Here is a 263,153-nt window from a genome sequence, read left to right on the forward strand (position 1 = left end):
CACCTCTCACTACAGCCATTAAATTAACCAGAATGTCATCTTGTGATGATCCTAACTATACATTTCATAAAATCGAACGTGGTCTCTCTCAGACGAAATCCACGAGTGTGCTTTGACACCCCATGTCGTTGCATACGGTCTTAATGAGAATTTTATTTTGAAAGCTTTTCCCGGAATGCTTATATGTTACTTCTGACTTGACATTCTTGTCCTGAGCGCAAGCGAGACGCGTAACTGACGAAGAGCGTACAGACTTTACGCACAAGGACTGAAGTTTTGAGTTAAGTTTTAACTTCCAGCGTCTCCACTTATCGCCTGCTTGATCATGCTCAACGAAGAAGAAAGAGAAGAAGCAAAATAAAAAGACTGGCTGAATGTGACTCATATACATTATTCTGCTGACTATGATTTACTGAATGGAAGTGCGCTCCTCCGGGCTGTGGTGGATATATGATTGACTCCAGAACCCGTAACATTTGCGTTATAAATTGCTTCGGGGGAACTGACTCCTAACCATCGTGATGGAGAGCTACTTAAGCTTCACATGGATGCTGTTGTGTCTGCTCCTGCGGCCGTCAGCTACACAAAATCCCGCACCTGAAGGAGGTAAGCTCCCTCAGATTGATCCAGTGGAATTCATTTTTACTGTATCAGAGAAAAGTGTTCCAGAAATCGATTTCTGGGGGTGTGGGCTTAAAACTAAAAGTTGCTATAATATGAATTGAAACTTAGTATATTTATACGACCAGGATTGACTTTAACATCATATTGTGCCGACATAAAAACTCCCCACAATGATATATTTTCACAACAGTTGATATAAAGTGAGCCTGCAATGACTTTGCCATTGGAGACTGATGCTGCTGGTTGGAGGGACTGTCTGGGCTCAGGGTGGGGTTGATATTACACCAGCGTTCTCTCTGAAGTGGCATGACTCCAAGTATTGAATTGTGAGTTGATGAAATCCCTCACCCTGGGGCAGTGGTTCCCAGCCCGGTGAGAGAGGGGACATGATGGGACCACCCAGGCGTCCGGTGGGAGCTTCAGGTGCTCCTCACATAACACAGAAGAAAAGGGGTTAAGTCCCCAGATTATTGTCTGTTGATGAAATCTCTTGGCATCAGAGCAGCGCTTTCCAAGAGAAGGACAAAGCAGTAGATCAACTGAGAAAACGTTGCATTTCAATTATTATTTTAAAGGATTAAAGCAATGAGAAAAGAGAACCGAGAGGAAGAATGACATATTTGATTTGCGCTTTACAGTTTAAGCAAAAAAAATAATTAAACCTTAGTGGTTTTCTTTATATGACACTAACTTGACTATGACACTACTCAATGAGTTTATAGGCTCTTTTGGCACACATACACATTTACACAATTGTCATCAGTTTTGTCAGTCACACTAGATTGGCAGATTGACTAACACAACCAAACAAATGTTATCAGCTGTTATCACAGCGGTGCCTTTATGCCCAGTGGTACAGCTCATGGCCATGGAGTGTCTGGGAGGCTAAACTAGGCGGCTGCTGAGTCTGTGAGAGGGAGCAGATCTTCATGACTGTGTTAACATAGTAGTGAGTGAGATGCTTTCATTTTGCTATTTCCATTAATAGGGACCTGAGGTGACTGAACCCGCATAGCTCACAATAACCAGGCTTTTTATAAGTGCACTCGTTGTTATTACTGTCCTCCCTCCATAATAACGAGCTCACCATCTCTAGAACCCACACCTGCAGTAAGAGGAGGAAGATTTATGGGCATTGAGTAATTGAAATGTAGATAATCATGAAGAAGGCTGTAACATGAAGGGCTCTACATTCAAAGTGCTCTAATGTTATGCAGCACACCACTGCAGCTTAAATTTTCTTTTGTGGTCCTTGTATTCAGGAACATTTGTGCACATCCAGCACACAAAACCTGTGTTGTTCAGTCCTGATGGAGCGTGTGTCTGCGTCGAACCGACCGTGTACCCGTTTACCCATGTGTTCAGCATTTTCCGAGACCTGCTCTGCTCCTGTAGTGTTTTACTGGGGCCACTTGAGGTTTCACGCTCCATTTTTCCACCATCACATCACTCAAGTGCTAATGGCCCATCGATAAATCTGATTTATCGGGTGCACGATAACAACAAGCTGCATTTATACACGTCTTCTTTCTAGATAAACAGTGACTTCCCGATGTAAACATATAGTTTTTAGATAAAGACGTACCTGCACAAAGGTAGAGGTCCCAGCCACCCCCCCCCCCCCCCCCCCCCTCCAAAGTCCACACAACAAGGCAGATGTAAGGAATTCTTTAGGCTGATGGACAGAAAGGCAGCGAGCACACACGGCTGCTCATGTGTGTACGTGTTTGATTTGCGTGTGCCTCGCAGCCTTCTCAGCTTTCAACACCTCTTGAGTCTTATCAACACCTCACCTCAGCATTCATATATTTAAAAAATAAGAGACTTTCAAAGAAAATAGGACTTTGTCGATGTGCCTGAGTTGGTGCCTGTTTATAGCAATATTATTAAGTCAAGAATAATCTGGAGACAATCTTCATCTCTTACTGTATCTGTCTCTGACAAGTTTATTTTTCTTTTCTCGCTCAGAGATATTAATTGTGGGTGGGTTTTTTTTTGGGATGACTTCACTGTCTAAAGATGTGCAACTAAATATTGCTTTTAGAGTGGCATCTCTATTGCTGCCGCTTCTTTTCTTTCGCTCTCTCTCTCTCTGCTCTGTATATGGCCATCCAACATTCCTCTTCGTCTCTCGCTTGGAACTGCCAGTACAACCCCCTTCAACCCTCAGCCTCACTCTCCTTTTAACGCCTTTTATTTCCCCTTATCCCGCCTCCTTTCTCCACTCCCTCTCCCTTTACCACTAATGCCCAGCAGCTACTGTTTTCCCTCCCACCCTCCTGTTCTTCACTCTTGGCACTTACTTTTAACATTGCTTCTGTTACGAAATCTGGAAAATTGGTGGGGAAAATCCACTTTCTGGCTCAGTGCTTGACTGCCTTTTATCCATCTTCCATTTCTGAACTTCTAATGCCAGCATCACTTTGCAGTGTTTGTTTTGATTTCTCCTTATCGTCGCTGTAATTACTTATTTCATTCTTGCTTCTGACTCTCCGCTGCTTTCATGTTGACAATATCTCTTATTAAAGTAGTGTGACCGTGCTGTTCCAAGAGGGTGGACAGAGAAAGGGAGGGTGATTCCAAATGTGTGTTTTTGTGTGTTTGTTTGTATAAATGAAGCATGACAGGGGACCAGAGGAAAACATTGTGGAATTAAAAGGGAGTCATAGAGGGAGATGCACATCACTATCAGGAGGCAACACATACTAATTTTGAGCCCCTTATTTGCACATTAATGAATATACTGATCTTTATTTTCCCTCTGCAGTGCTGAACTGTTGTGAGGGTGATGTCCTGTTCTTACTGGATTCCTCAGGGAGTGTGTCGTCCTATGAGCACTCTCGCATGCTCGCCTTCCTGTCTGAGCTCCTGCTCCCCTTTTCACTGGGAGAGGACAAAGTGAGGGTAGGACTTCTGCAGGTGGGCACCCAACCACGCCTAGAGTTTGGCTTTGACACCCACAGCACCCAACGTAACCTCCAGGAGAACTTGAGGAACATCAAACCTCTCAGGGGGGACACCAACACAGTGGAGGCTCTGAAAATGGCGAAGGAGCGGGTGCTGAGACCTGGAGAAGTAAACGGGGCCCGTGCAGGACTCCCGAGAGTCCTGGTGTGGTTGACGGATGGGGTGAAACCTGGTGATGTGATTGGACCAATGACTGAGCTACAGGAGGAGGGCGTGGCTGTGCTGGTGGTCTCCACTGGACATGGCAACTTTTTAGTGTTGAGGCAAGTTGTGAGCCCTCCTGTGGAAAACCACCTGTATTTTGTGGACATTGATGATATGAGTATCATTGCAGAAGACCTACGGAACGCCATCATTGGTGAGTATAGTATTGGTTAACTGATGTTTATTGAGGTTTAAGGTATTGTCTAAGGTATATATATACTGTATATGTATACCTATCTATATAGATAGATATACATGTCTATGTCTAACACAAGAAAGAGAGAGTTGTTTACTGTAAAGACATTTATTGTGAGATAAAAACTTGAATGCTTGAAACGCTTTTAGCTAGAGAATGTTGTAGCATTTAGCTGAAGAAGAGTACAATGTTTTCCTCAGGTTTAGAGGTAAGAAAAGACTGTTGACAAGAAACGCGCCCCCAAATGAATGACTACGTGGGTCCTTGTCTACTGGACTTTTGTAAATACGCAACTGTATGCTAGCATGTCAGCCACAACAATTTTAGACAAAAAATTGACGTGTCAGTGCAGTGTGAAAAAATTAAAAACGTTAACTACTGTTAACATTATGCTTAAACATTGGAAATGTATGTAATTATGCAGGTGGCAAAGTGCAGATTTCATATTATATTTGGTCACTGCTCCAATTAATATAAAATAATAATATGTTCAGTACTCAAAGCTTAGAAAATCAAATTTAAATTTAAGAACTACAAAAAAATAGTCCCTGTAAACCTGTGTGTCTCAGTAGCAGATATGTCCTCATTCAAACAGCTACAATCACACTAGTTGCCTGCCACTCATACACAGCTGCATTACATGTCTCTGTGCGTCTCCCCAATTCCACGCATGCTCCTGAAGACAGTGAAACTAAATAGGAAGCCAAGATGCTGAGAGTGTCTGTGTGTGTGTGTAAGTCACTGAAATGAGATAGGACGATCTATTAATGGATTAATGATTCAACGTCCCTTACTGCATCTTCCAACACTACGCCAGATATGTATATATATATACACATATATATATATATATATATATATATGTATCAGGAGTTTGCCCACTTCTCTTGACCAGATTAGGTAACTGTCATAACACTCACAAGGGACATTTCTGCAATTGTACAGTGTATACTGCAGCTGACACGTAACATAAATAAGGTTTATGTACGACAAGGAGGAACACACCAGACTTTGCTGAGTACCTAAGGATCCTATCACAGACATCGGTGCCTCTGTGGCATTTGTGATTTTGTTGCAGGGCCTCGCTGGGTTGGCTATTTCAAGTTGTCTTGTTGCAAGGGTTGTAAATGCATGCAGAAACCCAAGTCTGGCTGTCTACATGGGTGGCTGTTTGGAGTCAAAGCATTTTTAGCCCTCTGACTTATCGTCTTCCCTATCACCATCATTTATCTGTGTCCCTTCAGAATTATAACTTGCTCCTAAATCCCAACAGACCCGTGAGCACACAGTTATTTCATTAATCTTTATCCTGCCTCCAACAGAGATTATCCGAGCTGAGAGAATCACTGTCCGCGACATCTCTTCCAACTCTGCCACGCTCCAGTGGCGACCTGTTCTGTCCGGTTTGACGGGCTATTACGAGGTCCGCTTTGCTCCACTTTCGACGGGAGGAACAGGAGGTGGCGGAGGAGGTGGCACTGGGACCAGTCCGAGTACTGGTGGTAGTCCGTACCAGAGACTAATCCAGTCTGGAGATTCCAGCTCTGCCAGGCTAACAGGCCTGAAGCCTGACACCACTTATACTGCCATACTGACACCGGAGTCTAATGAACAATCATTTAACACACTCTCCGTCACATTCACAACAAAGCCAGGTTGGGTTACATCCCATTCACACATTGTGTCACAAATGTGCACTTGATTTGCTTCTCATTCTAATCTCTTTTGTGTTGCAAAAAGACACAGTTTCCAGCCTGTCAGATTTTAAATTTGTTGCTTTTATCTGTTGTATTTCATTGTAAATTAAATATCTTGTAGTTTTAACAATTTTAAGATGCCACATTGGTGCTAGGAACTTTGTATGGACTTTGTTCCTTGCTATTCGCCTTTTGATATGCTAACAATTCATCTTACCAGTCCGAATTTTTCCCAATGGATCCTAATTAAAGTAAAATAGGAAAAGCTCAATTTAAAATAAACATATAATTCAAAGTAAATATTTCTTTTTTAGTATACCTGTATAGTCTATTATTGAAAAGTTTATTTTCATATGTGTGCAATTATATTCTCATCTGTAAACAAATTTTGCCATATTCAGCAGAGCCTCTCTGCACTGACTAAAAAAAATAAAGTTTTAAAATTTTCATGGGTTGCAGCCCTACAGCATTTCCCTCATATTATCCTCATGATATTTTTTTTCTCCCCACACACCAGAGGTGATGAGCCCAGCTGTGGTAAAGGTCTCTGAGTCGGGGGAAACCAGCGTTCGGGTGAATTGGGGTCCGCTTCAGCCGGAGGCAGTCACAAGTTACTACATTGAATACTCCGCCCTGCCCCATGGCAAGCTCCACACCACCACAGTGGGCCGAACACAAAACTCCACGCTCCTCAGAGACCTCCAACCAGACACCACTTACTTGGTCACCGTTACTGCCCGCTACGCCTCGGGCAAAGAGAAGGCCATGTCTGTCAAAGTGTGTACTCAGGAAGGTGAGCTACATGAAGAAAATGCAGTCAAATGTGATGATCAAGGATCCATTTACTGCTCACTAATCCTAATCCTATATAGCCTACTATTTCCTTGGTTTTACATTTCAGATAATTACTAGCAGTTCCATTCAGGTTTGGTGACTCCAAGGGCAGTTCTGTGCAGCTGTGGGAACTTGAGTCAATCATTTTTGTTCAAAACAAATTCTTTTAAAACATTGCTTCAGCTTCTACTTTTTCACTCTTCATTCATATCCTCTCTCCTCAGATGTCTTTCGTTTTGAAATATATTCTGATTAACCTCTGTGGTCTCAATTTGCAGTAACTCCAGCCCTGGCAGACCTCCAGCTGACCACAGTGGGTAGTGACTCAGTGCAGGTCGACTGGAAGGTCAGCAATGCCGGTCTAAGGGGCTACTGGCTCACCTGGGAGGGACAGCAAAGCTCTGTCCCTGGCCAGCGCACTTCCTTCTATTTGCCGCCTGACTCTCTGTCAACTCGCCTCACAAACCTCCCTCCATCGACCAGAGTGTGTGTCTCGCCCATTTACCGGACAGCTCGGGGAGAGGGACTGTGTTGCACAGCGCAGTTTCATTCAGGTGAGTGGTGGCAGGGCATGCGGAGATTTCATGTCAAGTGAATTTCGAGAGTTAGTTGAGTTGATATTTACTGGAGTAGTTAGGCAGTTTGGGAAATAGTTATTTGCTTTCTTTCAGAGAGTGTGGGTTTTACTACTCAGTTAGAACAAGTATGCAATTAGCTTAGCTTGGCATAAAAACAACATGGAGGAAAAACAGCCAGTATGCATCAAGTTAAAAAATGTGTTCTTTAAAAACCACCAATTAATAAATTTGTTTTTTACTGCGTTTGTACAAAGTAAAAGTGACTGTGGTTTTAGTGGGAATTAAGGAGTGGCTTCCTCTTGAGTCATGTTGGGACAGTGCAGACAATGCTCAGACATTCTTGGAGGATGGATAAATTGTTGTTTGGCATGAAATAGTTATACCTCTTAACTCCCTCTAAAACCTCATGTTTGTTGTTTTCACACTTTGGGTTTTGTACAGCTTAAGCAAACACTGTTGCCTCATAGCAAGAAGGTTCTTGGGTCAAACTGCTTTATGTGTGGAGTTTGCAGGTTCTCCCCGTGTCTGCATGGGTTCCCTCTGGGTACTTCAGCTTCCTCCCACACTCCAAAGACATGCAGTTTAGGTCAGCTGGTGACTTTGAATTGCCCATAGGTGTGAATGAGAGCATGGATTTTTTTAGTTTCTGTATGTCAGCCCTGTAATGATCTGTCAGTTTATCCAGGGTGTAGCCGGGATAGGCTTCAGCAGGGATAGTCCCCTCATGACCTCCTGACAGAGCCAGACTAGCCATTATCCCTGGTTTCATTATTTGTGCTGGAGTTATGTTAGCCAACTTTTGTGGTTCTCTCAATGTCACTCTTTGCAAGAAATCAATTATTTCCCAAAATGTGTAACTTTTTCTTTAACACACAAACAAAGAGCAGTATTGATGTTCTCTTCTGTCTATTCCTAACTATTCTTTAAAAAGAATATATATATAGTATAAATGTAATTTTTGATTGTAATATTTCATCGCTGTGGACACTGCAAATGAAATCCTGTTTACCTCTATTGTAATGGTGAAGGAAGGAATCACAGGGACTTAGCTCGACATCTAAATAAGACCTGTCTTTATGTCTAGATAGGACTAGAAGAAATAAAATATGTGTTTTTGTAAATTTAGTGAACAGACCCTTTAAACTGAAACACAGTTCTGTTGGACTGAATGAATATCTCCAGATTAATTCCATTTGTTATCTGATGTTAGGGTTCGTGAATACAAAAAAATTCATAACACTTTTGCCCAAATGTTTAAATGTATCAATGGCAATGTCTCAACTGCTGTTTCCTCCCTCTGCTCTTTAGATGCATTAGCGTATGGCTACCATTCATAGCACTTCTGAACTCCAAGTGCACCTTACCAAACATGGAGGGACGATGGTAAGAAGAATGCTGACTTTCATCCATAATTACTTTACCTGCTTTTCACCTCTGTGGATATCATTCAGGAGAGACGTGTGGGTCAGCTTACTGAGCACTCATGTGGAAGCCATGGACACTTAAAGTCTGGATTAATATGGCCACTTATTGACTGCTACAATCTGCAACACACAAGACTTCTTTATCGTTTCAGTTGTCTCATCTGGTTTACAAATGTAGTAAGTGTATAAGGCTGCAGTTTAAAGATACAATAAAGATGTTTCTCTGGTCTGTTTTGCAGATAAAGAGCAGGGCAGCCTGGGAATGTTGGATGTTTTATGTAGCTTGCTTTGGAGAAAGGCTTTGCACCATATGTGGGCCTCATGTCCATGTTAGCATTTTGTTTCAAACCCTGCTAATACTCAGAGAACACCTGATTTACATTTATAATGAATACATATCACTTGTATTTAAATGGCTTCTCTTTCAGTATGTGCATGCACACTGGAGTGTAACAAGGAAACATTACCGTGTGGTCCCTAATAACAGGATCTTCAAGAACATAATGAAATTACAAACAGATTAACCATTTGCCCTGAAACTACGGAAATGCTGCATATTATACAGATGTATGTAACAAAGGGTGGTCTTGTATTAAACAGGCATGCATCACTCGTATTTATTAATGGAGAATCATGTAAGTATGAGAATTAATAGCGTACAGTATTTCCAGATATGCCGTTTTACAACTGACACTGTCTTTGCTGCCCCCTACTGAAAGATCCTTACAGGCTTACTATTGATCTGCCACTGTTATTTTCTCAGAGCAAATGTATTATGTTTGTTGACTACTGTTGAAATTTAACATGAGCTTGCAATAAAGTCCTTTAATAATTTTGTTTATAACAATTGTAGTTTTTTGAATTATAGTACAATACAGCATCATAAACTGAGATTAGGCCTCAATATTCTGATGAATAGCATTTCACAGCATTTTGTATCACCTTCACGTTTGGTCTAGAGTGGTTAAAGGTATTAATAACTTCTGTATGATGCAGTGGGATGGCACATGACGGTATTTAAGTCTTTCATGCATTTTTTCTCTCCGATCCAGTCAGAGAATGATTCTGCACCAACTCATGTGTTATTAACGGTCCTGTCCATCTTTCATGTGAGCACGGTCTGTTTGTCCAAGTGTACCGAGGAGGTAGATGCTACTCAAAACTATGATTTGCTAGACACACTCCATACATGTAGGGAACATGTAGATGCATGATAACAACACAGTCATATTACAGTTTTATAGTGTAGAGATGATGGTCATGCTTTATACACAGATATCGATGTACTTTATTCCTGGGGTATTTTTACCTCACTTAATATAAATTGGACCATGAGAGTAGACTTTCATTATTCCACATTACACACTAACACAGTCAATGAAATTACTGGAGTACACTGACTGTATAATAGACTGCTGAATGACTAAGACGACACTTTTTATGCAACAAGGCTTCCCTCTACAGGTTAAAGGAAGCACATTCAACTGTATGATGGTGTTTCATCTGAGTAATCATTTTAATAAACACTGGTGGTTATGTTGTCAGACTTTTCTTAATTAAATAAATTAGATGTTCAATTTTAATTGCAAGAATTCTGACCCACATGTTCGAACATTGTGCGAAATAAAAGTTTTCATTAATTCATTAATGTGGATCATTTTAACCAAGCAAGGCTTTTGAGAATCAAGGTATGGGCAGTATTTTTATTTTATTATTATTATTATTATTTTTTAACAAATTAACAAAATAACAAATTAAAGGACTGATCACTTTATCCTACAGATGACCAGATGACCATTTTATACCAGTTCAGTTCAGTGTAATGTCTCATTTAATGTAATCTGACTTGTATTTGATTCCTTTGATTTTTTCCTCTGATTTTAAAATCCTGTTAGTTCTCTGGACCTGTACCAAAGACGCCTTGAACATAATGCAAGCCTCCCAGAGGTGGAAACGTGTTCTTTTTACTTTGAATTTTAAAATAAAACCATTGCAATCATTAAGATAATATCTGACCATCGCACCAGAATAGATGTCAGGAAAGATGATGAGAGGATTAGAGTTCCCCAGGAGCACTTGAAGGCAGCATCATATCTGATGCAGTTGCTGTACCAGTACAGTGGGGGGCGTCAATATACAGATCCAGTTTTCCGTTAGCCCATATAGCTGCAATACCCAATCCTTGACATTGCGAAGATGGAGGCTCTTGTGATCTAGAGCAGGAACATCGAAAGCACAGACTGCAAGTTTCACAACTCTGTTATGACAACATTTCCAGTTGGTCCAGGTAAATGGAAAAATCTCTGGTTACTTATCTGGTGTGCAAACGTTAGCGTCTTTGCAAAGTTAGGTAGCTAGCACAAATGACAGCTAGCCCAGCTAATGTCAACGAACGGGCTATCGAAGCGAACGTTAGCCAAGCTGGCTAGTAACGTACTAGAACGTAGTTTGAGATTACTGATAAGTTAGCAAATAGAACTGTCAGTTTCTCGTAATGGTAGCTTATTGTCTTATCCAGAGAGACAGTACCTAACACAGAAGCCAGCCAGCAGCGAACTTCAGCTAATGTCATCAGCAAAATTGGGAAGATGTTTTGATGTCAGTGCTAGCTAACATTAGCAAGCTAATCCTTTTCTGAACCGTTTCCTGGTTGTGATTGCGCGTATTACCGACTCTAGGTTTAGGATCCAGATGTTTTTTATTTTTAATTCCATGTGTTCTTTTAAGCTCACAAGGCCTTAAAAGCCAGCTAATGTAGTATTTGTCAACTATAAATGCTTTGCAATGCTACCCCTGATACTTTCTGTTGTCTCTGTAAGAAGAAAATCTAACGTTAGCAACGATAAAGATTAGTTCTGTTGGATGGGTCCCATTTACTGTCAAATTGTATGTTTGTGAACATTGATACAGTGCACCAAATGACCGTAGCTCTAATGTAATTTGATTGATTGTCTTTAATCACATAAAACGTTGGATTCCAGCTTTTATCTTGCAAAGTGCGTACGTAAGAGAGGAGTAAAGGAGTTAAACGAGTTAAAGTTAAATTACTACTGGATGGAACTTTGAGAATCGTAAAGATCAAATCGGTTATCATCAAGAATGTCGTTTTGTAAGAGATGTGAATGTTTGTCTGTCAGCAGGGTTACACATTGACAGCCTTGGTAGATGTATTCTCTCAACAGATTGCACCACTTTATTGGTGCTGTTTATTAACTGAGTATCACATTAATTTTCCCAACTTGCAAACTTAAGATGACTCTTGGATTTGTGTGTGCAGGTGGAGGCAGGAGGTGTGAGTAGAGTGCAGTAGACATCAGCAGCATGTACTCCGAGTGGCGTTCGCTGCAGTTGGTGGTGCAGAGTGACCAGGGCCACCTCAGTGTCCTACATACCTATCCCACCAGTGTGGGCACAGAGGTGGCAAATGCTGTGGTCAAGCCCCTGGGGACAGCTGTAAGCCCTGTCGCCACAGAGAACATCCTCAAGACAGACAAGGAGGTGAGAAGGAGGTCCACACTGTTCTACCTTGCAGCTGATGTAGTATGCCATGTTCGACATAATATTTGAATGATTTGGTGGTCTGCCAAGCTACTTGGATACCCTGTCAGCTTCTAAACCTATTGTCATATGCTTTAAAGAGGATTTGCCCAGTTGCTAAATCAAGATGCATTTTAGACAGCATCAGTTATGTTTTTCTTTTTTTTTACCATTTGTTTAGAAAAAAAAGTGTATTTTTGCATACTCGATAGAAAAAGTGGGTTAGCACAGCAGGGTTGCGTTCAGTAAACATTTACAGGAACAGCCTCCTAGTTTTGTACTAAGTAAATTATGTAATTATAACAATTAGTTTCTGTTATCATGTAAGAATCCAGCATTATCACTGTGACAGTCAATGCAGAAGGTCAAAAATAGCTGCATACTGGGAGACATACAGTTCTACTTGCATACCCTCCCTCAAGTCAGTCTGATAACATTGAAGTGTAAACCTTATGTCGAATGAAGACAAAGTGAAGTACATGAAAAATTTATACAGATGTATAAAAGAAGTGGTCAGGTTTGCACACCAAGATTTGAAACACTGCATGTTTATATGTTCAGGTTTTCTGATCATCATGTTCTTAACTAGCCCACAGGAGAACTTTGGGATGAAGACCAGTGCTATGTTAAATTTGTACTTTGTGTCCTTGTCATGTATGTACATACATTCTGGAGCAGGATTTATTCAAGGACATCTCTTTATATGGCTTTGTTTATCATTCCCCTAGTCCTTACCAGTTTTCCATTTCTGGTCATTAAAACTTGCCATGTTACTGCCTCTGTAGGTGTTATAGTATGTATGTATACCTTGATTAATCTGCTGTAATATGACATTGAGGCCAAGGAATGAAGGGAATTATTTACGCCATAAGATTAGAAATTTGTGCCATTAGGTAAAACCTAGTTGGGCTGTCATTTTTTTTTTACTCAGGGGTATTCTTTGTGGATACTCTAGCATTGGATAGAATTATAGTGAAAATAAATGATTCCTCTTTTTGCTGGGGAGTCTCAAGAACCCGTCTCTAGGACCCCATTTTGAAAAGGACTGCTCTAGCAGACGAAGGTGTGACTGATGAAGTGTCACAGAGATAGCTGCTCCTATCTTTGCACAAGGCTCAGGCCAACACAACAAAGACTGTTGTGTGTGTGAGAGAGAGCTATTGGTACACTTCCCCCTTGACTTCTTCTTCCATGTTAATGAATATGAACACTGTGTGTCTGTTTATTTTGTCTTCATTTTGTATGTGGATTATTCACATTGTTCTGCCTTTGAGGTACATACTATGCCCTACATTGACTGATCAATAACATTAGTGTGTTTAATAGAGATGTCCCATCCCTTCCTTAGGATGATAACCAAGTCTGTTTCAAGCCATTTTTGATGGATTGGTATTGGCTATAAAAAGCCAGATCAATTTCTAATTTTGTCTGTGTGCTCTGTGTACACCAACTTTCAGAAACGTTTGTTGTAAGCAGGTGAACCGCGGAGCTCGCAGCAGGCCAGAAGTTTCAATTGTGATATGACTGTATGTGTCAGGAAGGGGTATGAAGAGGGCTGTGTTGGGTTAAACATATTTCAGCAATGTTTTCAGGTGCACCATGCATCTAAAGTGCTGCTGTGGCTTTGAACTTTGTGAGGATAAAGCTTGGATAAACCTTCCTGTCACTAATGATTCACGCTGACTTTCCTCCGTCTTACACAGAACACGAGAGGAAAATTATACAAAATGTTGGAAATTGTTAAGGGAAAGCTGTAGTGCAGGCTTTATGTGAAGGTGCACTTTGGGCTAAGTATGTAATGTATTTTTAGGACAAATACATGAAAATAAAATCTTTGATTTGATGGATAATGAAAACACAAGGACTTGGATCAGGATCATGGGCAAGAATACATGAATGAGATATCTGTTGTCTTTGATACATGTACATTAATGTGTAAATATATAATTGACTTTAACATGATGACCTGGTTTTTATTCATCACATGCCTTTAGTTTGAGCAAAAAACTTAAGAAACTAAATTGAGAAGAGTGGTATATTGTTATTGCCATCATCTTACCCTAAACCTTTGGCCTTCGTTGTTATGAGACACTAAATAAGATGTGCTGAGCTGCTTATGGTTACTCATTTAACAAAGTACAGACGGACATAAAGGTGCAGTATTGTGTTGCGGAATACGACTTTGTTCAAAGTATGTTTTAAGAGATGTCATTGTCTACGTCATTGTGCAGTGGGATACATGTCTTATGAGCAGCAATATACAACACAGCAAAATGTTATAAAACAAACCCGTAAGTCACAATTTAAAGACATTCACAGAGTTTAATGAGCATGGTTTGGTTCCTAGGTGAAGTGGACCATGGAGGTCCTGTGTTATGGCCTCACCCTCCCCCTTGAGGGGGACACCGTCAAGCTGTGTGTGGATGTGTACACTGACTGGATGATGGCCCTGGTGTCGCCCAGGGACTCAATGCCTCAGCCTGTGGTCAAGGAGCCCAATATGTACGTCCAGACCATCCTCAAACATCTCTACAACGTCTTTGTACCAAGGTATGGTAGAAATGTTCACAGGTGAATCTTCATCTCCCATTAGCTGTAGATTTTAAATTTAAATGTATATTTAATGGATATTTGAATGAATGATTTACCATGGTCACTTGAGCCTCTTTCACACATACTTCCTACTCATACAGACAGATACATTTAGAAACATTTCTGTCTTGTGCCTTTGCAACCATGCCATGACAATCCCAAAATAGATGGGGTAAGGGACAGTCCACAAGAGGGTGGTAATGCAACATTTGTGGATGCCAACTACAATAAAACTCAACAGGGGAAGAAGAGGAGCATGGGGTGAGGCTGGATGTACATGTATGTGGAGGGACATGTCTCTTATTTTCAGAAATGTGATGGGCAAGGACTTGTTTTTTGTCCAGTGTTCTTGTAATTTGTTTAATATCCAACAAGTTTTTGAAAGAAGCAATGTTTTCCCAGAAATGTTAACAGGTTGGTACCGATGCCCTCCATATGCAAGAATGGGAGCAGGGCTGCATGACCCCATGCGGGAAATGTTCCTCAACAATACAGGGATTCAGACTGTATGTGTGAAAGGGGTTATACCCTCTGTTTTCTTGACAGTGCATTGCTCTCTCTGATTGCCCCTTTATTTTTTGATTTCAAACGCTTAATGTCTTCCTCAAGGCCCGATCAGCACAGTCTGAACCACATCAGGCTTTGCCAGCAAGTTCTGACTGCTGTCCAGAAATTGGCACGAGAGTCTGTGTCCATGGTGAGGGAAACCTGGGAGGTCCTGCTACTCTTTCTGCTTCGCATCAACGACACATTACTTGCTCCGCCCTCGGTTGGAGGTATGTTTCATCCCGTGCAGCTCAAACTCCTCTTGCTGTATTTACGTATTTATTAATGATAATTGCTAATATGAGTAATCCCCTAATATTTTCATGTCTTTCAGTTGGGGTGGCTGAAAAACTGGCAGAGAAATTGATGGCAGTGCTGTTTGAGGTGTGGCTACTGGCGTGTGCCCGCTGCTTTCCCACGCCACCATATTGGAAGACAGCAAGGGAAATGCTGGCCAACTGGAGACACCACCCTCCTGTTGTAGAGCAGTGGAGCAGAGTGGCCTGTGCTCTGACCTCCAGGTTAGAAAGACATTATCTCAGCTTCTTGTGGCTCTTGTGGATTTAGTGCTGAAAGTGTTTCAGTTCATCACTTCAGGAGTGTTTGTTTAAGTTTAAAGCATTATTGGATTGTTTGAGAGATGGAAGATAGCTGGTCAGTCAGCTTGTCTAACCTGTTTAACTCCTCTGTCCACAGATGGCAGAGGCAAACCTAAGGAAAAGCGATAAATGCTTGTTTTATTTCTCTACTGAGTGTGATCATCATGACGTTCCTGTCTTGCTTCTTCAATCCAGGCTTCTGCGCTTTACCCACGGACCATCCTTCCCACCTTTCAAAGTTCCTGATGAAGATGCCAACCTGATTCCTTTAGAGATGGACAATGACTGTGTGGCACAGACGTGGTACCGCTTTCTCCACATGCTGAGGTGTGTAAACCTCTCATTTTCCTAGGCTCTAACTTAAAAAAGAGATGTTAGCTGTAATGAACACAAATGATTTTTTTCAGTGTGTTGCAATGGACAGAGAAGTTGTAGTACAAGTTTGAATTGAATAAGTACTTCTTATCAGCCTCTAACCATCAAATATTTCCCCTCCCTGTGTACTCTTTACATACACGTGCATTAATTTGGCTGGTCATTTTTTTCTGATTTCATCTATCCTTTCTTCTTTCTTGTATTCATTCTTTTCAAGTGCCTCTGTTATGGTGGTGCTGCAGCCACAGTCCAAACTTTGAAACTCATTCCTATTCATCATTTAATAATATTTATTGAAGTTGTTTTTTTTCCTGATCCATCTTATCCAAATTTCAACACTATCATCAATATTACATGTCAGAAAAGTGACTCCAGTCTTTCCAAGTCACAGCGAAATCAGATGTCAAGTTTTAGCGGCATTTGCAAGCTTTTTGCCTAACCCATAAATTTTCCTCTTTCTCTGCTTATGTCTAGTAATCCAGTGGATCTGAGCAACCCTGCAATAGTGAGCACCACTCCAAAGTTTCAGGAACAGTTTCTTAACTCCAGTGGTATCCCTCATGAAGTGGTGCTGCATCCGTGTTTGAAACAGCTCCCCCAGATCTTCTTCAGGGCCATGAGGGGCGTCAGTTGCCTCGTGGATGCTTTCTTAGGTAAGAGGGTGCTGAGTTCAAATGAAAATGAAATGCCGTGGGAACATTTAAGAGGGAGTGAGGTCCCACATGTGTTTGTAGATATTTTAGCCAACGTATAACAAAACATGTTCACATTACTGCTAAATTTGCAGTACATTTTGTTCTTATATTTACCTTCTATCCCAGCGACTTGCTCTAGATGGTAATCAGTCACATTCAGAATGCTTTTACAGCTGTCAAAGGTACATAAATGTAGCATGGACTAAATATCAAAGCTTGCCCTGCATTTTTATGCAAAAGACGTTACTTTGACAAAAATAAAGGCGTGGTGTTTATTGTGATCTGTCTCAAGCAGATTTCACATTGCTAAAAGCTAAATCAGTGAATGCCAGTAGAGTGAGAAATCTAAAGCCAACCCATATTGTGTGGAAAGGAATACCACAGAAATTTGCCATGTTATTGACAGCTGTTCATAACATTAATTTCTTGCAACAGTTTCACTTCTTTTCAGTTGATATTCAACCACTACCTCAATGAACTCAAGATGGAGGATGTCAGTTAGTAATACCTGTTTTAAACATTTGAATAGAAACATGTCAGTATGTATTTTTCTCTTTACACTGTAGGTGTCTCTGTTGAAAAGAAAGATGTACGGGAGCGGGTGTTCTCTTTTTGCCCACTGCAGCTCTCTCATGGTACAGACTTCAGCTGATACGTCATGTAATGAGACGGGCATATGATGGAGTTTATTTATTGGTGGTGATGATATTAACAACTGGGGGTTAGTCTTGCCATAGCAAAATGACATGTCCCAGACCTTCAGACTAAGCTACAAGATCATCAACACAGGGGTGTCTTGGGGGCACAAAAGTCAATCATGCTGAATGGATGTCAATTATTGTTGATTCGTATCTAACCATTGTCTTGCATGTCTATGAATGAAAAGTGTTTATAATCAACTCACAGACCCTGAGGGCACTTCGTTTTTTTCATTCTCTCTCTCACAACAGTTAAAAAAAAAATGCTTCAAATGATTATGTCTACCCGTAACAAGTTTTGTCCACTGGCGGAATGAAGATTTTTTTGTTCTTTTTGTTGAAGCTAATCAGAAATATTAACCCGCCCCACCCCCTCCAGTGCTATGGAAGGAAAAAGAAAAACCACTCGAGTCCCCCAGCTCATATGACCCTCTTGTCTACAGGAATATCACGTCCACGAGCTGACAGTGCCCCGCCCACCCCAGTCAACAGAATGAGCATGTCCCCGCCCCCGTCCATCACCAACACCACGCCCCCTCACAGCCGCAAGCAGCGGCATGCAGTGGTGACCAAAACCACAAGCAAGAGTTCAACTGTAAGTTCAAGTGTTATGTTGGACTGTGACAAGAAGAAAGTGCAAGAAAAGTTATTATATTGATGTTTGAGATTATTTTGAAGTTGATCTACAGACAAAAACTACACTAAAACCCAGATTTTTATGATTTATTTTAATTTATGAATTTATGAAATGCAGCACAATTGTCCAAATCAGTGTGTATCACATCCCCTGCCATTTGTGCTATTTATGTGAAGACATCTTAAAAAAAAATTCTGTGAACTCCTCTTGTCTATGTACGATCTTTTAGTTCTATTAGTCACGTTGTCAGCAGCAACCCAACAAATATCTTCCTCTATCCCTCCCCACCCAGCAGAGCAGTGGTAGTCAACCAACCAAAGCATCCCAGCAGCAACAGCAGCAGCAGCAAACTTCGTCCTCCCCGACCCTTCTCTCCAGCCCCAACCAGAGCAGCTGGGAGTCTCGTCCCCTGCCGGCTCCAGCGCGACCGAAGGTCAACAGCATCCTCAACCTGTTTGGCCAGTGGCTTTTTGATGCTGCGCTGGTCCATTGTAAGCTCCACAGCGGCCTCAGCCGAGACCCCAGCATGACCGGTAAGAAGCTAGATGATGGTTAATGCCGTTTCCATTTTTGCATGGGCAGGTGGGAGTTCTGTTGCGGTTCATTAGTACATGTTTTTGTGGAATTATCTGTGTTTTTGTGTTGTTTTTTTTTTTTAAATGTATGTTGTTGGGATCTCCTTTCTGTTTTCCACCGTTTTCTCTAAAACTTCTTTGTGCCTTTCTGTGTGTGGAGGGCTTGGTTAGAAGTGGCCTGGTATGAGATTTCCATCTGATTCTAATCCATTTACATCTACCAGCTATTTAAACCTGACTGAAACTACATACTATAACCATATGCTAAGGACTTCAGTCAGTGACAGCACTTTGCATTAGAAAAGAAATTTGGCTTGTTATTGGCTCTCCATTTATTTTTCCTTTTTTGGTGTAGTGTCCTGCACGTGTCTACCATGTCTGATTAATGTAAAGAGTTGTAATGAGTCAAAAGTCATGTATTGCGGAGAAAAAAACAACAACAAAACAATTCAATCCACACAATTCATGCCTGATATGAATTGATCCTAAAAATACTGAATTTGCTTTGATTTTGTGTCTCTCCACTATTTCTGTTATCTTGCAGCCTCTTTTATCCAAATTCTCCTTTCTTATAAATCTTGTAAGTAGGAACGGCAGCTTTTTTTCCTCACTTGATTTGCGTTTCTTGACCAGTCTTCCTGCTTTTTTTGGTTGAGTTCCACATGATCATCGCCATTATCGCCATTGTTTTTTCTGTTCCCACTGCTTGTCATATATAAAAAAGTCCACTAGCGTTCTCTCAGCGTTTCTCCGAAGGTGATGGAATGGGTTTCACCAACTGACCACTTGTCTCGACCATAACGTTGCCAGTTTGTGACAACGCCACCCCGTTTTTAAGTTCTCATATTCTTTTCCTTTGGGTCACACTAATCCTTATTATTTAGTTTCAGCCCCCCTCCCCCAAGTTCAGCATTAATATTTTTATCCTGTAAATTCCTTTTGTATTGTCAGTTCACTTGAGTTTTGATTTTATTTGGTTTGGTGCTTCAATGCATGAAGTGAATGTTCAGTAAAGTGTATAATTGTGACGTAAGTGAGGGAGCTGACACAGGGATTTTGTTTTGGGCAGTTTAATCATTACCTGCACACTACGCTTGTTCCTGCCTTGTACCAGTGATATGATAGCAAACTCTTTGTGTCAGAGTTCCCTTTTGAATGCTTTTAAATGGTGTGTGTGTGTGTGTGTGTGTGTGTTTGCGTGTGTGTTTGCGTTTGCAGTCATTGAAGTATCTGTTCCCTCTTGTTGTGATAGCGATTAAATGTCTGCTTTATGGTGCTTTTTTTTTTTTTTTGAATTTTTACTGTTTATTTTTTATTATAGCGTACATATAGTAGCTACATGTCTGTTTGCCTGTTGCTCATACATGCATGTATACTAATGACCACGTTATAATACGTTTGATTCTCTTGTCTCTTCCCACTCTCAATAGCGATAGCGACTCAAGTAGGTCTGGAGCTGAGAAGGAAGGGTTCCCAAATGTCCACCGACTCCATGGTGTCCAACCCCATGTTCGATGCCAATGAGTTCCCAGAGAGCTACGAGGCGGGACGAGCCGAGGCCTGTGGGACTCTCTGCCGCATCTTCTGTAGCAAGAAAACTGGAGAGGACATTCTGCCTGTTTACTTGTCCAGGTAATTAAGTTTGTTTTAAATCATGCCAGTTATTTAAATTCATCAGCTTTTCTGTGGGCATGTGATTTTGGTGTTAAGATTTTAAACTATGCGAAACATGATATTTTTTCTTCCTCTATCTGCAGGTTCTACATGGTCCTGATTCAGGGTCTCCAGATCTCTGATTTTATCTGTAGGCCAGTTCTGGCTTCTATCATTCTCAACTCTTCCTCTCTCTTCTGTACTGACCTGAAAGGCATCAATGTGGTGGTGCCCTACTTCATAGCTGCCTTGGAGACTATTGTACCAGACAGGTTAGACCGCTACTATGTTACACAAGTTATCGTGTAATTAGCATCTTTTATTTACCAGATAACATTTTCAGATAATACAGTTTTTCTTTTTCTTCTTTGTTCAGTTCATATGATTTTTCTTCAGAAGTGTTAAGAATATTGTCTTGGAGTTTTGAAGTTCAGAAGATGTGTATTTTTCTTACAGGGAGCTGTCCAAATTCAAGATGTATGTAAATCCTACTGATCTGAGGAGAGCGTCCATCAACATCCTGCTTGCCATGCTGCCTTTGCCACATCACTTTGGCAACATCAAGTCAGAGGTAACAGCTTTGTTATGTTTATTTGCAATCTGCTATTTCAGTGCAGTTTTTTTTGTCGTTGCAGCTTTTCCCTGGAGCTTATGTCAAATCCTTGTTGAAACATTTTCCACACCGCAATGCCACTTTCTAGTTAAAAACATATATGCCGGCTTCTTTACCATGTTGACGTTGTGATTCAGGTTCTGCTGGAAGGAAAATTTAATGAGGAAGATGGCTGGCCTCATGACCAGCCCGTGTCTTTCCTGTCCCTGAGGCTACGTCTTGTCAATGTCCTAATAGGAGCGCTACAGACTGAGACCGACCCCACCAACACACAGCTCATCCTGGGTATCTGCTGGCTCCTTTATATCTACTTTATCTGACTTTGACAAGATTTTGTAATTGACAGCCCCCCCCTGACCTTCCTTCCCCCTCTCAGGTGCAATGCTAAATATTGTTCAAGACTCGGCGCTTCTGGAGTCCATCGGTGCACAGACTGAAACAGTAAGGCTCAGATCACTACTGTTAACTAGTGATAAACAAGCTGCATAAGCTGCTCAATGCGATGTGATAAGCTGTGCAACATGATTGCTGTGTTTTTGTGGTGTTAGGGGAGTATAGATGGGAGCCACATGACTGTGAAGAGTCAGAGTCACAGCCGTACCAACAGTGGCATTAGTTTCACCAGCGGGGGCAGCACAGAGGCCACAAGCCCAGACTCCGAGCGTCCTGCCCAGGCCCTCCTCCGAGACTACGGTAAGAAACACAGCAGCTCCTCGACTAATGATGCTCTGTGAATTAACAAAATGGTGCCAGCTTTGCATAACAGGCCTCCTGGAGCATTATTTTAGTACCATCCAAAGGCGTAACTTATTAAATTAACACGTTTGTTCTTTGTAGCTAACGTGGTTAAGGTGGTATGCCGAGTTAAAAAGCGCTGGGTAAAATGTCTTTGTAGGTGAAACCAAAGTCATTTGCTGTGATGCTGTGCTTTTGAACAACAGTTTGACCTTGACACCTATGGAATGTCTGGACTGATTGCACTTTTTGCTCTAAATGATTGGTTGCAACTGTGTTGCCTAATCAAAAGCATTTGAAAGATTTTGTCTTTCTCTCAGAAGGGCTGAGCAACATTTGACTACATTAATGTGTTGGACTTTGATTTTTTTTTAATGCCTCTGTGGGGGTGATAGCTGAAGGCATTATGTGTTCCCATTTGTCCAATTCTCTTGAATACAGTATCTCAGGAATGACTTGAAATTTCTCAGGAATGAAACAAATTTCTTCAAATTTGGCACAAATATCCACTGGGATCCAGGGGTGAACTGATTAATATTGTGGTCAAAGGTCACTGTGACCTCACAAAAAAATGTTTTTAGCCATAGCTCAAGAATTCTAATATGACAAACTTTGACACAACTATCTAATAGGATAAAATGATAAAGTGATGATGTTTTATCCAAGGAGTCAAAGTTCAGATTTCAGCCAATGTTCAGTGTTCAAAAACTGGTCATTGTTCAACAGCATAACTCAAGAACAGAAGGGCAGATTGTGACCATATTATACATTTGGTCAGACACTGAAAGGGTGACCCTAATCTTGAAACTCTGCTGACTGTGTAGAGCTTCTGTGTTGCCGGGTCTTTGCAGTAACATCCAAATTTGAAGTATTGTAGTCCACCACAAGCTCACTCATTTTGATTGTAATGAGCTTCAGGTGATTGTTGTCTCACTATGTGTTGAAGCTTTGTACTAATCACGACAGTTACAAATGGATGCGAACAGCAACCTGACTGTTTTGCGGAGAGATATAACCCTCCTATTTACTTTCTAAAAAAGTAAATAGATAATTACCAGTCTCATTTAATTTTACCCACCAGCTTATGTCCTTTTTCATGAACACTGTGCTGCTTATAGGAGACCTTGCTGAGCAGGAAGTTGAGGGTGGGGGGTTCCTGTGGGACGGGGTAGTTACATTGTGTTGTGAGGCTCAGTGTTGGACAGGAAAAAGAAAGAATGCAAAGGCATCTGCCCACTCTCATGTCAGCATATTCAGTAGCTGCACAATTTTTTAGCAAATGTGTTTTATATCACAGAAAACTCATTGGATTCCAACAACAATATGGTCATGTTCCTGCAATTATGCATTTGATATTCAATGCCAATGTTTAAAACTGTCAGGATTTTTAACAAGTTCATTATAAATTTATTCAGTGAGGTTTGGATTATTGCATCCGACATAAAGTTTTCTTTATAAGTCAAACTTGCTCAGCCCTATGCCTTAGCAGTTTCCCTGCTCTTCAGTCTATCTGAATTTTTGTCAACATGTGTGATTTCAACCTTAATTGTAATGCATGTTTTTGGTAATCTACTAACTGGGAATCCAGGACTTTTTGTCTTGTTTGTTCTGTATACCTTAGCTGTGTTGCCTGAATCCTGTTTTGCTCTATTCTTTGCGGTGTTTGGTATTTCGGGGTGTTATATGATCTAGCTCTTCCAGATACGGCGGCAGGCCTGCTGGTGCGCAGCATCCACCTGGTCACCCAGAGACTCAACTCCCAGTGGAGGCAAGACATGAGTATTTCACTGGCTGCCCTGGAACTGCTGGCTGGGCTTGCCAAGGTAAAACTACAAAGTCCAAACTCTGCAGAGTCTTAGCGTCAGTCTGCACTTGTTGCTAGCTGGCCAAACTAAGGTGAGACTATAGTACGACTTTCAGTTCACCAATGTTAGCCACCAAGCAGCTGTTGGATTACTATAGCAACAGACGTCCTGACACTAACCTGTTATACGGTGTGTTAATCTGGTCTCAATTAACTAATGGACCTCCTGACCAAATGAGCCAGTGTAGACTAACAGAGAGCAAAACTAATGGCGCTTTCAGGTGCCTTGTGGATTTCTGTCAAAAATTTCCATGTACATCACATGGGAATGAGAAGTTTCTGGAGAGTGCCTATAATTTCTCTGACTGGTAATGGCTGTGCAGCTGTTAAACCCATGCATCTGCTGCTTTGAGATGTGTCCGTTTTTAAATAAGGTCACAACACTAAGGTTGCATCAGGTTGCTTCAATTTACTAAATGATTAGAGCACTGTAGTGTGCTACATTTTACTGTTTTTTTTGTGTTCATCCATGCCAGGTCAGGGTGGGAGTTGACTCTGCAGATCGTAAACGTGCTGTCAGCTCTATATGTGGGTACATTGTGTATCAGTGTAGCCGTCCAGCTCCTCTTCAGTCCCGAGACCTCCACTCCATGATTGTAGCTGCCTTCCAGTTTCTCTGTGTGTGGCTCACGGAACACCCTGACATGCTGGATGAGAAGGTCAGTTTGTCGACTGAATTTAAATATCAACTATATAGTTGGATTAGAGAGAGAGGTAGTATTTTGTCTGGTAACTTAAGAAAATTGAATAACTTGCCATTTCAGAGAAATTATTCAGTGAGAATTTCAGCCTCATTTATACCTGCTCTGATATTCTGTCCTCTGTCTTCTTCTTATGATCAGGATTGCTTGGTAGAAGTTTTGGAGATTGTAGAACTAGGAATCTCTGGCAGCAAGTCCCGGCAGGAACAGGAGGTCCGACATAAAGGGGAGAAGGAGCACAACCCAGCTTCAATGAGGGTGAAGGACGCTGCTGAGGCAACTTTGTCCTGGTGAGACTCCTCAAAGTTTCTACAGTAGTAGCAAAGCATATTGAAGTATTTCAAAATGCCTTTTTATTTGTCTTTTGATCCATCCATCCTTCTTCTGCACTTTTGATTTAAAACAAAATTAAAATTCAGTTTTGAGGCTACATATACACCTGCTCTGTCCATTACACAACCTGGACCATCTTTTCAGAGGGATGAAAATCCTGTTTGTTGTAGTCCTGTCTATGTATATACAAGGCATGCTGTTGGGCATTTATGTATGTATTAATATTGTAAATATTTTATAATGTATTTGTGAGAGACATCATCCATGTCATAGTGACAGAGAGACTTAAAGACAGTATATGAGGGTGACACAAAAGAACTTTGAACCACAGTTAACACTAACTCTCTAGTTGTGACACTTCCTTGTCTACAAGCAGAAACACGCATATTGTTTTCTACTATGTCAAGTCAAGTCAAGTCAACTTTATTTGTATAGCCCATTTTTACAAGCAGTTTGTCTCAAAGTGCTTAACATAACATCAGCAACATCCTCTGCCCTTCGACCCTCACATCGACTAAGGAAACACTCCCAGAAAAACCTTTAACAGGAAAAAATGGAAGAAACCTCAGGGTGAGCAACAGAGGAGGGATCCCTCACCCAGGACGGGCAGACGTGCAATGGATGTTGTACAGGCAGGAAAGCAATTAACAACATGAGAGATGACATTACTAAAAAGATAAGCAAAACAAAATCTCAACTGTTTAGTTTCACTTTTTGCTACCACCTCAATATGATTTTAACATTTCACAAGTTATAAGAAAATTATAGTAATGAAAATTATAATGAACTGCTGTAACATTCATGTATTCCCTTTTTTTTTTTTTTTTTTTTTTTATGTGATGTTGAGAATCACTATCCTATCAGTTCAATTTCGGCCCGTAGGGAGAACCACCCCGCCCATAGTCGGTACATAGAGGAATGACAGGCAGATGTCAACAATACACATTGGGTTGGATGGATGTTGACAAATTAATGTGGCTTGATGAGGCTGGCTGCTAGCGCTAGCATCAGGTGCTTAGACAAAGACAAGACAAAACAAAACATAGTGAAATCAAATAGTCACAAGCTTAAAAAGCTACAAGTGTCGAAATCATCTGTTTGACTGCTGAATTTTGTAGACTTTTTTTATTTAATACTACTTATGACACCATGCCCCTATCAGAGGCTTGCGGACTTTAAAGGATCATTTCCGGATATCTCCTTTAAGTTTTTTTCCCTTCCCCTCAACAGTGAAATCTTATGAGAAATACATTTTTGTAACTTTGGTTGGACTTTAAATCTTTATTGTTGTATGAAATTGTTCAGGGGTTGTTTTTTTTTTGCTGCTTCACTGACCTAGTCATGCTGTACCTATTGACCCAGTTTCTGTATGTTCTTGTTGAATTTGCTGTGGTGTTCCCCAGTATCATGCAGGTGTTGGGGGCCTTCCCTTCCCCAAGCGGGACTGCCTCCACCTGCAGTCTGCTCAATGAAGACACCCTGATTCGCTACGCCAGACTGAGTGCCACAGGAGCCAGCAACTTCCGCTACTTTGTCCTCGACAACTCGGTCATCCTCGCCATGCTGGAGCAACCTCTCGGCAATGAGCAGAGTCAGTAGCTTGTCATCCATCCCTTGATGTGTTCTATTAGGATATCTGTGTGGGGGTTGGGGGGTGCTACATTGTTACTTTGTTAATTTTTATAAAATAGAGACTGTATGGCCTGTCATGTACCAGGCACTGGTTAATGAAACTCAGTGAAACTGTTTATTTTGTTTCTTTATAAATGACAGCATTTCTGTCCTCACAGACCCCAGTCCATCAGTAACAGTTTTGATCAGAGGGACAGCTGGCAGACATGCCTGGACCATGCAGCTAATCCACCAACCTAGAGGAGCTCGGGCCACTCAGAGGGTGAGATCATACTTTAGACTGCTGCATCGCCAAAGGCAATCACTCTAAACCCATATCATTTGAAAAACGTTTTCACATGGCAAGCTGGAGTTTTTCTTTTATAAAACCTGTAGCTCCATATCTGTTTCGCTGGTAACACAACTTCCTGTCTGTCTACTTCTCTCCTTCCACAGCAGGTGTTTGTTCCTGAAGGCCGTCCAACGCCCAACAATGACGTGGGGATCAAGTACAACGTCAAGCAGAGGCCCTTCCCAGAAGAGGTGGATAAGATTCCTCTGGTCAAAGCTGATGTCAGTATTCCTGACCTGGACGACATTGTCAGTAAAGAGGTGAGATTTGCTTCCTATTTTACTGTCATTGATCTTGTATCCACACTATGACTAACCACATACACATTAAATTAGTCTGGTCCACACCAGAGCTAAAACAGTAGCTCTTGTTACAGTGGCTAAAGTGGAGCCGTGCAGTAAATGAATCACTCATATACTTACTCATATATTTCTTACTATGCAAACTCAGGTGTGTTGTATGGGCTGGCAGGATGATTCGAGAACTACAAATACACTGATGAGTAATTACCCACACGTGAGTTGTTGGAGAGAATAAATCTCACCTGGGTGTCTCTTGGTGTGTTGGGGGGGGGGGAAGAAGGGGCGGTCAAATCATGAGGTTTCTTGACAGACATATGCAGTTGTCGTGGTTAGTTTTTCAATCCGATGCAATACCCTTACAATAATTCATAGCTTTTAATGCAATCAAAAACCACCATCTTAAAAACATGGGACTCATTTTCCAGTTAAGTGTTGCACACCAGATCCACACTAGTGCTTCTTTTCCCACCAACTTTTGGAGGTGGCACGTCAGTATTTGGACTGTGGGACTTTGTGGGTGCATGTTGAACTTATGTAGTTGGGAGCCATTCATCAGCCAGTCTTTAAAAACATGTCCTGTCCCCTTCCCTTCTTCTTCTCAGCTGGAAGTTCAGCATGACAAGCTTCGTAATCTGATGACCAAGCAGATAGAGTATGAGAATGCTTTGGAGCGGCATAGCGAGGAAATCTGGAAGTCCAAGCGTTTCCCTGACCCACAGACGGACTGCAAGCCCCCTCCACCCTCACAGGAGTTCCAGACAGCACGTCTCTTCCTTTCCCACTTTGGCTTTCTGTCTCTGGAGGCGCTCAAGGTTGAGAAACATAATTTGTCTGAGATAGTATCTTATGATGAAGCTGCAAAATAGATTTTGTGCTTAAATCAAATACAAGTATACAAGCCGTCCAGTGACTGATTTTACTTAAGTCTGTGGAAAGAAGAATAATAGTAATGTTAAAGTAATATATGAAGCATTGTTACATACATTTTTAACATCGTTACTATTAGTACAGTTCAATCAGAATGTCCGTATATTCGTTTATTATTGATAGGAGCCCAACAACAGTCGTCTACCTCCTCATCTGATCGGTCTGGAGTCATCCTTGCCAGGGTTTTTTGATGACATCAGTTACCTGGACCTGCTTCCCTGCCGACCATTTGACACTGTCTTTATTTTCTACGTCAGGGCTGGACAGAAAAGCAGCCCTGAGGTGAGGAAACTGGCTGATTGGTTACAATACACAACAGATTCTCTGCAAAAATGCAGTGGTATACTGTATAACAATTTACAAGTTTGGCTTGTGATTAATTACGGTTGGAATGAAATGGTGTTAATTGAACTTAAAAATGTACAGATGTTGAACTTTAATTTCACTATATGTACATAAAAATCACAGGGGATTGTGGGCTGCAGTCTACCAGATCTGGACTCAGTTTACACTGCCCGAGTCCAGAAGAAGGCAAGACGCATTGCCACAGACCCCACCCACCCGGGCAACAAACTGTTTGTACCGCTTCCATCAGGAAAGCGGTACAGGAACATTAAAACCAGCACCAACAGACTCAGGGACAGCTTCTTCCCCAGAGCTGTTAAAGCAATAACCCCCCTACAGTGAAACACTCATACACATAGTCTGGCACTAGTGCACTTTGTTTTATCTACCTCACTCTGTATTCTGCATTTTGTACTTTGTATTTTATATTTTTATATTTTCTTCTAAGGTGTGCAATTTTTTATTTTCCTATTTATAAGTGTGTTTTGAAGCTGAGAATCTGCACAAAATTTCGTTATGCTTGCATAATGACAATAAAGACTCTTGAATCTTGAATCTTGAATCTATAAGAATGAATGTGTTTTCATGCTTCTGCTGCTCAGATTCTGAGGAATGTGGAGTCGTCGTCCAGCGTCCAGCCCCACTTTTTGGAGTTCTTGCTGTCCTTGGGCTGGCCTGTGGATGTGGGACGCCACCCAGGGTGGACGGGACATCTAGATACCAGCTGGTCCCTCAACTCTTGCTCCGACAGCAATGATATACAGCAAACAGGTGAGCTATGAAGCTAACTACTGCTTTAAATTTGAGGAGGAGTGTTGAAAAATGTATGGCAAGTGTCAGATTGGATGCATGCCGGATATCTGTGGTAACTAAATCAGTGTGGAACTTTTTTTTTTTTTATTGTAGACGAGGCAGCTACGCCTGAGGACACAGGAGGTTCAGTGTTCAACGGGGAGAAGAAAGTTTTGTACTATGCTGATGCTCTGACAGAGATCGCCTTTGTCGTTCCATCTTTGACAGAAAATTCTGGTCAGCATTTGCTCCCTTGAGTACAAGTTGATAGATTTTGTATATGATGGAACCCCAGAGAGGGATTCAGGGTTGACAGTGTTGCCATTTGCTCTTTTGTGGTTTTTCAGAGGAGTCATCAGTGCACAGTGACTCCACAGTAGAGGCAGACACTAACACAGACCTCATGCCTGGTTTACTCAAACAACCCAATCTTACCCTGGAGCTGTTCCCCAACCATTCTGAAAACATGGAGTCCGTCAAAAAGGTAACATTTGACTTACATGGTTGAAACTGAACTGTATGGTGACAACACTGATTGTGATTTCGTTTTTTATTTAGTGTTTCCTTAAACTCACTTTGTGTTTGTGCCATTTCTGCAGCTGAGTCCTTTGGTGAAGACAAAGAGGTCCTCAACTGGAAAGTCTTTCCCACCACTGGGCCCTGAAACAAAAGTGTTTGTGGTCTGGGTGGAGCGGTTTGATGATATCGGTAGGCACATGTACTTTATACTGCACCCCTGTCCTGTAATTTGGGGGTGAGTATTTTCTCTCTCCAGATAATATACTCTGTTTCTTTTTTTCAACATTTTCTCATTTGTAGCCTGTTGTAGGCTGCTGTAAAAACAAAACAAAACAAAAAAACAAAAAAAGTAGTATTTCTTCAGTGCATGAACAATAGATTGAAGTACATGACTGTCATTGTTTTTGTGTTTTTAGAGAACTTCCCCTTGTCTGATCTCTTGGCGGAAACCAGCACGGGCTTGGAAGCTAGCATGAGCAACAGCACTTCCTGCAGGTATTTACAAGTTGATACTTAAAACTCTTTGCTGCCAGTTTGGGGAACATGTGGTTTATGCATTTGTTTTGGTCAGGTGCAAAAATGAAGAAGCAAAAAATATATATATACTATTCTGCAAATCAGCATGTACTCAGTGTCTTTTTGTTATGCAGGATAACAAACCGTGAATAAACACACAGTGCAAAACAGGAAGTACAACATGCATCATGTGCAAAAGCAGGCAGAGAAAGAAAACTGTGACCTAGATGTGACTGTGGTTACAAGCGTGAAGGAAATTCACTGTAAAGATTGTCAGTAGATTGACATGAAATGACAATGGACCACAAGTCTCAAACAGATTTAAATGGGCTGCAATCACTATATATCACAACCTGGACTGAGCCGTTGCTTTTATAAAACTGCTTCCAAGTATGGCATTGTGAAAGTTATAGACATATTCAAATGTAAACCGGCTTTGTTGACTTGTTTACAAAGCATTAAGCATTGTCAGTATGAAGAAGTGTGTCCTCTTCACTGCCTGTACATAATGGAAGGTGGTTGCTATGTTATGACCCCATAATCTGTGTCAATCAAACATGTTTATTTGTCACGTGTAATCAGTAGTGAATTAGCCTAATGGCTGATTTCCCTGAAGTTCAGACAAAGAGTTTAAACTCTTGTCTAAAAGTAAAAAAAAAAACATTCAGGATTTGAGGTTAAACGTTTGAAACCATTTAAAATCATTAATCGAATTCTTCATTGACATCAAAACGCAGCAGTTAACCGACATTGTTAACATGAATAATCGATGCTTGTTTTATATAAAGAAACATTTGACTAGAAGTCCATTTCAATGCAAATTATGTCAATGTGTAATTTAAATGTGTACTGGCTAAGCCTAAACTCCAGGCCACTGAAGGGCTACAACAGACTGATAATAATAACTGACGTGCTCACTGCAGAGTCTGACTTCCCCTTCATGTCTTCGATGAAGGGGAATGTATGTATTGTTCACTGTTCATGTTCTTCACATGTTGCAAGCTGTAATCCATCATCATCATTGTCCGTAAATCTCCAATAAGCTGAACTGGATGATGGCAGAGACCCTAATAGCTGAGAGATGACTGAAAACTCTCATTTCTCTCTCTCCTGACAGCATTCACTATTACAAAAGCCAAGACTGACTCAGATGTGCATATTTTCAGAGGGTCTCTCCTCTCCTCTAACACCAGGCAGAATTATTATTATTTATCTCTTACTAGTCACTGATTTATTTGATTGTTTAGCTATATATTGACATTAATTTTACCTGCCCAGCATCAGTAGGATGACTTTGAGAACTGCTTTTTTTTTAGTGTTTTAGTATTTAGGCTACCACAGAGGTCGATGTAGCAGATGTAACAGACAAAACTTAAATGTATTTGTAGCTGTAAATGTTTTGCTGTGTTGCATGAGTAGATGTACAGTATACTGGAGGTACATACATGCTGAGTTAATACATTATTGTGTAGAGGTATTACATGTCATCGTGGATGGATATGATTAATTATGCCATGGCCAACGACCAATCAAGCTGTTCGTTTTATCAAACCAAATGAACAGTGCCAGTTTGAGAGGCTGTTGTCTGGAGGAGTGCGATCTGGTGCAACATGGCAACCCTTCATTTCAGTAATGACACAACTAATTCTCTGAGTGCCCAGATCAAAGATAACAGGTGGATGGCATTTGTGAAGCCTTTTTTAAAATTTTTTTTCTCTCCTCATTTTCAATTAAGTGCTGAAAACTGCACCAGAGGAGGTGAAGCCAGTCAGGCACATACGCACATTACATACAAGTTCATTTAAGTTCTACGTGATTACAGTCTGAAATACGTGGTAATGTCAAGCATCAATGTGCTCAGTATCTAAATATTGTGCTTTTACTGTGCTTTTTATTACATCGTGCCTCTGTTTTTACAGTATTATACTCTGTTATTTTCTTGCTGTAGTTTGTTGCAAATACATTACATCATCCTCCTCTCTGTTTTTCTGATCGTTTGTGCTGCAGGTCAGGGTTACTTGAGAAGGACATCCCTCTGATTTTCATCCAACCTCTGAAGACGGGACTCTTCAGGATCCGGCTCCATGGGGCTGTGGGTAAATTTGGCATGGTGATTCCCCTGGTGGACGGCATGGTGGTCAGCCGCAGAGCACTAGGTAATAACTCACATGACTCTCTGGCATTGTTTGTCTCTCCTGACAATGGGTTTTCTCATCAGAACCAACGGAGGCAACGAGTCTTAATGCATCACACGGTTTCCGCAGGAAATCTATTAGGATGATTCAGGATCTTACTGAGATAATAATATGTACACATTAATATTTTATGGTTGGTATTTGAGTGTAAAAAGCACAGGGAGCAGACTCCGTTTCATCTATTCATATTGTTTTTCAATACAAAAGTTATAGTTTGCAGTACAACTGAAGCATGAGTGCTACATGTCGTCACAAACTGAAGGACAAGCTCTAGTCAGACACAGAGAGATATCCAGTAAAAACGTCATGGTTCAGCAGTACCATGAAAGAAATCACTTGAAACATTTCTCTCTCCTACCCTCATACATAACGTTACACTGAAAAACACGATCAAGCCTCATTCTGTTTTAGCCCATGTTATGCCCCTGTTGGTCAGGAGGTGGCATAATGAAGTTTAAGAGTTGCTTTGCTTTTCCAGATCATAAAGAGAAAAAAAAATGAATTAAAATATATATTATATATTTTTTTTATATAGATTTAACTTTGTCCCTTTACCAAGGCAGTTAGTAAAATGTTGGAAACTTATCACCCTAACTTTTATCTTTAATTCTTTTAGCTCATTCAGAGGTGCTGTTGCTACAAATGCTTTACATGCAGGATTCATACAGTTTATGAAGACTGTCCCATCTGACTACTTTGGCCTGATGAGCTGCTGTGTTTGCATCCCTCTCCCAGGGTTTCTCGTGCGTCAAACGGTCATCAACGTGTGCCGGCGAAAGCGTCTGGAAAGTGACTTGTACAACCCGCCTCACGTGAGGCGGAAGCAGAAAATAACTGAGATTGTTCAGCGTTACCGCAACAAGCAACTGGAGCCGGAGTTTTACACCTCGCTCTTCCATGAGGTGGGGGAGGGAAAGCCTCACCTCTAACCCCCCTGTCTTGTCCTGACACTGGCTCACAAGCGCACACAGCAACACACACCCATACTCACTCATGCCCTATACCCATACACCATTTACAACTCTGCATACACACATGCACAAACACACACAGAATCTTTATATTTATACTGTACTGTTTTGTTATTTATATGAATATGTATATCAACACTGTCTGCCTTTGGCTCCGAGAGCAAAGTGTCAAAACAACGCCAAGGTGGAAAAAGCTACATTTACACGTCGCAGCCGCTCATTGAAGATTTGAATGGCTGAAGTTCAACAATGACTGTCTTTCCTCATTTGGGTTCATGCTTTGTGGCAAAAAAAAAAAAAAAAAAAAGAGTTTTTGCTTGTCATTAACTGCAATACAATAGTTACACTGCTGGCCTTTCTGACATTGTAAGAAGTTTGTCTTTTAAGCCCTGTGATACGAGTGAATTTCATGATGGTTTGGTAATACAGATGTGTCCAGAATCCTTATCTGTATATCTGTTTTTGTTTTAATCAAACAGATGTATGGTTTGATTTTTGCCAAGGAGATAAACATGTAAGCGTCATAAAAATGTTTCATAAAATACATTACTGCTGCATCAAGGCTGGTGGCTTCATGAGAACAAAGACATGACTGACAGCATTAGCCCATAGACTAATTTTACATCCAATTGTCATCTACATGCAGAGACACCTGCTAAAGTCTTCCTAGTGCAAAGACACATTTGGCCATCGCAGCGAATGACTGAGCACAGAAATATTGCTGTTTACATTTTTTTTTTTTTTCCTGATGGTTTATAGGACTTCTATGTTCTATTATGGTATGGCAATGTCATTTGGGACGCCTGCGCTGTCTCTGTGCCAGTCTGAAAAGTCGTTCTAACAACAGCTACTGCACTCTCTCTCTTTTTATGTGTGTGTGTGTGTGTGTGTGTGTGTGTGTGTGTGTTTATGGCCATGTGTATGCTTGTTCAGCCAGTCAAATCATTTACACTACCGGGAGTCTCAGTAACCCCCTTAAAAACCCCATAAATGGCATTTAAAGATGAATTCTGTCACTTTAAACAAATGAGAATCTCAAGATAAAACAGTGCTGAAGATTCTTTTCTATATCAAGAGCCCCAGAATTGGTTTACTCTTAATGCTTGTTAACGTGTGAGTTTACTGATGATGAGAGTAGTTACAGAGCTCCTGGAGTTTGCACTTGATGTTTGCAGGGCTAATATGAATGAACACAAAGAGATTGAAGTCTCTGCTGATACCAGACAGAACTATAGCACAGTTCAAGTGTCTCACTCCTCCAGACTAACCTATGGTGATTCAAAGGCCAAAAACACTCAATGTAGCTGACAGCATTATATACTACTTGCATTTTGGCTGATCAAAGTTGTAATTTTTATTTTTATTTTTTATTCTAAACCCAGAAAGAGAATATTTAACCGCATCACTTCTATTCAGTTTGGATGATGTTAATGTGCAGTTTGGCCTTCACACGTTTGAAGTAACTTCTTTTGGCTTCACAGTTTGTTTCACTTTTGTTTACTCACTGTACTTTGGTTTTGAGTCGAGCCCTCTCACTGTCTGCCTGTAACAATGTGAATTTATTTATCACAGAGATGGAACAGGGCAAACACCTCTAGTTTCTTTTTTATATTGGAAAGTCTTAATGCACTGAGCACATTTTTTTTCTTTATTTTCTAATCCCTTTGGTTACCTTACATGTCTTTTTGTACTTTTGTGCATTTTGAAAGAAAACCCTGCTGAAGGAAGAGTTTTATCTTGTGAAATTATGAATGAAGACTAGGCGTCGTGGAGTTTTTAACCTATCATGTCTAACTGTGTGACTCACTTTTTACGACTGTGCTTTACGCACATGCCTTTTTTGGAAGGAAAAACAACATTAAATTTGCTTCAAAGAAACTACATACAATCAGTCATACATTGTATCCTATGTTACTCCTTTGATGCTTGGTCATATTTAAGGATTTGCCATGTACAGAAACGGGGGCTGATCTGTAAATATATGATAGTGTAAGGCATTTACAAGTTGTCTGTTGCATTCCTCTCATCTGAGATAGTGAGAAAAGTTCTGTATGTATGCAATTAATGTGTGGGAGGATCACAGTGGGTATTGAATGTAACATGCATCAATTAAAACTATTATTGATATTTTAATTTTTCCTATTCCTAATATTTGACTTTTTGTTCACAGCATGTCTGAGGAATGGAATTAAGCTCAGTTTTCAGCTTTTACTAATTAATTGATTGGCTCTACATTTAGAACCCAGTTACTTTTACTAGCTTGAGCCAAAATTATATTAGACTCAAATGCAGGCTTTTCGGTTGCTCTGTTATAAATGTTTAGACCACAGCTGGAATGAATGTGGCCTGTGGGGTTAACGGTGGATGAATTAATTTCAGTCTAGCCGGATATTAAGTGATGAAACAGCCAACAGCTCCGGGGCGATACCTGTGACAGTAGGTGTGCCTCTGTGCCCCGAAGCTGTGAAATATTAACATACTCTAACCGAAAATACTATCTGTAGTTGGTCTGTCATAACGACAGGTCGTGGTTAATAGTCTCTTCGCTTCTTTTGTTTACTCATGAATTTATGCATCACTAAGCACTTGTATTAAGCCCTTGCACTCCAAACAGAGTTGTTTGAAATTGTAAAATGATTGAATGATGAATGACAATATGATTTCGTATTCATGACAGTTATCTAAAAAAGTGACTGGAAAAGACAATCGTCCAATAGTAGCCGACACCGGGAGCGTGTTAAGCACGAGACTCACATGAGCCCGTGTGTTACGTGGGCACACCGGTGACATATCAGGCCAAAGTCAAGAAAGAAAAGGGGTTTGTTAATTGTTGTTAATGGGTTGTTCAACAGACTACCTGTGGTCATTCTGCAACCTAACCAAGTTGCATTTGTAGCTGAATCCACTAGAGGACGCCTTCTTCTTAGATTTATTAGCTAGCTACAGGTGGGTTACCGTTGAGACAGCTACGAGCCTGAAGATTAAGCTAACTTACACAATACACTCAATTATTTGACAGCGTTTTAAGTTCCAACCCTAAGTTAAAAGCCTTTTTTTTTTTTTTTTCTTAGAAAGCTTTAGGTATTTTTTTTTCCCCACATGGAAGTCTTATCTGACTTTTATCTCTGTCTTAAATTGCTAGCATGTAACGTAGCACTTGACTACAGGAGAAGAATACTGTATGAACTGCCGTTCAAACAGGCAGTCCTGCCGCTGTTCATTCTTTTAGCTGCCATTTTGTTTGCTCTTTATATGCTTTTGTTTTAACTCAATACTTTAATTTTTTATATTTAGCAGCAAATGATTGCCAAGAGCTAAGAAAAGGTATAACAACTTACAAGGTAGATTGTATTAGTGCTATTGAGAAAACATTTGGGAAATGTACAGTTAACTCTGTAAGGTATGTTATTTAATTTCCATCGTATCTCTACTCAGCCTGACACGCCGTGCCCTTAACATAAATGAACCTGTATTCCTCTGAAAATTCAAGAAGGCAGGAGATCTAGTGACCACAGCTCTCCATTTTAGACTTCATGATGTGCTACACAGCACTTGTTTTTGCTTTATATTGCAAATTGCAATAAATTCTTATGTTGTTATAGGTATTCCTTGGTAAACAGGTTTAATTAGTTCAGTGCAGCTGCAGTAGTTTGTAGCTCTCTTACTGCATTGCTTGTTTCCCTTGGAGCCACTTTAATACTCGGACAGTGATTAATGTTAGCTGTAGTGTTGACCATGGCTTCGAGTACAGATGTGTCTGTCAGCGTGCTGCTTGTTTGTACGCTCGCTGCTCAGGGCAGCAGTGAGCTGTGGCCCTTGTGTGTCTGTCTACCATTGGGTCCCTCCTCCTCTCTGTCGTCTCTTCAGTCTGTAGCGATCTGCTGTTGCCTTGCCCTCTCTCAGCTGGTGTTGCGACCACACAGCCAGGCTCTCCGCTTGTTGTTTGGTACTTTAAGTGAACTTTATCTCCAGTGTGGTGCGTCGCGCATCACTGCTCGTGAGGGTTTTTTGGAAAACCTGCTGCAGCAAAATGGACTGAAGCAACAACTCAACAAAGTGTGGATACTTCGGAAGAGTATTTCTGTAAAGAGCAGCCTTTCTGAGGGTTGAATTACCAACCATGGAAGAGGACGACGGGCATCCGGAGAACGGTATCCACGCCGCCAAGGACTCGGACCGACAGCAGCGACTCAGGCTTTGTGTTTTGAATGAGATACTGAACACCGAGAGGGATTATGTTCGGACCCTGCTTTTTCTTCAATCGGTAAGTTTGACATTGCCTCACACGCTGCTTATGTTCACGCTTCGTTCTCTCATGCACGGACAGAGCGTGACGCCAAACTCCAGTCACAAATCGTTCAATTCAAGGTTGTCTTTTACTCTAGCGAGCACTTACGTTCCCTATGTTGTATTAGACAACTGGTGACACTTTATAAAGTGACAGACCACGCTTTTATATTCGGCGTCGATGCCGTATGTTGAGTGGCACACGTTGCAAGAAAAAAAAACTTTAATATTTCCCTTAGCCTACTGTAGCTGACCTGCTGGGTATAAAGACAAAGAATAAGAAATTCGTATTGGGTTTGGCATGACACATGAGGGTAGCTTCTCAACAGTATCTTAACTTTCTAATCCCACGTCGTTATGTATAAACACGCTGTGGTTTGTAGCTTTTGGTTGCTGCACGATGGAGCTTTCTTCACACAGACTTGGACTGACAGCTTTCGTCTGAGAGGACAGTCTGATGGAAATGTTAGAAGCCCGCTCTCACCTGTGTCAGTGAAAACATTCAAGTAATGTGAGAAACATATTCCTTGCTCGATTTTACGATTTAGACATGGGATTTTCTACGAGCATACATGCTGGGGGCATCATTCACACCTCTCCATTGTGTGTTAAAGCTCGGGTTCAAAACAATAGATATTCATGAGCATTCAACACCGCCACGCCTCCTTTTTTCAACACACAGATAAGAAACCATTTCAGCACAGCCGCTTATTCGCTCATTGTACATCAGCTGCCTTTGATAAATGAACGTCTTGGTAATTTTACATGCTCCGTTCAGCCAGCAACACAGTGCCTGTATAGATGACTCCCACCTGCAGGAGACTATTTAATTTGTCACTTATCCTTGTCATTTTTTTCCCCGTAGTCATTCAGCTCCCCTCATTATTGCCTTGTCATCTATGGTACTTGCACTGTGCAGGTGGTTTCTGCCTCCAGCTGAGTCGGTTCTGTGTGTGGGTAACACCAAATTTGTTACATTTAATGTGACGTCAATAATAAGACTTTATTATTGTGCTTTAGGTCTCGCTGTAGGGAAATCCCCTTTCTTTGCCCCCTCCACAACAAAGTCAGAAGTCAGGGACTGCTAGAAAACATCAGCCTTGATTTGGTAGGGATTTAGGCTATCTTCTTACTTGCTTTGCCACCCTGCTGCTTCAAAGCTTAAGAAAAGGCATCCACTGACCGTTATCATTTTACTTACTTAAAAAAAGACTGTTTCTTATGAACGTGCTAATGGTTTTGTATATTCAGTTTCAACATCTGGCAAACATTTGTCAAACATGGTTCCCTCTTTGTCTTGTGCAGTCACATGTTAGGAACTTCCTCAAAGTTCTTGAAATAATTCTCTTCATCCGTACAGACGCTTCACAGTAGCTTAGTATTGCAATGATACTAAATCATTTTGCAGTCGGTGATGCACAACACAAAGATAATGCTGAAGCCTGTATTAGACTGGCAAGTGTATTTATATTCGAAGCATGTTTTTTGGGGGCCGGCTACTGTGGTGCCATTTCCTTTCTCAGTTAGACAAGAAACAAGAGGCAGCCAAAGCTTATCTTCTGTTACAAGACAGACCGGGCATCAGAGGGACCATTTGACCTCCTCCCCCAAACCCAGTTCCGGCACAGTGATTAAGACAAAGCCCCAATTATTTATCAGAGAAGTTCCCCCACCCACGTGACTCTCTGAAATCTGTCAGTGCTAGTGCTCTCCACCATGTTCTTCTCCATCAATTGACATGTCTTGATTTAAGCCATACGGTGTGTAGCCAGAGGGCAGTGATATGGTCAAGCTTGAAAGAGATTCTCTTATTGCCTGTGTCTTTGCATAGAATCCTTTTTACACAGTCACTGCTGCAGTCTTAATGGAGTGTTTAGTTAATTTAGTTCACATTTTACTTTTAATGGTAAGTTTATGTGATCTTTGTTGGGATTCATGACGCACTGTGGATAGTATATTATCCTGTTTTAACTCTAATAACAATAAATGCTGCTTTCTGGTAAATCTACTCAAAACAATGACTCATCCATTTTAGTATAAGAAAGATTCTGGCAAAGCATGTTAATGTATCCTATATGTATGAGGTTGAGTGTGCAAGTGATACCAAATTCCAAACTCCACTGAATCTCCATATGGAGGTTGTTGTGACACTGGGGTGATTAGTCTAGGTAGCTAAATGAGTACATGGACATTCAAAACAAAGAGAGAAAAGAAGCACCCGTCTCCATCACCGTCGCCAATCCCGCGCAAATCCCTCCCAAGCTCTCTGTCCAGGATCCAGCCGAGCCTGCTCCCCTTTCCTCAGTGGGAGCCGAGGTGTTGTCACCATGCAGCTCACTGTGGTGTTGATAAGGGAAGTCTGGCTGTGGGAGATCAGAACATATGGTTTCAGTAAAGATATAGACTGGTTCAGGCTTGGGGGTTTGGGGATGCCTCAGTCTGAAGAGGCTAAAGCGGTGATGAAAAAGAAAAGCAAGCGGTTACAGAATTAGAGTCAAATTGTTATTTGTTATACAGTTATTTTTGTTTCTTTTGTGGTTTTAAGCGATGTTTTTCACATTTTTGACTGTCTGCATTTTCTCAGCTGCCTTAATCCAGTTAGATATCTCCTACATTTCACAGAGTGCCATTTGAGAGCTCACTGAGAATGTTTAAATGCATCTTCTCTGTGGTCTACATGTACACGAGATGAGAATAGGGGTAATGCAAAGGCTAGACAGTGTGAAGGGTTTTCTCCAGTCGAGAAAAGTGAATCACACCAACAGTATGACTGAAAACTCAGCATGGATTGTAGCTGCAATGGTTTCTAGTCTCCTGATGCCACTGTACATTACCATAGCCATTTCAGTATTTTGATTTGTTTTTTTTTTATGTGGGGCCCCTCGGCTTATTCCATATCTATAGCCACATGACTGCTTTGTTTTCCTCAGTGTCACTGAGGTTTCCTCCCATGTCCATAGTAGAAATTGAACAGCAGCTGATTGAGTGGCAGCTCACTGTTGACAGCCTAGAATCACTCTCTACTGCCTTATCACTTGATTTATTTTTCTCCTCCCTTTGTGCTCTTCTACCTCCTCCTGGATCTTTAGCTCAGTGCAGCATCTCTTCTCAGTCGCAATGATTGCAATGACACACAAAAGAGATGGTTATCCAGCTTTGGCATGTCAGTCATTCCGCATGTCACTCATCCCCTGGCAATTTCCAGCGCCAACAAGCTCATTCAGTGTGCTGTAGTGAAGCATGTTGGGATGGTGGGAGGAGAATAGGTGAGAAAGGGGGTTGCGGGTGTGAAAAGAGGGATTAGAGGAATCATTTTGCTCAATGTTATCGTTGCAAATCTCTAATCTACCTCTTCAATGTAGAATGGAAGCGCTGTCATTTAACTGAGCTGATTCCTTTTCAATTCCAAGTATATGGTGATAACTGCTGTCTTCAAGCTTTTGTTGCAACAGATTCTCTTGTTTTTGCTCGAGCTGATCGTTTCTTAGCACCATAGATTAGTGGGGATTTTCTCCAGGGCAGCGCTTTGTTGATTTAATCCAGGCAACTGGATTTTCCCAGTTGTGATCCACCAAAATCTATGACAGGAATACGGTCAGTGGTGTCATACCCAGTAGACCTGAGGGATTTTCCTTCAAAACCATAAAAAAACTGCTGCCTTTTTTTTTTTTACCACACTGCACTACCATTTAGTGAATCCTGCCCAGTCAAGACAACAGTGGAATCATGTGGCCAGTCAGTCAGATTTTGACCTTCCTTCGTGATTCTGAGAAAAGAGAGACAGAGTTGGGTGACCAGGAAGGTCTCATCAGGGTTGCGGGATAATAGGAAACATCTGGAAATCCTGGCCTCTCTGACCCTTTCTTCGGCCCACACACTAGTGAGATCACACATGTCTAATAGTGATGTGTTTTTGTGTGGATAAACGATTTTGTATTCTGATGTGTTACTGCAGATACACTACATCACTGCAGTTTTTTTTCACACCTTTTTCTTTTTTTTTAATCATTGCAGACTTTTCTATACGTCCACCTGTAGTTGCGGTGGCAAAGCTTGCTGAGCAAACAGGATGACACATGTACATGCATACAAACACATTCTCCAACTGGTGCCTAGGACAAGTGACAGGAAGCCAGCCTTAAACTTCCTCTCCAAACTGTCTACCTCTTTCTTTTTTTTATTCTTCGTCCGCTCCACCTCTCCAACTCCCCCACCCCCTTGGTGGGAAAGACCAGCATGAAGTTTCTCTGGGCTGGGCGGGTATAAATAGCTTAAGAATCTAACTCTCATCTTGGCCACAATGCCAGTGGTTTCAGTTCACTGCAACCTCAGCCCCGCTGAAGTCATACAACACAGGCACACATCACATATATAGCAGGAGTGAAGTGGGAGAGCAGCTCGAGGAGGCCTAACAGCAGGTAGAACAGTTACTGTGGCAGACTGTTAGGGTTTTGTGTGAGGGCTTTATTATTACTGGGCTTTAAACTCTCTGCAACTTAATAACACTTGAGGGATGGGATAGATTCTAATCAGGTAGCTTGTAACCCACAGATTAATCATACCTTCAAATACTGGAAAAGGTGGTATTCAGCTGAGGCACGTGCTGATGTTTGACTGAAACAGAACATTAAAACATTTGGTTTACTAGTGTTAAAAATGACTTGCCTCTGTGCCAGTTGAGAGACATGTTTGCACACCAAGACCAACTACCATCACCCGAGTTCAAAGCCTGAGCTTTCTTCTGTTACAATTTGAAGTTGCCACTGTGCACCTTTCATCTCACTCAGGACAATTGGTACCTTGCAGTACAGCTACAGTGCCAGACTAACTCATTACAATGTTTCATAAATGTGGGTAAAAGCCAGTTTCTGACTTAATCTCAGTGCTTGAGTCATGCGTGTTGATAAGCCATTTCTCTGAAGCATAAGACTGCAGCAGGAATTTTAAGAATTCAAGTTAACAAGTCTAAACCACTGTAACACCCAGAGGCATGATGTCAACCCCCCCCCCCCCACACACACACACAAGAGGTGTTTGCAGATTCTTATTATCTGTAAAATTAGCACAGGAGAAAAGTCATATTACAAGATCGGTAAAGAATTACGTCTTGTGAACCTTTCCATTTCCTTACAATAGGCACTGAAATAATTCAGTGATTCTCTTTGACTACCTTTCTATTATTGGTTATGCAGTTAAAGAAGTGAATCTGTTCAGGAGTGTGTGCTGTGAAATCTGAGGTGTGCGGAGGAAAGAAAGCCATGAACCAGAAGTCATTAGTATTGTATCAGTATACTGATTTCAGTGTGTAAATTTCAGACTGTGCAACATCAAGAATGCAGGCCAGAGAGACTTTTCAGATGCAATGTTTTGGTTAACAGGGATATTTTTATGACTGGAGCAAAGAGCAAATGAGAGCCACTATCACTGTGCATGTGAAAAGTAACTCTGATGTGCTTTTCAACAGGCTGTTATATGATACAGTGAGTGACCTGGCCTGAATTGTAAAAGCGCAGCAACGTGAGATCTCTAATGTCCCCTTGGAGCTCATGACCTGGACAAACTTGGGACAAGTACTTTCTCAGGAAAATTACTTGGTGCAGCGTGTTTTCTCAAAGTGTGAATGAATGGGACGGATGGATACCTGCAGAATGACTTGGCGTAGACTCTCCCCTGGGAGCTTCCTATTAGGTTTACGAACTGTGGCAGCAGACTTATAATGCTTGTTTGCTTGCTCAAATACAACCAGATGTGTGGCTTCTTTCAGGGTCAGAGGTCGTTTGCCTCATAGAAAAATGCAGAACAACGAAACCATAGCCATACAGCAATCTCACACAAAGCTTCTTAAATGTGGAGAATAGGGCGAATAGGCCGGGTTAGATTACAGGACTGTTGAAGTGTTGGCCAGTCAGAGTGGGTCAGCATAAATGCTTGGTGGCCTCTATGATGTTCAGCCAGGAAGCTGTTCACACGACCCTGTGGGACATTGCTTGTCACGCACGCATCATACTCCTACAGAGGTCTCTCATTGTCTTTCATTTTACAAAAGCTGCTCCATTTAAAGTTATGTTAATGCAATACCTGTATGGACTGATCCAAACAGTTCTTATCAATTTCATGTGAAATTAATTTACTACAACTGGGTGTCCACTTATCCAGAGTGGAGCAAGTGGTCTTTAGAATCTTACTTATGTCCATGGGTGATGCTGATCCACGAATTACTCTTTTTTTCCCAGTTCATTGTCTCTTTCCCCACTTAGTGTCAGCCTAAGATTCCCACTTTTTCTGAAAGACTGATGGTATACATGACAAAACATAACAAAAAATTTTTCTGATGATGACGTGTACAGATTAAAGACGCCAGTAGACCATAGCATGTCTGACAACCTGATCTAGTGGTGGGAAGATGCATGGAGGACAAAACATTGCTAGTTTAATCAGAAGTAAAAAAGAAGAAGAAGAAGAAGAAGAAACGGCGACTGTTCAGCTCACTTGCAGTGGAAGTAGAAATTTGCCGGCGTAACTATTCTAGCAAATTGACAAACTGTGAACTGAGAACATTTAATGAAATCATGAAATCTTGTCATGATTGTCACTTTGTAAAGCATAATCTCTAAGATAAACAATTTCACTTGACCAATTAGTGGAGATCTTTTTGTGTTTATGTTATTTAACACCTGGATTTAAAGAGGCTGCAGACTATGTTGTTATAACTTTACGACAGCTGCTGTCAAATTCCAGTTGCTGAAGGGCTTTTATTTTGGCCTTTGTTCAGTGTGATGACTTTTTTTCTAACTAAGACGACATGATTAAAGGCTTGATTCTTACATGCTTGAACTGCTCCTGGGATGGTTTTTTTCTCATATGCCGAAAGGGAACCTTTTAGGAAATTTTACAACATTTTGATGTGATGAATTGCCACAGTCAGTTTCAGGATATTTGTCTCCAGCTGTGATTTACATGACCCTCTGCGGGACAGATACTATGTTAGTGAATAGGACTGTTGTTGCAATGGGGATTTTACTAGAACTGTTGTCTCTTTTCATCATCTGATTTCATGTGACTCAGTTTCACAAACTGTGATCCACACTCTGCTATCTCTCTATTGTACCTTTCCTTCGCTGAAATGGGTTATTGTGAATCAAAATGATGCCTGAAGTATCACGTTCAGAAGTGGAAACTAACACGAGTGTTTGTCATGTTAGTGGATGTCAAAATGAGAAGTTGAGATAGAATGTAGGTCAGTTGCATCAGTCTTTTCAGAGCTTTAACTAGCTGTCTGTCTGTCCATTAAATACTGTAATCTATCATATTGGTAAATACTGTTTGAGTCAGATTCAGTGGGTGTTCTTGATGCCCACCCCCACCCCCACCCCCTACCCATAATTTTCCAAATGACCATTATTGTGTAGTGCGAGATACTAATTTGGAACTTTTACTCTGTCTGTGCCCATGATACTGTTATGTCTACCCAACTGAATGTCAGGTGGGGCATTCTTAGGTTGTTTTTGCTTAGTTAAGTTACATATTTGAAAGCAAACACATATTTTTGTTCTGAAGCAACACACGTGTACAGGTTTTATGGAAAATGCAGGAAACCCTCAACTGAATGTAGCTTAAATGATCAGCCATGTTACATTTTTTTCTGTATCTGGTCAGTAGCTTCATGGGTCTCTAATGGCTCACTCAACACCATACTCACCAGACTCTGATCCGGTCTGCGACCCTACATCTGTCAGCACCAAAAAAAAAAAAAAAAAAAAAAAAAAATCCCATCCAAATGTCCAGATGGCCCCTGCAGTCTGGTCCATGATGTTATCTACTGATCACCACATGTCATCCCTCAACAGGAGAGCCACTTAGAAAAAGGACTCACTAACAAACCTGTGAGTGTCAGCACTGGCAGAGATGAAATGAAAAATATTAGGCTCCAAATAGGAAGGCTTTACAACACATGAAACATTCGCCCATTCACACAAACATTCATACACAATGTGGTAGAGGCTGATCTGTGAGCTGCTGACCTGCACATCAAGAGTGATACAGCCCACACATAATACATCTAAAGTCACCCTGATATTTCTTTGCCATTCACACATACACTTATACAATTTGGTGTTCACTATCTCTAGCCCACAGACACTTTGACATGCAGCCGAAGCCAATTGCACCACCAAACTCCTGTTTAGTGGACAATCCATTCTACCTCCTGAGCCTTTGTTGAAAAGTAGTCTAAAGTAAAATGATTAACATATCATAGCTCAAGAACTTTGTGTGGGCATATTTACATCAAAAATAAAGTTAATCCATTGGGTCTTGGATGATGAGAGTTGATACTACTATAATACTGTTCCATTGTGCAACCTGAGGAGATATCATAAAGGATAATTATACACAGTAATTAGATGCAGCAAGTGGGAATGTCCAGCTAAATAAGATGGTGAAAATGCTCCTCTACGGTTTTGCATGACCAATAAAGGCAAGGCATGCTCAGAAGATTAAAATGTTTACAGCAGTTAAACCTTTTAAAAGCAGAATTTTGATGGACTGAAAGTTCTTGCTAAGCCAGATACAGCCTGAGAGATTTTTTTTTTTACATGTTTTAAGCATTATTGACCATTTGTATTTCACAAATTCATCATGTATGTCATTATTCAGTGCAACTAAGTTGATGTAGGCTTGATGAGTAGACAGTCTTAAAATGGAAGCCTGTCCAGTACTGTCTGTCTCTCTGGATGAGACACTGTCTCATCCCCCTGTAGTGTTTAGTTTCCGCCCATGTGAGTTACTCAAAGAGCCCTGAAGTTTAAAGTCCCTCAAAGCGGAAGTGAGTGAAAGTGGGAGAAAAAAATTGGACAAGACTCAAAGAAGACTTTGTGTTTTGGTGATTGGCGCTGCCAAAAAGGGTTTCTCTTGGAAGACAGCGAGGGACTGGTTGGAGGGTGAGGGGGAGCTCAGGGAGTTTTTGGAGGGTTGGGGAGAGATGTGAATTACGGTTTCAGAGAGAAAGAAGCCTGCTAAGGTTTGCTGGGGTCCCTCATTGTGGCAACGCCACAGGCCTTTCTCTAGCTCTGCTGCACTCAAGCCACAAAGAGAGGATTTCTTCATTTATTTATTCAATTTCATGCCATGTCGACCCCAAAATGGCCTCATTCCCTCTCCAAAACTGCCCTGTCCCTTTTGTGGTTGGCCAGTCCTCTCTCCAAAAAAGGAGACCCTTAATGGATGCATTGTTTTTCACATGTTGTTGTTTTCTCTTGGATAAGGAGGGGTAGAGAGTTTGAGGCTGGTGACCTGAGAACTGGCATAGAAAAGTCCTGAATCTGAATCTGTGATTCTGTTTAGGGGTTGTTTCAGTAGGTGTGGGAACTGCAGCAAATTGAAAAGAAGCTCTCAGGGCCAGCTGGAAAAACATTGACAAGTGTTACAGCTTGTGCTTGATATACAGGGTCTCTTGTGAGATATCTGAATTGAATGATATGGCCTGGCATTATTACTGAAGCCAAGAATGCCATCAGAAAAAATAATCAAGTTTGACATTTATTAATGCAAATTAATGTGTCCAGGTGGGTGCACTCATTATTTCCTAATTTTTTAATTAAACAACAGGCATTTTTGGCCCTTTCCTCCTTTTTTTCTGTACAAAATATTAGAAACACCTTATGGTACAATGTAATCCATGTACAGCACCACCACAGCTTCTAAAATGTCAGTGAAGGTGCTATGTGATGATGTTCTCCCAGACATTCATCTTCCCATTAATCCGTCTTTAATATGGATAACCTTTACTGAAGGTAAGCATTCAAATTAAAAAGATCCTCCATATGTGACTCTGAGTGACCCCTGAGGCAACATAGTCTGCCAGCAGCGTGACTGACTATGCCTGACTTACACCCATGTTGCAACTTCACACAGTTTAACAATCATGGCATTTTCTCACTTCTGTCTAGTTCTTTCCCTGCTGTTTCACTAATTCTGATTGTGTAGGATTTCTTGTGTTAAGAAATTAGTTGCAATTGTTAAGACTTGACATAAAGACTTAACAGTAGCAAAGATAATAAAATAAAAAGATGTACTCTGTGCTTCTAAAAGATAAAAGATGTACTTCATTCTTCCTGGCTTCTTGTACAGTCAGCTTTATGGTAGCATGTGTATTTTTATGTTTGTAAAGTCAGTGCTAGCCAGCTAAAAGGGTTCTAGACCAAAGACCTTGACTCAAGTGAACAAAGTCATTGCTGGGTCAAGTTACATAGTTGGCTTAGCTGCAGGTAGAAAGCTCTGTTCAGAGGCAGACAAGGCAGACGTGAAGGCAGCAGGCCTCTTACTCACTGTGCAGTGGAGCACACCAGCATATGGTCCCTCTGTATCTTCACACCTTACTGTCTGGCCCCTCTTCGCTCTGATAAACCCCAACATTTAGCAAATCCCCCCTGCCCCCAACCCCACCTTCCCCAACCAGCCTACGTTTGAACCTTTGGCTGTTGGTTATATGAGATGATGCCACACAAGAACAGTTATTTGTGTTGAGCAGTGATCCTGCAGTCTGGGTTGGCAGGTGATGATGGATATTGGCATTTTTTTCCAGCCTAGTACCTTGGTGGTTGGCAGTTGAATGTGTAAATGATGAAGACAGTTTCTTTGCTTTTCTGTCTGTTCCATTCAATCCATATCAGTAAATAGCATGACCTTTGATCCTTTCCTGGTTAGACCATAGTTTCATTACTGTGCGATTGTTGTGCTGGAAATTTAAGTTTAGAGTTAATGTGAATCAAGTGTCCAGAACACAGTGTGATTTATTTGTTTGTTACATGTAGTTTGCTTGCCAGCCACAAAACTGTCTGACCCTACTTAGAACACAGTTGAATTAGCGGCCAGTCAAACATGTCATATACTTCCTCTGCACAAAATTCACACTTCCTGTCCAGAAATGGCATCTGCTGCTTTTGCGTCAAGAGGCACTGCTTCATTCTGCAGACTGTTTGTTTTCCTTCCCCAACTCAGTTGAACCACTGCGAATCTGCTTGAAAAGAAGAAAAAAATTTCTTGTCAATGATTTGAAGTTTAAAAAAAGTGTTGCCTTTTGTTCAGTGTGCCCTGTTTTCACTTCCTGTTTGCATGCCACACACCAACAGAGGAAAGCGTGCATGCTTCTTCTGTTGCAGTTTGGGTTTTTCAAACCTGTCTTAAGCTTTTCTTGCACATATATTGTTGCAGTAAAGTGGACAGTTAGAAAGCTTGTTGGGATCCTATGGCCTTGGTTCAACCTTCATGAGACATTTGAGAGGGAGAGTGATGTCTGCATGAGTCCTTCGGTACTGAGAATAGACTGTGCATCATCCATTCATGGCAAAACTGTATGTGGCCAGTGTCTCTGCTGCATCCAAGGTGTTATTTAGATGCACACAAAATTTCAAAATTCATAGATTTTTTTTTTTTAAGATTAACAATGATACTTGGGTTGTCAATGCTTCTTGCATGATACCTTGCAAGCAACATTTTCGGATGAGGTACATTGCTTGTGTGACCAGGCTCATCAAAGTGCAGACTTTGACCAGACTAGTGGTTTGTGCTGTTCACACCACAGAAGTAAAATGCTGGCAGCCATCAGTCCCAGAACGGTTGGCCGTCACATTTTTTGTGAACCTGAGAGCACTTTTCTGAACTGCACCTGACTTCATCAAGAGGTCAAGCAAACTTGCCGAACTCTTGCCGGTCTTGAAAAACCTCTTGTTGGTTCAAGTGTGAAAACACCCATGTACAACAAATTGTAAATGAGGGTGGAGGAAGGGATGTGGTTTTGTGAAGCTAGTATGTTATACAAAGCAGACAGTCTTGTTTCTGGGAACCTGGGGTCATGTTGGACTGCCCTTTACTGTTTAAATTAGATCAGTCAGCCTTATTAAATATCTTACAGTTTTATTTACTAGTGCGAAAATGTCCAACTTCATACTTAAGGCTACAGCCTCCATCTGTTTGGCTTCTGAGGTAATAATTGGTTTAAACATTTGTAGCTTTAGTCTAGACCATTTACCTGCAAGTAACACACTATGAGGGCCATGCACTTAACAAGAGGAGAACAAGCCAGTAAATTTAGGAGTAAGTGACATTTTGCTAGTACATGCTCACTGCTGTCAGGATTTCATAGTGTGTTTCTGCCTGTACTGCTGTTATGAAGTGTACAAGCTTTTGAGGGTGATGAAATGATTTAGAACAACTATCGAGCCATGTAAGGAACTTGTTGAAAATCCTGACAGTGTTTGCTGTGCTGTGGTGCCTACAGCGCAGATCATTAATGGCCTGACTGCCAAGAAGAGGAGTGCCAGGAAGCAAGCGAATGGTTTGCTTCAATTAGATAAATACATGGACCAGACTGTGAAAATAATAATAAACCCCAGTTCAGATGGTGTTAATTTGACTCTTTGGTGTTTTTAGTCTTAGTCTTTTGACTACTTCCTTTGTGGCGTACTTTCATAGCTTTACCATACCGAAATATTAGCGGTGTAATTCTGCAATAGTGTTGTATTTGGCAGCTATTTTGTGGTCTTTCGAGAAGCTTCATGGTTTTGTTTCTAGTCTCCTGTGGGATTGCATCATGAGCAGTTTCCCCTAACAGCCCATCACCCCTGTGGCAAGAGACCAGGATGTGCAATATCTGTGCTGTGCTCTGTTCGGCAGCTGAGCCCCCTCCATGGAGCCACTATGACTCATTATTATGAGTCCAGGGCGATCAAAAAATGAATTTCGTCCCATCTGACCAACTATTATTAACACATTGATTGATGTCATCACTATTTTTAGGCATTAGAGAGTAACTATGCATCTCATACACACAATGTACTGTGGGCTGCTTAGGGCAGCTTATGCAGCAAACCCTAAAGGCCATATATGTGTGTTTTATTCGCTGTGTTTTATCCTAGGATGTATATCTTTAGGGACAACAATTTGCTTCAGGTAGTGGGCTTTCAAGACATCATCATCCCCTCCTTCATTCTTCTCAAATTCACAGCCAGTGTGTGTTGAGAGCTGTTAAGTGACTGAATCAAATCGGAGACAACAACAGACAGATCAGTCCATCTCCATCCCATGTAGATAATTATTGCTATTCATCACTCAAATATTATTCATCGATATCCGACCCTCCACTTGATGTTATTGCACACCCTCGACTCACTGATGATGGCGTGCTGATGTCAGAAAAGAAGCTGAAAGGTCAGCAGAGATGGAGATATGAAAGTAAACAAGGACCGTCAGCCGCATCCCGCTGCCTCTCAGCATGTTGATTAAGAAGTAATGAACTCAACAGCTGCGTCCAGTGGGTAGAGTTACATTATTTGTCATGACTACTGTGTTTGTATTTCATGATTGATTTTTTTCCAATAACAACTGGCTTAGCTGTGTTCTGTGGAAAGGATGGCTCTGTCTATATTCATCTTATATCTTAATGTCACTGTGTGTGTATTTGTGCTATGCTCCGAGGTATTGTCCTCTCCATGCAAATGATGTTGGCTTGTAATATGCTGAGGGTTTTCTGTCACATTTGCTTTGTGTTATCCAGTCCAGGTGTGTGAAATAGACTTTTTTTCATTCACTCTGCTTAAATGTTGAAGCCAATCTGGATCTCTTAACGAAGGTCATGTGGAATTACACATAGCCTGTCTGTGAGTACTGATGTCCAGAATCTTTCCAAGTTACGGATTTATGATGTGGAGGAAGTGAAAACAAAACAGATTCCAGTCTGTGTAACTAAGTAACTAAGTAGAACTGACTTGAATGTTCTCTTGGCAGAAAGTTACTTTGACTGATGGTCGTTATTGTGAAAGGCTCAAGAAATAGCTGAATATAAAAGCCAGTCCAGACTGCAGTTTGCCCAATTATGATACTAGGCACTATGAACTGCTGTCCATCAGATGTCAACATTGTTCCAGTTATACCCATAATACCTTCTTCTGGGGCCATTTCCTGTTGTTGATTCTGATCACGCTCTCAAAATATTATGCTCGAAACTTTAAAAATCCTGTGTTTGCATAAACTCCGATAAGCTTGGAGTGCAGGCCCAGTTTATACTCGGTTGTCTACTGTGGGTCTACTCAAGCCGGTGTCTCAGTCTCCAAATAAACCTGTGTGCTTTGTGATGGAACAATGAAGACAGCCAACACAACCATGGGTGAGAATGGCCATGTTGGTGTGAGGGCTGAAAGGATCTCTTTGTTGCTCCTTGCTTCTATCCTCCCTGCTGATCTCCCCCTCCCATCACCACATCTGTGTGGCACATTTTGTTTAAGGAGTGAAGCCTGCCTGGATGGTAGGTGTCTAAGATGTCAATAAGAAAAAGACTGACTTTTTTGGTTTTTCAGTTCCGCTGTTGTTCCTTTCCCTTTTTTGCTCTCTCCTGCATCCACCCCACCCTAACCCTGCTTTCCACCATCTGAAAGGGACTGAGGAAGAGCCTTGTTTCCTGTCTCTTCTTGTCCTCTCTGCCAGGGAGCAATGTCTCACATGAGTGACTCCTCCAGTGTGGACACGGTACAAGTTGCCATATGGGAGGTTTAATTAGTGTACGCCTCAAGCACAATCAGCTCCCTCCCAAAACCAGCAAAGAACATGTGACTACTGCTTCCCTTTAATACTCGTCTTAATTAGCGAGGTCGCATCTCACTGCTAAGGACCTTTGCATTCTATTTTGGTGCAACTTACGCAAAAGCTGGTAAAGAGAGAAAAAACTGGAGACAGTCCTCCCAAAGTGTTTGGCCTCAGAGGAAATGATATGATTGCTGCCTGACTGCCTCTTTGGCTGGTTTCTATCTTTAGAGCAAATGTGTGATTACAAGTGTTAGTCTTTGATTATAGGCCAGTGTCTTACTGTAAGTAATACATGTAGAGTGCTGATGTTATGTGTGACTGTATAGAGCATGCAAGGGTTTTCTGTAAAAGATCACCCAAATTACAATGAATTATTTTCTAATGTTATTTCGCCATGCAAACATTTTGAGTTACTATTTATTTTCCAATTGAATGTACTTGGAGTAGATGTTGAATGTGAATATTTATCCTTTTTGAGAAGAAATGCGAAGTTTGATTTGCATTAAATGAGAGATATAATTAAATTAAGATATGATTCTTTGATCAGACATTTCCAGATCTAATTTAAAACTTTTCTATTTCCAGTCTGTATTTCATTTAGGTGTGACCGTTTATTCACACTGATGCACAGAGCAGTTTGGCATATTTTGGCATAATTTACTTTGCAGAATTTGTTGAGGTTGCTGTTTGTAAATGCAGCATTTGAAGGTGCAGTAGAGGAGAAAGATGGTTGACTGTTGACTGTCATTTCCAGGTAATCACCTGTCTTTCTTTCCCAGAAATAAACAAAAAACAAAGAAGAATCTGTCAGTTACCGCTGTCCTTTTGTCGTGAGTATCCGGGTAGTTTGTGTGCAGATCATTATGCTGCTTGTTTCTTCATTATAACTTGGCCCAGTCTGAATCAGCTCAAAGAACAATATCCTTGAGTAATACTTTAGATATTATCATTGGACATTCATCATTGAACTCAAGTATTTTTTTTCCTTTGTAACACCCTTCATCCACGTTATCAGTTTTCAGACTCGAGGCACTGAAATGCAGACAGACACAACAGCAGGAGCCTGCCAGATGAAGGAGGCTACAGGAGTAGTTTTATTTGGTAGTCTGGGGATTCTTATCTCCTTTATCCCTTTCTTTACAAGACTGTATTGGCATCTGGGGATGAGGCAGACAGTCGGACTCAAACAGGTAAAGCCTGTCAGGCATAGGGTAATAGACAGAGAATTGAGGAACAGAGAATAAAAGAAGCTGTTTGCAGATTCACTTCCCCTCTTCACCATTTTTTTAAGTCATTCTGATTGGCAGGCATGTACGCATACACTCACATGCAAGCAAGGCTCAACTTGACATGAGCCTATTATGGTAGTCTTAGGTGAAGTGGTGTGTGTAGACGAATGCTCAGGTGCATGAGCTTTCACTACAGAAGATTCTTGCACGTCACAGTAAGAACGTCATACAGTGGCAACTCAGGGATATGAGACAACTGTGACACATTTTGTGTCCAGCACAGTGAAAGACAATTTTCTAGTATGTGAGTGCACATGTGACTGCCATTCCTCAACAGCTTGTGTGTTTACACTCATGATGTGAGAGAATATTTATTTGTTACATGTATGAGCACGTAAGTACTCCTGGACTTCCTCTTTCAGACCATTGTGCGCACAGGAGATGGTTCAGGATGTTACAAACCTGTCATGTTATCCTGTTGATAGCGAATAAGATTCTCTCAGGATGTTCAAAGGTCACTTATATTTTCATAGATTTAGATGCTCATCTTTTAAACCTGCTTTGTTTTTGTTTCAGGCATTTCTGCAACGAATCAGACAAACCGCAGATGACCAACAGTGTCTCTCACCAGAACATGTCAAGGTAGGACTGGTTTTTTGGGCAACTACAAGACCAATCCCACAAGTGTGGTTATCTTTTGATATTGTGATTGTTCAGACATGGTGTTTGCCTTTCTTTCCCCATGTGTCCCCCCATCTGTTGGTCACTTCCTTTCCACTTCTTTCTTTCTCTTCCTTTCACCCTGCCTCTTTATCTCTTCCTTCCTCTGTATCCCCTCCCTTTACCTCACCCCCCTGTTTATAGATTCTGTTTTCAAATATTGAGGACATCCTGGAGTTGCACAAAGAGGTGTTGTCTGCAGTGGAGAACAGTCTGCAGCCCGAACCTCACCCCCAGCATGCTCTGGGACACGTGTTCCTCCAGCTTGTAAGTGCTAACCCACACAAAAACATGCACATAAAACAGCAAACGGTCACACGCATATGCAAGCACATGGACACGCATGGGGGACCGCGTGCATGCGCGAATTCCTCTTCCATGCAAAAACACACACACAAACTCTTTTCATGGGCCGTCCGTAACCACAGAGGCAGGGAAAAGCGAAAAAGGAAAGCGTGCAAAGCCTGCTGTGAAAATACTCCTTAATTCTTTCTTTCTCACATGGAACACCCCTCACACACACACACACACACACACACACACACACACACAGTCAGGCAAGGGCAAAAGAGTCTCTTTTCCCTCCACCTCTCTTCATCAGTCTGTGCAGGTCACTGTCTCTGCCAGCTCTTTCTTTTAAACCCCTCCATCCCTCCATCCAGAGATTCCTCTCTGGTCTAATAACCCCCCCGCTCCCCACAACCCCTGTGCTCCTCTCTTTTCTGTTTGAACTCGTTTGGCCCCGGGGAACAAACAAAGAAGGGTCTGTGTCCGGGGAGGAAGAGATGGTGTGTCACTCAGTGAGGGGACAATGCATGTGCTGGTAGCACTCACTCTCAAACTCCTTCTCTCTCTCTGTCTCTCTGTTTGTATCGCTCTGATAAACTATTGTCAGTTCACTTTCACTGAGGAACTCTGTGGGGACTCTGTGAAAGTGGGTAGCCAGGTATTGGGTAGCTAGGTATTCCTCCCTACTATCAGTTCACTCCATCAGCCTACAGGTCAGTGCAGGACACCACTTGATTCAAAGTTTAGTTTCTGAAAGACAAAAAACAAAAATCTCATTGTTGGAGAGCCAGTAAACCCACATGTTTCTGCCCCTTGTTTTTTCACTTGACTCAATTTAATATTGGAGCAAAGAATCTGCAGCTCTTTGGCTCTGTTAAGATTAAACTGAACCACTGAGGTCATTTCTGCCTCTCAGAAATGTCTTTATATCTAAAACCATGAACCACACCACCTCTCAATAGTGGTAATATATCAGCTGCCTGCTGTCAGCATGAATTCAGTTCAGTACATCTGTGGATGGCTGGCGATTTGGCTCATCAAACTGTACCTTCACACATGTGTGAGGCGTTATGGTCATTCAGTCTGTCAGGCCAAGTGTCAGGGTGGAGAATTGATTAAAGGAGCCAAACCTGTTTTTTTTCCATCACTCTGTGGTCAGACTGGGAGATATAGAGGTCAGACTGGATGGGTTATAGGGAGGCTGCAGGTGCTTAGATTTCTAACTGAATCAATGGAAGGAATAGCCTCAGCTTCTTCAAAATTTCAGTTCACTTCAAGTCTACCTCAGTGTCATCACAGGAAGGAAACCTTTATGACTCAAACCAGTACTGGATATCAATTTCAGGTATGATGATGAGTCATAGTGATGAAGCCGAGCCCAATAAATCTCACCATATCAGTAATATGCTAAGTTTAACTTACTAAATTCCTGTTCAACTGATTACTAGGTGATGTAAAAAGCAGACACCAAATCATAAAAGCAGAAAATACTTCAACCAGATTGTATCTGGCATTTTTGATGAATTTGATGAATGTTTTAAATTAGAAGGCTGACACATATATTCCGTATCTATCTGGTACTGCATCCCATAAGGAGAACAAAACCAATAATAAAGAGATTCTACCCTTGGTAGCAAACCTCTGATACGGCTAATTTATCTGTCCCATAGATCTCTGTTGCTGTCCAAAAACTATTAAAGGATATTTTCCAAAATGTAAAGTGTAAAAAAGATATGTTGTGGATTGGGACTGAAAGCAAAGTGTTACTGTGCATATCCATTACAATTCCCTCTCCAGCCCATGACCTTTGTCTCCTTCAATAGTGACACCTCTCAGCCAATCGGCTGGCCCTGTCTGGCACCCTCCAGGCATAGCCCTTGACCTCGATCAGAGGTCAACACCATGACCGGGGTTTGATTAACCTTCCGCATTGTTCCATAAGACTGTCTGCCACTCACAGTTAAATGGAAAGATTCATTGCTATTCAAAGTCAGATGTTGATGAGATGGCTTGGGAGGCTGCAGATGTTAAAAATTAAGTGCACCAGTCTTGTATTAAAATAACCACAGCTTTCATGGTAACTCTATTGAAGCAGTATTAGGATGGTTCTTCAACACTATTGATGAGTGTAAGATGTTTTGCAGTCTTTTTCTTACTAATCTGTAGAAAAACTGTGGAATGGGTCATATTCAACTGACCAACGCACACAGAGATGTTTAAGCCTTCGTTTCAAAATCACAGTGTGCATGAGATTATTCAAACTCTGCAAAGGTGAAACAGTGACTCATGTTAGAGGAGTAATCAGAGACATCAATATTTGCTCTATTTCTGGGAATGTATACTTGAGTGCTGTGCAAGAAGCAACAGTCATGTTATTATGCACTTTCTGAACTACGCCCATTATGCTCTGACACTGTGTGCTTCTTCGCGTGTGATACTCCCCTCTCATCTAGCCTCCAGAATAACATTCCACTGACGAAGAATTCAAATAAAGACTTAAGTTTATCAAAACGACAACCCAAGTCTTTGAGCTATTCTGGGCAAAACTGATGTCTTTCAGTCTTTCACAGCAGTCCTGATGTTTTAGATTGGCCTTCACGTTTTGGCCCTGGAAGGACATCTTGGTGTGCTTGAATAAACTATGTAGTTGTTGATACCTGAGAAAAGGAAATGCCTTAGAGTGGACTTGGGTTGTAAACATAGCTACAGAAAGGCATGCTGTTTTCAGGTTCACCTACCGAAGTGCCTCTATGTCCAGGAGTATGTATCTGTAAACTGATATTCTCTGGCTACATTTATGTGTGCCTAAACGCTCCTTTAATATTCAACTTGCTCAAGTCACGAGTTGGTAATGGTATTTTTTGATGTACTCTTTTTAATATAGACCGAAACAACTTAGTTCAGGTGTAAGAAACCCCCACAAGTTGTTTGGGTTACTGACTCATAGGAACATATCATCCTGTTTACTGGTGTATTTCACAGCGTGATCATGTTCAGTGTAGTTTTTGCAATTGAGTGTAGCAGACAGGCAGATTTATTCTGTTTACTGGTTTCATGAATCGCCACAGGAGAGGTTTTTATGTGTTGCTCAGTGTAACCAGACTTTCAAAGACCATCCTGTGATTTGTTCATGTTTTAACCCTACAAATTGTGTGAAATCATGACAACTGCTTCATAAAGCACAATGTCAGTTTTCTAATGTGGTTTTCAGTACAGCAACATTGCAAGATGCTACATCAATGTTGTAACTAGTAACTAAAGTTACCAATTGAATGTATTGGAATAAGAAGTGCAGTGTTTGCCTCCAAAATGTAATGGAGTGGAAATATCATGTTGCAGAAAATCTAAATACTCAATTAAAGTACAAGTAACTCAAAATTGTAGTTCTGAGTTGATGGGCTGAAGTATTCAGAACATTTAGAGTATGTTGTCTTTTTTATACTATTATAAATATGAAGAATTAGCTTGTACGTGTACACCCAACCAGATAGACTAAAGTGGTACATGCACAGTTACAAGTCTTGACTCTCCCGTGGTCTCTTCTACTGTCTGTGTATTGTATTAACTCAGTTTGACTGTGTGTGGGGTTTCACACCATATGCCTGCCCAGCTGTTGCTCCCGGTGGTGCTTTGGACTGGAATCCCCTGCCAAACGTGGCTTTGGGTGTGTTTTGGCTATTGCCTGCCTTTGTGGTTAAGAACTACCCATCATTTACATTGTGCTGCTCCCTTGTGCTACACATCAACAAATGATTTTCACCTTTCTGGTCCAGGCAATGGGACTGAGCAGAGATGCAGAGTTCTGTAAAAAGCGCTGCAAGCTTTGTTTGACTGCTTCTGTCACCATTGCCGGGTTACTGTGTAAAACAGATACAAACACACATGCACTCAGCAGTGACATCCTGCAAGATTGTGTGTGGGAGGATCATTATTTTCCACATCTGTGCCATAACAGTTTGCCGGTTTGGTAACTATTTGTGTTTTTTTTTTGTTGTAAGGTGCTGATGTAGCTGATCATTCTGAGAAGCTTTGCATCTTTGAATCAACTTATTCAAAGTTTCTCAAGCTGTTTCCCATGATTGATTTAAATGACTGAATATTAGTTATTCCCTTTTTAGTGCTTTGGCCAGGCCACCTTTACATGCAGAGCTGCAGGGCAGTAATATTTCAGTTAAGGTTGAAAGCGGAGTGTGAGCACCTGCAGTTTTAGATTTCACTTACAACGCTGTTTCAAATGACGGTTTCAGTTTCTCGACCTCAAGCTCAGGCACCATGCACATGGTTTCACATCCCAATTACTGTCGCGTAGTTAAGAATACACAATAGGCTTCGATAAGCTCCAGGGTATAAATTCAACTGCAGCTGTGATACTGTGTGTTCATTGTTATCAGTATGTAGTAGTAGTAATACAGTATGCTGCATGAATAATACATTAAATGTTGCAGCAGTTTAATTTGTCCAGGTGTCATATTACATATTGTAAAGAAAACTGAGTGGCAGCTTGACAAATGCCCCTGTATTAGTTTAGGGTTGTTTTGTCTTTTTGAACTGTGTGATGCTATCACTCAGGAAAAAGACAAAGCGTTCTATGTTGGCCTGCTTTTTTGTCCACTATGATGTAGATTACTTTGGAAAAGAGAAGTGTGACAAATGATGCCAATGAAGACTAGTACAGATCAATTTAAAAAGGTTAATGACAGTGAGTCATGTCAGTATTCTTTCAGTAGTTCTGTCTGAACATTGTTGAAGTTTCACTCTAGCAACAGGCTGGCATAGCAAAAGCCAACATTTCTGTTACTAGGATTAATAAGCAATGACAACTGCGGAGGTGCAGTTAACCACCACTTTACTTCATACAGTACAACTGAATTGCATTAGACTGTGGTAACTGAACCCTTCTGCCCAATTTCTGTCAGTATTCCTCTTGTCAGTTGTCTCAGTAGATTCCTTGAACCTAACAAGTAGCCAGTAAAATATGGTGCCAAGTCCCTGTTCTGCAATCCTGACCTGAGTTTTTCTCCTGTTTTGCAGAGGGAGAGTTTTTCAGTGTATGGCGAGTACTGCAGTAACCATGAGAAGGCCTTGCGACTTCTCATGGAGCTAAACAAGATCCCCAACATCAGAACCTACCTGCTGGTAAGTCACCACAGCTCCTCTGCATTGCTTATCTTATCTTTTCTTTACATTGCTTGTGCAGTCCTCAGATCATTTTTTTTCGACATTTTTCTCTTACCTCCTCCCACTATGACTCCTGGTTTTTCTCCACTTTATTATATAGGTAAAAAAGATTCTCCATGTTTTCAGTATGTTTCATGTCACATGAGTGTTATGCATCCTTTTCTCTAGTTGTGGTCAGATTTGTGTTTGTCCCCTCACCTTATTTTCTTTCTTTTCCACCTTCTTCCTTTGCCCTACATTTCTTTCCTCCCATGAGTCTTTTCTTGCTTATTTTGTTTTCTGTCATCTGTGCGTATTCCTCCTCCTCCTTTTCCTTCCATCATTCACCTTCATTTCCATGTTAACACTTGAATAAAGGGCTGAAACTACAATGAGGTCAGAGGGTTCTTCCTGCCGGGACAGGATGAAACCACCACCAAGGTCACTTTTGTGTCGCTCTTGTAGTGTTTCCGCTGCCAGCTGTTTCTGTGTTTTGACACCCAAACCCTTGGGCCTGGGACAATGAACTTAGAATGGCGACAGGGCCTTTGAGCGGGGGACCTAACCAATGAAATCATCTGCAGATTCTGGGCCAGCCAGCTGTGGAGTGTTGGCAGCTTTTTAGGTTTGGCCAAGAGATCTGAGCCCGTGCGTTCGTTGCTGCCTCATGGTTTGCTTCCATGGCATTATTCTGATCCACAGGACTGGAAACAGTGGGAGCAAAGTGTTGCTGTGTGCTTTGGCTTTTTGCTTCCTCTGGCCCCGTCATGCAGTGATTGGTTAGGTCTTATGTGGTGTTGATGCTTCCAAAATAAAATCGCTACACAACATCTGGTTATGTATTAAAGCTGTTGTCTGCTCAGTGTAATCTCAAATATTGGACTAGCTCTTTTGCTCTGTGTAGCAACCATGAACAAAATAGAAACTAGAAATTAGGGAGAAAAAATACAAAGCATTGTCTGTTTGAGAAATGTTGACTTGCAAAGAAAATGGTGTTCTTTTGCAGAATAGCAGGGAATACAGAAAGAATTTCTATGCATTCATGAAACTGTGATCATTGCAAGTTGTTGTTATAGTAATAACTGGCAATATAGTTTGCATTGGATTCTCTTCAACTGTGTTCAATTCCAGTGGATTTTTTTCTGTATTAAATTACTTTTATGCTAATTGAATCACGCGATGAAGAGAGCTTCTGAATTTGTGTACAGACTTAAAGTTTTAATTGCCTTGGAAAAGAAGAGAGAAGTGAAGTGAAAGAAAAGGAGGTCAGAGTGAAGAGCAGAGGGAGTTTAGGCTTTAGGCTGATTACAGATTACAAAAAAGCAGAAGATGAGAGGAAAGAAGAAAAGGATGTTGGGGATGATTTAGATAGAAATGTGTGTGTGTGTGAGAGCGAGAGAGAGAGAGAGAGAGAGAGAGAGAGAGAGAAATAAATTAGTATTAATTTGTGGACTCCCAGAATTGTGCAGTACACAAACTACATAAACACACACTATCCTCTCCCACTCTGTGCGGAGTTGAAGAATCACCATGATTATAATGCTCTAAACTGATCTCCTGCCTTCTTTCCCACTGGAGAACACTCAGATGGTTTATCTGCATGGCTGCTTTTGATCTTTCATCCCATCCCATGAGCTCATAGCATACTGACAGGCTGCACTCCTGCAAAATACAAGGTGTAGAGAAACCATAACTGTAACTGTAAAGTTGCCCCCCTTCTGAAGAAAACCCTCTCCTTTCAGCTGGTTTCTTAAAGCCCAAATCTCTTGGGGAATGAGAGGGCACTTTAGAGGTTTCTCAGTGATCCTTATGTTGAAAAGCTTGGATATTTTGGAGAGTTTTCAGTGGCATGGTTGAGGAAATGTAGTATAGTTACACATATACAGATGTCCAAACAAGCCACCTTAAAAATGACATTGAAGTTTTTTTTTTATTTTTGGATGTATCAAAACTCAGCCTTTGCACAGAGATCACAATGGTCAACGAACCATGTGATTACATTAATTAATAAAATAATAGCAAAAGTGACAGTAGTAGTTCTGTACACTGCAATTCAATGAAACATTGCTAAAAAAAATTAGGGTAACAGATTCAGTGCTTACATTGTTGGGATTTGAACAATTTAATGTGCGAGTCAAGAAGCAGAGCCCTGCAGAAATTATGCAATTTAAAGGAAGTTCAGAAAACAAGCCACAACACACACTAAATTGACATTTTGAGAGAGTCAAATCACGTGCATTCTGTGTGTTCTAAATGACAACACATTTGCTCCATAATTTCACTTTTTTTATTATTATAAAAGCAGTGAACATATGGAAATGCACCGCACCTAAGACTTTACTCCCAGACAAAAATATAATATTCTACTGCACCTGGACCTGCCGGTGCAACAGAATGTGACTGAATGGAAATGGCAACAGTAGTCAATTAAAGTCTGCTTATTGCTGACATGAGACAGCAATTGAAACAGCTGCATATGCTCTAGTTTCACAGACAGGTGGTGGCTCAGATAATAAACATTTCTAAAATTTTTATGTTGTCAGTATGGAAAAGGTAAATAGATTCTTTGACTCTTTAACTGAAACAAGATGCACTTTAGAAAAACAACACCTAATGGGGGAATAATTGAAAAAAATATATTTTTTTGTTTTCAGTGTGTTCATTTTAATTATTTTCACTAGTAACTCGAAGTAAAGATTTGCTTACTATGGAAACTTTGCTAAGAAGTGAATGTGTGTACAGATAAAGCTAGCTTCATTGGCACATTTTCTTCTCACTTCTTTTTTTCACTTTTGTTTAGGAATATAAGTGTTTAACGTGCAATTATTGCTAAAAAATCAAGAGCTTTTCAGCGTATTCATGCACACTTTCATTAGCTCTTATTGTATACCCTTTGCATTTCAAGCAGATTGTACACATAATCCTTCATTTATTAAATATTTAGTGTGTCTCAGTGTACATCTGTGTAAGATAATGTTTGTTTTGCAATTCTTCTTCAGCACTGTATGCTGCTCGGAGGGAAGAAAAGCACAGATGTTCCCCTCGAGGGCTACCTTCTCACCCCCATTCAAAGGATCTGCAAGTACCCTCTACTGTTGAAGGTACTGTACAAATGGCTAACATCAGAAACCTCCCTATGTGAAAACAGTGTATGTAGATCAATACCAGTGACTCATTATATATTATCAGACCAGGCATTTTCAAACAAAAAACAAAACCCGCTGGCATTTCAAGGAGCTGTTTCCCCCACCTACAAGTACTCTGTTTCTGACTGCAGTGTGTCAGGTTTGGGTACAGAAGAGGTGTTGTCGCTAAAGGTCACAGAATACTTAAAGCTCCTTTAAAACTGTTGTGTTTTGTGAATGTGCCTGCTTTTGAAAATTCTACAATATATACAGTATTTAAAAACCCTGCCTACTTCTTCTTTCCCCAACCTAGGAACTGCTTAAGCGGACCCCAAAGAAGCACGCTGACTATCCAGCAGTGGAAGAGGCTCTGCAGGCCATGAAGGCTGTTTGCTCCAACATCAATGAGACCAAGAGGCAAATGGAGAAACTGGAGGCTCTGGAACAGTTGCAGTCCCACATTGAGGGCTGGGAGGTGAGAGCAAAGAAGACAGAGTGAAAATTCTGCAAAAGAGAGAAACAAAAATCCTGTAATCTCACCACGACAAAAACTTATTTTAGAAATGCCCCGACCACCTCAATCACCATCTGTCTTGAGCGCTATTGCAGCCAAATCACCGCTCTGAGCACAGGGGCCACCGATGGGGCTTGGGAGCCGAGTGAAGGGTCCAGTGCATTTTTCATGCCTCCCTCACCCACCACAACAGAGGCCTTGTCTTAGCGGGCACCAATGGGACAATCCACCCACACAGGGTGCCAAGGGTGATGCCAACAGGCATACTGCCCAATCAGAAGAGACATAGGAAGCAGAACTCTAGTCCCACATGCACCGAGAGGGTTATATGAGGGGACATTTGAAGGGGGGAAAGGAAGAAAGTTGAGGAATGGAACCAAAGAGTGGGCCCCACTGCAACATCCCACTATCTACTTGCCAAAACAGACCCCTTTTCTCTCTTTCCCTTGGAAAAATGTCACCATTTAACCCTGATAATTGTTCACCACCATAGGAAAAAAACAAGCTTGGGTGTACTGACAGTGAAAGACCATGCAGAATGTTTTCTGGTTCCTCCTCTGGTGAATAATCAACTGTGTGCTTATTTCTATTGAATGGTCTGTGCATTAACCACCAGGATGCCCCTACCAATTTTGATAAGATCAGAATTGTGATTTTTCAAGCAAAACTATAAAAGATTCTCCGATGCATATCTAAGTCATTCACAGGAAAAACTTAAACAATAACAAGACATGCAGTTTCTCTGTCTCTTCCTCTGAACAACTCAGTCGGAGCTCTGAAAGACACTTCAACCTGACCCTGCCCCCCTCCCCCACCCATCGGCAATCCCTCAGCCTTACAGCATTAGTCTCGCTCTTCTTGCCCTTTTCCAGCCACTCTCTGGGCTAATCACCTCCAGCCCTAATGGAAGAGGACGCCAGTAGTGCCGATTCAGGCCCAGATGCATTACCGCTTCTTAGATACACTATGCTTATACACGCATACACACACATGCAGTACACCTCTATGTTTACACATACGCTATAAATGCAGGAAAGCAACGAAATACACACCGCAAGACATGTGCGCCCATAGGTACGAGCATGCCCTCTGAATTCTCATTCTCTCCTACACACTCTCATGTCCACCCCCACCTCTGCTCAGTGCAGTTAACACAGGGATGAATTGATCGCCTGAAATGCGATCCCCTACCCAAACCCCTTCGGCATTCACCTTAAGAAAAGCTCAGAGAATCATTTTTCTCTTTAGGAACTCAGGAATGATGAACATCTATCGTAAATACAAGCTCATGGGAATCAATTATGGACGCTGGAGTGAGAGTGTGGCCAGTAGGGGGTTTCCATGGCACACTGGTGAAACCATGTCCGAAACATCAAAGACAACAGTGAAGTCCAAATCTGATGTCTATGTGTGTGCCTGTGGGGATGTGTGTGTGTGTGTGTGTGTGTGTGTTGGGGGGGGTGTTGATGAGTGCAAGTCATGGGGGGGGGGTTGCCCACACATGGGTGTGTTTAGTTCCAGATGATTTGGAGGAGAATGATCCGTTAACAATGAGTAATGAGATGTATTTTAACTGAGTTACTTTAGTTTATGTTTTAGCATCCCTGTTTTGACAGCTTAGGTGAACAGCGTGTGTCTGTAGTGCAGCTCATGGATCCTAGAAAGTTACCCATGTTAAATTAAACCCTGTAGCATGTCTTTGGTTTTTTGATGATAAGAAATTGTTTCCTTCCGTCATTCGCAACTTGGGAAGGAACATGTAAGTGCATGGTTGCTCATGCATGTATCTGTATCTGTGAAAGCAGTTTCTGTTCCCTAGTTGGAAATGTGAAAACTCTGAATTTCTAAAAGTAATCAAGCCTACATAATGCTAGTAATTGGTCCTGAAGCTCAGCCACTTTCAAATGTGAACATTAGATACCATGCTCTGGTCTATCAGCAAGACATCTTGTTTTTAACAGATCCAAATTTATGCCAACATGCTGATTAACAAAGACTGAAAGGTTTATATACCACTTTTCTAAATATCAATTTTCTTAATTCAGCTTCAATAAAAGAAGTCAATTCAGTCGTTCAAAAAATGTGCCAAATATGTTGAACAGAGAAACATTCTTTTTTGTTTTAGCTTTCGCAATGTGTTGACTGCAAAAAACCAGGGTGTGTGGATTTTGTCTTTGGTCATTGCAGAGTTTCATGAAGAAAAACAGTTCTTTCAGTCTCAGCAGGTTGTGGTGGGTTTCATAGCTGACAAGAAATGGCTTTTAGAAAGTCTTGATCACATCCTGTGAAGGCAGTGGGCTATAGAGTAACAGAATATGTCTTCCTGAATAAGTGCAGTGGACTTGTCTTGACTTTTATATCACAATTTTGTAATTTTCCTTTGCCATGACAGAGGTACAGACGGTTTGATCAGTTGTCACTGCAGGGATCAGAATAAGGCAAAAGCAGTTCCATGTGCAGCTGTACTTTTATGTATTTTTCAGGTTGTGTGTACATGTGTTTTCATCCCGAGAGAAGAAACAATCACAAGCTTTGTTTGTTCCCAAAACAGGAGTCCCGCAGGAAATTATTTGTAGGTCAGGGTAACAGTTTTGTGAGGCTGTCCTGCCACTTTTGTGTTTTGTTCTTCCAATTATCCAACACTTTACTGCAGCGTTGTATCCTGCAGTAATGTTGGGAAGCTCTCCAGCCACTATGTGTTGACAGCAACTCAGTGCAGAAAGTTTTACTTGGTGGGTGTTACTTGTCACAAGTTCAGTGATTGCAGCACACTCCTGGCAGTGAATACTTTACAGTTTTACAGCGGAGATGGGTGTGGGACAGCTGTGTTTATGCCTTTCTATCACAGACGGTGGAATGAAAACATTGTTCATAATGTCAAAGTTGAATTTCATATTGTTTCACTAAGGTTGTGAACTCTCCAAGTTTTGGTACAGACAACAATATTTTCTTTGCTGCTCTCCAGTTTAGACTGAGAGCACTATCAGATTTTCCACGCCCTGCTCAAATAAAGTATGGTTGCAGCACATCAGCATGAAGAGTCCATAAATGACAAATGGCCCCATGCATGATGGATAAAACTGCCATCTTCAGATGGTTACAGTGATGGCGTCAGTAGCTAATGTCTTTTTCAATCTTTGTTTTTTCTTCAGGGAACCAACCTGACAGATATTTGCACAGAGTTGCTGCTTCATGGAAATCTCCTTAAAATCTCAGCAGGCAATATCCAGGAACGTGTGTTCTTCTTGTTTGATAACCTCTTGGTTTACTGCAAGAGGAAATCCAGGTGAGAAAAGCAACTTCCGCATCGCTGTACAGCAGCTACCACAGCAGCGTGTCAAAGGGGAACAAGAGGGACGCAAAAGCATTTAAAAATCTTTTAACTGGCTGACTATGAGAATGAAGCTAGACATGGAAAATTGGAGCAAATGTCCACATTTCTGCCAATTTATGCAGGTTTTTAGTGTGAAAGCTGAACAGAAACAACTACATGTGTTTGCTGCTCCCATAGCTACGAATGAATGAATGCGCATGTGTTACAGACACAAGTTCTTTTCTTACTGTGGCACTGGCATCAACGGATGTTTTCCCTGCTGTGTGTAACCACAGTGTCGTCCCATTTCCTAGAGTTTCTGGAAAGAAGTCCACCAAGAGGACCAAGTCTATCAACGGGCCCCTCTATGTGTTCAGAGGCCGAATCAACACTGAGGTGATGGAGGTGGAAAATGTGGAAGATGGAACAGGTTTGTGTTTGCCCAGCAGCGTTACCTTTGGTGTCTATATGTCCATTCATAAAACTCTTCTGGAGCATTTGTGTTATTTGCCATGAGTCCCTTGTTATTTGTGATATAACTGCAATGTTGCTCAAGCTCTTTGATATCCCAAGTAATATTAAAATATATTATATATATTTTTACAACAAACCTAATAATTACTGCTTTTAATCTACCTCAGTGTACCTCAGTTTTTTATTTCATATTATAGTTCATAAAAATGTGCTGTTTAGAAACTGATGGTTGCTAATGAACCAGGTACGTGTTGACAGTTTGGGTGGAGTATCACATTTGCACCTAGTTTCAAACAGGATGTAGCTTGCAACCTCATGTATCACCTTTTATGTCAGTTATTCAGTAATGGCTTAAGATGTTGATACAATCAAAGTGCAGAAGCGACCCTGAGCAAGGTGACAAGCTCTGTGCGCTCTTCTATCGGTTTAGATATGGTTCCAAGCATAAACGACTCGTCTGTGGGCTTGTCGTGATACCGCTGTCACTCGGCTGATGTTGCTATTGTGGTTTGTTCACGCTGAGCTTGGTACAGCTTGTCTGCTGTGTAGAACACTTTGTCTTCCTCTCTCTCTCTCTCTCTCTCTCTCTCTCTCTCACTCACATGTTTCCTCTTTTTTTCTTTTCTGTGCTGGCAGAATATTTTGCAAGCTCACATGACCTTTTTTTTCTGAATGTTGCTGCAGGCTGTCACATTCTGGCTTCTGAAGGGGAAACCACAAAGAAAAACATGCCTTATTCACAGAGCTCAGGGGTCCCATACTGAAAATGTGTACATATGTAAACAACCAGAATACAGATTATCTGATAACCAAGTGTTTAAGATATGAATAGATATAGATTTCATAAACTATGCAGATTTTTCTAAAACTTTGTCACTCTTTTAAAGAGGCTGACTTAAATAGCAACCTTTTACTTAATGACTTAATTTACTGTGAACTGAGTAGAAACTCTTTACAAAACTGAAAAATGTACCCATCTTATGTCCTCGTCTTATGCTGGTTTCTGTCTTGAGATATGTCACTTTACCAGATCTCAGCATGTGTGCTTGTATAAGATTTTGCTAGAATCCATCTTTTCTGTCTAGTGGCTAAAAAGAGACTCAGCACAGTTGTATGTGTCTCCCAACCCAATTCCCTGCCCTCCTAGATCAGCAGGAGCTGCTCCCTGTGGGGCCTGAAGTATCTGATCTATTTATATGACCTCTGAGTGTGAGACTAATGCACCCCATTACCAGTGGGCATTCATTATTCAGTAGCTGCTCACCTGCAGCTAAATGGATGATAAAATTAGAAAGGGGTATGAGATTTTGTTGAGTCAGTGGAATGATGTCCTTTGACTGCTCTTATGGTGTCATCATGTTTATCTTTTTTTTTTTTAATTAACTTATAAATCATTGCTAAGTAGTAAATCCTTTTAAGAGATAACTTTAATGATAATATCTCTTTAATTTGATTAGACCCATTACTTTCTTTACTTACTGCTGAGGTCAGTGTTAATATGATTTATGTGGGTGTGTGAGAGTGTGTTTGTCTGTGTGTTTTTAGTCTCATTTTCTCAACAAGAAAAATGCCTAAAGAGACCATGATATCGGGTGGAGAAAGAAAAACAAGTTCAACCAAAAAAAGAGTGTAACAGAAAGATAATTTTCAGGAGTAAACTTAAACTATTTTAATTTAATTATTTGTTTTAAGTAAATCCCTGAACTCTCAAGGCCATTCCATTATAGGCCTGACATATTAACATAATACTCATCCTACTCTCTTATTTATAGTGACCCCTCTCCCTTCTTGAAAAATGAATCACTTATTCGTTTGTTTATTTATTTGCCCTGCAGCGGACTATCACAGCAACAACTACACAGTGACCAATGGCTGGAAGATCCACAACACAGCAAAAAACAAGTGGTTTGTCTGCATGGCCAAAAACGCAGAGGACAAGCAGAAGTGGCTGGACGCCATCTTGAGGGAACGGGAGCAGAGAGAGAGTGAGTAACGCTTTTTTAAAGGCCACCTTTATGGCACTTCTGGTTTATGGAGCTGACAGTCAAAACCAGAAATGGTCCCTTTTTATTTTAGAGTTCCCTTCATGGAAAATTCTTTCTTTTTTTTTCTTTGTAACATTGCTTTAAAAAGACATGGTAACACCAGTCATGTTTTACAAGGGAACCCACAGACGTGAGCAGTTTTTTTGTACATCATTGTGTGAAATGCACTCAATTTCCGGTTTATTAAGTATAGCTAGCTAAAACTGTAAGAGTTATGATGTTCACTTATAGAGAGGTGTTAGTTCAGCTCTATGGTTATTTAAGAGGCTGCAGTTTGAGAGGATAGATAAATATATAAAGTTATTTGCTTTCTTGATCTGCAACATCCTCATTCTTTATTTTGTCGCCGTCTTTCGTGCTGCGCGCTCATTGCAGTTCTAAGCTGCATTTCCAAAGATCACTTTCCAATCAAATAGAGTGGCCAGTATGGTGATGTGTCTGTCCTGATTTTCCCGGTTTTGCATTCCCAGTTTGTAGATGCGGTCGTGCAGATGTGAGACTTTTTCTGCTGTTGCAGCCATTGTATGTTGCCCTACATGTGAGTGTCACCTTAGATTCACAAGCTATCAAGGTTCCCTCAGCTGGCTCTCAGTAATGACTGTGGATGTGCTTATGACCTGGATACAGTGTTTGTGTCCTATGGTTATGTCCCACCTTGAACAAGCTGCCTGCCGTTGTTTTGTAAACTGAGACTTAGGTGATGTGACGTGCACAGTTGACCTGTGCACCAAGCAGACGCTGCTGCAGCAATCTGTTCACATACCAAAAAATCCATGTAGAGGAGGTGTTTGGCCAATCACAACCCTCTGTAGGAAGTGACTGATGAAACGAACGTTTCATTCGCAATAACAGATGTGCCAAAAACAGAATCTCGCATCAAATGCCTAAAATAGAAAAGCATATACTTGTGAAAGAAAGTTTAATTGTCATACATAAATTAATCTGGATCTATTTTTACTACTAAGTGTTCGTGTCTCGCATAGAGTTTCAGCAGTTTTGCAGCCATATGACACATTTAACACACGAAACTAGCTTTAGAGTAATGTGCAGAAAATCAAAAGTGTATTTAGCCTCACTCACTGATTTGAGATTAGGAATGTAAACTGATATTCTTGTTGTCCCGTAAGTTGTTTTACCTCCATTGTGCGACTTCCCTCTTTTGCCTTAAAATGTGCTCCCACCTGTTCAGCACTGGCCATCTGTCTTTGTTATGTTGTGTGCATTAGTGTTAGTAGACAGTGTGAAAGGCTTTAACCAGGCTTTAACCAGATTTTGGGCTGTACACAACAGGTCACCTGATAGCATTGATTAGCAGTGGACCCCTAAAGCTATTGAACACGATTTGGCTGCAGTGACTGAGTGCAGGGCCGAGTACATTGACGTATTTATAAATTTGTCTTTTTAGTTTTACAGTGAAATAAGCATCCACAGCAGAGTTTGATGCTATCAGCGTCTGGTCCTGTGATGAAATGGGTTTCAGAGTACGAATAATTACGGAGGAGTGTGCTACAGCTTGGGGTGTTAAGTTTCAACCCGTCGGAAATCGACCTGAGGCTAACAGATGCCAGATCAGTCACAGTGCCCAATTTCCCCACACTTTCCCTTTCTATTACCCACCCTGTGGTATTCTCAGCTCTCAGTGTGCTTACCTTTCTCTTAACCTCTTTACTACAGTCTAGACAGCTATATGATGATGAAGTTTTACTACAATAAATCCTGGCAGTGATTTTTTCCCCCACTTTTCTTCCCTCTTGCATTGCTTTTCCAGACACGCCTTGTTTAATGTGGTCTTTATCGTTTATCGCTGTGGCCCTTCAGTGTGTTGGTCCTGAACCCACTCAGAAGCCTTTCATTGTTCAACAACTGCCAGCTGGAGGTGTTTTGTCTTATCACTGTTTTCATGGAAGTTTAGGGAAAATGCCACACTCAGATAATGTGATATGTTATTAGCTTGTGCAAATGAGTGGAGGAAGACGAGGAGCAGCACGAGATAAACTCTGACAGCTGGACCAGAGGCTGAGGGGGGCCTCTGGTCTGGACAGACCTCCGTCTGTTGTTCAATGACACTCATTGTTTAAGTCTACTCCAGCTGCTGTCAAATGTAATACAACTCCACCTCCATCACAAGCCACCAGTGCAGAACTCCAAAGACTTTAAAAAGGAAAACTGGATTCAAGAGTTAGCTGTGAAACTTAATACATTGTTTGTAGCATCCATTTTGCTCCCTGTTAGTGGTTGGACTTCCAGCCCAACACACTTATATCTGCGTAATGCAGTATAAAGATATTTATTTTCAGTAGGCACCATAAAAAGCCAGAAAATATTAAGGATCCTGGGTGTCTGAGCTAACCTCAAAGAACTAGTGACAAAGGCCAAACTGATAAGATGCCTGCCGTTGCCGCACATCCCCTTCTGTTCAATTTTGTGGATGGTCTCTGCAAAGGCTCCAGCCGAAGGCCAGCAGACCACCAGCATGCAGATACATTATGCAGCTGGATTAGGGGAAATAATAAGTCAGCAGTTTGTATTTGTAGTCCAAAAAACATCACATGAAGAAAAACAAAGTTGCCTACCATCTTCTAGCCAAAAGGATGAGGAGAAGTGTTACTAAATGAGTGAATTCCCCGAACAGCCGGTCAGCAAGGTTCACTGGCACAATGATAAGATCTGCTTCCGGGTGTCACAAATATATGAGAGAGTACTGTGAAGCATAAATCATAATAGTTTCTAGTCTTGTTCAGGAACTTGCGCTGCCTCTCAGTAGAGTTAAGCAGCTTAAGGAGACGCAGTGCAGTGGAGTTGAGTTGCCCCGAGTCAAAAAGTATCACAGTTTGGTTCAGAAGTTCATCAAACCCCACGATGAGGTTAAGCAGCTCAAACACTGTACTCACTGAAGAGGGTTTAGTGTGGCAGCAGGCCTTACAATGGGCTCTCATATGTTCTGCTTTACAATAGAGGAATAATAGTTAACAAACCAACACAGAAACAAGATCAAAATCACACTGACCTCCTGAACTTCGTCTAGGCGAGATTAACATCTGGGTTTGTGGCAGAGCCGAGCCGCCATGCTCGGTTCCTGGCTTCATTCCATCTGCACAATACCAGAACACTACCGGGCCGACCAGGCAAAGCCCTGTTTGTCTCCTCTAACAGTACCATGACAGCCTTTGCTTTTTTGACTTTGATATGTGTAGAAAGCTATGAAAAACAAGTTGAAATTTGTGTCCTGTAATGAATCTGCTGCATTTTACTTTGCGTTGCGATACAGTCACTGTGTCGGGTGGAGATTTTGTTTGTTCATTTATATCCACTTTCACATCCTCAATTGTCAGCTCACTTGAAAAGCTCAGCTCTCTTTCTTACTGTTTTCACATTCGATTGATGATAAGAGTAACTTGGATCCACTTGTATCTGACTTGTTATTCTCTCTTGTTGGTAGGTCTCAAACTTGGAATGGAGCGGGATGCCTATGTGATGATCGCAGAGAAGGGGGAGAAGTTGTATCACATGATGATGACCAAGAATCGGCACCTGATTAAGGACAGACGCAGGAAGCTCAGCATTGTTCCCAAGTGTTTCATGGGAAAGTGAGTTTCTTTGCTTCATCAGTGTCCAGCTTCTCCAGGCTCTAAGAATGGGACTGCATTGCTATGCCGTTCACAAGGGGATCCTGACAAATGATTATATAAGATCAGCAGGTTTTCAAAAGAGCTGGGATACAGTCACCTCCAGTCTTGGCAAAATGCCTGAACTGTTTTATCCCTACATGCTCTTGTCCGTAATGAGCACTCCCTCATAGTCTCCTAACAGAAAGGCTCAAGTTGCTCCCCACACACTCATATCATCACACACTCACAGATCCAGACTTTCATTAGCAAAAGACCTTTGGTCCTGAGGCTCAGCTACAAGCCATCCCCTTTTCTGTGCCTGTGTCAATGCAATGAATAGACAATGAGAAGCTTTCTCAAGTTTCTCTCAGTTGTTTTACATACACATCAGGGTTTGTGAGATCCTGAGCAGCAATTAAATTCTTTCTGCACCATCTTGGGACCATGATGGTGACTGATGACTGGTTTTGTAAAGAGAAACCAGGGAGCAGCAAGTAATGTGTGCAACACTTCCAACAAGGCCTCTCAGTATATTACAAATCGTCAAACACACCCTTTATCTGAAATAGTTTCTTTCTAGAGGTTAATGTAGTGGATGATAACACTGAATTCAACCATTGCCAAGAAGGAATTTTAATGAGTTGCTCAAAAATCTAATGTTGTTTCTGGGAGATGTGTACTGTCTTAGTGGCGTCATCTGAAGTCCCTGTCTGGGTGTTTGTCTTTCTGATGGGCCTCTTTAGGTGGTCTGGTTCCTGAAACCTTGTGTTAGCACTCGTCTTCCCTGCATTCTGTATTAAAGGAAGTGCATTATTAGTGTCCTCATAGGGAACTTATGTTTTATCTTTCCCCATCCACATGTAGGTCAGAGTTCAGAGTCAGCACCAAAACGGTAGCTGCTGAGCTGACTCAAATCCCAGTGTTTGCCAACATGGATGTTTCTTTTCTCTGACGGACCTTTTCAGTCACACACTCCCTCCTTTGCCTCATCCATGTGATATCAGTCTAGTTTGTCTGCCACTTTCCCCATACTCTGTTTCCACTTTCTACCATCTCCACTTTCCTCACTTTATCACTGAGTCATTTCCTTCCAATGCATGCAGCCTACATCAGCGCTGCATTTGTCTTTTGATGAAATTAGCCACAGGCATAGGTTGAGTGCTTATTGCATTAAATAGACATGCCGACTGCCGGTTTGATTGCACCGCGTTGTCCTGATAGCATAATCCCATCATCTGTCTGCTATGTACTTTGGAAGATGGTCGGTGTTGACATGCTTTACTTTTTTATTTATTTATTTATTTCGTTGTTTTGGTCTAGCCAGTGCTTGCCTAGCATCATTCATGGGGATTTAAAGTGATGATATATCTTACAGTTACACACTTAAAAAATAATTCCCATGTTGGAATGTTCAGTTTCAAGATTCATGAAAACACATACACATACACGGGCACACATTTGCACACACACACAGTAGCTCACACAAGTTGACCATTCATCATTATCTTGGGAAGTAATTTCACTTAGAAGCATGAAAGACGAGGACGCAAATGCAATTTTCTCATTTTCCCCTTCAAACATTAGTTCACCACACATTGGGCATGACAAGAATGGAGCAGAGCTGAAGCGTTACATTTGGATGGTTAATGCATGTGCAGTATGAAAGCTTTAGAGATATTCGTAGCCAAAGAGAAAGGGAGGAACTTTTCTGTGATTTTGTGCTGTACACGCACTGTCTTTGTTTGTGTTTAAGTAGTTCTTTAAAGCCACTGCAACCATTTGAAATGTCGTACTGACAGACTAAATAGCTCAAAGCGCCTAAGAGCCTTGCACAGTGTGAACATGTTGGATTTCGCAAGGCTCATTGATAAACATCAAGGACAGCTTAGTTTCAGAATGGATGTATTTCACTGGCTGTGTCACATGGGAATCCTGAAAGCAATGGGCTCTGCCTACAAGACATACAGTGCATGTAAACACTGTAAGCATTGCATGTTCCACTAAGATACAGTACAAAATAACAAAACAAGCAATTGATAGTTCTGTTGAAGGTGGGAATAGTCTGGCAAAACATCCTCATATTAACTCAGCAACTTGAACTCCCAGTTGTTGTATTTCCTCAGTGGTGGACTCTGGTATGTGCATGTACACTTTGACAGCAAATAATGGATCCACAATCACCTATGCATTTACACTGAGGAGTCATTCTCCTAACCAGAATGGCAAAATACAGTTTTCAGCTTAATGCAAAGCTCTAGTGAAATCACCTCCTGGAGTAGATTTGTTTATTTATATTATCTCTCACATACATAGGTGTTATAGATAAGGCAATATATGTGACACCACTATGGCTAATACAGTGGAATTGTGTCGAAAATCAGCAAAACATTTCTTCAAATGTATTTTTAACTTTTGACGTTAATCTTGACACTCATTCCTCAGAACAAGGGAAGTGTGTTTGTGAGTGTGTTATATTAGATATTTAGCATGAGCTATGAGCATGAGAGGCTTCACAAATAAGTGTGAAAGAAAATGTGGTTACATTCAGGAGTAACAGTTTTATTGACAGAAATCCAAGAAAAAAAACATAGTGGTGGGTTGGCACCTACATTGTGTGTGTGTGTGTATGTGTTTGATTTCTGTGAAATTTCCACACAAAAAGATGGTAATAGTTATAAAGAAACAGCGACCAGATTACCACTCACCATTACAGAGGAACCAGCCTCATCATATGCTTCTTTGTCGTGTGTTTCCAGTGAATTTGTGTCATGGCTGATAGAGAGTGGAGAGATCAGTAAACCTGATGAAGGGGTCAACCTGGGACAAGCCTTGCTGGAAAATGGCATCATTCACCATGGTGAGAGAAAACAAAATGTTTTATTTCTCTCTATTTCTCTTTCCACTTTCCTTATTCGCTCTCAGTGTTTCTCAGCTTGTTAAACATCTGACATCTTCTGTTCCTTTCACTCCTTACTCACATTTTGATGCTCTTTGCAGCCTCACTCATTTTTATTTCATTTTTAACTTTGATTAACCTCCTTATCCTCTGTTCTTCAGTTGGTTTTACTGTCTCTTTTTTTCCAATTCCCATTATCATCCTACAATTGTTATACCCATTCATGCTGTGAATTTTTCTCACACTTCCTATTGGAGCACACGTTTCTGGGTAGAAAATACCACAATCCAGAAGCATCGTCTCATAATCACAATTCTAAAAATGTAGCTCACATTATTTCCCATTCTTTGATTTTCATGTAGGTGTGTCATTCGCCGGTCCACTAACCTGAATTATACACTGAGAGATTACATAAACACATATATACAAACAGCTCTAAACATGTATATGAACTTAGTTTTCCAGAGTGTTGTTGATGAAGGGATTTTTGTTCAAAGTAAGTACAAACCCCTTTCACTATTTCTACACAGCACTGTGTCAGGGAAATTTGCTTATACCAGACTTTCATATTCCTTAATACCTGTAGAAAATCCCCTAAAATCCTCCCTCAGTAACCTACAATTGCAGAGAGATACAATGATGACAAGTAGGGCTCTGTGGGATAGCAGTGTGCCTTTGTGGGCAAACCAGAGAGGTTTGAGGCCTGCACGCAAAGTGTACGTGTGACCACTTTGTCAGTGAAAAAAAAAACGAGACAAAAAGAAGCTATGTGACAGAGTAGCAGTGTGAAGCTGTCCATGAGTCATGCATTTGTTCAGTGAAGAGACACATGAAAAGAGAGACAGACAACCACATGCATTTTATTATGCGCAATGCAAACTTTATCCAATCAGCTGTACCTTTGAGTCACTAAAACACTCCAGTTCATACTGGAATGCTTACAACATTGCCATCCCCTTTGCTCCCATAATAACTCAGTTATCATTTCATGTACTTTAAATTTCACTTTGACACTTCACAAAGGCCAACTGTGTGGTGGCTTTGGTTTTATGAGGGCATTTTAAGTCTAGACTGAGAAAACCAGCCGCTTGTTTGGGCCCATGCCAACTCATTGTGGTGGAACCAAAGTGCCTCTGTTTGACAGATTTCACTGTAAGCTTCTCCAACTGGCATCTGTTTGTGTATTTATTAGTCATTTTTCTATGTCAGATTGATTATAAATAAGAACTTGTTTTGGTGTTTATTAATGTGAGCTGGGAGAATTTATGGGAATTGGCATCTGTCTGCTATGTTAAATATTTTAATGTCCTGGCTTGAAATTCATGTCTCAACACAGACATCTCGAATATGAATTTAGAACGGCAATATTTCCCCCAAACTTAAGCTTCTTGACGCTTCTTCATGCTTCTTTTTAGTGTCAGACAAGCACCAGTTCAAGAACGAGCAGGTTTTGTACAGGTTCCGCTACGACGATGGCACCTACAAGGCCCGCAGTGAGATGGAGGACATCATGTCGAAGGTAATTAGGACTCTGCTTCTGGATATTTTCATTTGTGTTGGATGAAGAAGTGAAAAAACATAAGATGGAGGAAAAGAGACATCATTTTGTACAGTAATCGGTACAGTAATCATTAATGTGAACCGTTGTAGTGCTATTCATCAGTGCAATCGATTATATGTTTTTGATTTTTAAAATAACATTAGAGATTACATCTGTTAAACGTTTCAATTCTTAGTAAATTTCTAAAAGAATAAGGCTTGGTAACTGGTGCCTAACAGCTCGAATGCAAATGTTCAAATATAATCTCTGGAGGCACTAATCCCTTCCCATAGAAATCTCAGTCAGAAACATGAAGGTAGGTTATTTTGGCCTGCATCTGTTCTCATTTAGAGAATATGGTTTTGGAATTTCTGTGCTGGAATGATAGCCATGGGATAAACTCTTTTTGCAGTCAACAGTGAAATCTCTTGTCCTGAAGCCATGCTTGTACTTGTTTACCCAAGGTGTGTATGTTCTGTGACTCAGCGGCTCTGTTTTTGTTTTAGGGCGTCAGGCTGTACTGCCGCCTTCACAGCCTCCACACGCCTGTCATCAAGTAAGTACCTGCCCTACTCCTCCCCCTCCATATGCTAATGTTCCTTGCTTTCCAGGTGCATGAATACATATTCATGAAGGGTTCGCATTCGGCCCCCGTCACCCTCTCTGTAATGACTATACTAACAGTAGCACCGCCAGGAATGACAGCCTTCAAACCTCTGTCCCCTCCAATCTGGACTCCCAGTCAGACACGAGTTGCTGTAGGTTTTTGTATTGAGGATTCATTTCGGAGCAAGGATTCCAGGTTTGCACGACTGGAGGTTTATGTGAGGTAGCTCTTAAAGGATTAAAGAGAGTTACATATTATGAACATTTGCCTTGTAATCCTCACATTGTTGTGGGCTCGCTGTGTTTGTGTTCGTGAAGTTTTAAATTTACCCAGTCTAGTCGGTGTCCAAGTGCTGACTGCAAACCTCATCAATCACTTTTTATTTCTCCGTCATGCACTCACGCTCTTTAGCACACATAAACACACACACACTTTCTCACTTTCTTGCTTATATGCACAGTATACATACTCAGAAATATAAACACTACACTACATACAGTAAGTACACACACATAAACACACCTTCCCCTGAACAGACTGTATACGTGTCAGTGAACAAATGCAGGGCTTCCTTAGTCCTAAACAGTTCTTTAAACTAAAGTCTCATTGTAATTACAATTCTTGTCCCAAGACATAAAACTAAGAATTAAACTATATTTAAATTTCTGCAAAATCTTATGTCTAATACAACAAATTTTTTTCCTGTGAAGTGGAAGAATGATCTCACTTTATAAAAATGCTTTCCCTCAGAAAGTGTAAGAGTCGGAACAGAAGTACAAATGTATACAGACACACAGGAAACACACATCCTCTTCTACTTACACCCCCTCAAACACACACGCGCACACCCCTGCACGCTTAACCCCCCCGGTGCTCTTCCCCCTTCATCTCTCTATCTCTCCGTCCATCACATACTGATTGGAGTGCCCGGGGTTGCCATTGGTGCAAACAAAGAGCCTTTGGTCCGGGGACAAATCCTATTAACATACAAAAACTCTCTGCCTGCTAGCCAGATATTATGTAATATGTCCTTCCTTTTTAGATCATCACTGTATGAAACAGACATTAATTGTAGTTTTGGAGGGATGCATGTATTGCGTTTTATGTATCATCAGTAATGGTAAACTGTTTCCCTGCTTTATTAAACTGTATTGAGTGACAAAGCACCTGCAGGTTATATAACATTACAGTGCAGTGAATAATAATGATTTTGTGACATAAATATAGATAGATCTATACCACAACACCGAGATGTTAAAGCACACAGAAGATACCCTTCACACGGTCAAGTCTCACAATCAACCACATGCTTATAGCGTTTCCTGTTTCACATGCTTACATGTTGTGCAGATTGGTGTACTGTGGTTGTTCATGTAATCTCATGTAGCTCAAAGAATACACACGTTTTGTCTGCTCAGCATTACCTAAACATAACAAATACTTTTGGCTGTAGATGCTCTTCTTGTTATCTGTTAAAATCTTTATGACTTGTGAAGCCACAGATAATTAACTACAGGTTTTGGTATTGTGAAAACAAGTTTTGTGTAACCATTTTTGTTTATTTGGCTCCTTTAGGGACAGAGATCACCATCTGAAAACCTTTAAATCTGTGGTGCCTGCCAGCAAACTGATTGACTGGCTCCTCTTTCAGGTAAAAGCAGTATCTGCTACATGTTCATTTAATCCAAGGGTGTATAAAATGAAACTGTCCTCACTGTAACTGAGTAGCTTTTTTGTGTAATTGAACTTTTTGAGTCTAATCATCATGTACGTTAAAAAAGGCTTTTATTCATGTGGGATTTTCATGTTATTTTAAATTTGTCACCAGTCAGTGACCACGATGACCACAACCCAAGACAATATCTCATTGTCTCTGTTACATACAAATTTGTTACAAATCATCACCTTCACTGCGACAAGCACACTGATACCTCAGGCCAGTGGCGCTGCAGTGTGCTATGTATGAGATGGTGTAAACAGGCATTGTATCTGACTGGCTGTTTGCGTCACTGACTTGGTTTCCCAGGGAGACTACTCGACCCGGGAGGACGCTGTGATGCTGGGTGTGGGGCTCTGCAACAATGGCTTCATGCACCATGGTCAGTTCACTTCTCTTTCACACTTGTATACATAAAAGATGGGTAAACACAAACACCGACTAGGATTTTTACTTCACTTCGCTTCGATGACTTCACTTTTTTATTCACTACAGTGTTCTCTTTACTACACCTCTGGATTAAGTTTAATTAATACTGTTGTGTGGCTTGACCATTCTGTCAGTCTTGCCCTGATAATTCCCCTTTTTGTGCCCGATGACCTCATTTTGCATTTTGCCATTTTGGACATTGCAAATTTGCACACCGGGTCCAGCCAAGTCTCTGTAACCTCACTGACCACGCTGTAACGGAGTGGCTTTGGTTCTAGCCCAGCATGTTGAATGTAAACAGCATTAGCAGTGTACCCTAACCAGATCTGTTTGGCTTAGCTACATGGCCGTCTGGGTCAGGTAAGTGAACCCTGACCAGAAAATTGAATTGGTCATCTTTGTTTGAACAAATGTATTAAATGTAAAGTGAGAACCACTTAAGAGAAGTAAGGAGTAAGTGTGTAAGTAAAGTGATTAATGATTACTCACAGATGTAAGTGAAGTAAACATGGAGACTGTTACTCATTCTTTACCTCTGTATCTTTTTGGGAGAGATCCTTTGACAGCCACAGTAAATGACGTTATAGGTAGCACACAGATACTATTTCAAAGGCTGCTTATTAACATGCCTTGCTGTAGTCTGTACAAGTCATAAATTCTCATGTATACACTATCAAAGTTTAAATGTACTCGTGATTAAAAGGTTACAGTCCTCCTCTGTAAATACTCTGTCAAAAGCACTTGTATTTCACTCTCATTTAAACACACACAGACACTCTAAGGCAGTCATATAGTGTCTTTCTCTTCACTTTTCACTGTCCTCATTGGCACTCTCTCTCTCTCTCACACACACACACACACACACACACACACACACCCCTCTACCATCTGTTGGGACGTGTCACCTGGTCTCTTTTTACCTCTTCTCTGCCCTTCTTCAGGGTCACGACCTCTCTCTTCTCAGCCTGTCTGCACTCCTCACCTCTCCTGAAGTCACTCTCATACTTTAGTCCTCAGTCAGCACATCCACTGCTCTTCACCTGATTCCTGTTGAACTTTTTTTCTGTCCTTGTCTTCCTTGACTCTGTCTCTTTTTGCCTGTCTGGTAGGGCGGGATGATTACTGACAACAGACAACGTAGTTAATATGTCCAGCTGTTTTTATTTTTCCCTTCTTGCAACTCAGAATACAGAACACAGCACCAGCAATACATTTCCTACATTAGTCCTGTTGTATGGCAGTGTTGAATGTCTACTTTGTCAAATGTCTCCTAAGCCAAAATGTCATTAACAAGTAATTATCCTTTTGACAATATAAAATATAGAATACTAATAATGGAAGTAACAGTGAGACTACCACAATCTTCTCATGTTTCTCTTTGAGACAACGTGTAAACTTTTTCAAACCAACAGTTAAAGGAGTTTCGTCAATGTGATCAGTCAGAAATGTGTCTTTAAATTGTTGACTGTTGACTGTTTTGCACTGAATAGAAATTTTACTCAGATGTATTTATTCACTATTGCCCATATAGTTGCATAGTTGCATCATATTTTGTGTCTTGCATACATAATTTACTTATTCATTTTAAAGAAAATATATACTATTTTGTTAAAGTCCCATCAGGTGCCTCTGTGTCCCTAAGAATAACTGTCCAAGAGGAAATTAGTAGAAATTAACACTTCTTTCTTGACCCATGTTATCTCAATGATGATTTAGCAGAGTGTGTGATGTGCATAACTCTGTGTGTGTCATTAGGGTATGACAGTTTCCGGAGTAGCACTCCCTGCAGTTGAATAGGTGGTGTTAAAGTATTATATGGCCACGGCCTCTGTGACTCAGAGGAAATACTGTTTTGGACTTGTTTGGGTTGGAGTAAGGCCAGTGTGAGAGGGTTTGGCGTGTATGTGTGTCAGTTTGTGAAGGCTTTTGTTCACCTGAGGGTGCCAGATGCTCTCCAAATCTCTGAACAGCTGGGTACCTTTGGCTGCGTGTGTGTGTTGCCTGTACAAACCCCATGTTACAGGACCTTACAGATTCATACCCCTGTGACTCCAATTTCAAAAAAGTTGGGATGCTCTTTAAAACATACTTAAAAACCAAATGTAGTCATTTGCAGTCAAACTTTGTTAATATACAGTTTTTCCAAGTGTCCCTGAGCCGATGTAGCCATATAATTTTTACAGCCACGTGTTGGACAAAGAGGTGAACCTCACCCCATCCTTGTTTGTGAACGACTGAGACTTCTGAGGATGTCCCTTTTCATACCCAGTCATGATACTTTCACCTGTCACCAATGAGCCTGTCTACCTGTGGAATCTTCCATACAGGTGTTTTTGGAGGAATACACAACTTTCTGAGTCTTTTGTTGCTCGTGTTACAACTGGTTTGAAATGTGTTTTTTATTATCCCATTCTGTTTTATTTATCTTAAACACTGCAGCCCAACTTTATTTTGGAATCATTGTTGTAACATCAGGTCCCCAGTTGGATGCCTTACATCTTTGAATGTGTTTAAGATTCTGGCACAATGTCAAAAAGTTCAATTGCTGTTTGACATGAACAAGATGAATGTTTTCTTCCAGTGCAGTAAAATCTCTCAGCTTAACCTAAACATGAACATTAATGTGAATGAAAGCTGTTAAATTGCATTGCACGCTTGTTGAGTGCACCAGGTGCAGTCATGCCCAGTGCTTGTTCTTTGACCTGACACAATGAAAACTGAAGGCCTTCGTGAGTGGAAAATTATTGTGAAAGAGCAGTATGATTACCACTACAGTGGTCTTCAAGGAAGTAAAAAAAGTTAAGATTAAAATATCAGGCTCTTTCATTTAAGAAAATCATTGTTGAGTGCAGTGCTCACATACAGTGACTGAGGGATGTATTTCAGTGGCTTGGCTCCTTCCTAGTGAAACATTCAAAAATCTACAGAGGGGTTAATGTAGTGTGTTTTGCTGCTGTGACTGGAGAAGCATCCATAATGTGCTCGTCACCTGTAATGAAGTGCCTCATGTGTTGGCATGAAGCTCAACCCAACAGTGGGATTTTTAAACACACTCAGACACACATGGCAGACTCCGGAGAATCCTCCCTGGTGCTGACCTGGGTTGGCTGTGACCCAGATGTGGTTTGACTCCAGATGTTCCTGCTAGCATCATTAGCTGATGAACTAATTAACTGTTACCTTGTTTTTGTGAAGATGTGGGCAGATTTAGTGGAAGTTTCTTTTGATTAAAAAACACTTGTATATCTTCACATCTTTGAAGTTGCAGATCACCTGCAAAACAGCACTCATGCCATCATGTAATACATGTAACATTTACGAGGTCCAATTTTCCAACAGGGCCATAAAAAAGGGCCAGTGTGAGCACAAACACAATTTGGATTATTCATGTTACAGAGCTTTTTTTTTTTTTGCAACAGCTGAAAAGGCTGAGATGTGCCCCACTCGAGATTGTCTCATTATTATATTTCTTGCAGTGGTTGTCTGATTACACGCTGTGTGTTTTTTCTTCCCACTCAGTGTTGGAGAAGAGCGAGTTCAAAGACGAGTCGCAGTTCTTCCGTTTCTATGCAGACGAGGAAATGGAGGGAACTGGCACCAAGAGCAAGCAGCTCCAGCGCAATGACTTCAAACTCATCGAAAACATCTTGGTCAAGTCCCTGGTGGTGAGCTGGAACACACACACACACACGCACCAGATACCAGACTCACATCATAGTTTTGTTCCTTTAACTGTTCAATTTGAAGAACAATGAATAAATGTGGATGGATGTAGAAAGAAAGAAAACAAAAGCATCCTCATGGATCTGGATATACAGTATGTCGCTCTTTCATGTGTGCAGGATACTGTATGTGTATCTGCACACAGTACTTAATTGAACTGACGTACTGCCTTCTACCATATCTTTCGCTCCACCACTAGATATAATTAATGTCACTATACACACAGAAACAGCCCCCCCGTCTTCCCCTGTCCTCCTGGGAGCTGGGGCTGCTTTGATGACAATAAACACCTTTGAATTTGATCAGTATGCATCTTAATGACTGTTGTCTTGTGGAAATATAATCATCTGTACTGCTTGTCCTGAAGTTTCTTTTGTGCTGCTGCAAGAAATTCAACCATGAGAGGTGGCGAAGGTTTAAAAGATGTTTGGAAACATATCATTTTAGTGCACAAATAAGAAACTGGGTTTACTAGGTGATAGTGAGCCCAGTTTGGAACTGACACATTAAAATGTCTTGCCTGGCAAGACTTGGGACCTTTCATATCATTCCTATCTTTGATTCTAACATTTATTTTACTATAAGGCTGCTTCAGGCTGCTTAGTTCCCTTATCTAATAACGCAAGGGTAACTAAATTTTAAATGCAACAGTATCTCAGTTTTTTCCTCCGCATCAGTGCTCATTTTTACCGCATGAATTTTTACATTCCTTCTTCTTTTTTGATTCTTGACATTTAACAATCCTCATTTGTGACATGAGACAACAGGTGCTGGATGAATGAGCGATGAGGAGAAACCCCTCAGAGGGAGTGAGACGTTGATGCACTGCCTTCTCCTCAGTAAAACTAGTTGAAACAGCTGCAGTAAACAAAACTGCAAAGTTGTGGAACATTCCAGAACATTTCTAAATGTTCTGATTTATTTAAGTTTAAGTTTCACATTGAGACATTATATACACAAACCACTGATGCATGGAATATACATCTAGAAAGGTAGTAGTGTAGATATTTCTGTTCATATTTAGAACAGATACAAGGTAATAATAGGGTCAGTAATGGAAAAATAGTGTCTGTGGTCACTGGTCACTTGATTGTAATTAATTTTCTTTGAATTAAAATGCTAAATGGTTGGAATGTCCTGTTTCCTATGTCATTGTAATTTATGAAAGCAGAATACAACTGACATTTATTTGGCACATAAAATAAGGAGAGCATATACAGTTCTGGGTCCAGCAGACAGTAGTTTCCAGAGGCTGAAACAGAAAGTGAGCTGTTTAGTTAAGTCCATTATCTTTAGGGTAAACTAGAAGCATCACTAGCATCCCTTTTTCATATCAGCATGGGAAGTAGATGTGCTATCTGGCCTTCCACAAGAAGTGGAAAAAGGCTTTTTTTCCTTGATTAGCAGAACTAATCCTCCCTCATGGCTATTATTCAAGTGGAGTGCAGGAACTCTTTATTTACCACAGTCATCTCCTCTGATGTAACAGAAGAGATCTCCATCTTATCAGGGCTGTGCAGCAGGAAAAGATGGCCCCAGCAGCTTACCTAATGGAAGCAGGCTAATGTGTTTGGTGATGACAACGTTTAACTAAGCCTCGTCCCGCTGAAGAGCGGAGAAGCAAGACACCTGACACGCAGTAAAAAATCACAAATTGCAAACCTGCATTATTGAAACTATAGGTCATGTGTGAATAATTTGTGTATATATACACGACCACCCAGAGAGAGTGGCATATATACATCACCATTATAATGCCTTGTGAGTGATTGAGTGATGCCTCAGAAGAAATCGGATCATTGCAGCAAATATGGACGAATGACATTTTACGGAAAGAGCATGCGGGTGACTTTTAACCTTTGTACGACATGTACAAATTACAGGGTGTGCGAAATAGTGGCAGAGCATAGTGAGGGAAATAAAATGAATAAGAATGTTTATGTCATGACAGTTATTGTGCTACATGCTAAAGATATTTAAGTGTTAAGTGTGTGTACAGTCAGTTACCAGTGTAAATGTGGGAGTAATGAGCTTATTTTCTCTGTGCTAGATTCACCCAGAGGAAGAAGACTATGGCTTTGAGATTGAGGAGAAAAACAAGGCCATTGTGGTGAAATCTGTCACCAGGGGCTCACATGCTGAGGTAATGGTCAACACACACACACACACACACACACACACACACACACACACACACACACACACACACACACACACACACACACACACACACACACACACACAGAGTATCTCCTTCCTGCCCCAGGGCATTAGTTCCAGTAGGTAATGGCTGTCCACTGTTTTGACGGCTGCTGTCAATCTCCCTCTGTTCCCTTTGGAAGGACTTTGACATGCTTGCTCAAATGCAATTTTGCTCACCCAGAGCTATTTAAAAAGCTGGTTATTTTGTGACAAAACATTTAAAATTTGCACGATTGACTGCATTTCTTAATAATATAGGATATTATATTTGAGAACTGAAAAAAAAAGTCACATCTGTGACTAATGTCTCGTTTCTCTTCTGTCCCTCTGGTTCAAGTTTCATCATCGCTTTCTGTTATTTTTGTTCGTTGTAATTTTTTCCGATATTGCTCCCTTCCTCAGTCAATCTCTGGACTCTGGATAATCTTTTATTTTCTCCTCTGCCTGCTTCCACCAGACACGTGCACACACACTCACACACTCACTCACACACTCACTCACACGCTCACTCTGTTATTCGTACCCCATGTGTCCCCCATGCCCCACAATAACGGGATTGCTAGTTGTGACACAGCCCATGTGCCAGCACTGTGAATGAGGCTCAGCTGATTCCCATGGGGCTCTGAAAAGGGCTAAGACACACACACACATGCACATGCGCGCGCACACACACACACACACATGCACAGAGCAGAAAGTCACATGCAGATATTTACTCCTGCTGTATACACACATATACATCCTGCCATATTGAGATGGCTGTGGCTCCTCCCAGTTGTTCCTGCATCCATCCTGGGCTATAATCCAGAGTCAGGGCCTGGCTCAGCCGAGGCCACCCCACCGGATCTGTGCCCAGGACACTGGAGTCACACAGGGAACACACAGAGGCAGCATTATTCCCAAAACGTGACTGAAGATGTGCAAGATGACTGCATTTGGTGACGTGCAGCAGGCTGCTGGTGCTGTGTGGCTCATTTGCAAAAGGGTTTTACAAGCTGATATCTGACCGAGCAAAGCTGAGAATGTTTGATACTTTATGAACATGTATATCTGTGCAACTAACTGTTAATATATCTCCACATACATCAGCATGTGACAGTCAGATTGTATTCAGACCAGGAACAAATTCAAGATCTGATAAATCAGTCACCTCTAGTTGCAGGCAGAAACAAATGGCCATATTAAGAGAAAAATGTAAATAAAGTTAATCTCTGTGCAGATTGAAATCTGGCAGGCAGGAAAAGAGTAAAGTGTAAATATCACGCAGCTTAATCATATCTAGTCGCTGATCTTGATATGCGCTTCTATGAAAAAGCTGTTCATACGCTGGGAAAGAACATGACAAGATTGAACAGGTTGCATAAATACTGAGCAGTGCTCACTGATTTTCTGTTATGTGTTGGTTTGTTTTCTGCTCTTTGGAGGCACTTGCTATATAGTGAACAGGGACTTTGTCCTAGGTAATACACAATAGTCGCTGAGGTAAAAACTTGAATCATTCACTTCATCTGAGTAGTTTAAGTCACTGTGACACTAGGGATCACACCTGAAATTCATACTGTGATAATGGGGCCCTCCGGGGGAGCTGAAACAAGGGGCAGACTAAAAATAACAATATTTTTGTCTCCTGTCTGTCCATCTGTCCCCACAGATGGTCGGCCTGCAGGTGGGCAGGAAGATCTACACCATCAACGAGGACCTGCTGTTCCTCAGGCCCTTCTCTGAGGTGGAGACCATGATCAGCCAGGCCTTCTGCATACGACGCTCCCTGCGACTGCTGGTTGCCACCAAGGCCAAGGAGTGAGGGAACACTCAAACACACTAAACACACTGGTTTACACACATGCATTGGGTGGTCACACACGCTGGTCTGACTCGTCTTCTCTGGTCCAGGATTGTGAAGATCCCTGACAATCCAGACAGCCTCTCCTTCAGACTCTGTGGCTCTGCCCCTCCTCATGTCCACGCTGTCAGGAAAGGTGAGTGACAGCCACAAGAAAAGACATAGTGAGTGATATCCTTTTAAAAGGTAAAAGGAATCCATTCTTTTTAATGTGTAATGGAAGAGTAATCTGTTTAGCGGTTTTAGCGGGTTCACAGCTCTTTGGTTGGTGTTATTAAATTCATATTTTTTTGACTACAGTTACAAGAGACATGTATTTTTCACATGACCCCAACACTCTAGATCTGTGAACAGATTTGTGAAAATCTGACCTTGTTATTGCAAAATCGGTGCCAGAAAAAGCTTTGAAAGTGTTTACAGTGTCGGGTAGACAAATAATTCTGGCTAAATTCAAGGGAAGGATGAGGTAACTCTAGACTCTAACCACCTGTTACAGTCTGCTTTTAGTGAACCTCTATTAGGTTTTTATGGCCACCTGTCAACCAGACAGCCTGCAGTCAGGGTTCAAACCCCATAAGAGACCAGCCTCTACTTTTAAAATCCACAGACAGAGGTGGTCAGAGATAAAAATGCAATAGGTTAGTGAAAAGACACCCACACTTTTGCTCAAACTTCTCATTCCTCCTGCTCTGTCCTCACAACCTCCTTAACAGATGTTTGCACTGCGTAGACTGACTCAAAATTTGTAAAATGACAGATTTATGGCGAGTTTAATGGTGGACGAATCCCAATGTGTAAACCAGACAGGAGCAGGGGAGGACACACACAAAAACAGCAAAGAGAGAAGCCACCAATTGATGAAATGAAGGAATGCATTCTTCAGGGGACTTCTTTGCTTTCTTTCCCTCTCAGTTCTCCCCATTTTTCTTCTTCCCCCTCCCTCTCCACACTCCTTCTATGTTCCTCTCTTAGTCTTAATCTTCTTCTGTCTTGAAGGAGCAATGTTTTTTTTTAATGACTTCAGAGTTGCTGTTTTTTTCCTTCTCCTAAATCAGCCCCCCTGTGTGATATCCATGCCTGGGTCATGTAGCCCGGGGTTAGGTAATTGCTGGCACCCAGGGTTGGAAGTGATGCCAGCACTGGTATTTTTAGGTGGGAAAGGAAGATGATGGAGGTGTTGATTGGACTTCCAGGCTGTAAAGCCATTAGTAGTGTGGGACAGCATGTTAAGGCACTGAACTGAGTAATTTTCTGTTTTCCTGGAGGATCAAAATGGGCAAGGCTATGTACAGATGTGGAAATTGAGACCAAATTAGATTAAAAAAAGGTCTGTAGAAAATAACTCTGATTTAAGCCTTTTGGGAAATACTTTTCCTTGATATTAGAGACAGATTTGACAGTTTTAACTCCTCTTTTTCGACAACTTTTCCACAAGTTCATGTTTTCATAATAGCCCAAAGTGTTGTAAATAGTTCCACTGTAATTATACCACACTGTGACCTTTGATCCCGTGTTGACACACTGCAGGCTGGGAGGCGGCGGGGGCGGGCCTTCAGCCCGGTCAGGTCATCCTGAAGGTCAACGGCAACAACGTCAACCGCAGTGACTACCAAGAGGTCCTGGAGCACTTCACCGGACAGCACACACACCAGGAGCCTCTGCAAACGGTGAGGGGATACATGAAACCAAACACTCACTTTTGTGGTGTGAGTGGAACATTATTGTATTTTAAAAAATATATATTTAAAAAAAGTGCATTCAGAAATTATTTCCTAACAAGCCTCATTGTCCCATGCTGTACATATTGAGTGTGTGTGTGAGAATGTGAGATAGCTCACTGAAGTCACTCAGACCACATTCCTGCCCTGAGATGGTGTATAAAACAGAATTAGCATTAGCTGCAATTACCCACACCAACTTAGTGCTCTAGTAACATTTTAAAAACTTCAAAACGTGTTTCTTCACTTAATCTGCATTCTTGGCTTCAGCAGCGGGTGCCCTAGTGATCTCAAAACATAAATTGCTGGTTGTCGCTTTGTCGCTGCAGGCCAAATGTAGTGACAGGTGACATCTCGAGATACAATCCTGCCTGCAGTGAAAACGTAACCCAAAGCAACAAATATAACAACTTGACTCTTTCTTCTTAATTCTCATCCATTCCTTATGGCAAGAATTTTTAAAGTACCAGTTTTTACTGGATACCAGTGTTTCCATTCCATGTTAGATGGCTAGAATTCAAACTGCAAAGCCCATATCTGGTTGTTTAGACATGTTGGTTCCATGCAGTATTTAAAGGGCTGCAATCGGAGTAAGCTGTCCTCCTTACTCGCATTGTTTTGTTTTGTTTTATATAGCTACTCTTCTGGCAAATCCCTTTAAACAAACTCAACTGAGCAGCCTTGTTTGGACTTGTTCCAGTAAATATTTGCTGGTTCATTTAACAACAGGATAAATTACGAGGATGTTGTTGATGTGGCTGACTGCACTGTCGGGTTCGAGGTGGTGCAGTCAGCCCTGGTTGCTGAAGGAAGGGGTCCACAGGGCATGTAAAAATGCTTCAGTTTCTTCTCTCCTGTCTCCTTTTTTATGCCTCTCAACATATTTCTTTTTCTGGTCACTTCTTGATCATTTTCTCTCTCATCTGTTTTTTTTCTCAGTGTCAGTGGGTGTATCGTACATTTGAGGATGCAGAAGAACTAGAAGGAGACAGAGGTGCAGATGAGAAGAGCCCTTTCAAACCTTATCCGGTGGAGAATGGCTCTGACCACGAGGAGGAGAACGGCACCAATGGAACAGGCAAGGCGCAATTTTGCATTCTCTGAAACTTGATTTTTCTCTGGAATTGATTTTGTTTTATCAGAAACGACAGATGCTGAAGTTCTGATGAAGGAGTTTTGTCACTGCTGAATCATTTAAGAGAGTATCTCAATTCCCCCATAGCATATGTAATGCCCATTACTATGAGCAATAAGTTTGTTTTGTGACTCATAGTCAGCAAAAAAAAAAATTTAGTGTTACTTGGGAGAGTCATTTAAAAACTCTCTCTGCTGTGTTTGTGTATATTGATTGCTTTCTTGATTGATTTTATTTTTTTTTTTTAATCTGTCACTGCTCAAACCATCACATCAGAACTAGAGTCCCACCTAGATTGCTACTTTCAGATGACGTCTGAGTTGGGTCATAGTCAGTGTGTCAGTAAAACGTGGCAGTAGTGGGTCATTTGCTCTGTATATGGAAAGTTTTCTGCATGCAGGCAGTAGTTGCTATCCTACAACGTTTTCTGAGTTTTCTAAATGGCATATATCAGTTAAACACAAAAACCTCTGAATGAATGGAAAGTATGCATACTGACAGGTAAAAATTGTGCTCCACAGATCACCAGCTGGGCAGACTTTCCCTGTGTGATGAGCTGCCTCTGGTCAGTATGACGGTAGATAACGTTCACCTGGAGCACGGCGTAGTCTACGAATACGTCAGCACTGCCGGTATCAAAAGCCACGTCCTGGAGAAGATGGTGGAGCCCAAAGGCTGCTTCAGCCTCACTGCTAAGGTAACTGTGGGAAAATTAGTTTGATTATCTTAAGCTATCTCAAGGAAATTCAATCGAATGCAACTGGACTTAGTTATTTGTCTTTGCAGACGTTTCACCTCTTATCCAAGAGGCTTCATCAGTTCATGCTCGCTTGACTAGGCTGGGACTAGTCTTATCTTAAGCTAAATAGTAAAGCACTACAAGTTATACTTTTCTTGATTAATCGGATGTTGTACAATATTCATGCCAGCTTGTGAGTCAGTGATAGTTTTTCAACTTGTGCTATTATGAGAGGATCCGAAAGAAGCAAAAAGGCTTTTTGGCATCACTTTTGGTTTGTATTGTTAGTACTGGAAAGCTGAATGTTTAGCTAGGCAGAAAAAAAAATACACTCTTGCTGCTACTAGAAGTGCTGTTTTTAGCTCACATAATCGACTGAATCAAGTTTCTAAACTTTTACTGAATGAGGGATCCCTTCTTTCCAATATTTCTTGTTGCTACAGATCCTGGAGGCATTTTCAGGTGATGACAGCCTCTTTGTTCGTAACTGCAGCCAGCTCATCTCCCAGAGCGACCGAGTGGTTACCATGCCTCAGTACGAGTTCAGACAAATCTGCGACACCAAGCTGGAGAGTATCCGACGGCGGATCAGCAGCTATCAGCAGGTACTAGGAGACACTTCTACACTCTGTTGAACATATTCATGTAAATTATCAAATACAGGAATGTCCACTAATTGTTCCTATTAACTTTTTGCTCATGCTTACTTGAAGTACTCGCAACCATAACTGTAATACTTTTAGTTCATCTGTGTACACGTGAAAAAACATGACACCTAAATTTTTCTGTAACTCAGAATAACATAAAGTCTGTAATAAACCTGAATGAAGTTACGTTACGTCATTCATTTTGTCTATCCTTATGATGTACCTTATATTCATATTTTTCACAAACTATAAATGTAAGGGGCTGTCTGCCATGCAGCTTGTGCTTTCATTGAACTATGTCTGTGTCCTGCTCACCACAATATTTCTTCTTTTTCACTCAGTTTGCGCTGGAGCTGAGGAACAAGGCATGGCCTTCTTTCAGGCAGGCTGGCGTTCGTCCTCACCCACTGGGCTGCATGGACTTTGTTCCCACCAACTGCCACATTAACTTCATGCAGGTCTCCTACCCCAAGAGCACTACTTCTGCTGGCAGGACTTTCAGCATTCGCTTTGGGCGCAAAAACTCCCTGTTTGGCATGGATCCTGACCAAGGTAGAGGTCACACACACACGAGACGCATACACACACACACACACACACATACACCTCTGACCAGTAAGATTTGGGCATTAGTACAGTCTCTCTCACATATCCACTGCTTAAACTAAGCTTCACTGAGTTCCACCCCCTTCATGATAATAAAGCTTAACCCACTTAACACCAGCTCGTTTTGACTAATTACCCTCTGTGACCATTTAAATCCCAGCAGTATGGGGAATGTCAATCCCAGTCTCCCACAGTAGTCATAAGGTCTCAACAAGGATTCCCACAGTAAATTAGATGAGTGGTTTGCCATTAAGGCTCCATTAGCCCCAGGCCATAATCATGTTATTGACATGAGAAGTGAGTGAGTGATGTCAGCAAAGACGGTACCTCAACAGCAGCGTAGGAATGCCTGTCATTCTCTCAATGCTGCTGCTGCTGCTGCAGAGGTCAAAAGTGACAGAGAGAGAGTGGAAATCGAGTGAAATGTTGGCAGGGAATAAGAGGGGAAAACATTTAAAAAATCCTTTAAACATAGATACAGGAAGAAGTCTCCTTTCTTCTGTCTGTGTGGCTGGATTTTTTTTATGATGGGGCTTGATATTAATTAGTCTTTTGGCTCGGCTGCTGAACCCTCTCTGCTCTCAGCAAAGTTGAAAACACAGTACAGCTGTCTAGACGGCAGAGAGATAGCATTGCTTGCATTGTTCCAGGATCCCTCATTTTCATCTTTCCTCTCAGCACCAGATGCAGAGCATCTGCCCAGCAGTTTTACTGTTGAAATACTCAGCTCTCATGCTTTTCAGCACGTGTTCTGCTAGTTCAACCAGGAATCAGCCACAGAAGTGATGTCCTTCTCTTTTGTCAGTCACTAGTCTTTAGTGTTGCATTCAGAATAAGGCTTATTACCTGAGACAATACAGCATGTCCTCTTCTAGTGTAAATACCACGTATAACATGCTTCTGAGTTCATTGAAAGAACTTAATCCGTCTGGAGATTTTGGGATGTCTCAGGTTATTGTAGCTTAGTTTGGCGTTCAGCCCAAGCAAACAGTTTTGCAGCCTGCTCTCTCTGTGCATATCAGTTGCAAGTTCCCTTTAAAAAGTTGGTTTTCATCATGTCTAAATGGAGAACAGACAAGAGTGTTACTTCACAGAGCTTTGAACATCTGGGGTAGATATAATTATCAGAGAGTGAAGTCTCATTCACCCACTGCAAACATGTTGTTTATTCTCACTCCCTCTGCTCTCCTCTAGCACAACTGAACCCCATGTCCCACACCCAGCACTGTGTGACCAGCATGGGAGCTCCTTCCTGGAACTGCTCCGGCCTCGAAGGGGACGAGGCAGACGGCAGCGGGGAGGTGTCCCAGGATGGAGGCGAGGGGTTGACGGACAGTCGGCGGGGTTGCCTTGGGGAAGGCGGTTTGAGCTTCCTGCTCAAACAGGAAGACACAGAAACCCAGGATGCTTACATTCACTTGTACAGCCGCCTGGATGTAGCTGTAAGGGAGATGAGGCAGTATGTCGCTCAGATAGATGTGTAAGTGACTATTGTCTATAAATCCATTTGTCTCTTCCCCAATGGCAAATGTCATATATCAAATGAAAAGAAAACTGTTACTCATATCCAGTGAGAAAATATTTTCAGCTCCGACAGCTAGTGCTGTTACAAATATTGGCATTCCACTGGTGTATGTATGTGAGTAGACTATTTTCGTAGCCTTCACAGTGACATTTAGAAATCTCTGCATAAAACGCTAGGAGCTGTTATCCCTGCTCCAGCCTCCCGAGGCTGTTTGTCAGCCTCTCTTTGTCTGTCTGCCCTTTGCCTTGTTTAAAGCTGAGGATTTACAAAAGGAACATTCTTCAGGCCCAAAATATTTATGGGCCGGGCCCAGTACAGGAACAGGGAGTGAGGCCAGGATAACATCAAGAGAAAGAGACTCATATTGTGTGTCTGTGCTGAGGAAGGGGTGTGACAAAGTGTACGAATAGATGAATTGTAAAGGCATCCATGCAGTCTTTTAAATTATAAATATAAGCATAATAATGTCTTGACACTATTTGTAGGATTTAATTCCAGTGAACTTAATATAAGCTAAAATAGTAAATACTAAAAAATGTACCACAAAAATATATTGTTGTACTTCTCGCTAATTGTATGAAATGCTTCTTAAAATGTGGTTTCAAATCTTTCAAATCTAAAAATGTCTAGTTATTAATTTATTTTTTAATTTATTTTATTCATTCAGGCTCTTGTCCTCTATCACTGAACCCACGCAACTCCAAGGGGAAGGTGGGGAGCCTCTCGTTTATGAGTCAAGTCAGCCACCATCCCTGACCCCCTGCGAGGATGGCTGCGACCAGGACAAAGTGGAGCAAGGAGGCATTAAAAGGGTGTGCTTCAAGGTGAACGAGGAGGACCAGGAGGACTCGGGTCACGACACCATGAGCTACAGGGACTCGTACAGGTAATGTTTAAACCAGTCTTTCGGAAGTTGCTCAGGTTGATGTTGGAATGTAAGTACATTTATCCGAATTGAGACCAACTTGGCTTAAATGACAGTTGTGATGTTGTCGTTCTTCCTTTGTCAAAGAACTGCCTGGTTTCTAACACAACTAACTGTTTATGTCTATCTAATCTATATTTACTTGATATAGCAGTATCTTTACTGTGGACTCTGTAAAGTATGAACAGCATTCAAAGTCCCACTTTGCTCTACAAACCCATAATGCTATTTCCCCACCCACCCCCACCCCCTTTGGAGGCTAGAATTCATTCCAGATGATGGCATTTTGACTGAGACTGAGAGCTAAAAATGACTTCAAAATGTTTTGGTCAGATCTGGTTATGTCATTTGCTTGTTGTAAGTTCATTCGGATGCTTCTATGTGTGTGAGAGAGTCGGTGTGTGTATGGTTCACTGGGCAGTGCTCCACTGAGTCCCACCCTCCACCACCCACTAAGATGTATTTATTGGTTGTTGGTGTGGTGGGCTGGTGTATAATAGAGCCAAATGTTTGGGGCGCGGCCTCCTCACAGACTCTGTCATTAAGGCCACGCCATGTGAAGCTACCTCATTGCAATAAAATGTAAAGGAAAATGTAGGCTTTAGTATATGTGGTTCACGCACAGACACACACTCATACCATTGGGTGTTTACTCAGGGTTTGGAAGCCCACTGCAAAAAAAAAAAAAAAAAAAAAAACTCTGTTCAAGGGGGCAGTATAAGGCTGCACAGTGCACATGGATGAATCATTCTACTTGTGAAATTTTGGATGTGATGAAAAGTGCTACTGTGTTCCAGAGGTGGGTGTTGATTTTTTTTTTTTTTTAAATCTTGCTGAGAGAATACGACATTAAAGCCTGAGGTGGTGACAGGCCACAGCAGAGCTCAACAGTCGGGGGTCATTGGCTGAGTACAGCTTGTGAGGAACATAATGTGAGAACAAGGACAGAATGGACTGGTTCTACGCACAAACACACACACACACACACACACACACACACACACAGGGGGTCAAAGATGGAGAAATACAGAAAGAACTGAGGAGAAAAGTGTGTGATGAAATCATACGTTTGTTCTGAACTCTGGTACATTGCGTCTGTCATAAATCTTACACTTGCTATTGTGTACCTGTGTGTTTGTTTGAGTGTGTTGAGAGTGTTTGACTTTCTGTCTGTTTTTTCAGACAAATGCATGGTGTGTGCAGATCGAGCTGAGACAGATCACAGTTCACTCCTGGCATCAGAATGCATCTCAACCCAGATTGATTTTCTCTTTAAATGAATGCAATACTGACATTTTTACTTGGCTTCCTCTTAAAAACCAGCTCAAGGTGTTACACTCACTGACATTAAAAATAGTGTAATTTATAGACCTAATGGACTCTTCCAGCTTAAACAAGCTGTGTTTATGTCGTCCAGCATGTAATATGTTTAACCATTGTATTAATTTCTCAATTTTCACTGTGTTTTGCACTGTGGGGTAATATGTGCATAAACAGCACACAAAACTGAAGTGGTTTCAGTTTGCACACTGACATTTTTAGTATCCTTAATGTGTCAATTTTCCAGTCAGATACTACATTTAGCAGCAGACAGTATGCAAATGAGACAAAACTCCAATCTGAGGCAACTTCAGAGTGGCTGTTAATGAGTTCTGAGTGGGATCCCAGTGTGTTGTCAGTGTGTTTATGAGTGCATTCTCACCTGTATGCAGGGCTGCGAATGCATCACCCAGGATGTATTTCAGTGCAAGTGTGAACAAGACGTGTGTGTGTGCGTGTGTGTGGTTTAGTCTTAGACCATTAGGCCAGATCCGCTTCTATAAGCAGGATAATTGTCACAGTGGTGCTCACACTTTTGGCAGGAGGTGTGGGCTAATTTTGGAAATCACCTCTATGTGTATGTGTGTGTGTGTGTGTGTGTGTGTGTGTGTGAGAGAGAGAGAGAGAGAGAGTGTTTGTATGAGTGTGTAAATGAATGCCAGCAGAGAACTCAAGCCAGACTACTAAAAGATGGTTATATTAACTGTCTGCCCATAATTGCAGAAACCCCGAGTTAACCAGGCCCCCTCCCCACCACGACAAACACATGTTCACACACATCAGGGACCACAGAATAAACTGGCAGGTTATAACACCCCCCACCACCCACCGCCCACTCCCCACCACCACTTTGTGTTCCACCTAGGCCACGTAATAACAGAGGAAGACAAAGCCAGTGTTGTAGTTTTGTAGATCGTAGTCACTCATACGCCATTTGTCATGGTAATTCAGCTTGTGAATCATTCAGAGCTCCACTCAGGGGATCGCAAGCGTGCTCGCTCGAAGCACTGTATAATTTGAGCCACGTAAATCTTCCACATGCTCCCGGTAATCATGTTGAATCACGTAAATGTATAACTATAAATACCAGACTGTGCAATTTACAGAGCTTCTTTGCACACGGCAGTAAGAAGGAATAAGGAATAAGGACGCCTGAGCTAAAACACACTGACAGTGTTGAAAAAAAATGTGTTTGTAGAAGTGTTTGCGTAAATAGGTGAGCTGCATTTCAGTGTTCCAGTCTAATGTACACATTTATGATCAGTCAGTTGTTTGGAAATCGAATGCAGCTACAGTTTACTGAATGCTTCTCTGTGTAAACCAGCAGCAGTTGTTTCTGTGAGAAGCATTTAATTACCTTTGGTCTCATATACTGTAAATCAGAAAAGGCATTTACAATCAGAAGGATTATTTGGCAGCATAATTACAAGACACAGCTTTCCAAATCCTCTCTGTGGTTTCTGAACGGAATGAACTCTGTGCTGTATAATGAATGTTAATTGTGTGCATTTGTGTGTGTGTGTGTGTGTGTGTGTGTGTGTGTGTTTGCGCACGCACGCATTATTACAGTGAATGCAACAGCAACAGGGATTCTGTCCTGTCCTACACCAGTGTCCGAAGTAACAGCTCTTACCTGGGGAGTGACGAGATGGGATCAGGTAAAGATGTAGCTTTTTGCTAAATAGAGCTTAATATACAGAGCTATAAATGTTTGATGTTTCCATTCAGATCTCTCATCAGAATTTGTCCTTTCAAACAATCATCATTTCAGAGCCAGTGTGTTGAGTAAGAGGAGAAAAATGTGTGGCCGTCCAAAACATATTCAATATAAACAACATAAGGTCTGCTGAAGCACGCAAATGCTAACGTGTGTCAAACAAAGACAAGAAATAATGGATGATTACTTGCCAACATTTGATTCCTCTTTAGTTTTTAATGATGATATGTTGATCACATATGATTATGTCGATCATATGTTATGCTCTCAGAAAGCCAAAGCAGTGACATTCTGTAGATATTTCTACAGAAGGTGAGGAGGTGACTGTGGTCAGATAATTTAGACTCAACATTTCATAACCCTCATAGTCACATTTTTTGCTGTGAGCCAAGAATGTGTCCACTGCTGTTTATCACTTTGTTTTTTTATCATCATTAAGTCTGAAACAGCCCATAATGAGACATGATGTAGGAATTGTTTATTATCCTTCTCCCTCTCCAGAATGAATGGATGGATAGAGACATGTTTAATACTAAGTAAATAAAACTGAATGCTGGTGTCCAAATGTGTGTTCTGCTCAACCTCTTGCTCTGTGTTTTTTGGCTGTTAGGCGATGAGCTGCCATGCGACATGCGGATTCCCTCGGACAAGCAGGACAAGCTGCATGGCTGCCTCGAGCACCTTTTCAACCAGGTCAGTTTGGGGTAATTAGTACATTTATTTTATGAAGATCTGAGTCCCTAATCACTTTTCCAAAACCCTAACCTCAGTTTAATTCTAATTTAAACAATGCATCACAGTCATCTATATTCTCAAACAACACCTTGGAAGGAGTCAGGACTAACTGAGAGTTTATACTCTGCCCAAAAATGTTCAAAGTGAAAGACAGTGAAACAAGAACACACACACACACACGTCAGCTTTAACCCCCCCTCTCTGCTGCTGCCAAACCATTTGGAACAGATGATTGTGATAGTAATCAGTCAACATCTGGGCTGAGTTACCTCATGCAACTCTCTGTCCTCTGGTCAGGATCCCGGTTTTCTCTCTCATCTTTCACTTGATCTCCTTTCTTACTCTCCTTGCGCTCCTCTTTCTCCTCACACAAATACACACGCACACACTTTCACTCCTACGTGGACTCAGTTAAACACATCCATCCATCTTCTCATCTCCTCTTACCGACATTTAATGTCCTTTGACTCCCCTCGTGGGGTGCACTCACTCTGGCTGCTTTAGTTCTTTCCACATGTAAACAGCAGCTCAGGGGGGCTGAAAACACAAGCGTTGTTGTTGTTAGTGTTGAAAGACCCTTGCCAGAAGCTGTTGCAGAGTTGTGTGCAAAAATCTGTTCACACAGTCGCAGTGTGAGGACCCGCCTTACTTATGGGGACAAAATGCAAGTCCCCATACCATAAATCATTAAATAAATAAAGGGTTAGTACTTTCTTTAAGGTGAGGTTAAGGTAAGGATTAGGATGAGGCAGGTAATGTTTATTGCTACGGTGAGGTGGTGGTTAAGCCTCCAGGAAATGAATGTAAGCCCATGTAATGTCCTCAGAAGTGATGGAAACATGACTATGTGTGTGTGTGTGTGTGTGTGTGCGTGTGTGTGTGTATGTTCTTTTATTTCTCCGTGCAGGTCGACTCCATCAACAGCCTACTCAAAGGACCTGTCATGGCCAAGGCCTGCGAGGAGACCAAGCACTTTTACTCTGACCACAGCCAGCCAGGTGCGTATTTATTTGTATGCGTGTTGACTGCTTAAAAGGTGAGAGGGTGGGTCATCATGCCATGACATTTTTGACTTTCACGTGAACAGAGTTCCGCCAAACAGACGATTGGACTCTTCGTTGCCGTTGCATTATTCACAAGAATATCCAGGAGGACCCTTGGAACCTGCCCAACTCAATCAAAACCCTTGTGGAGAGCCTGCAGAGATTTGTGGATGGTTTGTCGAACTCACACACACATACAGACATGCACAGAGGCACACGTGTATGTGTGATGGTATACAGTTACAATCAGTCATTCTGTCTTTTTCTTCTCCCTATACAGATGGAAAGAACCAGCTTCTCCTGGCTCTGCTTAAGTGCACAGGTAGAGTGACATGTCAGTGTTTAATGGAAACTGGGTTCATATTCAAAATCAACCCAGATAAAACCCAGTTCTAATTTTCCATTAAATTACCAGAAGTGTTGTCAAGACCGTCTGTGCAATCGTTCAGCAGAGTTCAGTCTCAAGCAGGAAAGGCCTCGTAACTGGAGTATTTTAAATGAGTCCAACAGTTTAGAGCTCTTTGCTAATGAGATCATCCATCATATGAACATACAGCCAGGTCCACATCAGGACATCTGCAGGTCCTTAAAATATCTTCAAAGATTATTAAATTATAACAGAAATACTTAAAATGTCAAGAATACAGTTTCATGGCATTTAATGAGGTTATATTTTTATTTTTTTTTGCTTCTCTGCTCGTCACATTGGCTTTGCAACAACTCACGTCCACTTTTAGATCAATAATGAACAGCATAATATAATAGCCCAGTATGTTGTGATTTCATTACATCTGCTGCATTACAAAGAGATAAAGCAGATGTTTAAATTGATTGAGTTTCCGTTCTAATTAGATAGTTCTTGAAAGTCTTGAATTTCAGGATTGTTTTCGTTTTCCGTATCAGGATCAAATCCTTGGTGAGGTCAGTTGCTCTGTATGTTTGCACAGGAATGAGGTGCTGCTGTCAGAGCACATGATACTTCAGTCACTTTGATCTGTGAACGGTGGCAGATGGTGCTAGTTAATGGAGATATCTTCTCAGGGGATCCAGGCTAATGTAATAACGTATATGTACTGGAGCATCTCCAACATGTGTAATGAGGAAGATTATATGTAACCTTTGGACACCTAGAACTGCCTCCATCAGCCTCTGACATCAAACCTTGTCTCGCTCTCTGATCCTTCCAACACCAGACACATCTCTGCAGCTGCGACGGGATGTTATCTTCTGCCAGGCTGCCACAGGTGCTCTGTGCACGCTGGCGGAGCAGCTGTTGGCGGCACTGAGGTCGCGATTCAACAACGCCGGCGAGTACCAGGAAGACGGCAAGGAGACGAGTCGCAAGTGGTTGGAGCAAATATCTGTTATTGGCGTGCTGCTGCACTTCCAGTCCACACTAGCACCACACCTGGTGAGAACGGGTTTTCTGCTCTTATTTTATGCCGTCACTATTTGTCATGTAGCTTCATAAGGTGAAAGTCCTGACCTGATGCTGTTTTAAGCACACATCAGAATGTAGTGACCGTCCTGTTGTATGCACTTTTTGTTCTTTATGGCCGTCTAGCCATGCAGCTGTCTTAAAGCTCCTGGTAGGGCTTCTGAGCTTTCTTTCTCTCCTCCGGCAGAAAGAGGAGCAGACCATGCTGGAAGACACCAAGGCGGCCCTGCTGGACTTGGACAAAGTCACTGTGTTCTTCAGGCAACTGGAGGATGAGTGTCTCGTCGCAAGTAAGAGACTCTATCGACAAAGACCGACTTGGTCCATTCAAACCACACTGCTGCTAATTGGCAGCTGTATGGTTTGACCAACTCTGAATAAAGTTCCATTATGTGGATGTATGGTATCTATTGAGGGTGAAATTGCTACTTTGCTGTTACAGATTTCAGTTTCTTTTGAGTGAAGAGCGACTGAATAGGGAGCTAAAACAACACCATAATGGCTCCATAAATCATCTTAAACAAGGACAGAGCCTTGTCCTCGTTATCCTTGTATTACAGATAAGATGGTCCCTTCCTGACATGCTGTGATGGCCTTCATTTTAACTTAAGTGATGCTCTAAGGCACATGCAATACTAACACATATGGTGAAAGCACACACACGCATACACACAAACAGTAAATTTAAATACTCTTATGCATATGTAATATTCTTCCATCAAATGCAGCGTGTGCTGTGGTGCATGGGAATGGTTTTGGATGTTGGAGCATTTATTTCAAAATAAGCATTTAAAGGCATTAGTGTACTGCAGAAGTTTCAACTGAGTATGCACCCAGGTTTTTCTTAGTGGTTACTGTGAACACCGTGACACAAGTGTGTACAAAGTTTAAGACCTGGGTGTATTTGTGCCTTTAATAACCTCACTATCTGTCTTCACTGAGGACCCTCCTGACTACCAAAAGCCCTAAAGCCAGCAGATACAAAGGACGAGTGCACCCCGAACAGAATTGGTTCTCTTTTCAGCAGCCTCAGTATGGCCAGCAGAGATTACAGCTCAAAGGAAAAGCACAACATGCTCTTCCCATTTTAAGGGGCAAAGTTATGGATGAAGCAAGGATATATTATTATAGGTTCATACACAGCAGAATGGATTGTGCACACAAAGCAGTTCCTGCACTAACACATACTGACTTGGTCATTCTTACTGCATATATATATATACATATACAGTGTATAGACTCGTCCACTGTGATGTACAAAAGAAAAAGGTTTTAACCAAACTGCTGTGCTGATGTTGCGTTTTTAGCTCGGACTGCTGCAGTGAACGCAGATGGTTTGTGGCGGCAGCTTCCATCGGACAGTATTGATTTGCTAATAGCATCTTCAGCAAGCTGGCGGGTATACTGCGGGATAGAGTCATGTAAGCAGCACAGAGCTCAAGGCCCCTCAATTCCACAGCATTATCACTTGGGTTCTCTTGGAAAGAGCACTGACCCTGGAGGTCGTGCAATAAAAGGTCATCTTTTCCATTTTCTGAGAACTGCTCATGTGCCAGTCAGAAAATGTTAGGAGAAATCAGCTTATAAATTATTACTGGTCAGGCATTGTTTGTAGAATTAGAAAAGGTTACTGCTCTGCATACAAGTAATGACAAATTCTTTTAAACTACAATTGTCTCAAGGACAGAATGCTATTTAAAAGGTTAAAGTGCCAGGCAGTGGCATAAATAGTTTCTTCTGTTGCTTTCAAAGTATTATGAAAATCTCTTTGCCAGCTGCTTCTGCGTTAAAAGCAGCTTGCAGACATAACATTATGTCTGTTGCAGTTTTTCTTAACATGACTAACACACAGGTAACTACCACTGTTATATTTAAATGGACTTCAGTCATTTTTCCATTATTGTGCACTGACACACAATTCAGTCTGAACATTCACTATTGGCTGCATGAAGTTCCTTAAATGTCTCAGGTAATTGTGGTTTTAAGAAATCACATTTGGGAAAAAATGTAAAATATTTGAAATGCCCTTCTGACCGCGGCAGGTGTATTGGAAGGTGTTTACTTTAATACACATCAATAGTGACATGTATGCTTTTTCTAATCACTGTAAACCACCCACTATTAATGTTGATTTTTGTATATTTTAAGTGGTTGAAGTAAAACAAAGCATATCTGGAGGTACTTGGTAAAGGCAACTAACGATCACAGCATTTTACCATTCTCACATGTAACCATCCAATGTTAACATCTCTCTGTCTGTGTTTTGCAGACACACCAGTATCTTACCAGGTGGAGGGCAGTCGGCAGGCCCTGAGGGTTACCCTGTACCTGGACAGTTGTCACTTCAGCGAGCTGCCCAGTCGGCTGCAAAATGGCGGCAGCCTCAAGCTCCACACTGTCCTCTTCACCAGGGGTAAGACTGCACAGTCCAGGGTACAAGGTGTAGACTATAATAACAAATAACATAACAGTGGCATGAGGGGCTGGATACCTGAGTGACAAAACAGTGAAATTTTAGTTAAAGAATTCAAAAACTAAAATTCTGAAAATCAATAATAATAAAATTATTATTAATAATAAAATTCTGTATGCAGTAAATAAAAATCAGTACTGAGTGAATCCTCGTCACACTGTTAGGTTTGGAGTCATATTCACGGAGAAGATGAAAATCAGTTACATGCACTATACAGTATATTGAATTGTATCATTTAAAAACACTCTCGATGTGTTATACAGCCTCCCAAACATGGATATTTCCTGGTAGCTTTTATTGGGTTAGATCAACACATTTCTTTGGCCATTTGAAACACCCTGCCTTTATGTGCTCCTCTGCTGCCAAGCTCCTTTGAGTTCTCCTTCAGTCTCAGCTGGCATGAATGGGTAGCATTATACATCAAGCCTGTCTGCCAAATAGTCATTAATTTTCCATAGACAAGTGCCAGTAACCCAATGAGAGAGCTCCTATTGCTCTCGTGTAGCTCAGGGTGGAATGAACTGCTGTCCGCAGAGCCCTCAGAGCCCTTCAGCAGTGATCTTAGGATGAACACTGCCCTCTACTGGAAATAATCTTTGATGCATGTTATGATGCACTTGTGATTTTGCAGATGTTGAGGTTTTTGAGAATTTACAGTATCTGTGAACACCACATGTCCTCGCATAGATTTTAAAAAAAAAAATCCTCCAAGGCAGATGATTTTGGGCAATCACCAGTTTTTCATAATGTTATTTTAGAGTCAAGGAGTCAAGGAGTTATAGTCAAGCCTGGTTAAGTAACATTAAAATTATATTAAGCGATTATTAAGCGATAAGGATGGGGTTTGAAGTGGTGAGGATCAAAGTTGGAGGGCATGCTATCATATAAATGTGTGTGTATGTGTGTTGATCTAAATGCCTCTTGCCTGTTTTATCCAGCACTGGATCGTCCAGAGGGAGTGTCCCAGCAGGACTGCGCAGCCATGGAGGAGTTCCAACAGCGCACCAACGCTGTCTCACTAGAGAAGGTCAAAGCTTACTACCGCAGACTCAGGTACACTATGCTGTGCACTGCATCACAGCCCTCCAGTGGCTTACTCACTAGTACTCAGGATATATATTTCACCTTAAAGGGAGAGCTCAGCCTGTGGTGTTGCATAAGGGAGCAGAAAGTATGCTTCGATCACTGTTTTCTTTTTCTTTTTTTAAATAAACTATTTTCAAGGTCTAGAATTTTCACGGTGAGAAGAGTTTCTCTATGTGTTTATGTAGACCTGCCCCTAAGAAAATCCTGCATCAACTAACAGGGTTGTGTTGGCTACACGAGTTGCTCACTTAGTCATGCCAAATGGCTCCTTTAGACCTACCCTCTCCCAGACATCAGCACGAGTTAGACTTGTTGTTATTGCCTACTGACCTGTTTTATATTCGCGTATTTAACAGCTTGTTAATATGGTCATGATTTCTGATATGCGCATACTAATTCTATGAAATGAATTAATAAATGATGAAACATGTAGTGCAGCAGATGCATATTCTATAAAGTGAAGTGCTCTAGATGCTAGATGACTCAGCTCTCACACAGACTGAGTCAGCGGAGAAAAAAATCTGTAGATTTCCGAAGTAGATGGAGAGTTTTTAAAACTGAAATAGATCTGTTTTTGTCCTGACAGGGCTTTCTATTTGGAGAAGTCCAATCTCCCTACAGACTCAAACACCACAGCAATGAAGATAGACCAGGTAAATATATACTTATTCTGATGTATTCCCGTTTATTCCTTTTGCTGTGGGCATTGATGTGATGATCTATATGATCTATTGATATAACATACGTATACCCTGCTCTGTAACATAAGTACATTTTTTATGTAATGTTGTGACTGAATATAAATGCAAGCACAGATACTGGGCCTTGAACTTAGAGACCTTCAACCAAGCATTTCAAAAGTAAGATGAACTGGTGTCCTGTTCCCTCCACTGGAAACCCCCACTAGCTCGTCAAGACTCCCAACATTAACTCCAACTAACCTCAACACTTACTCAACACATTAGAAACTGCTTCCATCTGAGCCTGAAAATCCTAGTGTTCTGAACTGACCGTAGCTGAAATAGCTTCCAGTGATTAAAACTGAATAGAATACACAGTAGTTTCAGAATATAGAGATTTATTTTGAAAGACTGCAAAGAGTTGAAGCTTTTTGTGTTATTTAGATGGTTTCCCTGTATTTCTGCTGCTGCACCACCTTAACAAGTCAGTTACTCTACTTAGTCGAGTATTGAATATTGGAAATATATCAAGTGGCATGAGATAATTTCACTTGTTTCTGATAGGAATAAACTTTTTGTCTTGTCTAATTTCTAAATTTAAGTAACTTAACTCTTTACATGTTGTTAAACCCGTGTCCAGATAGTGCATTTTTCTGTCAGAAAAGCACTGTGGGTTGGGGAGTGCTTGAGATGAAGCATTTGTGCAGTGAGAGGAAATAAAATGCTGGTTCTGGTTGAAGTGATGCTAGATTAACAGAGGGTTGACTACACAGAACACTCACCAGGAACATCGACTGCCCGTTTGATCTGCTCCAGCAACTGAGCTTCTCCTTCATTTTCCTGTTTATGGTGATCGGTGATGAGTCCCACCCCATCCAATATGCGACTGATTCCCTGAAAGAGAGCAACAGTGACGCCCCCAGCAGCCTTCTGAAAAGATATTTCAACTAGGAGCTCTTGGAGAAACTACACAAATGAGTGCAAAAGAGTCTGTTTGCAGCACTTTTTGTCTAGGCTGTTGTATACTGCTGCAAGCTCTCTTTCTTTATTGGGAACAGTTGGGACAAAAAGATACTAGTGCTCAGAAAACAAGTCTATGTGGACACGGGGACTTAGACTGTCACTTGTCTTGAGACAGAACTGAAGAAATTATGTAAGAAACAAGTGACTTTTTCCTCTGCTTGGTTTCATAAAATACAAATTTTAACACTCAACAGTAGTCTAAACTTGGTAAGATGACTGCTTTTGTGATATTCTCTTGTATTTTATCAGTATTCCACTTTTGCCGCTGACCCGCTCCAACCCTCACTCTCTCCTCCTCATAGCTGCTGCGACCCCTCAACACACTGGATGACCTCTGTCGACTAATGCAGTCCTACATCAATGCGCGCCCGGCTGCCCAAGGCCACCCGTCAGGTGTCAGCGTGCTGTGTGTGTCCTCTGAGCTGTGTAACCGCCTGGGAGCCTGCCACATCACCATGTGTGGTACAGGCATGCAGAGGTCAGCCTGGCAACACGCCAACATTATTATACTGCTTGTGTAGTGCCACTAGAGTGTCAGCAGGAATTAAGATGCACACAGTGCAGAGTGGATGACATGCAACGCTGAACCTCATAGTTTGGGTTAATCTCTTCTTCAGGGTGTCCTGCAGGAGGACATGTGGACGTCAGTGTGTTTGTTATAAAAGCCCACATGGCGCTCACCTTTGGTCTTTCTGTTTTTTGCAGATGTACCCTAAATGTGACACTGGAGCAGGCAATGATCTTAGCCAGGAACCACGGTCTCATGCCACGCTGCATCATGCAGACCATGGATATAATGCGCAAACAGGTAAACCTGGGAGCAGGAAGCAGTCAGTCTCAAACTGAAGTCCAGTACAGATCCCTCTGGCGATCCCTCTGCCCTCGCCACTAAAGTCTATTTTTTCTACACTTTACTTATTTACTTTCATAAGCACTGGACTACAAAATGGTTGAATGGGTTATTACAATATCAATATTAATAACAATGACTTAGTTTTCATGTAGTACACTTTACTTGGAATTATCCTTTTTAACACCATCACTTTGTAAATGATCATGATAACAAATGATTACAGTGTGTAATCACGCTGTCATGGTGCACTTTAACTTGACAACTGACAATTAGAATACTTAATCACCAAGCCCCAGAGTACTGGGAGTACTGTAAGAGTAACTATTCTGACCAAAAATGTCTCCCACCTAATCTACACCTTCAACTATGAAATACTACTACCAGGATATCTTTGGAAAAATTATATCTAATCAAATCCTCTGACTTTAAGCAAGTAGGTTTAGTCATGCTTGGCAACTGACCTAACTATGACATGGTCACTGCAGAGCTTATAGCATACGTTTTCTCTTCTGCCAGGGGGCAAGAGTTGAGCTCTCTGCTAAGAACCTCAAGGTAATGGACCAGATGCCTCCATCGTTTCCAAGGTACAGTATAAAACCACTTCCAGACTCCGCTTCCCACTCCGTCGGTGTATTATACCATTCCTGTTCTTAAACGAGCCGGGTTCCCCCCCACTTAAAGTCTTTCTTTTTCAACAGGCTCTTCAAGCTGTGTTTGCCACCATCAGATGGAGAACTCTAAGGAAACTGTCACTTCAGAGAACTCATCAGAGAAAGAGTGAATGTGGAAGAGGAAGATATGAGTGCGAGTCTCACTGCTTTCTTTCCAAGAGACACTGCCAATGGAAAGACCCCCCCCATACACATTCTGTCCCAGTCACACATGGGCACCACAAGAGTCTTTAACTGCAACATACAAGCTAAAGCAGACTGTCCAAATGACCTACAGTGAGACTGATACAGCCTGACACTCAAGACTAGTCTTGTACTGTTAAACTCGTAGTATTATTGCTTTGGCTGTCTGTTTCCACAAAGCTGATATGAATGACTTGGCAACTGGTGAAAAATACTCACAGCATAAGTCAAAGGGAGATGCCAGTTTGAGGCCTCATAGTGAAAACATCTGCAGTGATTTTGCTCACAACTGAGCTTTTATTATTAACTGGATTAACCAAACTACCTGTAGCTGACTGTCCTTCTAAATGCAGATCTTAATCCATTTTGCCTTGGACTGCACTCCAGAGAGCTGTCTCTTTCTCTGTTTGGACTGGTCTTCCTCGGTGCTTCATGTTTGAACCCCACGTGATGTTAAATTCTTGCAAATACCCTGGTATTCATGTATGTTAGCTGGATCAATAGATGCAGAACGTCAAAGAATAGACAGAAAGATGGAAGAAATCAGTTGATTTGAGTGGGTGGGAGTGGCGGGTGAGGGGTGGGTGGTTTGCTCTTTCTTCAGCCCGCTTGTATGTGGTTATTGTGCAATTACTGTAGGTTTAGTGTGAGTACTGTATTACTGCACTATATGAAGGATAGTTATTTATTGTGTCCGGAAGGAGCATTTTTATCCGTCACTTATACTATATCAGGTATTAAAAGAATCTAAAAGCATTCCAGCCTGCGTATTGAACAGTATTTAAAGGACCAATGGCATGCCATTTTTTTTAGACATAACTGCTTGTGTATTTTATTTATATGTACGGACTTTTATCACGTCAGGAAGTGTTCCATTGATCTTCAGGGAGAGCAACAGAGGGGAAGATGAACAGCAGCTAGCTAATCAGAATCAGGAAAACAGAAGCTAAAGCAAACTATATGAGGCTGTTTGTCAGTAAGCAGCCAAGTCAACAGGTAGGGATACTGAATCATTGTTAAATTATTAATATATTAATTCAAGTGTACTAGTTGAACAATTGCCTTCTGTTAACTAAGACATTTTGATTTTAAATTGGTTTTTACATTGTTTTGGGTCTATTGTGTTTACTGTAAGTATTAAAACAAGCACAACAATTGGTCCATTCAAGTTGCAGTGTTAGCAAAAAGTACTGTAAGCGGTTTGTGGATGATGTACACAAAGGGATTGTTTCACGTTGTTTCTATAACATTATTTTACTGAAGATTTTAATTTCCTGTACATACAAACTGTAACAAAGTCGGTGAAAAAGATAGGATGTGTCTCACAGCAGCAGAGCCATGCTATAAGTTAAATTTGATTATTTTTATGGAGATAATATAGTATATGAATCATTTTCTATTCCTGACCGGGCATTTGAAGAGAAGCTGTTTCTCTTTGCTGAGCGTAACCTCACTGACAACTTGTTATTGACTGTTCGACGTGCATTTCAAGAATATTGACATGCTGCATTCATTAGGCGGATCACTTAGTCCTTTTTATTTATTTAAAAGCAGTCTGAATCCTGAGTGTCTGTACATCCCTTGGCACTAGCACGACCATAATTTTGCATCCCTCTGTTAAGAGTATGAGGCTCAGTGGATTATTTGCGTTATTGTAATTTCCCATATCAAACTTTATCTTAATCTGAGCAGTACACATCACATAAACTCTGAAAGCAAGAGTAGTTTCCATAACGTGGTTTTAAGTGCGGGTCAACCAGTTTTAATTATCTAATGACTGCAGCATGTCGGTGTAGCTGGACAAACAAACATGTCACTGATTACACATTTATTTACATTATTCTAATGTTTTTGTACATACTTTATTTGCAATTTTGTGTTGCTTGAAAATAACTGTACAAAGGACCTTTGTTGAATCTTTCTAAAATTATAATTGTAAATGCAATCTTAACAGGATAGTAAATAAAATGTTCACAGTATGACTGTTTTTCATGTTGTCGCAGAGGACCTGATGTCCAGTATAAAAATGATAACACGCAGCTGAAGTGGTTTCCGTCTTGCCGGGACATTTTTTATTTGTAGCTTTCCTTCTTTACATTGTGACCTCCATGTTTATGTTGCCTTTGGTCTGCTGTATTTCACTATACTGTGACATGAATGACTCAGATGGTTATTCTCCATCTCTTGACATGCGCACACCACATCAGCAACCTGACTTTAAGTGCTACTGGGACCTGGGATTGAAGTGTTTTCTTTGACTTTCACTCTTTTTACTCATAATGTTGCCTTAAGGTCACTGCACAGGAGCTCTCTGATCACAGCCTGATCCCTGGCTAACCTGATGCTGATGCCACGGGGAAACTGGATCCACTCAGAGCAGGCTGCTATACATTATGGAGTTGTTTATGTAGCATGTTAATATTCATTGTTTGAATGCCCAGTTAAATGAGGCCTGAGATGTCCTAGTGATATTGACACATACCTTCAGACTTTGTATGTGTCCGTGATGATTGCTCAGTAAAAGAATGCAAACTTGAAACACACAGCTGGGCATACTTGTAGCTGTCCATTACCCTGACTGAAGAAACCAGCTTGTATGAATATTCTATGAACCAATGAAGTCTTCATTGCAGCCTCTTTACTGGACTTGAGTGGAGGGGATGGGAGGTCATTTAGGGACAGAATCACATTAAAACACATTAATGATCCTCTCCTCCTGATCAACAACTTGGAATTGTTTTGCGCTCAGAACGGGAGCAACCAGATGTTACAATGCTGGTAGTATGTTCAGGTCGTCAGTTTAACTTTGCACTGTTAGTCGTTGCTTCGCTATTAAATGATTGCCAGACAGCCTCTTGATGGCCAACGCGATTAGACTGGAGTGAAAATTATGAGCGTTTCTCTCCTCGCCCTGTCTGTCAAATGGCCGGAAGGGGCTAACATAAAAGCATACACCGTGCAGTTTCGTGCGATTATTGCAATTGGTTTTCCAGAGGGACCGACACCGACGGCATTCACCACCAGCACACACCCCTCAGCACCGGTGATGCATCCCCGCGGCAAGGGCACGGACAACTCCTCTTTAGAGTCGTCTCGACTTTAGAATGGTGCAGAAATCTCTCAACGGCGGGGTCTACCCAACTCAAGCCGGAGAGAAGAAGCACAAAGTCGGGTTCGTTGGACTGGACCCCGGGGCTCCTGAATCCAACAGGGATGGGGCGCTGCTCATTGCGGGTTCGGAAAGCACCAAGCGGAGCAGCATCCTCTGCAGACCGAGGTCCAGCATCTCCGCCGGGAGACCCAGACAGTCGAAGAAAAATGCCAGCTATCGGAAACTACAGAATTTCCTGTACAATGCGCTGGAAAGACCGCGGGGATGGGCGTTCATCTATCACGCTTACGTGTAAGTGATGTTCGCATGTTGATTCTGTCACCGGGGCCTTTTACTTTGGGACACACCGCTGTTACCGTGTTTTTGTGTCTCCTTCTCCATTGATCAGATGGCGCATTAAAGGTTAAAGCGTCTACAGCCCGGTTATAGGAGGGGTATCACTTCACCTGCAGAACTCCTGCTTTAACTCTGCAACTCGGGCTTATGTCATGCTGACATGTCGGCTGGTTGATTTCCGTCTTAGCTGTTTATGGTGATGTAGGACATGCTCACAGTCTGTGTTTGACATGTGCTCATATTTTACACACTGTTGTTTATCACTGATCAGAGCTCCCACGCGTGGCGGCAGCGGGAGGCTTCAGCACCGCGGTGCGTGGACAGCTCCGCGCCGCGTCAGTACTCTCGCTAATTAACGTTGCAGTCCAGCTCTGCACAGTCAGGTGGAGTCCACAGACATACAGCATCTGTGCAGGCAGTGGGAGTGTTCCGCATACTACAGCTAGTAACCAGACAGTCTGTGAGCATGTCCTGACTACAAAATGCTGCTTTGTGTGTGTGTGTGTGAGGTCTTGGTTGAATACAAATGATAGACTCCTGTGATGCCATCCTAAATAAAATCGCTTATTGATTTGTCACCTCTGCTGAGTGTTCAGCATTGAGGCAAGTGGCTGCCAATGACAACAATCTTTTGAGGAAAAAAAAAAAATCTCTTTATCCTTTTAAGTGGTGCCGCAGCAATTTAAGTGATGTACTTATCCACTCATGCACCTAAAAAAAGAAAAACTAACAAAAGATGGATTTTAAAAAATAGTCAGAATGTGTGCTGCAGAGGCAAAGATGCATAGACTTAGATCCTGCAGTTCCTGTAATGCAACCAATAGCACGTTGCATTCAGGCCCTTTCCTGCCCACATCTTTCAAACCAGGTGTCAAAAATTCAGATTTTCTGTTACAAAAATTTGATGTAGTACTCAGTTACTACTAAAATGTGTAAAACCAGTGTAGTTTCCTTTTAATATATGTAACAAGGAGTACTTTTGTGCATCCTATTCAGGTGAGAGATACGTTAGCCTACAAGTGAAAAGTCAGGTAAACTGCAGTTAATAGTTTACCCTCCATCCTTCCAATTCAGTAAAATAATACTGCATGCCTGTTAGGTGCAAAGTTAAAATGGCCACAGCTTAAAGGAATTCACTGTACACAGCATATCGACTCCCTAGAGACGGCTGGATGCCCAGAAGAAAGCCTGTGCTTTAATGTGAAACCACACACACACACACACACATATATATAAGGCCTCAGGGTGCTTTTGAAATATTAACTGAATACTATAGCAGCCAGCTAAAACTCCTTCTTCACCATTTGTATTGCTTTTTTGGGAGGTCTTTATTGACCAACGTCATTCTCTGGAGATAGTGCAAGCTTCATGGCTGAATCTAGTGCAGGCAACGGTGATGTGGGGTTTTTTTTTTGTTTGTTTTTTTAAAAAATATAATACAGCATTTGGAAGCCAAACTCCACCAAGCAACCTAGTTAGAACAGGGTCAGTAGCATGTGTGCAGCCTAAAATCAGAATCCCCTGGAAAGCATGTTATAAATTAGTTAACAACTCTACAAAAAATTCTGATCCGATCTGAAAGGGGACACTACGCATGACCAGGATCATAAAAGTCACTCAGTTACAGGAAATTCAGACAAAGTTCACAATATCCCTTCCAGCCTGCAAAGTACATCTGCATAGAGTAACCACAACTCAGCCTCTATGCCGTTTGTCTGCTCTATACATCACTAATGGTCAACACACTTCGTTTAATCTCCCAACTCTTCCAGGCAACTGATTTATAAAACTATCATATGCTGACTTCATTCAAATGGTTTCCCCTCCTCCATTCCTCAGATTATCTCTGCTCCAAAAGACAGCGCTTGGCAAACAAAACAACACCCCTGACTTGAACTGACAAAGACAGCGTTGCAAAATGTGCCTGTGCTCAGACGACAGCTTTTTTCTTTCTGATGGGTGTCATCCTGAAATGTTGGCAGGTGTTCTCTTCCTGGGACTCATTTGTAAAGGATGTGCAAATGATCAATACCTGGAACATGAGTACATGTACCTGAGACTGAGGCCACCCTTCCCTTTGAATTCTGCCGCGGGTCCACCATCAGTTATAGGGGAGTGACACAGTGTTCCTAAATCAAGGACATTTTTGGGGAATTTAAACTTTGAGAATCTTGTAAAGCACATCTTGAATAAGTGAAAGGGAAAACTGAAACACTTTCTGTAGCAAAGGCTTCACCCATCAGCCTGCTGTCACAACAGTTACTGTGTGTCTGTTCTTTGTTGACACAACTTCTATAAGGAGGAATAATTTCAAAAATGTATCATGTTATTCCCTCATGCATCCATTACATCCTTTACTGTACTCTGTCTTAGTGACTGTGTGTTCCTGCGCTGATACAGAGATCAGGGCTCTCATATTTTCACTGATGTGGCTTCAGCAGGAACCTCATTACTGTGTGTTCTCTTGTAGGAAGCACCAGCTGTGTGAGAAAATTGAAAGGCCTCTGCAGATGGAACCTGACAAAACGTGTCAGTTCTGCACCAAAGTGGAACAGAGGACAACTAATGAAAAAGATGGCAAAGAGAGGAAGAGTTCAGAAAGTGATCAATCACTGAAAACAAAATAAATGTAAAACTCCCATGAAGTGATTCAGAATGACAGATTGAGGACATGGTCCTGTTATTCATCATTCTGCTGAGCAGGCCAGCTAAAGACAAACTGGGGAAGAAATAAGGCGAAGAGCCAAGCTGCTGAGATGTGACCCAGCGGTGTTAAGAGGGGGTTGAATGCGAAGTCCTGTAGTTGGGTTATGGGTGGGAATGGACTGTGTCCCATTGTGACTTTGATGAGTAGTCCCAGAAAGCTATTAGGATATTTAATATTTAATAGTCCTTCATGATGCTGGCTTGAGGGCTCCCAGGAAAACTAAGGGGTTTTCATTTGTCTGGGATCAACCAATGAGCTTACTACTTGTGCTGTGTCACACTACGAATTTTAAGAAATCTTATGAAATCTATCATCATACAATTGGTGGTACCTCTGGCCAAAGAAGCTGTTCAAAAGCTACAGAAGTTAGCTTTAAAATGTGTTTGTCACTAGACTATGCTGTAAATCTAGTGATGCTCATCATAAAAAGATCAAATTACTGATAAAATTGCTAAAACAACATAGCTGACTAAAAAAATGTTTTTTTTCATTCCAAAAGAGTTCTTTAAAGCAGCTTTTAGCAATATTTCTATATTCCCTCAGCTCCTCAGAGCTTTATTGGTCCTTCACTGTTTTGTTTCAGTCTCACTGTTTTTATTGCAGATGTTTTTGGTTCTAGCAGCCAGCTGTTTTGTTGGAATGTAGTGTCTCTGAAAATCCTGCTGTATGCTACTAACTGGGCCAGTCAAGTTCTTCCACACCAAACTCATCTAACCATGTTTTTATGGAGCTTGCTTTGTGCACTGAGGCACAGTCATGCTGGAAAAGAAAAGGGCCAATACTTTTGTCTATATAGTGTATCTTCAGTTGCATTATATATTACATTATTTGCTAATGCAGTTTTCACTTGACTGCGTACAAATAACATTATTTCTGCACATTTGGTAGGTATTAGGCTTTATTGTTTTCTTATACTATTGTTCTCTGCTACTTTGTCCTTTTTATTATACAAAAACTGAAAATCTATTTTTGTAAAACCTGTTTCCCAGTAAATGCCACTGTGTATACTGCATGAACTGTGATGTACCTCTGTGGCTCTTGAGGAACACAATGACAGCTGGTAGCCACACTAGCAGGGTCACTCGTGTATTTATTAGCACGCGATGAGTGCCCCAGAAAGCCATCATCACCCTCAAACGTCTCCCCGAGGAGCCCACTGCGTGGACACTGCAGTGCTGGCACATGGTCTTCACAAGCACTGTTTGCTTGGTGAAAAAGCAGTGTCTTCTGTATTTGCTCTCCTTGAGTTTGTTGCAGTCTAAATTTAGCGTGATGAGTATGTCTGGGTTTGGCAATGTTGTGCTGAGTGGGGAAAATCAATGTTTCTTTATCTGCAGCCCAGCAGGAAATGCAGGCCTTTTCTGCATCCAACAACAGTCCCCTCAGCTTGATTGATCGATAGTCACATTCCTGCTGGTGTCGTCTGGACCACAACAAGTGGACGTGTGTGTGTGTGTTTCTGCTCGTGGCTGTTTTGTTGACTGCAAGAGTGAATGTGATTTTCTCTGTAAATGGGATTTTATTGGGGACAGAGGTGCCACTCCAGATGAGATGGCACGTAAATAGATCTAGCCCTCTCACATCTGTGTGCTAGATACGATGCTGTTGCTTGGAAATGGACAATGGTCTATTAGCACTGATAATGGAAACACTGGGAAACAGCCAGCTTGACTCAGTTCACAGGTAGAAAGATCACCTCCCAACACCTCACAGAATCTCATTATGTACTTGGTTACATAATGGTTAATTCATGCAAAACATTTATAGTAAAAACAACAAATTATGGATTTAACAGGGACTGTGTACTGGGCTTTTTTAGTGTTTAGTGTTTCCCTCTGCTTCCACTCCTTATGCTTCGCTAAGCTTATCAGATGTAAGGTGTGGTTTCATATTTAGTGTTCAGACATGACAGTGATATCAAAGTTCTTGTCTAACTCTCAGCAAGAAAACAATGTTATGTTCAATGATTTTATTAAAAACTTTTTTAATAGAAAATTGAGGCCTTAGCACAATTATGCAAAGAGTTTGCATATGGTAGGCTGTACATACATTGCAGTCAGGCACTATAAATAACCCTCTTTGTGGCCAAGCTTGACTTTCTCATAACCGTGAGCTGCTGTGTATCCACAGACAGTGTGATGGAGCGGGACAAATGAAACTTTGGAAGCTTTCCTCTGCTGATGCTAAAGGGACTGATAGATAGGACTGATGTGGAAGCTAATTGTTTGACTGCTTCAGGAGGCAGTGTCTGTCCCTCGCCTTTATTGGCAAATGTCCTCATTAGTAGGTACTGATGGGCTTGGCAAGGTTGAGTTAGGAAAGTTGCATAATTAGACTTGCAGCCAGCTTCTCTGCATGCAACATTTCAGCAATCTATCTGTCTGTCTGTCTGTCTGTCTGTCTGTCTGTCTGTCTGTCTGTCTATCTATCTATCTATCTATCTGTCTGTCTGTCTGTCTGTCTGTCTGTCTGTCTGTCTGTCTGTCTGTCTGTCTATCTATCTATCTATCTGTCTGTCTGTCTGTCTGTCTGTCTGTCTGTCTGTCTATCTATCTATCTGTCTGTCTGTCTGTCTGTCTGTCTGTCTATCTATCTATCTATCCCATTTATGGATGTAATTCCAGTGTACACAAAAAAATGTTGGTCTTCAGATGGTGAAGTGGCAAGTCAATGTGACATATCAAAGCGCTGTAAATGACAAGATATGAAGTGTCTGACTGCTTGACTGACTGACCTTAATATGCCTTGAGGCTACAGCTGAAAAGACCAGGCATCTCAGAATCTTCACAATAAAATGTGTTTTTTTTTTTAAAACCTGGTGAAAGCAGGTGCCTAAATGGAAAGCATTTGATTTCATTAGATCACAGAATTATTTCAAAGCCTATTCCAGTGCATATTTCAGTGAAATCTAACACAGTCATAAAGTGTGCACATGTCATTTGCACCTTCACTCTTGGAGGAGGAGGTGAAGGAAGTGATATTTGGGCTCTAATGGCTGCTAAAAAGAGGCAGAAAGGTATTTTTGACATTCAGGGCACATAGCCTGATGCATTGCATGTCGGTACTAGTAAAAGAGCAAGCTGTCTAAAAGGACTGCAAAACTGAAGAAATCTACCTTTCAACAGCTTACATATAAGATTTAGATCGAATAATCCAAACTATACTGACAAGCTGCAGACAGACTTTGGACAGAATATAATAAAAGCTTTCTCGGTGCATGGAGAGCTCACTTTTCCCAAGCAAGTCTTGAATGCTGTAGCCATCAATGATGTATGAGATGCTAAAAACACACTTACACGATAGATGTTAGAGGGAATGACCTCAACATGACCTAACAAAGTAAAATGTACAGAACTGGTGCAGCTACAGCTAAATGTGCTGGGAACTAATTTAGATTTTTTTTGGTGTGTCTTTATACCACTGATGAATAATAATAAGAAGAATATCATACAGAATCTACTCTACCACGGACTGCTACATACCATTGATCCCTGCCTCTTCTCTCTGATTGGCTGGTAGCCAGCAGCTGCTGCCAAGAGTTTGATATGATAAACAGATCCTGACACAGCAGAAAAAAGAAATCAGGTGAGCCACGGTTGTGAGTTCAAATAAATTCTATTCAGCAGCTAAAGATCCAGATATTTAGATCAAAATGGAGCTCAAAGGACACCGAATGTTACACTTACGTTCACCAGGAGCACAGAAACATGGCTCCATATAAATGCTACAGGTGTCTGCTGGATGTGTAAATAACATGCAAGCCATAACAACCACACTGTGCCTCCACCTTTTTAAACCAACCCCTGTAATATAAAGGTATACATATGATGACTCTGTTACTTGCTGTATGCATGAGTGTTGCTCAGGGTAACATCTCAGATGGACGTTTCCTTTAACTGAACCTGACAAATGGTCTCTACATTACGTAAAAACTCCTATTTCATAGCCGAGATAATAATTGTGTCTAATACTGTTTATTGGTGAGCTACATTACTTTCCTGTGGGGTGCTCATTGAAGTGTAACACCTGATCTTGTGCTCAGGAGATACTTGCTGTCGTTCCACAGTATGTCTGCTTTGATTAATGTTGGTTGTTTCTGCGTCTTTTAAAGTCGAGCCTTGTCTTAGTATTGGGTTTCACCAAGCACTTTCCATTAGCTCTGCTTTGGATTCCTTCCAGAAGATCTTTTCTAAGGAAAGTCCCAGAGGTTGGGCCCTGCTGTGCCTTTTCCTTTTCAAATCACATGTTATCTTCCATCCAGTAAAGTGCTCTCCTGATGGTCTCAGCCAGTCTTGTGTAGATATGGCCGTATGGCTATGACATCCTAATTTAATCTATCTATCTATCTATCTAGCATTGATAAGTGACGTGCGCATTCATTCTGTCAAATGAGATTGGGCACATAGAAGCAGGTTGGTGACAATGTCAGCTGATGTTACTCCATGCTCTACACTCACTTCTTCTGTACATTTGTCTGCAAACATGTTTCTCAGGGTCACTTGAGGTATCTTATATGAAAATATATTTGCCTTTAAGTGACTGAATTTTACTCACCAGTTCAGCTCACTCACTCTAAGTGAGCTAAGCTACTGCCGTTGATGCAGTTTGGCTTGTTTCCACTAATAAAGGATATGCAGCTCTAATTATTCATCCAGTCCCCAGCTGTACCCACTTAAGCTTTAAGAATTGATTAGCAGATGGTACATTATGCCATCACAACAGCTGAACATTACATCAAGTATGGAAATACCTCAATGATTTGGTTCACCACTAATGGTATCTAGAAAGCTAGAAACTTATCACCAGCAACAATCAAACAATTTGTCTGCCATTGTATTGGGATGACTGCACATGTTTCAGAGGTGAATCTCAAAACCACAACACAAACAATTTAAAAATGCATATCTAGGAACCCACTTGAAGCAGGTGAGAAAATATGCTGGGTGACCTGACCCTTTAATATACAGGGTTTTTTTTCTGATATTACACCATCATAAGTCATTTTGGTATGTCTTGTATGTCTTGGCCTGTGTTTGCTGGACTGACAGGTATTGTCTGTATGTGTTTAAATTCAATGTAGCAGTTTGTCAAATGACATGGATGTTTTTTTTTTTTATTTAATTTTTGTCATGCTCAGCATAACTAGCTTTTGTGCCTGCATCCTGTTACTTACACCAAATGAAACACAACAAAGTCCAGGACTGCTACACCATAGTCCAGGGTTCAGTTCCTCTCTGTGGTTACATTTAGGCATTTAAGCACATTGGTTAAGGTTAGGAAAAGATATTTTCAGTTTGGGGAATAGTCACAAAATGTAATCTGTAGGAATCGCATTAACTAATCTGTCATGAGTTAAGAAATAATTCTGTTTGTTGAGTACTGATGACATTCTTAAAGATTTGTGTACATGAACACAACACTTGCCATATTTAACTTGTGCTCACTGCCAGGAAAAAACTGGACATCTCATATGCATTTACATGAAACCTAATGATTCAATTTTGTGATCTATGCTGCATTGATAAATCAAGCCAGAGTATACTGAACTTCCTACATGCATATGAAACAGGATTCGACAGATTTTACAGTGACGTACATTAAATAGAAAAGGAATGATTGTTGTATGTTCTTCCTCTCTCTTTCAGCTTCCTTTTGGTCTTCTCCTGTCTCATACTTTCTGTCTTCGCCACCATCAAAGAGTTCAAAAATAGCTCAGAGAGTGCCTTGTACATCCTGGTGGGTATCATTTTATCTGCTGTAAACCTATACTCCATATACATTCATGTCACATGGTTAACTCCTCCATCTCGGCCTTCTTCCACAGGAAATTGTGACCATTGTAGTGTTTGGAGTGGAGTACATAGTAAGGATATGGGCTGCTGGCTGCTGCTGTCGATACCGAGGATGGAGAGGGAGGCTAAAATTTGCCAGAAAGCCTTTCTGTGTCATAGGTGAGAAAACAGGGTCAGCTTGTGTTTTGCTGGCTGTCATTTCTCTCACCTTGGTCTCGCAGAAGAACATAGCACAAACACATCGCTGTGACTCTCCATTTTCAAATGCGGGATGGTTTAATAACCATCTGCTAGGCTTTCATGTGATTTTCACCACATTCTTTGCCTTGCCAAAGACAAGATGAAACTAGATTTGTAGTCTACTTTAATGAAAATTTGACACTAATACTAGTTGACCCCAAGTAATTTGGTCAACTGTTCAATTACAGGAAAACTGATCCTCATTGTACACAGTGGAGTGTTGTTAATTGAGTCTGACTTGATACACTGTATCTGGCTTCTGCTTTTTTCCAGTCAGAGTACAATTGATATCTAATATATATGTATATATGATAGTGTTTTTCTTTCTCTCTCTCTCTATCTCTATCTTCTGATCAGACATTATGGTGCTGATTGCCTCAGTATCTGTACTGGCAGCTGGATCTCAGGGCAATGTTTTCGCCACATCTGCCATCAGGAGTCTGAGATTCCTGCAGATCCTGCGCATGCTGCGTATGGACCGCCGTGGAGGCACCTGGAAGCTACTCGGATCTGTAGTTTATGCCCACAGCAAGGTGACCATGTCATGTGCTAGAGGCTTGCTAGGAGTTCACTGCTCCTTTAGTCAAACACCTTTTGCAATTATTTGGTTTTTGGGGTGTTTAAAACAAAATTGTATATGCACTGCAGTCAAATTATACAAAAATGTTCATAGACAATGAAGTCAGTCTTTCCAACCAAAAAAGACTTGATATGGCAAATAACATTTTACAGTAATCTGTACTATTAAAGGGTACTTTCTTCTATTGCCTTTTTGTTGGGGTGGCACGGTGGTGCAGTGGTTAGCACTGTTGCCTCATAGCAAGAAGGGTCCAGGTTCGAATCCCGGTCTGGGCCCTTCTATGTGGAGTTTGCATGTTCTCCCTGTGCCTGCGTGGGTTTTCTCCTGGTTCTCAGGCTTCCTCCCGCAATACCAAAAACATGCACATTAGGTTAATTGGCTACTCTACATTGCGTGTGAGTGAGGTGTGAGAGTGTGTGGTTGTCTGTCTTTGTGTGTTGGCCCTGTGATTGACTGGCGACCAGTTCAGGGTGAACCCCGCCTCTCGTCCGTAGTGGGATAGGCTCCAGCTCCCCCCGCGACCCTGACGGATAAGCAGTATAGAAAATGGATGGATGCCTTTTCGTTGATCATTGTCCACTTCTAACATCAAGCTGTATGTTGAACTGTTGCTGATGCTGTACATCTTCACCTGTATGAAGGGTGTCACATAGGTTTTGAACCATCAGTGCTGCAGCCCTTTCCCCTGTGATCTCTCTCAGTTTTATTTTAATGAGCTTTAAATTAAAACTATTTGTTCACACCAATAAGCCATGAAGATTGTGCAATCGTGTTTGTGTGTGTATGTGTGATGTGGTGAGATGGATGGGAGGGTGGGTGTGGGCATGTGTGGTTTCCAGGGAAATAAAGACGTCTATGAAATCCTTGGTTTGCCACAAAGGGCATGTGACTCACATAATCATGCCCAATATTATTACAGAATGGCTGTCTTTACTAAATCACAGAGCTTACATCAGCACTTTGCAAGGCAACCAAGATGACACTTTATTACTTCAGATTCCCTGATGCTTATTGTACTGGTTCTCCCCGTAGGAGCTCATCACAGCGTGGTACATAGGCTTTCTTTGTCTCATCCTGGCTTCCTTCCTGGTATACTCTGTGGAAAAGGAGTCCAATGATGAGTTCGAGACTTATGCTGATGCTCTTTGGTGGGGACTGGTAAGACTAAACTGACAAAACAGAAGGATCATTTATTAATTAAAATGTGACATAATATACCACAGTCCTCAAATTAAGTCGTGACTTTGGCTTGTCTTTTCACCAGATCACTCTGACCACCATCGGTTACGGTGATAAGGTTCCCAAAACCTGGAATGGACGCTTGCTGGCAGCCACATTCAGCATGATCGGGGTGGCCTTCTTTGCACTTCCTGCTGTAAGTATGAGGGCAAGTCAGGACTGCTTTGAACCCAGTGTTGTTAGCAAAAGAGTGATTTTAAAGTGCTGAGTTGTAATGGCTTTATTTGTATTCATTTAGTCTCTATCCATCATGGTGTTAAGTGCTCACTGAAGGACATTGTCTTCTTCCACCTCTCTAAGAAACAGTGTGTTTAGTTCTTGTCCTTGGGTTTGTTTTAATTATGTTTTAATGTTTCTACAGATGCTTCTCTTATCTGTGTTGTTTATTGTCTGTCATGCGTACTCGGTTTTTCTTCTGTTTTTTGAGAACATTAATTAAGCCCCACCAGATGGGCAGACAAACTCTGATGAATTGAATATACATAATTTGTATTATATCACTGTAACTGGTCTTTGCTAGCATATTCATGCTAATTTTTATTAATCAAAACCAATAATTTTAAAAGCTGTGCTAACAATGGGTCAAATGGCCATAGTGTGAAAGACGTTGCTTACAGTCATGAACCAACAGAGAATTTTCACTAGCCAAGCCACTCAGGTTAGCTCCAGGCAGCCTTTTAGCACCTTTCAACTCATTGTTTTGGTTTTATGGCATGCAGCTTTAAGTTTGTGTTCAGTCTCAACAGACACCATACCTTAATTTCTAGCAAGCAGCTCAGCATTACTTTATTTTTTCATTACATTATTTTCCCAGCATTAAAACGTAGTCACCCGCGACCCTGACGGATAAGCGGTATAGAAAATGGATGGATGGATGGATAAAAAGTAGTCAGTCAGTCTTGGAAAGTACATTTAAGCCAACCAATGAGTTTTCAGTTCAGTCTCTCAGAAAAGGATGCACTGTCTGTTGTGTTATGTATGTGTCCATCTTTGGTACTTAGGCTACAGAAGTCAGCTAAAAGCTTCCTCTGCATCCACAAAACTCTGCTCTTTTTTCCCCTTTGCATTGAAAATGCTCTCATCTTACGATAATGTAATTCCAGCTGCTGATGTATTTGTCAGCTGCTGATTGCTGTTTCACCTGAGATTTTAAGATGTTATACTCAGCAGTAAGCTTTGAGTGAGCAGCGAAGAGCCGCATCACCACTCAGTATCAGCACAGGAAACCAGCATTACTTTCCCACTCTGACTTCTGACTCACATTTTATTATATAATTTGTGATATTATGAATTATTCCGTCAGATTTGCCACTGGTCTCCAGATTTGCTACTGGTGTCCAGGGTTGGAATTGGTACTTAAAAAGTGTAATTTATTGCTTATGTTATTACTCCATGCCAATAGTAATTTGTTACAGTAATACCTACACAGAAAAAATGATGAATGAGCAAGATGCAAGGCACATCTGGCTTAAACTGATGATGAGACACATTTTCTCTTCAACAGCTTAATGGTTGTTAAAAGCAAAGTGAAATCTTCAACAGAGTTCAAACAGATTGACCCAAACAACATGTTGGCAAGACAAGAGAGAGGCTGACAAGTTTGTCACAGCAGCCCTGCAACATTGATCTGTCAACTTGTAATGTAGAGTAAAACTGACGTATACAAGATATATATATTTTTTTTTTATTTGGGGTTTTCTGTGATCGATGTTTTCCTAATTATCTGTCTGAAAGAATCAGTCATAGAGATTGGAATATTTCAACCATCCTCCGCTGCTGCAGAGGCCTCATCTTTGGTGGGGTGTATTTCCAAATGCATCACTTTGCTGTGCTGTCGTAGTGGATGTTTCAGGACGTTCTCACAGGTTTTCACAATCAAAAAGAATTAGTACCATTACCTGCATTGAGTAATGGCAATGTAAGTGTTTTCTTCTTCCAAGCAAGCTTGCTGCTTGGTGACGTGCATGTGAACGATTATGAATAATAAATCAAGGATTATGTTTTGACTCCTTCATTTTATGGACTCTTTGTATCACTATGAATCTGTATAGGGCATCCTGGGTTCCGGATTTGCTCTCAAAGTCCAAGAGCAACACAGGCAGAAACATTTTGAAAAGAGACGTAACCCTGCAGCAGGCCTCATCCAGGTATACATCCAAGAAAAACTGTACATAACAGCTCTATGTGCAGGTTTGTCAAGCACAGATAATCTCTGTTTTGTGTTCTTGACAAAAAGCTAAATAGACATTTTTATCCCTCTATCCAGGGTGCTTGGAGGTTTTATGCTACCAACCTTTCCCGTACGGACCTGCTGTGCACTTGGGATTTTTATGAGCAGACTGCAGCCGTTCCAATGTACAGGTAAGTGATAAAACTGCTTGAGTAATGCTGTGCATTATTCAGCATTTTTAGTAAATACAACTGTTTTGCCATATCACATTCTGCCATCTCTCTGAGAAGCTCAGAAAACTGAGAAGCTAAGGGGAAAACTGAGCCTATAGAGTATCCTCACCTTTTTGTATTCCACACTTTCTTGTTGAATCAGATACTACTGTGTGTTGTGGAGAATCACACTCACAGTGACTTATCACTTTCTGCTTTAATAAGGCTAATCGTGAAGTGCATGAGACTCCCTGTTGGCAGTGACACCTGAACCTCTTTGCTGTTCAAAAGACAACATTGCTACTTTGTTAAATTAACCACCAACATTTCTGTCCAGCTCTGTGAATCAGCAAATAACCCGCAGTGCTTGACCTTTTATGTGTCTTGAAGAAGAAAATCGCCGCTTGTCTGTCCTATTTAGTAATTACATAATGTTTGGTTTCATTCCAGTAGTAATTTGAGGTGAAAAGGTGGTGACCAGTAAAATAGATAACTGCCAAACTAAACAGAATTAGCTTTAAAGAGCCCAATGGCGAGCTTTACCCTTTTGTCACTGTTGAAGCTGTCTTGACAGAATGCTCTTTGTCTTTTTTCCCAGACTTATCCCACCTCTGAATCAGCTGGATCTGCTGAGGAATCTGAAGGGCAAGTCATTCAGGTATAAATATGACAGTGAGAGTGACTAAGCTAATGATGATGATGATCTCATGGTGACGAGGATCCTGATGACAACTTTTAATGGTGGAGCAATAATTCTGAAAAAGAAAAAGACACATTTGAAAAAAGAGAAAAGGGATTTGTTTTTTCCATGTTAAAATTAAATGCTATTATACTAACAAGGCCCAAACAGCTATGTGAATGTGAAAGAGGTTGCTGACGTCTGACTCTGCAGTTCCTTTCAGCTCTACTGAGCTTTATTGGGTATTTCATTGTTTTGGATTTTAGGTTAATAGCTGACAACTGTTTTTAGATTGATAAAACCACAGCACACAAACTGCTCACATCCAAATGAGAGACAGACAGACAAAATTAGCAACTAGCTGGTAAACATAGAATAGCATCTACCTGCTAAAAGGTCAGGTACTTCTCATTAGTTAGTGAAGACCAAAACAGAACTAAATTAGGGTGAACATAGCATTGATTAGAAGGACACCAACTGTTTCCTGACAGGTTCGCCATACCAGTCTAAAAGGTGAAACTATTTCACTGTTCACAGATTGTTTCCAAAGTTACTGCAGGTTTAAACAGAATATCTTTTCCATACACAGCCATATCTCATGGATTGGATTACATTATTTATCTTTTGTCTTATTTTAAGTAACATTCATATTGCTGTTGTTCTAAAAGAAATTTTCAAAGCTAAGTAACACGCGATTGACTTGCACTGTAATGGTTGGTGTCTTCTGTCCTCACAGGAAGGAGTCTCAAACAGAAACCTCTCCCAGGTCTGTGATCTCATTGTTTTTTGTCTCTCTTCACCCACCTTTGGCTTCTCTTCAATTCTGCTCTTAGCTGCTGCTGAGGCACTCTTCTTGGGGGAGTGTGTGTACAGTATATCTGTGTGTGTGTGAATGTGTGTGTGTGTGTCGTATATGTGGCTGTGTGTTAAGTGCCTCCTTCAAGAACGGTCTTGCTGCATTTGCTCACATGGTGCTCAAAGATCAGCTCACTTTGGCCTCACTCCCAACCGGCAGCTTTATTAAATATTCACTAATAAGCTGTTCTTTGATACTACAGCTTTCAGCATCTCCTCGGGAAAAAGTGATTTTGAACATGTCAAGAGCCTTGCTTGAGTTATATCACACTGTTTTTGAAAAAAGAAACAAGTGTAATTAATGACAGTGTAACACTTTATCATGACTTAGTTCTTTATAATCCATTTGCACACCCATTTGTGGAACTATGACATGAAATATCAGCCATAAAAGATTATTAGAAAGCTGGCAGCCATTTAAATCCATTCTATACGTGGAAATGTAATAAAGATTAAAAACTCATTTTAAACATGTTGCAAATGAAACAGAAACTATAGTTAGAATAAAGTGTTACTGGCATCACAGTATGGCACACACTGCTGTTTTTTTTTTTTGACTGTACCCACAGCTATTTTATCTTTTTGTGTCTCCTCTACTGCCCACCACTCCAGTAATGAAAATGCACACAAAGACAGACTTTGCGGTTGCTGTCCGAGAACTATTAGGTATAGTTGCTATACAGATACTAACACCTGCACTGCAAGTCTCTGTCTCCTTACATTCCTACCTCTGTTCCTCTCCCTCTTTAAACACAAGTAAAGGTAGAGGAATCACAGAATAACAACAAAATTGAACTGTTGTAGTGCAGCTCTCAGTGATGTCTTCATGAAAAACTTTATGCTAAGAATCAGCTCAAGAGCCAATCTGCCCACGCCTTTTACCTTTTCATTTGAAAAAAAAAAAAACCCAAAATGCAGATATACATCCCTGTTTACCGCCCTGTCACAGCTGATTTATGGTTTCTGTTTAATAATGTCTTCATGCAGTTTATTTGCTTGCTGCCTTTTTTGCCTATTCAGCCCTTATAAACCTCTGTTGAGCGGGCAAGCTGCATATTGCGGAGTAACTAACAATGCTTTTCCTTTGACTGATTCCTGTGTGTCAGGCGGAGCATACAATACGATGGTGAATTATTTTGCATGATTTATGTTCACTTTTTGCATATAGTGAGACGACAGCTCTTCCTTTTGAGATGCGCACTGTCACTTGGCTTCCCATGCATGCTTGCTTGTAGCTTCCTGCTGCTTGCCTGACCCACTGAATGCTCCACTATGTTCGTATGTGGACATGGCTCCTTCCGCTGTAGGACATTGCCCATTTTGCATTGCTGCTGAGGTAAGATTTGTTATCACATCAGTGCTGAATTTGACAAATTCCCACATTAAACAACCAAGTAGGATAAATAAAGAATAAAAACATCTACTTAAAAATAGTTATTTATCTCAATTTAATAATGTTGTTTAAAATGTTAAATTAGTTACATATCCCCTCTCGTTATTTGCTCCCTGTAGTCGGAAGGCCAGCCTGAAGGACAAGGTATTCCCCAGTCCTTCAAAGGCTCCTGTGGCTAAAGGGAAGGCACAGTCTCCCGGGGCAGAAGATGGGGCTGAGGCGAGTCCCAGCAAGGTCACCAAGAGCTGGAGCTTCACTGAGAAGAATCGAGGGCCAAAACAGGCCTTCAGAGTCCGAGGGAGCACCTCACGGCAAAACTCTGAGGGTGAGGGAACTCCACACAGTTCACACATGTAGAATCTTGACAGCATCACTATCTCTGTATTAGGAATAGCCAATAGCCAATTGTTCATAGTAACATAATTTATTATGTACTCTGAAAGACCAAACTCAAGAAAGAGAAACTCGATATTTGTTTAATATTTGATAGATGTTTCACAGCTGTTTCAAGGAATAAGTCGAGATTTTGCAGGATGAGATTATTTGCTTTTTTGAGAAAATCAATTAGACTCACATCTTCTTGATAAATATGAAGCTATGAAAATAGGTCCAGTTATCTTAGCATAGACACTGGAAGCAGGGGTAAACAGCTACAGTAGGTTGGCTCTGTCTACAGGTAACAAAATCCACCCAGCACTCCTGCAAAGCTCACAATTCAACACGTTGCATTTTGTTTAACCACATCACTGCTTTGAGCTTTGAGGTGTTTTGCATAATATCATAAATGAACATAGTTATCAACATAGTTCCAAGGCCTAATATCTAGAAATTAGAAAATCAGAAAGTTGTGATCACCAAAGTGTTTATCTAGATGTTGAGATATTTCACATACTTGGCAACAAACAAACAATTTGTGATAAATGAACTTTGCAGGTGCCGCTGGGTGCATTGTCTTAACTTTGGATAGAGACAGGCTAGCTGCTTCCTCCTACTTTCTGTATTGATGCTAAGCTAATTGCCAGGTTGCTCCAGTTTCTCCATCTTGATCCAACATTAGAGAGGCTTCAAGGATCTGAGGATAGAGAGCACTGTATGCTGTACAGACTGTACAACCCTTTGAAACGACATTATGAGCTGTGGCCATAGAACGAAAACTGACTTGACTGGCAAAACTTCTCATCAGAAAGAGAACAGGCCAAAATGTCAAACTATTCCTTTAAGCCAACATGACCCGCTCCATGTTTAATTGTTGGGAAACTCTGGGCTCTGTTATGGTGTTTCAGATCCTTCATTTTGATTTGCAGAGAGAAACCTTTATTTTATCTTTCAAGTACACACAACAAGTCTTTATGAAGAGGCATATATATTTCCAGTATTTTGGCAAGAATGTGTTTTTACAAACCTAGTCTGCTGCCATATAGATCACAGGTTTGTTAATAAAACCATATACTGTAACTTACTCAACATCACAGGGTGGCTCCGTGCCAGCTGTCTCTTTTTGGATGGAGGGTGTTGATGCCACTTATAGTAATCAAGCCTCTTTAAGATGCTGTCATTGTGTAGACTGTGCAGTAATTGTCATGCAGGTACTTACTATATGGGATACACTAAAGCCAACATTTCAGCACTGTGTTGGGGAGACAGAGCTCTGTTGGTCTGGATGCATGTGTCCACCAATCATTTATTGCTAGACAGCCCAGCCACATCCATATGTCATCCAGGTCACTGTATCACAAGTATACTTATTCTCCTTCACCATTTCTTTGCCTTTTAATTATGCAATTTAAATCAATTCTCATTAGTTTTTTTTCTTCTTCCGCTTCATGGCATGTTAAAGTGCTGATTGAAATGCAGGACGAAGACTTTGGACTGAAGAGTTCTCCAGGTTAGACAAGTCATCATGACATGTCTTCAATTTAGAATGTAATATGCAGTGTAATGTCTAGATGTATATTTTATAGTATATTTATCATATCAAGTTTTCTGATATATACAGTTTGTTAAGCATAGATCTAAGAACAGATAGAGACCAGCCATTTCAAACATGAACCAGAAATCATTCAGTGAACTCCACATGATCCCATGTTTGGAATTGATTTTTCTGCCATAGTCATCCAGCTAGAATCCATAACAAATCTTCTTCCATGTCTCTCCTCTCTCTCTTTTTGCAGCAATTGAAGGTTTAATAAGTAAGACATTGGAATATTTTGTTGGTTGGCTTCCTTCTATGGGGGAAATGATCAAAACACAAGTCAGCTTCACCAGTCAGACAAACCTGCATGCTGACACCTGCTGAGATTTGTCTGCTTGACATGAACCCTTTTTGTTTTGATTTTTGAGTTTTCCCAAAGACGACTGAAGACTGAAGCATGATATTAACTGAGAAAATGCATGCACTGATTTAAGTATTTATTAGGATGCTAAGAACTACATATCAATGAGTACTTATTTTGAGGTAGGGAAGTTAATCACGGGTTCAAGTCAAGTGGTGTGCCAAGATAATCCAAAAATGATGCAGAGACAACATGCCCAAAAACTTGCTTTACGTTGCATGAAGAGACCTCACTTTCCCTACCAGATTCTCCTCTAATTTCTGTTAAGCAGTGATTAGGCCTTGATACCTTTGCTTCTGTGCAATATGCTTCAAAATCCATCGATGAACTTTCTGGCTAAACTAAACATGCTAATTACAATGCTAATCTAGAGTGTAATTGGTGGTGGGAAGAGAGTACTTGTCATTAAAGGTTATAGTAAAGCTTTATCCCATCAGCACTATCCTTCAATTCTGCACCAAGTTTGTTTTTTGTTTTTTTTCTGTTGTTCCACGAAGCCCGCTCACTACATACACAGACTGGCTAAATGGCTTCACACCAACTTGGTTATTGAATTTTGCACCTTCAAAGCTAAAAGCAACAGCTCTGCTTTGCTTCTGCTGTGGATGCTGTGAAAGCAGATGAAATATTCTTTAAGAGTGTCTTTGTCTTTGCTCTGTAGAGGCGAGCCTCCCAGGAGAGGAAATTGGTGATGATAAGAGCTGCCACTGTGAGTTTCTCACTCAAGACTTGCCATCAGGCTTGAAGGTTACAATAAGGGCAATCTGGTAAGGATTCACTTTAATGCCCAAGTTTTATGGTTCTCCAATGTTTACTTCACCCAGAGATAAAATAGGCAAATATGCTTTGTGTTTATATCATTTGCTTTGCTTTGTGGTCATCTGTGGTGCACAAAGCTCTGATACTGTTTAAAAGATAATTCCACTTTATTATAACATAAGCTTTACTTTTATTAATTTTGGTCATTGGTCGTAAAATCTGGGAACATAGTGACATTGCTAAAATGAAATTCGATGGGACAAGAAACACAAGCATCAGTCAAGAAAAAATAACAAAGAAATTGATGAGTAAAATTATTTCTGTCCAAGTCCACTTATGAGATTTTTGCTGATTATTGAAGTGGTGGAAAACACTGGAACAAAGAAGCGAGTGGGCCTTGAGTTAAGGTTATTTTGTCAAACTATAAAACTAACTCTCAGGTTTTAATGAGTTATCCTTTTATGAAGGAAAACAGTTTTCCAAATCTGATGTGTTCATTGTTATGCCAGAACTTTTTAGGGAAACACATTTCGACATGTCACTGTAGGGGAAGCACAACTGTAAATGATGATGGCTGAAGTCCACTGAAGTGCTTCAGTTTTCAGTTTTCATCTTGGCATTGTTTGTGCTGTCTTACTGTCACACTGTGATGGCTTCCTGGGAACACATGAATAGAACAGAGCCGTGGCTAATATCGTTAGTAATGCCTGTGCTTTTCCGACGAGTCAGAATGTGTGCTTTGTGAAAATTGTCTACTCATGTGTTTTCCTCCCTCAGCATCATGAAGTTTCTGGTGTCAAAGAGGAGGTTCAAGGAAAGCTTGCGACCGTACGACGTCATGGATGTGATCGAGCAGTACTCTGCTGGTCACCTGGACATGTTGTCTCGCATTAAGAACCTGCAGTCCAGGCAAGTGCACATTCACCATACGGTATATTTGTACCTGTTTAATTCTGACTCCTCCTCTTGTAATTTGTCTCAGAGTGAAAAATTTGTCCAATGGTCTCTTTCACTGTGATCCTAAATGTCAGGATTAGATAGTTAATTAAAATTCAGAATAACAGAGATGTGTATCAGTAGTGCAGTAGTTGTGGTTTTGCTGGATACACACATGTTGTGACACATAGGTCACATGATTTGCCTGTTTCATTGGTCCTGCTACATGTGCTGTATTCAGATCTGTATCTGTGACAATTATATATCAAGTTATAATTCACTTCTTCAGCTTTGAATGCATCACAAATTCATTTAGATATTTTAGATATGACATTGTAGCACTAACGTTGTTGGTTTTACCTCCCTTCAAATTAACTCCTCACATTTTGATCTCCTGAAGGTCTAACATGTAGAATAAATGTATTCCAACAGTGAAATACATGCACTTTTCATCCATGAAGCAAGTCAGACTCACCATATGTGTGGTGTGTGTGGAATATACTGGAAACTTGTTCTCCATAGCAAATGTGATTCCCACGTTGCTTCATTTTGCATTGCACTCATATCGTCTCTGTGTGCCTTGCCAGGATAGATATGATTGTTGGGCCCCCTCCCCCTTCAACACCTCGCCATAAGAAGTCCACTGAAGGTCCTAGGTTAGGTTAATAGACTGCACCTCTAGAATGACCATTTTACCAGCATTATTCTCCTTATACCATAGTCCAAGTACTATAGCAGTTACATGCTACCTTATTATTTTGATTAATGGAACCTCTTTTGAGATCAAGCCACGTGACCTGTCTCATTTATTTGGATAAGAGAAATTTAATATAAGAGGAGGATTTTATATTGAATTAAAACCAGAAAAAGTTGTGCAGTTACTTTTGCTCTCATGTCACACTATATTATACCAACAAAACAAAAAGCAAGACACCCTGCAGTTTTCTCACTGAATGTTAATGAGCCATGTCATGAGGCCTTACTCAACAGGGGTTTGACAGTGCTGGATGCTTGCTCTCACACTGGAGAGACAAAGGGAGAGCTCCCCCAGTAGGATGCAATGGAAATGAAGCATGAAGCACAACAAAAGCATGTCAAGTGATGCATTTTAGCCCCAGACAAGTTGTCCACTCTCGTCACACTATGTTTGGTTTAAGACTGCCTCATCGCATAATGCATGCATCCACAGCATCCACCTGAACTCAGTACATTAACAGGAAATGCTCAGTGTCATCATTCATTCATTCGTTTCAAACATAATTGTAGCTCACTGAGTATCATCAAAATAAAGGCTGTCTTCACTTCAATAGTTAACATTATAGCATCATGAACTTAAGCTTCAACAAATTAGGCCCATGTGGCAGTATAGTGTTTTTCTTTCAAATCATATGTTACATTTCTCAATTGCTAGAGTTGACCAAATAGTTGGTAAAGGTCCAAAAGCTGAAGGAGAGGCTGCGGAGGACCAGAGCATGATGGGACGTCTTGTCAAAGTGGAGAAGCAGGTATGTACTTCTGTCTTCCATACAGGCTGGCAAAAATCACGCGAGTTGGTTGGTTTATGCTGAGGTCAGTCATCGGAGTGTTTGTAATTTATGTTGTAATATACAGTATTTCAGTATATTTTAATTCTGGTGATGGAAGACCATTTCTTCATTGTGTGCTTCTCCTTTTCACTGCAGGTGCACTGTATGGACAGAAAACTCGATTTCCTGGTCAATGTTTACGTGCAGCGTATGGGCATCCCTCGTTCGGAAACAGAGGCCTTTTTCAACTCAAAAGAGCCTTATCCAGCCCCGCCTTACCACAGCCCGGAGGAGAGCAAGGTGGAGAAGGAAGATAAAGAGGAAGTGAAGGAGGAAAAGGAGGTGAAGACATGCTCAGCTGTAGACGTCCCATGCTCTGATGGGTCGTTGGAAAGGAAAGATCCTTTATTGGGTCGGTCCGTGGCAAGATCAGTGAGCACTCCCTCTGGCAGCCACAGCCGCCCCTCTACCTCCTGGCAGCACCAGCTGCAGCACCCTCTCAGCCAGCCTGCCTGGAACAGCAGCGTGGCCAACACCCCCTCACCAGTCGGAGGCAGCGGCGATCATTCGCCCACGCTGTTTCGCCTTCCACCTCCTCCTGCTCCGGCGCACGACCGATCCTCTTGCAGCGGCAGAGAGAGCAGCACCCAGGGCAGGAGGCGCCACAGGAGGCAGAGGTGTCAGCAGGATGCCACCGCTGTGGAGAGCGACACATCTCTATCCATCCCGTCTGTTGACCATGAGGAGCTGGAGCGTTCCTTCAGTGGCTTCAGCATCTCCCAGGCCAAGGAGGACTTCTTTGGGCCTTCTTTCTTTACAGGCTCAGGAGGGGGAGCTGGAACAGGGACTGAAGCCGCAGCTGGACCCTCACTCTGTCCCAGGGTCAGACCCTTCATAGCAGAGGGTGAATCAGACACAGACTCTGACCTCTATGCGCCCTCACCTTTGTCGTTCACTGGAGAGGTCTCATGTGGTGAGAGGGCATGGCCAGGACTGAAGTAGGTCAGGAGGAGACCAGTCAACAGAAGACCAGTCGTGAGATCTTGTAGCCAACTGACTGACTGTTGTTGCTATTACAGACTATTTGATGTTAGGTGAATGGTTTCATTTTGCTGTTTATTACTGAAGATGGTAGAAATATAAAAACAAATGGGTTTATCAACATTTTTTGTGATGTAACACAAGCCAAGCTTAATTATAAGTGAATTGTATTCATCAAGGTTTTTATTTCAACAGAGAAATAGCAGGTTTAGGAGCATTTCTTTAAATCAGTTGGGGACATTCCTGTCATATTTATTAGTGATGAAAGGTACATGAGAGTATAAATGTATGAGAGACACTTAATTTTTCATCAAACTTATACTTTCACATTGATTTGTACAAAACATGCAAAAGAAAATCACCTTGATTTCTTGATTTGAATAGTGAATTTTTAGTACTTACTCAGTTACGCCAATCACTTTAACTTTTAAAACACCATGGGAGTTAATAACGCAAGGTTGTTTTATCACATGGTTAGCATAGTATCTTGATAACTTCTATACCTTTGAATGACTTGAGGTGTTATGATGCCAAAACCTTCGCTGTATGATAATCAATTAGTCAATCTCGCAGAGTGAAAAAATGTGCTTGCTTTTCAAAATCATTAATTCAGCTTGGTGTTTACTGAATACTACAGATGAACTGCCCTCAAAGTATTGCAGACAACTCCCTCATCAACAGACCAGTGACCCTGCAGCATGGCATGTTAAATGGTTGAGTTCAGGACTGTGTTGAGCAGGCTGCAAAATGAGACGACGGCTGTGAAAAGTCAGCAGAAAAATTGTGTTTTTCTAATATACAAACAGTGAAAGGAGTGAATAAAACATGAAAATGTGCATGCATGAATGGTTTCAAGCCACCACGCATTTTTTATGGGGCTTTGCTTGAATTCAATCATGTGATATAGCCTGAGCTTGCTAATTTGAGTAGCTCTTCTGTTTTGGGCAAATATGTCCCCAAACTGTGTACACATGAAATGAAAAGGCAGATGTGTAGTATCACATATCAAAACTATATGGGCTCAAATGAACATTAACTGATACATTTTCTATTGTTGCCACACTCCGTGTATTGTTGAAGCTCAGACGTGATGTTAGCCTGCAGTGAATTGGTCAGACATTTAGACTCTCTGCTGCTATATCAGATCTGCACTAAATAAAGAAATGCAATAAAAAGCAAGCAAGGCAATCAAGAACCACCCTTTACCAACATTAACATGGCATTGTGTTCCACACAGATCCCATTGTTTTGTAAGTAAACAAATTCATAACATCATTATAAACATTTCATCAATGTAGTGCGAGTACATTTTCCAAGTGTTTCGTAATAGGTTCTGTGGTTTGAGAGCAGTTGTTCCATGTTACAGATTTAGTCAGTGATTATGTTAAAAGCATGGGATTCATTGGGACATCTGAAGCATGAACAGTTCTTCATAGAAAATCAACTTCAGCATTTTAGTATTAACAAAGAAACACGATGAGATAGGAAATATCATTTAGTAGAAAACATTTACGCAAGGTACATCATCCACATTTTTCAGAAAAGAAGAAACAAACCTGCTGGCATGTTTTCTACGACCCAAAGACAGGACCTGTAGGGTTTTACATGATACACTAGCTCTTAGTTTAACACCACCGTGTAACTGCACCTTCTTCAATAATAAAACTTTGTACATCACTGAAAAAAAATTCTTTTGATCTTTGGTCTCCTGTTTTTATGCTCTGTGCCAATAAAGCAACACTGTGACATGTTGGGAGATGTACAGTAGATCAGCACTATGGTGTAATATCAGCTGTGTATCACTAGGTGGCAATCGAGAGCTTCAGTTGAGTGAGTCCTTGTTAAAAATGTGGGTGGCAGAGAATCAACATCTGATTGACCGACTTAACAAGCTATTAGAAACCCACAGTTATTAATTAAATCAGTAATTAGATTATTATAATTACAGTTAATTCAATATTAGAATGAATTAAATTATTCATTATTAAATAAATGTTTATATTTTCAATATTATCAAACAGAAAGGATGAACGCCAGTCAGGGGGATTTTTCCCAACCTGACAACTAAAACATTGTTCTTACTGGCTTATACCAGGTATGCAGTATAACTGATCTGATCAGGCATTAGTAAACAGGTTACTAACCATAAATGACACTCTTACTTACAAACCCTTTATAAGTGAGGGAGCTATCACAAATTCTTACCTGGAAAACTTTTCCACAAGATTTTGCAACCTGGCCTCAGGGATTTGCTGAGCAACACTTTACTCACAGTCTACATTCCAGTTCATCCAGAGTTTGTTGTGTTGTGTTGTGTTGTGGTCAGGGCTCTGTGCACTCTTTTGGTTCACAATATCATTGTCTGAAGTAATGTTAAGAGTTCCCTTAAATGGAACGAAAGGGCCTTACCCGTATGAAAAACAGTCCTAGTCCTAAGATACACGAAAGCATGTGGCCTGTCCATATACATTTGGCCATATAGTAGTAAATTAAGCCAGTGCAAGTTTCTGCTAGCGTATATACGTCAGCAAACCATTGATTTATTCAATTCTATTGCCTGACAGATTTTATTTAACAACCTATTTAACAACCATTGGCTAAAGTCAATGAAATAGAAAAGGAGTGTTACCATGCCACATGGTCAGCTCTAGGTCAGCCAATTTGTTAAGTGTCGTGAGGTCCGGATTTTAGTTGAAAGGGTGATACAAATAAGAATTGATTGGCTCATTAATAAAAGTCAGATGATGGTGATGCAGCACCTAAGGCTTATTTACTCTGTGTAGCACCAGGGGAATAGGACAGGGGACAAACAACAAGCTGAGTCTAGCATATGAAATTAAATCTATAAGACATTGAATCGGTGCACATTATCCTTAACCAGAATGGAAAATTCAGGCTTATTACAGTGTACCAAGGACAAAACCCAACGTTTTGCTGTGGATCATAACAGCAAAATGAATTTGTACCTTTTAAATCCTCAGGGCTGCCGCTTTTCTACATCAGGCTGTGGAGCCCATCTGCTTGGGACCTTTATTCAAAGATGAGAGAATTATGCTTAAACAGCATCATTAGATAGAGGTAAGACATTGACCCTTTGGTGATGAATGATAAGACCCAACAATCAATGAAAACCATTAGTGATCTGACACTTACGAGGGAGCTGTCAGGAGGGAGGCCCAAAACAGATGGACTCGGTGCATTTTGGTAATGACACATGCACATGTTTCACTGCTCAGCACACTGCCAGGAATGCAACAAAATGTATCTCATCCAGCAGCCTCATTGTACACATTCACATTTATTTTCATCTCTTCATAAGAACAAATGACGCTGATACTCTCTGAATCGATTGTACTTCAAATGTATAAATAAAGGAACTAACATTGTGTTTCTTTAAATGAGCTCAGATCAAATCTTAAGCCATAATTTGCTTTAGATGACTTTCTACATGTGCAGCTGAGAAAAAAGAGAAGGCTCTGGTGTCCTGTGCATCAGCTGTGTTTGTATATAGGTCTGGTGTGGTGGTCTCTGTGCAAATATGTCTAGAGTTATTTAACATCAGCAAAAAGGCATCGATGTCCACCAAGGGCAGACACAGGTGACCTTCCTTTTCCTCTGCATAACACACCCACACACACACACACACACACACACACACACACATACACACACAAACACACAGTAAGACACACAGGTACATAATGATGATGGGATTGGGGAATAAGGGCTGAGTAAATAATACAAACATATATCATAATTTAGATTCAACACACATCGACTGCATTTCACACAAAGCCTGTGCAAAATGAAAAGCTCGATCTGTATTACCTCAATGCGTCATGTCCACAATTGGGTGTCATTCTTGCAAGTCAATGGAAAGGCGTGGCTTTTGAATTAAGATGTGAACGTGTGATAGCATGAGTGTATACACTATGAAAAAACATAGCTGTATTTACTAGTTGTATTATAGTTGTATTTTGTTAATATGTTAATATTGTACAATTTGTATAGCCTAACCAGTACTTGTAATTCTGGGTAAAAAAACAAACAACAAAAAAAACAAAACAAACTATTGGTATTGGTTCCAGTAAGAAAACAATGCCTCAGACCAAACCTAATTGGGGGCAGCTTGTCATTAATCATCAGCCAATTATTGAATTGGATTGATCTTAATTCCCTCAAGGCTTTTGCCTGAAGCAAATCCCCTGATCCATTTATCATATCAGAGGAAGGATAGGGCAGTTTTATAAATGTATACAGTATGAGCTGACATGACTAATAAGTTTAATATACTTGTTATTAGACAGCAAATACACAAGCATGTCCATTAAATGTGCTTGCATGTGAACACATGTAGTAGCAATCATCACAGAGCTTTGTACCAACATTTGGATTACATTATGAGCAGGTACAAGATCAGAATTACAGATTTCAAATGTTTTACAACAATATATGCAGTTAATACATTATCAGTTCTGGCACACGCTGTCCAGAGTCAGATTTTATGTGTGAAAAAGGTGAAGGCAACACCAGCAAAGCTACACAACAATGACCTGAACATTCACAAACACGTTAATAAATCCTGTGCTATGCTGTCAGTATAGTGACTTGAATGAAAGTGTCCCATCATGTGTGATTCACTGGCAAGATAAAAATGCTAAACTGTTACAATTGTCATTTGGTGTAAATGAATATCAAGGTGAAGACTTACTGTAGTAATAATAAAACTCAACTCTCATTTTTTAGGGGGTTTGCTTTAAATCTTTGTTTTAAATTGCAAAGAAAAAAAAATCACAACTCAGGTTGGTGTGCATCCATCATTTATAAACAAACTGTCTTAATTTCAAATATAGACCAAAAAAAGATGTATTTAAAAACTAGATTGTTGTGGTTGTCATGATGTTATATAATTTGAAGCATATAATTTGTGATAAACTCTTTTATACTCTTGATACTCTTTTTAAATCTGGCTTTTACATATTTTGATGTATAAATGGTTTGTACGTACCATTTTGGAATTGGTCCAGTAGCTGATGCATCTCTGACTGTCAAAGTTATGCTTTTTTGCCTTTCACAGGCTGAGGCTGTTTATATAAGGAGAGAAGTGAGAGAATTAAGTGTCTGACAACATTACAGAAAGGATTCCTACAGACATGGACATGGATGTAAATGTGTCTCTTTAACAACTAAATGCTTCATTATGTCATATATTTAGTTATTATTTTCTCACTTCCCTGCAAGAAACAAGATATTTTTTATGTTATTATTTTGCATGCTTCATTGCAGCTCATCGTGAGAGTCTGTACTGTGTTTTGCTATCATTTGCAATCCTGTCCACCGTGGACAGGGCTTAGAGTCAACCCTTCACACACACGAGGAGGACAGGTGACTTAAGCTGACAACTCGTCGCATTAAGTCTCTTTACTTCTCTGTTTTGTTCTGCTTGAGATGAAAAGCCCATAAAGATATGTTGTTGTTTTTTTTTCATAGATTTTTGGGGTTTTTTTTCTCAGCACAACAGTCAGGTTCAGGTGAGGGCAGTTTCGATGTTACCTGACTGCTTTGCCCACAGCAACCCAACATTCAGTTAGAATAATGCTAAACAATCGATATGGATTCTGCCCCATCTTCCTAACTCTTATTATAAATACTTGTTTGGTTGTGCTTGTCCTTTGGCTGACAGCACAAAGAGGGAGACAGGAGGACAGAGCAAGGGAGGGAGAGAGAGAGCGAGAGAGAGAGAGAGAGAGAGAGAGAACAAGAACCAGAGGAGAAAACAGATGAGTAGTCAAAACCACATAGTTATAATGAGGAGTCAGTTACTGTTGTGCCCTCATCCATAGGATTTCACATTAATAAGCAACGTTTTGATTTACTATCTTTTTTTTTAATCTTTTTTTATCAAATGTACATTATACCTAACCTCCTCTTACATCAGCTCTGCTTTATTATTATTATCATCAGATTACGTGTTATTTTCTAGCCAGAGAGAGACAGAAAGAGAGATAAAGAAAGTAGGAAGAACCAGGTGAGCAAGTGGACAGTAAAGTCAATATTGTCAGGACTGGCAATGCAGAAACTGTTTAACTACAGAAAGCAAACAAATAAAACAAACAAACACGAAACATTTTATTTACACTAGAATTTTACGTGCATGGGAGCTGAGCCCCCGACTTAAGGTTTAAAACAGTGAAATTTCAGGTCATAAAACCAAAACAGCAAGTTGACAGATGCTGTAAGCTTCAGGGAGCAGAAGTGAACAGAGAAGTCGGGCAATAAAACTCTGTGGGTTTGCCAGCACAAGCCTATTCTTTCACACTGCACATAAGCCCAGCCATCTGACCCGTATAGAAATATTGATTAGAGCAGGTTTAAAATCCAAACATCCACGAACACACACACACACACACACACACACACACACACACAATAATGCTGAATATACTGAATGCAATGCCTAAGATCTTTCTTTTCGATTTCCAATGCTAGTAGGAATTATGTGTTCATGAACACTGGGTCTTTAATATGTTTTGGATTTTTATATTTTTGGGAAAAGATGCACTCACTGCAAACTGTGAAAACAAATAAAGAAAGAAAACAGAAGTATACTGATGTCTGTTGTGCAGTGATGGCATTTTTGTGATGTTTAGCACCTTTATATGTATGTGTTCATAACACCAGAGCATCTTTTGCAAGATCAGTCTTACTGGAGTGAGACAAAGTAAAGGAAAGTGCGAAGCTGATCTTGTCTGTAGACTTGAAAAATAGTCCTTGACTTGCCTACAGCAAATTTATTTCAAATGCAGCAAATAACAGGGACTCCTTTATCTTTCAGAAGAGGAGTGACGTGGGTTTACAGGAACTGAGCGAATCCATATGGTGGGGGCAAGACCATTGATGCAGAGTTGTGTTAGAACAGTTAGTATGTAATTTGTAAGCCAGGTTTTCTGGTTTCAAGGTAACCACGATAGGCTCTGACGTTTGAAAGCGAACAGAACTTGTTTCATATAGAAGTGGAACGGGGGGGAAGCAATGCCTTACTGAAAAATTTGTTGTTGAAATAAATTTTCAGTTTTTAGCAATTTTTGCAGTCCACACTCAAAATAGGCAGGCACAGTCACAAGTTGGTTTAACCCTCCTGTTGTGTTCATTTGTCAGGAACAGCAATGATGTATACAATAAACAATAAACAATACAATGACAATAAACATTGTTAATATTTAATTACTAACTCCATTGCTAACTATTCTGTCAATATTTAGTGCAACGGTGTTCCTTACCTCTAATAGATAATGGTTCAATTAGGATAACTGGACCATTATCTGTGAGAAGTAATGGTTCAATTAGGATAATTCAGTTTTTCACAAAACAAAACAAAAAAAAATACATGTTCAGTGTTTTTTTTTAATGTTTCAGTTTCACTTTTCTGACACCCTTTTACCCCCAGTTTGACTGCTGGGTCAGATTGCTCCAAACAGTATCTATGTGATATAAACATGCGGGGGATGGTTACAAATATGTGAGATTAACCATTTTCTTGTTGTATGTTGGCTGCACTAATTAAGGCAATCAGAAGAAGTTCCATACTGAAAAACTTGTAACTATTTTTTTCTTGATCTTCAAACTTCAAAACAGGTCAATTTGACCCGTAACATAACAGGAGGGTTAAACTTCAGCATGAAATAATCTTTTTCCTCCAGTCAACTTTAATGGATGATTAAAGTAGTCATTTTAAGATAGAAAACCCAAATGGAAGTCGACAGATCTTCATTTCATAGTTTAAGAGTGATGGTGTCTCATGCCAATCATGATTTTCCTCGTAATTTCTAGAACGCTCCACATAAATTAAAGATTGGTCAAGGATATTGAGTTGGATAGCACAGATGGTAAAAACTCCTGGATTTTATTGCGTCTCATCAGTTTGTATGTTTATAGGGCACAGAATTCTTTGAGAATTCCAGATTTACTTTTATTACTTCAAGTACTACAGACCTTATACTACTGCTAAGAACCACATTCATTTGCCTTAGTTTCAATTAATGGAGAAATGACAGAAAATAACTATGGAGTTGCTGAGTCTGTTAAGGTCTCTTAATGTAGCTCGATAAATCCTCCTCAGCAGAATGAACAAAACATAATTGAACTCTAAGAAAACAAATGTAATTTAATACCAAGCAGAAAAAGAAACAATGCTGCTCAAGCACAATGCAAGTGAAATAGTTTTCAGCTAATTCCTTATTTATGAGAGGAGCTTAAATTGTTCAAGTTAAACTTGAGTACACATCATCAGGCTGCAGCTGGAGGAAAGAAGCCAGACTGTATTGGAAATTCACTGCATGCTGGGGCTAAAATGACTGTCCTAGCCTGTCTAGATGTGGACTTAGAAGAAGAATGACCTTCATGGCTGTTTGACCTTGACAGGTAAATAGATTTCATCACGATCACTAGATTACCAAAGTGAGACGCAGATCCTGTCAATCTGCCTCTCTGTCCCTCCCTCCTTTCCCATTTCCTCAAACACATTCATTGCCATTCTTGTCCTGTCCACCCGATGCCATCCGACTTTTTCTCCTGTCCCAGTCATTTCAATCCCACATTCAGCCACTTGCTTCTGCCCTGAAATAACCCCTTTCCTCCAGTCCTGGGCACCTGACCTTCACCGCCCACTTGTTCACTTGTTTAAACTCTCTTTTTGCTTTATGCTATTAGTATTTGAATTTTCTTTACCTGGACCTCTTTCCTGCCTACCTCCCTGCTGATCACTGAAGTCGAAGTTTGAGTCCTATAACTGTTGCCCTACATAACTAGCCTTCACATAATGAACTGACCCTGTAAGCAACCCTAATGTCTGTTGCAGTGGTGCAGTGGGGACAAATGGCTGTTAAATTGTTGATCTGTAGTTGTGTTCATAGTGGTGTGACTATATTGCTCATTTCAAAGAATCCTCTCTCACAGTCAGGGAGCGATTATACTGCTTGTTGTCTAACACGAGAGAAACTGATGTTATAAAGGTCACAGAGCTGCCTTATATCTTTATAATAACCTCATCATTTATACAGTAAAGCCTTTAATGTGTTCCTAGGGTTACATTAGTTTTCTGATTTGCTGGGTGAGTATCTTGATGGCATCAGCTGAATGGGACATCAGTCTGCAGTACATTAAAAATAAACTCGCTTGACATTATTATGTATAAAATTGCCAATCAGATTTATTTAATTATTCAAAGAAGGTGCTTGAATGCTGTTCTAAATTGTTCTGACCCACTAAACCTCAGGTGGTGAGAGTGGGGTGGACACACTGTTTCCAACTTCTTTTTAATCACCAGATCACCCCAGCATTTTGAGCCCCCTGCTGTACTACATATACATATACTCCAAGACTGCGTAGTCACACAGCTATAGTAGACCTGATCGTAGACAACAATCAGACCTGCCTGAAGAAAGCAGAGGACCCACTGTTGTGAGGACAACAGCCTACTCATGAAGGTCAGTAGGACTAAGGATGTGCTAGTGCTGACAGCTGTTGCCATGCAAGGTAATTTGGGCTGTAATTTGGCCGAATCCACCTCCCACCTGGAGGCCCCACCCCCAATGAACAGGCCCCAAAGATCTGACCACATAATACCCCCAGGGATCATGCGTCCCTTCCCCTGAGTGGCCCCAGCTGACCTGAAGGTGGATTTGACTTATTCCAGTGCATCTCACAGATTCTCAGTCAGGTTAGGATCCCTGCAGAACATTGCACTGTAAAGATATGACTCATTTTGTTTTTGCTTAACTTAACAGTGGTTTTGATGTTGTGTATTTATTATTAATCCTATTTCATTTAAAATCTATTATTATGCTCTTTAATCTATTTTATTTAAATTACATTTCACTGTGATTGTACCTAAAAAAAAACAAGTGATTGCTAAATATTTACACAACCTTGACACAGTATGTGTAATGTGGAAATTCTGCAGTAAACTGATGTACCTTATTTCTTGAAGGTCTGTTTCTTTGTCCTCTCCACGTGGAGGTTAGTGCGCAGTATTAGCCACAGAGCAGCACTCTTATTCTGGTGAAGATGTATATGTCAGTGTGGTGGGTTTTACACTCATTAGCATTCAATGGGAGTAGCATGGCTGTTCTCACAGAGCTTTGGGAAGTCTCAGTGATGATCTCTGTTTGTGACAGAGCTGAGTTCGCCTCAAAATGTGTAGTGTATTGTGTGCAAATAAAGTGGTACTACTTGATGACAACTGTTGAAGGAAAGCGCCATGAAAAAAGTTGAAATGTTTATGTATGAGCTTAAATCCTAAATACATTCATACATTCATCATCAAATGCATCAGGAAATGGTTCAACAGCTAAAATGATTGATTCATAAATTATGAGAGCAGATTGTGAAGGAGTTGTATGTGGGTTGGGTTGCAGAGATGCCAAGAAAAGCAGGACATCCAGGGAGATGACTAGGGCTTAGTCTAACCTGACAAGTTTAAAGGTTCTGTCCTTGTTGAAAGACAGGAGAGCAGGACAGTGAAGAGACAACATGAATATGGCTGTCTGAAGTTTGACCAGGAGGCAAATGCATGGTCACGTTCCTTTCCACATTTGAACTGAAAATAATTTGGTAATCTGTTGGTGTCTTGATTATTACTTTGGTGATACGCCAGCTCTAATTAACAACTTGGCAGAAGTTAAAGTGTGAGCTGTGTGTGTGGTGACTTGGCCTGATTTTGTGGTTAGAAAGGGATACTGAAGAGAAGCCTGATTGGCTTATCTTGAGCAGATGTAGTTTCACGGAGGTTAATTGAGCTGCGGTGCTCACAAAGCAAAAAAAAATAAGGACATTTGAGAACCATTTGGTGTTGGAGATAGCGTGACATAATGAAGCCAGTGAGGTCTGAAGTAAGAAATAAGTTAAAAATATAAGCTTTTGGGTGGAAGTGCAGCTTCTTTTTTCCCCACATGTGCATGAAAATAGAAAGTTGAAGGGCAGGCAGAACCAGTCAGCAGTTTAAAATAAGACAATTGCACCAGTGAAATAAATGTGATTGAATGAAGCTCAAGGGGGGAACAGGTCTGTGCATATGAGACGAAGCTCAAAGACAATAACTTAAAACAATTCCATCCTGCCAGGTAGGAAGAGGCTGTGTGAGGAGTGTAGCTGTTGAGGTCTTCACCCTAGCAGTTTAAACAGAGGCTGGTCACACAGATTGTGATGGCTAAGACCCACTTAGTGCAGTGTTTGTCTCATTCATTTTCTATAAGACACCAGCAAAGCATTTTGCAAGGCATTGTGGGATTCCAGGTGTCAAAAGAAGTAGGGGAAAAAAGCTAAAATTAACACCTTGCTTTTGAGTGCCTCCTCCAACAGTCACGTTGCAGTTCATATCCATGCCTGTCCGAACCCGTATAATTCAGTATACCGAATTCAGTGAAGGGTTCGAAAGAATTTAATAAAACGCAACAAGAGGAAGTCATTGCTATACTGACATGTATGTATTCCGGTGCGAGGTTGGGGCCTGCATGTGGGAGGCCCCATCTGGTGGGAGAATAGATTCAGCATATCCTGCCCCAGAATAATTTCCAGTGAGATACATGCTGTCTTGACTTACAGACTATTTTTACAGGGGATGGAGAGCTTCGTCACATGGAGCAGTGCTTGCAAGCTACTTGCCAGCTTGTGAACGCTGAGGGCACGTAACGACAAGCGAGCGTCCGACTATGAGGCTTTTTCCCTAACTTAATTCAAGAGCGTGGTATTGCAATTTGAGATCATGACTCATTGATTTTACATTCAGATTCAAAACTCTGCCCTGCACTCAAATATCCCCTGCTTTTGCTTAGATTTGCTCTGATTCTGCTCAAGCTGTATTCTTACCATTCAGATACATTGTTGTTTGTGTAGGTTTTCTGGTTTTCTCCAGTTTCGGCCCTTCTCCTCACACTAAGACTGCTTCTGTGTGCTTGTGAATAAACTGCTGTAACATTTCTGATCTACTCTTGGATATTTTGTGCAACAGCTCTGTTGAAATTCCCTCCCAGAATATACTGCTAGGTGTAGGGATGACCAAAGAAATGATCCCTGTCAGTAGATTGCAGCATGCAAGAGCTGAGATGTTATGTCTGTGAACATATATACAGACATACAACAACTTTTGGTATTGTTGCAGTAGATTGTGTAGGCTGGCAGCTGCTGAATGCACTGTGATGGTTGCAAAATAATCCTTGAGCATTAACATACCCACCAAAGTACATTCATTAAAAGTGCTTGTTTTTGCCACTAACAGGTGTAGATATACTAACTGTTTGACAGCACAGGGATTAATGTGATCACTGAGACTACAGAGATAGATCTCTTTGTGAAAGACTAGGTTAATTGTGAAAATATTCCTGCTCTAAGCACTGATTTTCTCTGATTCCTGACGTTTGTCCCACGCCGTCCTGGGTAAACCTGCCCCATATAAGATAGTATTGATTGGCCTGCCACAAACCAGGAAGGATGCAATGAGTTGTTCAGTGAAGAGTAGAATGTCAAGCTGTCACATATGAACAACAAGGGATTGTGGCTTTTAGTCATAACTTCTCCAGGGCAAAGGAAGAGAAGCTTCTGTCAGGAGTAATGGGTATGTCAGTTATTTGACCTGAGAGTTTGAGGATTAAACTAATTATTTCAGTGGAATGGATGGGAGGCACAGGTCTGAGCTCATTACTTATGATAAAAGTCCTGGCCCTTAAAGTTCTTAAAAGTGGGAATGAAATGAGGTGAGATGCACAACGCTGAGGTTGTTGTGGGCAGAAAAGCATTACTGACTTTTTGGTGAAGTACACTACCTCTGGGATAATGTGGACCATGTTTGAGCCCATGGGTCAAAACAGTGTTTCTGTCCTGTTGCACTTTTGAAGATTGACTTAAAAGGATAATTAAGTCTTTTAACATTCATACTATTTGCTGCTACCTCTTAACCTTTGTGTCAGTAATTAGTGACTTCTATGATATGTCTAGGTGCAATTTCTCGGGATCAGTGTAGCTCAAATAAAGTGGACTCTGAATCCAAGTAGTCCAGTGTGTTGTTAAACCTTGTGTGTTTACAGCAGGCTTGTCCTGATGAATTCAGTTGTGGATGTCTTTCGAAATCCTACAGATGTCAGCCACATGAATATATTGTATACTGTCTAACCAGGGTAAACCAGTTCATCATTCATCAATGCCATATTAAATAGAAATACATAATGTTTGCTGACATGATCTGAAAAGAAATTGTCTGCATAGCGTCCCTCATCTTTTCAAGGTCTCCAATGATTCCAGTGGAGCTGTTGCAAGCTTCTGGCTCACAATCAAAATGAGATAACACATTTTTTGCTATAAATTGGTAAGCATTCAGAGCAACATTATACATTGAGCATGGATCACTTTAAAGTGAAGCTTTCAAAAGTCATGAATGACACATGGGATGTTCACAAATTTAAATATTTAAATCAGCATTTTTCTTTTCTTTTTTTTTTTTTTTTTTAGCTTCTTTGAGATTTCTTCTAGATGTTCATCACTTTTGTACTGGAAACGATGAATGACACTCTCGCACAGAAGCGAGACGTACTCTGACCTTAAATGCATTAGAGTTATTTAGGAGGGCTGTGAGTTACTGTATGCAAAGGTTTAAAGTGGGGTGAGGTGCACAGATGTTTATTGTACTTTGTCAGCCTTCGAAGGCTAAAGCATTAATGCGTTTAAAGGACTCCTCAGAAATTGCATTTCACCAATCGGCTAAAATATTCCTAAGTGTTGGTCTTCATTCAAAGACAGCCAAATCAAATAGAACAAACGCCACTGGCAATTTTTTACTCAAAATTCTGTGAAAGCACAAAATCGGAAAAGGCAAGATAACACATTAAATGGGAAAACATCAACAACAAAGTTAAGTTGTGGATGTGCATTGTTCTTATAACAGGCATCTCATTATACCAGTTAATTAAAAAAATAATTTGAAACAAATAATAACATAACTTTATGAGCTTTACCATACTGCACCAGGCAAATCATAGCAGTGCTGTGAAGTGAGCCTCAAACCACAGAGGGAGGTGCGGGACGACATGAGAGGGAACCCCAGGAAGTCTTGTCAAGCTCTGCAACACAATTATCGCTCATCCATCTTTAATATCTCATCCATCTTCTCCATCTCCACTGACAGAGACGTACGCACCTTGCAATTATTATCACAGCTGGCGTCCAAAATGTAGGAATGAAATCTTCTGCCCTCCAACAATCACTGATGCGGACAAAAAAAACCCCACGAAAAACAAAAATTTATTTTCCTGGTTTATTACATTGCATTGGCTAATTAAAGGTTGAAGTGAGAGGTGAGGTGAATATGTGCAAGAGTTTGATAGCATCATTTTCTGAAACCAGTCTGAAATATTTAAAATATTTTGTTATGATAAAGTACTATACTCGGCTGTTGAGGGCCTCACTAAATTATTTCTTGCATTACTGAGAATGCAATGCATGAACTTATTTATTTGACTGAAACATTAAGCTTGTCAGCCCTACAATTCCTGAACACTAGACTAAGTCAGGCATTGCCTCCCAAGTCACATGTATGGAGGGGTGTATCTGCATGATGGCATCACATGTCACAAGATGGTGAAGGCAACATGTGATGAGTCTGAAGACAGGCTGAGCAATTTTGTTCTTTTCAGTATGGATGCTCGCATTTATATTTTCTGATATAGTAAATAAAGTATATTTCCACTGCCAATTCTGTCATAGAGAGCAAGGGCAGCAAGGTCAGAGTGAAAGAAAAAAATTAACCCACTTCGAGCACATAATGAATACTTGGCACAGTCTGGTAATGTATGACTTGTAATAAGCAAGTGAAAATCTACACTAAACTACTGAATTCAGTCATAAAATGGAAGCATATTGTTTGGGAACACCTTAATGGTGAAGCATCAGTGCAACTCTAGTTTATGAGGAAGGGCTTGTTTCTAATGGAGAGACAAGGATGTGAACCATGACTGCTATTCAGTCTGACATTTATTTATGTTGGTTGCAACAAGCTCACAGGGGACTTCTGGTCTTTGTGGTACCCTTGCACCCAAGTTTGCCCCATAGCTCTTTAAAGTATTGTTACTTTGTAGAGATTTCACAGGCTTTCTTTTTTTACATTCATGTTTCATAGTCAACTTGTTTCTTGCTTAGCACACCAAAGATTAAACTTTTGTTATAAGCCTTTGAACCAAAATGCAAGATTGGGTTCCCATTGCCCTAAGGGATTAAGACAAGCCTAAAAAAACAGCTGGCCCTTCAATTTGGACGCTGTTGAAAGACCTTGCATTAAATTAAAAGTGCCACTGGATAACAGCCTCAAGGCATGAGTGCACAAGACTCATCAAACGAATTACATGGTGTATAAAAAGACAAAGGGCTTTGGTTAAACAGCACTCAGAATTAACTTTATTGCAAAGTAACATGGATGACAAAAAACAGACTGATTGGACAAAGCGAATTGTCATTAGCATTAAGCACATTTTTTCTTGGCAAAGAAGCCAGGATGGGACGACGCTGTTGAATGCTCATGTCAAGTGGTCATTTGTCATTACATGACATTACTGTGTCTCAGGGGAGCAAAAACTGCCGCTTATCTATTGAGAATATGTTGAGGTATTGACAAGCCCACCCCCACTGGCCCTCAGATGATGACCTTAACATCAGAGGAACAGCATTAGTCACTCAGACTGCACTTAAGTATTCCCAATTTAATTAAAGCTATCAAAATGGAGAGCTCTTTAAACTGGGAAATCTGTAGGCATTAGTGAAAGATTCATAACAATAGGCAAGTGAAAGATGAAGCATTTATTTCTTTCAAAAGAATGTAACAGTTATTGGTATTTACAAACATATGCCACTACAATGCAGTAACCTAGTATTTCGTTATACAGCCCTGCGTGGTAAAATTCGAAACAAATGTGCCTTGGACTTTGTAATGCCTATTACAGCAAAAAAGCTGTTTTCTTCTCCATTTTCATCTGTTTGGCGAGATATTATTTAATGTATCCTTTCTTCGCTTTTCAGTACTACAGCTGGTCTAGCTGATGTATTCCATATTCAATGATAATACACTGACATATGAGACCCTGAGTTGTTTTGAATGGTCTGAATCGAAACTGTATGGCATTAAGTGTTTTAATCTTCTATTTATGCACTGCAAACAGAATTATGTGAATTAAACGAAAGGTAAACTGAGTTTCTTTACAATTTAGTCCAGTGGTGTGTTGGTTTTCTCAATAGTGAGAGAAAATGCTAATTACAAAAACAAATCAAATATAAGCCTTAAAAGATAAAAGTCTGTACATGTACCATTTAATTTGTCTTGGAAAACATTTCCACAAAAGTGCATAAATTAATCATAACAGCCAAAAAGAAGCACGGAAAAAAACTTTGTTTACTCTAGTTATTTAATGTACACAATGTAGCTGACTGCAGCAAAAACACTAACACGTAACACCGGCAGCGTGCTCCACACTTACCTTGGCTTGGTACCACACAGGGGATTTACAGTGCTGAGGTTCTATTCAGAGGCAGGACACTTGATTTATTCATCTTTCTTGGCCAGTTGTTTCATACAGAATGGACCTGAACAGTGTCATCCCAGAGGCATTTATTCTTATAAATAAAAGATCACCATAAAACGCACACACACACACACACACACACACACACACACACAATTTCCTCCGTGCACAACCGTCTGTAGCATTTCATGCCAGAGGCTGTTAAAAGAAATACCCAAGACACCAGAGTGGACATCTCAGTCACAGTGTGGCGTAGTGCAGTTTGTCATATGAACATTGAAAATAGGACCAGTTTTACCACATCTGCAACAGATCATTGATGGACAAGGTCAAATTAAAGTTTGATGAAAACAAACCACAACATCTACACATCTAATACTGCAAAGACTGTCTAGTTGCTGCCTTTTTGTTACTAACAATTAGTTTTTTAGTTATATACAAGCGTACACTGATCAGCCACAATATTAAACCACTGACATTGATCATATGTTTACAATGCAACGACCAGCAGGGAAACCTCAGGTTCTAGCGAACATGTGGATGTTCTTAGACATATACCACCCAACTAAACATTGCAGACCAAATTCAGCCCCCCATGGTTTATGGTCGGATCCTTTGGGTCTTGTTCATTGAGGGTGGGACCTCCAGGTGGAAGGTGGATTCGTCTGATGGCTGATCAGTTTATATTTCATGCATGTTTTTCCACTGCACTCTTCCCTGTGGCTCTTGTAAACTCTATTTACGCTTTATTTACAGCTCCTTTTCAGAGAAGGAGAATTTTCCCTGCAAATCTGACAGTCGCAAAAGAGGTGAACTCAGTAAATCCAGCAGGATAGATAATCAGCCTCTGCTGTCCTGTCTTCTTTGTGATCCTACCTAAATGCACACGCAATGAGAAGAGAGGCAAGTACAATTGACATACGAACTATCACTCTAGCCTGGAGCGTCTGCTTAATAGATGCAGCATGTGTTAGTAGGACACAACACAACATATCTGTGCATATTTGACCCAGAGTTCTAGAAAGACATGATGGAATAAGTGGGAAGAGGAGGCTATTACAGCGTAAGTGTGGCCATTAGGAACAGATAGGCCTATAAACACTTCTGCCTTAAGACATGGTTGGATGGCATTAGTAATTTATTTCATACATTCCGAAAACTGCAACTGGGGATCATTGTTAAATATCATCCTGTGCTATTTCCATGTCTCCAAAAGGCCCTTCTGAATGGCAAAAGGAAAAAAGACAACTTTATTTCATATGAAACTTTAACATAGGTTTGCAGCAAATAAATGCACACTGCAAAAGGATTGCATCAATAATAGTAGACGAGACAGCAGGAAGTGAACGAACCCATAGTTAGCTGACGTGAAAACAACTTATTACTTATATTAGCAAATGCTTGAAGTCCAGTCCCAGACATTCCCACGCATTTAAGTTCAAACTTTATTAAACCTGCCTCATTAGAGACTGCCTGCATTTCCCAGAATCCTTTTGACAACTTCCAAAGAACAGAGTGCAGCAATTTGTCATATGTGTGGATAAACAAATAAATGACACTGAGCAAAAGTAGTTTTGGTGGATCTTAAGTGAAATTATAACATATCCACAGAACATGCACTACATTCTGGTCTACCAAGGATGATGGAGCATTTTTTATCTTATCGCTGCTTCCTTTGCAACATATTTCTCCTTCTGTCAATGTTTAAACCTGAAATGCAGGATTGTTATGTTTAAGCCCTGGCCAAACAAGTTCACACAAACCTGATTAAGCCCATAACTGCTGGGTAAAACTCTATATTTTGCATTGTACCAGAGTTTTATCTTGTGATATTACTCCACTGGCACACTGGTAGATAATCTTTTTTAAGTATTGATTTCCCCAAAGTTGAAAGAGGGAGCAACTGGCTACAGCAAACAGAAGTATGAAGGATGGAGGAAAAACCTAAGGTGTGTCTAAGGTTCTGAAGTTTGAATTAAAAAGAAACTGGTTCAGAGGAAGGACTACAGCGATCACCTGTGGGTGTACTACTTCATCAGCAAGTGCCAACAGTGTTTGTGTTCTTACTCTCTCTGCCAGAAGGGGAATCCAAAAATTCCACACTGAAGTTTTAGCACGTTTCAGTTGTTGGGAACAAGCCCAAAATCCAGGACTTACTATGCTTTAGACTGATCAGCTAAAACAGTGAGATGAAGCCAACAAGTCTACAATGAAAAGAGTTGTCCATAATGACAGGCAGTGACTCAGCCCGACTCCCAAAGGCAAGTGTGTGTCTGTAGAATGCCTGCTGAAAATGATGGCTACAGATTTTATATCATCAGTCAATATGAAGCAAATGATTTTTTTGTTTTACATTCTAACACACACACTAATGACAGTTTGCTTATGGTGGGTAATATTGCCAGTTGTTTGGATGTATAGACTCGCGCGTGCGTGCACACACACACATACACACTCACACACACACACACACACTCACTCCCCTGACTCTCCTTGTACTGAGGAGACGACAGCAGGTGGATTTGGAGAGACAAATTGAGATGGATAGTGACCCAAACAGGGACAGAGAGTGGAAGGAAGAAGAGGGGGCGAAAAAGTTGGGATAAAAGTGGGAGGGAAAAAGTAAAGTCAGAAAAAAACAACTGCAGAGCACATTCCTAGCATTACTATTGCAGCAAGCATCCATACTTTCTCCAGATTTTCTATGAGTCTATGTAGCTTGTTATTCTGAAGGTCGTGTGAAAGCAAAGAGAAATGGGAACATTGTTTCTGAATGGTTTACAAGTATAGTCAGTAATCAGTGTTCAAGGTGTTTCAACAGTGTTGCTGTTGGAAACATTTTATTCAGTTGAACTATTCATTAGTGATGAGTGACTTACAGCTTTTAGGCCCTTTTTCAATACCAGAATTCTGCTCTTGCTGATACTTGTACAGAATGTTCAGCTGCCTCTCAAGAGCACAGAGATTCTCCAAATTATGATACGGATGAATACGTGCTGAGCTTCCAACGCTGCCGTCAACAGTTGGATAAAGCGGATATGGAAACCGCAGACTACAAGCCCTACGGCTGTTGACATCCTAAAAAGTTCAGTATCGCAAATGACTTCCTTGTCAATCACTGACGAGCTTTGCTGCCTGGAGTCAGACAGGCTCTTCCTCCTCCTCCATTATTATGGAGGATGAGAAAATGAGATGGGCTCCATTATGTTTATTGTTGTTCCAGCTGGTGGGCTCCCATTTGAGGTACATGTCTGGTAATAAGAGCAGTGCTGAATATTATTATTTTCTGTGTCTGGCTGTGTTGGAGAAACAAAGAGGATGCACATGTCATATATCGATATATATATAGTATCGGTCCAATAATGGGAAATTTAAATCCGATTTTATAACTAATAATAAGATTATAACTGATAAATGGTGCCGACAATACAAAGCCAAGCTGCTTTCATTGACTCGACAGTGCAGCATTTACACACACATACAGTAGATGATGTATGTACCTTTAAAGTTACACAGGGTAGGAGGAGCAGGAGGAGGAAGAGAAGAACAAGTTGCGTGATGACGTCAAACTGCTTCACCTGGTAGAGCCATGCAGTACAGACCAAAGGGCCAAACATGTCGTTGTTTCAGATAGAGGCACCATGATTTCAACTTACAATACAAGTTCTGCAGGACTTCAGAGATGAGGAAGCAAGTCTATGAGATTTAACACAACAAATCTTATTGGAGCCATGCAATATTAAATCATCCATCTTTGCTCACTACAGATATCAGCCTTGACAATGAATACACAAGCTTTCTTTTGTTTTAAAGTATTTGTAAAATTTAAAAAATGTAAAATATTACTGCATGTTTATTAACATACAAAACACACACACACACACAAATAAATATTCTTTTTTTGGCATAGTAGGAATAGAAAGTGTGTTACTAATAACATTTACAATCTGAATCTCAATAAACTATGTGCAATAACTCCATCACACTAATTAAATATCTGCAATAACCTGCAATACAGTAACCTTTGCTCTACTTTTGTGTACTGCTTCGAAACACAAATGGGTAGTCACTTTATATTGTGTGTTTTCCTTTTTGTAGTTTTTCTTCCTTGGAAAGGAATTTAGTTCAAATAGTTACTATTAAGTATTTACCTTGTATAGTACATTTTTATATTTTTATGTGACTCCTTGCATCTTATTGCTGTCCTTGTGCTGCTGTGACAACACAAATTTCCCCACTGTGGGACAAATAAGGGAAATTCTTAAATCTTAATTCTTAAGATGACTCTGTTCAACTTTAAGTGTCCCAGTAAGCCATGACAGCGGGCCAGCAGACACCATACCAGGACCCTTTTAACATGGATAACTTTGAATTTATTTTTAGTTTTCTGACTTTTTTCTATTGTAACATGTCAAAACATTTCTTCAAGAAATTTCTTCATGTGGAGTTTGCATGTTCTCCCTGTGCCTGCGTGGGTTTTCTCCGGGTTCTCCGGCTTCCTCCCACAATACCAAAAACATGCACATTAGGTTAATTGGCTGCTCTAAATTGCCCCTAGGTGTGAGTGTGAGAGTGTGTGGTTGTTTGTCTTTGTGTGTTGGCCCTGCGATTGACTGGCGACCAGTCCAGGGTGAACCCTGCCTCTCGCCCGTAGTCAGCTGGGATAGGCTTCAGCTCCAGGATGGATGGATGGATTTCTTCAAGAAATTATATGTTGATAGGTTCACTCTACACACTGTGCAGTTCAGTAGATAGATAGATAGATAGATAGATAGATAGATACTTTATTGATCCTGAGGGAAATTCAAGCATCCAGTAGCCCATTACAGCAGTAAGCTATAGGCAGTGACTACCGTAGCAACAATTTAGCATTCTCCAAAATAGACTGAGAAATTGAACCACGAGTAAGAGTAGTAATAAACAACGAAAATACATTTGATAAAATCACAACACACAGGAGGATTAGCACAGTTTAGGCGATAGTGCCTGCCTGATGGCAGCCTTATCAGAGAGAAGTCAGTACAACAAGGGTGCCAGCATGTGAAATGTTACCTGTAATAATAACGTCATTGATGGATCACCAGCTTGTAAAATCACCTATGGCTTGCTGGGAAACACAGCAGGATGAGTAAGGGGGGGATCAGAGGCTAATAGCCATAGAAGTCAGCCGGGCACATTTTGTGCTGTCAAGTTGACTCGTGATGGATTATGGAGCCAGCTGCAACATGCTAGAGACAGCCAAGGATGTTCAGGATCCTGTTGTCACCATGTGGTCACTGCAGCTGAGACAAATGACTCTTAATATGCATTGGAGATTTCCACTAATTCACTTGACATTTTAGAGACGTGTTGTTAATTCCACCCCGTCTCCTATGAATTACATTCACATGCAGCAGTCCTGCAGTACCAATTTACGCTCGGCAGAAAAGTTCAGTGCAAAAGCAAGAAGTAGTGTGATTATCATACAGCAAAGCTAAAGGTAAGGACAAAGAGCTCTATATGTGCCCTTTTTTCTAAATCCGGTTGGGAGGTGGGGTTCTATTCCAGCATGACTGTGCCCCAGTGTACAAAGTGAGGTCCATAACGACATGGTTGGATGAGTTTGGTGTGGAAGAACTTGACCACACAGAGCCCACACAGAACCCTGACCTCAACCCCATCCAATACCTTTGGGATGAACTGGAACAGAGACTATGTACCAGACCTATGTGAAAAAAAAGAGTTAGGGTTTGTTTTTTTTTTCTGTTTTGATGTTCTTTTTTCCTTTCTCTCCCCTTTTCCTGTTTCCGTGAGTGGGTCTCCCTTAAGGGTCTAACCCAGAGCTGAGCTGGGCGTTCCTGTTCTCCATCATCTGCCTGTTCACACACGTTTCCAATGTGCCAATCAACCACATCAATCAGCAGTCTTTTTAAGACCTGTCTCTCCTCTACACCTTCGCCAGATTATCCTGCTGTCTTAATGGTATCCTCATCGGCTCTTTTAGTAAGTTTTTCCCTGTGAAGATTGACTGAAGATTTACCTTGTCCTGTCTTTTGCTCTGCCTAGGTTCACCTGCCCACGCTCTGCTTCCATGTGTTTTCAGCCTGCCTGTTTGTGAAGGAACTCTGTTCAGCTCTTTGGATTTCTGCTGGAGGAAGCTGAGACCATGAGCACTCACCCGCTGTCCACCTCGTATTAACTTAGTCAGAATTCTTTTTAGGGGTTCCACTTTTGAGAAATATAACAACATCAGTGCCTAATCTCACAAATGCTGTACTGCATGAATGGGCAAAAATTCTCACAGAAACACTTCAAAATCTTGAGGGAAGCCTTCCCAGAAGAGGGGAAGCTGTTATCTCTGCAAAGCTGTCTGTGTATTCACAATGTGAGGTCATTAAAGTCAGTCTTGGTGTAATGGTCAGGTGCTCCAATACATTTGTCTGCATAGCGTATTTTCTGCAGTTATTAACTTTTAAATAGATCTTTAGAGCTAGAAGGTAGAGTGTGCTCCTCGTGGATAGCTTTGAGATGATGTTTTACATCTTGCATAGCAACTAGTGAACTAACAAGAAACGGTACAAATGCAAAATGTATGCAACATTTATGTTAAGTCCTTCCCATAAGTCTGAGAAACTCAGAGTTGTTTCCATGGGAACATTCCTCCCTGTCTGATAGTAGCAGTAAATCTGCAGTTTTATGGTTTGTACAAATGTTCATAGAATTTTTTGGTAATGTTTAATTGTTGTATTGTCAGCGGAATAAAGAAATGGTAAAACAAACAAACAAAAAAAAGACATAGCAAAAATAAAGGGAAATTATTCGGCAGTCTGGTTTGTTGAATTCAAGCCCTACAGTTGTAAATTGTTGTAAATAATGTTTATCTTGAAAATTTTAATTGGAATTTTCACACTTCTTAGCTCTGTAGTTTGCATACATAAATCAATGTGTCAAATACAATAAAATGAAAATAATAAAAAATAAATTGAATTCCCCTCCTGAGAAGCCTCCTCAGCTGTTCCTACTGATATGTTGCTGACACACCAGGGACTTCACACCAATACTCCCCCACATACAACACTATCCTCTAAACACGTCCTCCAGATATACCACATTCTGCAGCCATATCACTGAGATGATGTATGAAGCAAATATTTATCACAGCTACTGTGGGATCATCATTATAAGTTGATTCATGGCCATATTGTTGGCTAATGTTTTTTTTTTTGCTGTTTTTATTGCGTTATAGGGCAATAAAGAAACATAAGATAAGCATGCAATATTTCCACACATATCAAAACATGTATGAAAGCTTAGCTATATTCTCTCTTCTGCTGTTGCTTTTGTAATCACTACATTTGGACTTGAAGGGGGAGTTTGTATATCAGAGTCTCTCCCTCTCTTTGTGAGCCCTTTGAACGAGACTTTCACTGGTAAAGGACAGATAGGCTCTGTTCCAGCACGTTCCTCACCTTCATGGAAGAAACATACAGCTTTTTAGTTGGCAAACAGAAGTAGGCGCAGCACCCACCATGATTCAAAACCTTGCAAAAAACTAGATAACATCAAGTGGGTGTGATTTCAGAGAGAGAGAGAAAGAGAGAGAGAGAGAGAGCTGACATAATTCCTATCTTTTGATGACCTTACATAAGCATACCATGCTTTTCAAACACTTTCTATCCAAATGTGCTTGTATATTTAGTCTCTTCTTATCAAGACATTGACAAGGAGCATTTTTAAAATAATAGAGCTTTCACACTGAAATCTTTGAACAGTACGTGAAAATCCAGGAATATAGTGTACATCAACTTCTGCGGCTACTTAATCTTTTCATGTCTTTTGAAATGTTCAGGCAGCATAGTGCAAACAGACACAAGCTAGGTAAGACAGGGTGTGAGTTTAAGACACTGACATGGGACGTAGACTTGGAGAGGGGACCAACTGGATGCTCCATGCTCCATCACTCAAAGAGTTAAAGTCAAATCAACTAGTGCAGTGGGTGGTCCTGTACCAAGGCAGTCGAACATGTACCTTTGGGATAACAACAATAGTGTCACACTTATTTGCCTCTTATTTCCCATTTGTAATTATGTCATGCCCCAAGAGTTTGTGTTCTCACTATGATGCAAACGTGTGTCATATGAAGCAATATTGCATTTTGATGGATTATCCTCCCCCCAGGGCCACACTGATACCTAGGAGGGGAGGGGGGTTTAAACCAACAAAGTCATTGAATTAGTCTGTCTCCAAACTTAAACTGTCACATTGTCTTTTACAAATGACACCCCTCAGTGACCAGTTCAACAGAAATTAATACCACATGCCCTTGTGTGGAAAATATTGTGTCAGCTGAGGATTGCTGGGCTTGAATGGGTAAAGTAACTAAATTGTAATTTGTATTTGTAAAAATTTGTATTTTTACTGTATTCCCTTAAACCTCAAGTGGCTGTTGAGTTAATTAAGTTCAACATGGATATTGCATAATCAGTCAATCAAATCAGAATCATATACAGTATAGTATTACATGCTCTTGTATTTATCATTGAAATAAACTATAAAAGACTTGTGACTATAAAAGACTGTAGAATTAAGATGATTTGGCACACCCTTGTTTTAAAGCGAGCTGATAGAAAAGTTTAACCCAGGCCATATTATATTTGCTGATTTTGTTTTACAAAAACACAACCCTTGATGATACTGTAAGTTTCATTCATTCTTCAGTGCAATGCATATGCACCAGGTACACAGTGTCAACATATACACAGTGCCAAATGGCAATGCCCCGAGGAATTTTCATTGACATTACTGCTCACCCAAAGAGTTAAAGCAAGGCGTCTGGACTTGTGAAGATTTGACTTGAAGACATTTCACTGCTCATCCAAGCAGCTTCATCAGTTCTGATGATGCTCAGAACAGATGAAGTCCAGACACCTTGCTTTAACTCTTTGAGTGAATATGACCTGAATGACTGAGAATCTCCACAGATATTACTGATCACCAGTTTTTAAAAACCTGCATGTCCATGTCTGTAAAGGTAGTTTCTGTGGGGTAGGAGTGTAGTTACTATAAGGAAATTTTCATGTGTGTTCTAGTAACAGCTTAAACAAATTAATTTAAAATATTCAAACTTCAAACTTTTTCTCTGTGCCAAGTGCATTTGAGATGGTTTGATTTGGTGGGAGTATCAATAAAGCTCTGTGCAGACTGAAGAAGATCCTCTATCCTTAAAGGTTTTCTTTTCAGTATTGGGAACATCAAGTCAACCTGCCTTCTGCTAGGTATGTTTGAATATGTCCATATAGAATAACTAATTCTGAGTCAGAGGAAAGGGCAAAGCTTTAATGCTTAATGTACATACCGTAGTTGGGGTGTGTTATAAAATATGAAAACATATAATATTCCGACATTCACCGTAAGTCAGTTGAGAGTTGGAAGGACTGGGTCTTATAAATGCATAACTTCTGTTTTTGTTTTCAAAATGAACAGGTACCACCATGACTACTGTACAAATATTTTATTTGAATTGGCCTCAGTCATGTTGGATGGCAAAAAAAAAAACAAAAAACAAAAACTGCATGTGAAAAGAAGTTGTTGGGAACATAGCCAAAAAAAAAAAATCCAAACATGTCAAATGTACAAGCCAATGAAAAATAAAATAAAATTCTTCACCAAGGTGATTCATTCAGTTTTTTTTAATCCATTCTGACTGATGACTGACCTACACTGATGGGCAACTGCTGAGAGACTATTGTTCTTTCTTTCATTTTAATCAAAAAATGAATGTCCTTTCAATTTGAAAACATGAATTTATGATTGTGGGATTGAGGATAAATATCCTCTTCCTTCAATAATCCTCTCTAATGTGTAGAGCACCAACACTGACATGACAAAATTATGCTCTAAGTATATAAGGGACCTCCATGAACACCATTATAATGCAGCTCTAATGGGTATGTAATTTAATACTGATGATCAATCGATTAAATATCAATGGAATACAACACATAGACACATAAAGGCAGAATATGTTCCTGGACACAGCATCATTTGGTTTAATGGTGTTTGCGCCTATTGATTTCCACTGTAATCAAAAAATGATTGATCTCAAACAGCAGTGATCAACCTCCAGCATCAGCATCATCCAGTGTAAAAGGGAAGCACTGAACTGTCGTTAAATCATATTTTAGGAACAAAGAAAGAAAAAAATAATACTTGATGTCTTTCAGAAAAAAAATGTGAGTGTAATCCTGTAGGAGATCAACAGAGAGAGTGACATTTTGTGTGTGTGTGTGTGTGTGTGTGTGTGTATAGCTAACAGATGGCATTCACAGAGGCTGCAGATGCCCCATCTCTGCTGGTACCTGTTCACTGGCCATCTCTGCTCACCCCTGGGCTGTTGCAGGTGGGTTCACAGTTGGCACCTGACTATGTCAATATTTGGCTTTGCCCACAGCATTCAGGATGACTTCAACACCCGTGTACTGCTTCAGGGGGCAGGTGCCATCCAATCTGACTTCCTCCCTAAAAGCAAACTTGACGAAAAGACTGTGACAGCATAGGCAACAATTTTATTATTTAAGACAGGAGACTCCACCCTTTCATTCAAATAACCTCAAGGCATTTGCAGAGAAATAAATGTGAAACAGCTTTATTTTCCAGATACAATCCTGAAAAGTGCAGATGGGTTTTTATTCCCCCTCTTCTTTAAACAAGCAATAGCCATGATTGACAGGTGAGCTTGGCAGTCCTAGCAGACTAGGTGTTTATGTATGCATGGGATGAATCCCTGCGTCTGTGTGGGTTTGTGTGTATGAAGGTGGAGTGTGTAACAGAGGGAGCTGTGTGAATCATTGCTAGCTGACCTGGTGATCTCAGATCCCCGGGCTGTTCCAGGGAGCTCCTCACAGAAGCTGGCTTCAGTGGGAATGTACTCTGTGATTTGATCAATACCACAGATGCTTCACTGGGTTTTGGGCACCCATCAATAGCGACACTGTTTTCACCTATGATTCAATCCCCAACAGACGTCTGATTAACATGAAATCTATAGCTCAACCTCCCACTATTGTTGTCGTCATATACATGCAAATTTATCTACAAGTATCTGAGAGGATTGTTAAAGATCCTGTGTGTAGGATTTCAGGGGATTAGGGACACAAATGCAATATAATGTTCATGTTTATGTTTTCGTTGTTTCGTTTTATATTCACAGAGGGTTAAGGCCTTCTGTCAGTGCAGAAGTCTAGAAAGCGCAGGAAAAATAATTTTGTGCTTTTATTGGCAAGGCCCCCTACATAAATTGGGGTGAGACAAGGCGCAGATGCCACTAAATCCTACACACCATATACCATAGAGCAACTCTAAAGCTTGGATGGGCACAAAACGCCTCAGCTAAATGACCAAATAAAAAAACATCCACGTTCCTTTATAAAAAGTCAAATGTCCGAGACTTTACACGAAAACATTTAGAACTGAGTGGACTACAAGAAGCATTATGTGATGCAGATTATGTTCACTTCATTTTACACCTTTATTGAAATGTGGAAAGGGCCACTGAGAGCAGGCTCTCCTTTTCAGGGTCATCTTGAATAAAATATGGCATATAAATATATAACAGTATGTAAAATACATCCATTAAACATACAACAAAGCACATACCAAGCAGTCAAAGAAAACACATATATTCATACTGCTCCAAGCCAGTGAATTGGTTTCTAAACTGCACTAATGAACTAGCGCTTCTAATTTTGAAAATTTCTAAATTGTTGCACTTTTGTGAAGCATAGTATTTAAAAACCAGATTCCAAGTCTCTGTAATAATATGCACATAGTTTTGGGTTTTTGTACTGTGCAAACTTGACCCATGGTTTAAGGTGCAGGTAAGATACCCATGTAGTTTGCCAAGAAGTAATTTTTAAATAAGCTGATTGCAGTGCTGTTCCCTACTCACTGCCAATGAAGGCCACCCAACTTTCTCATCCAATAAACAAGTCCTTGTTAAAACCTTCTCTGCTGCATATGAAGATTTGCAGTGGAGCTGTTCTATTCCACATTTACTTATTAGCTCCTGTAAACTCCAAGCAAAAATGACTTTTGCTGATGATACCTTGGAGGTAACTTAAGTCCTCGTGTGAGGAAGTACTACTCAGTGGTAAAAATCTTAAAATCATGATGTAATATCATTCATTCCATGAGAGAACTGTAAAGGTATGTGGTTCATTACTGTGGATAGACAGTGTCATTATCATTGTTTGGCTCATGAAGGTTTTGGATTATACATGCATGCATTTTTTAAGGTTTGCCAGTTGCCTTATACTTTTAGTTACCAAACTTTTCAGTGGCAGAAAGTATCACTAACTCGGCCACTTTTCTGCTTTAAGAATGAATTTAAGAACCATCATCACCTAAAGCTGAGGTAATCAACATCAGTAAAGCCCAGTTGAGACAACATCATTATGAAGTCCCAAGTCTTGGTATCAACATCCCAAAGCTTGATTATTTAAATTATACAAATTTCTTTATTCACTCGTCACCAATGTACATTTTTACATTTTTAATAGTGACCCAATATTAATAACAATAATGATAAATTATTAATAATCATAAAATTTGCTGAATAATTTATATTCCATCTGCTTGCTCCAGCCAAGAAGAGGTCCAAAACAAGGAGAACCTTGTTCAATTGTATCAGTCTGTTTTAATTCGTAATCACTTTTACCATATAAAATAACATGCACAGAGTGAAATGACATCTACATTACTTTCCAAACATAATATTGCCTGTGTGAGTACATTGTATCATCCCCCCTGGTTTCTCACATCTGGTGAATGAGCTGAAATCAGCTGAAGGCAACAAAGAGATAGGACCAGTTGTCATCAGGATTTTCTAACTTTTCTACAAATAACACAAATATGAGAATAATATGCATGACGATTACCACATAACGATTCAGTTTAAAGTGAGTCTACAGCCGTTGCTAGTGGCTCTGTGAGACTGCTTTGAGCTAAATGCTGAAGTTAATGCAATAACAGTGCTAATATTCTGGTCTTTAGCAGACATTGTTTACTCCGTTCATCATTTTGGTTAAGTAAATTAGCGTGCTAACACTTGATGATTTTCACTAAACGCAAAGTACAAATGAGGTTGATGCAGAGGCAGCTGCCTGCTTCAGCCTCTTTAAAAAAATGGCACATGAAGTGTTAGCAAGTGTGTTTGAGTTATGACCATCTGAAGCAGAGGTCAAAGTGCTTGCTTGGGGATCAGCACATCATTTTCAATGTCAGGACTAGTTGAATTATTAAGGAGCCTGTTGCGAGAGGTGAATACTGCCCGTCCTTATCTTCACTTACTATTTAAAGAGTGCTCAGAGGGTGCTTTTCATCAGCTGAGGTGGTCACAGAAGGAGCTTATATGTGTCTACATGTGGGCGTGAAATAAACTACCAAGGCTGTACGTAGCCTATTTGCACTCTGCCCTTTACTTTTACTTTAGTCAATTTCCTCCTCCAGTGGCCCCCAGCTGTGGTGTTGTCCCATTTACAAATTCCTGCTGGACTCCTGTCAGGAATCCAACCAAATAATCGGCTATCAAATCTCAGATGGTAAGAACATACATCTGCGCTGTGGCAACACACCGGCGGTGAGAGGAATCTCTTCATCTGTCAAGTCACCGTTAGTCATCATCAGATCAAGAGAGACACATCTTTGATTAGAAAAAATCAATGTGTGCACTGCGGAGGCTTTTCTCTGTGGGCTCATAGTGTATTGAATAGAAACATATCTGACAAAGACATCTACAGCAGCAAAATATATCTAAGCCTGGACCTCTTTAGTTGCACTCTATCATATAACACAGTCAGAATGATCTGTTGAAAAGTCAAAGGCAAATTTGTGTCTCAGCCAAACTCAAGTAAACATGACTCTTAAGTCAAGGTTTTTTTTAAGTGTCTCATGTTATTCTCTCCCTTTGTGTCATCAAAACATGACATGTTGGCATTGCTGGGGAAAAGCAAAAATGATGCAGGACAACAGTAAACACACCTCAAGCAAACGCAACTGTCTCAATAGATGGCCAGTCTTGGCATTGAGCTTCACTGACGTATAAAAGCTGTAAAGCAGACTGACAGAGAAGTATAGCGAGGTTGCAGAAAAAGAGGAAACTGTCTGTGTGAAAGACATTACAGGAAAAAAACTGACTGCAGGTGAGGGTCGAGGGTGCTTAAAAGAGAAAAGAGAGTGGCAAGATAAAGGAAGGAGGGACTGTGGATGATATGCTCCTGGGAAACAGGGCAGGGAGAAGACTGAAGAGTATCCAGGTCCCATGACTCATTGGCACTCTACAAGACTGGACTTTGACAGACACCTGCAGTGTGCACACACACATTCACACACACAGACACTGGAATATATTGTAGCACGCATACAAATAACTGATCTGCCCCAAAAAAAGAAAAGAAAAAACCCAGCACTGCTTATGTATACTGTACTGGTAAGAAAATCTCAACAGATACACTTTCTTCACACACACAAACACACACAGACAAAGTTCACTGTTTTTCAAGAGAAAAAGTGAAGGAGAGACAGAAAACTGGAACAGGGAGAAAAGAAAATAAGTGGGAGGTAAAGAGAAAAGGCAAAGAGAGAAATGAGGTGTGTGTGTGAGCGAGAGAGAGAGAGAGAGAGAGAGAGAGAGAGAGAGAGCGAGAGATGAGATGAGATGAGGAGGCGGAGAGATGAGGTGAGGGAGGGAGTAATGTAGACAGGGAGGGTGGAGAAGAGAGGGATAAGTCACACTTGGATGAAGGATTCCAGTTGAGTGAGGAGGGACTTTCAAGTGTTGGATCAACTAAACTCCACATCTGTGGTTCTTCGCACAGACACTCAGACTGGACAGACGAGCTACTAAAGGGACAGACAGATGGAACCAAGAGGAACACCAGGCCCGGGGCTGACAAGGACCAACACAACCTCTGGCTGTTTAACCTAATCTGAGCCTCCTGAAGACTTTCTTTTACAGGATAGATGACTGACATCCGACAGAAACCAGAGAGAATTTTCTCATAGATTTGGAAACTATTAAGTGAGCCATGGATTTATACAGATGTTTGAGTTTACTTTTCTTCACTCTTTGTCCACAAGGTAAATGATTTCCCTTTGTGTCAGTTACAGTTGCTCGAGCTCTCATTTTCTGTTTCAACATAAGGGACTGTGTAAAAATTGTTAAAGGTGGATAGTCTGTATTTACTGGAGGAGCAGCTGAAGATGTTTCAGCCTTCACTCATTACAAATTCTATATATATTTTTTATTAATTCTGGGACAAAACTAATGCAGTTATCAGCACCCTAGAAAAGTTTATGCTCGGACCATGCAGTGGTGTTTGGTAAATGTATTTTCTCCACTTTTGTTCTCTAGTTTGTTGTTGTTTTTAAATATTGAAAAAGGCAATATTTTTATATATATATTTTTATAATAATAAATATAATGAGTCCTCCTCCACATTAATGTTTTTGTACAGTCCCTTTTTAAGTTCCACTCCCATTATTCATTATGAGGCTCAGGATTTAATGAAATGAATTGAATGAAAAACATAATCACTGGCCAAAAGACAGCCTTAAGGACACAAAAAACCAATGCTGTTTTCTGTAGTTTTCATTTATTATTGAGGTAAATACTCACTTGGTTGCTTAGTGACCTGGTACCAAGCTTTAAACCTGGTTCAAGTGCAGATATTTGCTGCTCATGCATTATTGGCCTGTGAGAGCACATTGATCAAATGGGGACAGAACTGGGTCCAGTAGCTCTGACACATCTCCATAACTAAGCAGGATGGAACTGTTTGGCTTGTGCTTTGCTGTCACATCAGCAAATAAACATTATTAGAAACATTATTTGCCATAACTGTCATACTTTTTCAAAATTATTCACATAAATCATCCTGTTTAATTTTCATTTTCTGTATAGATAAATTGTGAGAGCATATGGGTATACCAAGAAAGAAAAGCATCCATGAGAATGGAATGGAGAGGAAACTTGATATTCTGAAAAATGAAAAGGGAAAAATAAAGTTTAATAATTATATGACAGACAACCATAAAAAGTGTCACTATGAAAAGATGATATTTTCCTTTCTTTCTAAGTGACTGGTAGCATTACAGTCAGTACCGGTGCTCTTCACAGTATCCTGTAAGGCACACCACACAGAACTAAACTTGTCCAACATATTACTGCTGTGACTGACCTGCACATTGTCAAAGTCAGGACACCCTGCAAGCTTCCCCATCTAAATCCATTAGTTGCACGGCTGCTTTAGAACCCATTGGAGCATTCCTCTTTATTTAATATCAGCTGCATTCACCAGATTTCACTCTGAGCTGATGTGATCAAACAATGGTGCCTGTGTTTGCTTCTCTCATTTGAAACCAGAAACATTTCAAGGTTGTTGGGCATCTGGACATGTCAAACAGATTCAGTTGCAAACAGGAAGAAAAGGTGAGGGGAAAAGAAAATACCTCCATTTAATAAGATATTGATCCCAGGCCTTTAAAAACTGAGGATGCCAGTTTTCAGGCAACTGAAGGAGAGCCTATCAGCTTTGATTGAGTGGGTAGGAGGACCTGTGAGGAAGGCCAGCAGCATGACAACAACATCTGTGTCCCTGTTAGAATAGCAGAGCATTTTTATCATAGATAGACAGATAGATAGATAGACTCCCTGTGCAATTGCATATCTTCTGTTAGAATGAAATAATTAAAAAACACCCCTCTTTCCACACTAGTAATATTTTGTATAAGAAGCCCTAAACAATACGCTCCTCATACAGGCATTGAGATGTGCAGCAGGGCCTTGTCATAACACAGTGATGTATTGCTGTGCCGCTGATTTACCTGCACAGATGCCCAATGTCAGGAAAAGAAAAATGTCTAATTGAATATGAAAAAATGATTGAAACACAATGGACATTGTACTGTAAGTGCCTTGGGATGGTCCCAATCTCTAATTGTTCCCAGACCTCGTTAGGTCATCCTCAGTGCTATGTGAGCTGATTGTAAAGAGGGTATGTGTGATTGAGTTGGTCCATTAGAGCGGCCGAGGCAGAGAAATACCGAGCTGGAGAGACCGAGAGGGGGCGAGGGTTGAAGGGGTGAGGGAGGGATGAGACAGATCGCTCCATCAGCACGTCTGCTCAGAGACACATCGGATGTCCTCAGATTCGGATTCATCCTTCCTCTTTTTTTCTTCTCTCATCTCCTGCTCACACCTCCCCTCTCTGTTTGTCTCATCACTCAGATACAGTCTCATGTAACCATATGCCACCTGTATAATAGAGGTCACCCCTCTGTTAGATTACACTCCACAACAGTGGATTCTTTACTGGTGCATGACCACATCAGCTAAATCCATTTTAGATGAATACATTGAAGACAGTAGCAAATATATTCAATATAATATTATGCACTGAGATCACAGTATCTGTTTCATACAAATGAAAAGAGAAATGATTCAAACTGGTCAGAAAAGAGCACTAGTAAAGCATGCACGAAGGAGTAGCAATTTTAACTGAGGTATGTGCAAATAGATGAAGTCTTAGCAAAGATCTAAGGGTATTGTTTTTAACTCCTGAACAGACTTAACAGCCATGTCATGAGTCTATAGTAAAGCTTTCCATATGTTTCTAATCTCTTCTTCTCTCCCTTCAGTATTTTCCCAAGTTGGACCTCGTGCCCATGCTGAAGAGAGACTGCTCCAGGACCTGTTTGCACATTACAATAAGCTCTCCCGGCCTGTGGAAAACAGTACAGACACAGTACTTGTTCACTTTGGACTTTCTATTGCCCAGCTTATTGATGTGGTGAGTAAAACATCACAGCCTTGTTAAATTTCAATAGTCGCCAAGACTGGATTTCACCATTTTAAAATTATTTTGTCTGTTACAGCATACATATCTGCTCAACCTGTGTTCTCCACTGAGTAAAGAAAAACATAAACCAAAAGGGAGAAAAAGACATTCACCAAGGAGATTGTACTGCTAATGTCAGCACATTAAACAGCTTTTAAATTTGCCTGCAAATATCACTTTGGTCTCTTTAGGTACAGGTTTGCTAGTGCTGTTATGATGAACTTGTGTAAACAATGTTTTTTCAGTTTTTTCTTTCTGTCTTATATGTTAAACTCATTTTGATCATATCAGTAGCAACCAGCTCAAAGCTACACTTGACAAGAGGGATAAATTTAAATATACAGATCACTTATCGGCGGAAATTAAACCACAACAGAGGAGAATGAATTATTTTCCTAAATTAAATTCAGTTGTCAAGTATGCTAACAGTGGCAGAAAATATTCACAACTCTCTCCTAAACAACAACCCAGTCACAGCTGGTCTCAATGAAATAACATCTTTATTCTCTCTTTTCCCTAAGGTTTAATTGCATTACAGACTGTCTGGAGTTTTAAACACATGTACATTTTACACAAATTATCTTGAAGGGTTAACTGGGGTAAACTTCATAACACATAACAGCCATTTGGAGACATGCAAAGTGACCTGATGCAGCTGCACGACTGAATACGTACAGCCTGCAATATTGCAGGGATGATTCATTGGGTTTTTGACACACAATTAGGTGACAGTACTTGCTCCACATGCCTGGTGGTGAAAGTCAACTCTGGGTGAAGTTGTCTTCTCCTGCAGAGTGTTCACTGACTGCTATGACTTAGAGTCGGAGAAAACAACTTACCAGCAGTGGCAGCACAGCAACAGATACAGTACAGCAAGGGTGTTTTTTTTGTTTTTTTTGGCTGAAGCACTGCATAATAATTTTCATGATGTATTACACAACAATCTGTCTATGTATGTGTTTGAAAATTAATGACTACAAAATGAGATAATCAAAGAAATAAAGCCCAGACTGACATACAATTCATTTGAAATATGATGAATATGAATGTCGCAATAATTTTCTCTTCTGTTTTCATGAAATAAGGATGAAAAGAACCAGATGATGACCACAAACGTCTGGGTCAAGCAAGTATGCGATGAGGAAAGACAAAATCTATGCTAAAGATACAATCTAATACAAAGCTACAGTATATAAATATGATTAATGATTTCCTACAGGAATGGAATGATTACAAACTACGCTGGAACCCAGAGGAATACGAAAATGTCACCTCCATCCGTATTCCCTCAGAAATCATCTGGAGACCCGATATTGTCCTCTACAACAAGTGAGTATCTGTATCAATAGCTTGCATGTTTTCATGTAAAGTTGTTTACATAAAATTGTCAGAGATACTGAGATCTTAAATGCTGCCATTTTTAAGGAAAAAAATTCTCATAAAGCAAGTAATGTTGGGATCTTGATTTGATGTTAATTTCCAACAGATGGTATGACTGGAGGGAAAACTCCAAACATGTGCCAAACATCTTGTCCTGTGCCAATGTCATAGAGTAATTTTACTAAAATAAATGTGAACAAGGTCAGCCTTAATGGATGTGGTGACAAAGAAAGCTCGGTACATTGTACGGTGCAATACATTAAGCTGCGATTTAGAAAATTAAATGTCATTGGATATGTTTCAAATTACCTCAGATAAAATGCAGTGTACCAGTGCCTGAGGTAAACCTGCAGTTATCTGACTCTAAATAAGGGAAATCAGCCATATGAAAAAGTGTATCAGATACAGGCATGACAGAATTTGCTAAATACACAATCTTTATGGGGTCAAAACACAAGTTTACATTGGGCAAAAAGCAAGGAATCCAGAGGGCCAGGCAGATGTTCTGAAAAGACAACATAGACAGTGTAGCACACAACAAGGGTGGGCTGGGTCAGATGATGAGCCGAAGCAGGAAGTTAAGAGTGGTGCTCAGGTGTGTAATGGCAGGGCTGGATGACGTGAGAGTATTACAAGAAGATTAATCAGATTATAGAGATGGGAGAAGAAAGAGAGGATGATGGGTCAGTCTGACAGTGTTTATCAGCAGAGATTAGAGTGTCAAGCATTGACTTCACTGAGTGGCACATCTAATTTTTTGGAAATGTAAATATGAGTGTCATCGGTATCTGTGTCTTCATAAATCTGAGTTTATACAAACACATAGAGGGGGAGTAAAAAAATAAAAGGATTAGAATTATAATAAATAATTATCAAATTATTTTTTCTACTGAATTTTGTATTACATTTCTTAAAGAACAAAAGTGATTCAACACTAAACATTCTGTAGGCTTTGCACTTGTCACAAGATACCAGAAAGCTCCATCATTTCTCCTTCAGGCTAGTCAGTTATTCAAAAAAATGATATTAACTTCTGGCTTTTAGTTAATAGAAATCACTGGCTGTAATACTAACCACTGTATTCAGGCCATTCTTTTTAATGAAGGTTAGATGGTATTGAGTGTGAGTTTATTGTGAAGTTTATTCTTGACCTTGGATAAGGTATTTTTTAAAAATTTTAAAAACAAAACTGGAGTTAAGATTTAATGTCCACTTGGTTTAAAATTTTGTCATCTAAAATGTATTGCTTGGGATCTTAGCCAGAATTTAAATCTTAGAATGTTATCTTTGATGAAAATATAGTACATTTTGAAAAATGTTTCCAATTCTTTTCCCTCTTATACTCTGTTCTTTACATGCAGTGCTGATGGTGATTTTGCGGTAACTCACCTCACAAAGGCACATCTGTTCTATGACGGTCAGATAAAGTGGATGCCACCGGCTATTTACAAGTCGTCATGCAGCATAGATGTCACCTTTTTCCCTTTTGACCAGCAAAGCTGCAAGATGAAGTTTGGCTCGTGGACATATGACCGTGCCAAAATCGATCTGATTAGCATGGCCAGCGATGTGGATCAGATGGACTACTGGGAGAGTGGTGAATGGGTCATTGTCAATGCAGTTGGCAAGTACAATACCAAAAAGTATGAGTGCTGCACAGAGATTTATGCTGACATCACTTACTACTTCATCATCCGGAGGCTTCCGTTGTTCTACACCATTAACCTTATCATTCCCTGTCTTCTTATCTCCTGTTTGACTGTTCTGGTGTTTTATTTGCCATCACAATGTGGAGAAAAGATCACCTTGTGTATCTCAGTGTTACTCTCCCTCACAGTATTTCTCCTTCTGATCACAGAGATTATACCATCCACATCTCTGGTGATTCCACTGATCGGTGAATATCTGTTGTTCACTATGGTTTTTGTCACGCTTTCCATAATAATTACTGTCTTTGTGTTAAATGTACATCACCGATCACCACAAACCCATGGCATGCCTCACTGGGTACGCAGAGTATTCCTAGACTTTGTTCCCAGAGTTCTGTTCATGAAGCGTCCACCAGGCACAGCCAAGCAGCACTGCAAAAAGCTTATTGAGATGATGCACCGTCCTGCCACCATATCTGCAACTGGCAACTCACAGGCCTTTTGGACGAGCATAGAGACAGGATTGAGACAGATGGGCCAGGTAGAGAATACACTCCCGAAGACTCCATCTGAGAGTCCAAGCATCCTTGTTTCCTCACCTTCTCCACCCTCTTCTCCTCCTGGGGACTGCAACAAGGAAGATCACTCACTGAACATTTTCTGCCAGTCCAGATCTGGTCATTATTCGGTTCTCTCAGAGAAGCAACCCCTACGTGGACACAATTCCGCTGCCTCATCTTCTTCCCAATTGTCCTTACCTCCAACTTTGCCACTGGGTCCACTTCGCAGTCTATCCAGGGAAGACTCCAACTCATTGGCCCCTAATGGTCGCTCCCTTAGTGTAGAGCAAATGTTTGACCAACAGAAAGAGCTTCCTCAGAGAGCTGGACATCGGTGTCGTTCCCGCAGCTTCCAGTACTGCTGTCTGCATGATGAAGGGCCTGAGGTCACTGGGATCGCAGGGTGGATGAAGAAACAATCTCCTTCAGATCAACTAGCTGAAACGCTCAAAGCAACAGAGTCCACAAAAGACGCAAGTACCCAACAGGATACTATTGTTCCGACCATTTCGCCAACTATGCAACGTGCCATAGAAGGAGTCCAGTATATTGCTGATCATCTCAGGGCAGAAGATGCAGATTTTTCAGTGAGTTGACAGACATTTATGTAAACCAACATTATGCATGATGTGGCATTTTATGCGATTTGGCATTTGCTTTTCATCCATGCACCACTGTCACCTGCAGACAGCTTTACATGTGAATTTATTATGATTATATTATTTATTTAGCTCCCAGTCTGCTTTGTGTAGATTCAGCCTGCTGTACGGCTAACTGAGCTAACTGTCTAACAACAGCTATAGTTTTCTGCCATCAGCAGCTAGTTTCAGTTTTGCTAAATTAATTTTCAGGAAACTCAGGATATAACAACTGAATCACAGCCATTATTTCAAGTTCAAACTGTTATTTTAAGTTAAAATTGTCTCAAAAATCTTGTTGCAACTTAATTTGGCTTAAATGACTTTGTCAGATTCCATATTCAGTATCATATAAGTTCTCAGCACTTCAACACAACAGGCTGTGCTTTGTAATCCAACATGGAGTGTTCCAACAATGTACAGTCTGTCTGCTTAATGAATTGTGGTAATATTTACTTATTTAACACAAAAGTTTCCAAGAATAAAATGACCATCACTTAATTTTACTGAGATTTCAAGTCATGTAGCCTATCATACTGTTAGTTTGGCTGTGTAAAAAAGTTACATATCTCTTCTTTATTGTTTTGAAATATATTAGTGAAAATGTATTGTAATTATAAGTTACTGCATTCATTGACACTAGTCATTGTCAATTCGACAATGTACTCTCTATCTCCAGCCAGAAAAGGTCTTAGAAAGTCTTTGAAACAAGGGGACCTCAGTAATTTGACCTTGAGTTTTTCTTAAGAGACAAGCAAGATTGACTGACATTTAGGAGATAGCTGCTTCATAATGGAAAAATCAGCCATTCGAGAGAAATCAATCAAGGGTGAAAACTGACAGCAGGTAAAAAGGAAGGTGGTGTGGTGTGAAATTTGAAATGTCCCTTTCTGCTGTCTCTCTTCTGTGCTAGGTAAAGGAGGACTGGAAGTATGTGGCCATGGTCATTGACAGGATTTTCCTCTGGATGTTTGTATTGGTGTGTATACTGGGTTCTGTTGGACTTTTTCTCCCCCCTTGGCTGGCTGGAATGATCTAGAAGCTCACCACTGAAGGAAACGGAGTCCAGAAACACTGACAGAAAGATAGACTCTCTTATATTGTAAAAAGAAGAAGAAGAACAAGAAGAATGGTTTTTCATTTCTCTTTTTATTTTCTATTTTTCAAACTCACATTCCTTGCTCTTGCCCCAGGTCAAAAGGTTATTCACAGAGAAACGAGATTAAATATCTATCATTGATTCCAATGGTAATATAAATACTTTATGAGGGCAAAAGGCCAACAGCGAAAATATCTTTCTGCACCACTTCATTTTGACATTGAGCTGTATAGCTCAAGATGTCACTTTCATAAAAAACAGAGAATAGACTTTGACCCATTTACAACTGCAGAAAACATCACAAAAAGACCTTAAGATATTTATAAAGTGAGTGTTAAAGGTTTGCTTTAAATCTCAATTTTATTATTCCTACTACAGTGTCATTGTTGTAATATCTTGACAATAGCACAGTTGACAGTTTAGTGTCCTCACCAAGTACTCATAAAATATTCACGTTTCTGTGCAACCTAATTTGTCAGAATGCAGTACTCAGAAGGATTTGTGTTTTCTGTTTCTCAGGTGTTTTTACAGTGGCCACTGCTTGGGCAATCACACATACATCTCTTGGAGTCTGTAATCAAAGCATTTAAATAAACACATTTATTCAGAATGCTTTCAGCCATCCTCTTTGTTACTAGGGATTTAAAGTGACTCTCCCCAGTCATTCATAGCCTTCCTCTGACCAATCCCAGCCACCTAAATAGAGGTGAATATTTTTTCTGTTGCATAATAAATTGTCCTTTTTTCTTTCTTTCTTGTCAAGCATGATTTTTAAACCCATAATAATAGATTTTTTGTTTGATATTTTTATGTTAAAGGTGAGTATCAATACAAATAAAAACTGCCACACTTATTTTCCAGGCATGTATTATTTTGCATCTTATAAAGAAAACCAGCTTCTATAGTGCATTTTACACTGTCTACAATACACTTCTGATAGGAAAGATGATGTCTTTAATAATATAAAGCAAAACAGACAGCCATTCTTGATGTGCAAAATGAGTTGAAGGTTTCTGACAGCAGCAGATAGCAGAAGTAGTGAAAGGCTGTAGTCACTTCTGAACATTTGTCCTCCTCAGTAAAACAAAAGAGAAACACATCTAGAGTGATGCCAGCAATGAAAAGACATTTTTTTAGCATAAGACCAAGGATCAAAGTATCACAAATTCTGATGTAAAGAAATGGGGTTTATTTTTAGAAAACGTTATAATTTAATAGCGCGAACATTTTCTTAATGATCTTAATATATTGATGGCGAAAAAGTTTAAACTATAAGACAATTATTTTTGTACAAAACGGTTAAATTTAACTGTGCTACAAGTGACATAATTTGGCAAAAGATGACGAGCTGCACATAGTGTACTAGATGTGAGGTATTTGTAAAGTCTTTTTCCTCAATAATTTTCAGGAAACCAACTTGTTTTTTGTTATCCATACTTTTTACATTTGATGATTTTGCTATGCAGTAAAATTATTTGCTTCAAATAATAGTTGCTATAGGAGCCTTAGGTTGTTGTGTACTCATGACAATTTAAACAAGTCATCTAATTATTGTTGTTATAGAACAAGGAACCATCAATAAGTTATTTGATGGGGCTGGTAAATTCAAATGATATCAAAAGTCTGATGAACCTTTGCTAGTCTGGTATAATGTGTTCTGAATTTCTCCCTCACTTGTTTTATTGATATATTTATCTTTAGTGTCATTCTGTCTCTCTTGTGGTCCTTTTCCTTTTCCTTGCTGCTCTCATTAGATCGTCTAATGAAGCTGACCCTCCCTTTGTCTTTCTCTTGTACTGCCTTGCTGTGAGCCATTGACTCAACTTTCCCCAACATCACTGGTATGTTTCAACCCATCAATCTCTGTTTTGACAAAACCACTAGTGGAATATAAGTGAGTACATTTACTAAAGCAAATACAAATATGAAGTACTTGTGCTTTACTTGAGTATTTCTGTTTTGTACAACTTTATACTTTTACATCTCAGAGGTACATATTGTACTGAATTGTCCTGGAACACTACATCTGTCTGACAGCTTTAGTTATTAGTTACTTTTCAGATTATAATTGTTCATGCCCTTCATGTCCAGTGAAAATCATATATCTCCAGATGCACTGAATTTGAATGTTTGTTGGAAACTGAAGGCAGTTTTTCTAAATGTGCTGAAAAAAAATCTCCTCCTACTCAAGCTCAATAAACAGTTTTAAAACTCTCTGAAAGAGAACTGGAATATAGATCACCACAAAGCTGAAAACAGGGTTGCTTTTCTGAGCTCATGAAACTTTTTAGGGTTACACTTTAATAACTTTGGTGATTCCTTCACTTTTCATTTAGTGCATCATGTCAAAATATGAATTTGTACTCTACCTGTATTGTAGGTGATTTCAAACAGCAAGCCGTTGCAACTTTGGCTGCCACGTGACAACAACATAGGCTCCAACTGTCCAACTACAACTACTTGTTATCTCAGAGCTTCTTTTGCATTTCCATTTCAAAGTCAGGTCATGTTCAAATAGCTGTTGCTCTGTAAGGCTCTGTAATGTCATGAAATAATTATGACACAGAACAAGTAACAACCCATGGAGCAGCTGACTGTGCTGTTCATGTCTAGTTAGTGTATCCACTTATGTTCTGCACATTTTGTCAACCACAATACAGATTTTTTTTTCTGATATCAACAAGTATTTTCTTAACAATTTTGAAAACTTCTAAATTTTGATATATATATCTATATTTTTTATTTTGGTTGTTTTGTGCATTAACCTTATTTCAGTTCTTTTATACCATTTTGCTCTTTGTTGAGGTTTGACTTCTTTGCATTTTTTGCACCAAAGCTTGTGTCTTGAACTTCAATTTTTTGTCACCTTTCCCGCTGGCATGAGATGTAAGTGAAAGTCTCCTTTGGTTTCTCTGTCTCACTTGAAAAGTTGGAAATTTTGTAATTTTTCTGTTTTCATAATTTCATGCATAACAAAATAAAAATAAAAAGGATTGAATCGGCTACGAATTTATTATAAAAAAAAAAAACACTCAAGAGTTTTCTTTTAAAATCTGTATATTTTTGAGGTCGCTAAAAAGCGACCTCACCTTTAATCTTGATTAAGCCAAGAATGGAGCTTGATTGTTTTGCAACACCAAATTATACTGTTTACATTCATCAACTCCTTTGCACTTTATTCCTGTTCCCATATATATGCACCCTGCTGCTCCATCTCTATAAAAGCTCAGATTCGATTAAATTTAAAACATGAAACGTTACACCTGAGTGCCCAAAGTGATGACCCCAGTTTTGACCTCAAGCAGCAAACGATTGTATTTCCACTGGCTCAGCAGAAGACCAACCATTGATCATTATGTAAAAACACAGGCAGGAGAAAATGGCAATTAAGCACAATATGGAAACACTGCACTTTAAACAAGCTCAAATACATGCAGGGCTTCGTATTTATTATTTATTTATTGATTTCAGCACCTTATTAGAAGAAGAAAGGCTGGATTATAGTCTGAAATACAATCTAGCACTTTGTTGCAACTCCAAGTGAGTTAAAATCACAGCTTTATAAAAAAGGTCAAGCTTAAGTTAGCCTTTTGTCTGTATGCAAAAAATTAATATATGAACGGATATTAATTTCCATTTGTCCCTCCAGTTTCCTCTGGAAACACAATACCATCGCATAATATACCACAATACTATGGTATATTGTCAAATGAATTCTGAAATGAAATGAGGATGATCTTTATGAGACTACAAACTAATTTGCATGAAATGATAAGATATGCCTTTATAGCAGGAATTTCATTAATATTAATATTCATCATTTTAAATACCTGAACAAAGGCAAATTACAAATGTCCACATCATATGGTAGAGCTCCATTATCGTGCTCTGTATTGGCTGCCTCAAGAAAGCAATGCCACCTAAGTACACAAAGTTATTAATTACAAATAAATGTCATTAGATAATTAGGAAAATTTAACCTTTAATGTTGCTTTGTTCCTTTGCAGATACATATGCCATAGTTGTGAGAATTAATTTGCAGGAAATGTGCTCAGATGCTTGGTACATGATGAACCTGATGATGTGCTAAGCTGCTTCCTCTTAGGAGACTATGTGCCTGCATAGTTATGTAGCTTATTTATGCACTGCATGTATGTATTTATGTAGCTTATGTAGATTTATGTATGTTGTATATGTAGTCACAAGGTGATGTTTTATATTATAAAGCACATGTTATATAAATATGAATGTACACCAACCAGCCACAATATTAAGGCACTTACAGGTGAGGTGAATAAAATTAGTCATATCTTTACAATGCAATATTCTATGGGAAAACATTGGGTTCTGGCAATCGTGGATGTTCTTTGACACACACCATCCACCTGGACTTTGAAGATCAACTGACACAACTGATTCATTGTAAAATGAAAACCGTGATAAACAGTTTTGAATATAGACATGATGGTGGCTACATTATGATAAAATGCTAAAAGAGTAAGGCCAAAGCTAAGCAAAAAACCATCCAGCCTGGATCTATGTAGAAGACATACAAAAAAAGGAGCAGCATTGTGTATTACAGGGTAAAGCCAGTTAGAGCTAGTAATGTATAATCAAATAAAAATGTTGCTTAGTGAAAATGTTACCTTTCTGACATAACCTAATAACTCCACAAGAAGTGGCTAATTAAACTGATAGAAGAAAAAAATAGAAAATCAGGCCTGCAGGTCTGGGTTGAAGCTGAGGCTTGTAGCACTTGGCAGGACTATTCAAGCTCTTTCACAGTCTTTATTAGTTATCTAGTATTTGTTAGTCAAACACCAGTGATGGGAAAAAGAGGAACATTTAAAATCTGATATGTGTATTTCAATAAAAGTAACCTTAATAGATAACAGACACTATTCTGATTTATTTCCACATAATTGGACTCAAAGGAAAAATCAGATAAAAGAACGATACACTGCACTAATGGTTTTCAGCTATTGTAACTGAGCAACATTTTAACCAAACAGAGATCTTTGTCAGGCTATGGTAAATCACAAAGCAGAACAAGCAATATACAGATGAAACACATTTGGCGCTCAGGTGATTCTAATTTGTGTGAAATCTAATCCAAAACTGGACCAGTCAGAGCAGAGATGGACACCACTGTTTGATACTCCCTCATGGGGGACAGAGCATCCCTCCATGAAAAGGGCAAAGACAGCTACAAACAGCAAGATCAATATTATAATTAGCAAATATGTGAAATACACTATTTTTCCGTTTGTATTATGAACTTGCCTGTGTTGCTAAAATGTGTTTTTTCTTCTGTATAGTAGTTGTTAAGATAATTGTTTTGTGAACAATTTATGATATATTTTTCACTCAGTATGATTTGTTGGATTTGATGTGTGCCTACATAATATTGATCTGGTTGCTTCTATGTTGTTATGCCCTCTTCATCGAGACATGCTCTGTCCCCCATGCGAGACGAAAGGTGAGAGACCTGTCAGAGACCAGTGGGGGAACTGATAAGGTTATTATGTGTGCAGTTGCTGAGCTGCTTTTACTAGGAGAAGGGGTTGGAGATGCAAGACAGTTCAAGACTGTCTCCATATTTTGGGTCATGCACTCTGCCTGACAGACTGCATAAGGGTGGACATCAGATGACAGACTGACGGTGGCCCATAACAGCCTGCAAAATCAGACTAAAAGCAAAATGGGAATTGTGACCCCCAACATGTACCCCTTGAACGTACACTGATCACCCACAACATTAAAACCACTGACAGGTTGAAGTGAATGAAATTAGTCATATCTTTACAACGCAATATTCCATGGGGAAACCTTGAGTTCTGGCAATAGTGTGGATGTTCTTTGACACACACCACCCACCTAAACATTATCTTATCCTTGAGAAGCTGATATACAGCCGAGTCTAGTCCGGATGAGCTGTCTCTCCTGTACTGTGCCATGAGTCTGTGGAGTGGTTGTTTGGTTTCCCCTACGTAAAGGTCCCTGCTATATAGGGAACAACAACGTTTTTCCGTCTATTCTGTTCATCACTGGTTGAAGCCTTGAGATCCCAGAAGGTTTAACACACATTTGTACCATCCCTCATGTGACCCTAACGTCTCACTAATGAGTCACGCCTTGACTTATGTGACCATAACAACTCACATGATGGCACGAAGTGTCAACAATGCTCAAGACCACCCCCAAGGTGACAACACCTCTAGAGGTTGAACACGTGGAGCTCCCCATCTATCATAGAACCGAAGAAGCCTTTAGGATGAGAGGTGAAACATTTTCAAATAAAGATATGCGGTTGCCTTCACTTCTGGTACTTCAGTTTACTAAACAGTTTTTGGGCAAGACCCAAATTGGGAGCCAGGCACACAGACAAACAAAAGATGAGTAGGCAGGCAGACCAAGTAATTCAAAGTCTAAAAAAAACAGCAAATATAAAGCCAAGAACTGGATACATTGTAATTCTGACCTGATGAGAAAAAGGTGTTTCACCATTCACTGTTTTACAGTTCACCCCAAGGACATGAATGTTTCGATAGCAAGTCCTTCCAGTGGTTTTACATTGACAACACTTAACCCAAAATGACCTAATGGATGTGCTAAAGGGAAAGTGGGTGGATTACCAAGATCATTAGGACACATTATCTGAGAGGTATGTCTGCACAAATATCTGTATAAAATCATTAATCAAAAAATTGGCTGGTGACAATAAAGGAAAAGTCAAGGGATCACCAAAGTCATTATGCTTCATCCTCAGGAGGACATGAATGATTCTACAAAATTTTTCATTTTCATTAGTTGTTCAGATCTTTAAGTATGGACCAAAACGATAAGCAAACTACCGTTCACTTCTAAAAGAACCACAAAGTGGATGATGAGCTGTAATTGTTTTGTATTTCATTTTGTCAACAACAGAGCAAAATGTAAAAAGGGAAATTAATGGATGTACTGCACAGCATAGTACAACTACATACAATTTTATTGTCAGTTAGCAGAAAATGTTATCTGTATCAGACTGCACAATTGTGCCAAACAGAGTGCAACATTAGAGAGCTCAGTCTACTCTACACATTCATATGTAAACCCCTACAGCCCAGCAACCATTAGATGAACAGCTTAGCGTAAATTCCTAAGTAAAACATCTGTCAAGGTGGCTTTCCAATCAATTTTCCCATCACATCTCCTTAATCACTTAATCCGGGCTCTGATAGGTGCCCATTAGCAGGAAAAACTCCCCTAATAGGCCAGTCTGAATCCATACACGAGACAGACATCTGCAAGTGTGCAGCGCATACAGCCAAGAAGGTATGCAGACAACACACCTAGACCTTGTACACACACACACACAATAAATCTGCTGCTGGTGTGACAGTGATACCCTCAGAGACCCGAGGCTCATAAATGGGGTAAATGTGAAGCACAGACCCTCGAGGGATCCCATTAAATCAACACACAAACCGCATTTTGCCATTTTTCCCAGACGATCAGCAAATTTTGTGTGATCCCTCCAGTCACCAGCAATCTATAAGTGCTGCCACTCAACAGATCAGAGCACAAGCAGGGCTTCCCTCAGGGTACTGACTCAAGGGCTCACGAGTTCTGCAAGTGTGGCTGCCTTCCGCTCCGCCCGGGTCCATCCAGAGATTTCTTGAATGGCTTATGAAGTGCACTGTATCTCCCTGCTACCCTTACTATCTATTCCCCTACGGACACCACAGTTGCTATTACTTGCTGATGGTCATAGGTTTTCTAGCTATATATTCATTGTAATATATTCAGCCTTAATGGTCTCATGGTCTTACTAAACTTCAGCATATTTCAGCTGGCCTGATTCTTTTGGAAAACATGAATTCAAATAGTTGAACAAAGGTAGCCCTGTTATTATGCTGTATTACTTTTACATTAGAAATTGCTAATAAAAAGAAAGCATAAAGGCATTAAGACCTCATTTTCAGCTACCTAACATTATGACTTTACTCTTTAATAGAGAAACTGAAAGGTAGATGCACTCACTACCCAACACACCGCCTACAGACAATGTGTGTCCGATTTAGACAACAGACAAGCTGCTCTCCAAATTCATTTTTTAACAGAGAGGTTACGGTCATAGCTTCAAAGACGCTGTGTATGAGCTGATAAGAGGCGTAGGGGAATGTAAGGGTTGCACTTCGAAACTCTGTAAAGGTCTCTAACTCCTGAGGATATAATTTAAAAGTCAGTCAGAAATCTGTCAACTGCACTAGAAATAGGAGTAGCAGCCTCTGGCCAGAATTACTAAAACCTCTCCCAGAAGACCACAAATAAGATTCTATGCTAGAGTAACATTTCTTTATACTGGGGTTCAGCTGTAAAAAAGGTGTATGGTTAAAAACAAAGAAAAATCCACAGTATGTTCTTCAAACATTATTTTTAGTACTGATCAAGAGAAAATGAGACAAAATAGTCATTACAAATAAAATTGCTTGTAACACCATTGTGAACTGTACAATCTGAAACCAAACAACTGCTCACACAAAATAAACCACTCTATCCTGAAAACAAGATGCAGAAATGATCTTCAGCAAGTGATCAGTTATGCATAAAGTGGGCACTACCACCGGTGCAAATCCACGATGGCAGTGAGAAATGATGCTAAAAAATATCTTTAAAAAATAGTGTAGCAAATAAGTGACAATAGGCGAGGGACAAAAGTTTGTTTCAGGAAAGCAGTGACTCCCTTTATCCTTCAAGTCTTTGAGGGAACTGAGCTTAGAACTCAGTCATCTTCTTGTGTGTGTCAGCCTTCTTGTGCGCTCTCTGGATGGACAGCTCCTGGGCTTTCTGCTGGGCCAGCAGTCGGCGGGCCGCTGACAGTTTCTCTTCCAGCTGCTTCACTCTGGATGTATCCCTTTGCACACACAAACAACAAATAGATTCGTGGGGAGGTGTAGAGAGAGATGGGGAGACAAGCTGGTTTTTAGCTGCATTATTCCAGAAAAAGCTGGTCACAGAAACAAATGTCTCACCTCAAATCTTCTTCATTATTGACCCCTTCACGGGAGCTTCATAGTGACTAGTGTTATGCCTATTTCGCAATAGATTTTTGTTGTGTAAGCAGTGTACTTATGTATATATACACACATGTACATTTTATGATATGATTGCTAATTTGTCTGTATTCTTCAAGGAGGAAGTAAGAAAGAGCTGAGGTTCCACTGGAATGAACTGGTCATTAAGGACACTAACATTTGTTCCCAGCCTTCACAGGAGTCAGTTCAGACATATAGAAATGTACACCATACACAGAACTCAGTACTTACCTTCCTGTTTGTCTGCTGAGTGACTCACTCAGTTTCTGGATCTCCCTTTCAGTCTGGGACACCCTCTCAGCAGCCTGGAACAGCTTCACATTCAGACTCCTCTTGGTGCCTTTTCCTCCTCTATAGGCTTCCAAGCCAGTTGCTGCTGACGGCGCAGCAGCACCCCCCTCAGCAGGATCAGTACTTTTGCCTCCAAGCTTGTGATTAAGAAAGTCAAAGACAGTATGGTTCCCTCTGGTGGCGATTCGAGGCTTTCTGCGTCTCTTTGGCCCACTTGACTGTGTGCCATCTTTTGCAGCTTTGCTCTGGGTGCGTCTCACGGTGAGCTCAGCACACTGGTCCAGAGACTTAACTTTGGGTAGGACCACTGCCATGACAGGCTCTACTCGACCCTCCTGCATCTTACCTAAGCCTGAGAAACAAAAGTCACAGAGTGAGGAAGAAAATTGCATTTTCTTTTGTACATTTGCTGTGTATACAGGGGAAAATGCACTCTATCATCCCAACACATTTTTACATCTAAATGATAACTTTTTTACTGAATCAGAATTAATTACCCTGAATACCAAGCACAATTAGAATGCCTACATATCACCCGTTTTTCAGGTATAAGTATTTCAATAAGAATTTATCTTGATGTACATAGGTGCAGAAACATGTGGTTGTGAAGTGTAAAATCAGACCACAAACGAAAACTGCACAAACAATTATCTGGCAAAACAGCAGATTTAAACATGCAGATTTAAAGCTGGAGTTAGGTTATAATTTTATAAATTCTGGAAATGTGATATATACTTTTTAAATTCCCTCTTGTGTCTTGGCAACATCCATTGCACATGTGCCCATCCTGGGTGAGGGATCCCTCCTCTGTTTCGCACCCCCATTTTTTGCTGTTAAAGGTTTTTCTGGGAGTTTTTCCTTAGTCGATGTGAGGGTTGAAGGGCGGAGGATGTTGCTATGATGTTATGTAAAGCCCTTTGATTGTTTGCTTGTTGATTGCTTGTAAAAATGGGCTATACAAATAAAGTTGTCTTGTCTTGTCTTATTACTCAGATAAAATTGCTGACATTTTTACTGTATCTCTGTGATCCAGTTTGACAGTTTGTGCATGACTCATATGATTAATACTTGATTATCTATTTTTTTGCTTTCATTTCCTTTGGCTAATGTCTGAATTCCATCCAGTGGTGGTGGAGTTAAAACCAGGACCTTCCTCCTATGGGGTGACAATACAACTGAGACACTGTTTAGCTTAAAAGTAACAAAGAGAATGTAAGTATTATAATTGTGTGTGTGCAATAAATATGTTATGCTACCTTTATTAAATAAAACTTCAACAAGCCACAAATGAATTATTCAATCAAGATAGGAAATTATGACTTCAGAGCCTAAAATGTGGTTTATTTTATGCACTTGCACCTACCTTTCCCATACTCATAACCCATTTTGAGCATAAGCTTGGATCCAATGCCTCTGGTATGTGCCTCCCAGCCACCAAAATTTGAAATGTTTAATGTTACTGTGGGGTCTACAGCAGAGTCCATAACTGTTGGGTAACAAGTGAAAATCAAATGAAAATTAAATTTTTACAAGGGAGAAACAACATCAAACAACTTTCAAACTAGCTGAAAATTTCATTGGCTCTAAGAATGCAATACAAGACCTTCAGTTGAAGGAAACATATACTATGCCTCCATGGTCCGATGAAAATATCCTCACGTTTAGTGACTTTCAAAGACGAGATCAAATTTTCACTGTCAGGGGAAATGGCTACACTTAAATGCAAACACACCTTTTGCATAAGTCACATCGTCTCCATCCATGTCATCCAGGTCAGAGTCAGAGGACAGCGGGTCGTCTTCTCTCAAAGGCGGGATCACGCTGTCGGCCTCAACAACAACATCTTTCAGCAGCAGTGAGTCAAACTTCACAGTGTAGAAACCACTGTCGATTTCTACATTGAGGGAAAAACATTCAGCCGGCCTGGAAGCATTTAATCACTTCTGTCTATCTTTTATATTTTTAGTCTGCCACATTTACTGTAAAATGCATTGTCATAACTGGCCCTGTAAATGGAATACCTTTGATTTTGGCTGGATACCAGATACCATCCTCATGTTTAGCCAAACAGGATGAGCCTTCTTCAAGGTTACTGAGGTCACACTCAAGGAACTCTCTGAGCTCCGACACATACACCACTTCACCATGAGAAAACCTTCAATAAAAACAAAATACTCTGTGTAGTATACAGCAGATAATCAAGGGATTCAATTGCATGGCTTATTTGAGTTCCTATTGCACTAGAAAACACATATACAGTAAGTTATTCTTGTCAGATTGAAAATCCTCAGAAACAACATTTAGATGCAAACATGGGACACCAAACCACTCCAATGATTAGGAGTTCTTTCAGGATTAGCCATTCATAGAGTGACAGTTTATCAGACAAGAAGGAAAAACAAAACAGTGGTATTGTACCTGCAATTGTCTGGGAAGCGACATTTGTCCTCTAGGTAGAATGGACAGGGTTTCATTGCCTTCTGGGTGGGGTACACATAGAGCACTCTTACTTGAGCCTCTTCTCCATCTGGCGGTTCTGCCCCCACCACCATGGCATTGTGATACTCCAGTGTCCCCCATGTAGTCCTGTAGGGCGCTCTTACTTTCATACCACTGAGCGCATCTTCTTCTTCTTCCTCCTCCTCTTCACCACCCTCTATCACTCCTTCTTCTTCCCTGTCTTTCTCTCTAGTATCAGAGCTACTACCCGAAGACTCCCCAAGTTCAGAGTAGAAAGCAGTGAACTCAGTATCCAAATTATTGTTTTTACTGTTTGTGTTAGCTGCTGCCTCTGAACTGTTTGACTGCAGACCATTACTGTCCTCGAGGCTGGCCAGAAGCCGACTCTTTTTCACGGATACCAGGCTGGCCTCTGTAAGCTCTATCAGCTGACAAAGGTCCTCTTTCAGTTTGAGCAGGTCTGACTGCTGGGAGGGGTCTAGACCAGCTGACAAGGCTGTCTCTACCTGCTGCAACTGGGCACCATAGGTAGAGATGGCTGCCTCAAGGGTTTCTTCATCCATACTGACACTTGGCACAGGGCAAGACAGGGACAGACAGCATCAAGCCCTCAAGACACCTGAGGAAATAGAAGATGGTTGAAGTGGGATCACGTAAACATACCTCAGCACAGTGAGTAGATGGGCGATTGAGCGTACTTCCAAATGCATCCCTGCCATATTCTCTCCCATTACACGAAAATGCAATTTGTCCTTTTCTGTATCATTGTAGTCATATTTCAGTGTCCATCTACTTAAAGCAAAGACTCATAATATATATATTTTTTGAAAGATTCGTGAAGCTCAAATTTGCCCGAACGATTTAACCTAACGTTAAGGTAGGTATGGGTTACTAACCCACCAATTCGTCAGAGCTAGTTTTAGCTAATAGTTAGCCGTTTTTAAGGTAAGTTTTACAAATGACACAGCATTAGCATTACCTTCGTAATTAAATTAACTGACCCACCACACTGTCAGGAAAATGAGAGCCATGAAAATATGTGCTGTGTTAAGACAATAAGTAATTCAAGTAGCAACATTCACATACTGGGACAGAATAATCACAACACAAACCGGTTCAGTAGCAAGGTAGCTGAACTGTATGAGGGAGATTTACGTTGTGGGTTGACTTTTCTTTCAAAATAAAGCGTATGTATCTGTCAATGATATTAACCACTGGCAACATGAGCTTAACCACTAACTTAGATATTCAATTCAATTCGAGACAACGAATTCAACGACGAAAACACTGTTTATTATACATTTTATAACCTTTGTATTTTTCAGGGTAAAACTTTATGTATTCTTATTTTGAAAATGAATCTCCAAATCCGGAGGTTTTTTTGTTGCATCAAATATATGCGTCGTCGGCGCAGTTTCATGACGTACCTTTCTGCCAGAGTTCAGTAACTACATCAGTGTGTGGTGCATGTGTGATGTTTCATGTTTCTGTGTGCATTGAAACCTGTTTAATGGGCTGACGGCTCTGTGTACTACTAATGTGACGGTAAGCGAACATTACCTGTACGTTGACGCTCGTACCGAGCGCAGCTTCAGTATCATGCTGTCTGCTAACCAATAGAATACATCGATGCTATAGATGTGCTGTGACTGCGTAGCCATAAATATTAACCTAAATAAAGTTTGAGCTTTGTTACATTGGGCTTTTGATTTATTGTAATAAGTCTACAAAACAGCATTGCACGTACAGTAGATAACTTAATACTGGTGGTTGCAACAAACCTAAATCCAGACAGCATAGTCTTAGCAATGCAAACTATCATCATGGAAATTCTTTGTCGTGGATTTAGCAGCGACAAAAGGAGTCCACTTTTGACTTCATTGCTAAGTAACTATGACCACAACAGCGAATAGAAACAGTTATTTTTTTCCCCACTGTCCTGTCTTACAATTTCTTTATCATGGTGTTCCCAATTTGTAGATTTCAAAACTTCACGAGCAGATGGAGGTGAAATTAGGGTTTTAAATTTTACTTCAAGAAGTTACTGGCCAATATGACAGATTTAATCACAAACAAAATGTAAATTATTTTGCTCTTAGGAATAATTTCAGTTTCTCCTTAAGGTACTTGAAAAGTCATATGTTTTCATCTCTCTTTCTGCACCCCATCATTAAAGTGACCCCTGCTGTCATGCCTCCAACCATGGCTCAGATCAGTGATCCAAAGATCGCATTTGCCTACCTGCGCCCGGCCTGTGTCCTGCTCACCCAAGAGCCCACCGTGACCAATGTGGAGACTCTGAGTGCCCAGTTGAAAGACGTCAATGATGCCACATTGCAGCAGCTCCAAGAGTACGTCCTCTTCCCTCTTCGCTTTGTCCTTAAAGTCCCTGGGCTCAAGAAGGAGAAACTGGTGCAGGCTGTGGCTGAGGCAATGAGCCATGTCCTGGAGAGCACCTGTGTCCAGAACTGGGAGACCCTTCATGGCCTTCTCTCAGAGCTTTGCCTCTGCCTCTGTTCTCCAGCCAATCCTGGGCAACCTGCAGATACATCAGAGGAACTGAAATTGTCTGTGCTGAGATGTCTGGGTGCGCTGCTTCACTCTGCTTATGGTGATATAGTCTTCCAGCTCTTTGAACCCATTATGCTACCCGGACTGGGAAGTGCCATATCGTTGCTGCTGGCTTTAGGAGAGAAGGAAAAATCTCGAGATGTACAGTTGGCAGCACTGAAGTGCATCCATGCATTGACTCTGGAGTGTGACTGCTCTCAGGAGCATGTAGTCCCATCCTCAGAGGAGAGATGTGCTATTGGCAGATGTATGGCCTCATTCTTACCTGGGATCACTACAGCTGTAACCAGGATCATTACAGGAGATCTGAGACAAGGCCATGCAGTCACAGTCAGAGCTATCAAGGTACCATATCTCTGTGTGAATTGTTACAACTATTCATTATGTAATTAGTGATATCTCAGAACCTTTAATCTGTAGATCCTGTATTAGACTTTGTCTACTTTCCTTCATGCCACTGAAATTCTAATGTGTGTTCATGGTGATGGCAACCTAAGTATATATAAAAGAGCACAAAGAAAACAAGACTACTTTTGTTTTTAAGTGAACAGTAATTATATTATTGTACAAATGCAATGTGATGATTTGTTTATATCTTTTCACCATTATTGTCACTGAGGTTTGGTCAAGGAGTGTGGGGCTTGTCATGGAAGATGCCCAGCTTCAGACCAGTGAGTCCTGTAAGACCCCCTCACCAGACTTGGGCAGAATTGGACAACTCGTGGTCCAACGGACACAAGATTGGGTGAAGAGCACAGCAGGGAAACTGTCTGTGCTCCTGAAGAAGATTATCTCCTGCATCTCGGCTCACCAGCACTGGAGGGTTAGGTTAGAGATGGTGGAGCTGGGTGACCACCTGCTGGCCAGGTGTAGCCAGTCACTGGGAGAGTGTGTTGGTCCACTGCTTGAAGCACTGGTGGGAGCAGTTAATGATGAGGAGCCCAGAGTCAGAAAAAGGTGTGATGTGATTGACATTTTAAGGAGGAAAAAGATATGACTTCATAACTTGATAACAAGAGGTTAAATGAAATGTTTCTCCGCTCATGTAGATGTGAGGTCGCTCTCCGAGACGTATCACGGAGGAATCAGAGCTCTAGCAACAGCAGTGATATGACAAGTGAAAGCAGCAGCAGTACTAAGACATTCACGGACGTGCTTTCAGAGAATCTACACTCTTTGGCTACTTCACTGCCCAGACTGATGAGGACCTCTGATGACCAGAAGAAGTTATTTGTGCTCAACGTGTTCCTGGGTTATTTAAAAATCCTGGGACCGCTGGTCTCCGTGGTACTAAACTCAGCAGTACACCTGGAGAGGATTTCCAAAGCCTTGATGCAGGTAATTTTGGCTGCTATTGTATCAGATTATACTTGGCGTTATAAAAAATAGTAAAAGTGGTTGTTTTAAATGGTTGTTTTTATCAAATCAAGTCAGTCCTTTTATACATTATTAAAAGAATTTAAAGATCTAGTGCTTTTGTGTTTATATGAGGTGTGTGGGTTGTTCATTTACTAGCCATCTGTGTTGGTATTTTGAACTTCATCACAGTTTAATATAGCCTATACCCTGAGAACTGTTTGCTTTGAGACAAATAAATATTTTCCTACAGCTTCTGACAGAGACCTTAGAAGAGAATCTCCATTATCTTAGAATAAGCAACATGTCCTCTGCTGTAAATTATTATATTATAGAACATTGTTATTATTATAGAACTTATCTTTTTACAACACAGTATTTAAGCATTTTAATGGTTGACAAGTTGATTCAAAAAGTTATGAGACTCCTTGTATATCCTGGCTTTTGCTACTTTCTGGTCTGTCATAATAGCGAACTGAAACCACAGGCTCCAGAGGTTACAGTTCATCTTAAATCATAAATTGTTAAAAACAAAGCAAACACCTCTGTATGCCTTTGCAGGTGCTCGAGTTGGACGTTATGGATGTCCGCATCGTGGAGGAAAGGAGTTATGCTGCTACAATCGAGACAAGCTCAGGCTCTTGTGATTCCTACAGTGCTCACATACAGAGGAAGCACTTTCTTTACTTCACAGACGAGAAGATCTTTTCTGTACTCATGGAGATCTGTCGAACACTAGGTATTTGAGCTGTTCATGGCATACAGTTCATTTCTTATCCTCCTACATACGTAACAGCACATTACGTCTGTGTCAAATTGATTTAAAAGGATTATGAAGAAATTCTTGATTTCGAAGCTGGACTAATGTCTTTTTCTGAGTGCTGATGCTAATCCTCCATGGATTAAAGCTGGCATTTTGTTTGGAAACTCTCCTCTCCAAAGTTTAACATGCAACTCTCCCTCTTCTTATCTTTAGGTTACTATGGAAACATTTATCTGCTGACTGATCACTTCCTGGATCTGTACCAGCAGTCTTCAGCATACAGAAAGCAGGCTGCCATGGTGCTGAATGAGATCGTCAGGGGTGCTGCAGGAATAGCCGTGGCAGCAGAGAGTCAGGGTTCAGAGGGTCATGTTCAGCGGCACTCTCTCACCCAAGAAGAACTTAAAGAGGCGGTGGTGTCTGTCATGGAGGAATACACCAGTTTGAAGAACTGGCACTTGATGACTGTCAGTGAGGAGACGGATAGAGACCGCCAGGACCAGCAGGTGAGGGGCGTTTCAACCCTCAGGCTTTGATACTGTATTTCTTATGACATGGCACAATTAAAAGAATAGTTTGAGATTTGGGGAAATATGTGTATTCCTTGCTGAGTGTTAGATTGAAAGTTTGATACCTCTTGCATGTTTTTATACAACGTATGAAGCTGCAGCTTGCAGGTTAGCCTAGATTAGAAGTACCTCTACAGGTCACTAATGAACACTTTTGTATTTGGTTCATTTAATCCGTTTAATAATGTCACAGCAAGAATTTGGGGATGATGGAGTTACATCCTGTAACTATTTCTTGTCTTGTGATTTTCTGGGGTCTCATGGTGAAAACAAGGCTTCACGAAGTCCAGGAAATCACTGCAAGTGGATGATTTACCGCCAGGCTAGCAGTTTCTCTTTTTCTATTGTTTAGACTAAGCTAAGCTTACTGCCTCCTAGCTCTTTATATTTAGCATGCAGATATGAGCGTGGCATCAATCTTCACATCTGTTGTTAGGAAAGTAAGTAGGCATTTTTCCAAAAAGATGGAACAACTCCTTAATGTCCTTTAATGTTTTCAAATTCCAATTGGCAAGGATCATTCAATGATCACTAAATATTGGATCTAACAAACACTGAATAATATAATATATATATAATAATATATATATAATCATATTTTGATATTTCATTTCAAAATGTTACATTTTGTATTCTGAGAACACTTCTTAATCAAGTGGGATATTAGACTCCGATGCCGAGCACATATTGCACAACTCTGTCTGCATTTAAATTTGGTCATGGTCAGATCACTCCCTCCAAACAAAGCACTCCAGGCTGTACTGAGAAAGATATTCATAGTTTGCTCACAATAGGTCCTTGGACTGATTGCTTTGCGCTCTTATACCTGAACAGTCTGAGAAAGTGCTCCAAGGTTTCAAGTAACTGCTCTAAGCTTTCAAAGCTGGATTTATGGAGCTGACAGACAGAGACAGTATCTGAAGCCCTGACAACATTGGCTGCATTGTGTTAGTTTGTGAACTTCCAGTTTTTCTTTGTCGGCTAAAATCTGTGCCAGTGTTGACACACCATCAAATGAGAAAGATTATAAGAGCAGAAATATAAAGAGTAAGTCAAATTAGTCATATTTAAATTTGTTATATGGAGTGTAAATGAACATGGTAGAAACCACAGGTCATCAGCTGTATATTCTGACATCAGTGTTGACAGATCATTTTATATGAACACTTAGCAAAGCCACTGTCTTCACTCTGTACTGATACAGCAGGGTCAGAGCTACTTCAGCTAGCAGATAGCTGATGTGAGCTATAATCATTGTTGACAACAGTGTGGGAAAGCTCAGCAACAATTTCCTCATAAAAGTATCGGCATGAACCTATTTCAGTCTGTAGACCCTCATCAGGAAATGTTCATTGCAATTAGTATTACATGATGTATTGCTGAAACTGAACTTCTGTAACTATTCTCTCCTTATAAAATCAAAATGTGCCCCAAGCTGCTCATGTTTTAAAAGTAATGTTTTAGTCTTTCTACTGACCTCCTTACGTATGATAGAATGAAATTCAGAAGAAAAACTTTACGATTCATGATAGTGACATTTGTCTCTCCTGTAGCTGCTGAGCCCATCCAGACTCCTCTCCATATCCGACAGCAACACAAATGCAAACTCTCTCCCAGTGATTCCTTCTTCATCTGGCTCCCTGCCCTCCTCATCATCCATCTCCACAATTCACCAGCTCAACAGCAACATCTGGCAGCTGTGTATCCAACTCGAGGGCATCGCTTGCTTTGCTAAGGCACTGGGTTCTGACTTTCGTCCCTTGTTGATGACATCATTGTATCCTGTGCTGGAGAAAGCAGGGGAGGAGACACTGCTTGTCAGCCAGGTGGCACTGGGCTCCATGTGGGACATCAGTAAGGCGTGTGGCTACCCCTCCCTGAAGGAGCTCATCAATGAGAACTCAGACTACCTGCTCAATGATATATCACTCAACCTGCAGAGGCTCAGCCAGCATCCACAGGTGACTTAGCATGTTGATAAAATTCACAGTAGTGCCTGGTAACATTAGAAAGGGAGGAGGAATTAGAAATAGGAAACAGAGCCATTTGTTTAGGAGAATTTAAGAAAGCAAGTGTTGTGCATGGGAAGGAGAATTCATTTCAGCTCATCACCATTTTAAAGGTGAAATTTAGCGAGAAATTGATAACTAGCTTTATTTATTCATCAAAATACACACAACCTTATCTACGATTTCATGCGTAGATAAGGTTGGGTGTCGATAGGATGAGGGAATAACAATTATGTTCATTATTAATTTATGTTTAGTTTTGTTTAACTGATTAATAATTTAGTGTAAAGGATGTTGGAACATGATGAAAAACTGTCATTTCATAATTTCTTAGACCATCTAAGGTGACATCTTTTAATTGTTTGTGTTGTCCGACAAAAACACGAAATTATTCAATTTACAAAACAGGTGCCAGCAATAAACACACCTAACCTAACTTCACTGTAAGTATATTCAGTAAAATCACACTTTCATAAGGAAAACAGTGGTGGGACATGGAGTCCAGCAGAGTGTAAATTGAGTGTTGATTAACTGTAAATGTTTTTATACTTTTTTATTTGTGAGCTTTAAGAGGATATCAAGTCATTCCAAGTCAAAAGTCTCGGTGAGAACAGGACTCATTAGAATTAAAGCTGAATCTGATTTTGTCAAGGCAAGTCTGAATTCAACAGATTAATGACTAGTTCAAGACATGGGGCCCAATGCAGTGTGTCAATACTGTGAATGGTTTTTCATGGGTTTGCTGATCATGTATTTCCTCATATCCCTGTCTTGTTGGCCAGGCTCCACGGGTGTTGACAGTGATGTTAACTCACTCTGACTGCAGCCTGCTGCCTCTGGTTGGGGACATCGTTCAGGATGTGCTGATGGCTCTGGATCTCAGCTACGACCACACCGCTGCTCTTTTCTGCTCTGTGCTACATGCGCTCATGAAGGCACTGGGTGAGATTTCACATGTCACGTCAACTCATTTATCATATACAGTGAGGGTGAAAAGGGATAGGGGAAAAAATGAGCATATTCACTTATGTGAGTCTGCTATACCCATACCATACTGTGCCATATCACGGCACATTGCAGTATGTATGTAATTCCGTTATGTTTGAAACAAGATGCAGTATTTCATATGTGTGTAAGAATTTTAGTTTAAAAGTAGCTAAATATATGAGCACAATTTGAAGAAAATGTATTGCACAGGTTTCTGCTGAAGTTAGCATGCTAACTAGATAAATCTGACCCTTCCTGTCCCCAGTACCATTGTGTACTTCACAAGGTGGTAGTCCGATAGCCCCCCTACAGTTTTAGCTCGGAGATGTATGCAAGCAGCAAGTTTGTTAAGTTTCGCAAGTTTTCTTAGCTTTTTTTAGTCCAAACAAGGGAAATTAAACAGGAAATTGCAACTGTGCGCCTTTAAAATTCAAGCTTTTCTCTTTTACTGAACCAAGATGAGTTTAACTGCCTTGTTAACTTATTCGATAACGCACATTGTTCTGAATCAGTAGAACCAAATTCACCAAAGCCGTTTTATCTTTGCATGGTTCCAGCGATTTCTCCCTCTTGCTCCTCTCCTGCATCGACCCTCTGTTGTCCCCTGTAGTCCCCTGTAAATCATGTGGTACTCTATTCCCAGTCAGCAGCCTCAGTCTGTCTCATAGTCTGTGTTTAGTCACATCATGTTCTCTGACAGGCTGCTGATGCTGGTTCTGTTGCCTGTGGTGAAAACACCAACACATCCCTGGTTCCCTGAGCTCCGGGCAGACTCGAGTCATAGGGCCACTAGTTTCACGTCTAATTGACTAGTGACACCTAGTAGTTACAGCTATAGATAGCAACAGCAAGAGGATAGTGAGCAGCAATTTTTAGTTACTCTGGTGATATATTGATATGCTAAGAAGGAGTCTTAGCATCTCATGGTGGTCAAATTTGTTTCTGAGGCTTCATCATCAGTAGATAAACTAACCTAATGAAACAGATGATCCCCAGTTCTGCGTGTCCATGGAAAAGCTAACAAGTAAAAGAGGTCCTGAAGTCCTGAAAGAATGTTTGATTATGAGGTGATATTTGAAAAGAAATGCAATAACATAAAAACATAGAGACAAAATAACAAAGAAGATCTTACTTATTATTACTGTCGCGTCACACACTTCATTACGTCACTATCCTACCCTGTTCTTGTTGTCCTTTTTATTTTAGCGAGGTGGTTTCCCTCCGCTTATGTGAGGACCAGTGAAGCTGCCAGGCGTAAGGAATCCTCCACTCACAAGGACGTCTTCAACATCCGCCAGTTCTTGCTGGATTACTGTAAACAGAAAGAGCTGGCAGAGGGCGTTGGAATAGAAGAGGATGACAGTGAAGACCTTGGTATTACAGAATGATGTCTATATGAGGACAAAACAGGAAACGATATTTCATTTTAAAATAGGTTTTGAATTGTTCTAGAGGTTTTACTGAATTTCAAGAATTGATCGGGGAACTAGATTAGAGTGACAGAAAATGCGGTATAAGTAATAAAGTCTATAATCTAAGAGCTTGGTTGGTAATCCAGAAATCATCTATCTGACCATTACTGTCTCTTCAGAGGTCCCTCCTCCTACGGAGTGCGAGGATGTTGAAGATCTTCACGGTCCTGATGTGAAAGCAGAGCTCCCTTCCCACCTCAGCATCACTAAAGATGTTATGGAGCGCTGCATTCACCTTCTGTCAGACCCCAGTCTCAGACTTCGACTCAAGGTACCGTCTGTGGTGTGATGGAGCTCACCGAAGTTAGTGAGACTTAAATGTCTGCACCAAACTTTCATTCAGCAGTTGTCAAGGCATTTTTCTCAAAACCTCATAGGTGTGTTATTGGAAGGGGCACAGGTCCAAAATGGTGGTCTGACCGTTTGACAGACTGAAATTGCTTAACCTTAACCCTACAGCCACTTCGTCTACAAGGCTAAAAACTCAGATTATGGTTGGTAACTCATAATGTGAAACTAACTAGATATTAAAATCTTTGTGCCATTCTATTAAAAGTTTTACTTCTAGAAAATGTCTTTAACAGTGTTACCCAGGAGCTTTGGACCGCCAATATGACCTACACAGGTTCTGTTAAATTACCGAAAAGCTACCTATACACACGTGTGAATTGTGTGTGTATATATATATATATATATATATATATATATCTATATCTCATCAGTGGGTCTACTGCATGTATTTGTCCCAAGGTACTGGATGTGTTGGAGCTCTGTGTGTGTGTACTGAGTGAGAAGGAAAATGAACTGCTGCCCATGGCCCATCGCTGCTGGCCCGCCCTCCTTCAGAGGCTTACAGCCGATGACCCTTTAGCAGTCCTCAGAGCCTTCAGGGTAGGTTAAACAAGGTTTTTCCTGAAAACTTTTAACAGGAAATTTGGAATTTCATTTTATTGCTTTGTTGAACATTTAATAGCATCTGCAGCTTAATACTGTGAAAAAGCACTCACAAAGTGTTTTAAATAATTACAGCTGATGGTCTGGGAAGAAGAAAATCTTTTTGTTTGCGGATTATTTTCCCCTTGCTCACTTTTCAAAACCATTTCAAAGAATTACAGAGGAAGAAAATGGCTCTCTACCTTCATTATGAATGAAGATCACACACACTTGTTTATGATCATTTCTTTAAGTACATCTTTCAGTTAATTCTGGTTCACTGACTTTAGTTTGAGTTTTTTAGTTTTCTTCCCTGATGAATCAATGAAATCAAACATAACTGATATGCAAATTGTCATTTATTCACTGCTCTGTCCTCTGTCGGTCTCCATGTGATGATACAGTGCCGTTTGAAGTACACACTACAGGCACATTTTATTACATTTTGGCAACTTGCTGCATATGTACATTACATGCTGAATCTCTGCCAGGTGCTGTGTACGCTGGGTGAAACATGTGGCGACTTCCTCAGGACGAGGGTTTCTAAAGAGATTCTTCCCAAGTTGAGCTCCTCTCTGGCACGGCAGGCACCAGTCAGCGCCAAAGCCGGACCCGTCTACACACACACCATGGCCTACAAACTGCAGCTGGCTGTACTGCAGGGGCTGGGCTCACTGTGCCAGAGGCTGGACCTGGGTAAGAGAATAGAATTATTTCTCAAGACGCAACTTACTGTATGATCCTCCATGATTGTACATGGTATGATCTATAGTACAAATATGGTCATGTCAGGTAAAAAGTGGACAAAAGACTATCAAGGTATAACAAGTTTCTAAATGGAGGTTAATATGCCCATATTAAAAAAACATACTGAGGATATATTACTGCATTACCAGTGTAATACTTAAGTAAGTGCTTAAAGTCGAGCAATAACAGACCAGACCAGTAATTTCAATGCCTTAAGGTCTTTTCTCAGCATTATTTGAAAATATGACCATACAAGATACAATGTATGTTTTTAATGAGGCATTTGGTCTGTTACCTCCTGTAGACATTCATTTTACGCACACACACAGACTCGGATAGCCTTCAGAGAACACAGTGACATTTTCACCACAAGATGGCAGTGTTGTGTAACAGTGAAAGCTAGGAATGGATAACATCTCAATTCTCCTGCTCTGTTTCATTTATGTGAACAAATCATCCAGCATTGCGTCTTAAAAATTTGATTGTGAAAACTTAAGATGAAGTGCATCTGTTTACTGATACCATTACGTTAAGCTTGTTTTAGTCATGTATCTCTTGGACTGGGGATGAGGCACTGTAACTGCTGTGAGCCGCAGCTCTCCCTCAAGCTGCATTTTTACCACAATCAAGCAAGAGACGCTATTAAACCAGCATGGCAATCAAGTCAAGAAAGGAAGACATTTTACTGATTAGCTTCTAAATGTAAAGTTTTTTATAGTTGTGTATTTTGTGCTTGACTTAGCTTCGGTATTTTAACTAAAAATGTTCATCAAGTGGTCTGGGGGCTCAGCGTGTTACCAATGATGCAATTATGAGCAGCTTGTCTAATTTTTCATCAGTCATTATGTTCATTAAACAGTGACGTCCCTGTGGCAGGCTTGCTGGGTTTGGATTGCTCCAGTTTTCCAGGGAAGATGTAGCACTAATAGCAGAACTAAGAGCATCTTAATGCAGTGTCAGACTTCTTCTCTGTCCTTACTTATGCATGCAGGTTTGAGTGGATAAGTGTTTTTTTCCTACTACACACTGAATATAACAAGCTCATCACTTACAGTAAGAAGTGGTGTTTGCAATCAGGGAAAAAGATATCCGAAGGTATTTTCATTCGGTAAGTTGTAATTATAATAATTTCTACTTTCCAAAGGAAGGTAAGGTTGGTGAGATTAAAGCTGTGATAAATCAGTAAATAGTGGGTTAACATCAACTCTCATTCGTAGGGCTTGGCATTGACCTGGGGTTTGATTTCTAGGGGTGATATCTCCAGGCTGGTCACCTGCACGGCGAGGCGTGAAACCAAACACGTGTTGCAGCCTCCTGCTGAACCTCGTAACAGACAGGTGAAAAGTTAGCAGGTAGCAGGCGATGCCATGTGTCACACAGGTAGCAGGGCTGTCTGCAGTGACAGGACTGCAGTGACATAGGGAGTTCCAGAACAGGTACAAAATGGGGTAGAAATAGAAATTGTCAGAGAAATAAGATTTTACATTAGTTTTACAGTGCAAACAGCAACTCATGGGAGTATGTCCTGTCCTACTACCTGTTACATAAAGCATATTATTATTGTTATTATACTTTTTGTCATATTTTATTTTACATATCATTATATAGTATATGGAAATACATTAAGACATATGTTCAGACAATGAGCGTTCAGTTTTAGTCTCCTAACCCTAAATTTTCTAGTAGCACTTAATAAACCCACGCTGACAAAGACCGCAGTGATGAAGAGGTGGTATTCGGTGTTATCTGCTGCTATTGGTAGGGGGATGATCTCTGGAATAAACTCTCATCTGGGTGGGCACAATTGGCGGTGGTAAGTCCTCTAACTGCTCACCACACAGTGCTCTTCAGTCAGTGTCAGTGCTTTCGCTATTTGAGATTCAAAGAGAGGTGCAAAGAAGAGGTGAGAAAAGCCATCTAGTGCACCAGCAGAGAAGCCATCTGTACCTCTCTCCAGTAATAAAGAAAATGTGACAAAATATGGGCTGTTTGGTGTACTCACGTTCAAATGGCACACTTCCCTTTGCTGTCAGTACAGATTTTAGACATGTAAGGAACACACGTTTACCGGTAATTTAAATCACTATTTTAAAGGTATATTATGCAGGGTTTTCCTATTTAACAACATATAGACTGATACAAAAAATAATCCCTGTGGAACATGACTTATGCTCTGCTGGAAGAACGTGGCAGTATCTGTTTTTGTAGAGACCCTGCCCTCTGCCTGTATGTTCTTATTTCCTCAGTATTTTGCTGTGTTCAGGATATTTCTGGCCACTAATGATTCGGTGAAAGATTTTCCATCTGTCTGCCCCATTCTCATGAACACAATATCTAAGAAACAGCTTGAGGGACTTTTTTTCAAATTTGGTTCAAACATCCAATGGTACTCCAGCTGTGACTTTGCTCATCTTATCTGTTAGTCAGCGTTCTCTTGCGGTAACCTCTAAAGCAAAAATGTATTTGGTCGTAGTTCTGTCATTGTCAGTACCTTACCACTATTTCGAGCGTCTTGTCGTTCTCACCACAAGTATGTATCGGTCAGCCTTAAATTAAAGAAACACCTTAGACTCATGAGGACAAACTGGAAATGATCCCTCAGTGTAACAGACCACACATACCAGTTACTGTGAGATTTTGTCAAGTTTCTTTACATGCTCCTAAACTGTTTTGGAAGGAAAACAGTAAATGTATTTATTGGTTATTGGACCTTTTGAAAAAATGCTTAGTATTTTTGTCCATCTTTATAATCCCTTCCACAAGTTTTTAGTGCAATAACAAGAATGTCACAAGTTGTGTCAAAGGATGTCTGTCTAGGGATCTCTGGTTTCTCCAACATCTTTATAAGAATTGCAGTTTCTCTGCGCCTCAGTATGTGGTTGGTTCTGCATTAATGCTTTTTAGAAACAGTATTTTAGACTAGAAAATCATGAAAATAAGATATTTCTGAATGGAAACATTTACAGTGAAATGTTTCTGTACTATAAAACTATTGCTTACTGTAAAATCATTGTTGTCAGTTATGAACCTGCTGCATTACTTCCTGCCTAAATTACCCGTATTCTGTTTTTATTCTGTCTCAATTTAAATCAAGTGTGATTAAAGGAGTGAAAAGTTAAGTTGTTGTCCAGGCAGCATTGTGAATTGAGATGAATATAACACCAAAATAAACAGCAGAAATCAGGAGACATCACGGAAGACGGCCACCTCTGAAATGTTCGACAGGTGTAGAGACACATGCTGTCAGACAGATTATATAAAAATCTGTATCTTTGCTGGTTGATTATCTACTAAGGCATTGACTTTTGATGTTTAACACACAGGTCCCGTTGAAATGGTCTGTAACAGCTTGAATATAAAAGCACTATCGTAGCAAAGTGTGCCTGATGTTTAGTATTTGGCTGACAAGGTGTTAAGGCAGATGTTTCTTGTTTGTTATTGTGACACGGTGCGGGTGTAGTGTTAATGTTAATGTCACAGAAATGTTTGGTTGGTCTGACTGATGGACAGTGGTTTGATGTATTCTGTCCCCGCATGTTGATCATACTGGAAGTAGTTAGTAGAAGATGGGTAGACTTTGGCCATAAAAAGAAAGCGCACATGGTCAGTGACAGTCCTTCAATAGGCTGGGGCATTTAAACCATACTCAAACCAGGGTAATAGGGAGCCTAATGTGTGCCAAGAATCATCCCCCAGCAGCTGCAGTAGTCTGAACCATTGACACAAGGCATGCGTCCACGGGTATTTCCATTCATGAAAATTCACATAGTTTATGCCGGACTGTGACCCTGCCATCTGCATGTGGCTGCAGAAATCAAGATTTGTCATGCCAGCTGACCATTTTCAGTCTTCTGTTGAACCTGTGCCCACTGTAGTCTGAGTGTCCTGTTTTTAGCCGACAGGAGTGGAACCCCGTGTGGTGTCCTGCTGCTGTAACCTGTCCTCTTCAGTGTTTCCCATGTGTGTTCAGAGATGCTGTTCTGCATAGCATTGCCGTTGTGCATTGTTGTCGCCTTCCTGAAGGCTTGACATTGTCAGGCCATTCTCCTCTGACCTCTCTCATTAACAAGCTGTCATGGCCTACAGAGCTACCGCTCACAGGATGTTTTTTTATCTGTCACAATGGTTTCTGTAAACTCTGGAGACTATTGAGTGCAAAACCCCCAGGAGATCAGCACTTTCTGAGTTGCTCTAACCACCCTGTCTGTCACCAACAATCAGTCCATGTTCAAAGTCACTTAGATCACATGTTTTTTTTGTCATTCTGATGTTGCTCTGGACAACAGCTGAACCCCTTGACCATGTCTGCATGCTTTAATGCAGTTACTGCCGTGTTATTGGCTGATGAGCAGGTGTAAAAGCATACTTCATAAACTGACCACTTAAGTTCAGTTTCCTCCTCTCATGGGCAGGATTCCTATGTCAAGGGTCATGTAAGAATTTTGCTCGTTTCCTGCATTTTGTGATTTTTGGCAGTTACAGACGGTTTATTGTTCATAAAGAGGTTGCCTATTACACTACAGCAGAAAAGCAACCTCCACCCATTTCGTGACCGGCTAGAGACGACAAAAAGGCAACTGCCGCAGCATTACTTGCTGCCCTCAAATGTTTTATTTACAACCCTCAAATGAGTGGAGTGTAACCAAGAAAAATGGAAAAGTCTAGTCCATGCTTTTGAGATACTTGTGCTTGATTATTCTTTCTGGCGCTTGACGCTGTCCTCCTCCAGATCAGAGCAAGGGAGACTTGGAGTTGGAGAGAATGTGAAAGAGCAGGAGAGAAACAGTCAGCGGCTGCAGCCTTACCCATGTGAATACCGATTTGGCTACAGCTTACCTCTGGGACGCCTGCAGCAAGCCAATTACCAAGCCTCAGTCACAGAGAGAGAAAGAGAGAGAGAGAGACAGAAACACAGATTGACTGAAGCAAATAATATGTTTCAGCCCCAGTATTGCTTCAACTCCAGTTCCACCCTGTTATTCATTTACCACAAAATCTAACAGCACCTGGCCCTCTCTTCTTAAGTATTCCTCACTTCTCTGCTTCCCACCAAGCACCTTGATTCGACAAAAGACTACAGGCTATGAGTGCAGCACCAGGAAGGGAGAAAGAAAAGAGATAAAAGCGGTTGCTAAATAATCCCATTTAACTCTGAAATGTGCACTGCTGCTTTTATTCTTGACACACAGCGAGCAGACCTGGTTCAAGCCGAGTGTGGGTTGAATTGGCAAATAGCGTAAGCAGCGAGGGAGAGAGACCTGTTTTGAAATGAGGCTTGAAAGGCAGCCCAGTTTGCAGCTTAGGGGATTGCTAAATGTCTGCTGGGAAAGACGGAGAGAGAAAAGTGTGAGTGATAGGAAGAGGAGATGAAAGGATGGAAAGAAGTCAAGTGGATGGAGGGAGCAGGTGCTAGCAAGGTTATAGAAGGTGCTGTTAAAGAAGGGTGAGAGAAGAAAGACAGAGGAGTAAATCTACATAAAATTACAGGAAGTGAAAGAAAATATGAAAGGACGGATAGAGGGACAAGAGCTCTTTTCAAACACATTCCTTCACTTCTCAAAAAGACGGAGAGTTTAATTGTTTGAATTCCAGAAATGTGGAAACAGCTTGGTGTGAATATTTTTTCCTTCAGCCATCTCAGCAGTTTCTTGGCTTTCTCAGTAAAGTCCAGACATGTTTCCTTTTCCCCCTTTTTCACCTTCTTTTCTCCATGTTTTATCCCTCATTCTCCTCCCTGTCCAACTTTGTTGTATGCTGGAAACTGTGATTACATCTTGAGTTTTTGGCCATTTGAGGAAACAGTTTATATTATGTGAGGAAAAAAAATAAAATAAATAACCCTCTGCCAAGCTATGTAATTTACACTTTTGGTTTTCTCAGGTGAGGCAGACCTGGATGCGGTTTGTGAGGCCTGTCTGCCCTACCTGAGCTGCAGACAACCAATCAGGCTACAAGAGGCCAGCCTAAGGTGAGTAATTATTTACTTGAGAACAAGAGGTCTTGTACACACGCAGTGTTTCTAACCTGGAAATATTATGTGTATTCTTAAGGCCTAAAATGCATGTGGAATGCATTTCTTTCCTCAGTTAATAAAAGGATTAATTAAAAACTTGGTACCTTTAAGTCTGCAGTGTGGGATTTTACATATGATGCCATATTTTGCAGTATACCATGTATTCCAGTGTTTAGAAAAAGCATCAGCAGACTCTTATTTGGTTAGTTCCCCTAGATAAGTTGTGTTCCCTCTCCCAGTTTGAGAAGCTATGGCTTAAGTAAAGTATTTCAGTGCCACTGCAAGCCACATGACATGATGACTCAAGACACAACAGCAAAATCCACTCTGGGTGAAGCCACATATCAGTCCTTCAGAGTTGTGGACCCGTCCCTCTTGGGCTTGTGACATGTGTGATGTGTTCACCATCATTTCATCAAGTCTGTTAGGGTGCTGGACTGCAAGAGGGTCAAATGCAAAGTTACATTTGATTTCAGACCTCACTTTCTGCAATGAATGTGACAAAGACTACCCTGTTATCTGTGTATTTTCATGAGTACTTTTGAATGGTGTCCACTCTTAGCATCTTCTGCTAAATGTTTGCTCATTTTTAAGGTTACTAACTAACTAATTGCTAGTTTTATTAAGGATTATTCTGTCCCTTTCTTTTTTGAGTTATAGGTTTTTCATTTGGTCTCTAAAATGTTAACTGTTCAGTATTTCAAACATTCAAATTCGACAAATCAATTAATAAATAATCAGCTTATGGTTTTAGCTCAATTTATATTATAGCTCAATTTCTTTAGCAATGATATTAATAATAATTATAATAAAACAAATAAATACTTTATCTGGAGATCTTTCATCGCTAAAATTATGGCGGGTAAAAGTGAGGGTTAATTTGTATGGAGTTACCACCACTGCATTCCTTTATTTATGGAAGAAATACTAACTTCCTGAAGAAAAAAGAACTTGTTTTGCTAATGAGCTCATAGTCAAACTGTAGGACTGTGCACTAACGCCAGTCAGCCTGCTGTGTTCTGCTCAGTCTGTCACTTTGGATTACAGGAAAGTGTTTTTTCCCTGTTGTAGATATTATGCACCTTAGCAAAACACAGCCTAAAGGTAATCCTCTACCAATGCATCTTTCACTCCTCTCCGCAGCGTTTTCCAACACTTAATCCAGGTGGATCCGGATGCCTTCTGGTTTACTTTGAATGAGCTGCACTGCCCGTCCTCCTACATCCCGCCCCACCCTGACCTCCAGCCCATACAGCTGAACGGCATGGGTCGACCGAGGGACGAGTACTCGGACAACGTGCTGAAACTGCTGAAGGAGGAGTTTGGTCCAGTTGCTGAGACAGACAGCCAGCTAGTCAGCTAATGAGCTAGTGATTGATGTGACTGACTCATCTCTCAAATGGATGGCTTATTAAACTAGTGACTCCAGTGAGTCAATTAAGTGAAAGTAAATCTGACAATTGTTAAAGCAGCCATCAGATACGGTTGTGATAACCTTCATGCTGTTCACAGCTCTGATAAGCAGCAAGGATCGAAGGGAAAATGTCAGTGAAGCATCTCTGCTGCTGTTCAGTCTTCTACTGCAGGTGTAGAAACCAGGAAACCCTTCTGACAGGTCTTGAACATGAGGAGACACGCAGAAACTGTTTTTCATTTCATGTGAATGCACTGACACACTGTATGCAAATGTTATTTTTGCTATTCCTTTTTGTCTTATTTCCTTCATTTCAAGAAATATTCTATCCCTAACGTCCAGGCTGGTTTGAATTATTTAGCCTGTGGTTTCAGAGTAATTTGGAACATGTGGGGCTTTAACACAGATAAACTTAGCTATTGAGATTGAGATTTGTTTTTACCCTTACACCCTCATAACCAGAATAATCACTAAAATATTCCAACTCTGAAAAACTGTTAGTGCCATGTTGCAGCCAAACCTCAGGGTGTTTGACCTCAGGGCACTTGAAAACAGGGCAGGGTATCAATTCTCACACCTTATTGGCATAGACTAAATGCATGTGTAGCCCTGAGTCAAGAGAAGTTATCTTTTATTTTTGGCACATTAAATTGTGCTTGCAGGTCTTGGAGAGTGCAACTGTGCGGAAGAAAAAAGTTGTATAAAACCTGACAAAATGCCTTGACTGATGTCACTTGAGTCAGCATTGGTTGGGGCTGAAGATTACAAGTTTGGAGATGTGAGTTAACCACACCTCTGTAGCCCGCTTCTCATCTCAGCTTGAGGCTCCAGGCTTTATTAACTGCCACTCGTATAACACAATTCTGTCTTAACTGTTGGCAGTTGTGTTGCATTAGCATTCTGGGTGTTGTAGGGAGTTGGTACATACACTCTCTATATATATTGAAAACGATTAAAAACAAACATTAAGAAGCCACAGCAGTACTTGCCAGCATGTTCATAATGATGAGCACGGACACTTCAGTTTACTTTGAGTCAATGCTACATACATGTTGTGTGCTGCTAAATTCACCATAGCCAATGAAAGTTCAGTCCTCAAAATAGTCCACAGTTTGCTGAAAACTGCAGTGCCCAGCTGTTTGAAATTGTTGTGCCTTTCTAAGAGTTAAATTATGTTTCTTCATATAATTTTTATATAACTTGCGACCTATTTTTAAAGATTTACATCTCAGTAGGAGCCTGTGGTGATGGGGTCAAGTATAATAATCAGGGTATGAAGTCAAAAGGTTTTGAGAGAGTAATGCATTGTTGGTTTTTATACAGTTTACTTACAGTAAGAAAATGTAAACACTAGGCTCATTTTGATACCATGGCAGGTGTAGCTATACAAAGGATGGAGGAACCAGTCTGCCCTCACTAAGCACCCACATCTCATGTGCTGTCAGCAGGAGATGTGTCAGCTTCAAAGGAACAAGGGGCACCAGGTTGTGCACTTAAGGGGAAATTGAATGCCTCATGACAGGGACATTGGCCAGTCTATCATTGTACATGTTATCACCTGGAGCCCTGTGGGGTTCTGGAGAAATAAGAATTGAAGGAAACAGAAACCATTCTCCACTATCACATCACTTCACTGATGGGAGAACCCGGACCTTATTGCTCCATAATGAATGTATGAGGCTTCTGGTGTGGGGAAACAAGATCTCAACATGTTTTGTATTTAGCTGGCCTGGCTTAACGGTAGCGAGTGCAGCACTGCGCCTCTTTATCTCATCCTGTGCTGTTGCTATTTATCCTGCTGCCAGTGCTGACAATAGTACCATTAGTCATGAGCAGCAATGGAAGGGGGCTTTGGCAGCACCTATTACGCACAGGCAACCGCCTAATATCGTTTCTACTTAATGCACACACACAGACGGACAGACACACACAGATCGAGGGGGCTAAGCCACAGCTGATGTAGAACTGAACAAACACCCACGATAACCCTTTAGATCAAAATGCGTAGTGACTGTTCAGGAGGGTCTAAATGAAATCTAGGCTTATGGTGGATTTCACTTCTCTATATCAACAAGAAAATGAGCGTAGTGTCACTGTTGTTTCATATACAATTTATTTCATTTGATAAAGCCATACACTTAGTGTGAGACCAAACATTCTAGAAGAAATGTACATTTTCCCTCTTTTTTTTTAACCATGATCTTTTCTTTCTTACAAAACATCAAATCAAAGTTACTTGTTGAAAAAAAAAAAAAATTCTACTGAGCACCCTCTTGCTCTACAGGGACTGCCATCAATCACAGGAGCACTGAAGTTCCTCTGATGGATAATGCAGCAGAGACATGAAGCCCCTTGTGCTTCGAGACAAATTTTGAGGCAGTATGAACAGGCAATTTCAGTGTTTCACCAACAACATTTTCCTCTTAGTTTTTACCCTCACTGCTCGAAGCTTTCTCCCACGTCACCCACCTGCAATTTCTTTCATTTGATCCCTTAAGAGTGTAGTGTTGTCCTGTGCTTTGCACAAGCATCTGAGTAAAGAGATTATCATGGATTTACAAAATTGGCAGAAATAAAATGGCCTCTCAAATCTTTTCAGATCAAGTCCCAAACTGCAAGAAATGAATCTCACCTTCAAGGTCATGAACACACGGCAACACTCATGTTAGCGGCCCTGCACATACAGTACAGTAGTTAAAGAAACACGGCTGAAGTACTAAGATACATTAGGGAAAACCCTTACCGAGCAGCTATGAAGAGAATGTGTCATTCATCTGTCTGTACAGCACTTCTGGAGAGCAGTAAAGCAACAGAATGCCGCTTTGAAGAGAAAATCTATTTGACAGGACTTCTAATGTAGAAAAAAGATTTAAAGCAGAATGGACATTTTCTTATTTAAAACAAACTAACAAATAACAAACATATTCTTAACTAACACACTTGTCTTTGTGTATGGTTGCTTGAAAAAGTTTTTAAGAAAATTACTGAACATGCACTCACTTAATTTGATATTATACAGTCATATATACAGAGTGGATTAGAGGCTTGTAGTGGAGAGGATTGAGGCTTTTTAAATGATTGATGAGCACTGGACCAGAGCAGAGCTTGGATAGGTACAGTACTGCTCTTCACAAAAAGTATCTTGAACCAGGACCACATTTCTTCCCATTGATTTATAGTCATAGGGTGGATTTGGAGGCACACCAAATAAGATTTTTAATTTAGTGGCACAGATTTTGATCTTTTCATGGCTTTCCAAACAGGTGGGGTCCACATGGAACAACTCGATTAATTTCTCTCAGCCTGAACAGCCATGAATGGATCAAACCTGCAGCACACGGGGGGGGGGGGAGGGGGGAACAAAAATCATATTTTCAGTTGCACTGCAAATTCATAAGCTCAGAAGCGCTGTGGGGAAAATACAGCCAATGATGTCATTTGTTTGAATTGTGCACAAATGTGGAAGAAATCCCACACTTTCCACACTGCTACTGAATTTACTCCCAACTCAAATGAATTGATGCCCAATCAGTCCTTGATGAGCACTGCTGTTCTGGGACCTTGATGAATTCCTGCTGAAGAAAGCATATTTCTTTCCCCCTGCGAGTAAACAGAATAAAGTTTCAGGTGGATAAAGATTTGCACCATATTCATGTCCAGTATTTGAACACACAAAAAGACGCAGTGAAGCTAGTGCTCTCAGTAAAAAGCTAAAAAGTCTGACTGGACAACATTTCCAGCAAAGACTTACTGACAGTTTCATTCAGTCCACACTCAGAATAAAAGAAGCATTTTCTCTTACTGGTTACAGCCCCAGTCACAAGACTTATAACATTACAGTTTTTCTGAGGGTGCACCTAATGACAGAGTAAGGCAGTGGAAGAAGTATGAGCATGAAAGGAGGGCTGTGTCATTTACAATATAGAAGCATGAGTTAATAATAAGAAGACGAGTCTTTTTTTTTGAGAGGGAGAAAAGAGACAGTGGAGCTGCTTAGATCTACACATCAGCCCCCCCCCTTTGCTGAATGTTTTGTGAGGCCAGGCCTTACAGACAGTGAGCAGCCCAAAGCCATGCACAGCAGGAAAAAGCTACATTCCCAGCACAGTTTACAGCACTGTGCTCTCAATGAGCCATATTGTATATTTCTAGGGAATATGGATTTGTGCACAGACTTGCACTATGTGGGAAGAATAGCTTTTTATGCTGTGACACACATCATGTTATGCAATCCTTGTGTAATCTATCACTCAGGTTTAATAAGCCAACATCTACAGCATACAGCTTGGCTCGTTGGTGCAGTCATTGTGGCTGTGGTTACTGTCCACGTCCCTCTTCCTTAGCTCTCTGCCTGCCTTGTGCTGCTGATTGCTGCTGTGGCTGTGGTGGTTTGGCGAAGAAGGCCGCTTCCCGTGCTCCTGGTGATGCCCGTGATTCTGGTGATGGCTGTGAGCGTGCTCTTTGGTGCCACCGTGAGACCGCTCCTCATCCCTGTCAATGAACGCCACTCCGCCCTTGGTATCATCTAGGGCCTCGAAGTTGTCATTCTGGTTACTGTTGACGTTGTCGTTCTCCGGCACCACCTGCAGATAGGCTCTGACACGGTGGTGGCGGGCACCTGCGTCATCACTGAAGTCAATGACGCGGCATTCGTAGGTGCCCTCATCAGATGGTTTGACCCTGGAGAGGCGGAGTTTATGGGAAATGTTGCTTCCTACAACCTTCACGACCTGGCAAATATATTCAAAATAAAAAACAGAAAAGTTAGAAGTTAAGAGACTGAGAAATAAATCACACTTAGCACAAGCCTGTGAAGGTTAGAATAGGATAGGCCAACTGTCATAAGATAACAGAAATGATCAGTTTAACATTAGGCTAACCATCATAGAATAATGGTTATTCTAATGCTAAATTGTAGTCTGACACAAACACAAGTAATCTGGCGTTGTAATAATCTGTTACAACAGAAAAGCAATGCACAGTTTGAAAATGTTAGGTAATCTCAGCCACCATAAACTGCTGGTCATTTCAGATCAACTAAACAACAGAGACAAAAGCCTGCGCGCACTGAATTGAGCAAGGGTTTAATTTACCAGTTACTTCTCATTTGAAGCGGGGGACTGAGCTGGTTCTTTCAAAAATTAATGAAGCCCAAATCCTTGGAAAATGACTGACATATCAGAATGATTTAGACAGTTCAAATGGCCCCAGCAGAAGGCGTGTATGTATTTTCAATGTTGGTACAAATAGCTTTGGAACAAAATGGTTAATTGGAAGTGAATGATATTTTGGCGACCAGTCCAGAGTGAACCCCGCCTCTCGCCTGTAGTCAGCTGGGACAGGCTCCAGCTACCCCCCGCAACCCTGACGGATAAGCGGTATAGAAAATGGATGGATGGATGAATGATATTTTTCCTGAAACTCAGTTCACAAATTATCATCAGGTCTATTGCCCTCATGGTCAACATACTAGAATCTAAAGCTGCATTTCACAAACAAACATAGCTGATAAAGATTGTGCAGTGCAGATGCATCTTTCATAGTCATACCAGCCACTGAATTATCAGTTGAATTGCTGTCAAGCCAATGATTCCCCAGTGTCAACTGTCATATCAACATTGGCTTAACATCTAAATTTTGCGGACGGTTGCTTGTCAAGTATAATGAGCAAAACATCACCAATGGTATCTGTAGAAGGTCTGCTTTGTTTTTGTTGTCTTTATCTTTTTGCTTTGTTTTCTCTTTTTTCTTTATTCCTTTTATTCACAATATCCTTCAGTCTGTCCTTGTGTTTCTCCTGAGCTTATCAGCTTATCTTTGCCAGCCTGTCCCTCATAGTCTTTGTCCTTTATCATATATGTAGCTGAAGGCAAGCCTTGAAAATGAAGAACCTGCAGCATCACAGCAGATGCACAAAACTAAAAAGAGAAGCCAGACAACCAGACAAGCACTTTGGGACTATCTCACAGATGCTCAACCAGTCGAGTTGTCTGGCACTATCAAATTCATCTACCAGCTACTATATGGGCTCACAATGTGACTGTGGACATTGTTGAAGATATCAGGGCTCCTTTTACTCCTTTTGCTGTCTGTGTTCCTTACACAAAGTGTAAAACAAATTTTAGATAGACATTAGTCATTTCAGCTAGCCTGATGCCATTGTTCAGTTTGCTCAGAGATCTTTACTTCATTGTGCCTAAATCACATGATTTCATATTTGTGATTTTTGATGGACTAGATTCTTCAATTCAATTCAATTCAATTCAATTCAATTCAATTCAATTCATCCATCCATCCATCCATCCATCCATTTATTTTCTATACCGCTTTTCACGGGGGTGGGGGGTTGCTGGAGCCTATCCTAGCTGACTACGAGCAAGAGGCAGGGTGGTGCACCCTGGAGTGGTTGTCAGTCAATCACAGGGCTTCAATTCAATTCCAAAAACTTTTTTTTTTATCCCCAAGGAGCAACTCAAGGGCATGTAGAGCAGTAGTACACATACGCAAAAGAGTCAGCTAAGCTGTCATCTACAGACTGAAGATGAAGTCACTGCCAGGACTTGTTCCCTGTATAATATCACCTTTCAAATGTTTTTGCACCCATGTCATTATATTTAGGACAGGAGTTAATCTAAATGATACTAAATGGTCTAAATGACCTATAAACCCTGTGACATTTTGAGAAATGAGTAGTGAAAAAGAGGTAGTAGTATGATTTTTTTTTTCCTTCTTTCTTCTCAACTTTGGGCAGAGCTATGCCAGCTGTTCACCCCTGTTTACAGTCTTTATAAGCTAAGCTAGAATAACTGCCTCCTGGCTCCAGCTAGACAGGTATCAATCTTTTCATCCAACCTAAACTAACCTGTTCCTGATTGCATGCAAGCTGAGTAAAATATAAGATGTCTCTTGCACCCAAACCAGTTACTAGTTACCCAGTAACCACCCAGTAATTTTATTCCTTATACTAACTTATTAGAACTTCTACAGATAGACAGATGCATCAATTAATACAAAGAAAGAATATGAGAAATACAGCACAGATGTCAAAACACTTCTGTAGTGTAGCCTGGATACACTCCACAGATCCTCTTAGCCAATCCCGCACACACCCCCAAAGGTGCTGCTTAATAAGTTCTGTTTGTGGCCTTGAAAGTATGAAGAGACCACATCTTAGAGGTAAAAGCTTTGCAAGTTCACAGAGCAGCACTGTTGAGATGATGAGAGTCTACATGCATCATGAGATGTGATACACCAAGCTATAAATACGACTTTGTTTACAATACACCTTTCTTTCCTGTGAGACCAGTCGAGGGAGGCTATGTGTGCCGAAGAAAGTCCCTGCGTATGTGTGACTGTATGTAAAAGCTTACCACACAATGCTGTTTTGTAGTATTAGTATTCGTGTCTGCATGTGTACTTCGTTTACCCTTTTTTTCTTTGACTATATGTATGAAGGCCAACATCCATTACATGTATACAGAAAGCTCATAATGATTTTACAGCTGCAGAGCCTGCAGTGTTCAGCTCTTACCACACAAACACACACATGCACTCAGTCACCTAAAGCGCAGCTGGTGCTTTATTACAGCGAATCAGCAGCAGCTAGCCTCTTGGGAGGAAGGAGAGATTCTTTGTGTTTCTCTGTATGTTTCTGTACACAGAAAAAACATATAACTACCTCTTTACTTGTCTTTGTCTGATATTTTTACCACTGTATATCATTTTATTTACTTTTACAGAACTGCTTTTACATACAGTGCGGTGTTGGCAAGTCGAAAGAGAGAAACTGAGCAACAGGAATAAGTTGATGAGGGGGCAATGTGCAGTACTTCCTACATTGTGATCACCTTCGCAGTTAATTAGAAGGGAAAAGACCAAATTTTGAGTCACAATATTGTCGTGCTGGCTTCCACAGTAAAAGGCCCTCCCTGCTTGTTGTGTGGACTGTTGGCCTGGGTGAGTAAGTCTCTATGGATACCAGAGGAGATATAAAAAGTTCTGCTGACTTCCTAGCCTGTCCCCTTCACTGCTTATTATTTGGATTTGACGTTGCAGTCATAAAGATGCAGGGGCGTTTGAGAACCTGAAGATGACGCAGTGTGAGCCGTGCCCCCTTGAGGGCAACACTTAACCACCCACCAGCGTGAGTGCTGCCTGCTCTTTGGCTGACACTGTAATTTTACAAAGCCGTCAAGCATGAAGAGAAAGTGTTTGTGTGTCGTCAAGGACGTTCACTGCACTTATGTGAAAATCACATCCTGGTGTATCATACAACATAAATACAACGTCTGTGAATCATGCAGAACAGAAAATTTTAATGTATTCATGAGCGTCTTATGCTTGGTCTCTTTATAAAACACCAATGCAAACATAAGGCTTTCCTCAGAGAATGACAGCAGATAGTAGTTAACGCACACTTATCTTTGTAGCATCCTTTGGCATCTCCTCTTCAGGAGCCACCTAGAAAATCAAACAAACATGAGTGACAGGATTTACTCTAAATGCTTTTAATAATTTGTTATAGCAGTGGTTAGAATGGGGTTCTAAACACAAAATGGAAATAAATACACTTGAACCCACTGGCAGACATGCATTCTTACATCACTGTCAACTATAGATACAGTAAACATAAATTGCTGACAAAGGTCACTCATTGTGCTGACAATACTAAACTCTGCAGCTCTTTTAGTTTTCTTTGTCATACATTTACAGTATATGGCACCAGCTGTTTTTGTTTCTCTTGTCTAAAAACCAAAACAGTATGAAATAGTAGTTAATATTGGGCTTATTTGTCTGATGACAAGAAATCTGACTCAAAATGAATGAGGTTGCAGACAAGCATAAAGGTAATCACTTTATTTTGAAATAACTGCTCTTACATGTTGAAAAGTTCATTATTATTTGACATCAGAGTTCCTGTTGTGAACTTACTTCATTCGTTACCCAGGGCTGTCTGTCCGTCCAGTCAAGATGGTTCCTGATGTACCACCACTGGATCTCCAGTGAATATGAGGGTGTCCCTGCCCCTCTGAAGGAGCAGGCCATCTCCACATCCTGACCTCTCTGAGCAGTCATATCATGAGGCACCTCTGTGAACATGGCTGCAAAGACACAGAATCAGACACGGTTAACAAATGCCATTCAGTGCACTCAGAAGAGAAAGTTTAAAGATGCTTTCACCAATTTAATTTTAAAAATTTTGAAAACTAATATAAATATTTTTGACTTCAGCCTAGTAAAATACAAAATAAGGCATGATTCATGGTATAAATGTAACATCATGTAATGTCATCTAGAAGTAACAGTTAATTTATCATAAAAGTTAAATCACTTTTGAGCAAAAGCCTTCATTTGTTTATCAACAGTTGATTAATTACAGCCTGACTGTTATGTTATGATTGAATATTCACAAACAAAATATTACAGCAGCTCTCACACCTGAGTTCCTTCTTGGTTATATTTTCGAGCTGCTATGCCACATTATAAGTGTGTGTGATGATGAGACTAATGAAAAAGGGGGAGGGTGGAGTGTGTGTGTTGAAGGCGGTGAGAGAGAGGAGAAAATAAAGCCTGCTGAATTTAGGTGACGGTGAAATGTCAAATGAAAGTAATGAAGGTAAACAAAGAGGTTAAAGAGGGTATTTTATGACCGTAATTTTACCTGCAAGCCCAGCATTTACTAAAACATTTGTGATTTAAATGTGAGATGTAATGTTCATGGAGATAAAAAGGCTTTTTATTTTAAATTTTCTGTGAGAACATTCAAACGTAAGAGGAGTGTTGTTTGTTTGGCATTTGCTTTACAAAATGAGGTAATGATGATGATGATGAACACAGCACACTCCAGATTCAGAAATGGAATAGTTCAACATTTTGGGAATAACGATTATTCACTTTCTTGCCGAGAATGAGATGAGAAGATCATTCTCATGTTTGGAAGACACCCTATCTATGTTTAAGAGTAGACTTAAAACCCTCCTTTTTGACAGCTGGATCCTGAGCCCTCTATGGCTCTGCCTATTGGACTGCTGGTGCTGCTGGATCCACAACCCTCTCCATGGCCCTGCCCGGATCCTGCTGCTCCTGCTCTGCACTGTTCTCTCTATCCTCCCTGCCTCTCATCTCCCCCTCTCCTTTCTCTCTCCATCTCCCTGTCTCTCCTCTCCCCTTCTCCCTCCCAGGCGGTCACAGCAGAAGGCCGTCTACACTGAGTCTGGTTCTGCTTGAGGTTTCTGCCTGTTAAAAGGAAGTTTTTCCTCGCCACTGTCGCCAAATGCTTACTCAGTGTAGGGTTTTGCCCTGGGACCTGTTTCTCTCTGATTCTCTTCTTTTTTTTGAATGTGTTTACACACCTGTAAAGTGTCTTGAGATAATTCTGTTATGAATTGGCACTTTAAATAAGATTGAAATTAACTGAATTGAATTAAATAAGGGCGGCACGGTGGTGCAGTGGTTAGCACTGTCGCCTCATAGCAAGAGGGTTCCAGGTTCGAATCCCGGTCTGGGCCCTTCTATGTGGAGTTTGCATGTTCTCCCTGTGCCTGCGTGGGTTTTCTCCGGGTACTCTGGCTTCCTCCCACAATACCAAAAACATGCACATTAGGTTAATTGGCTACTCTAAATTGCCCCTAGGTGTGAGTGTGAGAGTGTGTGGTTGTCTGTCTTTGTGTGTTGGCCCTGCGATTGACTGGTGACCAGTCCAGGGTGTACCCCGCCTCTCGCCCGTAGTCAGCTGGGATAGGCTCCAGCTCCCCCGCGACCCTGACGGATAAGCGGTATAGAAAATGGATGGATGGATGAATTAAATAAGATGCTTCATTCCGGAGTCATTTGGCTTAGGAAGATGGGCAGTCTGACTTTCGAAAGTTATATGAAGCTCTTTGGTTGTTTAAGAGAAAGCTATCTGTAATCCGTCTTCTTAAAATGAATCTTAAATTATAGGAAAATTAATTAGCTGACAGTCAGTGAGGAGATTGTTAGCATCTAATGCTGAGGGTGCAGACAGCAACCAACTGAATGCTCCTCCCTTTACCCTCCCTTTCCAAGTGTGAAGGAGAAACTACAATGGATGCTAAAATGGTTTGCTCATTCTGTTATACTTTAGAAACATGGTGGTCCAACATGATGGACTCTGTGGAAGTACCTCCTCACTCAACAGATAGAAAACTCCCTGAAGAGGATTTTTAATATCTACTGACTTCAAATCTGAAGTTAATATATGAAGTCTAAATAGGTACAGAGCAAGAGAATCAATCCATTTTTATAATCGTGGGGCTGGAATGTTGTGAAGAATTACGTGAACAATCAGTATTATTACATATCATATTAGTTGTAGTTCTTAGGATTTATTGATCGATGCAGGACGCTGCTGCTCAAGTATAGTGGAAGGCACAGCCCTCAAAGAAATGTGCTTACACTGGTAACTTGTCAGTTTTATTTCACATTTTGTTTGGGTGATAAACAAACTAAAATATTTTTCATTCTAATTCTGTCACTGGAATTTTAAGCAGTAAAATTTAATTTCAGAAAAAAATGATTTCTAGGCACATCAATCTGTAGAAAACCCCAGGGCAGACCCAGAACAAGCTGGAGAGATTATATTTCACCCAGGGGAAGCTTGAAAATGCTGCTATGGAGAGGGATGTCCAGACCTCCCTGCTTATCCTGCTGCTGTGATCAAGCTCCAGATAAGCGACAGAAAATGAATGGACGGTAATCATTTCCGTTGATTCAAGTTTGGCTCAAAAGAGTAATATTCACTAATATTTTTCCGAAAGGGATGTAAAAGCAAGCAATGACTGAGTGCTACTAAACATGTTTTTTTTTTTTTTTAATTTAATTTAATTTATTTTTTTATAGAGAATGCAGCTTTGGCACGGACATTGAGGGTCCAGTGTGTAGGATTTAGTGGCATCTACTGTTCAGGGCTACTGTAGACCCCACACCGTGGTGTGCAATGTTGAGACCAACTCCCTCTGTAGATATAAAAGACTCATTCTAAGTTTTTAGTTTGAGGTGATTATACACTGATATTATGTTCTAATAGATTCCCCTAAGTCCTGCTCACTTTACCTTTAACTATATATTAACAATTCCAGGACTCATAACCTCAGTACAGTTTTGAACAGGAAACTGTGAAACAGATAATGATGTAAATTTAGTCATTCCAGCCATTCACCAAACACCTGTGACCCCACAACACAAATATTTGAGGTTCATATTTACTAACCTCTTAAGAAATACATTTGGCTGTGTATAACTGCATGCTATACATTAACTGTGTGCTCACAAGCAGCTTATAGCATGTAGTGTTTGTGCTGACAAAATCAACTTTAAAGGCTTCTTTGCACCTTAATTTGCTGATGATACCAAACAGTGTGAAAGATGAGTGTGCTAGATTCAGGTGCACCAGTAGCTAAATTTAAACCCACATTCTGAATACTTTGGTCTCCACCAAGCTGTGGAATATCATCAAAACCAAACCTAATAAACTGTCATCCTCACAATGCACCAGGGAACCATGGATATTGGTTCAAAGGGAGCCATAAATATCTTTTACTCATGAATATTCAGTAACATTTATAAAGAGAGGATGTTAAATCTATTCATCTTAAACAATAGGCAAAAAAGACACACCAGCACATTATACTGTATCTTGCTATAGTACTTACTGGTCTGTATGTTATTAGCCTCTCAGCATTTTACTTACTTTACGTCTTACTTGAATTGATTACAGTATTATCTTCAAGCTTTAGAAAGACAAGACTTGTTGGGACCATCTGTAAACATGTTTTTACACCAACTTATGAAACACATTTTTTTCTTCGATCACTGGTAAAACCATCAAAGTTATACCATTGAAAAGCCAGGTACAGAGGAAGCCAAGCAGATCTATATTGTTCTAAATTTGCCAGCTCATAAATGACACACTGATCAGTGAGTTCTGATGAACTAGAAAATCCTCTAACTTGCAACAGCTGAATTTCCTTTTACTTTTTATGTCTTTCTGCAAAATTACAGCTTTTCAGCCAGAATTTTCTCATCATTCAAATCGAACCACAGTCTTAACTGGAACCTTCAAATTGAAAGTGAGCCTGGCAGGTCATTATTTCATACAAGAGGAATACATTTTTAAGAATGTGGGTGCTTTTTATAAAATGACAAAATGTGTCTTAAAATGCTTAAAAACTTAAAAAGCAGAAATTGAAGGATAATGGTACAGTGAACATGCATGCAATTTGCATGAAATTTCAGTCTTAACTTAAGAAACAGTTGTTTGTCAAGCAAATCACAACTAAGGTCCATTTACTGGCATAACCACATCTCAGGCTTCCTCAGCATATGGTGTTTGCTCAAACTAACTTTTTACATAGCTTTTATCCAGGTCTATGAAAGTGGATTTAAGTTAAGATATTTTTCTTTAACAAACGTACATTTTGTTTTATATTTGTGATAAAGCCGCTGAGACTTTTTTTTTTATCTCAGTGTCTGTATTATTAAACTATTGCATTATAATAAGATATATAAGATATAAGATAAGTAATCCTTTATTGATCTCCAAAGGGTAACTTTGAGATGTATATTACATTGTAATTATAATGTGTGCTCATTGTTTTTAAATCAAGCTTTTCATTTGTAGGAGTCAGACTGTGCTATAAGGTTACATAGTCTTTAATTAACAGTATACAAACAGCAGTGGTGGCTTGGTTTCAGACAATTAAATCATTTTAAAGAATCATTCAGTGGTCAGAATGAAATTTTCTCACATCCAGCACACCATTGGAGAAAGCTTTGAAATACAGAATAGGAGGAGATAGAACACATGAAGGACTGATTTACAATAAACACTATTGAACATTTTTATGAACTGTTAACATGTAGACTAAAAATCAAGTGACACGCTGAACTTATAATGTAAGGCAACCGCAAGTTCATAATTCACTTCATAGGAACTACACTTTCTATGCTGTGACTGTCACAACATTTTCCACTCATCACGTGGAAATTCCCTGTGAAATGAGTGGCTAACATGCATTTTCTCTCTGGGGAAATCCCATGTCACAGATGAAGAGTTTTATTTCAGAATGAAATCAACACCTTTGGGTTTCCTGTTTCTTTAAAGTAAAGTAAAATCTTCTGTTTAATATCACAGAAAGAATTTATCTGCTTGTGCCAGACAGAAGAGTTACACTTCAGAAGACTGTGTGTGTGATTTTTAAATACTGAGCTATTCAAAGTCGAGTCCTTCTGCAAACTTTAAAATTTCTTAACTTTAGCCGAGGGCTCCTGCTCATAGATTTGTCTGGCTTATTCAGTCAATAAAAGTGAGTTAAATTTGCACCAGCTAATTGCTGATTTTCATCTGGGTTCATAGATTAACCTTGACTAAGGCTGCGCTATGGATCTGTCTTGTATTACCAGAGAAGTACAAGCCTCAAGTCATACATCCCTCTTGTACATTGATCAAATCTGCTTGTATTTTTCATTTGTGAAACACGAAACGCACCAGGTATCGATTTGACATTACGCAGCTGGAGCCAGCAACAATGTTCACAGCCCCTCTCCTGCTGATAATATTCAAAGCTGGGACATAAAAAATAAAAGTATTAGATAGAGCCTCTGAAGTTGCTCTCAGCAATGATAATCTGTCTTTTCCCGCTTAGCTGTGAAGCCCACATCGTAAAATCCATGTGCGTTTTCAACCTAATACCTCACACATTTGAAAACCACAAGGAAGTGTGATAGTCATCAGCAGTCCATTATAATGCAAAGGAGATAATGCTCACTGAACAATTTACAAAATCCACACAGCAGATGCTAATCTGATCATATGACATGCTGTTTCTCTGTCTCAGGTTAACTTCTTTTTCTTCATTATAATCATTTCAGAACATGGTTAATTCTTAAAAAAATAGCCTGCACTGGAAATGTGTGACAAATTACAGGAGAATCTCACATTCCAACTTTAAATTACTATCTCTTGCTTCCGTGCAGATCTATATCCACCATTGATTCTGTTGTGACAATGATTCAAAAGGGTGGCTATCTAATGCTGTATCTCTTTGTAATAGTCATCACTAATCTCCACAGTGTCATTGTTGAGGCCATAAAAGACTGTGATGAGTTGGGTCTGCTGACCTTGAAGCATTATCATTATTGCCAAGATAAACAGCGGAAGACTCTTGGGCAATTGCTACAAATCTGTGCTTGAAAGCTACAGCGAAGCACCCAAGTCAGACTCTGTGTCAGCCCATTTACCACAGGAGGAAGGGGAGCTAGATGGAGAAATGAATATTGGAAGAAGAGCTTTCATGAGATCGAGAAAAAGAGACTGTATATGTCTGTGTGATGAACGAGAAAATAAATCATGACCAAAGACTGAATTAATGAGTGGGTCGATGTTTATGAGAGTGAGGCTCTGTGTATTTGTGAGAGATTAATACATTGCAAGAATAAAGGGAGGGATTAATATGAGACTGTGTGTGACAGAGAGAGGGGGACACAATGTGTGAGGTAGCAGATAGCTGTGGGTGGGTGCTGCAGTGACACCTGTTATCATTTATTTCTTTGAGAAATGGAATGTGGTAATTACAAAAATGATAAAAGGGGAGCAGGTGATGTTTCTATGTGGTGTAGTCTCATTCCACCCTAAACTCCTGCCTTACTCCATTTAATAGCTTGTTTACACATACTTTTTAGAAATAGCTCTAAATTTGGAGGCCATTGTTTTAGAGTGATAATTTAAAATAAAAATCACAGATTTAGTTAAGGGTTTTTTTTTTTACCCCAAATGAGTGGGAGGGAAATATTTGTGGCAACAGACTGACAAATCAATGCTCAATAGACTGAACCATTTCTCTTGTCAAACTACAGTTTAACTAATAACTTTAAGGCTCCACTAATCATTTTGTTTTATAGAAACACTTAAATTATTCTATGTAATAAGAGAGGGGTCAGTCGTAGTGATTAACCCACAAAGAAGGAAGGAGGTTTCAAGTTCAAATAATTCTGCTTTGATATTTGTTTAATACCATTTAGACATCCCAGTATTCTGTCTTGCTGTTTTAGTGGCCAGTTAAATAGCACAGAGCTGTCTTTAATGATATTAGTTAGTTATTAGTAATGTCCAGCATTAGTTTTCTGCCCCACGCATATGGCTAAAATGTGACCTGAAAATTATATTATATTATATTATATTATATTATATTACATTATATTATATTATATTATATTATATTATATTATATTATATTATGGGAAAGGGAATTAAAATATTATACAACTAGCTAAATAAAAATAAAAAGGATATTCAGGTTTTTATGGTCAACAGTGCAACTTTAATTATTCCTAACAGATGCACTCTATTATGACACTCATAAATAAATAACTTAAAAAGTATTTTTATAAGGTTGCATACTTTACCACTGCACAGCTAACTATAGCTTTTGCTTTATTAGTGGATAGAAAATTAATTGTTGACAGGTTGGACAAAAACATCTAATATCTACAAATCCGCAACAAGTAAAACATAGTGAAACTGATACAATCTGTTAAAAGACAGCGACATAAAAAATATCCTCATATGTTCATGTTTTTGGTCTAATCATATGATTGTTGACCTCACCCCATATGCCACAAGCATTAGCACCCAAATCATGGGAGATAAGTTGAAAATTTGCATATTCCTACTTCTACTTTCTGCATTTGTTGCAAAATAGATGTCACCAGCTGCATGACTGGGCACTCGGCGGCATCATCCACTGAATGTCAATGCTGTTCAGGGTGTGAGATGGCTGGTGGTGCATCAGGCTGCATACTGTACTCTCAAGAGCTTTTCAGCTTCCTGAAATGGCTTCATAGCAGCTGAGGAAGTGACTACAGCACAGCGTGACTCACTAGCTATTATAATGCTAATTAGGCTGATGCATGTGCATCCTTTGTTACACTCTGAGAAAGTGAATGGTATACATTGCTGTGTTGCTCATTTACAGTTCTGCTAAACAGAACTGTATTTTCATCACAATTTTGTTAATACTCCCTCATAGATAACTTTGATATATATAAATGTAAATATTTTGTAGTTGGTGGTGACATCTATTCTAAGCTTGCTAAAAGGAAATTGAACAGTGGTTTCAGCTGAATCTCAGTGCAGTTCATTATGTGATCAACAGAAGTTCCATAATGTGTACACATTTGAAGAGCACTGAATACGAGTGGAGCCAGAACACTGATTCATAATATCTTTATCGCTCTTTTAAAATTCCTTTCTACAGTTGATGTCACTATGGAAAACCTAGGACATGAGAGACAACCAAGGTGGGTACTCTATGATGGAAAAATATATACAGGGGAATTCACTGTCCTCATGCTCTTCCCCACTGGGAGGTCAGAGGTTCAGCTCAGCAAGAGAAGGTCAGAGTTTAATCCTTTTCAAGGACTCCTCAAAACAGAGGATGCATTCAAATCTGTAGCCACATACTTTCAGCATGATTTCTCTAAGCAGACCTGTGACTTAAAGGCCATGTCATTTATTTTAGCTCTACAACAAGCTCTACTCTGAAATCCTTGTTGGTAGTAAGTACGAAGGTATACAGCTTGTATCAAGTGTATGAGCTTATCCAAGATTAACAGATGGGAACTTTGTGTGTTCTGGATTTCGCATATGTTGTCATAATTTTTGAGACTTTCCCTTCGGTACAAAACAGAACTTTGCTGTGTTTGCCCCAGGAATTTACACAGCGTCTACAGTAAATTACATTTACAAACGCAGCTCTGCAACTCAATCATACTAAGCTGAATACTAATTATCAGTCGGCTTTAAGAACAACTTAACGCCTGAACTGAAAAACTGAAAAGCAGTGGCTTACTGCCGTCTCAGGTTGAAAGATTCAAGTCTGTGTCCCATTTGGTTTGGATGTGGTCAGAAGCGTGCTCTCTCACTCAAACACATGCAAATCGTGATGTCACCCAAACACATCACTGAAGCAAGTTTTTATTATTGCTGTTATTAAAAAGAAATTTTCAGGTGGTGATGAGCTAATAGAGGCCTGGCAAACAACATTTCCATACAGATTTTTCAAGACATGATAGAGCAACTTAAGGCAAGCCTCACGTGTTGGTGCATCAAACACTATCACAAGTATCACTCATAGATTGTTGCCATCACACTTACTGGGGACACTTAACAGAATCTTACAAATTACTTTTGTGTGTTTCTGGTGGTTGGAAGTATGAAAGTATGATTTCATCCACCAGAGTGTGTGTGTGCGTGCGTGTGTGTGTGCGTGCACAGTTGCTTGTTAAATTCAGTATAAAGTCCGCTTCCACAGCATTTATTCCGTCAATACAGCTAGAGTCAGGTCAGATATTCCACTATCCCGAGCAAGGTTAAGCTACCATGAAAGACACACAAGATGTCCTAAAGAATTTTCACAGCTTTGACTTTATAAAGTAGGCTTTTAAATGTGAAAAAACATCAGGTAAATGTTAACTTTTCTTGAAGGTAGTTTGACATTAGTACAGCAAAGAAGAAACAACTATAATTAATAACAGTATAAAACATTATCTCTGACAGAGAAGAGTGTTTTCAGCATGACTGCATTGTTGTACTGATGGAATTAGAGTTGTGCAAGAACAGTTTTGTATTTTATAATTGTGCCACTCAGTATCACATGTATAAATATATTTTTTCTCCATGAGTAAGACATACATGTATGCATGTGTGTGTACCCATGGACTTTGGTTTTGCCTGTTCCCTGACTGGAACTGTGCTTCCTGCTGTTTTGGCCCAAATCCCAGCTGCCTGCCTGCCTCCCCACAGCGCAGGTCAAACACTTTTTTCCCTCTTAATCAAATGAAAAAGGTTAAAAGGAGAACATGGCTTCCTGAGCCAGAGGGTTCAGCCAGAACACCAAGGACAAGTTATTTTTTTCTGTAATTCAACACAAGAAAGGTGCCACCTTTGCACAAGAAATTATTACCACATCAACACTCAACGATTGCTTCCTCACCTGGTGCAGAGTTCAGAAATAGCAACCATGCCTTTGTAGTACAAAGCAGTTTGAGGTGCTTTAAGCTTCTCTTGTTTTATCACATGTGCTTGAGAGAGGCTCACTTGATCATTTAAGAGACTGCAAACAGTATCTGAATAACAATGTACTGAATAACTGGATTGGGAAATCAAATATTTGCAATTTACAGAACATTTGAATATTGCCTGAATTTTTCTTTGAATAACATATACCTTTGCCACATCAGTTGTCTGGCTCAGAACTCCCCACTGGAACAACAATAAGAAATTCAGAACTAGAGCCCAGGCTGTTTCTGTCCTCTGCGCTACTCATGAAAAAAAAAATGCTGCCTGTGTGTGAGGTGCTTGAAAATTCCTCCTTTCTTCACTGGAAACAGTCAGAAGCTGGTTCAATGATCAACATTTGGACATGCCTACTGATGGGGTAGAAATTTGCATCAATAATTGATTGTGGTCACTGTGATTGCCACAGTAAAGACACACACATCCAGCTGCAGCAAAGACATTTGGTCTATTGATCTCTGTATCTGATAACATGTGTTCTGTTTGAATTCACTCAGTAATTATTGCATTTTTATCTTTATCATATTTTCTGCTGCTGCAACAAATATAATCCCTCCTGGATTTATTCAAATGTCATCTCACATAATTAATGGAAGTCGTCATCTGTCTACAGACTATTTTTGTATATAGTGTAATCTGAACACATTGAAAAGGAAAACCCATAAACCTTTGCTAATGCCCATGTTTGCTTTTATATGCATACATAAACACTGGCACACGTTAATGGGCCTATGTGCTGCAGGCATATGGCGGTTCCAGTCTCATTAAAAGGATGCTTGGACACGATGAAATATGTAGGTGTTATAATAAATCTTAAGAGTCAGAAAAACAATCTGAGCATGAGAAAAAATAAGGAAAGAAAAAAGTGTCGTGTGGAAGATGAGAGTAAAAGCAAGAACCAGTGAAAGAGGATGGACCCTGAGTTAGTGGAGGAGCAGATATTTAGAGAGCTAATGGATGACAGCTAGATTGTCCATGGTCTGTAACAGGAGAGACACTCTTGGGACAGTAACACACAGCTACGACTTCCTCAATGTTAAAGTGTGAGGTATATTAAATATTATTAAATATCACTATGGATTTGAATGTATCAACAACAAAGACAATATCAAAAGTAATTTGAAGCTGCATTAATCAGCGTTTTTACATGTAAATAAAGAGTCAAATTACTATGTGTCAAAACCACATCAAATTATCACTCTATTCTGCAGCGTTCTGCATCTCCGCTGGTTTCCAGATGCAGCAGGCAGAAGTTGCGACCAAACGTTCTAATCAAACCTACTTTACACTGTATGTCTGCTGTTTGGTTCTGAGCAAATATTACTATAATATTAAGTAGATTGAGTGTATTATGACAAATAGCAGGATAGGTGGGATTAAGTGTCTTTCCACAAATGTTAGATATTATCCAGCAGTTTGACGACCAGACATTTCCTTCATAAGTTGTGTGGATCTTGTAATTAGATTCATCATGCAGCCAGAATCGCGACGTTAAACAAATGCTAATGTTGCTCTGGATGTATAAACAGGCAGTTGTTTGCTAATCTGTTCACCACAGCAACTTGAGTTTTCAGTTTGTTCTGCTGCCCCCAAGTTGCTGAAAGAATCTAATTATGCAGCTTTGAATTGAAGGAGTAAAGTCGTGCAAAAATAGACTTCTTAGTCCCATTCCCAGTAAATAAAAGCTTCACGAAACATTCACTGAGAACAATGAAGAACTGTATTAAAGTGATAAGAAAGGAAAAAGACAGGAAATCTGCTCAAACAGAAATAAGTAATTGAAAATACTCAGTCATTATAATTATTACCATTATTATTATTATTATTATTATTATTATTATTATTATTATTGTTGTTGTTGTTGTTGTTGTTGTTGTTGTTATTCAACTTCTTGTGGTTAAACTGTATGTGATCCAAACAGCAATTACCCATAATATGGTACTACTGAAACATCACGACGAAATCTTCTGTGGCAATTAAAGTAAAATTCAAAAACTATAGTTTTTACAGGGAATTTCAAAACAGCAAAACAGACTGTTCCACCCTACACTCTGAACATGAATCCATGTAAATTTCTTGAAGCAATGTGGTCACAGTATGGCAACAAAACTGATCATTATTAACAACTATATGGACTCAATCTATATCTATTATTTTATTTTATGTCACTAACTGTGTGTCCAGTTTTCCTCGTGGTTTTGTGCCTCTCCCTCCCTCTCTCTCTCTCTGTATCTTTCTGCAGGTCTCTCTCCATCCAGATCTACATTTTCCTTGCCACTGTCTGCTTGCTTGGGGGTTCGGGCTCCGGGTTTCTGTAAAGCACCTAGAGACAATTTTGATTGTAAAAGATGCTATATAAATAAAATTGAATTGAACTGAATTGAAACAACAATTCAAACTTCAAAGAGCTATAAGACGGAGAAGAAACACTGCAAGATAAAATGCAAAATTCCATAGAGTCATGGGACAATATGTTCTGCTTTGTGTTGTTATTACTATTATTGTGGTCATTGAAGGTGATTTATAAAATAGATGTGTTACTATATAAAAATGAATAAATAAAAGGACTACATGCCTTTTAGCCAAGTGGTCAACTTAGCAAATATGTGATGAGAAAGTGAATAGGCAACAGAATCAAGTCTGTAAAAACAGCTGTGTATTGTCAAACAAATCAAACTTGCAGTCTCAAAGCAGAAGCAGCTGGATGTGTCTACTAAACCAATACTTTTAACTAGCCTGACAGGTTTGGACATGTCATTAAGTAGCCATTCAGCTACTTAATGACAGCCATTCATTACTGCCACATTTTCTCATGTTTTTACTCTTATGTCCTCCTAATGATGTTTCACAGGGGAATAACATTCATAAAACTCAGGGGATTTCAGTTTAAGATGAATTAATCATCACTGTCATCACAAACTATTCACTGCATGCCTAATGATAAGCAACCAGATACATTGGTTTATGTTTTTGAATTCACTGTGTCTTTCAGTTAAAATTTCAGCATGTCAGTCATTGTGGGCTGTGGCTACTGTTTGATCGAGCTCATGTCATGTCTTCAAGTGTTTTATGACTTCAGTGTGGTCAGTATGTCAGTAGGAGTTTTCATGCAGGCCTGCTCTGGAGACCAGGGTAATGTCTTCACGTTTCCCGTTTTATTCAACCAACGGTTCAAAACCGGAAGATATTCCTTATACAAAATAGAAAGTATAAATACATACATACATACTGTAGTTACATAAAAAGTATAAAATCCTCATATGATTGGAATTTTCTGGATATTAACAAGTAAAGGTTTATCAAGAAAGTTAAAATTCTACTAATAAAGATTGTTAAAGAACCTGCAAAGATAAAATTGTCAAATATTTAAAGGAGGAAAAAAAAGAAAAGGAAAAAAAATCTGACAGAAGTTAAGTACCTCATTTATGTAACAAAAATATGTGTTGTTCAATAGTCATTTTCATCCCTTAATCACATTTGGATCTCACAGATTTATCTTGGGAGCCCTTGGGAAGTCCTGTTCCCCTGAGTTGGGAATGACGTGTCTTAATATAAAGTAAAACAGTGAGAAAACTACATCACACGTAGCCTGAACTTTAAACTGAACTTTAATCCAAATAAACTCCACCAAACTGAAACTCCCAGCAGTTTAAGCCATGCAGTAGGAATTTCTCACACATTTGACCCTTATCTCTGCAACACCACATTCATCTTCCTACTGTACTGTCTCTGCTTGTCTCTTCACTCATTTCCATCCAGCCTTCCCAGGCAGCTCCTCAGAAATAATTAGCGACTAACGAGTCTCTCACACAGCCTCATAACAAGCTTCACGCTCTAATAATGAACCTCTGCACAGTTCTGCGGTAAACAGCTGCCATCGGTTACAGAGAACCTGCCGGAAGCCTTAAGCCCAAGCAAACCCAAAGACAAACCAGCCTGAGCAAGCAGAATCCACCAGATTGTTTTGTCTCTTTGGAACAAGTTTGTTTTTTTTTAAGACTCGCTAATGAGAAACTACAAATGAATTCAATGTAGAATGGTACAGTTGAGTCAGGATTTGCTGTGTCTATTGCCTATTAATGAATCTACAGTACCTCACAACTTTAATCAGCAGTGTAAACAACAGAATTAAATAATCTTTTTCACAGCATGATAAATATAAAATAGTTTGGTGGTAGGGGAACTGGGAGATGCTGTTTCCAAGCATTCTGAAAAACAGATCTTTCTGAACAAAAGCCAGCCTCATAGATTTTCTAACATTTGTGGAAAGGCACATAATCCTACCTATCCTGCTATTTGTCATCGACTTAACATTGTTTTCCAAGTGGTGAAGATAATCAGACCAGTTTGAGTGACAAATTTGAGAAGATCAAGGGAACTTTCTATGTAAATATAGAAAATCCTTTCTCATTTTTCAAGGATTAACCTTTTCCTGAGCTCTGATGTTTCTGTGTTGAAGCACGACTTTCACAGTGATGTAACTTGTACTTGCCACCTATCACCATAAATCTCTCGCTGTTGTGTTTCACAACAAAAAAATCCACCAAAAATATACCCTCATGAACAGAATGTGTCAGAAAAAAGTACCAGTGGTATTACCTCAAAAATCAGCTTTTAGAAGTTATTGAAAAAGACAGGCAAGCGTCATGGTGAGGTGCATAATGATTTTTACAAGCCTCAATGAAAATGCCCTGTGGGGTGGATGGTCTGTACAGCAGGAGCTGAGCTAACTAGCCATAAAACAGTGATGGATGATATGGAGGTTTAAACAGGTGTGTGTAAATGCCACTGTGTTTATGAGCCATTCCTTGGTGTTCATGAGGATTTGTAACAGGGATGCAACTTGCATACTGAGTCTCTAACTTAATAAAAGATACCAAGGTTTACAAGAACAGGATATTTTTAGTCAATCATTTATTCAAACTGAAAGCTTATATCAGCCATATCAAAAGACAGAAGTCAGTGGTGGGCCAGAGAGATGCCAAGTGGAAATTATTTTCCACATCCATTGGTCAAGAACAAATTTCTCTGGCTGCCTCTGTATGCTCTCTCTTTGCCAAAGTGACTTACAATAAGTGCATTCACACTCTACAGAACAAGCACTGGATGTCATCAATAACTGCGTATCAGAGCAAGATCTGTGTTAAAACAAAAGTGCTTATGTTTTTTTGTGCATGTTAATCTATCTTATGTTGGAGTTGTGTTCAAGCGCTGTGGTATAACTGAGGGAAAAATACGCAGCCTTGTCTTTCTTATAGCGTTGCTATATACTGTAATATATACGGGTTGTATTGTCATCTTGTCAACACACGTCTAACACAGACTTGCCTTGAGATAAGTGCTTTTAGCTAAATGCCAGCATGCTAACATGCTTATGATGACAATTCTTACAAGCTGATGATTAACAGGTATAATATTTACCATGTTCATCATCTTAGTTTAGTATATTAACATTTGCTACACTAAAGCCAAAATACAGCTGAAGTTTTCTGACATTTGTTCTGCAGGTATTAAGTCAGTAGTTTTAATCTCAGCATGCCCCGAGTGACTGAAAGCACAAAAACACACACGCAAAAAGCAAATTTAAAAGTAATCGTACTGCATCTTAACAGACTTTGACATATCATATACATACTGTATATATATATTGGGGGAAATACAGAACAGAGAACTACATGGTGTTTGTACAGCGTGTGTGTGTGTGTATATGTGATAACACAACATGTGACTGTATTGTTTTATGTTAGACTGATGCCAACTATGATACATCAGATCTTCCATACGAACATTATGAAATTACTTCCATTAGAAGTAAGACATTGTAAGTAAAAGCACGTGGCGGAAGGCATTAAAGCAAAGGAAAACAAATAAAATGTAAAAGCATCTGGTTTACACGGACTATCTAGCAATTCGTAAATAATGCTATATGCTAACTGAGAAATTGAAACTAGCAACTCACAACACACCACACATGAAAGCTTAAGACCCAGTCCAGGTGCACATCAGTAAGATTCTTTCTCTGGACGCCATGGATATTTGTTCCAAATTTCATGACAATCCATCCAGATAGATCACAAATGTCAACTCCATGTTACAATATACCATATATCCATCCATCCATCCATCCATTTTCAATACCACTTATCTGTCAGGGTCGAGGGGTTCCCCCCAGACTGGTCACCAGTAAATCGCAGGGCTGACACACAAAGACAGACAACCACACACACACACACACACACAGACACACACGTAGGGGCAATGTAGAGTAGCCAGTTAACCTATTGTGCATGTTTTTGGGATTGTGTGAGGAAGCCGGAGTACCCCATGATATCGAAAAAAGAGGTCTCATTGTATCATAAAATCAACAACAACAACAAAATCTCAAAAGCCATCAACATGGCAAAGGCTACATAGATGCCACTGTCTCTGCTTAGGAGATGAGCGAGATGAGACATCTCTTTATGGAGTGGAGTCAATCCCCTGTGAGAGCCAGTAGCTGGTTGGTCCTCATCCTGGCATATATCTGTTTACATACACACTCACACCTGACAAACATCATGAATACTTTCGCATTGGAGCACATTAACACACCAAATTGTGGCTGCAGCTGTATCAGTTGCTATGGATGCTGCAGTGTTTGTCCTCACATGCCTGCTCCTCCCCAATGCCTCATTTTCACAGTTTCCACCAATTAAAATTAAAACACCTCACCAAACATTCAATCAATGAATTTCTGAGGTGTGTAGTTCAGCCTGAGAGACAGAGAGATCAATACAGTCATCTCCAAGGTGAATCTATAGCAGTTCCCAATAGACACAGAAAACTGCTGTGCAAACGTGTAAAGATACAATCATGTCTTCAATAGTATAGTGACTAAACACCAGCGCTCAGGCAAGCTTCTAAATAACAATAATAATAAGAATGAATTCTTTTTTTATACAAAATATATGTTCTTGCCTTTTCTTTTTTTAGTCAAAATTATTGTCATATTTTCTGCGGTAGTGCAGCCATGGAACGAAGACTAGTTTGAGAGAGGAAAGCAGAAGAAGAGACGATGAAGTCAGAGGTAGGAAGAGGCAGAACGAAAGAAACAGACCTGCAGAAATCACAACAGGGAGCATCTTTCATCCTCTGCCTCTCTAAAAGCTGCCTCCACCAGCCTATCCTCCTGGGCCAGGCATTGGCGGCAAAGAGGAGACGTAGCGAGAGAGAAAGAGATGGGAGATATCAGCACTCAGTATCTAATCTCCCTACCCTCACTAATGCACCCTGGAGTATCCTCTCCAGCACCGACATGGGCAGACAGATAGGAGTCGACAGCTGCACAGGCTAAAACCCAGCACCCGAGCTTTACAGCTAAAGGTAAGCTTTCCCTGCTGGGCCTGACTCAGAACAGAAGAGAGGGGCATTTGGGGGTAGAGGAAAAATGGTTTAAAGAAAAAAGGCTGAATCAGCTGAGCTTGTTTAATGTCTTGTTTATCACTCACTTCTTCCCCAGGGGCTTTAAAGTCTACCTTACAAAAACCGTCAGCCTTCGCAAGAAATATACAACCTTTCACACTTTACATCTTATATCTTCAAAACAAATGCTTTTACTCTGCCAGTTGGGTGAGACAATCTATTTTCTTTCAGTGCACTTTGCACTTTTTTTTTTTTAATATTTCTAAAGGAAAATGTAAACATTTTTGACAAAGCCAAACTTGTATCTACACAAATAAACAGATAATTCAACTGTCTTCTGAGACATTACTGAAACATGTAGATTTGAATTGCAAATCCCATTGTTGCAGATCTCTGCTAGATTCCTTCTGTATGTCAGCCTGCCCTCTCTTTTCTTTTCTGAGGACACTGAGAGATAAAAATGACAGGTGTATCAGAGGGACATGTTGGCAGAGATGACATTTTATAATAATAAGACAACAAATTTGGTGAAATCACAAAAACGTTATTATTCATGAGCTTAACCAATGCAAAAAGGGTAGCTTTGGCTGTAAAAACCATCAGCTTCCTGGCATTTAGAAATCTTGATCAGCATCAGCTGACTTCATCATCATCAAAATGGCCCAGGTGAGAGTGTATTTGATGTACTCCACATGAGCTGCCTAACCAGTTCTACACAGCAATCATTGAGTCTGTTCAGTCACAGTCTAGTTTAAACAGCAACTAAAAGTTAAATCTGCACAGAAGATCACTGTCGGAGACCTGGTTTTAACCCAGGACTTGTCCTTCTGCAGAGGCTGAGAAAATCACGTCATACTCCTGACACTCTTGGCGTAACTGTTCTGCCTCTCCCTGCTGGTAGCCAAGCTGCGCTATACTGTGTGTTACTGAGTTTCGTTCAATAACATGTACTAATTATCCATCATTTTAAAATGGAGATCTGAGCAGCCTGTGTACAGTACACTGCACAAATACATGTCTATGTACAAGCAAATGCAATATACACACTGTTTAGTAGCTAGGAAACATCTCTCTCTCTCCAACAACTCCCTCAAAGTCTTTATGGTAGTCGCTGTCAAGGATCACCCTTATCACACCTGACAGCATAGTATCAGTAATATTCAAGAATTTCCCTTCATAAAGGAATAAATAAAGGAATTTCTGATTCTGATTCTCTCTGATATACTGTTTATCATAATATCTTCAGTCAATCATTAGTGACTGTCATGCTTAAATGCAGCAAAATGTACGTAAAGTATTAAACTAAAAGTGCTTGTAGGGTAGAACGGTTCCTTTCAGAGACTTTTAATCCAGCACAGATGTTAAGCCCTGTCAGAAAGAGTTACTATTATACACTGGATTTTAATGTTGGCAGAGACTTCATATACAGTTGGATAGTTAAAGCTACAACACAGCCGCATATTTTATAAACTGATAAGCTATTTTGTCTGTAAAATCTAGTAAAGCAGTGAATCCATTTGTCAGATAAATGTGTTGCAGTAAAAAGTACAATATTTCCCTCTGAAATGTAATAGAGGAGTACTAGAAGTACAGTATAAAGTTGAATCGAACTCAAAATTGTACTTAAGTACAGTACTTGAGTAACTGAAGTACCAAATTCTGCCACATTATGGACCTTCTTAGCTGCATTAGTACTTTCTAATTGTTTCTACTGATGCTTCAAACTTTGCTATGGTTTTGTTTGCTGATTTCCAACAGCGAGAAATCTGCAGTGTGAAATTCTTCTTTACTCTTGGGTGTCTGTGAGCAAAACTTGTGCCCAAACAAAGCAGAAGCCTCAGGCCTATATAGCAAATGCTTCAGTGCTAATTATCTGACTTGGAACACTTGTGCACGTAAACCTCAGGGAAAAAGGAAGAAGATTAGGAAAATGTTCTTGCATGAGACCCATTGACTAGTAAGTGCACTCAAAACCCTTGGCTCACAAAGTCCATTTTTAATCAAATAAAAATAACAACTTTTCATAAACAGAGTTACAGCTACCGTATTCAGCGCTGGCTGCAAAGGGAACATCTATGGATATTGCAATGTGATGAATTTGATGCCACGTCAACGTGAACTTCACATCTTCCTTTGACCAGGAGAATGACTGATGTTCTGTTGGGTTTGACAGCATTGGAGTCTCCCATTATCTTTGCAATGTTAAACCCTAGAGCTGAGAAAGCCTTTGCGTCCAATGCTGGAGGCGTACAGGCAGCAACAGGGAGAAGAGTAGGAGGAGGGAGAGGAGGAGGAGGAAGAGATTGTGGGGGCTTGTTGGTAGACAGGACAGCTGGAACCGAGCCTTCCTGTCTGGCAGGGATTGGTGAAATTCCCCTCCACACAAATCACACCTCTTTCTTCCCTTCCTCCTCCTTTTTTTCTGCTGTTCTCTCGCTCTTCCTCCTTCCTCCTCCCTCTGCCTCTTCCCTGCAGGTGACTGTTGTACGAGCGAGGCTCTCAAGGGGCAAGCTGAGAGCATGGATAAACAAGTGAACTGGCTTGTTGGATGCATTCGCACAAAACCTTTGTGCACAGAGAAACACACTCTTACACTATCTTTCCAACGCTCGCTAAATTCAGGTCCATATTCCTGCACGTATATAAGCAAAGTGAACTTGTCAAAAAGAGGCATATACAGCCAGAGAAGGTTAGATCTGCACACACACACACACACACACACACACACACACACACACACACACACACACACACACACACCAGTAGATGTATAGGCAGTCACAAGATTTACCAACAGGGCTCCCATACTCCTTTCCTTCTCTGCCTCTATTAAGGCTGACATTGATGAATGACAGAGATTACAGGACAGACTGCTGCTTAGCTTCATCACAGAATGAATGTAATCAAACACGGAGACACGGAGAGCATCAGGGGAACTTTACACTCTACAAGATGGAGGCAGGAGAGGTAACACAACAGACAGTGAGAGAGTTTGCCTGGAGGAAGATGACGGTTTATTTCTGGGCTTATTAACACAAGCATTTTATCAACCTCCAAATTTTTTTTAGAACGCTTGATGATATTAAGCTAGAATACTGTTTTGACAAAGAATGGCATTTTTTGTGACTGGTGCAGAATGCAGTCACTCTGTCGGCAACACGTTTCCTGATACATTGGCAACAAATGTAGCTTTGCAACAGTAATTATTTAGCCAATTTTGTCAATAATTAATCGAAATTAATTGCTCTTTTGTGCTCACTGGCTCTCAATGTTGTAAAACAGTGAATATGTTTTATTCAATTTACAAACTGTCTATAAATCTACAGAAAAAACAAAACAAAACAAAACAAAAAACACTGTAATCTTGTCTTTATCATCCATGAGTTTGTGTACACTTCACTATTAAATCTGAAAAGGTGAGCACATGCTGGCTGATGAGTTGTGTCATACTGAGATTACCTGCTACATTCAGTCATACAGCCATTGTCCCATTTCCAGATAGATAGATAGATACTTTATTGATCCCAAGAGAAATTCAAGCATCGAGTAGCTACTCAGAAATGAGTTATAAAGTGCAGGTTAGTTGTGCAAAACATATAAGGTAAGGTGCATAGTGGAATAAATATCCAATAAATAAATAAATACGATTTTTTTTTTTACGCCTGACAGACTGTCACTGGGATCGTGAGCCCTGAACACTCAGAGTTGTATTGTAGAGTCCAATGGCCAGGGGAACAGACGAGTTCCTGAGTCTGTGGATCAGGTCAGAGACAGCAGCCTGGTGCTGAACACACTCCTCTGACTGATCTGAGTCCTGTGCAGAGGGTGGAAGTCATTGTCCAGTATGAACAGGACCTTTTCTGCTACTGACACTACAGAGTCCAGCTCTGGGCCCACCACAGATCCTGTCCCCCGCACCAGTCTGTCCAGCCGTGTTGCGTCCTTCTTGATGCTGCCTCCCCAGCACACTACAGCATAGAAGAGGACACTGGTCACCACAATCTGGTAAAACATCAGCCTCCTCAGGAAATACAGACGACTGTGTTTTCCTGAGGATGGTGGCCGTGTTCACTGACCAGTCCAGTCTGTCATCCAGCTGCAGACTCAGGTACTTGTAGGTCCTGACCACCACCACCTCTGTGCTCCCGATGGAGACCGGTGTGGGATGGGGGTCTGTTCCTCCTGAAGTCAACCACCAGCACCTTCTGCTTATAATATTAGTTCATGTTTCACATACTTCAGCTTCAGGTATTCATAACATACAAATATAAAAGTAACTCTGTCTGCCATTATCTCTTAACGACTCAGGTAAACTAAAAACGAAAAGGCAGACATTTTAGATTTGGATATCTGATTGCTTTCCAAATGAGTCTAAACTACAGACAGCTTTACAGTTGGTAAACGAACAAACATTTTAATAAGCATGTAAAATTGTTTGAGAGTTCATTAACACACAAACTGGAGAGGAGAGATCGCAACATTAAAGGGATAACTGAGATCACTGACCTGCAATGTTTAGAAAGAATCCTACCATTACAAAAACAGAAAAATGAACTGTAAATATGGTTTTCTTTTCCAACCTGGTGAAGTAATATAAAACAGGCCTGTGGACTGAACCTGTTGACTGAAAGATTAAGGATGGAGATAATGCAGTTCAGACTTATCTCAGTTTTGCTTAAACAAATTCTGATAGTACTGAGGTTAATTTATCTGCGGTGTACATTTACTTATTCTGTTTATGTTTTTTTATGTCATTTAAAAATATTTTTCATGAAAAGAAAATCCTTGAAAGAAGCTATTTTACACATGAAACCATTGTGTCATCCTGCTCACTGATGTTTTTTCTCAGTATAGACTTAGCCACTAAACTATATTTGGATATTGTTTTGAATGATGCAATGAAATCAAGTGATCTTATCCCATGGGAGAAAGTGATTTGGCGTCATGATGCTGTGGCTGTGAAGGGTGTGAAAAGAGTTAGTGGATCTTGAACTTAAGCTCATTACAGTTGTCCAAACAGAAGCTAAAACTAATTTGGACTCATACAGACCTGCACCATGAGCTCATTATAAACTGAACTCAAATCAGCCCTTTACTAAATGCCATCCCCTCTCCTGCCCTGTCTTTGCTCTGTCTCCAAATTATAGCTTCTAATAAACAATAAATGCTGTATGTATTTTGAAGAGCTCCAGACTCACTTTGAGTCATCAAAGAAAAAAAAATGAAGCAGTTGCTCAGTATTAACTGTAAAAGACTTCAATCTGAAATGTTTCATGATGGTTTTTCAAAAATGAAAAGTTTTCAAACTCATATGGCACCACAGCAATGTCATTTAGGAAGTAAAGTTGATTTAAAACAGCCCCGTCCACAGCAGGGACACAAAGTGAGTAACAAGTAAAATTGCTAAAAGACAACAAATTCTGTAAAACAACAATATGCGTGTAGCATCTCTTCAACACAGGGTCTCCAGCTAAAACATCAGGGTCAACTAAGGCTATAATGACTGCTGCGGGTTACTATTTGGGTAATAAATTTACACATTTACACAAACATGCGAATCATCTCATACAATTACACACCTTTAACACAAATACATAACCTTTGACCCTTCATTTGTGACACTGACATTTTTAAATGCTTGTGGATCAAAATCTAAAAAGATATTATCTAATAATATCTATGAATTCATAATGTCTATGAATTACTTGCCAATTACTAAAGAAATAAAGGCAGACTTAAAAAGATCTTCTTACCATTGGACCCGCACAATCCAACAAACATAATTAAGCTGAACATTTATGGAACAGTGGTGCAGTGGTTAGCACTGTTGAGTGAGTTGATTGTATAATACAAAAAGACCTTATTTTTTAATATCACGATTATTGACAACACTGGTATATTGCAATTTTCTCCGGGTACTCTGGCATCCTCCCACAATCCCCAAAAACGTGCACATTGGGTTAACTGGCTACTGTTAGAGTGTGTGATTGTCTGTCTTTGTGTGTCAGCCCTGCAATTGACTGGCAACCAGTCCAGGGTGTATCCCCCCTCTCCCGCTTCCTGCCTCTCGTCAGCTGGGACAGGCTCCAGCCCCCCACCACCGTGACGGATAAGCGGCATTGAAAATGGATGGATGGATGGGTGATATAGTCACTGGCCCTTAAGAGGCATTATGACATATTGTATCATTTCTGATCAAGAGGGATCAGATAACTTCCAGACACTTCCAGACAAATATTACTTTGAGAAGCAAGGCTTCTTTACTTTCATGTTAGAGCCCATTTCAACAGAAATATAAAAACACCAGAAGAATGCAAAAAAACCTCAATCAACATCTTGATTGATGCAAATAAATCCAAGCTCAACTGAAAACTGATTGCTAGAATCTATCCATGTTGACAGTCACACAAGGGGATTTCCACACTTTATGTTAAATCTAAATAGGAGAAAAAAAGCTAAAATAGCCATTTCAGAAGAGGACTGACTGAGCATTTGTAAAACCCAGCTGAGCACTTTGAGTTCAGATCATTGGAAGGAATTTACATGGAAGAACATGATTAGATTTTTCATCATTCAGAAAATGAAACAAATTAAGATGGGTCTGCCAAGATATGGACAATGCTGGAGGGAGTGTGGAAACTCCAGTGTGGATCATTCCCACATCTTCTGGGACTGCCCAACTGCCTTATTGGATGGAAATAGTAGAAAAGATGAATTCAGTAACGGATTTTGAGACTGAACATGATTTCTGTACAATATATTTTGGAAAAGCTAACTTTCTCCCTGGAGCTAAATATGGACTAAAATACTAATTACTGGAGGAAATGGACAACTCATTTTGATATAGTGGCACAGCAACATGATAACATGTAATTAATAAAAAACACATGTACACAATTATATGCGTGCACAAGAAGATGTGGAAGTATATGCACGCAGCCCAGTCCCAATACCTTTGTCTATATATAGTGTGTTCACATAGACTCATAGTTCTATGCACACACATACACATATTTATGTACACTATACGTGCAAAAGGATTGGGACACACCTCTTTGTAAGTGAGCCAGGTCTTTTCATCTAACATGAATGCTCAGTGCTCAGTGCTAACCTTACAGTCACACAAGGAACCATTTCTTAAGCATAAGGACATTAACTGATCTAACATGAAAATTCATAAAGGATTCAGACAAGGGCTGGAATGGAACAACTTCTAAATCCGGTTCCCTTTCTTTAATTGTACAAATGATAGAACGTGACTCATTGACCTACTCTGTTATTATTGGGTTAATTTATTTTTCCACATTTGTTTGTCCTCTTTTCTCTTTAATTTTTCTTTCTATATTGTATAAAATGTAATTCGATGAAACAATAAAGTTAAAAAAAGAATAAAACGATTGCTGCGGTGCTAACTTTCTAACTTCAGTTTCCATTTACAACACCAAAAACTGCAACATTAGGAATTACATTATTTATGTCTTGTTTAAGTGAATACATTTAGTAGTTCAAGCCAAAGACGGAAACACTGCTACCATCCTGTACCATCCTGTCAAAAGTCAAATATTAAGAATAACTCCAAATATAGAACCTAAAGATACTATCTGTGCTATGATCAGGTGAGTTAAGAATCAATTACTGGTTCTCCATCAACAGGACTGTTTGTGGTCATTATCCCAGGCTATAACTCCTCTACAGACAGTCACTGATCAACGCGTTTGAAGGCTTATCAGATGCCTAAACACTACATAAGATTTTATGATTCATCACTTCGTGGCACCGACTGCCGGATAAACAGCAGAAATATGCTGTTCAAGTCCTTGGTGCATTGTGTTGTGCAAAAAGCTCAGCTTCTCTACCGGATAGCCAGTGTGGAGAGTTTTTTTTTTTTTTTTTTGGTGGAACCATCTGTGTGGAGACACCCACTGTGTCGACAAACCAGCCCTGTTCAAATGGATGAGGGGTCTGCGCTCCGAGAACAGAAAGAAAGCTAACAGATCTTTCTCTGATTGTCTAATTAAAGAAAAAAAAAATCAAGGTGTCATATTGGAGGACAGAGGACAGTGTCTTTATGTGCTATGAATGTGAAGGCAACACTGGAGCTTGTTAGCAGGCCTGTAATTTATTGTTGCTCAGTGAGCAAAAGCCACAAAGCAAAACCGAATTTATTCAATGTTCTAATGGTAAAGCTGGACACAGATTCATAGCCTGAACTATTAGGATTTTAATTCAATATAAAGACCAAACACATTTTGCTAAACAGAATCTTGTTAAGAACCACATTTGTGTGATAAACTAGGTGTACAGAGAGGAGCATCATTTTCAAATAACTCTACTGAGTTCAGCACAGCTCATTACATTGGGAAAGAAGTTATTACCTTAAGAAAAAAACTAGAATAAAAAGCACCTCAGGACAGCAGCACAAGGAGCTGAGAGGGAAAAAGAGATTTCTGGCCTACTTTCCAAAACTTTGCCAGATTTTTAAAGTAAGTCACGTTTGATTAATCAGAGGTGAAAAACTCCCCCCTCTTTGCCTGTGATAGTTGAGCATCTGCCCTGCCTGGTTCAACACTGCATCTTTTTCATCTTCTCTGTGACATCTCTGCCACATTAACACATGTGGAAAGAGAGAAAGGCAGGGAAAAGGAGGTGAGGAAAGAGGAGCGAGTGAGAAGAGTGAGACACAGCCAGAGAAGATTGAGGAAGAGACGAAAAACAAAGAGGGAGCGCGACTCTGACAAAGCAGATTAAAAAAGCATAACAGGCGCAAAAAAGTGTCACATTTAATCGGGAGAGGACACATCAGGCCTCCACTGAGACGCCGAGCTGTCACACAGGAACAACTCTCTAAAAACGGAAAGAACTGCGTCTTTGTGGCGCTAATCAGAGCCGACGTTGGGAATGCAACTCCTCAGTTGTAATCTATTTGTAGGAGCGACGCTAAGCTCCATTTGTAGATTTCATTTGCTCTCTTTGTCTTGTCTAAACTACAATTTGGATGAGCTAATAACCCTGACATATTGTACAGCTCGGGACAAAGGCAACACATCAGAGTTTATCAGGACCTTGTTGTTGACATTAACACTGACAATCTAGACAGAGTGACCTTTTCAAGTGAACTGTTTGTATTAGTGTTAATTATCTAATGAGGCAAAGCACGCAATCAGAATTAAAGTGTCATGACAAGGAAACACTTATTGGAAAGTTTCCAATAAAAACATGTTTCTGTCCATTTGGGCTTTGCTGGAGACTAACATCTGTACAAAGATCATCAATTATCCCAGGCTCAGGAGAGAGTCAGATTAGTGGTCTCTTCTATAAATGAAGATGAAGAACCCTCCCCCAAGATGAATCCAAACATCTAGATCGCCCCCTGGTGGCTAGCTCCACTTTTTGTCATTAATCCCTCCCCTTCCGTGTCAGCAGATAGGAATTGAGCCAAACTAAAAACTCAGAGCACACATCCAACAACTTTTTCTCAATCATAATTTAATTCAAAGTATTTTTTTTATCACGCTGATATACAGGTATTCATTTTTCTTATAAGTTTGGTTTTAATTAGTTGTTTGACGCTATAAAAAGTGGGTGGAACCTCACCTGGGTGCCTGCTCACTGTTGGGTCAGGTGGGTGTATGGGCAGGCACTCAATACAACAGCTAAATTCAGCCATTATTCATTTTATTATTTACACCTGTTGATTCCCTACTGTGACAGTAACAGTAAATTAGACCTGTGTAACCAATCTGCAGGCTATTAAGAGTCAATGCACTGTATATACTGTAGTAATGTGCAATGGCTCCAAACAAGCCACAGAGGTTGGTGTTGCTGGTGCAGCAGCATGAATACAAATGTGATCTGGCCTGGATGATGATGATGATACTGTTTTTGTTCAAACCAGTTCTCTCATGCATGTTGCTTTCCTCCTGCACCCTTTTCTGAATGAATTGAAATGCATTGGAAAGAAGGCAAAATGGCCACTGTAGTAGATCTGCAGTGAAGGAGCAAGGAGTCCTGGGAAAGGAAGCAAGAAAATGTCTGAGTCCAAAGGTACTGCTGGGTAAAACATCCCTCCAGTCAAAAGGTGATTTGATATGCATCATATTCTCATCACTAATCCCTTGTCTGGAGTTACAGCTTCAGCACTGAGTGGTTTCATGGTTAAAGCATCCCTCTAGTAGAAGTTCAGCTGGATCTGCAGCATGCTCTCATCACTAATACCGTGTCATGTTTAGGGCTATGTAGCACCAATATTGAGCTGCTTTCTCTCTGGCCAAACTGTTCCTCTTTGAGCAGCACAGCCAGATGCAGACAGAAAGTCTCCTGAGAGCACAGCTCTGAGCAGCCCCATCCACAGCCTCTCTGTCACGGCAGAATGTCTCAGCTATGAAATGACTGGGACTCCCTTCAGCATTAAGGTGCTTTGCTGCTTGCGGAGCCAACTGTCAGAGTCCTACAGACACCTGGTATGGAAAATATCCACTTTATTTTGAATATTAACAGAAACAGAAAATGATTTTTAAAGGAATTGCTTTGGCAGAATCTAAAGACAGAAGAAAATAAGACTGATACCACTATCACGATGAGGTGGCTAGCTTAGCTTAGAATAAAGACAGGGAGCAAAGGAAACAGCTATCCTGGCTCACACCAAAGTTTATGAGATGTATAATCAAGATATTTACAGACTGATGGGAGCTAGGCTAGTTATTTCCCCTTCCTTCCAATCTTTTTGTAAAGCCAGGCTAACAACATCCTGAATCCAACTGGGTACTTAATACATGGCATGAAAGCAGTATGGGTCTTGTTATTTAAATCGGCAAGTATGTGTATTTTCCAAAATGTCACATTCAAATGTTCACATATTCAAGAATTTGCTTCTAAGGAGTTTACATTTCACACTGCAGTGAAAGCCAAAGCTACTGTATTACAGTGATTAGAGTCAAAAAGATTAGTTGATTGATAGAAGAACAGTTAGAACACTTAATGCTTATTGCAATTGCTTATTAATTTTGGACAACTGTTAAAATATCAATATCAATATCATCTTAGAATCATCTACAATGAGCATTGTTCATCTTTGTTCCTTTACAATAACAATAAACAAAACAGATGCTCACAGTCTAAAAACAGACAAAAAACAAACAACAACAACAAAAAACCCAAGAGTTAAAACATATGCATAATAAAATTAAACAACAAAAACATAATATTAAATGTGTGTATAACTTCATATGATAAAAGTATCACATTAAATCTGCATTTCTGTATCAGAAAGTTCAGGATTTATTAGGCAAAATAGTTTATATGTAAACTGAGGAATCCCAATATCTTTTTTGTAATCTTTTTGGTGGCCTTGAATAGCAAAGATCAGCTTTTTCCAGGATGAAACACTGGGAAATTTTACCTAGATTTAGATCATCAGAAAGGATACCCAAAATACAAAGATGTGGGCTGAGAGGTAGAGCTCGAAACAGAAATAAATTCAAATAAACAAACACAAATAAATTCTAAAGGAGGCTCATTAAATACAGGAATACAAGTCTAACCAAAAGGACTCAGCGCCTATCATCTGCAGTGCAGCCAACCATTACAAACCACACTGAGAAAACACCATTTTCTCGTTTTTATACTTTACTTCATACTTGTTGTGGTACAACTGAATGTAGGGGTATTAGCATTCATTCACATCATTCATTCACTACCTACAGGTATCAAGCTGTTCAGCTCAGCAGATCTTTGCAAATACCAAGCAGGGTCTCAAAGATGGCCAAGAGCCTATTAGCTGGACATGAAAGACAGAGAATGTGAAACACTTGCAGCTGGCTAAAGGAGGGAAAAAGCATGACTGGCTATAAGCAAAGTGCATCTGTCAGTGTGTGTGTGTGTGTGTGTGAGAACCCCAAATAATACTTTGAATGACTGCACATGTGTATGCCAGTTAATTTGGCTCGAGTTTAGGTAATTGTGGAACCATCTAGTCGTTCACAGGCTACAACTGAACACAAATACACACACTGTCTGCGTGTGTATCTATACACACCCACTATGTAGGAAAGAGCCTCTCAACATCGGTGTAATTAGGCCTGGTCACTGCAGAGTCATAATGGATAACCCTGTCTGAAAATGGCCAGGGGCAGCACACATAATTGAGCGTGCTGTGTCTATGTTCCTGCATGTGTGTGCGTTTAACAAGGGAGGACTAAAAAAGACATTTCTTGCCACTTGCTTTGTTTTGTTTCTGCTCACTGGTTTATGTGTCCTGCAGCAGCAGCAGCAGCAGCTAATGAACATGACATTTAAAGTGGCTTCATGTGTAGATACTGGATAGTTGAAACTAGGAGTGTCTGTGTCGGATATTTAGCACTAACTAAAATCAAAGGAGGAGCTTGAGCGTTAAAATTTAATCAAGGAATTTAAAAAGTGCTGCATAGAACTACGTTTGTGGACATTACACAAGCTGGACAAAGACCACAGTTTCACAGTACCAACAAGGCATAGGAGCACAAAATGTAAAGGAATGGGCTTTTTATACAATCTCATGTTCCTTCTGTTGCTATCCACGTGGCTTGTGTTACACTTAGTGTTGAATTCTGATAACCAGTCACGTCTTGAATTGAGTTCCAAGCTGAAAAATTTACAAAAAAAGCTTTGAGTATAAGACATGGGATACAGTTACATCTGTTAAGGTAATGGGAATTTTGTCACATTTGTCCATTATGTAAATGCACATTATGGCTTTATTTACACAACACAGGAAGTTTAGAGAAGGAGCCACAATACAGGTGCAATATTTGGAACCCGTTGTGTGAGAGAGTTAGAGCTGACAGCATTGAGTTAAAAAGTAACATCAGGGAATAGGATTGTTTTCTGTCTTCTCACAAGCTGCAACTTGTTTAGCCATTTTTCCTCGCTTCTCAATTGTAAAACCCTTTATGCATTTTCTCATCAATTTCATCTTTTATTAGATTGTAAATTCTGCCATCCAAAAGTGCACATGCATAGAATAACAACACATTAAGTTTGGCCCCTCACTCAGTTCCTGTTTTCACATAAGTGTTACAGTATTTAAAAAAATGGGGATATTTATCATTTCATCCACATAGTTAATGTGGATTATGAATTATTACCATGAGGTGAAAAACACTGTTTTATAGCCATGAGGAGAATCTCCCCAAGGTTTCAAGGTTGTTTCAAGGTTTAAAAAACAGATTTTTTTTGTGCATGAAAGATGATAGCAGACTCTTAATAAGGCAGAAAAAGGCATGCATTTAATTCCTCCATGTGTACTCATCCTTTGGCTGCTGTGGCCTTTACGAAAATGTGTCATTTTGAAAGTGTTATGGAAATGCTAGCAAGTCTGAGTGAGACAGTCTTTGTGGTTAAAACACTTATTCAGAAATGGGACCATCATGCTAGCATATTTACACAACAATAAGCATTCTGGAAAGAGGTTCAGAAAATTTGAAGATGCTTCAGAAAATCGTCAAAATGTAAATGTTTGCTTCGCTATCAGCCACATGAAAGGCACCATGAGAAGCAATCTTCAAAGTTAGTTTCCCCCATATGCTTGAAGTCATGTGTTACTGCCAGCTGATTATGTAATGGATTGATTTCAAAGTACTGACACAAGGCCATAACATCACTGCACATAAAATAGCAGGATATACTTCCCTCACAGCAGGAAGTCTACCAGTGAAAGTTGCCATGGTGAGGAATCGGTGGGTTAGGACAGCACAAAGAATGAATGCAAGACATGATCCATAACTTGAAAATAGAAGTTGATGAATCACACATGGAAATGAAGCTAAAGCCAGAATAACTGACTTTAAAAGGTCAATCACAAGGCAACATGAGAAAACTAACAGGAGATCCAAAGATTTGAAATACTCAGCGCCAGAACCGAACATACTCAGATCACAATAATGTGATTTCACATTGTTAAAAGTAACAGAAATAGAATACAGAAATATAGCTTAAAACTATGGTGCTGAAGTTGAAGAAGAAGAAGAAGACTATTACACACTTTTGCAGGGTAAAAACCATAATGTAAGAAGAAGAAAAGAAAAATGTACAGCCTTGATTCCAGGTTTTAATACCAAGTAATTTCATTTTTCTTCGTGTTTTTCCCCCTCAGTATTTCCGATTTAGCCATTCTGTTACTGATCTGTTAGCTCAATAGGGATTGCAGAATTAGTTTGTGATATTATTGTTACTTTATGGTAATATTGTATGTATTTATAAGATTTTTGCATCAACATGGTGAAGCGTCTTGATTTGTCACTTACGTGAGTTTTCATCCTCACAAGGCAAATCAGCAGTTTTACAGTGACAGCGATGGAAGATTAACCACTTGAAATCCTTTCGCATAGGTTGATAGCTGTTGCTAGCTACTCAATTAAACTAAAGTTAGTGCTATGAGTGGAAAACACAATCTTTGGATGACTTATTAATATTAACTATTCAATTGCGACAGATATTCAAACCAGGAAATGTAGATGCTCCAGATATTTTGAGCAGGATAAGAGCATAATAAATTTAAAATGACCTAATACTTTAGGTCTGGACAAATTTTAAATTAATAGAAATGAATATGGAGTTTACATATTGTTACATATTTTAGCATGCATAGTATGCTAAGTATAGTATAGTATATTATATATCACTGCTTCAAAACTAACAATCCTGCTCTCTACCATGATGTAAATATTCAGGCCAACGGTGTACATTTAACAAGTCAAGCTCATCCATTCATTCATCCCTACACTGCATCGCCCATACTGCTCATCTTGTTCACGGTTGCAAAACACATGATGCAGCATCTTAATGCGTGTTTCCATATTCTGCCGTATTAACAGAAAAGTGATTTACATACTTACATAAGAATCTGTCTGCTGCTGCGGAAGTAAATTTGGTTGCATGTGTCAGTTTCCTTCAGACAGAAAGAAACAATAAACAGCAAACAAAAAAGATAACACATTTTCATGAATGTTTCAATATTTACTGTCTGCTGTGATAACTTAAATGCTCCATTTGATCAGTGGCAATTATACTTGATAGTGCATATGTGTATGGATGTGTGCTGCAGTAACACGGAGCACTTTATAATCAGCATTTTCTAGTAAATGTGTATGTTACTCTGTGTAATCTCTGCATAATAAACGAGGATGATAATTTCCATAAGTCTCAGTAGTATGTGAATTATGAATTCACTGCAATGAACTGACGAGGCAGCCTTGTAATTGCTTTGCTGAATTAAATGTGATTAAAAAGCACCAAAGGCAGCATTTTGCAGGGAGCGCTTGATTCTTTTAAAATGCTACAAATATGCAACACTGGCTTTTCATATTTTTTTGTTTTATGATTAATTTACATTTCTCAGGTTCCCTCTGGGGAGCTTAGGCATTGTGTGATGTCACACTGCTATAAGGTACCAGGACTTTTGCTGGAATTGCTCCTTCTTTTATTGTTCACTATATAGGGCACCATCCTACATCACATTCTAAAAACTGTTCCATTTTCTGAATACAATTCAATTACCTTGTTCACTTTTGGCATTGTGTGTATATTTGGATTGACCATCAACAACTTCATATTTATGATACTGTTAACCCATTTCTGCCATTATGTGCTTTGCACTTCATTGATATTGATCCTTAAGTTTTATATATTCTGTGTATATTTTCACTCTTTCTTGCTGCACAACTAATTCTCTCAGAATAAATTAAGTTCCATCTTAGTATGTCTTGTCTTGTATAGTCCAAAAAAATCTAACACAAATAAAAGAGACTCTCCAGGGAACAATGATACTTCACTAAATTATGTGGCAGCCTGCTGGAGGCTGAGGAGCTCTTTCAGGCTGCAAATGACTGATCCTGGACCACGAATACATCACGTTCCCCTATTCGCCTGTCTTCCTCCTCCTCCTCCTCCTCTTTCCTCCCTCAGTGAGACTGCCAACTGATGAATCCTGCCAAGTGACTCCCCAGGAGAAGTGTGTGTATGAGTGTCTGTCTCTTTCTAAATCTGAGTGTGTGTGTGTGTGTGTGTGTGCCTTTCCACTTTGATGGCAACGTTGGCAGTAATGTGTCTAATGGAAGATAAGCAACACTCTCTCAGACAAGCCTTCACAGCCAAGCACTTCCCCCAACATCATCATGCTGAGTGCAATAGAGGGAGTACTCTATCCCCCCTCCATCTCTTTGAACACACACACACACATGCACACACACACGCATACACACACATCCAGAAATCCCAGTGGATACACATGCAAAGACACACACAGAATGACGGTTTGGATCATCTGTCTCAAAGCTGCCTTTATCATCTCTCACACAAAGTCCGCAAAGCTTTGCACATGTTTGTGCACACACACACACACACACACACACACACACACACACACACAGGCGAGTTGGATGATGAGTCCATGAGTTTCAGTCATAGAGGGACACCTCAGAGAAAGTATAGCTTTGGATCGCCATGCTCAAAGCTGCCCACAATCATTTCTCCTCCAAAGTACCCCCCGAACACACACACACACACACACACACACACACAGTGCAGTGTTTGGTGAGGGTAGCGAAGGACGAGTGCAGCAGAAGGCACTCATAAAGAAAGAAAGTGGAAGAGTCCTTGACTGCCGGCTGACCCTGCAGCTTGTTTGTGCCGATTTTGTAGAGAGCGTTCTGATGGAGGGGAAAGGGAGAGGAGAAGATTCACCGTTTATTACACACTGCACAGCAAGCAGTGACAGACGGGGAAGGAAAGAGGACGCAAGAACGATGGAGGACACCAAAGGTCTGAGTCCACATCGTCAAGCAATGACTACATCTGAACTACTGCCACGCTTTGTTTTTTAAAGGTTAGACTGATAAATTGACTGGTTGTATCAGACACAGCCAATCAGTGTTGTCCACTTGTATGATTTCCTCGCTGACTGCGATTACAGTACAACTATCAGCTGGAGTGAGGTTTAATGCTCTGAGAATATTGGATTAATTCTTCCATTATTTCTCTGTAAATTCATTACTCATTTACAGACCTACTGTGCAGCAGAGCTGTCATACTGTTGAATAGGATGCCTCACCCAAGCTGCAAACCCCGAAAGAATTAATCTTTTCTAAAATTAACTCCTTTGAAGCCCCTGCATCCTTCTGCTCAGATGGAAATAAGAAACATGATATATTTTCTGTGCAAAAAAGCAGTTACATAACAAAAATGACTACTGGCTTTAAAAAGAAAAAAAAGGTGGGTTTTTTTTGTTTTGTTTTATTTTTACTTGGCAATTTAAAGCAAAACATCAAACTCTAAAATGCTTTCGGATCATAATTCAGCAGGAAGTGTTTGCTCACATTCCAAATGTTGCCAGCAACATTCAGTAATGCCACTGCTATCACAATCATTGCCATTGAAACTTTGAATTAGTTGTAAAACATTATGAAAGTAACTACAATAAAAACCTATTCTACTTTACTTTTTTTCCCTTGATTTTAGTTTTCACGCAAATATCTGATTGAATTCACATGATCCAGCAAATGAAACTGCTCATTTTTATGTACAAGACGAACATAATAACTGTTTATTTTATTTTCGTTAGAACAAGAAAAAAATACCAAGAACAGCAGAACAAAACACACGCTGTTACTTTTAAATACATAGTCACGGAATAGCCTGTACAAGTGCTGCCTGTCCCTCCACAAATATTTCGGTTTTCAGTGGTTTTCAGCTTTGCTGTGATCCTTCCTCTTCACTGTACTGTGTTTGAAGGCTACAGCTCTAACCAGGAGACTGTAATCATCTTTTCAGCTATCCAAAGTAAAATCCTCAATAAATAACTTAGTGAAATTAGTGTCTGGTATGTTTTCAAGTAGCATATGAAGGATAAAACCAACTGCTTTCAGAGTGTACCATCATATTTGGGCATAATGCAATGAATATATTTTGTAGTTCTTATGGCATCTTAGATGTTCATGGGTGAGGACAGACTGCTCAAAAATGCAAGAAGTTCAATGCTTACAGACAATAATGGTTGATTAAGACAATCCTATTTAATGCTGAACAACACTGGCATAACACTGACAGAGGTGAGCTACATTTGTGATGGCTCTTTTGCTTGTGTTCATGTTTTGGATTGTGGCATTTAATAGAGCTGTTGAGTTATGCATTTATTAGATTAAAAGAGAGCTACAGACTACTCAGCCAGTGTAATTAGGCAGAGCACCTTCATGCTGGTGTCTCCATTGTTATCAGCTTTAATCCATGGATGTTATATGACACCAAAAGTACACTTTTTTCACTTATAAAATAAAATAATGTCTAAAGAGCCTCTACATAAGAAAAAGAACAGAGAGATGAGGCAAGTTCTCTAAGTTAATAGCCCCAAGTGCAGCTGCAAAATGGCAAGATGTTAAGGTCAAATCAACCAAATTTACATAACTTAAGCATCACTTTATTCACTAATGCAAACCCTTCATCAGTGAAAAAGGAAAGAATAAGAAAAAGATTCATATTAGTCATAGACATTTACTTTAGTGTCCTTGTTAAGAGCCAGTATGTTGGTCCATCATCTTTACTGGCCCACTCCATCATGGCACTGCTGTTGCACTGTATCAGGAGTTTCTGATGTCTGACTGTCTCGTCCTCTTGAATGTGAATTCCCATCTCCTTGAGAACAGACGCACAGTCTGTCAGAGCATCAAATGATTTCGTGTCCAATTCCAAAAATAGTTTCATCAGGGCAGGGTATGGTGCCTTGATATTCTTTTCCTTCAGCTTTCTAATTACATCCCACACTACCTTTCATTTCTTTTGTATCTCATGTGTGTAGTCTTGGTTGAAGTAAATTTTCACAGAATTAATTCTGCCTCACTTCCATGCTTGTTGCAGTACCTGGTCTTTTAAGTGGTAGTTAAGAAAGGGGACAATCTTATCTTTCAGTTGATCACTCAGGAGGCAGTGCACGTTTTCACTGCAGATGTTTAATCCTTCTGTCCACCAGACGGGGATCTATGACTTTTAGCTATCCTTTATTGATCCCCTTAGGGAGGTTTGTTCTCTGCATTTGACCCATCCTAAGCATCAAAGTACCTGGAGATCAACTCCAATTCTAAGGCAGTGCTTTAATCAAGGGCAATGACAGGAGAAATAACTGCATGTTTTTCTCGGCAGGAGAATCAGGAGCACCTGGAGGAAATCCACCAAAACATAGGGGAGAACACGCTAACAGTAAAGCTCTGACCAAGCGAGAACTTCATCCCAGGACCTTCTTGCTGTGAGGCAACAGTGTTAACCACTGAACTACTGTGGAGCCCCTCAGTGTTTTGATGAGTCTGCCACACAACTTCATGCCCCACCATCAGCAATTTTAAACGAGTATTTTGCCTGCTCAAGTCACTTTGTTTAATTTGATCATTTTGTGCTTCTACTGTTCGAGTAGACCAAATATCTGGTGATGTTAAATTAAATAATGTTGAAGTAGTAAAGTGATATGCTATACTTTTTCTTTTTTTTTTTTTTTTTTACTAGGGGGGGATTGTGGCCTTGTGAGAGGGGCCTTGATCCGCTTCAGCAGCCATGAATAGGTAGAATCAAGTTGTAAGTCATGTCTGAGCTTGAAGCGATGAGCAGATAAAGTCAGCCACAAATCTCACCATGTTGTTTTTCATTATGAACTTCCTGTCCTGATCCATATGTTGTTGCATCTTGACCGTGATTCCAAGTCTTCACACTTGGCAGGTTATATTATTGTCATATTTCAGCCAGCATATCAGTCTCCTGTTGTCCACAATCTTGTCTTTCATCTGGTGTATGCACCACTGTTTCACACATGGAACTCAAGTTTCTCATTTCCCCAAACTTTGTGGAGTTTCAATATACATTGATATAATAATGATGATAATAATAATAACAATACATTTTATTTATATTGCACTTTACATTTTTCAAAAACATCTCAAAGTGCTAACATGAAGGGAAAGATAAGAAAAACAATATACAATAAGAACAATAATAACAATAATACAATTAAAAACATTCATCATTTAAATTAATTTAAATTAAAAACAAAAAAACTATATTACAGGCTTTTTATTATTTACTTATTTATATAAATCAGAAGGATTTACTAAAAAAAAAATGTTTTCAGCCCTTTTATAAAACTTTCTGTGGACTGTGGTGCCCTTAAGATGTCAGGAAGGGCATTCCACAGACGTGGAACAGCAGCACAGAAGGCCCCATCTCACATGGTTTTGAGTTTAGTTTTTTGTGTCAGGAGACGTTTTGATTGAGAGGAGTGGAGGAAGCGTGTTGTGGGTTGTGGGATGAGAAGCTCTTGGAGATAGGGTGCGGCATTTCCATGGATGTATTGATGATTGACCTGTGAAATCTTGTACTCAATCTTAGTAGAGACGGGAAGCCAGTGGAGTGAGCGTAAGATCGGTGTGATACGTTTGTATTTCTGCACTTACATCAGGATCCTAGCTGCAGAGTTCTGGATGTACTAGAGCCTCTGGATGCTCTTGCTAAGAATCCCGATGAGAAGTGAGTTACAGTAGTCCAGTCTGGAGGAGACAAAGGCGTGGATCAACTTTTCAGCGTCTGGAAAGGTGAGAGTGGGGCACAGTTTTGCAATATTACGGAGGTGGTGGAATGAAATCTTGCAAAGATGATCTATATGGGATTTGAAGGTGAAAAAGAGTCCATTCTAACACCAAGGTTAGTGACTGTTGAGGAAAGCGGAATGTTGAAACCGGAGAAAGTGATGCTGGTTATGGATGATGATTTGATCTGGTGGGCTTGGAGTGCTTATCGTGATGGCTTCTGTCTTGGAGCTATTTAGTTGTAGAAAGTTGTGTCCCATCCACGCCTTTATCTCCTCCAGACAGATGGTGAGTTGTGATGATTGTGATGAGGATGGTACCAGTGATGGGGGTGGTGATGTTGAGGGTGGGGTTGCAGTAGTTGTTTTGATGTAGAGCTGTGTTCATCAGCATAGTAGTGGTAAGAAATGTCATGGTGGCTGGTGACTTGGCTGAGGGGGAGTAGGTATATGATAAAGAGGATGGGACCAAGGACTGAGCCCTGGGGAACTCCACTGGTGACTGTGTGAGCATGTGAACTGGAATGTCCAAGAGAGATGTCTTCTGTTCGATTTGTGAGGTATGAGGTGAACCAGCTGAGGGCAGTGTCGGTGAGTCCAATGGTGCGATGAAGTCGGTGAAGGAGTCATGTGGCAATTCCCCTTCTGCCAGGCCCCAAAGGATCCAGCACTGTGATGTCAGTGACCACAAAATACCCCCAGAAGTCCTGTGTCCCTTCCCCTGATGAGGTCTTGGTGGGAGGGTGAATTCGGCTTATTCCAATGCATCCTACAGATTCTCGATCAGGTTGGGATCTGGGGAGTCTGCCGGCTGTTGTTGTGGTCCTTGAGACATTCCTGAGCTGTTTTTGAAATGTTGCGGGTACACTGTCCAGCTGGGGGGAGGCTGCTGCTGACTGGAAGAGATGTTGCCATGGGGGTTGCCGAATTTGGTCTGCAGTGTTGTTGCAGGTTGGTGGTGTGTATCAAAGAACATCCATGATTGCCAGAACCCTAGTTTTCCTCCGCAGAACATTGCATTGTGAAGACATGATAAATTTTATTCACTTCACTTGTCAGCAGTTTTAATGTTGTGGCTGATTGGTGTACAACTTGAATGCTTGTTAGAGTGCAGGAAAGCCAACATCTATTAATCTGAAAATGTCATGGATTATTACTTTGATTACACTTTGCTCATGGAGGGATATGCAGACAATGCCAGGAGGTGTGTACAAAATTGATTTTTAAGTCCTGTGACAACCGAGCTGTGCATTGTGCAGAGGTAAGGAGCAGCTACAGTAATAATTTCTCTCCTCTCTGTAGTTTATCCGAGGCTGCCCTCCAGCACTTGTCTTCACAGTGAGGAGTATATACTGAGGTCAGGACCCAAATACATTGGCTCTACCTACCGCTGAGCACCAACAAGCTTTAAAACTGTCAGCCTGTCCCTCTCTCCTCTGCTCCCTCACCCACCCTTCCTGTTTGTTCTGACACTTTCCTTCTTCTTCCACTTGCCTCTGTGTTAACTGACAATGGCAGATTGAACCAGAGAGAGTAAAAGAGTTCCAAGTATCATAACTATGAAACAAATTTAGGCTACATTACATCTTGGAATGAATATCCCGGCAAACTGTCTCTTGACTTTACGCATAATATGACGAATACTGAGAAACGACTTTAACTTCAAACTATTTGTCAAAATTGCTGAAATTTCTTGTCAATAAGCCAATATTGTTACATGCATTAACATCAACAAACATTTGAGACACATTGAGAGTGTCTACTCTACCGGTCACTGCACTATCCCCCCCGACAACCGAAAGAAGGTACCTAAGGAGTCAGCCATCTCACTTCCTTATTGTCTCAGCTGAGCACATGAGCCTTACAGATCGGGCACTCGTAAAAAAATGCCGGCAGGTAAACACTGCTGAAGCTGAAGCACATATCAGTTATCCTGGAAACAGAAGCTTAGCTGGGTGTTATTAGGTTGCGGGTGGGGGGTAGGGGGTTTTCTGCATGTTTGAATGTAAGTCAGATTAGATTAAACATGACAATTAACTTATCCTTTAATAAATGAAATTATTTGTGTGGGGCCAATTAAAGATTTACTTTAGGCAAGTACAATTCAGACCCACTTACCGATAACATTAATGTTGGCTGCGATTGTCTGGAGTGCATAAAAACATGATTTAGAATGAAATTTAGGTATCTGTTTTAGTGAAAGAATCCTTTATTTCAGTTATTTTACTGAAAATGGATTGTTTAAAACCAATCGTCAGCTGTTCAGATGATTGTTTTAAAATATTTTAGTACTATGCGATGTCTGTTCACTGCTACTTGAATCTGTATCTGTCGATACACCCCCACCAGAACTGAAGTGTGAGTGGGTGGGAGGCGAGGAGCAGAAGGGGACATTTGGTGTCTGATTATGCAGAAGACGCGAGTAAACCCCACAAACTGCCGCTGAGTGTTTGCCAGTGATGCAGCATTAGCTATTGTTAAATTTTTAATAGTCTAGTAGTGTGATGTCATTACCCCCCCTCCCACCCCCCACACACACACACGCACTGTATTTATCATACAGCACACCTATCATTAGAAAAGAGCATATAAGGTGGTAAAGACGGGGCTGTAAAAGAGGCTTAACCATTTCAGGCTGTGATTGCATCTGTGCCAGGCCTGGGTTTTTACTCATACATCCATCCATTATAGTCCTCTCAAATACTGTCATAGTGTAGAGGAGCAGCCATGCCTGAAGCCTTTTAAAGTGGTGCAGCAGCCATAAAGGATTCTGTCTTGACTGAATGGCAAATGATTCACCTGTTGAATTGGAAAAAAATGGTTCAAATCCAATCTGATAATGGGAGTTAGAATGGGGCTGATTTCTCTGGTAATGGAGGTCAAAACAGGGTGAAGATATAGGACTGCCCCTGAGTGAAAGCTCACAAGCACAGCTGTCTTCTTTAGTTCGGTCAGCAGAGCCAACAGTACTTTTTTGACACCTTCCATTACGGTGGAAAATATGTTTTGATTCAGATTGATGCTAAGGAAACCATAATAGACTTTGGCTGAGGTGTGATGGAACATGATAAATGATCAAAAAGGGAAGAAAATCCTGTTCTCCAAATGTCTCCAAATGTTCTCAAGACTGTTAGTAATGCTCCTGTTGTCTCATTACAATCCAGCTTCCTTTGTAAAGCTTTAGTATCTTATTGGCCCAACGGCTCATTTACCCTTCACTGATTAATTAAGGCAATTGATTGGCTGGAATAATCGCTTCGCTGGATAACCATGCCCTAATTAGGAGTTAATTCAATGAATAAAGCAGTGCCTGGACAGATGTAGACCGGAACATTATGAAAATTGAGCAAATCCAAACTGTTTTTCTTTCATTTCTCATACTTTTATTTTTCCTTCTCTTTTGCAGCTGGTGGAGTGTCAGAGAAGAAAAAGGAGGATAAATTATGATCGCCATGGGCCTCGGAAACCACCAATATGAGCCAAACTTATATTCTCAGAAAAGCAAATGAAGACTTCTCCAGCTCGGTCCTTTTGCTATTTGTTAAATACTCACTATGCCTGTGTTGTAATTTCACCTCGTAACTATGGATGTCCGTGTAAAACAAACGGTCAAATTTATTCTGCAAACATGAAGGTGCTAAAGTCAGCTGAGGTGGATTTATTCTCATGCCTGAACTCTCATCACTTCCCTGCAAATCATCATACCTACAGTTCATCTGGCAGTCATTTAGACTTGACTCTATAATTCAGCATTAAGCACTGTATAATTATTACATTGCATGGCCACTTTAAAAATTCAATTAGGTACAATTATAGTACATGAAATGGTTAATGCACTGACATCTGCAAGTTTTAAGTGTCTTGCTGTCTTCCTCTTTTCTTTCATTTTACCTTCAGGACAAAGCAAAAACAAGTGTATCTGCACACACTCATTTCCATAAAAATCCCACACACCCACTGTTCCCACAAGCACATTATTCAGTTTGAAAACAGATTCTGATATGTTATGTTATGGATGCGCCAATCTGCCATGAGGTATTACTCATACTGCTCCAAATGCAACAAAAGGAACAGGAATATGAGGAATAAATAATATTTAAAACTTCAATATAGAGAAATCCTTTAACTTGACATCAAAGACAAAGACATCACTGGATGGCATATGAAGTATATTGATATGATGAGGTATGAATGATGATATGATGTAATGGATGGTGAAAATCCAAAGGCCAAGATGGGCACTGTTAGATCTGCAGAGACCACCAGGAGCATCCCAGTGGGTCTCCCTTACATGTCCAGGCCACCAACCACCAACCGTTTGACATTTTAAGATCTCTGCAGGTAAAGCCTAAAGACAGGATCCCCCAAGAGAGGGGAGAGACTGTAGTGGTGTATGATAGCACGTGACAGCTGTGAGAAACACTACATGGATGAAACGGCTAAGACGACAAGAGACCGAATGAACACTGGAAACGGACATCAGCTGTTTGTTTACACCAGCATAAAAGACCGTTGACCAGGAGTCAGTGGACAGCCGGACAAACATCGACAAGGAAATTCTCCTAATTCCAGAGACTTTATTCAAACAGAAGCTGGTTACAATAGGATTGAATGGGACTCTTTATCAACAGCTCAGGTCAGGGCCAAAAAACTTAGTTAGGACATTTGTACTAGGAACAACTCATGAAATAGTCTCCTTGGACCCGCAGCATGTTTTTCATGTCTGTTTTTGTAAAACCTGAATAAATAACAAAAATGTTGCGTCGTTTCTTTAAGTTTTCTTTTTCTGTGGATGACTCACTTGCTCAAAACTGCTTACAAAACGCGTGGCTCAATTCCCTCAAATTCTCGAGTTTCAATTAATAATTTCCTGTTGGTGCAGATCATACCTGACAAGATCATTTTATTTTTGTAAATCAGTGTCTCAATTAAAGGGAACAGCTTTGACCTGCTTCGAGTTTCAATGTGATTCAAGTGTAGGTTTCAAATTTTGCATAATGCAGCTCAGTATAGGACAGTCGTGGCAAATCCGCATGGCTGGAAACATAGCAGATCCAGATCAGTTGGATCAGATCGACTGAGCTGAGTGAGTGTACAGGACTCACAGAGCTAAACAGATCCAGATCCACAAGGATCCACAACCAAGACCCAGTAAAATCTCAGTTACTGTTGGATCTGTTTGGTGCTGTGAACCCTGCGTGCTCGCTCAAGTCAGTCGGTTACAGCCTGATCCAGCCGATCCGGATCAGCTATGTTTCTGGCCACGAAGAAAGTTTTTTTTTCCCGCCTGAGTCCCCTGATGACGAATATGACAGCAACCACTGATAATCCATGTAATTCATGTTGCTTGTTGCAACGGCTTTTTGCTAACAACTACTTAGAACAAAGGGGTTAGCAGCAATTTATAATTTTGTATTCATATGGGTTGTTAGCAGCAAGTGTTGCCAAGAACTCAACAGAACCGGGTTAATGAAGAGAGGGATTCATGAAACTCTGAGACTCATGAGACTCAGACAGTGGCGGGTATTTGAAATGGGAAGATTCAGCTCAACAGAGCACACTTACAGGCTGTAAATCCATTCAAGACAACGTACTGATACTGTGTAAGAGAAGTTGGTAATGGATCTATTGTAACATTGGCTGGCTGTCACCTCCACTCATTCTCAATCCCTCCTCTTTATTTTATTGTTCAGCCCACACAAACACTGTGTTGCCAGTGCAGCATGACACCTGTGGAGACGGGCAGACTGAGCTAAAGTTACCGAAACAAACCAGAGAGCCGTGACACACGGTGTGTGTCAGTCTTTATGATGTAACAGAGTGTAAACACTGGAGGCCATTTAGGACAGCTCCTTATGAGAGAGAGGGAGGCAGACCTGAGTGGAAGGTTGTTCAGTATACATTTCATGGGCATACTAAAAGAGAATATTAACTTCCATCTGTCAGCTGACATCACCTCTGCTCCGTCTGGATGAATCACCCACTGATCAGGAGGAGAGGAGGATGGAGGAGCACTGCTGAAGAGCTGCGGCTCTCAGAGAAAACAAATCCCGTCAGTCATGAGCACAGGCTCGCAATGTATCACACAGGGTCACATCACCAATGAAAAATCCTCACACCTCAAGAGGTACCACATGAGGATTCAGCCTCTGAACACCCACATTTAAATAAGACCACAAACCTCGCTGGTCTATCAAGAGGAACAGACATGCACTGACTGGATGACAAGTTGATTTATTCACTGCACAGACTGAAACTCTTTTTCATGTAATGACTACTAGCAAGAAACCACAAGCTCTCTGCTTACTCACGCACAATCAGAAAACACACATTTGCAATACTTAACACATTACCACGTTCAGCCTCTCAGCCTGCGCGCTGCTCTTTGTTTAATTTTTCCTCTGCGTGTGAGCAGATGGCATCACTATGCCGTCCCCTCCACAGCCCGTTTGCTGTCTCCTCAAATAAAAGAAACAAATGAATTTAATGAACGTAAAGCGGATTTCACACCTACCGTTCCCGGAGATGTGGTTTTCTATCTCGCCGTGTCCAGCGTGCCTTGTGGAGGCACTAAGTTGCATGTAGAGTCCCATGTAATGTAAACTCCCCAGCAGCACCCTGAACGCTCCCATTTCTCTTCTGTTTAATGTGTTCTCCTTTCTCCTGTCTGTCTTTTTCACATCGGGTGGAGTGGACGCCGTAGAAGATTGTTTTTGTTTGTTTGTTGGACTAGTTAATTATTGTTACTGTTATTATTTTAATCCAAGTGACTTGTTCTGGCGAGCAAGGGAGTGAGATACCTGTGAGAAACAGAGAAAAGAAAAAGTCGTGCAGCCTCCCTCAATGCCAGCAGACTGACTGACGCTCTGCTTCCTTTCGGTCGGCTCTACGTGCGGCGGAGGGACACTTCTCCCAAATGGGAAGTGCCGCGGCGTTCACTGGGAATTAACACATTCAACCGTAAACTTTATAAGGAATTAGAGGGGAAAAAATGCAGAAAAGTAAAAAAAAAAAAAAATCACTGCGTGTATTGTAAATGCATTACACTAACACGTGATTATTATTGCGTGTTATGCAGCAATATACAGTATTAATGAGTAAATAAATAAACGGACAAAGAACCAAGCATAGATCGGGGTGGTCCAGCAAACAAAGCTGAGGCTGTGGGTAAAATGTCTGCCTCCCATATGGTGCCACAGACCACTACTGCAGTTATCATTTCTTTATTTATGCCATTTCTAACTAAAAATGAAAACGAAAATGTAAGAAGAAATAACTTTTGCTTTTTGTTCCTTTGTGTAAAGGCCCTTAAAACTTTTATCTCAACCTATTTTTTCCCTTTCTATGAGCAAAGAGATCTTAATGGCCACACTGACAATCATACTTATTTCATTGGCCTTTTCATTTCAGTGGCTTTGATTTTTGATTTTCTTTCTGTGTCTGTGTTCTTTTCGCTGTCATTAAAATGATACCAAGGAACATTAAAATCTAAATCTAATGATGAACGAGTTTTAGAGTGTTAAACGAAATGATACCCAAAGTCTTGAGGTTTTTTTTTTTTTTGCTTATGATGAGATTGTTGCTTATTTTGTCATAAATATTTGATGTTTTAAAAAAAATATTTGGTAATTTTGGTTTTTTGATTTGATTTTGTTTTTTTCTTGAATTCCCCTCGGGATCAATAAAGTATCTATCTATCTGTTTTCAAGGGGTTTTAAAAGAAGGACTGCGGATCATAGTTGCTCGATTTAGCTACTTTAGCTTATCATCATAGCTTTAGTTTGGAAATGGTGTTACTGGGTGTTTGGACACAGAGGTTCTTGGAGAGTGGTCCAGTCCTGGTTTGGTCCTGTAGTGGGTGTAGATCACTGAGGGACGGAGGCACAGCGTACTGAAGCGTTGGTGTGTTGCTGTCCGTGGTGCTGAAATGCAGCCTCAGTATTGGTCACATATTGATCAGCAGAAGAAAACATTTCCAGTGACAAGCAGCACTGTGATATGGGCTGTTGGACTTTATGTAAGGGCTTGAATAGTCTTCATTGATCATAATCATTTTTTCCACAACTGGGCAGCATAGCCAGGCAGTATTTTGTCCATCTTGTTAGATAAAATGATATACTATATGTCCTATTTATTTCAAGGATACAACCTAGACCAGGCATGTCAAACCGGTCCACAGGAGGGCCGATGTGGCTGCAGGTTTTCTTTCCAACCAAGTAGCAGCACACCAGACTTGACTCATTTAATCAACTGATCTCCGTCTTCAGACAGTTGATTGGTCAAACGGTGTGCTCTTGGTTGGTTGGCACAAAAACCTGCAGCCACACCGGCCCTCCTGTGGACCAGTTTGACATGCCTGACCTAGACGAAGCGGGTTTGTTTGTTTGTTTGTTTGTTTTTTAGGACATAAAATCAGAGATTATATGCCAATTTTTCTTTCATTAGCAACTAAAATGTGTATTAGCAGTAATTTGTGTTAGTATGTTTGGTACAGAAAAAGAGCTGTGTTATGCAATATTCATTTGTTTGTGACTTTGTAGGATTAACAAACAGTTACACATTAATCATAATATTAAAAAATGTAAATATCTCTTAATATATTTTTCATTTCTTATGTTATTTTCTATCTATCTATCTATCTATCTATCCCTATATTTATATGGCAACGATCATTGTTGATTGTTACTATTCTGCCTGATCCTCTGATATGTTTTGACATAGACACGCTTCAGCCTGCTGGACCCTTGCTTTGAAGAGCAAACCTGGTTCATAACTAAACTTTCTTTCTAAACTTTCTAGACTTTCTTTTACGAAGGAAAACAAACTCTAACCCTCATCTTGTATTACCTGCCTCCAGTTACCCTCTTTAATAAAAGCCATTATCCTAGCTGTTCTTGGGCTTTTGTTCAGTCCAAGACATAGCCTTTCATGAAAACAAAACAAAACAAAAAAACCCCATAAAAATAAAATTGCATAAACTGTTCCTACAGCGTAAGCAGTCCACAACACTAAGAGGAGCAACACAAAGGGCTTTAAGAATGGGAAATGGATAATGCAGTTGATATTTTGTGTCTGTTATGGGCTGTGATGCTGTTATGATGATCTCCAACTGGTGGTCAGTTTACCTCTGGGGTGTTATTAGGCCCCATTTACTGGGGAATGTGCCTGGATAATATTTTGCTATGCCCAAGTGAAACAAGGGCAGTGTATGTGTTTTGGCACTGTCGAATATCATGCAGAGAGTGAGAGTAGCCAGTCTGGTGGACATAACTTATACAGCAGCTGAGCTCAGGCCCTGTGCTAACTGCTGCTGCTGCAGCCTGACAGTTGGACTACGACAGCAATTAACAGCTTTGTTTTGAGCTCACGAGTTTGAGTTATGACAGTTTTCTGTGTGTAAACTAAACGATGATGTTGTACAATAAAGGAAACCTCCTGATAAATTTCTGCTTTAAACACTGCTGCTATCTGCATGTGCACAGACAAACTGAATAACCGGGACATTTAGATTTTATCATACCAGGAGATTCTGTTGTTGTTCTGAAAGAAAGAAAGAAAGAAAGAAAGAAAGAAAGAAAGAAAGAAAAAATCTAAATTCATATCCCATCAGTTGCTGCTGTCATTCACTTGATTAAAGCCATTTAGGTCTCCTCCTCCTGCCTTAAATAGCCATTAAAATAGGAAAAGACACTGGAAACCAATCTTAACCTGTGCACCATTTTACTGTGTATCTGCTGTTCGTATGAGCATGTTCACAGCCCAATATGTCAGCTCCAAGCCTTCTACTCAGGTTGAGCACAGACACCTGTCACATACAGTGATCTGACTTGGCAGTGGACACAGGTGGGTGATCCTGCTGCTTTCGGCTGTCCTGAAGAAGGATGCCCAGTTACTGAGGTTTCCCCCCTTTTTGTTTTGGCCAGAGGGTTTTTGTGCTAGTCACACCAGCTTTTAAAACAGTAAAGTTTCAACCCCAAATCATTTATTGGCAATGGAACAACTGCAATCAACTTTAGTAAAGTTTGACAAATTGCAGAGTGTCTTACCTGCACTGACCTTTTAGGGAACAGCAGTATGAAATGGCTGGTTAGCCTGAAGTATACACAAGCCTCATTTTTAAAAGCTAGATTGGCACCCTTTTGTGGCTGGTTGTGCTACGCTACTAACCTAAGTGTTCTGGATCATCATACATGTCTGACATTTATAACAAACCATGCCCCTTGAAAATCAGTCTAAAATTCAGCAAGTTTTGGTGATTTTAGTTTAGTCCTCTTGCCTTCACATAGGGTGGCTTCCCCTCAACAATACTATGGCAGCTGTGTTGCACCACTTACATTGTGAGAAAATGTGTGTGATAAATTTTGCTGTTCTACTATTTGGTGTGAAGGGGTCACCAAGAAGGCTCTCAAATATGCAGTTGGTTTGGCCGGTTAAAGGCAGGTTTGCTCAATAACGTGTTGAGATAAACGTTAGTTCTAAGGATAAGGATAAAGTTTAATAAGATTAAGAGTCTACAGTGATGCTAGTGGTCCTGTCATTTGAGCTAAATGCTAACATTAGCATGTCAAGATGCTCGTCAATTAATACTAAAGACAAATTACAGTTGAGATAGACGGGAATGTCATTTATGTTTGAGGTATTTTTTGATAAAACCAAAGTATTGGAGAAATTGTAATTTTGAACTGATGATGGTGTTGGAGGAAAAGATGGTTCCTATGTTCCCCATATTTATATACCACACAATGGGAACCTAAGAAAGATGTTTCTCAGCTTTGTATTCACTTAATTTCATACAAACTATTATGGGAACTGCCTCATAATTCAGCATTAGGGTTAGACTGCTATAGGGTTACAGCTTATGGATGTGTTTACATATTGTGAAAAAAAAGGGCAATAATTACAAAATATTTCAAATTGCAATGAGTCGAATACATGTATGATCCGATTGCAATAGGAAGATTAATGTGATTGAACAGAATACTGTAGTCTGGAACATAGGATCCCAGGAACGTAACAAGTTATGACAAGTTGCGACTGGCATAAAGGTCGGTAACACACTTAAGAGCAATCATCCAGTTTGGTCAGCCTGGACCCAAGTGAATGACAGAATGACAGACTGAAACTGTCATGGCTAAAAACTAGTTAAAAACTGACACCCAGATAAAGATGTTACTGTTGAGTTTGATTTTCAGGTTCTGACAGCCTGTTGACACTGAGGCTTTAAGTCGCAATGACCATTTTACACATTTTAGAAATCCCTGTGCTTATTCTCACTAACAGAATACATTCTCCTCTCAGCCCTATACTCAAAGAGAGGAGCCCAAAAGCACAGCAGTGCACAGTGTTTGCACTCAGTCATTCGGAAAATACAATTATTCTTCTTCCTCTCGGCTGTGAAATTGCTGTACAACCGCTGTTAAACACGCCACAGTCATAATCACTGATAAGAGATGCATGGGGCTGGGCCTCCTCTGCCAATACAATATGCAAAAGACGCCCTGCCGTTCTACTCGTTTTGTTACTGAGCAACGTAGGAATTTGTAAAGACACTTTGGAAAGGCAACAGATGTGACAGCTGTCAGTGAGCTGCCCGCCCCGTTTCCTCCCTGCTGCTTCCTGCCAGGATTTTGGTCAAGAATCCAGAGAGGGCGTGCCCCACTGAAGGAGTAATTAATGATACAGGAATATCCTAAAGGCAATCCACCAATGCAAATAAAG

General features: G+C 40.3%; 8 protein-coding genes across 20 annotated transcripts; 6 read left to right on the forward strand and 2 right to left on the reverse strand.

Annotated features, from left to right (window-relative positions):
• The first annotated feature begins 209 nt into the window (after positions 1 to 209).
• vwa1 (von Willebrand factor A domain containing 1) lies at positions 210 to 9,368 on the forward strand. The gene is made up of 6 exons (XM_046397452.1): positions 210 to 606; positions 3,392 to 3,949; positions 5,314 to 5,646; positions 6,206 to 6,481; positions 6,801 to 7,076; positions 8,409 to 9,368. Exons 1-6 carry the CDS (start codon positions 522 to 524, stop codon positions 8,435 to 8,437), a joined length of 1,557 nt encoding a protein of 518 aa, XP_046253408.1. The 5' UTR covers positions 210 to 521; the 3' UTR covers positions 8,438 to 9,368.
• Positions 9,369 to 10,641: 1,273 nt separating this feature from the next.
• LOC124063164 (ral GTPase-activating protein subunit beta-like) lies at positions 10,642 to 35,340 on the forward strand. 10 transcript variants are annotated; one of them, XM_046396529.1, is made up of 32 exons: positions 10,642 to 10,811; positions 11,802 to 12,022; positions 14,409 to 14,611; positions 15,263 to 15,429; positions 15,534 to 15,720; positions 15,994 to 16,125; positions 16,648 to 16,826; positions 17,435 to 17,503; positions 18,010 to 18,161; positions 18,496 to 18,736; positions 20,209 to 20,410; positions 20,536 to 20,703; positions 20,888 to 21,002; positions 21,182 to 21,329; positions 21,421 to 21,485; positions 21,593 to 21,737; positions 23,472 to 23,602; positions 24,120 to 24,302; positions 24,486 to 24,634; positions 26,081 to 26,268; positions 26,468 to 26,571; positions 26,745 to 26,900; positions 27,091 to 27,156; positions 27,545 to 27,754; positions 27,993 to 28,151; positions 28,817 to 28,985; positions 29,121 to 29,243; positions 29,354 to 29,490; positions 29,606 to 29,714; positions 29,942 to 30,020; positions 32,049 to 32,197; positions 32,972 to 35,340. In XM_046396529.1, exons 2-32 carry the CDS (start codon positions 11,846 to 11,848, stop codon positions 33,163 to 33,165), a joined length of 4,656 nt encoding a protein of 1,551 aa, XP_046252485.1. In that variant the 5' UTR covers positions 10,642 to 10,811; positions 11,802 to 11,845; the 3' UTR covers positions 33,166 to 35,340. The 10 variants fall into 10 exon arrangements, with proteins under 10 accessions (XP_046252485.1, XP_046252487.1, XP_046252486.1 ...); XM_046396531.1 differs by having other exon boundaries at positions 26,748 to 26,900; XM_046396530.1 differs by having other exon boundaries at positions 18,499 to 18,736.
• Positions 35,341 to 36,299: 959 nt separating this feature from the next.
• prex1 (phosphatidylinositol-3,4,5-trisphosphate-dependent Rac exchange factor 1) lies at positions 36,300 to 109,997 on the forward strand. Its single transcript, XM_046398227.1, has 40 exons — positions 36,300 to 37,471; positions 53,877 to 53,942; positions 54,165 to 54,287; positions 59,340 to 59,444; positions 62,465 to 62,566; positions 62,904 to 63,065; positions 66,257 to 66,390; positions 66,732 to 66,847; positions 68,727 to 68,876; positions 72,376 to 72,523; positions 75,301 to 75,401; positions 76,856 to 76,959; positions 77,487 to 77,536; positions 79,163 to 79,238; positions 79,614 to 79,686; positions 83,253 to 83,398; positions 85,507 to 85,599; positions 87,310 to 87,458; positions 87,552 to 87,637; positions 89,029 to 89,168; positions 90,159 to 90,297; positions 90,876 to 91,051; positions 91,537 to 91,698; positions 92,082 to 92,292; positions 93,541 to 93,826; positions 94,539 to 94,757; positions 97,686 to 97,774; positions 98,444 to 98,526; positions 99,476 to 99,566; positions 99,656 to 99,784; positions 99,892 to 99,933; positions 100,805 to 101,022; positions 101,237 to 101,339; positions 103,319 to 103,462; positions 104,461 to 104,575; positions 105,195 to 105,261; positions 106,614 to 106,789; positions 107,017 to 107,119; positions 107,681 to 107,748; positions 107,863 to 109,997. Exons 1-40 carry the CDS (start codon positions 37,328 to 37,330, stop codon positions 107,903 to 107,905), a joined length of 4,932 nt encoding a protein of 1,643 aa, XP_046254183.1. The 5' UTR covers positions 36,300 to 37,327; the 3' UTR covers positions 107,906 to 109,997.
• A 213-nt stretch (positions 109,998 to 110,210) lies between these two features.
• On the forward strand, positions 110,211 to 135,571 carry LOC124064036 (potassium voltage-gated channel subfamily KQT member 2-like). Its single transcript, XM_046398228.1, has 16 exons — positions 110,211 to 111,421; positions 119,819 to 119,909; positions 119,998 to 120,124; positions 120,563 to 120,738; positions 121,818 to 121,943; positions 122,050 to 122,160; positions 124,076 to 124,171; positions 124,291 to 124,385; positions 125,005 to 125,064; positions 125,822 to 125,851; positions 126,553 to 126,606; positions 127,453 to 127,658; positions 130,328 to 130,433; positions 131,203 to 131,334; positions 132,773 to 132,866; positions 133,044 to 135,571. Exons 1-16 carry the CDS (start codon positions 111,123 to 111,125, stop codon positions 133,887 to 133,889), a joined length of 2,649 nt encoding a protein of 882 aa, XP_046254184.1. The 5' UTR covers positions 110,211 to 111,122; the 3' UTR covers positions 133,890 to 135,571.
• A 29,694-nt stretch (positions 135,572 to 165,265) lies between these two features.
• Positions 165,266 to 175,592, forward strand: LOC124063714 (neuronal acetylcholine receptor subunit alpha-2-like). The gene is made up of 6 exons (XM_046397646.1): positions 165,266 to 165,598; positions 168,158 to 168,309; positions 169,443 to 169,487; positions 169,577 to 169,686; positions 171,099 to 172,533; positions 173,498 to 175,592. Exons 1-6 carry the CDS (start codon positions 165,547 to 165,549, stop codon positions 173,621 to 173,623), a joined length of 1,920 nt encoding a protein of 639 aa, XP_046253602.1. The 5' UTR covers positions 165,266 to 165,546; the 3' UTR covers positions 173,624 to 175,592.
• A 6,493-nt stretch (positions 175,593 to 182,085) lies between these two features.
• zgpat (zinc finger, CCCH-type with G patch domain) lies at positions 182,086 to 186,736 on the reverse strand. 3 transcript variants are annotated; one of them, XM_046396610.1, is made up of 7 exons: positions 186,627 to 186,736; positions 185,473 to 186,133; positions 185,076 to 185,209; positions 184,787 to 184,948; positions 184,418 to 184,540; positions 182,995 to 183,406; positions 182,086 to 182,582 (listed from the first exon to the last, which is right to left on the reverse strand). In XM_046396610.1, the coding sequence occupies exons 2-7, from the start codon at positions 186,075 to 186,077 to the stop codon at positions 182,444 to 182,446; spliced, it is 1,575 nt and encodes a 524-aa protein (XP_046252566.1). In that variant the 5' UTR covers positions 186,078 to 186,133; positions 186,627 to 186,736; the 3' UTR covers positions 182,086 to 182,443. The 3 variants fall into 3 exon arrangements, with proteins under 3 accessions (XP_046252566.1, XP_046252565.1, XP_046252564.1); XM_046396609.1 differs by having other exon boundaries at positions 186,601 to 186,669; XM_046396608.1 differs by having other exon boundaries at positions 186,494 to 186,654.
• On the forward strand, positions 186,068 to 204,683 carry tti1 (TELO2 interacting protein 1). Of its 2 annotated transcripts, none has more exons than XM_046396606.1 (14): positions 186,068 to 186,186; positions 187,691 to 188,430; positions 188,705 to 189,042; positions 189,135 to 189,423; positions 190,003 to 190,180; positions 190,418 to 190,710; positions 192,327 to 192,734; positions 193,565 to 193,724; positions 194,976 to 195,143; positions 195,361 to 195,512; positions 195,992 to 196,132; positions 196,666 to 196,870; positions 202,802 to 202,889; positions 204,078 to 204,683. In XM_046396606.1, coding segments are annotated over exons 1-14 (3,381 nt in total). In that variant the 5' UTR covers positions 186,068 to 186,185; the 3' UTR covers positions 204,298 to 204,683. The 2 variants fall into 2 exon arrangements, with proteins under 2 accessions (XP_046252562.1, XP_046252563.1); XM_046396607.1 differs by lacking the exon at positions 186,068 to 186,186 and adding an exon at positions 186,921 to 187,059.
• Positions 204,684 to 206,442: 1,759 nt separating this feature from the next.
• On the reverse strand, positions 206,443 to 258,337 carry LOC124063710 (V-set and transmembrane domain-containing protein 2-like protein). Its single transcript, XM_046397636.1, has 4 exons — positions 257,950 to 258,337; positions 213,280 to 213,449; positions 212,764 to 212,808; positions 206,443 to 209,078 (listed from the first exon to the last, which is right to left on the reverse strand). The coding sequence occupies exons 1-4, from the start codon at positions 258,065 to 258,067 to the stop codon at positions 208,620 to 208,622; spliced, it is 792 nt and encodes a 263-aa protein (XP_046253592.1). The 5' UTR covers positions 258,068 to 258,337; the 3' UTR covers positions 206,443 to 208,619.
• Between the last annotated feature and the right edge of the window lie 4,816 nt (positions 258,338 to 263,153).

The sequence above is a fragment of the Scatophagus argus genome, chromosome 8 (genome assembly GCF_020382885.2).
Source record: "Scatophagus argus isolate fScaArg1 chromosome 8, fScaArg1.pri, whole genome shotgun sequence".
Classification (NCBI taxonomy): domain Eukaryota; kingdom Metazoa; phylum Chordata; class Actinopteri; family Scatophagidae; genus Scatophagus; species Scatophagus argus.

What these genes read in the sequence shown, in the direction of transcription:
- LOC124064036 (XM_046398228.1), top strand. Translation starts at nt 111,123, where the DNA reads ATGGTGCAGAAATCTCTCAACGGCGGGGTCTACCCAACTCAAGCCGGA. An exon ending in CTGCAGCAGGCCTCATCCAG is followed by an intron (nt 124,172 to 124,290) that starts GTATACATCCAA and finishes CCCTCTATCCAG; the next exon opens with GGTGCTTGGAGGTTTTATGC. An exon ending in CTCACGGCAAAACTCTGAGG is followed by an intron (nt 127,659 to 130,327) that starts GTGAGGGAACTC and finishes TTTGCTCTGTAG; the next exon opens with AGGCGAGCCTCCCAGGAGAG.
- LOC124063164 (XM_046396529.1), top strand. Translation starts at nt 11,846, where the DNA reads ATGTACTCCGAGTGGCGTTCGCTGCAGTTGGTGGTGCAGAGTGACCAG. An exon ending in CCTCGTGGATGCTTTCTTAG is followed by an intron (nt 16,827 to 17,434) that starts GTAAGAGGGTGC and finishes TTTACACTGTAG; the next exon opens with GTGTCTCTGTTGAAAAGAAA. An exon ending in GCTGAGGCAACTTTGTCCTG is followed by an intron (nt 24,635 to 26,080) that starts GTGAGACTCCTC and finishes GGTGTTCCCCAG; the next exon opens with TATCATGCAGGTGTTGGGGG.
- tti1 (XM_046396606.1), top strand. An exon ending in GAGCCCAGAGTCAGAAAAAG is followed by an intron (nt 189,043 to 189,134) that starts GTGTGATGTGAT and finishes CCGCTCATGTAG; the next exon opens with ATGTGAGGTCGCTCTCCGAG. An exon ending in TGCGCTCATGAAGGCACTGG is followed by an intron (nt 193,725 to 194,975) that starts GTGAGATTTCAC and finishes TTTTTATTTTAG; the next exon opens with CGAGGTGGTTTCCCTCCGCT.
- LOC124063714 (XM_046397646.1), top strand. Translation starts at nt 165,547, where the DNA reads ATGGATTTATACAGATGTTTGAGTTTACTTTTCTTCACTCTTTGTCCA. An exon ending in TTGCCCAGCTTATTGATGTG is followed by an intron (nt 168,310 to 169,442) that starts GTGAGTAAAACA and finishes TCATGAAATAAG; the next exon opens with GATGAAAAGAACCAGATGAT. An exon ending in GATATTGTCCTCTACAACAA is followed by an intron (nt 169,687 to 171,098) that starts GTGAGTATCTGT and finishes CTTTACATGCAG; the next exon opens with TGCTGATGGTGATTTTGCGG.
- vwa1 (XM_046397452.1), top strand. Translation starts at nt 522, where the DNA reads ATGGAGAGCTACTTAAGCTTCACATGGATGCTGTTGTGTCTGCTCCTG. An exon ending in AAATCCCGCACCTGAAGGAG is followed by an intron (nt 607 to 3,391) that starts GTAAGCTCCCTC and finishes TTCCCTCTGCAG; the next exon opens with TGCTGAACTGTTGTGAGGGT. An exon ending in CAAAGTGTGTACTCAGGAAG is followed by an intron (nt 6,482 to 6,800) that starts GTGAGCTACATG and finishes CTCAATTTGCAG; the next exon opens with TAACTCCAGCCCTGGCAGAC.
- prex1 (XM_046398227.1), top strand. Translation starts at nt 37,328, where the DNA reads ATGGAAGAGGACGACGGGCATCCGGAGAACGGTATCCACGCCGCCAAG. An exon ending in ACATCAGAACCTACCTGCTG is followed by an intron (nt 59,445 to 62,464) that starts GTAAGTCACCAC and finishes ATTCTTCTTCAG; the next exon opens with CACTGTATGCTGCTCGGAGG. An exon ending in CAATGGCTTCATGCACCATG is followed by an intron (nt 79,687 to 83,252) that starts GTCAGTTCACTT and finishes CTTCCCACTCAG; the next exon opens with TGTTGGAGAAGAGCGAGTTC.
- LOC124063710 (XM_046397636.1), bottom strand. Translation starts at nt 258,067, where the DNA reads ATGGGAGCGTTCAGGGTGCTGCTGGGGAGTTTACATTACATGGGACTC. An exon ending in AAACCACATCTCCGGGAACG is followed by an intron (nt 213,450 to 257,949) that starts GTAGGTGTGAAA and finishes GTGTCTTTGCAG; the next exon opens with CCATGTTCACAGAGGTGCCT. An exon ending in AGCCCTGGGTAACGAATGAA is followed by an intron (nt 212,809 to 213,279) that starts GTAAGTTCACAA and finishes TTGATTTTCTAG; the next exon opens with GTGGCTCCTGAAGAGGAGAT.
- zgpat (XM_046396610.1), bottom strand. Translation starts at nt 186,077, where the DNA reads ATGGATGAAGAAACCCTTGAGGCAGCCATCTCTACCTATGGTGCCCAG. An exon ending in CGCTTCCCAGACAATTGCAG is followed by an intron (nt 185,210 to 185,472) that starts GTACAATACCAC and finishes TTTTTATTGAAG; the next exon opens with GTTTTCTCATGGTGAAGTGG. An exon ending in GTATCCAGCCAAAATCAAAG is followed by an intron (nt 184,949 to 185,075) that starts GTATTCCATTTA and finishes CCCTCAATGTAG; the next exon opens with AAATCGACAGTGGTTTCTAC.